Source organism: Hemitrygon akajei, chromosome 26 (genome assembly GCF_048418815.1).
Source record: "Hemitrygon akajei chromosome 26, sHemAka1.3, whole genome shotgun sequence".
NCBI lineage: Eukaryota > Metazoa > Chordata > Chondrichthyes > Myliobatiformes > Dasyatidae > Hemitrygon > Hemitrygon akajei.
The window spans coordinates 35,284,245-35,538,740 of NC_133149.1; the positions used below are offsets into that span (position 1 = coordinate 35,284,245).

Consider the following 254,496-nt stretch of genomic DNA (forward strand, 5'->3'; position numbering starts at 1 on the left):
CAGAACATCCTTTCTCTGATAAGGGGGCCAAAATGCTCACAATACTCCAAGTGAGGCCTCGCCAGTGCCTCATGAAGCCTCAATATGGCATTATTTTAAGGATAATGCAGTTTCCGTGCAAATGGCTCAACCACAAGAGAAGAAGGATGAGAAAATAAAATTATCAGTGAAATATTTCATTTCTTGTGGCAGAATAATCTATAATGCCTTCTTATTTACAAGCTTGTCCTGTATTTTTTTTTAAACCCAGATTCTTAAGCAAGCATTCCAGAAATTGAAAACCTTTTAGGGCATTATTTGCATAGATACACCACACGCTGCAGTGGAATTCTGGAATACTCCATCTTTTTTTGTGGTGGACAATACACTGGGATGGCACAAGCATGGGGAAATAAAGATCTAAAGAACTGCAAGGTGATGGAAACTGCAGATTATTTTTGTTTGAGTTTTCTCTCCCTAGTTGCCCACAGTAACCAATTGTCCAATGACTGGATTTCATCCTGTGTGAATTTCAACTTCAATTCTATTTCACTTTTTGCAATTTGGATCCATCCAGAAACAGGGATCTGTTCAAACTATGCTTCATTTTTTTAATTTAGAGAAACAGAGTTGAACAGGCCCTTCCGGACCAATGAGCTGTGTCGCCCAGCAACACACCTATTTTAACCCAAGCCTAATCATGGGACAGTTTGCAATGACCAATTAATCTACTAACCAGTATGTCTATGGAATATGAGGAGCACCCGGAGGAACCTCATGCATTCTCAGGGAGGAACATACAAAATCCTGACAGATGTCATCAGAATTGAACTCCGAACCACGGGGCTGTGAGCTGTAATAGCGTTGTGCTAACTGCTGTATTATCGTGGCGTCCTTTTCCAGAGGTCATCCGAATCAGACAGTTTCAGCCACCAGCTATTCCCATGGCAACCCCAGCTCACTCTGCCCGATCCATTCCTTCCCCACTTTCCCTGCAACTCAAACCTAAATTGTTTTCTCATTCCCAATTTGAAAAGAAGGGTCAAGCAAAAGAAAATCTGCAGATGCTGGAAATCAAAGTAAGACTTACAAAATGCTGGATAGCTCAGCAGGCCCAAAACATTGGCTGTATACTCTTTTCCATAGATGCTGCTATGGTCTTTGAGTATTTTCCTTATCGCAGCTGCTGCCTGGCCTGCTGAGTATTTCCTATAGGTAGCAGCTATCTCATGCAGTTGTCAACTTTGCCCTTCTTGCTGGTAGAAATCTAGGGATTGCAAAGTTCAAAGTTGAAAGTAAATTGCCCAAGGTTTTGTTGCAGTAGCCTGGGTAAGTAACTGTGGCACATTTTGCTGTTGGTACAGACCGCTGCTCTTGTGACTCTGAACATTAAAAATGGTGGATGGGGTGCTGGTCATTTGGCAGCTTTTTCTTGGATGGAGTTGTTGGAGCTGCACTTATCCAGACAAATAGAGAGAATTCCAGCAATCAGTTGACTTGTGACTTATAAATGAAAGGAAGCCTTTGATTAGGCCTACAATAGTACCCCGAGGAACACATGCTATGAAGTAATAACTTGGATGATTAACCTCTCATAAGTATAAGCATCTACCTTTATGTGAGGCACAGTCAACCATTGGAGTGCTTCCCCCTTGATGCCTAACAACTTTGGTTTTACCAATCCTTTTACTTCCATATAGGATTATTCTACTGCCTCGTGATACCACACAAAACCAAATGCTACCTTACTGTCAAGGGAAGGTATTCCCACCTCATCTCTCAAAATCTGCTCTTTAGTCCATGTTAGGGTCTTGGCTCTTCCTGTGTGAAGCCTGAAACCAAGTAGTTCAAGTTAAAGTCAAACTGGACGTCACTGAGAGAGTTATTAGTGAGTAAATGTTGCATTGTTGATCATTTCTGGCACTTTGACAGCAACTACTTTGAGTAACTCATGCTATGTAGAGGTTAGCCACAATGAATTTGTCCTGCTCTTAGTAAACAGGGTGCAGCTGCTTACTGTCTTACTGAGTTACCCATTTACTGCCCATTACGCTGCTGCCGTTTCCTCCATCTCTGACGGTGTTCAGGGCTTTCTTCATTGTGTCAATAGCTTCCTCTCGGTTTTCGCTACTGTCAGTCATGCAAGTCCTGCATGGAGACTCAGGAATACCGTCACACTCAGATGTAGAAGGATTCTTCATTGCCGTTTCCATAACAATTTTATTTTACCAGTCAGGGTTGTTAGCCCTGAACTGAACCCCCAAACCTGGAGGACCAGTGGCCCACTCTCCATCTGGCCTCTACCCTTTGACCTGTTTGGCATGGGTGACCCTACCAAGAGGCAAAGCATTAAGCCCTGACTCCAGCCAACATAGCTCTCTGGATCATTGAGGCACGCAAGCCTCCAAACCATGACAAGGTTGTGATCCTCTTGGAGAACATTAAGAATCAGATGCCAACATATCAGAACAGCTTGCTAGAGGCACAGCTAGTTGTGGAGCTCAGGTCTTTGGAACTACAGCTGGGATATTGTCTAGTTCCATAGCCTTTGCTGTATCCAATACTCTCATCCATTTCTCCGTATTTCATGAAGCAAATAGAATTGGCTCATGTTTGAGGTCCCAGGATGAGGCTGAGACATATCATTTGTTCTGCACTTGTAACTGTACAAGGATGACAAGGCTTTCAGTTTGTACCTTGCAATAATGTGCTAACCTCTCTAATTATTAAGGACAGGGATATTCATGATTTGATGTGGTAGGGCTGCAGAGGTTTAATATGATCTGTTGGTTTATTCTCACTGGAATATAGAAGGCTAAAGGCTGATTTATCAAATTATGAGGCAGACAGATAGGGTAGATAGTCTTTTCCCCAAGTCCAGGGACTCTAATGAAAAATGTTAAGGAGATCGAGGGGGGAGTCTTTCCACACAGAGAGTGGTGGTATCATGGAACAAGCTGACACAGAAGTAGGAGACAAAAATGCTTCTGCCCTGGTACTTGGATAAGAAAGGCACTGGCGGATAGGGGCCTGATGTAGGCAAGGGGATTAGCATAAGTAGGCATCATGGTCTGTATGACAAGTTAGGGAAACAATCTTCTTTTCAGTGTTATCCAGTTATGACTCTCTTTTGAACAAATACCCAACCAATCAAAAGATAAGAGATGCTCTGTTGCTTGAACTACCTCAAGATCCCAATGCAGAAAAGGCAGCCACATGACCAAGATACTGGAGAACAGACAGCATTCATGCATTTTCCAAAGCGAACACTCACAAGAAAGGAGCAATTTATTGAAAAAGATGTTTTAAAATATCATCAACTCCTGACAATTTTCACTTATATAGTAATATGATTTTCACTGAATAATAGTTTCATTATTCAAACCCGAGGTCAAAAAAGCAAGGATAATTCTCCAGCACAATTATTTGGCTTGGTTATAACTTTGTAGATACAATAAATTAATAGTCCATACAAGTTGGTGGAGAGGAGTTAGCGATTCACATCCTTACTGAATTATTCCCTATGTACTGGGCCAGGGATCTTATTACTGTAAATAGAGCAATAAATCAGACCTTATTGTTTGAGTAACAATCTCATTCATATAGATTATTAGAGTAATGAATATTGAATAGAAGTTAGGTACATCCTGAAACTACTGTCTTGCAAATGTAGGAAATCTACATCCATATCTATGATTATATGCAACTATATGCCCACCAATGTGGTTGACTCTTGGAATCAGAATCAGGTTTATTATCACTGGCATGTGACATGAAATTTGTTAACTTAGCAGCAGCCGTTCAATGCAATACATAATCCAGCAGAGGAAAAAAATAACAAATAAGTAAATCAATTACTATATATATATATATATAGAATCGATTAAATATCATGCAAAAAAACTGGAATACTATATATTTTAAAAGTGAGGTAAAGTCCAAGGGTTCAATGTCCATTTAGGATTTGGATGGCAGAGGAGAAAAAGCTGTTCCTGAATCGCTGAGTGTGTGCCTTCAAGCTTCTGTATCTCCTGCCTGATGGTAACAGTGAGAAAAGGGCATGTCCTGGGTGCTGGAGGTCCTTAATAATGGACACCACTCCTTGAAGATGTCCTGGGTACTTTGTAAGCTAGTACCCAAGATGGAGATGACTAAATTTACAACCCTCTGCAGCTTCTTTCGGTCCTGTGCAGTAGCCCCTCCCCCCATACCAAACAGTGATGCAGCCTGTCAGAATGCTCTCCACGGTACATCTATAGAAGTTTTGAGTGTATTTGTTGACATGCCAAATCTCAAACTCCTAATGAAGTATAGCCACTGTCTTGCCTTCTTTACAACTACATCAATATGTTGGGACCAGATTAAATCCTCAGAGATCTTGAAACCTAGGAACTTGAAACTGCTCACTCTCTTCACTTCTGATCCCTCTATGAGGATTGGTATGTGTTCCTTCCTCTTACCCTTCCTGAAGTCCACAATCAGCTTTTTTGTCTTACTGACATTGAGTGCCAGGTTGCTGCTGCAAGGGTCTACAGACCCCTTGGTTAATGATAGGGGTCTATGGCATAAGAAAAGATCGAGAACCCTTAATCTAACAGAATGTTTAACTCTTGACTTTTAACTGACCTTTGAAATGGCCTAACTGGCCACTCATCTCTGGATAAGCCTACTAGGGCCTACATCCTATACCACACCTTGCTTCCCTGTTGATTAGTGTCCATGACTTACCATTTTGGCCTATAAAGTGTCACCATCCAGCAAAGGAAAGGGTCTTCCAGTAGGCACAGACTGCAGAGTAAAGGTTATGCCACATTTGACAAGAGCATCTATACATAACATGTTGCATGTGACGAGGCACTGAGGTAAATCATAGAAGTATTGGGGGGGGGGGGGGGGAAACAGATTTTAATGTTATTTACCTCCTACAGCTGAAAGAAAATCAGTAAACTTTCTGGATTAAGTAATCTGTTTCTGAGCAGCTTGGATAGAATGGGTGTGGAGAGGATGTTTCCAGTACTGGGAGAGGCTAGAATCAGAGAACACAACCTCGGAATTAAAGGACATCTTTTAAAATGGAGATGATAAGGAACTTCTTTAGCCAGAGTTTGGTGAATCTGTGGAATTCATTGCCACAGACGGCTGTAGAAGCCAAGTCAGTGGGTATATTTAAAGCAGAGGTTGATAGTTTCTTGATCAGTAAGGGAGTCAAAGGTTATGGGGAGAAAGCAGGAGAATGGGGTTGAGAGGGAATAATAAATCAGCTGTGATCAAAAAGCAGAGTGGACTTGATGGGCCAAATAGGCTATTTCTGTTCCCATGTCTTATGGTCTTAATAGAATAGACCATGATAGGGTTTCCTGCCTCATCTATTGATTAAAGTTATGATATGAGAAAGTCAACCCTTGTTAATTTACCATTTCTGTTACTTAGAGCAGATAAGATCCAAATCTAATTTAATGATTTGATTTTATTTCTCTTTAATCATTTAGTAGATTACATGGCACTCTGCTTTTCTATTATGCTACCTTACGTCAGAATTGGAAGCTTCATTAAGATCAACTGCTTGAACCACTCATTCCCCTCATTACACGGTGGCACAGCAGTGGAAACTGTCCTGGGCCCAGCACACAAGAGCCAATACGATGAAAGCACAGCAGTGCCTCTGCTTCCTGAGGAGTTTGTGAAGATCGGGGCATGACTCTGCTAAAATTCTATAGATGTGTGGTGGAGAGTTTTTTGACTGGCTGCATCACAGCCAGGTATGGAAACACCAATGCCCTTCAAAGGAAAATCCTGCAAAAAGTAGTGGTTACAGTCCAATCCATCATGGGTAAAGTATTCCCAACCACTGAGCACATCTACATGGAGCATTGTCGAAGGAAAGCAGCATCCATCATCAGGGACCCCCACCACCCAGGGCATGCTCTCTTCTCACTGCCACCATCAGGAAGGTGGTACAGGTGGTACATCACCAGGTTCAGGAACAATTATTACCCCTCAACTATCAGGCTCTTAAACCAAAGGCGATAATTTCACTCAACTTCACTTGCCCCATCACTGAAATGTTCCCACAACCTATGGACTCACTTTCAAGGACTCTTCACTGCATGTTCTCAAGACTTATTGCTTATTTATATTTTATTTCTTTATTTTTTGAATTTACACAGCTTGTTGTCTTTTGCACACTGGTTAAACACCCCATTGGTGTGATCTTCAATTGATTCTGTTATAATTATTATTCTATTATGGATTTATCGAGTATGCCCACAAGAAAATTAAGCTCACGGACACATATGACGACATACATGTAATTTGATAATAAATTTACTTTTTACTTTGAATACTGGGAATGCACATCTCACACAACCTCTCAAGGTCCCAGATCACCCCTTCACAATCAAAAAAGCTCACCTACTTTGAGGAGGCTGAAGAGAGCTGGACTATGCCCATCAATACTCACAACACTCTATAGGTGCGCGGTAGAGAGGATCCTAACATCCTACATCACTGCATGGTATGCAAATTGTACTGCAAGAGACAGGAAGGCTCTGCAACACATAGTGGGGAGTTGAGGCTTTGGCTTATCGAGATGTTTGTGAGGGGAGTCTAGGCCATAGGTAGATTATTTTTTGTCCTTTCTTTATTTCTTATTGCACATTTGGAATCAGAACAGATAGTGGAGAGGTTGTGAAGACATGTTACCAAGATCTCAGACAAAGTCAGGAATCAAAAGATTGTGACTAATGTCCTGAGCTGTGTATATTTCAATGCAAGGATTATTGAAGGAAAAGCAGATGAGCTCAGGGCATGTAATTATGATATTGTAGACATTAGTGAAACTTGGTTTCAGGAGTGGCAGATTGACTGCTCAAAATTCTGGGGTTAAACATAGAAAACATAGAAAATAGGTGCAGGAGTAGGCCATTTGGCCCTTTGAGCCTGCACCGCCATTCAGTATGATCATGGCTGATCATCCAACTCAGAACCCTGTACCTGCTTTCTCTCCATACCCCCTGATCCCTTTAGCCACAAGGGCCATATCTAACTTCCTCTTAAATATAGCCAATGAACCGGCCTCAACTGTTTCCTGTGGCAGAGAATTCCACAGATTCACCACTCTCTGTGTGAAGAAGTTTTCCCTCATCTCGGTCCTAAAAGGCTTCCCCTTTATCCTTAAACTGTGACCTCTTGTTCTGGACTTCCCCAACATCGGAAACAATCTTCCTGCATCTAGCCTGTCCAATCCCTTTAGAATTTTATACGTTTCAATAAGATCCCCCCTCAATCTTCTAAATTCCAGTGAGTATAAGCCTAGTCGATCCAGTCTTTCTTCATATGAAAGTCGTGCCATCCCAGGAATCAATCTGGTGAACCATCTCTGTACTCCCTCTATGGCAAGAATGTCTTTCCTCAGATTAGGGGACCAAAACTGCACACAATATTCTAGGTGCGGTCTTACCAAGGCCTTGTACAACTGCAGTAGAACCTCCCTGCTCCTGTACTCAAATCCTTTTGCTATGAATGCCAACATACCATTTGCCTTTTTCACCGCCTGCTGTACCTGCATGCCCACCTTCAATGACTGGTGTACAATGACACCCAGGTCTCATTGCATCTCCCCTTTTCCTAATCGGCCACCGTTCAGATAATAATCTGTTTTCCTGTTCTTGCAACCAAAGTGGATAACCTCACATTTATCCACATTAAATTGCATCTGCCATGAATTTGCCCACTCACCTAACCTATCCAAGTCACCCTGCATCCTTTTAGCATCCTCCTCACAGCTAACACCGCCGCCCAGCTTCATGTCATCCGCAAACTTGGAGATGCTGCATTTAATTCCCTCGTCTAAATCATTAATATATATTGTAAACAACTGGGGTCCCAGCACTGAGCCTTGCAGTACCCCACTTGTCACTGCCTGCCATTCTGAAAAGGTCCCGTTTACTCCCACTCTTTGCTTCCTGTCTGCCAACCAATTCTCTATCCACATCAATACCATACCCCCAATACCATGTGCTTTAAGTTTGCACACTAATCTCCTATGTGGGACCTTGTCAAAAGCCTTTTGAAAATCTAAATATACCACATCCACTGGCTCTCCCCATCCACTCTACTAGTTACATCTTCAAAAAATTCTATAAGATTCGTCAGACATGATTTTTCTTTCACAAATCCATGCCGACTTTGTCCGATGATTTCACCTCTTTCCAAATGTGCTGTTATCACATCTTTGATAACCGACTCTAGCATTTTCCCCACCACCGATGTCAGACTAACCGGTCTATAATTCCCCGGTTTCTCTCTTCCTCCTTTTTTAAAAAGTGGGGCTACATTAGCCACCCTCCAATCCTCAGGAACTAATCCAGAATCTAAGGAGTTTTGAAAAATTATCACTAATGCATCCACTATTTCTTGGGTTACTTCCTTAAGCACTCTGGGATGCAGACCATCTGGCCCTGGGGATTTATCTGCCTTTAATCCCTTCAATTTACCTAACACCACTTCCCTACTAACATGCATTTCCCTCAGTTCCTCCATCTCACTAGACCCTCAGTCCCTTACTATTTCCGGAAGATTATTTATGTCCTCCTTAGTGAAGACAGAACCAAAGTAGTTATTCAATTGGTCTGCCATGTCTTTGTTCCCGGTGATCAATTCACCTGTTTCTGACTGTAAAGGACCTACATTTGTCTTGACCAATCTTTTTCTTTTCACGTATCTATAACAGCTTTTACAGTCAGTTTTTATGTTCCCTGCCAGCTTTCTCTCATAATCTTTTTTCCCTTTCCTAATTAAGCCCTTTGTCCTCCTCTGCTGGTCTCTGAATTTCTCCCAGTCCTCAGGTGTGCCGCTTTTTTTTGCTAATTTATATGTTTCTTCTTTGGACTTGATACTATCCCTAATTTCCCTTGTCAGCCACGGGTGCACTACCTTCCCTGGTTTATTCTTTTGCCAAACTGGGATGAACAATTGTTGTAGTTCATCCATGCGATCTTTAAATGCTTGCCGTTGCATATCCACCGTCAACCCTTTAAGTATCATTTGCCAGTCTATCTTAGTTAATTCACGTCTCATACCTTCAAAGTTACCCTTTAAGTTCAGAACCTTTGTTTCTGAATTAACTATGTCACTCTCCATCTTAATAAAGAATTCCACCATATTATGGTCACTCTTACCCAAGGGGCCTCGCACGACAAGATTGCTAACTAACCCTTCCTCATTGCTCAATACCCAATCTAGAATGGCCTGCTCTCGAATTGGTTCCTCGACATGTTGGTTCAGAAAACCATCCCACATACATTCCAAGAAATCCTCTTCCTCAGCACCCTTACCAATTTGGTTCACCCAATCTATATGTAGATTGAAGTCACCCATTATAACTACTGTTCCTTTATTGCACGCATTTCTAATTTCCTGTTTAATGCCATCCCCAATCTCACTACTACTGTTAGGTGGCCTGTACACAACTCTCACCAGCGTTTTCTGCCCCTTAGTGTTATGCTGCTCTACCCATATCGATTCCACATTCTCCAGGCTAATGTCCTTCCTTTCTATTGCGTTAATCTCCTCTCTAACCAGCAATGCTACCCCGCCTCCTTTTCTTTCCTATCTATCCCTCCTGAATATTGAATATCCCTGGATGTTAAGCTCCCATCCTTGGTCACCCTGGAGTCATGTCTCTGTGATCCCAACTATATCATATTCATTAATAACTATCTGCACATTCAATTCATCCACCTTGTTACGAATGCTCCTCGCATTGACACACAAAGTCTTCAGGCTTGTTTTTACAACACTCTTAGCCCTTATACAATTATGTTGAAAAGTGGCTCTTTTTGCTTTTTGCCCTGGATTTGCCTGCCTGCCACTTTTACTTCTCACCTTACTACTTTTTGCTTCTACCCTCATTTTACACCCCTCTGTCTCTCTGCACTTGTTCCCATCCCCCGCCACATTAGTTTAAAGCCTCCTGAACAGCAGTAGCAAACGCTCCCCCTAGGACATTGGTTCCAGTCCAGCCCAGGTGCAGACCGTCCTGTTTATACCGGTCCCACCTCCCCCAGAACTGGTTTCAATGCCCCAGAAATTTGAATCCCTCCCCCTTGCACCATTTTTCAAGCCACGTATTCATCTGAAAAATCCTCCTATTTCTACTCTGACTAGCACGTGGCACTGGTAGTAATCCAGAGATTATTACCTTTGTGGTCCTACTTTTTAGTTTATCTTCTAACTCCCTAAATTCACCTTGTAGGACCTCATCCCGTTTTTTACCTATATCGTTGGTACCTATGTGCAACACGACCACTGGCTGTTCACCCTCCCATTCCAGAATGTCCTGCAGCCGCTCAGAGACATCCTTGACCCTTGCACCAGGGAGGCAACATACCATCCCGGAGTCTCGTTTGCAGCCGCAGAAACGCCAATCTATTCCCCTTACAATCGAATCCCCTATCACTATAGCTCTCCCACTCCTTTTCCTTCCCTCCTGTGCCGCAGAGCCACCCATGATGCAATAAACTCGGCTGCTGCTGCCTTCCCCTGATGAGACATCTCCCCCAACAGTATCCAAAACAGTATATCTGTTTAGGAGGGAGATGACCTTAGGGGACTCCTGCACTACCTGGCTACCGCTACGCTGTCTAGTGGCCACCCCTTCCCTTTCTGCCTGTGAAGCCTTTACCTACGGTGTGGCCAACTCACTGAATGTGCTATTCACGACTTTCTCAGCATTATGGTTCCATTGTTTACATGTGACAGAGAAGAAGGGATTAAAGAGGGAGGAGTCCTTTTACTAGTCAAGGAAGATGTCATGGCAGTGCTCTGTCAGGACAGATGAGAGAACTCAGTGAGTGAGGCTTTAAGGTTGGAACTGAGGAATAAGAATGGTATTACCACTTTAATGGAGCTATATTACAGAACACCCAAAAGTGATAGTCCTATCCTAGATACGATAGGATCCCTGACGAAGATGGCAGAGTTTGTCTTCGACATGTCAGTTATAATCAACACCTGTACCCAGCTGGAAGCCCGAGAAGAGTTTATTCATCATATACACCGGGAAAGCACTGGATCCTTTTTAGATAGGATAGAGTTTGTCAAATGTGTTCAGGAAAGTTTTCTTAATCAGTACATAGAGGTCCCAATGAGAGAATGTGTGATACTTGATTTAGTAAGGAATGAGACAGGGCAAGTGATCGAAGTTTGTGTTGGGGAACACTTTGCATCTAGTGATATAGTACCATTAGTTTCAAAGTAAATATTGAAAAGGATTGGTCTGATCTGCTGGTTGAGATTCTAAATGAAGAAACACCAATTTTGATGGTATCAGAAATGATCTAGCAAGTGTGGATTGGGAAGGTGTACTTGGTAAGTGGGAGGCCTTCAAAAGTGAAATTTTGAGAATACAGATCTTGTATGTGCCTTTAAGAATAAAAGGTGAAGATAACAGCTTTAGGGAATCTTGGTTTTCAATATATAGATGTCCCAGCTAAGAAAGAAAAAGGTGCATAGCAGATATAGGCAGGTAGGAACAAATGAGGTACTTCTGGAGTATAATAAATGCAAGAGATCACTTCAGGAGAGCTAAAAGGCTTGAGGTTGCCATAGCAGACGTGAAGAAGAATCCTAAGGGATTCTGCAGATATGTTAAGAGCAAAAGGATTGCAAGGGACAAAATTGGTTCCCTGGAAGATCAGAATGGTAATCTATGTGTGGAGCTAAAAGAGATGGGGGAGAACGTAAATAGATTTTTTGCTTCTGTATTTACTCGGGAGATGGACATAGAGTCTATAGACATGGTGCAATGTAGCAGTGAAATCATAGACCCTATACAGATTACAGAGGAGGAGGTGTTCGCTGTCTTGATGCAAATTAGGGCGGATAAATCTCCAGGGCCTGACAAGATGTTCCCTTGGACCCTGTGGGAGGCTAGTGCAGAAATTACAGGGGGCCTTGCAGAGATATTTAAATCATCCTAAGCAGCAGGTGAGGTGCTGGAGAATTGGAGGATAGCTAATGTTATTTCGCTGTTTAAGAAATGTTCTAAAAATAAACTAGGAAATTATAGGCCTGTGAGCCTGACATCAGTAGTGGGGAAGTTATCGGAAAGTATTCTAAGGGACTGTATAGACACGTGTTTGACTGATTCGGGATAGTCAGCATGGTTTTATGTACTGTAGGTTGTGTCTAACCAATCTTAAAGCTTTTTGAGGAAGTTACCAGGAAAGTTGATGAAGGCAAAGCAGTTAGTGCTATCTACATGGACTTTTGCAAGGCTTTGGATTAGGTCCCACATGGGAGGTTGGTCAGGAATGTTCATTCAGATGGCATTCAAGATGAGGTAGTAAATTGGATTACACATTGGCTTCGTGGGAGAAGCCACAGAGTGGTAATAGATAGTTGCCTTTCTGACTAGAGGCATCTTACTAGTGGAATGCTGCAGGGATCAGTGCTGGGTCCATTGCTGTTTGTCATCTATATCAATGATTAAATGATAATTTGGTTAACTGGATCAGCAAATTTGTGGATGACACCAAGATTGGGGGTGTAGTGGACAGCGAGGAAAACTACAAACGAGAAAATCTGTAGATGCTGGAAATCCGAGCAACACACACAAAATGCTGGAGCAACTCAGGCAGCCTGCTGAAAGGTTTTGGCCCAAAATGTCAACTGTACATTTTTTCCCATAGATGCTGCCTGGCCTGCTGAGTTCCTCCAGCATTTTATGTGTGTAGCAAGGAAGACTATCAGAGCTTGCAATGGGATCTGGACCAGCTGGAAAAATGGGCTGAAGAACAGCAGATGGAAGTTAATGCAGACAAGTGCAAGGTGTTGTAGGACTAGTCAGGGTAGATCTTACACAGTAAATGGTAGGACAACAAGGAGCGCACTAGAACAAATGGATCTGGGAATACAGGTACATCATTCATTGAAAGTGGCAGCACAGGTAGATAGGGTCATAAAGAAAGCTTGTGGCACATTGGCCTTCATAAATCAAAGTATTGAGCACAGAAAATGGGATGTTATGTTGTAGTTGCATAAGATGTTGGTGAGGCCTAATTTGGAGTACCTGTATTGTGTGGAGTTTTGGTCACCTACCTACAGGAAAGATGTAAATAAGGTTGAAAGACTCACAGAAAATTTACATGGATGTTGCCAGGACTGGAGGATCTGAGTTATAAGATTGAATAGGTTTGGATTTTATTCCTTGGAAAGTAGACTAAGGGGAGATTTGATAGAGGTATACAAAAAATGCAAGCGGGCTTTTTCCACTGAGGTAGGGTGGGACTACAAACACAGGTCATAGGTTAAGGGTGAAAGATAAAATATTTTAGAGGAACACGAAGGAAAATGTCTTCACTCAGAGGGTGGTGAGAATTTGGAATGATCTGTCAGCACAAGTGGTGGATGCAAGCTCGATTTCAACATTTAAGAGAACTTGGATAGGCACATGAATAGTAGGAGTACAGATGGCTATGGTTCAGGTGCATGACGATAGGAGTAGGCAGCTTAAATGATTCAGCAGAGACTGCATAGGCCAAAGGGCTCATTTCTGAGCTGTCCTTTTCTATGACTATGATTGGCAGCTGAATGTTCCAGGGTTCTGTTGCTTTAGATGTGATAAAGTGGGAGGGATTAAAGGAAGAGGGGTGGCATTACTTGTCAGGGAAAATGTCACAGCAGTGCTCAGCCAGGACAGACTGGAGTACTCTTCCAGTGAGGCTTTAGGGGTAAAACTACGGAACATGAAAAGGTATGACCATGTTAATGGGGCTACATTACAGATCACCCAACAGTCCACAGGATTTAGAGGAACAAATTTGTAGAGAGATCGCACTGTTGCAAGAAACATAAGCTTATTATAGTAGGTGATTTTTAACTTTCCACATATTGACTGGGACTCCTATACCGTAAAAGGGCTGGATGGGAAAGAGTGTCAAGTGTGTTCAGGAAAGTTTCCTTCATCAGTACTGAGGTCCCAACTAGAGAGAGAGCGATACTACACCTCCTATTACAGAATGACTTCGGGCAGGTGACAGAAGTTTGCATAGAGTAACTCTTTGCATCTAGTGATCACAATGCAATTAGTTTCAAGGTAATTATGGAAAAGAATAGGTCTGGTTCTCAGGTTGAGATTCTAAATTGGAGAAAGGCCAGTTTTGATGGTATCAGAAAGGGCTTGTCAAGTATGGATTGGGACAGGTTGTTTTCTGGCAAAGTGTACTTGGTACGTGGAAGGCCTTCAACAGCAAAATTTTGAGAGGACAGAGTTTACACGCTTCTGTCAGAATAAAAGGCAAGAATAACATGTTTAGGGAACCTTAGTTTTCAGGAGATATTGAGGCCCTGGTTAAGAAACAGGAGTTGCACAGGCAGGAACAAATGAAGTAGTTATGGAGTATAAGAAATGCAAGAGAATACTTAAGAAGAAAATCAGGTGGGCTAAAAGAAGGCATGAGGTTGCTTTAGCAGACAAGGTGAAGAATCCTAAAGCCTTCTACAGATATTATAAGAGCAATAGAATAGCAAGGGAAAAATTGGTCCTCTGGAAGATCAGAGTGGTAACATCTGCATGGAGCTAAAAGAGATGGGGGGGGGGTGGGAAAGCAGTTTTAATGATTTTTTTTTGCATCTGTATTTACTTGGGAAACAGACACATTGTACAAATCTGTCAACGTTTTGGGTTATCTCTATAAACGTTTCTGTTTTGTGACTCCTTTTAGATATAGTTCCTTCTGTCCAACAGATTTTCTTATTTATTTGTATATTTAAAGTTAATAGTTATACATTTGTTGCTGCTTATGTGTGATTCCCTGGCTTTGTTAGCATTTGTTTAGTGTTTCTGTTTTTGTTTGTGTTCAATAAAAATAAAAGACACATAGTCTATTGATGCAAGGATATGTAGCATTGAGGGGATGGACCCCATACAGATTTCAGAGTAGGAAGTGCTTGTTGCGTAGAGGCAAATTGTGTATCTAAATCCTCAGGGCCTAGCAAGGTTGCTTTGGGAGGCGATTGCTGAAATTGCAGGGGCCCTAGCAGAGATATTTAAAACATCCTTAGCCATGGATGAGGTGCGGAGGATTCGACGATAGCCAATGTTGTTCCATTGTTTAAGAAAGGCTTTAAAAATAATCCAGGACATTACAAGATGGTGAGCCTGACATTAGTAGTGGGCAAGTTATTGGAAGGTATCCCAAGGGATCAGATATACAAGTTTTGGATTGACAAGGACTGATTAGGATAGTCAGTATGACTTTGTGCATGTCAAGTCGTATCTAGCTAATCAGAATTTTTTGACTAAGTTACCAGGAAAGATGAAGGCAAGGCAGTGGATGTTGTCTACATGGACATCAGCAAGGCCTTTGACAAGGTCCCGCATGGGAGGTTAGTCAAAAAGGTTCAGTCGCTTGGCATTCAAGATGGGGCATAAACTGGATTAGATATTGGCTTCACAGAAGAAGCCAGAGTGGTAGTAGTTGGTTGCCTCTCTGACTGGGGGCCTGTGACTAGTGGTGTGCGGTAGAGATTCATGCTGGGCCCATTGTTGTTTGTCATTCATATCAACAATCTGGTTGATAATGTGGTAAACCTGATCAGCAAATTTACAAATGACTCCAAGCTTGGGGTTGTAGTGGATAGCAAGGAAGGCTCTTAAAGCTTGCAGTGAGATCTGGGCCAGCTGGTGAAATGGGCTGAAAAATGCAATTGAAATTTAATGCGGACAAGTGTGAGGTGTTGTACTTTGGTGTGGACTAACCAGGGTAGGTCTTACACAGTGAGTGGTAGGGCAGTAGAACAGAGAAATCTGGGAATACACGTCCATAATTCGTTGAAAGTGGTGTCACAAGTAGATAGGGCCAAATAGAAACCCCTTGCCTTCATAAATCAATGTATTGAGTACAAGTGTTGTGATGTTATGTTGAAATTGTACAAGATGTTGGTGAGGCCCAATTTGGAGTATTGCGTAAAGTTTTGATCACCTACCTACAGGAAAGATGTAAATAAGTTTGAGAGTGCAGAAAAAATTTTATGAGTATGTTGCCAGGACTTGACGAATAGGGAAAGGTTGAATAGATAATGACGTTATTCCCTGGAGTGTAGGAGAATGAAGGGAAAGTTGATCGAAGTATACAAAATTCTGAGCAGTATAGATAGGGCAAGTGCAAGCTGACTTTTCTGACTGAGGTTGGGTGAAATTAGAACTAGAGGACATGGGTTAAGTGTGAAAGGTGAAATGCTTAAGGGAAACTGAGGGGGACTTCTTCACTTAGAGGGTGGTGAGAGTGTGGAATGAGCTGTCAGCGCAAGTGGTGGATGCAGGGTCGAGTTCAACGTTCAAGAGAAATTTGGTCAAGTCCATGGATGAGAGATGTATGGAGAGCTATGGCCCAGGTACATGTCAATGGGAGTAGGCAGATTAATGGTTTGGCACAGATTAGATGGGCTGAAAGCACTGTTTCTGTGCTGTCGTGTTTTAAGACTCTAATAATAAAAAATAGATTTATTTTAAACAATTACATATTCAGCTCACTGAATTAAACATAGTGCAGCCAGTGAAGCTGATCTTAACAGCAGCTGTCCATTTTACAGATCATACAAACAATACTCATTAAAGACAACACAAATTTTTTAAAAAATGACCAACAATATTTATATATAAAAAAAATTCAGCTTCCATGCACCAATTGATTTTCTACTGATTGCATTATGTGTCTTGGTAACCATCATGTCAAGTTTTAGCCAACCTATTCAGCAACTAAATTAAAGGAATATCAGAATGGTTCTTGCACCCCTGTTGCTGCTTTGAAGATCTTTGACCAAATGAACATTACTGTTAACTTATTTTGTATTTTTGAAGTAAACAGCAAGCTATCACTAACTGCAGTATATAGTGTACTCTATACCCAATGGCTCGCTTGACGAATATACCACCCAATTTAAAAAGTCACTCAGCCCACAAAGGGGGCAAGAAAACCTTCAAGTCCAGACCCATTCAATACTTTTTCACCCAATGTTCACAAATATCCAACAAATATTTGAAAGAAATATCAGAAAGAACTACTGGATGCTATCAAATATGGGAGGGGGAGGGTTACCATATGTTCCCATAATCACCATTGAAGCTAATTGCAATGCTGTACCTCATTATCAAAAGCCCCCAATTAGCATGACTTATTTCCTGCCTCAACATCTTTATTGGGAAAACCACGGGAAAAATAAAAAAGCCTTTAAGTCCTAGACACGAGTCAGAAAATATGAGTCGGTTACATGAACCTTAAAGAATTTTAGCTAATCTTTACTGCTATTAGCAACTACATTCTAAGGTCCCAGGAAAATAACATGGAAACCAAAAACCTGCAATAATTAAGATTCTGCTTGTCAAAATGGTCTAAAATCATTGTAAACATGAACAGATTACAGAGTAGGGGCTCAATTCCATGGTGCCTGTTTTAATAGGGGGGTGCGGGGGTAGGAACAGCTCAGTAAGAGAATAGCTGGGTGTGCTGCTTTGAGCATCTCCAGGTTATACTCAATTAATTAACATTGTTGGACTCCTGACCAGATTCACATCTTGGCTTGTTAATGGGGGCAGAAATAATTCAACAAGAAAGGACTAGAAGAAAATTCTCAAAGCTCTATGGCTGTAAGTGAAATCTTTACACTTCAGTGAAAGTGGGAAATATATTTCTTCACATTTGTACAAAAAATATCAATAGGACATCTGGGCTGAAGTCTACTCTTGTGGCCAAGGGAAATAAAGGGCAGCACAATAATAAAGCTGGTACTGCTGCTGCTTCACAGTTCCAACAACCCAGACCTCTGATGCCATTCATGTGGGTCTGCATGTTCTCCGTCAGTGCATGGCTATGATGTACAGCTGGTAGGTTAATTGCAGAATATGTTACCCCAAGTACACAGGTGAGTGGTAGAAACATAGGACCTGATGGGAACGTGTAGAAAATAGGTTACAGAGAAAATTATGGAAGGGAAGTACAATTGCTCAGAAGGCTGGCAAAGACTCAATGGACGAAAATGTCTTTCGTTGTAAGGAAATAGGGGAGTTAAAACTTACTGGGCTTTTTGGTGGCCATCAACCCTTTCTGCTAATTTTAAAGATTGACACAAAGCAACACACCACCATCCTTATATAATTTAATTTGTCTCACCTTCCACTATCAGATTTTAAATGTGTTCTTTCTTCCCCTTAATTCACCTTATTCATCCCCCCCCCCCCTTAGCTCCAATGAAAGATGATTAACTCAAGCATAAATTTTTTCCTCAGATTTTGCCCGATAACCCCAAAGCTGGGTCTTTTTGTGCCCAAATTTGGGGTGGGGTTTGAACTCAAAGTTCAAAAGCTCCATCTACATTATATATATATATATATATATATATATAGTTGGAGAATGAAACAGCATATCAAAGATAAAATGCCCAATACTTCTGCAATGTGTTTAAGACAATCCAAGTACTTGTTATCACCAAACAATTCACATTAAAAAGACTAATGTACTGTTGTCTTCTCTTCCTACTAATACCTGTTATCCCCAAAAAGTTTCATTCATCTCTTTAAATTCCATAATCTGCAGAAAGCAAACCCAACGCGTGGTATTTGATCGAGTAAATCCATACCAAGTGTTTCCAATCTCAACCATGTGCAAAATTTGGGTCCCTAGCACAACCAAGAACATCCCAAACATCATTTGCCATCAAAGATCTCCAAACGTAGTTGCTGGAGCATTAATCATGTCTTGTCTGGCTTCCCATTCGCCAGACGAGAAAACAATTACTTTAGCTATTCTTCCTGGAATAGACACTTGTGCTGTTAGAAACCACGACTGTTGCCACTTATACTACGGCAGATGAAGAATGTTACTTTGAAAGGTCATACTGTGCAACAGAAAGCATGCATTATTCAGCCATTTTCTGCAGTGATAAACATTTGGTACTTGAAGATTGTTATTCGTTTAACCAATGTTTTTATCATTTAATGCATGATACATTTCATCATCAAGATCTCCAATTCCATCTCAAGTTCTCATTCCAAGACAAAACTTGTTTGAACAAAAAAAAAAGGATCTGAAATGAAGCAGATCCATACCCAGTGCCTCAAATATATATCTGCAGCAACCCCATTCCGTCTTTGATGAGGAGTTTTAATTACAACAGCAAACAAATAAGTGTCCATTATCTCAAAATAATTCACAGTTTTTGAAAAAACATAAGAAAATTATACATAGATGGACCCTACAGGAAACTCAGAAATGCAGGATTATTGGGCTCTGCCCTGTGCAGTTCACCATTAATTAAAAAAAAATCAAATCTGACATAAAAACCAACCTATTGAAAAGTTGGCTATTTCTTTTTAAAAAAAATAATTAAAGGAAGCAGTGAGTTTGGCTTCCCAATGCCTCATAGAAGCAAATTACTAATGTAACATTCTTGAACAGCAGTACTTGGATTAGCCATGGATGAAAAAAAAATCTACATTTTGACACTAATGGCTAAGGATCTGCATAGAATCTTGAATCTCAGATTGCCAAACTATCATTGGACCCCCCCCCCCCCCCGCCCAACAAAATATTTTTATCTATTGTATTTTTTAAAAATAATCTGCTACACTGGCTTTTTCCTGTCCAAGCTATTTCAAACAGTTGATCAGAAATATACATCTACGGTTTGTAAAATCATTTGTCGGCAAAGAGGACAATTGTGTTGGTAGGCAGGCTGCTGCAAGAGGATACCCGTGCAGCCTTGACAGAGACACAGGTGTCTGCATGGAAGTAGCAACACAGATTTTGCTTGGTCCTGACAGATGACACATTTCTTTCGTTCTTCTTGCTCCCTCAAGAGCATCCAGAGTTCATGCTCCGTAGGGACATTGCCATTATTGTCCCAGGTGCCTTTTGGTCGCAAAGGGTGATCTCCAGTTTCTGGACCACAAGCAGAAGTCTCAGGCACAACCACTTGTTGCTCTTCAGTACTGTTCTCTCCTTGGACAGGGTTTAATTCTGTTTGTTCCAGCATATTGACTGGTTGCTGTACTACAGCTGTTTGGTCCTCTGAGTTCCTATCATGAAAAACCTGAATCCGTCTTATTTGATCAAGTGGCCAGAAATTCACATAGCCTGGGTTAAGTCTCTGCAGCTGTTGACTGTACACTCGCCGCCAAGTCTCCGAATTTACCATTAACTGCGCATTAGTCACTACTAGTGTGCAGAAGTGCAGGAGATCCCTCCTTACCCGGTTAAGATTTGGAGCAGTATTTAAATGAAGACTCACTTGATTAACAATCCTCAACATGATCTCTGGGTTTGCGTAGATCATCGTGCTGGAAATGACAATAAAAGTGATTGCCAGGCCGTAGAGATTTAAGAGAAACACGTCCGCCAGGACGCTGGAGACAGAGATGAGCACTTCAATCACAAACTGGCAAGGGGTCCAGAGCAGGATCACGTTGCCCACCACGCTGCTGGATAGGTAGGTCAGAATGGAAGCAAGAGCCTCTGTAGCCTTCACCAAAGGGTCGCCCAGCACTGCAACTACCGACAAAAGGTTCTGTGTCCCAATGAGGAACATGTTGATGATGGTGTTGACCAAGTAGGCTGCCAGGCTGGCCAGGATACCCACGGCATCCCATAGTTGCTTGAGGAAGAGGTGTCCCGAGCAGAAGGCGGTGGTGAGGCCCCGCTGCAGCTCCTCACGTCCCCGCACGCTCAGGTAGGACATCAGGTGCCCCACCATCTTCAGGCTCTCGGCCAGGCCACATACCACCCTCAGCAGACTGCACACCAGGCTGAAGGCGAGCTGTAGGCCACCGCGGCACAGCTCGGCTACCTCCAGTGCCAGTAGGCCCAGCAGGTTGGAACAGAGGCTGAGCACATAGGCGGCAGCCGCGGGGATGCAGAGGATCAGGTGCACCAGGGCCGAGACCACCGCCACCACCGTGGACACTAGCCAGAAGTTGAGGTCCAGCAGGAAGTAGAACAAGTCGAGGGCTCGGACCAAGCCACCGATGAGGCCGATGATAAAACTGGCCATGGCGTGGACCAGACAGCCACCGCTGCAGCCGCCAACGGCGGGACCACAACAACCCGCCCCCGCCACAACCGTCAAACACGATTCAAACATAAACACGCAGCCCGAAGCAGCCGATCGAAGAGCTGAGCAGCTAGGCAGTACAGACGAGCGCCGAGAGCAGTTCAGCCATCAGCCCATTTAAAGCCTTTCGCAATGCAGCAAGCGAAACATTCAGTGAAACTGGCAGCAGTGCCTGGTATTGATTTCACTATCTTCATCATCAATATTACTTAACCCCGCGGGACAAGTATTGTTTATTTACCTCGAGAGTTGCTGCCTGACCTGCGGAGTTTCTCCAGCAGTTTGTGTGTTGCAAAGTCGAAGTCGAATTTATTGTCATGTGCGCAGAAGTGCATCTATCCACGGGGGCAATGCAAAACTTACTTGCAGTACCATCACAGGTACATACCATAAGGCCCGTTGTGTGAAGTATAGCAGCTGGTGTAGGATAGAGCAAGTTTTTAATTCCACCCCTACCTCACCGAACGTATACATTTGACAATAAGCTAGAAAATCAGAATCTGGTTTAATATCACCCGCCTGTGTCGTAAAATTTGTTGTCTTTGCGGCAGCAGTACAATGCAATAGATAATAATAGAAAAAAACTGTGAATTATAGTAAATATATTACTAAATAGTTAAATTAAATAAGTAGTGCAAAAGTAGTGAGGTAGTGTTCATGGATTCACTGTCCATTCAGAAATCTGATGGCAGAGGGGAAGAAGCTGTTACTGAATTGTTGAGTGTGTGCTGTCAGGCTCCTGTGCTGCCTTCGTGATGGTAACAATGAGAACAAGACATGACCTGGGTGATGGGGGTCTTTAATGATGGATGCTCCCTTCTTGAGGCATAGCTCCTTGAAGATGTCCTGGGTACTTTGTAGGCTAGTGCCCAAGATGGAGCTGACTAAATTTACAGCCCTCTGCAGCTTCTTTCGGTCCTGTGCAGTAGCCCCCACCCCCACCTCCCCAGACCAGATGGTGATGCAGCCTCTCAGAATGCTTAACATGGTACATCTGTAGAAATTTACGACTGTTTTAGGTGACATACCAAATCTCCTCAAAGTCCTAATGAAATATAGCTGCTGCCAAGCCTTCTTTGTCACTGCGTTGATATGTTGGGCCCAAGATAGGTCCTCAGAGATGCTGACACCCAGGAACATGAAACTGCTCACCCTTTCCACTTCTGATCCCTCTATGAGGACTGGTGTGAGTTCACTCATCTTACCCTTCCTGAAGTCCACAATCAGCTCTTTGGTCTTACTGACGTTGAGTGCCAGGTTGTTGCTGCGGCACCACTCCACTAGCTGATATATCTCTAGTCATAACCAATCTCTCAATGCACTTCATCACCATAGATGTAAGTGCTACTGGACGATAGTCATGAAGGCAGCTCACCCTGCTCTTCTTGGGCACTGGTATGAATGTTGCCCTCTTGAAGCAGGTGGGAGTTTCCAATTGTTGCTATGAGAAACCAAACATGTCTTTGAACGCACCCACCAGCTGGTTGACACAGGTTTTCAGAGCCCTACCAGGTACACAATCAGGGCCTGTCGCCTTGCATGGGTTCACACTCTTGAAAGATGTTCTTGATGCTGGCCTCCGAGACAGAAGTCACAGGGTCACCAAATGCTGCACGGATCCTCATAGCTATAGGTTTATAATCCCTTTCAAAGTGAGCATAAGAGGCATTGAGCTCATCTGGGAGTGAAGCATCACTGCTGTTCATAATGTTAGGCTTCGCTTTGTAGGAAGTAATGGCCTGCAAACTCTGCCAGAGTTGATGTGCATCTGATTCCATCTGTAACCTCTTGAGTGACCCAATAACTGCCTCTTTTCTCTACTTACCCCTTCTGCCCCCACCACACCCCATGATGACCATGTGTAATTTTAAATGCAATCTGTCTGTATCTACATTCCTGTGATTCTATTACAAATAAGCTTTTTGTTGTACTGTACTTGTGGCATATAGCAATAATCCCAACTTGGCACACCTCAGCTCTACATACTAGCTTGGACATGTCTTTGACTCATGCCCGAGGTCTTTTATTCTCCCTGCCACATCTATTCATGACTCTAATAAAGAGATATCCATTGCAGGGCTGTTGGTGGCAAGTTACAGTACACTTTGGGAACTTTGGAGGGAGTTTCAGCTTTTCCTCTCCATCTTAACCCCTTGTCCGCTGTACTGCTTCTCCACCTTTACCTGGTTCCCACCTCACATCTTTCTCTCCTTCCTCTATCCCTCCCCCGTCTCTTCACCCCTCTCTCTTCCATTCTCTTGCTCTCCTCCTTCCCTGTCTTGGATGTGCAGCTTGCTACGCTGAACAGTTACTCATTTTATGACCCTTTTCAGCAGTCAGACATCCATTCTGCCATGTTTCCATTAATTAGCATGTCCTGCCCTACTAGTTAATGGCTGCAGAAAATGGTGGATACAGCCCAGTCCATCACAGACAAAGCCCTCCCCACATTTACGTGGAGCACTGTCACTAGAAAGCAACGTCTTTGATAAGACCCCCACCTTCCAGGTCATGCCCTCTTCTCACGACCTTTGAGCATGAGGTACCAAAGCCTTAGATTCCCCCACCGTTATTACCCTACAGCCATCAGGCTGCTGAACTAGCTTCGGCAATTTCATTCACCACTATTTTGAACTGATTCTATCATCTACAGACTCATTTTCAAGGGCTCTTACAACTTGTGCTTTTAGTAATATTTTTTATTCGCACAGTGTGTCTTTTGCACATTGGTCTTTATTTCTGTATAGTTTTAAACAAAATTCTACAGTATTTTGTTTTTTTTCTATAAATGGATGCAAGAAAATGAATCTCAATGTAGTATTTGGTAACATAAGCATCCTTTGATAATATATTTACTTTGAACACTGCAGAATGGATGAAAGTCTGTTGAAAGTCTGGATACATTATCTTAGGGATTATTCTGGAGTTATTAAAATGAGAACCAGGTTCAAGAAATATATCCTGTTCACAATTTAACTTCAACTGATACTTTAAGGCGATTGAAACCAATCATTGGGTGTGGGATGATCTGATTTTGTACCATTGAAACCATGCAGGGGAAGGTATTTGATGAATGCTTCTGTTAATTGGAAGTCATTTGAAAACTTCAGGATGAGAGCAGGAAAGTATTAAGTGGCCATCTCCTGTATGAACACATTGTTAAAGGCATATCTTTGTCAGATCATATGCAATTCAGAACAGGTCTGTTTTGTCAAAGACAATTCTGGCTAATTGTATATAATGGGAATATCCCTCAACACTAATAACAGAGGAATTTTTTGGGTGTCTGGGGTTTGTACTTAAGAAGTTCTTGAACTAGCTACCAGTGCTGAATGGTAAAAGGAGTACTACCATTATAAATACTGTATGTTATTCTGCAAGGTTACCTGCCTACATTCAATATGTTAAAGTTATAAACATTGTAGTTAACCATTTAATATTGTCTAGGCATTTAAAAATAAATGTAAAATGCTGTGTGAAGCAAGCAGAAAGAGATTCTCTCCAGAAGGTCTGCTATTTTGAATAAGGATTTCTAAAAAGTCTGCAACTGGAGCTGGAGCTGATGTACTCAGGAACATCTGGGAGGCTGAAAATCTCATAGATGAGACCTTTGCTGAGGTGGTTGCACCCAGAGTGCAGGCTTCAGACAGTGAATGGGTGACCACCAGGAGAAGTGAGGGGAGTAAGCAGTCAGTGCTGGGTTCCCTTGTGGCCATTCTTCCGGTTATAATGCTTTACATCCACTACATTATCTTTCTCTAATCATTCATACCTCATCAAAGAGTTCAATGAAGTTGGTCTAGCAAGATTTTCCTTCTTGAGTACAGTATTCACATTGCACATTTTTGTTTGGTTGACAATTTACTTTGTTTAGCAGTAATTCAGAAGTCTTTACAAATCTATCGTTCTATTTATTTCCCTCTCTCTTTTTTTAATAGAATGCCAGGTATCTGCTCCCATTCCAATTCTGTATCTGTTTCTGATCAATTATTAATATATGTAACAGTGCATCTGATCGATTATTTTAGAATTCATCCAACCCAGGGACCTAACTGATTTGAGTTTAACTATTTGCTGATAAAACTCTTGCAAAGACTTTATTATCTCTGGAGCTGATGCACTTCTAGTCAGCCTTGCCCTTCTACGCACTGTAAACTTGAGGTCGCCTGAATCTCAGTGACCCATAGGTTAATGTACAAAGTTCTGTTCATCCATCTGTTACCGTTGACTTAAGTAACACATTGAAAATGCTGGCGGTACTCAGCAAGTCAGGTAGCATCTATGGAAAGGAATAAACAGTCAATATATCGGGCCGAGACCCTTCATCAGGACTGGAAAGGAAGGGGGAAGAACCCAGAATAAGAAAGTGGGGGGAGGGGAGGAGTACAAGCTGGAAGGTGATTGGTGAAGCCAGATGAAGGGGTTACTATTGACCTAAAGTGGCTGTTAGTTAAATTATCATCCTTATCTTCAAATCTCCACTCGCCCCTCCTTCTCTCTGCACTTTCATCTTGCCTGATAGCCCTACAATACATATCAAAACTTCTCTAACTCTGGCCTCATCGACATTCCTGACTTTAATCATTGACAGTCATATTTCCTTCCCTCAATTTCCCCCACCTCTCAAATAGCCTCCTTAAATTCTCTCACTAATTCCCTTTCCTACTTTAAACTTTACCAGATAACACTGACTAATCTGCTCTTACTTGCCTCATGTGAAATGTACCGGTAATAAGGTTCCTATTAAGGATGTTACATCACTAAAAGGAATTAAATAATTTTACGTTGCTATTTTCTCTCAGCCAATAGCTTGTCAGGAATTAGAAGAAAATTGCCTCAAGACATTAACTTTGACAAAGGTCAAATTTCCTCTACACTTAAAAATGGCATGGTAGCATTGCAGTTGGCGTAAGGCTTTACAGCATGTCAGCTGTAAGATTGGGGTTTGATTCATTCTGTAAGGAGTTTGTATGTTCTCCCTGTAACTGCGTGGGTTTCCTCCAGATGCTCCGGTTTCCTCCCACATCCCAAGGACGTATGGATTAGTATCAGTGAGTTGTGGGCATACTATATTGGCACCGGAAGCATGTCGACACATGGCTGCCCCCAGCACAATCATTGCTGATTTGATCTGACACACATGATGCATTTCACTGCACATTTCAATGTTCCGATGTACATGTGACAAATAAAGCTAATCTTTAAAATCTTTTTTAAGACAAATAACATTCCTTGTCAAAAGTTATATATGTGTAACACTCTAGTTCCGTTGGCTGCGTAAGTCTAGTGGAGACACCCTCCGGCCCCGCCAAACGTGGGAGATTGAAGTGCAAGACCCCAAATCCGTCTGTTTGTGTGGATGTGTTACCCTGTTATAAATAAGTACCATGAAATAACGGACAGTACACCGCATACAATTAAATGATCTAGCTTTATAACTCTTAATTTGACTAAAGGGTTAGTAAAGAAAAAGCAAATAAAGAAAAGGGCCCATTTTAAATGAAACAGTTTAATGTGCACAAGTTGGAGCTCACGGTCCCCTTCGCCGATTCTCCTTCGACCTCCCCAGGTTTCATCGAATCACGGCCCCACCCCGGGTCAACTCCTCTGACCTCTCCTCTCCAGCGTCTTCTCTCTTCTCCCCTCTCAAAAACCCCAAGCCCAGCCTTAGTGTCCCTCACCAGAGAAACCACCCCTAAATCCGTTCATCCCCATTGGATGGCACACATTTCTCCTATCTCTTATCTTCAAGCAGCTCACACAGAGAACAGAAAAGCATAACAGAGAAAAATATGAACCATGTGAACCAGGGCATTACATCTGATTGACACGATGAATATTAGATTTCATTACGTTCCACGTGATAGGCTAGAGCCAATTGGATGTGGGAGTGGGATGGAGTTGTGAGTGTGGTTATGCACGGGGGACGTTTGCAGTCATTCCAGAGTTAAGTACAGAGCATATGATTATTCTACCTTTTACCACTTCATGACATGGAGCAGCTGAACTATACGGCTTATTTAAATTGATATCCCATGTTTCAAAAGGAATCAGACTGCTGTTTCGCAGCTTCCTACTAATTTCATATTTGATTGGGCTCCTGCAGCTCTGCTTTGGTGTGGTCTTCAGTCTATTCATAACTTTGCCCATATGCTCTCATTTCCCCGTGAATACAGAGCTGCTGCTCTCATCATGCTTCTAAATTTATTGCTTTGAGAACATCAGAAATCAAAGCAGGAAAAGGTCATTGCGCAAGTCCATGGATGATCTTTTACCGCACGACCACTTTCATATACTAACTCCATGTTGCTTAATTTTTTTTAACAAACAATATATCAAACAGTTGGAACTCCACGATCCCCCTGGATAGAGGATTCCAGAGATTCAATACCCTCTGAGTGAAAAATCTCACTTCAGTCCTGAATCACTGATCCTTATCCGAAGACAGTGACTCCTAGTTCCAGATACCTCAGCCAGAGGAAATATATCTGCCCTCCCAAGCCCCTCAAAAAATTTGCAGGTTTCAAGAAGATCACCCCTCATCCTTCTAAACTCCAGAGAGTTTGGCCCAATCTGCTTAAACTTAGAAGTAATATAGGGTTTCTGCGCCTCCAGGGTTTGAATATTACAGAGTGCAGCTCAGAGATTTACTGAAATTGTGGTCGTTAATTGGGTTCCAGAATGGAACAGGAGTAAAGGAATGAAAGAAACAAGGTGGCAATGTTTTCAAAATAACAAAGTGGTTCATCTGCCACTTTAAAAGAAATGGGGGGGGGGGGGCAATGTTTAAAGTTGCCAGTGTAGGAAGGTGTGATAAACAGACTTCCTTCTCCCTTGTGACACATTGCCATTAATTTGCAAGCTTGCCTGTAAATTTTATATTACCAGTTATAATAGTATTTATTAAAAAAAACTGGAAAGAAAAGGATCAATCATGTACACTGACTCAAGTCTTCCCCTACCATTTAATCTGCTAAATTTGGGAATGTGTTGGTTGAGTTAAATTCTAGCATCATACTTCCTGCCAAGTTCAGTGCCAAAATCATTTGAAGGATTTCTTTGATTAATACTTTTACTCCTTGTAATTTTATAAATTACTTTTAGTTCATCAATCTTTGAATTTCCATTTATTCAAAATCTTTATTGAATCACTTGCTGATATTGCTGATACTTGCTCTTTAAATCTGTTGCATTTCTTGTTCAGTGACTGAATGATTTTGCTGTGCCCTTGTGGGGCTTCAAAGGGTAAAAAAATCTTATGATGAGCATGTTTTTTTTACCTCATTCTTGTGAAATAATCACTTGTTTCCTCATCTGTTATTTTTGTTCTTTCCAATCATGAGAGCAGCACAATACGCTTCTGTATATGAAGAGGACTGAAGTGGAACTTGGGTCAATGTGATGACAAGCCTTCTGCTGCTGATTTTGCTACGATTTACACTAGCTGACTTTCTTCCAAAGGAGTCACAGCTGCAGACCTAATTGTTCTTGCTGAAACTAGGCCACCAATTAAGTCAACACCAGCCAGCAATAGTACCACAACTGCTGGCTTGCCACTTTTTGGGAGTTGTCTGGGTGTGGTGTTGCTTGTAACATGAAAGGCAGGTGTAGTGGTTTAACCATGGAAGTGACACGGCATAAAGTGTTGAAGAAATCACGTGTCCATAAGACCATAAGGCATAAGGCGTAGGAACAGAATTAGGCCATTCAGCCCATCAAATTTGCTCTACAATGGCTGATTTATTATCCCTCTCAACCCCATTCTTCTGCCTTCTCTCCATAACCTTTGACGAACCTATCAACCTCCAATAAATATACCCAAGGACTTGGCCTCCACAGCCGTCTATGGCAAAGAATTCCACAGTTTCACTACCCTCTGGCTAAAGAAATTCCTCCTCTTCTCTGGTCTAAATGGACATCCTTCTGTTCTGAGGCTGTGCCCTCTGGTCCTCGACTCATGCTAGCCTTCATTGGCTGTGGCTTAAAGTATAAGGATCGAGACGCTATAGTGCAATTTTACGAATTAGACCACACTTGAAGTAGGTGTGCATTTCTGGTCAGCAGACTATGGAAAGGATGAGATTACACTGGAGAGAGTGTAGAAGAGACTCAACAAGGTGTTGCTCAGATAAAAGGACTTTAGTTACAGCGAGGGATTGAGTAGGCAGTGTTTGTTCTCCTTAGAGCAGAAGAGGCTGATGGAGCTATGTAAGATGATGAGGTGGATAGAAAGGGTAGGTAGTTAAAGTCATTTTCCCATCTTGAGGGCATCTACTGCTAGGACACCAAGGCAGGAGGATTAGAGGGGAATTCTTTTCCTATGACGACCCTGTGGAAGTGGTGGAGGCAGATGCCAGTAATATTAAACCTGATTCTGATTCTGAGATAGTCTCACATTGTACTTGATTTGCCAAGCCATAAAAGGCTATGGACTTAATGTGGGTAAATGCCGAAGGGGTCAATGGATCAAAGATCCTGTTTCTGTGTTGCATAATTCTATGACAATGTGAGGTAAAAATAGGTACTATGACACATACAGTGGCATGCAAAACTTCTTCTCTCTCGTGCCCATTAAGTCCATCTTGATTCCCCCCACACAGTTACCCCAGGGGTAATTTCGAGTAACCGATTATCCGCTAACCAGCATGTCTTTGAAATGTGGGAGGAAACTGCAGGAATCCTAGAGGTCACAGTGAGCACATACAAACTCCAGAAACAACAGCTGAAGTCAGGATCAAACCGTCGGGCACCTGCACTTTCTGTGTCACACTGTTCCACACTGATATTTTGGAGATTGTGCCCAAGTTTCTTCTGAACCCAGCAACTTGATTGGTAGGTCATGTCTGTGGTTCTTCTGAATCATAACTGTCACTTTTTACCTTAAGAGATCGTAAGTGTGGCCTGACTAATGTTGGATAATTTGAACGTGGGCCCCCTCTACCTTCCTCTATACTTGATTCTTGATATGATCCATAGAACGAGGAGTATTTATCATCATAAAAGTTATGATGTTTTTCCTTCAACCATAAGTGAAGCGTTTGTGTTCTGTTAACAGTCCAGAAATCTTTCCATTTTAATTTTTGACAGTTCAAAACCAGTTGCTGCTTAAATTTGTAAATTACCATCAGACATCTACAGGATTAAGTAGAAACATTTTCACCCTTTTCATGTAAAGACAAGTCAGAGAATCTGAAAATCCAAACAAAACTGCAAATGCTGGAAATCTAGAATAAAATGGTAGAAATATTCAGCAGGTCTGGCCACATCTGATGGAAGAGAAACAAGCTAAGGTTTTGGGTCCCGATGAAGAGTCTCAGCCCGAAACATCGGCTGTGTTTTCTTCTTCGTGTATGCTGCCCGGCCTGCTGAGATCCTCCAGCCTTTTGTGTGTGTTACCAAGGTCTCAAGTTGAAGGCCATTTGTTGGAAAGACTGTCCGTTGTAAATTACTCCCCACTTTAGGTTTAACAGCTTTAGGAGATAAGTTATTTTGTTTTAATGAGCCAATACTGAGTAACATGCATTGTTACTGTATCTGAGCAATGACTGAAACAATGTAGCAGTGTCCCAAATAGCAAGTTAACAGTCATATCCGTGTTGACACACCTAAGGTCTAAGCATGCACATCCTGCTAGTTATATTCAATCAGGACTTGGTGACTTCTTTTTAATTGTGTACTTTGGAATACCTGAATTCCCCTTGGAAGTCAATCCACCCACAGTCAAATGTAGGAAATGCACTTGTGTATATCCAGCGATCCGCCGGAAATGCCACAATGTGATTGTGCATTGATGACATTTTATTAAAACATGCTGCCTGCAGGAAATTTTCACTGTAGACAAGGCACAATAGAAAATCTGAGCAACACTGTTCACAATTTATGAACCGTTAATGCAGACTTATGCAACAATCCCAGTTCAGTGCATTAAATTAGCTTTGAAGAAAATCAAGATGATTCCATTATGAATTTGCATACTCACCAGGTAGTCTCAGCAAAACTTTTGAACCAAAGTTATGAATAAAGGTCAAGATAATTGAGCTTGATCCTATTGGAAAAGAAGTGGCCTAATTAGAATTTTAATATTAGAATTGGAAAAGGTGATGCAGGTATGTAATTTATTTACTCCTGCGAACAATTTGTACAATGGGATGCTGAGAAGGAAAATCAATCAAATTGTTTTCACTCAAATGATTGTGGCAAGGAGTACTCCATCTAAATGAATTTGTATACAGTCCAATTGCCTGATAGAGAGCTCATAGGAGTCAAGTTAACATTTTTTCCTCTAAATTTTGTTGAAAACATGGGCACAAAGTTTTAGATATTTCTTCCTGTATTTCTAAAGTGCTTGTAATTGATGTATGGCTGATGAGCTTGCAGCTGGCCAGTGGTACAGTGGTATTTACACCAGACTTTGTGGTGAGTGGTCCTGGGTTCGAATCTGGCAGGCTCCCTGCACACTTTCCATCCATGCCAGGTCGAGTGCTGAGTTAAAGAAATGGCAAGGTTGCTGCCCAATGCGCCACAAGGCGTGGAGAGGAACGATGGATGATGAGCATGAGCAGTCTGTGAATAAGTCTGACACTACCTTCATGCATTTTTTTACAGTTTAACAGAATTATGATTAGGTGGAATATACTAGAGGATTGTAATTGTTTCTACAAATACATAAAAAGAATTGTAGCAAAGCCAAATGTGGGGCCAAAAGGGTGAAACAGTAGAAATTTGCGTACAGATTAAAATATGTCTACAGAGGACCCCATCTCTCTTGCACTACATTCACTGCTGGATCACCTTGAGAATAAGAATATCTACTGTATGTCAGAATGCTATTCATTGACTACCGGTACAGCATGGTAGTGTAGCGGTTATCACAGTGACAGCAATTAGGGTTAAATTCTCGCTGCACTGAGCTTGCACCGCTATTCAATCATGGCTGATTTATTATCCCTCTCAATACCATTCTTGTTTCTTCTCCCCATAACCTTTGACGCCCTTACTAATCAGAACCTATCAACCACCACTTTAAATGTACCAATGACTTGGCATCCACGACCATCTGTGCAGTGAATTCCACAGATTCACTACTCTGGCTAAAAAATTCTCCTCATCTCTGTTGGAAAGGGATGTCCTCTGGTCCTAGATTCTCCCACTAATGGAAGCAGCTTCTCCATGTCCACTCTATGTAGGCTTTTCAGTATTCGTAAGTTTCAATGAGATTCCCTGTCATTCTTCTAACTTCCAGTGAGTACAGGCCTAGAGCCATCAAACACTGCCCACACATGAACTTGTTCATTACTGGGATCTTTCTTGTAAACCTTCTCTTAGACCCTCTCCATTACCAGTGCACCCTTTCATAACTGCTCACAATACTCCAAATGTGGTATAGCCAATGCCTTATAAAGCCTTAGCATTACACCTTTGCTCTTACATTCTAGTTCTCTCGAAATGAATACCAACATTGCATTTGCCTTCCTTACCACTGACTTAACCTGTAAGTTAACTGTTAGGAAACTTCTACCAAAGTGCATGACTATGCGCTTCCCTGCACAGTATTCCACCGACCACTGCTTTATGCATTCTTCTAATCTGTCCAAGTCCTTCGCAGATTTCTTGCTTCCCCAACACTGCCTGCCCTTCCACCTGTATCACCTGTAAACTTGGACACAAATCATCAATTCTGTCATCCAGATCATTGACATTCTTTGTTGCAACTGTGCATTAATGCATTTGTGCACATGAAAATAAAAACTCAACTTTGACTTTGGTGCTCATCAGGGTTGTTTGCACAGTGCTCTGCTCCCTATATACCCATAACGCTGTGGCTAGGTGCAGTGACAACTTGATCTTTAGGTTCGCTAATGAGATCTATTATTAACAGATCGACAACAATAGTGAGATGGAACACCAGAAGGAGAACCTTGTGTAATGGTGTCAGAAATAATCATTGTACTTAACATCAGCAAGATGAAAGAGGTGGTTGTTGATCGAAGGAAGTTGGGTGGGGGCGTGGTTGGTGGCTGACATAAGCGACTGTAACGAAACCCAATTTCCCTCGGGATCAATAAAGTATGTCTGTCTGTCTGTTTTTATCAACAGAACCGCTGGAGAGATGGTCAACAGCTTCAAATTCCTTGGCATCCAAATTATCTCCAACCCCAACCTCACGCTGTTGCAATGATCAAGAAAGTAGATCTGTGTTTTCACTTTCTTAGGTACATGAGAAGATTTAACGTGATCATAAGGATTCTCTCAAACTTCTACAGACTGCAGCTAATAGTAATTTTTTAATGTATTGCACTGTACTGCTGCATAAAAATAACAAATTTCATGACATACGATAATAGTACCGGATTCTGATTCTGTAAGTATTCTGATGGGTTGCATATCAGCATTGTATGACAACAGCTTTGCTCTTGACCAACTCAACCTGCAGGGCACGGTCAGTCCACTGCTCAGTCTATCACAGGCTTGTCACTTCCTTCCGTTCAGTCCATCTTTGCAGCAGTCTCAATGTGACTTCATGAAAGAAAAGATGCCTTTGACAAATTGAAAAGAGGTTTTTAAAGAAGGGACTAGCAGAGTTGATAAAGATAAAAGAGACACAAGAAAATCTGCAGATGCTGGAAATTCAAGCAACACACCCCAAGTGCTGGAGGAACTCAGGAAGTCAGGCAGCATCTATGGAAAAGAGTAAACAATCGATGTTTCAGGCCAAGACCCTTCTTCAGGTCCTGATGAAGGGTTTTGGCCTGAAACGTCGACTGTTTACTCCTATCCAAAGATAAAGCCATTGGTGTAGTAGCATCAGTACCGGACTTCGAGGTGAGTGTCCCAGGTTTAAATCCGGCTGGCTCCTTGCACGCTTTCCATCCGTGCTGGGTTGAGTGTTGAGCTAGCAACTCGGCCTCGTAAAAAAAAAGACAAATGCTAAGGAAACAGCAAGGTTGCCACCCAATGTACCATAAGGCACAAAAAGGAACAACAAAGATAAAAGAGAGCCTTGTTCTTAAGTCACTGGGTGAACATACAAAGTCCTGGACTAATATTCTAGAAATAAGTCTTCAGGTTCCACCATAGGAGCTGGTGTACATACAACTATTTAATTAATGTGGTACTAAAAGTTTGTATCAATAATGTATTATACTGTTGATGTAGAGTGAGAATGTTAGGGTGATGAATGAGATTCCAGTTAAGTGGTCTGCCTTTTCCTTGTGTCTAACATCTTGATGGTTGTAGAAGCTGTACTTGTTTAGGGATGTGAAAAATATTCCAATGCACTTCTGATAATGGAAAGCCCTTAGGGACCCGGAGTTGAGTCACTTCCTGAAGGACCTTTTGCAGCCTTTGATTTCCCCCTCTAATCATAATATTTATGTGGCTGGACCAGTTACATTTCTGATTAAAATGTCCTCAGGGATCTTTATGAAAGGACTGAACAATAGTAACTCCCTTTGAATATCAAGAGGATATTGCTAGATTTTCTGTCATTGGTAATGATCTCTGCCTGCCACTTGAGTGGAGTGAATGTTACCTGCTATATATGCATGATAAAATACCCCTCTCTGGTGTATTTCCAGACACAGTCAAGAAGTTCGCTACCAGCCAGTAGAAAGCAGATTGTCTAATTGGCACTCTATTTATCACCCTAAACATTCACCTCCTCCACTGGTATACTATGCCGCAATATATACCATCATTATGGAATATTGCATTTATTACTTACAGTGCTTCTGTGTTGCCTCCCAAACCCATGAGCATATGAATATTAGCATCTGCAGGTTGCCTTCCAAGTAACATCTCCGGCAAGATCTCAAGATAGCTGTCCACCGCTGTTCCCCGACTAACCTAGCACAGTTTGAGCAATTTTACAAGGAGGACTGGGCAAATCTTGTTGCATCATGTTGTGCAAAGCTAATAGAGACTTATCCAAAAAAAACTACTGGCTGCTATAGCTGCGAGAAGTGGTTCAACTAAGTACTGAACAAAGTGGGGTGAATGCTTTTGAACTGCTGACATTTCCATTTTTGAAGTTTTGGTTTTTCATGCTTTGCAATTCTCCCCGTTTTTATTTTGGGTTCTACCGTGAAAAAAGGATCTTATGATTCACAAATAAAAACTCTCAGTTAAACTGATCAAAATCCCTGGTTGTAATACTCATCTATGAAAACAAAGGGTTGGGGACTGAATACTTTTGCAAGGTACTGTGGTGCTGAGGAAGCAGAGAGGCTACAGAAGGACTTAGACAGACTAGGAGAATGGGCAAAGAAGTGGCAGATGGAATACAGTGTCAGGAAATGTATGGTCATGCATTTTGGTAGAAGAAATAAAAGTGTAGACTATTTCTTAAACGGGGAGAAAATTCAAAAATCCAAGGTGCAAAGGGACTTGGGAGTGCTCTTGCAGGATTCTCTAAAGGTTAACTTGCAGGTTGAGTCTGTGGTGAAGAAGGCAAACGTAATGTTAGCATTCATTTTGAGAAGACTGGAATATAACAGCAAGGATGTAATGCTGAGGCTTTATAAGGCACTGGTCAGACTGCACTTGGAGAATTATGAGCAGTTTTGGGCCCCATATCAAAGAAAGGATTCAAGTCAAGTTGCTTTTTATTGTCATTTCGACCACAAACTGCTGGTACTGTACACAGTAAAAATGAAACAACGTTCCTCCGGGACCATGGTGCTACATGAAACAACACAAAACTACACTAGACCATGTGAGACAACTCAAGGCTACAGTAGTCTACATAAAACAACACAAAAACTACACTCTGCTACAGACCTACACAGGATTACATAAAGTGCACAAAACAGTGCAGGGCAGTACAGTGATTAATTAATTAATTAATAAATAATAAACGAGACAATAGGCACAGTAGAGGACAAATTTCAATATAATAGTAAATGATGTAGATGTCAGTCTAGACTCTGTGTATTGAGAAGTCTGATAGCTTGGGGGAAGAAACTGTTGCACAGTCTGGTCGTGAGAGCCCGAATGCTTCGGTGCCTTTTGTCAGATGGCAGATGGGGGAAGAGTTTGTATGAGGGGTGCGTGGGGTCCTTCACAATGCTGTTAGCTTTGCGGGTGCAACGTGTAGTGTAAATCTCTGTGATGGCGGGAAGAGAGACCCCGATGATCTTCTCAGCTGACCTCACTATCCGCTGCAGGGTCTTGCGATCTGAGATGGTGCAATTTCCGAACCAGGCAGTGATGCAGCTGCTCAGGATGCTCTCACTACATCCTCTGTAGAATGTGGTGAGGATGGGGGGGTGGGAGATGGACTTTTCTCAGCCTTCGCAGAAAGTAGAGACAATGTACTGATATTGGAGAGGGTTCAGAGGAGGTTCACGAGAATGATTCTAGGAATGAAAGGCTTATCGTATGAGGTGCGTTTGATGGCTCTGGGCCTGTACTCATTGGAATTTAGAAGAATGAGGGGGAAATCTCATTGAAACCTTTTGAATGTTGAAAAGCCTAGATAGGGTGCATGTGGAGAGGATGTTTCCTATAGTGGGTGAGTCTAGGACCAGAGGGCACAGCCCTCAGAATAGAGGGATGTCCATTCAGAATGGAGATGAGGAAGAATTTCTTTAGCCAGAGGGTAGTGAATCTGTGGAATTTGTTGCCACAGGCGGCTGTGGAAGCCAGGTCATTGGTGGAGGTTGATAAGTTCTTGATTAGTCAGTACGTGAAAGGTTACAAGGAGAAGGCAGGAGAATGGGGTTGAGAGGAAAATGGATCAGCCATGATGAAATAAGGTACAGACTCAATGGGCTGAATGGCCTATTTCTGCTTCTATGTCTTATGGGACATTTAAGAGACTCTCAGATAGGCATATAGCTGAAAGAAAAATGGAAGGCTACGTGGGAGAGAAGTGTTAGATTGATCTTAGAGTAAATTAAAAGATTGGCACAATATCACACACTGTAGAGCCTGTACTCTGCTGAACTGTTCTATGTACTGACCTGAGAAGATATCATTGATCCATCAACATCAGAATAGATCCCCATGCTCAAACTTCTTATACAACTGACCTCTGCCACAAGGTTTTCATCAGCACCTCACAGAAAATTTGCCACCATCACTCCCTTCCTGTGGAATGAATGAAAAAGAACTTAAAAAGACATTTGATTAACTGTTAAAGGAGAAGTTCATAGGATCAGAGAATAATATGCATTGATGGATAAAGGAGAGAAAAGAAAATAGGAATACTGGGTCATTCAGCAAATTATTATGAGGTAGGGTCTCACAGGGATCAGCACAGGTGAATGAACTATTCATCATTTATGTGAACAACCAATTGTGAAGATTATCATGGTTCTGAGAACGTCTGGATTACCCCTGGGCTGGGGTCCTTACTTTGTAGGTAGTTGAGGTCACAGCCTTTCTAATTGCCCTTGGCAAGTTGATGTCATCAGCTATGTAGATGTTACACAGTGGTATATCAGCCACTGTGAATGGACCTCTGTGAATGTTCAGGGTTACTGATAAGGGTGGGATAGCAACAGGTTATGACTGTGACTCCTGGTATATCAGAGACACCCACACATGAGATGACTGAGAGACCAAATTCAGGCTAACTGTTTTACTTAGCTAAGGAGTTTGCATCCATGGTTCTCACTGGAATTAACATAACACCAGCGGCCGTCTATAATCAAGCGCTTGAGAAACTGCATGATGCTGTCTCGAAGCAAGAAACAGTCCATCCCGATATATTTCAAATCTTAGTCAGAGACTTCAGTGAGGCTTGTTTGAAAAAATCCCTGCCCACTGACTATCAGCATATAACCTGTAGCACCAGAGATCCCAACACTATACTAAGACCACTGCTATACTAAGATAAGGGATGCCTACCGTTCCATGCCCAGTTGTATTTTGGTAAGTCGGATCATTTGGTTGTCCTTCTCCTACCCATATACGGGCAAAGGCTAAAGAGCAAAGCTTCAGAGATTAGGACAACAAAGAAGTGGTCGCAGGAGGCAGAGGAGCGGCTGCTGGATTGCTTCAGGTCTGTGTGTCAGGGCCGAGCTCAAGGACTCATCTGTAGATCTGAATGAATTCACCATGGTTGCCATGGACTTTATTAAGACAACACACAGACAATGCTGGAGGAACTTAGCAGATCAGGCAGCATCTATGGAAATGAATAAACAGCCAAAGTTTTGGGCCAAGACTCTTCTTCAGGACTGGAAAGGAAGGGGGATGACAGCAGAATAAGTGGAGGGAGGGGAAGAAGGATAGCTAGAAGGTGATAAGTGAAGTCAGTTGGGTAAGAAAGGTCATGGGCTGGAGAGGAAGGAAACTGATAGGAGAGGAGAGTGGACCATGGGAGAAAGGGAAGGAGGTGAGAAGAGGTAAGAGGTCAGAGTGGGGAATAGAAGGACACTTATTTTACTGGAAGGAGAAATCAATATTTATGTCATCAGGTTGGAGGCTACCCAGATGGAATATAAGGTGTTGTTCTTCCACTCTGGGGGTGGCCTCATCATGGTACAAGAAGAGGCTATAGAGCAACATGTTGGAACAACTTTATAAAAACAGTTGTAGATGAGTAATCATTTAGAGTCTTCCCCAATCAGAAGCCCTGGATGAACCATGAGCTCCATAATCTGCTGAGTGCCAGATCAGAGGCATTCAAGTCTGGTGACCAAGAAAGTTGCAAGAGGTTCAGGTGCGATCTCTGCAAAGCCATCTCACAGACGAAGTGGCAATCGCGAACTAAATTTGAATCAGTGAAGGATGCTCAACATTTGTGGCAGGGCTTAAATGCTATCACCTTTTATAAAGTAAAATGCAGCAACATGGGCAACAACAGGGTTTCGCTTCCAGATATGCTTGCTTTGACCGTCAGGATATGGAGGAACCATCACAAACTCTCACAGCCCGTGATGATCCTATGATTTCAGTCTCTGAGGCCAATGTGAGAGCAGCCTTCAGGAGGATGAACCCATGGAAAGCATCCAACCCAGACGGGGTACCTGGCCAAGTACTAAAGACCTGTGCTGATCAACTTGCTGGAGTGTTCACTGAGGTTGTCACATGCAGTGGAAAATTTGTCGATGATGTCCTGCATGTCAGTCTCAGAGCTTGCATTGAGAGTGCAGTCGACAGTGAATAGGAAGCCTCTTTGACCTTAGTAACAGCTTGAGGCCTGCGCAGGTTGAACAGCTTGCCATCCAGCCGGTATTTGATGTGGATTCCAGGATCGCTGCCCTGGAATGCTTCAGTCAGCATCACACTGAACATCATGCTAAAGAGGGTGGGCACCAGCACACATCCCTGCTTGACCCCATTTGTGACTGAGAAAGCAATAGAACAGTCACCATCATCGAGCACATGGGCTGACGTCCCGTCATGAATCCGCTTGACCATGGTGATGAATCTGCAACCAAACTTTGCCATGATCTACCATAATCCCTCTCAGCTCACGGTGTCAAAGGCCTCGGAAAGATCAACAAAGGGGGTGTCGAGCTGTCTGTTCTACTCCTGGCACTTTTCCTGGAGTTGTCTCACAGCAAAGATCATGTCGATAGTTTCTCTTCTTTTCTTGAAGCCGCGCTGACTTTCCGGGAGATGACCTCGTTCCAGATGAACATTTAGCCTGTCTAGCAGGACTCTGGCTAAGATTTTCCCAGCTATTGAGAGCAAAGAGATGCCTCTATGGTTGTCACATGCTTGGTGGTTTCCCTTCCTCTTGTACAGGTGTACAACGGGTGCATCTTTCATTTTTTGTGGAACCTGAACCTTCTCCCAGAAGGACTGGAAGGGCTCTGTCAGTTTGCTGGTGATGAATGGACCACTTGTTTTGTAGACCTCCGCTGATATAGCATCTGCTCCAGGAGCCTTGTCACTTAACAGCTGGCCTATTGCTTTATCAACTTCCTCTTCTTGGGGAAGAGAGTCCATCTCATGGTTGATGTCTACTTGATTGAGACGATCAGTTGGTTCCCTGTTTATGGAGGATAGCCTGTTCAGCACAGATTCAAAATGCTCTGCCCATCTGTCCAGAACCTTGGCCTGCTCTGTGATGAGTGTGGTGCCATCTGCGCTTAGGAGTGGCAAGGTCCCAGGAGACTGAGGGCCAAACAGTGTTTTGATAGCATCAAGGAATCTCTTCGAGTCATGTCTATCAGAGTAGCCCTGAATTTTGTCAGCCTTTTTGCAGAGCCAAGTCTTGCATCTTTCTGAGTTTGCCTTGAACTATTTTGTATGTATTGGCAAATGCTGACTTCTTGGAGATGCAGGAAGGATCATTCTGATAGGCTTTGTGTAGCCTGAGCATTTCCTGTAGGAGAGCTATCATCTGCTCGTTGTTCTCATCGAACCAGTCTTAGTTCTTCCTTGTTGTATGACTAAGCACCTCGAAGGAAGCAGAGTGAACACGATCTCTGAGAGCAGCCCAGTCTTTTCCAATTCGCCCTCCAAGATGAACATCGGCGAGCTGTGACTGGAGGCTTTTAACCAGGTGGTCTGTAGTAGTACCTGATTTCAGCTTGCTGACATTGAGTTTCTTGGCAAATTTCCTTGCCTATGGGTGTCGTTTGGGTTGGAAATGGATGTTAAGTTTGGAAACAATTGGACAGTGGTCTGTCCAGCAGTCTGCGCCACACAAGGCTTTGGCCACTCTGACATCGTGTCTGTCACATCTCCTGGTGATGATGTAGTCAATCAGGATGCCAGTGCTTAGAGTGAGGATGCGTCCTAGAGGTCTTGTTACAGGGGGAAGACCATGTTGGTGATTATCAGATGGTGCATGATGCAGGTTTTCAGAAGAAGTTGTTGTTGCATTTGCCTATCTCACAGTGCTCTTGGATTCCATCCCAGGTATTGCTGTCTTTTCCCACTTGAGTATTGAAATCTCCAAGGTCAAGGAGCTTGTCTACCTTGGTACAGCCGCAAACATGAAATTAAGCTCTCCACAGAGCTTGTCTTTGGATTCCTCTGGGTTGGACATTGTCAGGTCATAGGCGCTGATCAGCGTGACATTGTGTTTGTTCCTCAGGGGTAGTTGCATGGTCATTAGATAATCTGTTCTACCCTGCTGTTATAATAAAACCATAAGACATAGGAGCAGAATTAGGCCATTTGGCCCATCAAGTCTGCTCCGCCATTCAATCATGGCTGATCCTTTTCTCCTCTCCTCAGTCCCACTCCCCGGCCTTCTCCCCATAATGGTTCTCCAGTACAATAAGATAGGCCCATCACTTGACAATCTACCGCGTTATGATCTTGCACCTTATGGTCTACCTGCACTGTATTTACTCTGTAGTTGTTACACTTCATTCTGCATTCTCTTAATGTTTAAACTTGTCTCACCTCAAAGCACTGTGTAATGTTCTGATGTGTATGAACAGTATGCAAGACAAGCTTTTCACTGTATCTCAGCACATGTGTCAATATTAAACCAATTCCAGTTCCAATTAATCGACATGCCTTTGAGAATGTTGCAGGTGTGTGTCAGGTGCTTTAACGGATTCAATTTGCAGCAGCTGGGCTCGCTAGTGTGGTGCCGATAAACAGTGGTCTGTGCCATATTGTGCAATAGCAAAAGGATTCGACCCACGTGAGATATAACCTAGAGAAAGCAGAGCCTCTTTGAAACATTTATCATAGTTTCTGTACTGTAATTTCTGCAGGTCCTGAAGGAAATTATATACACAAGGTAGGACCATCTAGGTAATACTACTTGAAGCTAACATTGTGAAAATACTCATTGTTTTATATTCATTGCTGACTCCAAGGCCACGTGAGTGGATATTTATGCTACTGTGTTTTTGTGGTATACAGAAAGTTCCTGTTATCCCTTTTGCTTTCTCTAGGTTCCTCTCTGCAGGTGAATTATGGAGGATTATGGACTGTTTTCTGTCTGTCCCTTTTGTTCTGCAAAGACACAAATGCATAAATTATGAGCTTCTTGGTCCTTCAACCCTGCTCAACAGATTACGGCTAACCTGGTTATAATCTCAACTCCTCATTCCTGTATGACTATGGTAATCTTTCACCTCTTTGCTTATCAGACATCTTTCTTTCTCTGCCAAACATATTTAAAAGCTTTGCTTGTACCAACCATTGAGGAAAAGAATTCCAAAGACTCATGGGCCTCTGAGAGGAAAAAAAAGTAATCTCATCCTTGTCTTCTTTATTTTCACACGGTAACTCTTAATTCCAGGATATGCATCCTCTCCACTTCCATCCTGTCAGGACCCCTCTTTTGATACTGTACAGAGGAGCCCAGGGACAGAAGAAAGACTCGGGAATTAGATTAATGAGGGGACTAAAATGGTTCCGTGGAGAGCATTTCCTGATTGTGATCAGGGCAGTTGGCTAACCTTGTGTAAGGATGAAGCCAGTGGAACCTGCCCGGATAGCAAGGGAAGGGATTGAAGAGAAAAGGGAATGGATATAATTGTTTGAGGAGTGATGATGTGATTTGGATAAAGGTGAGTGTACTTGCCTTTCCTGATTCAATAGCTAATAACTTGAAATAGCTAATACTTTTGGAGCTACAGTATGTCCAGTCAGATCTAGAGTCATAGACTCTTAGAGCACTACAACACAGAAACAGGCCCTTTGGCCCATCAAGTCTGTGTTGAACTGATATTCTGCTTACAAACAAGAGAGAATCTGCAGATGCTGGGAATCTGAGCAACACACACAAAATGCTGGAGGAACTCAGCAGGCCAGACAGCATCTAGGAAGAGTACAGTCAACCCTTCGTCCTGAAACGTCGACTGTACTCTTTTCCTAGACGCTGCCTGGCCTGCTGGGTTCCTCCAGCATTTTGTGTGTATTGCTGCAATTCTACCTAGTCTAATTGACCCGCACCTGGACCATAGCCCTCCCATCCGTGTACTAATCCAAACCTCTCATAAATTGCACAGTTGACTCCACATCCACCACTTCCACTGGTAGCTCATTCTGCAGTCACAACACCCTCTGAGTGAAGTTCCCCTTCAGGCTCCCTTTAAAATTTTCACCTTTCATCCATAACCTGTGTAACTCTGAGTGAGCATTGGCCCCAGGTTAACTGTCTGGTCTCAGATGTGTGAACATGTGTCATGCACAGTGGTATCAGGTGCAGTTTAAGCTAACCAGCGATTCTAATTAGGTCTAGAACTACAAATGACTCTAGCCAACTTCCAGTTAGCTACAACACAGACATGATAACTCTAGTCCGTCTAATTCAAGTCAAGTCACTTTTAGTGTCATTTCGACCATAACTGCTGGTACAGTACATAGTAAAAACGAGACAATGTTTTTCAGGACCATGGTGTTACATGACACAGTACAAAAATTAGTCTGAACTACGTAAAAAAAGAGAAAGCTACACTAGACTACAGACCTACACAGGACTGCATAAAGTGCACAAAAACAGTGCAGGCATTACAATCAATAATAAACAGGACAATAGGGCAAGGTGTCAGTCCAGGCGCTGGGTATTGAGGAGTCTGATAGCTTGGGGGAAGAAACTGTTACATGGTCTGGTTGTGAGAGCCTGAATGCTTTGGAGCCTTTTCCCAGACGGCAGGAGGGAGAAGAGATTGTATGAGGGGTGCATGGGGTCCTTCATAATGCTGTTTGCTTTGCGGACACAGTGTGTAGTGTAAATGTCCGTGATGGCGGGAAGAGAGACCCCGATGATCTTCTCAGCTGACCTCACTATCCGCTGCAGGGTCTTGCGATCCGAGATGGTGCAATTTCCAAACCAGGCAGTGATGCAGCTGCTCAGGATGCTCTCAATACAACCCCTGTAGAATGTGATGAGGAATGGGAGGGGTGTAGGAGATGGACTTTCCTCAGCCTTCACAGAAAGTAGAGACGCTGCTGGGCTTTCTTTGCTATGGAGCTGGTGTTGAAGGACCAGGTGAGATTCTCCACCAGGTGACCAGAAATTTGGTGCTCTTAAATATCTCTACTGAGGAGCCATCGATGTTCAGCGGGGAGTGGTCGCTCCGTACCCTCCTGAAGTCAATAACCATCTCTTTTGTTTTGTTCACATTAAGAGACAGGTTGTTGGCTCTGCACCAGTCCATTAGCCGCTGCACCTCCTCTCTGTAAGCTGAATCGTCGTTCTTGCTGATGAGACCCATGATGGTCATGTCATCGGTGAACTTGATGATGTGGTTCGAGCTGTGTGTTGCAGCACAGTTGTGGGTCAGCTGAGTGAACGGCAGTGGACTGAGCACGCAACCCTGGGGGGCCCCTGTGCTCAGTGTGATGGTGTTGGAGATGCTGCTCCCGATCCAGACTGACTGAGGTCTCCCAGTCAGGAAGTCTAGGATCCAGCTGCAGAGGGAGATGTTCAGGCCCAGTAGGCTCAGCTTTCCAATCAGTTTCTGAGGGATGATTGCGTTGAATGCTGAACTGAAGTCTCTGAACAGCATCCGAACGTATGTGTCTTTTTTTGTGCCTCTCGAAGCACTTCATGATGATGGATGTGAGTGCAACGGGACAGTAGTCATTTAGGCAGGACACTGAAGACTTCTTCGGCACGGGGACGATGGTGGCGGCCTTGAAGCCCGTTGGAACGGTGGGGCTGCTCAGGGAGATGTTGAAGATGTCAGTGAGAACATTGGCTAGCTGGTCTGCACATCCTCTGAGCACTCTATCAGGAATGTTGTCTGGTCCAGCAGCTTTCTGTGGGTTGACCCTGCACAGACAGGATCTCCCGGTTGCCACCCACTTCAACTCTGCTTCACATTCCCATTCGGATATGTCCATACATGGCCTCCTCTACTGCTATGATGAGGCCAAACTCAGGTTGGAGGAGCAACACCTCATATACCATCTGGGTAGTCTCCAGCCCCTTGGCATGAACATCGAATTCTCCAACTCCTGGTAATTCCCTCCCTCTCCCTTCCCCCATCCCAGTTTCACTCTGCCTCCTCCTCCAGCTGCCTATCACCTCTCTCATGATTCTGCCTCTTTCTACTACACATAGTCAAGTCAAGTCACTTTTATTGTCATTTTGACCATAACTGGTGGTACAGTACACAGTAAAAACGAGACAATGTTTTTCAGGACCATGGTGATAAATGACACATTACAAAAACTAGGCTGAGCTACACAAAAAAAAACAACACAGAGAAAAAAAAACACACAACAGCTTCACTAGACCACAGACCTACCCAGGACTGCATAAAGTGCACAAAACAGTGCAGGCATTACAATAAATAATAAATAGGACAGTAGGGCAAGATGTCAGTCCAGGCTTCGGGTATTGAGGAGTCTGATAGCTCGGGGGAAGAAACTGTTACATAGTCTGGTCGTGAGAGCCCGAATGCTTCGGTGCCTTTTTTCCAGACGGCAGGAGGGAGAAGAGTTTGTATGAGGGGTGCATGAGGTCCTTCATAACGCTGTTTGCTTTGCGGATGCAGCGTGTAGTGTAAGTGTCTGTGATGGCGGGAAGAAAGACCCCAATGATCTTCTCAGCTGACCTCACTATCCGCTGCAGGGTCTTGCAATCCAAGATGGTGCAATTTCCGAACCAGGCAGTGATGCAGCTGCTCAGGATGCTCTCAATACAACCCCTGTAGAATGTGATGAGGATGGGGGAAGGGAGATGGACTTTCCTCAGCCTTTGCAGAAAGTAGAGACGCTGTTGGGCTTTCTTTGCTATGGAGCTGGTGTTGAGGGACCAGGTGAGATTCTCCGCCAGGTGAACACCAACAAACTTGGTGCTCTTAACGATCTCTACTGAGGAGCCGTCAATGTTCAGCAGGAAGTGGTTGCTCTGTGCCCTCCTGAAGTCAACAACCATCTTTTTTGTTTTGTTCACATTCAGAGACAGGTTGTTGGCTCTGCACCAGGATGTTAGCCACTGCACCTCCTCTCTGTAAGCTGACTCATCGTTCTTGCTGATGAGACCCACCACGGTCGTGTCACTGGCAAACTTGATGATGTGGTTCGAGCTGTGTGTTGCAGTACAGTCATGGGTCAGCAGAGTGAACAGCAGTGGACTGAGCACACAGCCCTGGGGGGCCCCCGTGCTCAGTGTGATGGTGTTGGAGATGCTGCTCCCGATCCGGACTGACTGAGGTCTCCCAGTCAGGAAATCTAGGATCCAGTTGCAGAGGGAGGTGTTCAGGCCCAGTAGGCTCAGCTTTCCAATCAGTTTCTGAGGGATGATTATGTTGAATGCTGAACTGAAGTCTATGAACAGCATCCGAATGTATGTGTCTTTTTTGTCCAGGTGGATTAGGGCCAGGTAGAGGGTGATGGCAATGGCGTCGTCTGTTGAGCAGTTGGGACGGTACGTAAACTGCAGGGGGTCCAGTGAGGGGGGCAGCAGGGTCTTGATGTGCCTCATGACGTGCCTCTCGAAACACTTCATGATGACGGATGTGAGTGCAATGGGACGGCAGTCATTTAGGCAGGACACTGAAGACTTCCTCGGCACCGGGACGATGGTGGTGGCCTTGAAGCACGTTGCCCAAATCATCTCAATCAACAACATTTGGGAAGATGGTATAAATAATGCTATTAAGTGGCATTTTTTCACCAATAATTTCTTCTTTGGTGCTCAACTTGAATCTTATTCGAATCACTTGGTATCAGACATAATTGCATGTTGGACCCATTATAAGGCTGCACTGTCTGCTCCTGACAAAAACTTTGTGTTTACTTCTGTATAGAGTCAAGGAGCCATGGTATAACTGAAGTCAATATAAATCAAGGGGAAATCTCTCCACTATCTGGTGCAATATGTCACAAAAGTACGACTGATGGTTAATCACCTCAGCCTAGGGTAATGATACAGAGATCCTCAAGGCAGTATCCCAAACCCAACCATGATCTCAGAAAGTTCAATTTATTTATTTTTTAATAACAGGAAGTAGGCAGACCTAGACAACGTTCAGGAATAGACTATAGCTCACCTTCTAGAAATAGGCAGGGTATGGTCTTGCCCAGTGATGCCGTCATCCTGTAATTGGATTAAGTAAAGACAGCTTCAGGCTTCTCCAGAATCGGAATCAGGTTTATTATCATTAACATGTGTCATGAAACTTGTTTTGCAGCAGCAGTACAGCATAATACATAAAAAAGCTTATAAGTGAAAATAAGGAATGTAAAAAAAAATAAGTACTGCAAAAAAAGGTGAAAGCTTGAGGTAGTGTTCATGGGTACATGGTCTATTCAGAGATCTGATGGTGGAGGGGAAGACGTTATTCATAAAATGTTGAGTGTGTTTCTCAGGCTCCTGTAACTCCTCCATAGCAATGAGAAGAAGGTGTGTCCTGGATGGTGAAGGTCCTTAATAATGGATGCTGCCTTCTTGAGTCATTGCCCACTGAAGATGTCCTCAATCGTGGGGAGGCTCATGCCTATGATGAAGTGGGCTGAGTATACCACCCTCTGCAGTCTCTTCCAATCCCATTCGTTAGTGCCTCCATGACTGACAGCCATGCAACCAGTCAGAATGCTCTCATCAAAACATCTGTAGAAATTTGCTCGAGTCCTCGGTAATGTGCTGTAACAGTCAGTAGGGTTAAATTTAGAAGTGATTTTTGAGAATAGCAAGAATACAGTTGCCTCTGATTCATCAATCTTGCTTTTTTTTTTAACCATGCCCCCCCCCCCCCCACCAACAAGGATTTTCATCCTTGCTCTACCCTACTGACAGCTGCCTCTGAGCTGAAGTTCAACCCTGAAGCTGAAGGAATCTCAACTGTAAAAATGGCTCAGGTCTTTTGCTTGATATCCACCAGCAATGAAAGCTGGCTCTTACAGCCTGGCAAAGACTACAGAATGCATTATGTGCTTCAAAATACTCAGAGAATGCTTCTGGTTCATTGCCAGGAAAGCTGTTACTGGCCATCCAAGCATCCAGCATTCTCTTGCCAAGTTTATGGTGCAGGGAGTGAAGACAGGGGAGGAACAGCATCGGGGAAGGAGTGTAGTGTTCACTGGACTCAAATGAGTGACACTGCTCAAAATGGTGCTGCCTTCAGGCGGTTTATCAGAACGGCAGCGGTTTTGGAGGAAGGAAAGGGTCTGGAATATATTGTTCATGAGTGAAGGTGAGCCCAGGGTGGTGGGAGGAATGAGAAACAGAAATTTCAGGAAAGATCAAGGCTGATCATTGGCAAAGAACTTGTGGTGGTGATGAGGTAAAAGGCAGTGAGCATAGGAAAGATGGGGGTGAGATTGGTTGGAGTTGGAGGCTTCTGTTATAGTTCTAAGGAGTGGGGCTGGTGGTGGTCAACAATAATATTGTACAGTTACCAGAAGGATAAGAAGTAAATAAAAGGATTACCCTTTGTAGGTGCTCATGTAATGATGTACTGAGACACCATGGTTGTTCCTGGGTGCCAAATGTTTTTCATGTATTGTGCAAAGGCAGTAAGTATGCCTTATACCTGAAATACGTCATATCTCTTCCTGTATATAAAAATGCCTGTTTGGTGCTTCATCTCAGACTCGTGTTGCCAAGGCTGCAACAGCAGTGGGTGCATTCTGAATTTACACGTCCAGAAATCCAGGCTCAAATGAGAAAGTAATTAACTCATCTGCAGGGTTCTCCTCTTGATGTCATTTTGAAAGGAAGTATTTGCCACTACCCTGTCATCCCTGACCACCTCAGTTCTCCTAAACCTTAACCTGACCCTATCTGCCAGAAGTCCGTTGAAAAGCTATTGATGTTCCAGCTTGCATTCCACCAGCAGGTCCAATTCCATCATAACAAGGCCTATTATCTGAGGCTTCTCAAAACACTTGGAATTCCTTGGTCAAAATTGGTGACTGAACTAAAGAATAGATTAAACAGAACTCAAGGTCCAACATCTCTGTCTCTTTTTTTCCTTTGGATTACTCCCCATAAGTAAAAGTGTTTGGCACTCAATGCACAATGAATTCAGCTTCAGGAAATGTAACTTCATTGAAACAATGTAACATTAATAAAATGGAAAATTTATCATAGAAGCTAATTTATTTTGGGGTTTCTCCCCAATGTTAGATGGTGTTTCTGACAAAAATAGTTAAAATCCCATTTGAAATGTGTTATGTGCTTAGTTTCTACTGTACTTACAATCACTGAGAGGGCTTCAATGAAGTTCCCAGCCTGTGGTTTTCAATTCACTAAGGTAAATAGAGGAATAAAGATCTAATGAAATAATGAGTAGTAAAATAGCAATGACAGGTCAATAATTTGCTGGTCTGCTGCAGATATTTCAGGGAAGGCATTTCTAGGAACTCTGCTGTTTCTAATAAACTGACATTGATTTTTAAAACAACGTCTCTTCATGTGAAGAGGTGAAAGAACCAAGCATGATTCAGGAAAAATACTGCTGGAGTGAACACACTACTAGGTGAAATTACTCCATATATTCAACTGGTTTAAAATCTTTAATCAGAATCAGCCTTAGAACCATTTTAAAATGTCGGGCTACAACATCCCATCTAATTCACCTCTTGTCATCTGAATATATCTGATAAGCCAGATCATTTACAAATGCAAGAAGGTACAGATCAAAAACTAAAACAGAAAATGCTGAAAAGACTCGAGCATCAGCCGCAAAGATGCATATAAACTAATGTTACAGTTATAGATCCATAATCGGAACTGTTTGCTCAGACATTGCCTTCTTAATCTCAAGGTCAGGTTGGTGAAGTTAAAGTAATATTTCAAATTCAGGAAACATAGGTGGTAGGCCAAGCCATACAACATGGAAGTGTAGCAAGAATAAAAATAAATTGGAATCTAGTGATTAAGTGACACCATCCCAAGAGCAAGGACAGATGAGGGAGATAAAGAGTGGCTTACGATAACTATGAAGAGGTGTTCATTGTGGAGCTGAACTCATTGCCTGCGTGAGTTCTGGTCCAGAAACTCTAAGGAAACCCAGCATCATCCAGGACAAAGAAAGGTACTTCACTGGCATCCCATCAACCACCTGAAGCATTCATTTTCTCCATCACTGGAGCATAGTGACTGAGTGGTGCCACAACACCAACCTCTTAATGACTTCAGGAGGAAACCGGAGGTCCAAGAGCCAGTCCTCATCGGGGGATCAGAGGTGGAGAGGATTAGAAACTTTAAATTCCTTGTTGTTACCATTTTCGAGGATCTGTCCTGGGCCCAGCATGCAAGTGCCATTACAAAGAAAGCACATTACTGCCTCTACTTCCCATCACTGAACTGCTCCCACAACCTATGGGCTCAATTTTAAAGACTCTTTATCTCATGTTCTCAATACTTATTGATTATTTGGGGTTTTTTGTAATTGCACAGTTTGTTGTCTTTCACACATTGGTTATTTGTCCATCCTATTGGGTTTGGTCTTTCACTGATTCTATGGTATTACTTGGATTTGCTGTATAATGCCCACAAGAAAAAAAAATTCAGGGTTGCATATGGTGACATATATGTACTTTGATTATAAATGTGCTTTATAGTGGATGCAGTGTTCCCATATCCACCAGCATGTCCCAACTCCTCATAACCTCTAGCACCAGTCATGAGAAGAGATATAAGCTAACACCACCACCTCCACTTGAAGATTCCTCTTCAAGTCATGCAACACTTTGAATTGAAAATACAATGCAAACCCTTCATTAATGCTTACTAAAAATTCTGGGATTCCCTACCCAAATACACTGAGGGATTACTTTCACCAGAAGGTGAATCACTGAACTGTTCCCACAACCTTGGGAAGCACGTTGCCTTCTCGATGTTGACGGGCAGTAAAAGTGGCCTTGTTAGTAATGCCCAGATCCTGGGAAAAAAAGAATGTACCACATAGGTTCAACAACTTCAAGGGGATGTAGTTCCTCGCATTACATGATCTTCCAATTCTAAAATGTGGCTGTCCAGATCCAGCTCTCACACAGCCTTTCTTCACATTTCTAACAGTTTTATAACCAGAAAAAGAAACTATTCAAAGAAAACAGGAAAGCCACAATTTTGCTTTACTCCAAATACATTTTTTGTATGCTATTACTTTCAGCAGAGTCATCTTCAGCTCTTGGAGACTTAGCCATAAATCTAGATGGCCGACAACAGCAGGTTGCCAAACTAACTTGTCTGATATCATAGGGTCTGAGTCTTTTGTGATGCGGATCTGTTTTGTACCCATTTAAATCCATGTCAACCAGTGTAATGTTACGCATTGCAGATTTTTGTTCCATAAAATAGCAGCTTGCAGTGCCAGTGTGAACATGCTAGCTTGTACCCCTATTAGGAAATGATTTTTGATTGAATTATTTCTGTTCTGTCTTCAGGAAAATTTCTCTTAATAAGGAAATGTTGCAATTTTAGGGATTTTATACTTTGATTTTCTAAAATTAACTCAGAAAAAATGTACTTATTTATGATCACTTAAGTACTCCTTAACAATAGAATTGTGATGGGTATATTGGGAAGGGTGGATTCTTAGGAATACAGATGATGAAAATTTAGTTCCCTGCCACATCCTAGTACTCCATTATTAGTTCTTCACCCCCAGCATTGAAATGTCAAGTTTTCCCCATGTGGTTTAGTTGGAGCAGGCAAGTATTTCCCACCAGTCAGATAGGCTTCCCTCCCTTAAACTCCTCACAGCTGTTAGGTCATGACTGCAATTATGTAAAATGAGTCTAAACAGATACACTGGTATTCTTATATCCATTTACAGTTATTTTTTAAAATATATTTTAATAACCTATAATGATGCAAGTTCTCACATAAACATTTCAACCTGTAACCCTTTTTTTTAGTTATTCCTATTTTCTTGTCGTGCTTTGATATTTTAACCCACTGATGGGATCTTTTCTCAAAAGTAGTTCTCCAGTGGTTCATTGGTACATAAAGATACCCCAAATCTCACAGGTTACCAACCCTGGGGACATTATTCCCTCAGCCCTCGGAATTTTCTACCATTTTGAGCTATTTGTATCTGCATGCCGTATCATTAGCTGTTCTCCTTCATGAAATGAGCCTGTGCTTTAATAGTGCAGGAGGAACTATTTGTTGCCCTCTTTGATGGAAGCAGTCATAAATCTGCTGCCATCTTTAACTGGCAAGGAAGTTTGTTCTTCAATATCCCGAGTCCATAAGACCAAAAGACAGAGGAGCAAGATTAAGCCATTCAGCTTATCAAGTCTGCTTCACCATTCCATCAAGTCTGATTTATTATCCCTCTCAGCCCCATTCTCCTACCTTCTCCCCATAACCTTTGGCACCCATACTAATCAAGAGCTTATTAACCTCCATTTTAAATATACCCAGTGACTTGGCACCACAACCATCTGTGGCAATGAGCTCCACAGATTCACTACCCTCTAGCTTGAGAAATTCTTCCTCAGCTCTGTTGTAAATGGACGTCCTTCTATTCCAGGGGTTCTCAATCCTTTTTGTGCCATGGACGAATACTATTGAACAAGCAAGTCTGTGGACCCCAGGTTGGGGACGCCTGTTCTGTTCTGAGGCTGTGCCCTCTGGTCCTAAACACACCACTGTAGAAAACATCTTCTCCATGTCCACTCTATCGAGGCCTTTCAATATTCAATACGTTTCAAAAAGATCCCCCCCCCCCCCATTCTTCTAAACTGCAGCAAGTACATGCCCAGAGCCATCAAATGCTCTTCATATGTTAACTCTTTCATTACCGGGATCATTCTTGAGATCCTCCTCTGGCCCCTCTCCAATGCCAGCACATCCTTTCTTAGATTAGGGGTCCAAACTTGCTCACGGTATTTAAAGGGCAGCCTGGCCAATGCCTCATAAAGCCTCAGCATTACATCTTTGCTTTCGTATTCCAGTCCTCTTGAAATGAATGCTAACATTCTATTTACCTAACAATTAAAAATTATCCCTCTCTAGCAGCCTCTCAAATAGTGCAATCACTATGGCTGAGCACTGAGTAGAATGATTCATTTGGTTTAGTCTTACCAAAGGAACAGATAACTAAATTCACTGTTATCTCACTCTTTGTTTATCCGAACATGCTGGGTCCACCTGTTTCCTTTCCAAGCTGTTAAACAGTACAACTGAGTAAAGCCACAGTCCATAAAACTGGTTGCTTTGTTGTTTCCATAAAAGGCCATCATCCTCCTCAGCCTGAATTTCAATCTCTGAGCTAATTGCAGATTTAAAACAATTCAGTGTACCAACTACATTTACTGCTGGCACAATTCAGAACGTTGACATCTGCAGAAGAAAAACTGCAAATGAATCCAGGACTTCTGCTTTACAGCATAGGGAGCTGGTTGTGGGGGGGGGGGGGGTGTGCACGTTGGGAAAACTATACATTTCCCCTCTCCTAGTAATAATCCGTTTAAAGTTCAAAGTAAATTTATTAGCAAAGTACATGTATGTTACCATATACTACTGTGAGATTCATTTTCTTGCAGGCACTTACAGGAAAAATAAAGAAATACAATAGAATCTTCATAAAACCACACATAAAGACTGACAAACTGTATAATTAAAAAATACTACTAAGAACTTGAGTTGTAAAAGAGTTCTTGAAAGTGGGATTGTAAGTTGTAGAATCAGTTTGGAGTGTGGCAAGTGCAGTTATCCACACCAGTTCAGGAGCCTGATGGTTGTAGAGTAATAACTGTTCCTGTAGTGTAATCTGATCTGTTCGGTATGTAACTTCTGCTTCACTTTGGCAAAACTGATAATGCTGTAGAATTCAAGAGGTTAAAGTACTGTTTGTCCTGACGTCTAGCATACCGGGAAAGACATCCTTGTTTAGTAGGTAGACTGATTTACTTCCATATATAGTGAAACTAATCATTCCTCTCCATGAGCCAAAGTAAATCTCTCCTAAACATCATTAGGGCTTGTCCGGTTCTCCCTGGTAACTAAATTCAAGGCTGAAAATTCTCTGTACAGGAATATACCAATATAAACTCAGTACACTAAATCTTCCCAATGTAGACTGTTTGGGTGGAGAAAGGAGATGGGCATTCTTAAAAGGGCTGCATCGTCTTGTAGTAACACTTGTCTTAGTTATAAGGGAAGTGTGCCCATTTTTACGTCTTTGAGATTAAGTGAGCTCATTGTTTTTAAGTTCCATTTTATCATCTCTTACTCCCTCTCACTACTATCTGTCAGGACGTTCCTTGTGAGATATTTCAGATTTCATGGTAAAAATGACACATACTGAATTAAATCTAATGATTTCTCACAAATGTTGACCTTTGCAACTTTCTTTAGCATGGTATTGGCCTGCCCTGGAGTGAGTTTGCCATAGAGGAAAATGCTGGATGGCATTATTTAACTGCCTTTTAGGCACAAAATCAAAGCAAAGACTACAATTTACGGTACATAAAATTGTCAAAATCTGGTGTCAGGAAATTAAGTTTAAATCAATTATGACTTGCCAGGATTTACAGTCCAAATTTAGAAGGTAGAAACCCCACTATTCTGCTTTGACTCTGGTGGAAGAACTCCAGATTTAAGAGGATTGTGGAAGATTCAGTTGACACATCAAGAACTCAAAATGTACGTGTCGGTATAGAACTTTGGCACTGCTGTAACTTCATGAGTGACTGTAGTGAACCTTACAACCTTGGATCTTTTTCTGCTCATTTAACATTAAAAATTTATATTCATTAATGTATTTATATTCATTAAAACACATTTCTAATATTTTTTACAGCTGCATGGACCATTGCTCTGAGCAGGATATTTTTACATGGAAATTTTTGTGTTGCACTTTAAATGTTTTTTTTTGTAATATGCATACTATGAATATTTACAATGAAAATTGAGGGTATAATGAAATACAGTACTACAAAAATCTTTCACATTTCGTAAACTTTTGCTAGCTGTGTCCAATTCTAGCTGTGTGGCAACAAAGGCTATGTGCATGGGAGCTTTTAAGTTATTGCATGTCCGCCCACCCGCGCAGCTTAAAAGGAACAGTGATCACAATCTGATTACCTGATTGCTAACCCCAAAGGAGTTTATTGTATCATTTTATATTTGATTGAATTTCCCAGTATTATAGATGCTATTCAACTCAGTTTATACAGTATGTGTGAAGAAAAGCATATTTCAATGCTAGTATTGTAATGCCTCATTTTCCTGCAAATTCGCTCTGATGCAGAGACCTGAATGGTTGGGGTCTTATCTCTGCTATCTTCATTGTTCTAAGCTTACTGAGCTTTCACAATAGCAAATAAGTTGTAATTGTACTGAATCACTTTCTGGGGAATCCATGTGGAAAGGGAATGGAAAGTAGAATGTCAGAACATCTCAAAGTTTGGCTCATCCACCTTAAAAAATCACAAGTGCCCTTATCAACCAAGTTCAATAATTCAAAATGTACCTTCATCTATTAACTGTCAGAATCAGAATAAGATCTAATATCATCGGCATATGTCGTGAAAATGGTTAACTTTACGGCAGCAGTACGATGAAATACATGATAAATAAATGTAGAGAAAAAATCTGAGTTACATTAAGTATATATATGTTTATTAAACAATTAAGTTAAAAGAAGTAGTGCAAAATAACACAATTCTAAAAAAAAAGTAGTGGGGTAGTGTTCATGGGTTCAATGTCCATTCAGGAATGGGATGGCAGAGGGGAAGAAGCTGTTCCTGAATCACTGAGTGTGTGCCTTCAGGCTCCTGTACCTCCTACCCGATGGTAACAGTGAGAAGAGGGCATGCCCTGGGTGATGGGGATCCTTAATAATGGATGCCACGCTCCTTGAAGATGTCTTGGATACTACGGAGGCTAGTATCTACAATGGAGCTGACTAATTTTACAAGTTTCTGCAACTGATTTTGATCCTGTGCAGTAGCCCCCCACCAACCCTCCCCATACCAGACGATGATGCAGCCAGTCAGAATGCTCTCCACGGTACATCTGTAGAAGTCTGAGTGTTTTAGTTACCAAACCAAATCTCCTCAAACTCCTAATTAAATATAGCTGCTGTCTTGCCTTCTTTATAGCTACACCAATATGCTACATCCAGGTTAAATCCTCAGAGATACTGACACCCAGGAACTTGAAATTTCTCACTCTTTCCACTTCTGATACCTGTGAGGATTGGTTTGTGTTCCCTCATCTTGCCCTTCCTGAAGCCCACAATCAGCTCTCTGGTCTTGCTGTCGTTGAGAGCAAGGCTGTTGCTGCGACACCTCTCCACTAACCGGTAGATCCCACTCAGCTTAACTGTGTTACCTGGTCAAAGAGTTTCAACAGATTTTTGATTTTAAAAACCTACCTTTCTAGGTTTGGAATACTGTATCAGGTTTGTTAGTGCTCTTCCTCTTGGAATATTGTCTTCGTTGCTCAAGGAGGTAAATAAGTGATGAAAGAGAAAAGAGGGAGTGGAAGCTCCAGATACAAAAATGAGAGATAGGGAGCTTAGTGTTTGGAACAACACTCTGAAAGTTAGTTTCTGGTTACAAACTGCAGTGGATTGTTTCCAGTTGGGAATTTCAAGGAATTTAGAGGTTGTGTGGAGATCAGAGACAGCGTGGGAATTCTCATAGCCTCCAGACAAAAACTGGAGGCCTGACAATTGTATGACTGTTTGATCGTTTAAAATAAAAATAGCAGCAATGTATATGTGCCCATGATGCCCTGGAGAAATACAAAATGAAAACTGTAGGAGTGATAAACCATACATCAACTGAAGTGAGCTGAATCTGACCAGAATGAATGTCTGTTGTATAACTAAAAGGCACCTGCGAGCAGAGATATTTCAAATGGATGAAAACACAGCTTGTGTATGTCAGTATCTCCGTCAAATATATAGGTGGGTAGCTAATAAATTAAGTTAACAAAATGCTTTATCAAATAATGAGAGGACAGCACATTTCTTACCGGCATTCCTACTCCTCAAAAGATCAAAGTAAAATGTATTATCGGAGTACATACATGTTACTGCATTCAACCCTAAGCTTCTTTTTCTGCGGGCATACTTGGCAAATCTATAGACAGTATCTAAACATCAGGAACTGTAAGCTGCAAACAAACTGTGCAAATACAGATAATAAATAAAAAGCAATAAATAGCATGAAATGACAATATAAGAGTCCTTAAATGAGTGTAGTTATCCCCTTTTGTTCAAGAGCCTGATGGTTGAGGGGTAGTAACTGCTCTTGAACCTGATGGTGTGAGTCCTGAGGCTCCTGTACCTGCTACCTGATGGCAGCAGCAATAAAATAGCACGGCCTGGGTGGCGAGGATCTTTGATAGATGCTGATTTTCTACAGTAGCATTTCATGTAGATGTGCTTAATGGTTGGGAGGATTTTACCCGTGATATACTGGGCTGAAGCCATTACCCTTTGTCAGATTTTCCAGTCAAAGGTATTGGTGTTCTTGTACCATTAACTATGCAAGTAGCCGTATTGAATCAGCAGAAGATACAGAGACAGCAGTTCCATTTTTAAAAGGCTGTATAACCAATTTTTAATCAGCCATATACATTACACCCCTTCTATAATAATAAAAATGGAAAATGAACTAAACATCCAAAATAATTGTCCAGTCTTTATGTTTCTGCTTCAAAGCCACTGGAACACACTTTGTGGCTGCTTTCTCTCCTCTAGGACTAGATGCTATTTGGCCTCTCCCTATTTTGTGAAAAGCATCTGCATTTGCATCTGTGAGTGACTTGGTTAAGGACATTACGTGAAACAATCATCTACTGCATTGCAAAGCTACCAAGTTTGGTGCAGAGGTATTGCAACAATTCTCCAAGAGTCTCTGGACCCGCACAAGTCACCTCACCCCCCCATGAACTTTCAAAGTACTCTTCATCATGCATTGAAATGATTTTCCAGTGCAGATACCACACATTTTTCCCATCTGCAGTGTGTTTCTTTCTCAGCTGCTTGTAACAAAGCCCACAACATCCATTTCATCTGTAATTTCTCTGTTCTGCATTTTGTCTCGTGCTTCACTACATATATTTTGTTCAATTTATTTTAATTAATTTATTTAAATCTTACATCGGTCCCACGATGTGAGAGAGTAAAAATCTTTGCGTTATGACTCTGTTGCAATGTACAGACATGAATTTTAAGGTCTAATGGCTTGTAGAAAGAAGCTGTCCCGTAGCCTGTTGGTCCTGGCTTTAATACTGCAGTACCATTTTCTAGATGGAAGCAGCTGAAACAGTTTATGGTTGAGACGACTGGTGTCCCCGATGATCTTCCAGGCCTTCTTTCTGCCCTTGCTGCTGTAAATGTCCTCAATGGAGGGAAGTTTACATCCACAGATGCAATGGGCAGTCTGTACCACTCTCTGCAGTGCCCAGCGATCAAGGTTGGTGCAGTTCCTGTACCAGGCGGTGATACAGCCAGTCAGGATGCTCTCAGTGGTGCCCCTGTAGAAAGTCTTGAGGATCCGGGGGCTCATGCTGAACTTCTTCAGTTGTCTGAGGTGGAAGAGACACTGTTGTGCTTTTCTTTTTGCCACGCAGCCGGTGTGTACAGTCCAGGTGAGATCTTTGGTGACGTGTACACCGAGGAACTTGAAACTGCTCGCCCTCTCAACTGCTGTCCCATTGATGTTGATCGGGCCGAGCCTGTCTCCATTCCTCCTGTAATCCACGATCAGCTCTTTTGTTTTTTGGACATTGAGGGAGAGGTTGTTATCTTGGCACCGCTGTGTCAGGGTGTTAACCCAACACAGTTTTTAGCTCGGCTTTGAATAGTTTCACAGCTTTGCATGATTTTGTGTACTTTTACAGAGTTAACTGTTTCACATAGAAATCATTTCCTCAGGCTGGAGTTCCACATTCCACAGGAAAAAAACTGATTTCTGAAAAACGAGGCCTTCAGATATGCAAAAATGCAATTATTTATTAATAGTCTTAGTTCCATTAAGGATTCATCCTTCTTTTTGCTCCAGGTGCTGAGTAAAATCGAGGCAATGTTAATTATTTCATTATTGGATGCATCCTGTATCTTCTCCATTCTTATTTCACTGCTTTGCCACAGAGTCATTGAGTTATACAACAAGGAAACGGGCCCAACTTTTCGTATTTTGGTTCAATTCATTGCACTCAACAAAGAAGAGTACAGCACAGGAACAGGCCATTGGGACCACAATGTTGTGCCAAATCAGCTAAAAGGTAAATTGGAAATGCCCAAACACTAATCCCTCCTACCTACACCATGTCCATATCCCTCCATCTTCTTCACATCCATGTGTCTATCTGAACGTCTCTTAAACACCTCTAATGTATTTGCCTCTACCACCATATCAGGCAGCGCATTCCAGGCATCCACCACTCTGAGTAAAAAAAAACTTGCCCCTCACATCCCCTTTGAACCTACCCCCTCTCACCTTCAATGCATGCCCTCTGGTATTAGACATTTCTACTTTGGGGGAAAAAGATACTCTCTGTCTACTCTAGTCTAATGAGATATAAGAGGAAGTTGACTTTAATATGTAGTGGTTTATCATGCATAGCCAGCTCAGTGTATAATGTAAAAGTTTTCTCTTCGCTGTCTCTATTTTTGGGACAGATTAACTGGCTGAAGATCCAATGGCTTGGGTATGGCTATTTGGTTGATTGTGTCATACCCTACTTAAATCACACAGCTTGTTGTCTCTCTGTAACTGTCCATATGTTAGCTAAATTTTCAGGAATGGTGTCTAAATTTAGTAGCTTCATTAACTTTCAATTCTAATGTCATGTATCAGTATCTTTCTTTAGGTTACAGGAGGATAGTTGTAAGGCAAAATTACAAAGTTCTTTATTAACCAAAAGAGCAGAAGCGAGAGAGAATATGTTCCTATTGCAAGGCAGCCCATCACTTGGACCTGCTCAATATTCACAATGTAACAATATACTCAGAGAGCAGATGACATATGATGTGGTGGTATTATTATTATAATATTAGAAAATGCCCATATGTTTTGAGAGTGATTGACTGTTGGCTTCATGGTCTTTGTTGTTCCTTCTTGCACCTTGTGGTGCATTGTGTGGCATTTTTGACTTTTTTTTTGAGTTACTAGCTTGACACTCAACCCAGCATAGATGGAAAGTGTGCAAGGAGCCGGCTGGATTTGAACTTGGGACCGTTCACCCTGAAGTCCAGCGCTGATGCCACTGCAACACTGGCCGGTTTTCATTGTCTTTAAAGGCAGCCCAGACACAAACACCTAGAGGAGCTGTGAAACATGTATGATCTTACTTTTTGTTCTCTTTGCCTGCTCGAAGCCTTTGTTTCAGATGGCACAAAGTATTCTCCAAATTTCCACATGAAGGCCATAACTACCCTGGGCACAGCTGTACAGTGAAAGTGCTGTACACCTTTTCAGGAAAATGCTACGAACTTCTGAAAGGCCGGAAGTGGTTTAACAGTCTTTTCAATATGTCCATGTTTGGATGCAACCACAATTTCAAAATTCAAAGTAAATTTATTATCAAAGTACATGTATGTCACCATATGTAACCCTGAGATTCATTTTCTTGCAGGCGTACTAAATAAATCCATAATAGAATCCACGAAAGACCGCACCAACTTGGATGTTCAAACAGGGCACAAAAGACAACAAACTGTGTAATTACAAAAAGAAAGAAATAGTGAGTGAGTGAGGCCTCCGTTGGTCAGGGTCGACCCTGGATGTTGCGTCCTAGTTGTCTAGATTCACAAGCCTGGGCAGTACAATATGGAGAGCAAGTTGTTGCCCAAGTAGCAAGCTCCCCCTCTTCCCCCCTCTCCATGCATCTGATTAACCCAAAGTGGTTTGGGTTTTGTTTTACGCATGCTTATGTTTCAGACCTTGGTGCCACTGTCTATTACATTTTTTTTCTGTAGCGGCCTCCATCAGTCAGAGTTGACCCTGGATATTGTGTCATAGCTGTACAGATACACAAGCCTGGGCAGTACGATATGGAGAGCAAGCTGTTGCCCACGTGGCACGCTCCCCCTCTCCACGCATCTGATGAACCCAAAGGAAGACACGAATGACACGATGAATGTGGATGACACGAAGCTGGGCGGCGGTGTTAGCTGTGAGGAGGATGCTAAAAGGATGTAGGGTGACTTGGATAGGTTAGGTGAGTGGGCAAATTCATGGCAGATTCAATTTAATGTGGATAAATGTGAGGTTATCCACTTTGGTTGCAAGAACAGGAAAACAGATTATTATCTGAACGGTGGCCGATTAGGAAAAGGGGAGATGCAATGAGACCTGGGTGTCATTTTACACCAGTCATTGAAGGTGGGCATGCAGGTACAGCAGGCGGTGAAGAAGGCAAATGGTATGTTGGCATTCATAGCAAAAGGATTTGAGTACAGGAGCAGGGAAGTTCTACTGCAGTTGTACAAGGCCTTGGTGAGACCGCACCTAGAATATTGTGTGCAGTTTCGGTCCCCTAATCTGAGGAAAGACATTCTTGCCATAAAGGGAGTACAGAGAAGGTTCACCAGATTGATTCCTGGGATGGCGGGACTTTCATATGAAGAAAGACTGGATCAACTAGGCTTGTATTCACTGGAATTTAGAAGATTGAGGGGGGATCTTATTGAAACGTATAAAATTCTAAAGGGATTGGACAGGCTAGATGCAGGAAGATTGTTTCCGATGTTGGGGAAGTCCAGAACAAGAGGTCACAGTTTAAGGATAAAGGGGAAGCCTTTCAGGACTGAGATGAGGAAAAACTTCTTCACACAGAGAGTGGTGAATCTGTGGAATTCTCTGCCACAGGAAACAGTTGAGGCCGGTTCATTGGCTATATTTAAGAGGAAGTTAGATATGGCCCCTGTGGCTAAAGGGATCAGGGGGTATGGAGAGAAAGCAGGTACAGGGTTCTGAGTTGGATGATCACCCATGATCATACTGAATGGCAGTGCAGGCTCGAAGGGCTGAATGGCCTACTCCTGCACCTATTTTCTATGTTTCTATGTTTCTATGAACGGCAAAGACTGATACAGTTTGGCACCAGCAGCATCACAGGAGTTGCCAGTCAGCATTGACTCAATGTAGGACTGTTTTAGGGACTCCAGCTCTGGATTTTTCCCTCAGGGTTTACTCCTGAAGCCTTCCCCATGAGTGGGTGTAATGGCAATGCATCTATATTGAGTTTGAGATCAGAGTTTTCTTTCTCCTAGATGAGCTGCCAGCTGCGTCTGATGAGCCCTGCCTGCCCAAACTGACTGGTTTGAAGGCACCAGTAACCTGCCTTTGCCCCTTCTCCTGTCAGTAGAAACGGTTCCGCTGGGCTTAGTAGCTTCGCCACATGTAAAGGTCAGGAGCTGGACTTGGTTGTCAGAGGCTATTTGAGGTGCACATCATTAGGTAGTGGGAGCTTGTCCCCATTACCATCCCCGGTTATAAACAACCTTAAGGAACCAGAAAGAAGTAATAACAATAAATAAATCAGCAATAAATATCAAGAACATTAAATGAAGAGTCATTGAAAGAGAGCCCATAAGGCTGTGGGAACAGTTCAGTGATGGGACAAGTGACGTTGAGTGAATTTATCCCTTTGGTTCAAGAGCCTGATGATTGAAGGGTAATAATTGGTCCTGAGGCTCCTGTATCACCTTCCTGATGGCAGCAATGAGAAGAGAGCATGGCCTGGGTGGTGGGGATCTCTGATGATGGATGCTGCTTTCCTACGACAGTGTTTCATGCAGATGTTCTCAATGGTGGGGAGGGCTTTACCCTGATGGATTGGGTCATATCCACTACTTTTTGTAGGATTTTCTATTCTTGGGCATTGGTGTTTCTGTATCAGGCCGTGATGCAACCAATCAACATACTCTGCACCACACATCTATAGAAGTTTGTCAAAGTTTTAGATGTCATGCCGAATCTTCGCAAACTCCTAAGGAAGTATAGGTGCTGCCATGCTTTCTTCGTAATTGCTGGGCCCAGGACACGTCCTATGAAATAATAACACCGAGGAATTTAAAGTTGCCGACCCTCTCCACCTCTGATCTTCCAATTGAGGACTGGCTCATGGACCTCTGGTTTCCTCATCTTGAAATCAATAATAAGCTCATTAATCTTACTGACATTAAGTAAGAGATTGTTGCTGTGGCACCATTCAGTCAGATTTTTAATCTCTCTCTTATATGCTGATTCATCACCACCTTTGATTCAGCCAATAACAGTGATGTTGAGAGCAAACTTGAACATGGCTTTGGAGCTGTGCTTAGCCACACAGTCATAAGTGTAAAGTGAGTAGAGGAGTGGGCTAAGCACTCGGCCTTGTGGTGCACTTGTTGTGATGGAGGTTGTGGAGGAGATGTTGTTGCCAATCCAAACTCTCTGGGGTCAGCAGGTGAGGAAATTGAGGATCCAATTGCACAAGGAGGCTAAGGTCTTGCAGCTTATTGATTAGTTTTGAGGGGATGATGGTATTGAATAGCGATCTGTAGTCGATAAAGAGCATCCTGACGTATGTATCTTTGCTGCCCAGATGTTCCAGGGTTTAAATTTCCAAGAAAACTAACAAATGGCCTTCCAACCCCTTCACATATATACTGAGTAGTATTGAAATACAGAGAGCTGAAAGTTTCAAATTCCTAGGAGTGAACATCACCAACCATGTCCAACCATATAGACGTCCCAGCCAAGAAAGCACACCAGCTTCTCTACTTCTTCAGGAGGCCAAAGAAATTTGGCATGTCCCCTTTGACCCCCTCTAATTTTTGTCAATTGAAAGCCTCTATCCAGATGCATCATGGCTTAGTATGCTATCTGCTCTGCCTGAGACGGCATGAAACTTTAGGAGAGTTGTGGACCCAGCTCAGAACATCACAGAAACCAGCCTTCCCTCCTTCTACTCTGTCTACACTTCTCACTGCTTCAGTAAAACCAAAGACCTTACCCACCCTGAACTTACTCTGTTCACCCCACTGTCATCAGGCAGTAAGTACAAAACTTGAAAGCATGTGCCACCAGGCTCAAGGACAGCTTCTTTTCCCATTCTGAGACTATTGAATGGGTCTCTAATATGGTAAGATAGAGTCAATCTCACAATCTACCTTGTTATGCACTTTGAACCTTATTGTCTGCCTGCACTGCACTTCCTCTGCAATTAAGACTTTATTCTGCATTCTGTTATTGTTTTCCCCTATATTACTTCAATGTGCTGCTATAATGAAATGATCTGTATGGACGGCAAGCAAAACAATTTTTACTGCATCTTGGTATATGTGACAATAATAAACCAATTACCAATTCTGTTGCTAATTTATCCAGTCCTCTTGGGAGCACTGAATTTCTCCAATAATCATATATGTGTCAAAGGTCTTTAACGATAATGATCTCAGAGGTGAGGTCATATTGCTGAGAATTGGTTTATTATTGTCACAAATACCAAGATACAGTGAAAAGTTTGTCTTACATATTGTAATGATCAAATCATTACACAGTGCATTGAGCAAGAACAAAAACAATGCAGAATGAAGTGTAAAAGCTACTGGAAAAGAGTAGGACAGGGAACAATGAAGTGCGAGATCATAACGAGGTAGACTGTGAGGCCAAGAGTCCATCTTATTGTACAAGACGTCCATTCAAGAGTCTGATAACAGTGGGATAGAAGCTATCCTTGAGTCTGCTGGTACGGGCTTTCAGTTTTTTGTGTCTTGAGAGGAAAGAAGAGAGACTGTCTGGGGTGGGGTCTTCTATTATACTGCTTTACTGAGGCTGTGTGAAGTATAGACTCAGTCCATAGGGTGAATGCTGTTTCTTGTGATGTGTGATTTTTTTTTTAATGTGATCCTATTAACCTTTCTGCCAATAGGGACAGTGTCACCTTACCTACTATGTCTTATGATTTAATAATTTAAGTGCCCTTATTCATTTTCATTACCTCCTCTGTTCCAAGGAGAACTGTTCCAAATTCTTCTATCCACAAATGAGATGCCTCCTCCCTGGAATCCATTCAATAAATCGCTTGCATGTGTACATCCTTCCTAAAAACGTAATTCCCTAAATGGACACAATCGTCCTGCTGTGGTAAAGCCAGTGTTTTATGATTTTCAACATGACTTTCTTTCTGTTGCACTTTCCATGGAAAAATCCGGAGACAGAGTCCCGAAGGCGGCTGACTGCTGTACCCGGCACCGGTACGGTAACTCCTGCGATGCCGCTGGCACCAAACTGTATCGACCCTCGTCGTTCCTTTGGACCGGTCGTCGCAATGGGGGGGGGGGGGGGGTCCCACTGCATGGGCAACAGACGGATCTCCATATCAACTCTGCCCTGGCTTGCGCCCTGGAGAGGCCACTCCCAGTGACTACCAGAGGTGCAGTGCCCATGATCGGCCACACACTCTCTGCCTTCATTTATAATCCTCTGAATATTCTGCCACATTCAACACAGTTTGCAAAGGTAGCCCCCTAATCTTTCTGCACCCTTCTAAATAAAGCTTTCTAGAATCATAGAATTGTACAGTACTGAAATGATCCCTTTTAGCCAACCTCGCCCATGCCAACTGTGATGCTATTTCCTGCCTTGGGCCCATATCATCCCTTGCCTTTCCTGTACAAGTACCTACTGAAACCTTTTTTACACTCTGTATTTGCTTCCACCACCTCCTCTGGCATCCTTACCAGGTGAGGATGGTTAGGACCCAAGTATTGAAGTATCAGAGACTAGAATCGAGACATGATATGAGACTGAAATGAAAACGGGGTTCTAAACTAGAGACTAGATGAGAATCCAAAGTAGAGCTGACAACAGAGCACCGGATCTCAGTTCACGTGCTCTTCTCACGGTGAAGACCTGCGCCCCATTGACAAACCTGAGTGGCAGCAGGAATGATGTTAGTGGGGCTAAAGGGCTGATGTTCACGGGTTTTAATTTGGAAATGTGGAAGGTGGGATTGATCTTGAGGGTCTTGGGGAGCTACAAGGTGTAAAAGCCACTGGGTTTACTTTCTTGAGAACCATGACCAACTTCCAGATTCCACCCAGAGAGGCAAATCCTGAGTAGACAGCCAGACCTGTTGCCCAGTCCGCATAGCTGGTCTCTGTTTTCTCTTGAAGTTGGCCTCTATTTCAGCCTTCTGTGTAGAGACCAACAAAATCTCCCTTGCCCTAGACCATTTCTCCTTGCAGTGTCAGACTAGATCTTCATCCGCAAGAACCCCAACCTCAGCCTCTTGCTCAGGGAAGAGTGGAGGAGAATACCCAAAATGGTATTCGAATGGAGACATCCCATGCACAGAATGCTGTAAAATGCTGTGGGTGACCTCTACCCACGTCAAATGGTTGCACCACTCATTTGGTTTTTCTGAGGCCAGGCAACTCAAAGTTCATTCCATATCCTGGTTCTCCCTGGTTCGTTCCAGTCTGACCATTGGACTGCAGGTGAAACCCTGAGGAAAGACTCGCTGTTGTCGCAATCAGTGTACACAATGCACTCCAAAAACGTGACACAAATTGAGGACTGTGATCTGACACAATGTCCACTGGAAATCCTGAAGACCTGGTGCAGGAAAATTTCGGTCGTCTCCACTGCAGATGGTAGTTTATCCAAGGCAATGAATTTGCAAGCCTTTGAAAAATGATCTACAATTACCATGATGACTATCTTCCCCTTGGAAGGTGGACGACATGTGACAAAGTCTTTGGAGATGTGCGCCCATAGCCTGTCTGGAACAGGCAGAGGATGAAGGAGCCCTTGAGTTTGGGTGTGGGGCTCCTTGCTCCAGGTCTGCACCTCACATGCCTGCACATATTGACGGACCTCTCTTGCCATTTCAGGCACCGGTGTTGGGTGCAATTAAGGCAGAGATAGATAGGTTCTTGATTAGCCAGGACATTAACAGGTATGGGGAGAGAGCAGTGGAGTGGGGATGACTGAAAGAATTGGATCAGCCCATGATTGAATGGCAGAGCAGACTCGATGGGCCAAATAGCCTACTTCTGCTCCTATATCTTTTGGACTTATGGTATCTTCTCTTAATGAACCTGAGGGTTCTGGTAATCCCTGGGTGACTGGTTGTTCTTGAAGTGTGTCCCCTTTGAAGTAACTGAAATCTGACAGAACTTGGCAATCTCCTCTTGCGCCTGGGCCTTGTGAACAAGTGCACTGATTTCCCCCACAAACTGGTGCTATCACCCTGACTTGTGGTAAAATAGTGGTAGGCTGCTCCTCTCTTTCAGGTTCCCTGAAATGACAAGACAAGGCATCTGGTTCCTGATTCTTTGACCCTGGTTGATAGGTCAGAACAAAATTGAAGCGGTTACAGGAAAGAGATCACCTGGCCTACCTAGAGTTCAGTCTTTTGGTCTCCTGAATCTAATAAGCCAGGTTCTTTTGGTCTGTCCAAACAATAAAAGGGTTCTTTGCCCCCTCAAGCCAGTGACACCATTCCTCCAAAGCCAACTTTACCACAAGCAGCTCTTTATCTCTGATGTTGGAGTTCACCTCTGCCAGGGACAGCTGCCTGGTGAAGAACACACACGGAAGCAGTTTAAGGTCCGAAGGTGTCCATTGAATTCAAGAGCAGGGAGGTCATACTGCAGCTCTACAGGGTACTGGTGAGGCTGCACCTGGAGTCCTGTGTGCAGGTCTGGTCTCCATCCTTGAGGAAGGATATACTGGCTTTGGAGGCAGTGCAGAGGAGGTTCACCAGGTTGATTCCAGAGATGAAGGGGTTAACCTATGAGGAGAGATTCAGTCACCTGGGACTATACTCTCTGGAATTCAGAAGAATGAGAGGGGATCTTATAGAAACATTCAAAATTTTGAAAGGGATAGATATGATAGAAGTAGGAAAGTTGTTTCCATTGGTAGGTGAGACTAGAACTAGGGGACATTGCCTCGAGATTCGGGGAGAAGATTTAGGACAGAGATGAGGAGAAACTGTTTTTCCCAGAGAGTGGTGAATCTGTGGAATTCTCTGCCCAGGGAAGCAGTTGAAGCTTCTTCACTAAATATATTTAAGATACAGTTAGATAGATTTTTGCATAGTAGGGGAATTAAGGGTTTTGGGGAAAAGGAAGGTAGATGGAGCTGAGTTTATGGACAGATCAGCCATGATCTTATTGAATGGTGGGGCAGGCTTGATGCTCCTATTTCTTGTGTGTTCTTGTGTTCTTATGAGACAACACTGCACCTGCTCTGACATCTGAGGTGTCTGCCTCCACAATGAAGAGGGGGTCTGGGTTAGGTGAAACCAAAATGGGAGCTATTATGAACTGTTGTTTGAGCTCTGCAGAAGCAGCCTCTGCTTCGGTAGTCCAAACAAAAGGGCCCGTGGATCTCTGAGAAAGTTCCTGATGAGCTTTCCGTAAAAGTTGGCAAATCCCATGAATTGTTGGACTTGTTTCATATTGGGTGGTTGTGGCCAATCTCTGTCTGCCTGTGTCTTACTAGGATTCATCTTGAGATTGTCATTAGAGATGGTAAAACCCAAAAATGGAACGGTGGTTACATGAAATTTGGATTTCTGCAGCTTGACAAAGTCCATGATCTAGAAGCCTCTTTAAAATGTCCCTGATACGAGCAACGTGCTCCTCCATGGACTTTCTGAACATTAGGATATCATCCAAGTAAACAAAGGCATACATCTGTTTATAAGAGGTTGAAAAACTGCTAGTGTATTTGCAAGGCCAAAGGTTATGACCGAGTACTTGTAGTACCCTGTTGGTCTGTTAAATGCAGTTTTCTACTCATCACCCTGCTTTATGTGGACTAGATTGTATGTACTCCGCAAGTCTAGCTTTGAGAATACTCATGCCCCTTGGAGGGGTTAAAGATTTTTGGCCATTATGCGATTCAGTCCTCTATAATCAATGCTTGGCCGCAGGCTCCTGTCTTTCTGTACGAAGAAGAAGCCAGTGCCAGCTGGTTAGGTGGAGTGCTGAATAAATCCCGTGGCAAGAGCCTCCTTTATGTACTCCCCCATTGCGCTTCCCTGCAGGCCTGAGGACATGTATAATTGACTCCGTGGACCCCATACTAAGCAGTAGATCTATTGCACATTCATAGGGTTGGTGTGGTGGAAGAGTTGAGGCCTTTCCCTTGCTGAAGTCCTCTTCCAAGTCCTTGTAGATGGAAGGGATTTCAACTGGCCTGGGTGTTGCAACTACCCACCAAACGTCCCTCTGAGGAAGACTCCTGAGGCTCCTTGGGTAGCAGGGGTGATTTGGCAGACCTCAGGGTCTCCTCCAAAGGTTCACTAGAGTCTCTTGTTGAAACAGAGTCCAAATCAGAGTCCAATTCCTCATCTGTATCCTCAGACAATGGCAAGTGATTATCAAGGCGGATGGACTGGTTGATCAGAGCCTCTAAGTCCTCTACTGGCTCTCCCAAGGCAAGGACATCCTTTAGTTTGCCTCAGAGTCCATGGCAATGCTGAGTGGCCAAGGCTTCCCCATTCCAGCCACTCTCCTTGGCCAAAGTCTGAAATTCAATGGCGTAGTCGGCTGCTGACAGACTACCCTGATGAACCTCATCAGACAGTCTGAGGCTCTGTTTTCTCCGGTGGTATGATGGAACACTCTCCTCATGGTGTCTGTGGATTCCTTCAAATCTCCAACCTCCGCTCTCACTGTGGATGGCCCAGGCCTGGGCTCTCCTGGTCAGGAAAGATCACGAAAGCCACCTATCCATGCTCTGTCGGGAACCAGGATGGCTGAAGTTCAAACGCCAATGAACACTGAGTGAGAAAGTGGCGGCAAGAGCCCGGGTCACCGCTGAATCTGTCTGGGATCAGAAAATGGACTGAATTCACAGAGCAACCGACAGCCTCACTCGAACGACTCTGGCTTCCTCCCTACAATTGTTGGCACATGGCGACCTTGAGGTCGTGTATCTCCAGGCTCTGTCTTGAAATTTTCTCGCTGTGGCTGGCCACAGCTGACGAAAGGCTCTGATAGCCTGCTGGGTCCATGTTGGCTCAATCGTACTGTGATGAGAGTCCGAGGTAACGATGGTTAGGAGACAAGTGCTGGGGTATCGGAGACTAGAATCAGGACACGATACGAGACTGAAACAAAGACAGGGGTCTAAGCTAGACACTAGATGAGAATCCAAAACTGAGCTGACGACTGAGCACCAAACCTTAGTGCTCTTTAAATATTAAAATCCTAGCGCCAAAATATGGCCGCCAATTAACGGGGCAGCCTGAATCTTTAAAGGGGCTGCGCCAACTATCCATATTCCAGAGAGTTAGAACGTCTAAACACCAGAGGCTGGCACGTTTGGGTGCATGGCAAAACACTCTGTATTTTCTCAATTTCCCTGTACAGTGGTGACTAGAACTGTACACAATACACAAGATGTGGTATAATCAGTGTATATACTGTTCCAACATGGCTTCCCTGCTCTTCAGTACCTTGGCTGGTAAAGGAAGGCATCCTTTATGCTACATTAATTCTGGTGAATCTGAGATGACTTCCCATTAAGGTCAATATATCTTTTCTGATATGGAATAACCCAGAACTGAACCAAGGACTCCAAATAGGGTCTGACCGTGGGAGCTTTTAAGTGAATATCACCTCTTATCCTTTGTTCTCCAGCAAATGAAGATAATAAGACTATACTGTTTACTCCACATACAACCAACTGATAACAAGAGGGTTTGTAAGACTGATAATGTGTCCAGCTATATTAATTACTGATAGAGGTATACACCTTGAACCATTTGCTTAAAAGCTTAAAAGGGCATTCATGATCCAGGATTTTTCTGACAATGTTTCATTGTTAATTCATTTAAAAGATATATATATTGCCATGTTATTTCCAAACCTTAAAGCTGAAAATTTAAAAACAATAAATTTGGAATTGGTTTCTTCTAAATTTTACTCTAGATACGTGAAATACACCATTGACTATTGAGATAGGAGTTGAATCAGGCCATTCAGCCCATCAAGTCTGCTCTGGCATTCTTTCATGGCTGATTTATTTTTCCTCTCAGCCTCATTCTCCTATCTTTTCCCTGTAACCTTTAACACCCTTACCAATCAAGAACCTATCAACCTCCACTTTAAATATATCCAATGACCTAGCCTCCACAGCCATTTGTGGAAAATAGCCCAGTAACACAGCTATTACATGACTGTAAACACAAGATGCTGGAAATCCAGAGTAACACACACAAAATGCTGGAGGAACTCAGTAAGTCAGGCAGCATCTATGGAAATGAATGAACAGTTGATGTTTCGGGACAAGACCCTTCATCAGGACTAAACTTTATGCCCTCCTATGTAAGTTCAGATAGTCATATTTTGAAATACTCTTGTAAAACTGAGGTAGGGACAAACTATACATGTTTATGCAAGATGCAAATCCAGCTAAGATCAGTTTAGGAACAGTATTGAAGAGTCGACCTTGACAAAGGGACTAGATCGGTGAAGGTTGCATATTCTGACTGTGTACACCTGTATTTTCATCAAGATTGCTAAATAATTTGACCAAGCTCAAGAACAACTTCAGTCCCATTGTTATTGGACACTTAAATGGATCTTCTGTATGTGGAAAGATGAACTCCCAATTTACCTTACCAAGGCCCTTGCACATTATTTGACTGCCTGCACTACACTTGCTAACAATGTTCTGCATTCTCTTTTCCCTTTTACCACCTTGATGTACTTGTGTATGACATGATCTGTCTGGATGACACACAAACAAATGTTTTCACTGTATCTCAGTAAATGAGATTTAATAAACAAATACCCATTTGAACTATCCATGCTTACACAAATAACAAACTAGAGATTTTCAAAGGGTCATTTTATTGTCAGAGTGTGCATGTACAATACAACTTTGATATTTGTCTGCTCCAGATAGCCATCAAATACAGAAAGAACAGACAAGTCTGCCCCCCACGTGAAAAAGAAAAGAAATAAAACTCGCAGACCCTAAAATACCCCCTTTCCTGCAGCAAAAATATCCACAATAACAATCCCTGACCCCCTCACTCACAGAAAAGAACAGCAACAGTAGCATCAAACCTCTCTCTCTCCCTCTCCCTCTCCCTCTCCCTCTCCCTCTCCCTCTCCCTCTCCCTCTCCCTCTCCCTCTCCCTCTCCCTCTCCCTCTCCCTCCCCCCCCCCAAATTGGCCGCAAGAAATAATATACCAAAAAACGGAAGGAGACCAACATACAGTAAAGTTCAGTCCAATAATCTCAAAGCAGCAGAGAGCCATCCAACATCTTTATACATTTACAAGTAATACATTGCCTTCAGGATAGGAAGGGCAAAGCCAACTTTAGTATCTAAAACTACAAAGCCAAAAATAAATAATCTGTACATTTACGTATCTCACTGCTCTTTGTGGGACCTCAGTGTAATAAAACTTCAGGAAGTATTTAATTGGTTGTGATGTGCTTTAGAGTGTGCATGTAAAAACAGTTCACTTTTACATTTTGTTTACTGGGTGACAAAATGTGACAATGGATGATACCAGTCCCAGTCAAGTGAAAAGATATTCTCTGCTGTGGCAATCTCATTTCTCGTGTTTTCTAAAGCTTTGAACCTTGAAGATAATTCTAAAAGGAGGAAAGCAATTAATGGAATTATCTAAATCCCATGGGTCTTCATTTTAATAACCTCTATAAGATTATCGACAATTTCTCAGAAGGGGCAGGGCATACAATAGTTGTGTGTTTGGTTGTCACTGTGGCATTGTTCCCTGACGAAAGATAGTAATCACGAGAGAAACATTACAAAAAATAGTATTAACCGTTGAGATACTGTTGCAAAATGGCTCTACCTCTGGATCCTTACAGTTGTTGTAGCCGGGTGGGGGGGTGGTAATGGGGTCAAGCTCCCACTACCTAGCGAATGCTCCCAATGACATGCGTCTCAAATAGCCTCTGACAAACAAGCCCAGCTCCTGGCCTTCACGTGTGGCGAAGCTACTAAGCCAGGCAGAACCATTCCTGCTGACAGGAGAAGGGGCAAAGGCAGGTTACTGGCGCCTTAAAACCAGTTGCATCGGACAGATGGAGCTCATCAGCCGTGTTTGGCAGCTCTTCTAGGAGAAGGAAAACTCTGATCTCAAACCTCCGCTGCTTTGCAGCTATACCCACTCATGGAGAAGGCTTTGGGAATAAACCCTGAGGAAAGATCCAGAGGAGTCTCTAAGGCAGTGCTACGTTAAGTTCAATGCTGATGGGCAACTCATGCAATGCCACTGGTGCCAAACTGTATCGGTCTCTGGCTCATGACAGGTTTTGTCCAACTGAAGTCAGCAATCAGTTCCTTGGTCTTGCTGACATTGAGTAAGAGGTTGTTGTATCATTCAACCAGATTTTCAATCTCTCTCCTGTACGCTGATTCATCACCACCTTTGGTTCGGCCAAAGACAGTTGTGTCATCAGCAAACTTAAATATGACGTTGGAGCTGTGCTTAGTCACACGGTCATAAGTGTAAAGTGAGTAGAGCAGGGGATAAGCACACGGGTCTGTGGTGCACCTGTGCTGATGAAGATTGTGGAGGGGGATGTCACTGCCAATCAGAACTGACTGGGATCTGCAATTGAGGAAATCGAGGATCCAGATGCACAAGCAGGTATTGAGGACTAGGACTTATTGATTAGTTTTGAGGGGATGATAGTATTGAGTCGGCTGGTGGTGTAGTGACATCTGTACTGGACTTTGAAACCGGCTGGACCCTTGCACATTTCCTATACGCGTTGGGGTGAGCTTTGTAAAACAGACACATGCTAAGGAAACGGCAATTGCCAGCCAATGCATCACAAGGTACAGAGAGGAACGACAATAGTATTGAATACCAAGCTGTATTGATAAATGCATCTTAGCTGTCCAGATGTTCCAGGATTGAGTAAAGAGCCAATGAAATGGCAACTACTGTTGACCTTTTGTAACAGGAGGCAAATTGGAGTGGATCCAAGTCACTTCTCAGGCAGCAGTTGATATGTTTCAATACTGACCTCTCAAAGCACTTCATCACAGTGGATGTGTTACTGGATGATAGACATTGAGGCAGGTTACCACGTTCGTTTTAGCCTGAAGCAGGTGGGTAGCTCAGATTGCCAAAGCGAGAGGTTAACTATATCAGTGAACACTCTAGACAGTTAATCAGCACAGGTCGGCATCTGGGCTGGATATTTTCCACGGGTTCACCCTCCTGAAGTATACTCCCATGTCAGTCTCAAAGACGGAAATCACAGGGTCATTGTGTTGCCCTGGTTTACTAGACTGCTAGGACACAACATCCATGGTTGACCCCCCTCCCCCAGCAACAGAGGGCCTTTAGATTTCTGAAACTGCCACAATTTTCTTTGAACTTGTCCTTTTTTTTTCTATTAGATTAGTAAATTTTATAAGATCTTAACAATTAATTATGTAGCCATCATTTTTCAATTTTGTGCAATTTGCAGCCCAGTTTCACGTCAGATTCATCAGCTATTGAATCGTGTTTTTGCAAAGCCTTGTATGTAAATAACAGTTTCAAAGTAGAAAAGCACTCCAGTACAGCCAATGAAAATAGGAAATAAGAAGTGATTTACTCGGACGCCTAATGGAATCTCCAGTTATCAGAATGCAATGTTCTTGTTGTAGCAGCAAGAACAGGGGAATTCCAGAAGGAAAATCAAAGTGGCCTCTCTCATACAATAATAAGTCATTTTCTTGAGCACAAAGAATTTGCAATGAGTAATCTTAACTGAATAAGCAAAATCTGTGGGGCAGCTGATGGTCTCTTGCCACCTGAGAGTGCCAGTAATTTATATGAGAGCAAAGGACAGAAGTAACGAACAGGAGAATCAGATAGAAACACTTATCAAAGAGCCACAGAAGCCATTCATCACAGTAATTAACCAAAGAGCAATTTTTAAGCCTGTCTCAAAACTATGGATAATTTTCCAGCCAAATAATGATAAAGGAAGGAATTATGTCTTTGAATGCAGTATGCTCGCTAATGTTTGCATAAGTATCTCCAAATGGAAAGACCAGTTAAATACATTCAGGTTTTCCTCCATTTTTCTCTTGACAGTCTGATTCCTGTTGAAAAACCATAGTATGGAAATGAGCTCAATATTTCATGACAGCAACTGTTATTAGCTAATTCCATTGTGGCACGGATCATGATGAGGCCAGTACTGCTCTCTCTGAATATACAAATTCTATTATAGGTTCTAAATAATAAGAAGGGAAACCTTTGCCGATTTTTCTCCTCTCTATCCCAAGACACGGTGCTCACCATCATCCTGGCTATTACTAAGCAAATTCAGTGCTGACCCCAATCCTTCCAGCCTGCATGATGTCCAGCAGACACTCTGTTTAAATGGTGCTTTAAACACAGTTAACGTGGAATAAAGTAGTTTTAAACAATTTGCAGACTACAAGATGTCAAGTCTGATGTACTGAAAGGAAACTGTTAACTGCCTAGTGTACAAAGAACCAGAGAACTTGAGAGTTGTTTCTGACAATGGGAATTCAATAATGCTTTTGGCATTGCTTGGTTTGTTAAATCACACACTATTTAAAAGAAAAAAGATTCACATAATGTTTTTTTTCTCAATTGGGGACTTAAGTTTTATTATAAATCTCTTAACAAAACTACATCTATTTTTAATTAAACTGTTTCTGTTGTGGATTGGAAAACGGGGTCTTTTTGGACTTAACATCAAGTGAGCTTATTGGGTTCTGGGACATAAAAAATTAGTTTTCAGTGTAGGGCTTGCCTGTTATCTTATAGAACACTCCTGTGTTAGAGAAAGATATCCAATCTCACATATTCAGTGGCTATGACCATGGTAACCAATGACCAGTTGTAAATTGGACTAAAGATCTTATCACTGCTAAGCATTTCAAGACTTAATATACCCTCTTCTTGTTTGTTGAAGTATGGTATGTGTTTGGCTACCTTAAAAGATATAATTTTCTTATTTAATATGAAAAGGGAAAATGCAGGAAACACTCAGCAGGCTATGCAGAATCTGTGGAAAGTGACCAAAATGTGTTTGATTACCTTAAAATATTGTTTTCTTATTTAATCTGAAAACAGAAATGCTAGAAATTCTCAGCATGCCAGGCAGCATCTGTGAAAGTGATGAAGGTGCTTTGACTTGAAACACTAACTCTTCCTCTTTCTACAGATACTGCCTAACTTGCTGAGTATTTACAATATTTTCTGTAGTTTTTGATCTTCAATATTGTAATTTTCTTACAAGTAGATGTGTTTTAACCTCAATGTCCACATTCATTAGCATCCAGGGTTCATTATGAATGGAAAAGTATTTTCCTGTTTTCTGTTAAAGGCAATTATCAAATGAAGCATCACTTGCATGCTACACAATTGACTCATCCCTTTTAATCTTCCTTCGGTGGATTAGTGAACACTGAGCAATCTGTTATTATAGCAGTCCAGATCTCTGATCTTTCCTATGTTAATTTTCCCTTTAACTCCTTTTTCTTCACTGCATTTTATTCCTTGAGTAGATGCACACCCACATGTCCATGTGAGTTGGCCCAGCAATCATTCTACAAAGTACGCTTCCAATCTGACCGTACCACTCCAACAATTGAGTGGTGATTGTGTCCCAGCCATAAGTTTGGACACCTGATCTTCCCTGACCATTTTTAACAGTTAGTGTCCTTGGACACTACCTCACTTTTTTAAATATATAGTATTTCTGTTTTTTGCATGTTTTAAAAAATCTATTCAATACACATATACTGTAATTGATTTACTTGTTTGTTATTATTATTATTTTACTTATTTTTTCTCTTCTATATTATGTATTGTATTGAACTGCTGTTGCTAAGTTAACACATTTCACATCACATGCTGCTGATAATAAACCTGATTCTGATTCTGATTCTATATGTCTTGTTCCTTTGTTTATTATTCTCATTTCAGCAACATTATTTTCCCTCCCATGTTATTATGCACTTCACCTCCATCTGGCCAGGCACTTCTATACTATCTTAGGAGCAGAACCTATTGGAGTTTTAACTTCAGAGCGCTTACTGCTTCCAGCATCATATCCAGCATGGATACAGTCTGCCTTCATTTTCCCTCCTCAGGATAATGTTCAGCTGGAATCAATAATATTTTTTTAAACCCTTTCTCTCAGAAAAGTAGATTAAAATAGTAAACTGCACTCATAATCAGATTGGAACAGATCCTGTGGTGATTTATAGCTCTTATTTTCCTTTGGTTATTTATGAGTCAACTGTTTGGAGATACTGGTATCAGTGTAGAAGACTAACAAAAGTCTGAAAGCTGTTGACACAAAAATTTGGTTAAGATAGGCTAGCAATTGGGCATCTCACAAGGTAACTATTCACGTTGTAATGACTGAAAAGTGGAATCAGGCATAATACTTGAAAGTGAAGAAGTTGAACAGCAGCAGAAAATAAATTGGGCTGAATTGGAAAGCTGTGTCAAAGAATCGACACAGACAATATTGCTGTTCATGATCTATTGACAGCACGTCTTATCTTCCACATGCTATGTAAAAGAAAATAAAATGAGTTAAATCTTCCCTATTTCCAAACACATTGATGTGTAGCAGACATTGAATCTCAGAGATGCCCATCTGCCTTACACATGGGCAATTAATTAGAACATGGTTATGGTGCCTGGTTGCCAAGGTTGAATTCTTAATCTGATCTTTCCCTTCAAACCAACACAGTAGAAATGTGTGGCAAGAAAATATGCACCAAGGAAAGGGAGAATATTATAAAAAACAGTCTATGCAATTCAACATTCCTCGCAAAGAATATCAATGTGTTCAGATGTAATTGGCTTGCACCACTGCTTGGTGACTTTTGATCTGCTGTTTAGATAGGATATTCTCTCATTACAAATATACCAAACTTAAAATAGCAATTTACACTGTGAAAATGTGCATCTTATTAATAATGCATTATAATATACAAGTAGACATTGTTTGTAGAATTGAAAGATAAATTTATACCAAAAATGGACATTTAACTGTTGTAAGTTCTATTTGATGCTGTTTTTGGATTTTTCGTAGTGCCTTGAAGATCGAATTCTAAAATGACCTACACTTCTGAGAAACTCTAGTATAATTATCTCACTAGAAGCTTGATCTTTATTCATCTTTATTTAAAAATTGATAGCTCCACAGTTAGGTGGCATGTGCCAATTGTACTTAAATATCTAAATTTAGTCATCCTCCAATATTGGAATTGTAAAACTATAAGAATAAGTCAGACAATTGTGAAGAATCCAAGCACATTCTCCATTGTGCTGAGTGTCTCTAGAAAGCTTCAAGATCCAACCATTCAAGACCCTCAATGAGAAAGAAATTCACCTCATTTCAGTCTTAAATGGGTGACCTTTACTCGAGTTCCAGATTCTCCCACAAGAGAAGATATCCTCTCTACTGTACCCTGCCACAACCCATCAGAATCTTATTTTGTTTCACTCTTCTAAGCTCCAGAGAATAGAGGAATAGTCTGACCAAGTTTTCCACATTAGAAAATCAGTCCATTTCACATAATTTCATGAAAAGTAACCCTTTTCTGAATTTCTTCCTACATCTTTCCTTAAACAGTGCCTGACCAGTACTGTGCAGAGTACTTCAGATGTGGTCTCACCAATGTCCTTTATTACTGAAGCATAACATCCTTATTTCAGCTACCTTGACTATCTTGGTCTGCATCCAGTCACAGAGATTCCCTTTGATCTCTTCACCGCTCCCTCTTACAGTTCTAATGTGGGCATCGATCCAAAGTGTAAGCTCTATTTATTGCTGGAGGAACTTAGCAGGTCAGGCAGTATCTATGGAAATGAATAAGCAGTCAATATTTCAGGCCGGAAGGGTCTTGGCCCGAAACATCAACTGTTTATTTATTTCCATAGAAACTGCCTGACTTGCTGAATTCCGCCAGCAGTTTATATGTGTTACTCTGGATTTCCAGCATCTACAGAATATCTTGTGTTCACTCTATTTCTCTCTCCACAGATGCTGCCTTGTCTACTGATTATCTGTGGCATTTTCTGTTTTTGCTTTTTTCAAAAACAGCAGGTGCTAGATATCTAAAACAGAAATATAAAGTACTAGAAATAGCAGATAAGACTGCATTTAGGTAGAGTGAAAGAGAGTTAGTACTTCAGGGGAATGACACAACAGCGCCTTTCACCTCAGATGGTTGAGGAGGTTTGGTATGGGCCCCCAAATCCTTAGAACTTTCTACAGGGGCACAATTGAGAGCGTCCTGACTGGCTGCATCACTGCCTGGTATGGGAACTGTACCTCCCTTAATCGCAGGATTCTGCAAGGAGTGGTGCAGACGGACCAGTGCATATATATTTGTGAACTTTCCATGATACAGGACATTTCTGAAACTTGGCTAAAGGATGGCTGCCATTGGGAGTTGAATGTCCAAGGATATACGGTGTATCAAAAAGATAGGTTAGTAGGCAGAGGGGGTGGTGTGGCACTGTGTATAAGAAATAATATTAAATCATTAGCAATGAATGACATAGGATTGGAAGGTGTGTAGTTTCTATGGGCTGAGTTAAGAAATGGCAAGGGTAAAAGGACCCTAATGGCAGTTGTATACAGGCCTCCAAACAGCAGCCGGGATGTGGATTACAAATTACAGCAGGAGATAGAAAAGGCATATCAGAAGGGCATGTCATGGTAATCATTGGGGATTTTAACATGAAAGTGGATCGGGAAAACCAGGCCAGTACTGGACCTCAAGAGAGAGAATTTGTAGAATGTCTAAGGGATAGCTTTTTAGAACAGCATGTTGTTGAGCTAAATTGGGGGATCGACTGTGCTGGATTGGGTGTTGTGCAGTGATCCAGAGGTGATAAGAGAGTTTTAGGTTAAGGAATCCTTAGGGAACAGTGATCACAATATGACTGAGTTCACTTTGAAATTTGAGAAGGAGAAACTAAATTCCAATGTGTCAGTATGTCAGTGGAATAAAGGAAATTACAATGGCTTGATAGGGGAACTGGCCAAGGTTGACTGGAAAGGGACATTTGCAGGAAGGACAGCAGAGCAGGCTGGAGTTTCTGCGAAAAATGAGGGAAGTGCAAGACAGATATGTTGCAAATAAAAAGAAATTTTTGTATGGAAGAAGGACACAACTGTGGCTGACAAGTGAAGTCAGAGCCAAAGTAAAAGCAAAAGAGAGGGTATACAAGGAAGCCAAAGCCAGTGGGAAGATGGAGGATTAGGAAGCTTTTAAAAACTTTGCAGAAGGGAACTAAGAAGGTCATTAGGAAGGAAAAGATGAATTATGAAAGGAAGCTGGTGACTAATATCAAAGAAGATACTAAAAGTTTTTTTAAGTATATAAAGGGTAAAAGAGAGTTGAGGGTAGATACAGGACCCATACAAAATGAAGCTAGAGATATTGTAATGAGAGCTGCAGAGATGGCAGAGGAACTGAATGCGTATTTTGAATCAGTCTTCACAGTGGAAGACATCTGCAGTGTACCGGACATTCAAGAGTGTCAGGGAAGTGAAGTATGTACAGTGAAAATTACAACTGAGAAGGAGCTCAGGAAGCTTAATGGTCTGAGGGTGGATAAATCTCCTGGACCTGATGGAATGCACCCTCGGGTTCTGAAGGAAGTAGCTGGAGAGATTGTGGAAGCATTAACGATGATCTTTCAAGAATCGATAGATTCTGACGTTGTACCAGATGATTGGAAAATTGCAAATGTTACTCTCCTAGTTAAGAAGGGTGTGAGGCAGCAGAAAGGAAACTATATACCTGTTAGCCTGACATCAGTGATTGGGAAGTTGTTGGAATCGATTGTTAGGGATGTGATTACAGAGTACCTGGAGGCACATGACAAGATAGGCCAAAGCCAGCATGGTTTCCTGAAAGGAAAATCCTGCCTGACTAACCTACTGCAATCTTTTGAGGAAATTACAAGCAGAGTAGACAAAGGAGATGTAGTAGATGTGTTGTGCTTGGATTTTCAGGAGGCCTTTGACAAGGTGCCGCACATGAGGCTGCTTAGCAAGGTGAGAACCCATGGAATTACAGGAGAATTACTAGCATGGGTGGAGCATTGGCTGGTCGGCAGAAAACAGAGTGGGAATAAAGGGATCCTATTTTTGGCTGCCTGCTGGTTACCAGTGGAATTCCACAGAGTTCGGTGTTGGGACTGCTGCTTGTTATGATGTATGTCAATGATTTGGACTATGGGATTAATGGATTTGTGGCTAAATTTGCTGATGATACAAAGATAGCTGGAGGAGCGGGTAGTGTTGAGGAAACAGAGAGCCTGCAGAGAGACTTAGATAATTTAGGGGAATGGGCAAAGAAGTGGCAAATGAAATACAATGTTGGAAAGTGTATGGTCATGCACTTTTGTGGAAGAAGTAAATGGGAAGACTATTATTTAGATGGGGAGAGAATTCAAAATGCAGAGATACAAAGGGACTTGGGATTTCTTGTGCAGGATACCCTAAAGGTTAACCTCCAGGTTGAGTTGGTTGTGAAGAAGGTGAATGCAATGTTGGCATTCATTTCTAGAGATATAGACTATAAGAGCAGGGATGTGATGTTGAGGCTCTATAAGGCACTCGTGAGACTACACTTGGAGTATTGTGTGCAGTTTTGGGTTCCTTAATTTAGAAAAGATATACTGACATTGGAGCGGATTCAGAGAAGATTCACAAGAGTGATTCCAGGAATGAAATGATTACTGTATGAGGAACATCTGGCAGCTCTTGGGCTGTATTCCCTGGAGTTCAGGAGAACGAGGGGGAATCTCACAGAAACATTCTGAATGTTAAAAGGCCTGAACAGATCAGATATGGCAAAGTTATTTCCCATGGTAGGGGAGTCTAGGACAAGGGGGCACGACTTCAGGATTGAAGGACGTCCATTTAGAACAGAGATGCAGAGAAATTACTTTAGTCAGAGGGTGGTAAATCTGTGGAATTTGTTGCCACGAGTAGCTGTGGAAGCCAAGTCATTGGTGCATTTAAGGCAGAAAGTGATTGGTTCTTGATTAGCCAGGGCATCAAAGGGTACAGGGAGAAGACGGGAGTGGGGATGACTGGAAGAATTGAATCAGCCCATGATTGAATGTCGGAACAGACTCGATGGGCCAAATGGCCTACTTCAGCTCCTATATCTTATGGCCTTATTTACAAAGACAGATGTGAAAATAGGGTCCAAAGGATCATTGGGGACTTGAGTCACCCCAACCACAATCTATTCCAGCTGCTACCATCCGGGAAACAGTACCACAGCATAAAAGCCAGGACTAACAGGCTCCGGGACAGCTTCTTCCACCAGGCCATCAGACTGATAAACTCACACTGATCTGAGTGTATTTCTATGTTACATTGACTGTTCTATTTATTATAAATGATCATAGATTACTGTGATTACACATTGCACAATTAGACGGAGACACAACGTTAAGATTTTTACTCCTCATGTATGTGAAGGAAGTAAGAAATTCAATTCACATCAAACCATCAGATTCTTGAACAAAAGGGGATAACTACACTCATTTGCCCATCCATTAAGGTGTTCCCACAGCCAATAATCTCACTCTAAGGACCTTGTTATCTCATGTTCTCGTTATTTATTGCTATGTATTTATATTCGTATTTGCACAATTTATTGTCTTCTGCACTCTGGTTGATCTTTCACTGATCCTGTTATAGTTACTATTCTGTAGATTTGTGGAGTATGCTCACAGGAAAATGAATCTCACAGTTGACTTTCGTGATAAAGTTTACTTTGAACTTTGATGAAATTTTCTAGTTCATCAATACAGGCATCAATGTAGTAGAGAAGTGAGAATTGTCTGCAGTATTTTGCTTTAGAACGAGACATGTAGGGCTCAGCACATTTGTCCCGGTTGCTTCTCCTCACATCAGTACTACTAATTGTGAACAAATCTATTCAGAATTTAACAAAACCCAGAAAGATTGTTGAAAGGAGCAGTTTTCTTCTCTCTTGAATGTTTAAGAGTTTGAGAATACATTGTCCCCTTGAATGAAGTGTTGTCGATGATTAATAGAAGTACTTATGCAATCTGAGTTTATCGATTGGTTGTGAGTTCAGATGCCGTTTAATTACTTGCAGTGCTTTGTATAAATGAATTCACAGTTTGATGATTGACTAGGAAAGATAAAGATGTGAGTAAAAGATTGCAGTAATGGTGGAGGATGTAGATTACTAAAGCTGTCTCGATATCACACATTGTATCTCTGAATCTTGTGACATTTGTTGAGATAAGCCTGGAAGTCTCACTGGAGCTCAACTGCCAATCCCCTTTGCCCTTAACTCCAGGCAGTAATAATTTCACAAGTGCAATAGCGGCTCTGGGACCACTTCCTGATGATGATTCCCTACCATGTATGTTGCTTCTGGTTTAGATAGCTTTTGCTCACTTCAGGTTTAAAAGTGATGCCCCTCTTTCACTGGCTGGAGCCTTTTAACAACATTTAGAAGAGTACTTGCTTTCCGATCCTCTCAGCAGCAATAACTGTAACAATTTGGGGCGGCACGGGAGTGTAGTGGTTAGCGTAACGCCCGGGTTTGATTCCTGCTACTGCCGGTAAGGAATTTGTAACTACGTGAGCTCCTTCCAGATGCACCGGTTTCTACCCACAGTCCAAAGACATACAGATTGGTAGGTTAATTGGACTTATTAAACCATGAGACATAGGAGCAGAATTAGGCCATTTGGCCCATCTAGTCAGCTCCACCATTCAATCATGGCTGATCCTTTTCTCCTCTCCTCAGTCCCACTCCCCGGCCTTCCCATAACCTTTGATGCCATGGCTAATCGAGAACATATCAATCTCTGCATTAAATACACACAGCGACCTGGCCTCCACAGCTGCCTGTAGTAACAAATTCCACAAATTCACCACCCTCTGGCTAAATAAATTCTTCGCATCTGATTTAAATGGATGCCCCTCTATCCTGAGGATGTACCCTCTAGTCCTAGACTCTCCCACTATGGGAAACATCCTTTCCACATCTACTATGTCTAGTCCTTTCAACATTTGAAAGGTTTCAATGAGATCCCCCTCTCATCCTTCTAAGTTCCAGTGAGTACAGACCCAGAGCCATCAAACGTTCCTCGTATGATAACCCTCTCATTCCTGGAATCATCCTTGTGAACCTCCTCTGAACCCTCTGCAATGCCAGCACATCTTTTCTTAGATGAGGAGGCCAAAACTGTTCACAATACTCAAGGCGAGGCCTCCCCAGTGCCTTATAAAGCCTCAGCATCACATCCTTGCTCTTGTATTCTAGACCTGTTGAAATGAATGCTAACATGGCATTTGTCTTCTTCACCACCAATTCTACTTGAAAGATAACCTTTCGGGTATTCTGCACGAGGACTCCCAAGTCCCTTTGCATCTCAGATTTTTGGATTTTCACCCTGTTTAGAAAATAGTCCGCACATTTATTTCTTCTACCAAAGTGCATGACCATGCATTTTCCAACATTGTATTTCATATGCCACTTTCTTGCCCATTCTCCTAATCTGTCTAAGTTCTTTTGCAGCCTACCTGTTTCCTCAACACTACCTTCATATTATCTGCAAACTTGGCAACAAAGCCATCTGTTTCATCATCTAAATCACTTATATACAGCAAAAAAAGTGGTCCCAACACCAACCCCTGCGGAACACCACTAGTTACAGGAACGTTACAGGACCATCAAAACTAAAACCACAAGGCTACTAAACAGCTTCCTCCCACAGGCAGTCAGACTGCTAAATAGCTGCTCTACCTGACTCTGTTTTGGACACTTTTAACTTGCACTGGACACTTATAACTCGTTTTTAACTGACATGTGGCTTTTGTGTTTTACTATTTATTGTTATGTTTATTATTTAGTGTTGCATTTGTTATGTTATGATTGCACTGCTCCTGGGAAACGCTGTCTCATTCTGCCCTGCAGAGCTGATGTACAGTTAGAATGACAATAAAGTTTTTGAATCTTGAATCTTGAATCTAGTCGCTGGCAGCCAACCAGAAAAGGATCCTTTTATTCCCACTCGCTGCCTTCTTCCAATCAACTAATGCTCTAACCATCTTAGTAACTTTCCTGTAATACCACGAACTCTTAACTTGGGAAGCAGCCTTGTGTGGCACCTTGTCAAAGGCCTTCTGAAAGTCCAAATATACAACATCCACTGCATCCCCTTTACCTATCCAACTTGTAATCTCCTCAAGGAATTCCAACAGTTCATCAGAGAAGATTTTTCCTTAAGGAAACCATGCTGACTTTGTCCTATTTTGTCCTGTGTCACCATGTATTCCATAACCTCTTACTTAACAATTGACTCCAACATTTTCCCAACCACTGAGGTCAGGCTAACTGGTCTATAATTTCCTTTCTGCTGCCTTCCTCCTTTCTAAAAGAGTGGAGTGACATTTGCAATTTTCCAGTCCTCTGGCACCATGCCAGAGTCCAATGATTCTTGAAAGATTATTACTAATGCTTCCACAATCGCTACTGCTACCTCTTTCAGAACCCTAGGGTACAGTTCATCTGGTCTGGATGACTTGTGTACCTTTAGATCTTTCAGCTTTTTGAGCACCTTCTCCTTTTTAATAGAAACTGTACCCACTTCATTTCCCTCACACCCTTCAACATCTGACACACTGCTAGTGTCTTCCACAGTAAAGACTGATGCAAAATACTCATTTAGTTCATCTGCCATCTCCTTGTCCCCCATTGTTATTTCTCCAGCCTCATTTTCTAGCAGACCTATGCCCACTCCTCATCTCACATTTATTTTTAACATACTTGAAAAAGCTTTCACTATCCACTTTGATATTGCTTGCTAGCTTGCTTTCATATTTAATCTTTTCCCACCTAATGATTCTTTTAGTTGCTCTCTGTAGGTTTTTAAAAGCTTCCCAATCTTCTGTCTTACCACTGATTTTTGTGTTGTTGTATGCCCTCTGTTTTGCTTTCACATGAGCTTTGACTTCCCTCGTCAGCCATGGTTATACTATTTTGCCATTTGAGTATTTCTTAGTTTTTGGAATACATCTATCCTGCGCCTTCTTCATTTTCCCCAGAAACTCTCACCATTGCTGGTCTTCTGTCATCCGTGCAACAAGATCATCCCTTATTTCTTATGGCTTGTTGGGCCAGAAGGGTCTGTTACCACACTGCATCTCTCAATAAAAAAATAAATAAGATAAATAACTTCTTGTGCACAGAGCTGTGAAAAAGTCTTGATAGATGCAGTAATCTCCTCCAGCAGTAACCTGCCCCTGGGAAAAGAATCCAGCCCAATTTATACCGTGGATCTGATGCATGTACATGTAAGTAAAAGTGCAATATACTAGTCATTTAACTTTCATTTAATCCCACCTCAAAAGTCTTTGACAAGAGAGTGCAGAAGAAATATTTGACATCTTTGTCTGCATTGTGTTACTAGGATTCTCACACTCAGCTGCCTAAAACCTATGGTCTTGAATTGCCTCCCTGAACCTATTAACATCTTGTCGCTCCTTTTAAGGTGATCCCTAATAACAACCTAATTAATCAGGTCTTTGACTATTGGTCCCACCTCAATATCAAATTTTGATTGATAGCATGGAACACCTGGAATGTTTTGCTATATAAAAGATGCTTTGTAAATGCAAGCTGTTGTATCTAATCCTTGTTGAATCTGATGCTTCATGCAATAGGGCATTCCATTCTTCAAAATTAATTCAATGAACAAGACTGCAAGCCATCAAAGCAATCATGTAAGTGAAAAAGAAAGTTGTCTAAATATGGCAACTCATCGCCAACTGCATGTAGTTTTGAAATAAACATGAAAAATGCCAGAAATACTCAACTGGTCATACAGCACCTGTGGAAAGAGAAGCAGAGGTAATATTTCAGGTCAATGACTCTTCATCAAAATTGGGAAAACTAAGAAAAGAAGCATGCTTTAAGCTGCACAGCAGGGGGGGGATGGGTGGAATGAACAATGAGAGTGTCTGTGATAAGGTGGGTTGACATCAGGAAACTGAATGACATGTTGGTGATACTGGCTCAGAAAGGATAATGAAGGCTTGTTAATCACAAATGATCTGCCCAGAGGAGATGTAAATAGGATGAGATAAATGAAAGTGGGAGAATAGAGAGAGAAAAAAGGAGAAAGCTGGAACCGTAAGATACACAATGCAAAAGAAAATGCTGCAAACTTAGAATGAAAACATAGAAGGCTGAAAAGATTCAGAGACAAGAGAAACAGCTAATATTTCAGGTTGATAATCTTTCAGCAGAACCAGCAGTTCTAAAACAAACTGTAAAAGCAGGTGGTCTAAAATTGTCAAATTCAGCGTTAATTCTCAAGGACTGTAACGTGCCTAGTTGGAAGATGAGGATGTGGTTTCTTTAGTTTACCATCGGACTTCTTTGGTATAATGTAAGAGGTCAAACACAGAGGTCAGAGTGCGACTGGCTTGGAGAATTAAAGTGCCAGACAACTGGTTTTTCAGGGTCATCTTTACAGACTGAACTGAGATGTACCAAGAAGTGTCAACATGCTGTTTTGGTTCCTGAAACACTTGTCTTATCTGCACCTTTCAAATCATTGTCCTTGTCTGTTGTGGTTTACTACATCTCTCTGTCTTTGTGCTTCCTAGCTTTGAGTTTCTTTCTCAGTTTCGTTCCTGAATTCCACCCCTCCCCCCTTCCCTTCCCTTTCCCCTTCTCATGCTGACTTTCTGAATGCATCCCTTTATGAGTTTAATTTTTCCCTAATCTCTGTGTCTGGATTTCGGGCAAGAACATCTGACACATTTTCTTTCCAGCTTTTTAATATTTTTCACTGAGCTCTCTCATCTGTTAGCAAGGTCTCACCCAAGAGACTTGTACATGTTGAGGAAATTCATATGACAAATCTTAGACAGCAGATGTCCTATGTAACAGCCATTGTAGTGCAAGTAATCCTGATATTCCATATGCCATGTCTTTGATCTGATAGTCTGTCACAGACAGTCGTTCATAATTGATTTATTCAAGAGATTCACAAATATGAGGCTTTGTCCCCATCACTGTTTAAAGCAGTGATTCTTTATTTTTGCTAGCTGTATTTTCAATATGTGCTCAAAATTATGCCAAGGTGCCACTATACCGACTGCTAACAGTATAACCTTTCATTGGGTGGGTGAGATACAGCTTGGTTATTGTGGTCAAATTAGAAAAATTCCCCACACTGTACATCTCTTTGTAGATTTGCAGAGATTGCACCAATGGCTTTAGCCAGCTCTCAAGACTATTGTTGTAAAGTCATTAGAGTAATACAGCTCAGAAACAGGCCCTTCAGCCCAACTTATCCATGCTGATCAGATTGCCTTCCTGAGCTAGTCCTATGTGCTTGCTTTTGAACCATATCCCTCTAAACCTTTCCTGCCTGTGAACCTATCCAAATATTCCTTAAATATTGTAATTGTACCCTCCTCTACTACTTCCTCTGGTAACTCATTCCATATACCCACCAACCTCTGTGTGGAAAAATCTTTCCTCTCTTACTTTAAACCTATGTTCTTTAGTTTTAGACTCCCCTGCCCTGGGAAAAGACTATGATTACCCATGTCTCTTGTGCCTTTATAAACCTCTATCCGCAGCCTCCTTCACTCCAGGGTAAACCTATCCAGGCTCTCCTTAGAACTCACACCCTCCAGTCCCAACAACACCCTTGTGAATATTTTCTGCACCCTCCCTTGCTTTGTCACATTCTTCCTATAGTATAGCAACCAGAAATGCACACAGTATTCCATCTGTGGTCTCACTGATGTTCAATACCTCTGTAACGTTAGAAGACCTAAAGACATAGGAACAGAATTAAGCCATTCAGCTCATCAAATCTGCTCATTTATTTTCCCTTTCAGCCCCATTCTCCTGCGTTTTCCCCGTAGCCTTTGACACCCTTACTAGTTGAGTAAGAACATTTCAATTCCCTTTTTAAATATACCCAATGACTTGACTTCCATACCCATCTGTGACAATGAATTCCACAAATCCACCACTCTCTAGCTAAAGACATTCCTTCTGTTTTAAAGGGACGACCACTTATTCTGAGCGTGTTCTCTGTCCTAACCTCTCCCACTATTAGAAATATCCTCTCCACATCTACTTTTTCTGCTGCAGATCTTTCAATATTCAGTAGGTTTCTATGAGATCTCTCCTCATTCTTCTAAACTCCAGTGAGTGGAGGCCCATAGTTATCAAACGCTCCTCAAACATTAACACTTTCATTCCCGGGATCATTCTCATAAAAACTTCTCGGAACCCTCTCCAATGCCAGCACATGTTCCCTTAGATATGGGGCCATCTCTTTGTATAATGCCCCAACTCTTGTACTCAATTCCCCATACATAGACTGCCTTTGCTTCTTATTTCTGTAATAAACAGGTTTGATCTTTTTGACTTCAAAGTTTCTTAGAATATACACATTTGATTCACTGTAATTTGAAGCTCATTTCAGTATTGGAAAAGTGAGGTAAATGTGAAGAAAGTGAGTTACTACATCATAAGGTTAAATTGAACTCCTGCACAGGAGTCATTATCACAATCTCAAAACTTTGAAATTATACAAATTGATGGATATGATTAATGCAGTAGAGGATTGCAACTCAACAAACAAAATGGGAGTATGGTTAACAAAGTGGTGGCATAATAAAATTAGCAGGAAGAATAACTTCCTAAAATCAAGTATTTGTAAATATCACAGTCACAGAGCACCAGAATACAAAAACAGGCTCTTTGGCCCATCTAGTCCATGCCAAACTATTAATCTGCCTAGTCCTATTGATCTACACCAGGACCATAGCCCTCCATACCCCTCCCATTCATGTATCAATATAAATTTATATGAGATGTTTAAATCAAACCTGCATTCACAACTTGTGCTAGCAGCCCATTCCACCATACTTTGAGTGAAGAAGTTCCCCTTCATGTTCCTCTTAAATATTTTACCTTTCACCCTTAATTCATGACCTCTGGTTGTAATCTCACCCAACCTCAGTGGAAAAAGTCTGTTGCATTTATCCTATCTATACCGCTCATAAATTTTTATACCTCTATAAAATCTCCCCTCAATCTTCTATATTCTAGGGAATAATATCATAACCTATTCAACCTTTCCTTATAATTCAGGTCCTCCAGTACCGGCAGCATCTTTGTAAAAATTCTCCACACTCTTTCAAATATATTTACATCTTTCCTGTAGGTAGGTGACCAAAACTGCACACAATACTCCAAATTAGGCCTCACCAACATCGTGTATAACTTCAACATACCATCCAAACTCCTGTACTCGGTACATTGATTATGAAGGCCAATGTGCTAAAAGCTTTTGTTACCAGCCTATCTACATGTGACAGCACTTTCAAGGAATTATGGATTTGTGTTCCCAGATCCCTCTGTTCTACTGCACTCCATGGTGTCCTGTCACTCACTGTGTAAGACTACCCTGGTTGGTCCTCCCAAAGTGCAACACCACGCACTTGGCTGCAGTAAATTCCATCTCTGCCATCTTTCAGCCCATTTTTTCCAACTACAAGCTTTGATAGTTTTCCTTGTCGTCCACTCCATCCCAATTTTGCAGTCTTCCGCAAATTTGCTGATCCAGTTAACCACATTAACATCCAGATCGTTGATACAGATGACAAACAACAAAGGACCCAGCACCAATCCCTGTGACACTCCACTAGTCACAGGCCCCCACTCAGAGACGCAACCACCCACTCCCACTCTTAAGCTTCCCCCACCAAGTCAATTTACTACCTCCTCTTGAACGCCAAGCGACTGAACCTTCTTGACCATCCTCCCATGCGGGATCTTGTCAAAGGCCTTACTTGAAGTCCATGTAAACAACATCCACTGCCTTGCCTTGATCAACTTTCCTTGTAACTTCCTCGAAAAACTCTGTAAGATTGGTTAGACATGGTCTACCATGCACAAAGCCACGTTGACTGTCCTGAATCAGTCCGTGTCTTTCCAAATACTGATATATCTGGTCCCTTAGAATACCTTTCTCACTACTGATGCCAGACTCACTGGTCTATAATTTCCTGGCTTATTCTTAGAGTTTTTCTTGACCAATGGAAAAACATTAGTTTTTCTTCTATCCTCTTAGGATTCCCTGAGGAGTCCTAGGATTCTCCTTCACCTTGCTTACTACAGCTAACTCATGCCTTCTTTTAGCCATCATGATTTCCTTCCTGAGTGTTCTCTTGCATTTCTTATACTTCATAAGTACCTCTTTTTTTTCCTAGCTGCCAATACCTGCCATGCACTTTAATTTTTCTTAACCAGGGCCTCAATATCTCTCAACAACTAAGGTTCCCTAAACTTGTTCTCCTTGCCTTTTATTCTGACAGGAACATACAAAGTCTGTACACTCAAAATTTCACTTTTGAAGGCCACCCGCTTACCAAGCATACCTTTGTCCACTGTTCATTCTAAGATGTACAGGAGTGTGGCCGCGCGGTAACTGAAATACTCCTGCACACATAGTCTTTGTTGCAGCGCAGCTGGAATTTTAGTTTATATAATATTAATATAATTTTGGAATAATGCTAATATAATTTTAAACTATGTTAATATAATAGTGAAATACCCTGTAATTAATTACGTGTTAATTAATATAATCCATACATTTTATAAATGAATAATATACCACAACTTTTACTTTGAAACATTTTAGAGCACGTACATATTTACATTGTCAGTGTTTCAAGTTGCAACACTGTTACAATTTGTAACAATAAACAGAATGGAACTCGGTAGCTTGTCGTTGATAAACCAGCGGCCCGCTGAACACCAACACCGTCTAGTTAAAGCATTCTACTGTTGCCATTGTGCCTGTCAGTTACCTGACACTGTTTAATTGTGTTGTGAGTTGTGCTTTGACTTTGTTTGATCTGCATATTACAAAACAAACGTTTAAAGTGTCATGTAGTTTTCAAGCCATGTAAAAATTTCCTGCTCTGAACAATGGTTGGTCTGCACAGCTGTTAAAAAAAAATTAGAGGGAACTTTATCTTTGCTAGAAAACAATCTGTCCCAATCCACAATTGCCAGGTTATTTCTGATACCATAAAAATTGGTCTTTCTCCAAATAAAGAATCTCAACCTATGGTCCAGACCTATCCTTCAAAGTTATGTTAAACTTGCATAGAACCTAGGTTAGATTGTATTAGGGAGTACTGTGAATGGTTGTGATCTGTACATTATAAAAAGGAACATAAAGGATACTGTGAAGATTCAAAAATGATGTACTAAATTGATACCACACTGAGAAATTGTGCCCATTATGAAAGATCGAATTCATTGGAATACTTACTTCTCAAAAAGAGAAATAATGAAGATCTGATAAAGGATCTCTCACCCAAAACATTAATTCTGTTTTCCTTTCCACAGATGCTGCCTGACCCACTGAGTATTTCCAAAATTTTTGTTTCTTATTTCAAACTTCCGGATAGTCCAGTTTCTTTTCGGTTTTCAGGCCGAGATATAACCTAAAAGATGTCTTTAAGATTATAAAAGTGTAGACTTAGAGCTATTTCTGTGCAAATGAAAAGCTAAATGAAAATCAGGGTCCTTATATTAAATGACAGGATAAATCCAAGAGTGAATTTATGAACATTGCAAGGAATATTGAATAACAGTTTAATCATAAACACGTTTGTGTATTGCCCTCTAAACAAAGTCTCTTCTCTGGCACAGCAAGGGATTTACAAAGATGGAGGCAGGGATTAGGGATTGTGCAGAGGAAATGACTGAAAATTGTTTGCAAAGCATATTTGGAAGAATTTACCATTTTAACCCATCTGTAGGAATGCCTGGCTCTTGACTGCTTAAAATGGTGAAGGGGCATCTAAAACAGCATTGAAACTATCCAGCCTCTTTGTTGGGTGCATATAAAAATCTAATGCAATTGTTGGAAAAGTGCACCACCTCTTATTCTACCCTCACACACATTACCTTGTTCTTCACCTGGAACTCATCCACTACTTCAAAACCCACTGCAGTGGAGTGGAAGCAATTCATCTTCAGTTCAGTTTCAGAGGCCATGGATAGACATACAGCTGACTCACCTGGAAGGACTGTCTGGGGTACCACACCAGCCAACTCACAGGTCCTTCTAGGTGAGGCGACACTTCACCTGTGAGTCGGCTGGTGTGGTATACTGCGTCCGGTGCTCCCGGTGTGGCCTTTTATATATTGGCGAGACCCGACGCAGACTGGGAGACCGTTTCGCTGAACACCTACGCTCGGTCCGCCAGAGAAAGCAGGATCTCCCAGTGGCCACACATTTTAATTCCGTGTCCCATTCCCATTCTGATATGTCTATCCATGGCCTCCTCTACTGTCAAAATGAATCCAAACTCAGGTTGGAGGAACAACACCTTATCTACCGGCTGGGTAGCCTCCAACCTGATGGCATGAACATTGACTTCTCTAACTTCCGTTAATGCCCCTCCTCCCCTTCTTACCCCATCCCTGACATATTTAGTTTTTTTTCCCCTCCCTCTTTTTTCTTTCTCTCTCTGCCCATCACTCTGCCTGTTCTCCATCTCCCTCTGGTGCTCCCCCCTCCCCCTTTCTTTCTCCCTAGGCCTCCCGTCCCATGATCCTTTCCCTTCTCCAGCTCTGTATCACTTTCGCCAATCACCTTTCCAGCTCTTAGCTTCATCCCACCCCCTCCGGTCTTCTCCTATCATTTTGCATTTCCCCCTCCCCCCACTACTTTCAAATCTCTTACTATCTTTCCTTTCAGTTAGTCCTGACGAAGGGTCTCGGCCTGAAACGTCGACATTGCTTCTCCCTATAGATGCTGCCTGGCCTGCTGTGTTCCACCAGCATTTTGTGTGTGTTGTTCATAACTAACCCTGTCTCCATCCCCAAGGCTTTTCATGCATAATGACAACAGATATGCATCACACCCTTCCTATTGATTTAAATTATCTAAATCTGTATGTGAATTGAAGCCAACTACAATTGAGATAAAACATGATTAAAACTAAACCATGTCACTCAATTAATCACTCATTGTAATTCTATATGAGTAACAGAAAATTATAGTATTGTGTAGAATACATGGTTCACCAATTAATAAGAGAGTCAGGAACACAAAAGAATATCAGCAAGATCTTGTCTTCACTTTTGGCAGATGATCAGAGAGTAAAGAAATGTCATAAATAAATTGAAAAAAGATGCTTAAATAGAACCAAAAAGTTGTAACAAAGGCAACAGAATAACGTGGCACTGTTCTTTGGTTTCAAACTAGGTGAAAATTTCATAATTCATATTAATGTTTTTAAAACATTCTGAAATTTATTCAGCTAGGTTTTGCAGCACTGCAAAAGCAATTAATTAATTTGTGTCAAGAAGTTTAAATATAGAGCTATTGACGATTATAAGTAATGTGAGAACCTATCCTAACTTGTGACTGGGAGTATCTTTTGCCATACTGACAAGGCCCTTTATTATAAAAGTTGGAAGCCTGCTGAATATTTGAAGTTGGACTTGGTGGTTGTTCATCATGTCCGAGGATGAAAGGAAACCTGTGCGGGAGAGTTTTTAAAGTGGAAAAGCCGTTGCACTGGGGCAGTTCCACTCTCTCGAGCTCAGAAGTCTGGGTTCAGTGATACGAACAAGCATCACAGACTAGAGTCTTCATTATTTGCAGTGAATGACCTTGACATCTGCTGTGCCTTGTTATGCCCTTCAGTCTCTACAAAGTGTTACAGTAACACCTTCCAGGTCGTTCTAGGATAGGCATGTCTCTATCTCACCTATGAAGCCGCCAGCTATCCCCACTCGGTGTAGCCCGCCAGTCGAAGCGGTGTACCGAGGTGTGACCACTGTAGCATGCAAACAGCACAGGTGAGCCTCAATGATACATTTGCATTCCTGCTCAGTTCTAAGACATGACTGTCTCTTCCTGAACATAACTGTACAGTGGAACTTTATGATTATCATGTTTAACATTTATCCAGTGTACTAGTAGAAAACCAGATAAAACAATAAATACAAGGGTTATATTGGAAGATTAGTATCTCTCTTGGAAAGTCTCAGTCCATAAGAAGGAACAGAGTTAGGCCATTGTACCACTATAAACAGGGACTAACAGGTTAAAAAAATGTTTCCATCAGCACAAGAGCACTGCAGGGATGTGGACATAGCTCCCTGCTCTACTCGCTTTACACCTATGACTGTGTGGCTAAGTACAGCTCCAACTCCATGTACAAGTTTGCTGATGACACCACTGTTCTGGGCCGTATCAAAGGTGGTGATGAATCAGCATACAGGAGGGAGATTGCAAACTTGGCTGAGTGGTGTAATAACAACAACCCCCCACTCAATGTCAATAAGACCAATGAACTGATAGTAGACTTCAGGAGAGGGAAACCAGAGGTCCATGAACCAGTCCTCAACGAAGGATCAGAGGTGGACAGGGTCAGTGACTTTAAATTCCTGGCTGTCACTCTCTCAGAGGACCTGTCCTGAACCCATCATATAAACATAATTGCAAAGAAAGTACGACAGCGCCTCCACTTCCTCAGGAGTCTGTGAAGGTTTGGCATGTCATCGAAAAGCTTGGTGAACTTCTATAGATGCGTGGTGGAAAGTGTGCTGACTGGCTGCTTTACGGCCTGGTATGGGAACACCAATGCCTTTGAGTGGAAAATCCTACAAAAGGTAGTGGATTCAGCCCAGTACATCACGGGTAAAACCCTCCCAACCATCGAGCACATCTACATGAAGCCTTGTCACAGGAAAGCAGCATCCATCATCAGAGATCCCCACCACCCAGGCCATGCCCTTTTCTCACTGCTGCTGTCAGGAAGGAAGTACAGGAGCCTCAGGACTCACACCACCAGGTTCAAGAACAGTTACTACCCCTCAACCATCAGGCTCTTAAACAAAAGGGAATAGCTACATTCATTTAAAGACTATTATATTGTTATTTCATGCTCATTATTTATTGCTATTTACTTGTGTCTGCATTTGCACAGTTTACAGCTTCTGATATTTACAGTTTATAGTTACTTTTCTACAGATTTGCTAAGTATGCCCACAGGAAAAAGAATTTCAGGGTTCTATGTGGTGACGTGTGTGTACTTGGATAATAAATTTTATTTTGAACTTTGTACTTGAACCTTGGTAATTTAATGTCTGAAGCACAAAACAATCTTGCATATTGATTGCAAATTGTCTACAATTGTGCCTAATTGTAGCTTGTTTGGGACTCAGAAATTATATACCACAACATTCTCTCAATGCTATGTGGCTTGTTTGTTAAATGGAAATGATTTCAGTTCATTAAACCTGGATATTTGTGGTACTGAGAGCAAAGCACAGATTCACATGAGGAAAAATTGCCCCTTTTGGCACCTTACAAGCCAAGGAGACTGTCATCATTGGAACAACTTCTCTAACTTGCTGTGAGTGTTTCTTTTGACTCTCCTGTCCTCCCCAACTTGTTACCTAGCTTCCTTTCTTTCGTTTCTCTCTTTAGATGATTCTTCCTCACACTGATTACTTCTCATGTTATTTCTTGTGTTTTGTAGGGATCCTGGCACACACACAAGATGAAAGATCTGGCCACCTGGTTGCACTTTTTCCTTCTCCCCCTCCCTCTTCTCCCCCTCCCTCTTCTCCCCCTCCCTCTTCTCCCTCCTCCTCTTCTCCCTCTACATTTCACATTCTTGTGATCATCAGCTATCGTTATGTACTCCTTGCATTCGGACTATTTCCAGCAGCACATTGACATAGGCAGGTCCAGATCTACGTCCATTTATATGGAAACTAGTTTGGGATAGATCTCATTGCAATTTCATGTCATCCTGTCTGTCAGTGATACTGTAAGTCAGTATTCATTTTTTCAGTTCAGCAATGAATATCTGGAGGTCTTGCTCTGAGAATATGGATACTGTAGTTCAAGAATGACTTTTTTTAAACAAAATATACTTTATTCAAAAATAAAATTATGTACAATAAACCATTCAATGACTCTCAATCCTTCACAACTGTTTCCATTACGATCTTTACATTCCCACACTTTGCCACCCAGGTGGCACTCTGTTATTCCATATTTACATACACTTGTTCAGGGGTATACACCCCGCCACCCCCACCCCTCAACTCCCGCAGGAGAAGAACCCTAGACTGTGGTCCATCCCCACCGGGCCCTTGCGGTGGCTGCACCAAGTTTGAGTGCGTCCCTCAGCACGTCCTCCTGCAGCCGAGAATGTGCCAGTCGGCAGAATTCCCCCACGGACATCTCCGTGTGCTGGGAGACCATCAAGTTTCAGGCTGACCAAAGAGCGTCTTTGACCGAGTTGATGATCTGCCAGCAGCACCGGATGTTGGTCTCGGTGTGCGTCCCCGGGAACAGCCCGTAGATCAGAGAGTCCTCTGTTACGTAGCTGCTGGGGATGAACCTCGACACTGCCCCTTCCATCCTCCTCCACGAACCCACAGTGTGCAAAGAGGTGGGTCACCGACTCCTCCTCACTGCAGTCCTCCCATGGGCAGCAGGATGTGGAGACGACGTTCCAGGCGTACAGGAGGGATTGGACTGGGAGGGCCCCTCTCACCACCAGCCAGGCCTGTTGGTGAGGTCTGGCGATGAGGCATTTTGCCAGATGAACTGGACGGTCTGCTCAGGGAACCACCCCACTGTGTCCATCTCGTCCTTCTCCTGCAGTGCCTGCAGGACCTTACGTGCTGACCACTGCCTGATGGCCTTGCATTACCTCCAATACCTACATTACCTCCTGTAAATAAGGATACCTTATCTAAAGCAAATTATATTTGCCTTGGAGGTTGTGCAACATCGATTCACCACAGTTACCCTAGTGCCTTTTCCTTTTCCGTTATTGAAATTCTTCAAACTGACCGGACAGTAGGAATTTCAATCTTGCAACTGTCAGCTCACATTGCAGAACTTAGAAGATTTAGAAATATAAGAAGTAATGTTTACACTTAATGGAAATTTGAATATGATTTGGCTATTGGACAGAATAGGGTCCAAGGAGAGTGAAGATACCACTTTTAAGAGAACAAAGTTGTACATGTATTCTGATAGAGGACAAGTGATTAATTGCAGTAGCCCGTACAATGAAGCTATTGATATACGTAGTACAAAGGTATTCATCTTGTTGTCAGAACCCATCTGACAGTCACTTGGACGCAGGTTCAAGGTTAAGAAATTTCCCTGATTTTTCTTTTCAGTTTGTGTTACATTGAAGGAGACAATTTGCTTCAGGACTCATGGACCATGAAGGAAAGGGAATGAGTTGCGTGTGCTTTACTGAATGTTATCTAAGAGCTTCTCAGTGTGCATGGTCATTTATGGAATATTTCCCTGCTCTGGGTGCAGTGAAAACTCAATGAAGAAGATGCACTGTGCCAATTGTGCAAAACATTTTTAGATTATTGTTCCATTTCACTGACCTGTTTAAAAGTTGCAGTAAGCTGCGACTGGTATGTTTTCTTAATGTTGCCAATCAGTTCTGCCAACGGTACAAATTAGAAACCTGAGCACACACCAGCTGTGATTTTGCTTCAACTGATGACGCTTTGCACAATGTGCACTTGTATTTCTACTTGAAAGACTACTCACCAGCAGTGTAGGCACAGATTAAACTTTGTACATAATTTGCTCGTCTGGCAACACCCTTTAGCACAAGTAACCTGGTCCAAGATTCTTGCTTTCAACTACCCTTTCTTGATTGCATTGAACTTAAAACAATGAAACTGCATTTCAAAGGCCCTCATTCCATTTCTCTTTTTGGGATTTAATTCAAAACTGTTGATTCCTTTAAGGAATCAATTCACCAAGTTTTTATTCGTATTGGTGTCCAATAACTCATTTGGTGCCCAGGATGCATTCCCAGGAACAAACACACAGTAGAATCAGTGCTAAAAGGGACCAGAATACATGAGATGTGGTGCTGACAGTGTTGCTGTGCTGGGACCCTGGTGGGGAACTCTGACTTTTCCACTGCTTTACTGGGAGCTTGCGAGCCAGTAACCTACTGCAAATCTGGAAGTTAATCACTCTACACGTTGGTGTGGAGAGGCTGATGTTACACCTGATCAATGTTGAGAATTGGGCTTTGGCTGACACGGTGAGCGCTGACAGCTCTATGTGCTGACAAACACTCCTTCTCCCCCGCCCCAGATCCTGTAGCCTCTCCCTTCATCTTCTGTCAGGTGTGATGGAAGTGGCTTGTCCCTCACTCCGACCCCTTAGCTCTCTTTGTTGACTCTGCTGCTCTCCCTGGTCCTAGAGAGTGTGGTAACAGGCCCAGCGGAGTTTGCTGGCCTTTCTGCCAGGTTTCCGGAGCAGCAGTGTGAAGCCCAAGTGAATGTCATTTTTAACATATTCTGAAGTATTCACACCGGAGTGAATCTGAGAGAGCACTAATGAGGTCAGCGTATCAGTGAAAGTTTAGATTGATCTGGCTATGTGCACCTCTTGACCAGTTGTGAAAATTGCACTAAACTTCAAGGACATTTATTCTACTCTTGGGCCGGCTGGTGGTGTAGTGGCATCAGCACTGGATTTCAGGGCAGATGGTCCTGAGTTCAAACCCAGCCAGGTCCCAACCTGGGCAGCAACAGTATCTGTGCAGAAGAAAGGCCTGGCAACCTACTTCTGTAGATCTGGCATCTACTGGTTGAGAGCCTTCAATATTTATTTCTTAACCAACACCACAAAAAAGTTATCTTTGCTGTTGTAGTATCATGTAGCATACAAATTAGTTGTAGTGTTTGCATACATTATAACCAAAATCGTACTTTAACAGCATGTGATTTATTTTCTCAGGACGTCCAGCAGATGTTAAAACTTTACTGGTAAAATCTTGTGTTACATTTCCAATATACAGTACTGTGCAAAAGTCTTAGGTACAGATATATAGTGAGGGTGCCTTTGACTTTTGCGCAGTACCATTGTAATTTTATGTACAGTATTGCTCTATACTGCTGCCACAAAAAAATCACAAATTTCATGACATATGTGAGTGATGATAAACCTGATTCTCTTATGGGTCTGTATTGTGGACTGAGGGTGGGAAGGGGGCAGGGAGAGGGGAATCATGGTTGGGAAAAGAGGAAGAGAGAAGGAAAGGAGTGGGAAGCACCAGAGAGACATTCTGTAATGATCAATAAACCAATTGTTTTGAATCAAATGACCTTTCCTGGTGTCTCAGGGCTGGGTGTGTCTGCATCCACACCAGCCCCTGCCCATGGCACTCCTTTTCTGCCACCTGCCCCTCCCCCCACCCCTGGTGCACCACCCTTGCCATTCCCAACATCGCTTGGTCTCGCTAGATTTACAAACCCGCTCTCTGCTCCACGTTGACAAATACAGTACTGTGCAAAAACCTTAAGCACTCTAGCTATATATCTGCGCCTAAGTCTTTTGCACAGTACTGTAGTAGTGTTGGTGGAAGAATAAAGGGGCAGAAGGAATAGCCAAAGTCTTGGCAACAAGGCGAACCAATGGAGATGTAACTGGGTCATATCACATGGTCATCTGCAACTGCCCCATCAGTGGATGAAGATGTTTTGCTGCTAAAGATCCATTCACTGTTAGGTTTAGCTGGAACAACACAAACAGCATTATTTGCCCCCATGAAATCTGAAATTTTTGTTTTTATTTTGACAACATCATAATAGAAATAAAGTGAAGTATTGTGCTCGTGTCAGATAAATTAAGTTAAAATAAATAAAACTGTGTTAGTGGTGACTAACTGCATTACTGGATGATTAGTGGCGGGTTTAGATGCCCCAGAGGCTATGAGTCTAGAGCTAGGGATGATTCCCCTGCAATGATCCCATGCCCTTTCTGAGTTATTTAGCTTAAAGGTTGGATAATTACTTTTCAGTCTGGAAACTGTCAGTCTTTGGTGTTCCCACCCAGGGCGCTGTGCTTGTTGAGAGGATGGCAGAAATGGTTGGACACCAAAGAAATCAGGATACATTGGAATAAGGTGGCAAAGTGGAGTTCACTTAGAAGCTCTCCATGTCTACGTGAATGACACAAAGGATTGTGGTTCCTGCTGAAAGAGTTTTGTGAATGCTTTTTGTTTGTAGCTGACCTGTCTGGAAGAGATATAAAGAGGAGAAGGACAGAGGGGTAAGAGAAGCAAACAATGCTGAAACTGTGAGATACAAAAGACAACAAATTCTGTACAAGGGCTGATTGATAAGTACGTGGCCTAAGGTAGAAGGATTCAATTTTACAAAACCTAGCACATTTATTTTTCAACATAGTCCCCCAGTACATTTACATACTTAGTCCAGCGCTTGTGGAGCATACGAATCTTGGACCTCCAGAAAGTGTCCACAGATGGGTGACTGATAAGTTCATGGCCTAAGGTAGAAGGAGATGAGTTATACAGCTCTCGTTACATGCACATGCAGTTCAACTCTTTGAGTGGTCATGCAGAAAGTTTTAAGTTAATAACTCATCTCCTTCTACCTTAGGCCACAAACTTATCAATCACCCCACTGAGTTATTAACTGATGAGTTATTAACTTCAAACGTTCTGCATAATCACTCAAAGAGTTGAACTGCATGTGCATGTAACAAGAGCTGTATAACTCATCTCCTTCTACCTTGGGCAACAAACTTATCAATCACCCCTGCTGTGGACACTTACTGAAGGTCCAAGATCCGTATGCTCCACGACCGCTGGACTAAGTGAGTAAATGTGGGAGGGGACTATGTTGAAAAATAACAGTGCTAGGTTTTCTAAAATTGACTCCTACCTTAGGCCACGAACTTATCAATCACCCCTCATAAATGTGAAATAAAAGAGAATGCTGGAAATATCCAATAAGTTAGGTAGCAGATGTGGAGGGAGACGAGGTTCACTGAAAGGGCCAGTTAGTTATCTGAAAGTACTGAATTCATTACTGAGTCATCACGCATGGATTGTTCAATAAATGTTCGGAAATTGTAAGCATCTCAGATGTAATTGCTGGGGTAGTGACCCATGAATTTTAGCTTCCTAAACGGACGAAGATTCTCACAATTAATCAGTGGCTACACTGAAGTGTGACATCTAAAGTGTGATGGGAAGACTGGTGGTCATTTACAAGAATTACACGAGTCGTGAACCTTTTTGGAAGATTTATATTTGAACTTCCATAAAATGTCATCGCCTAACCCATATTAGCTACCAGAGCAACAAGCCTTCAATTTTAAAATTCTTGTCCTTGTTTTCAAATCATTCCATAAAGTTTCCCTTGCCATTCCATAATCTTGCCCCTCCTTATTATCTCATCTTCATGAGCTTTCTCCTGATTTCTCCTCAATTAGTACCTGTAATACTTCTTTCTCAAACTTTGCTGTCTGTCCTAATAATGCTTTGTGGCTCAGTGTTTATGTTTATTAGTACTACATCAGGGAAGCATGATTTTTACTACAATCTGGTGGTTTCATGGTGTAATGTGCAATTCAAACTCGCGCTCCTGAATCAATGACCCAGAATTCTGCTTTTTGGTAAAGTAGCTTCATCACGCATTACCGAACACTTGCAATGTAGAAAATGGCCAAAAGTTTATGCCCCACCAGGAGCTACAAATGCTGATAACAATCAGATATATGACTTTTGAGTTGTATTCGTTGAGAGATTAATCTTAGTCAGGTTAATTTTTGGCAGAGCTCTGATTCGCTCTTTATTTTTGTGCGTCTTGTGTATTCCCAGATCAAATTTCAACAATTCCAATGCCCAAGTGCATATTTGAATAGTGACAATTTCATTGGAGAGTGATTTAAATGAAATTGGATTTTCTTCTGCTATGAGCAATCTTATATGAACACACAGTTATTGTCATTGTTTCCTGAACTTCAAGATGATCTCACTTCATATACTGTACATCTGACTGCCTGTAAAAATGTTGCAGAATCAATAGTTGGCTATCATAATTGATATATGATTTCTCAGAATAATGCAGCATATTAATCCTACTGTGAATGTATCAGATTCAATTTTGTGAGGAAGCAATGAGATCTCAATAAGACAACGTAGTGGGGTCTCTATTTCAAATAGCAATGAGTTCAGAGTGAAATTATTTCTGTTGGAAAGAGTACCTAATTAAGGACCCCCACCATCCAGGACATGCTCTCTTCTTGCTGCTGCCATTGGGAAGGAGGTACAGGAGCCTGAGATCCAACACCACCAAGATCTGTTACAGTTTTTACCCTTCAACCATCAGGCTCCTGAACATGGTAACTTCACTCTCCTCAACACTGAACTGATTGCACAACTTATGGACTCAATTTCTCATGTTCTTGGCATTATTTATTTATTATTTGTTTATTGTTTATTATTTTTTATATTTGCACAGTTTGCCTTCTTCTGCACATTGGTTGCTTGTCAGTCATTGTGCGTAGCTTTTCATTGATCCCATTGTATTTATTTGTTGTACTGAGAATACCTGCAAGAAACTGAATCACAGGGCAGTATATGGCGACATATATGTACTGTGATAATAAACTTACTTTTTGAAGACAATTAAAATAAACCTCATTATGGCGTTTTCCCCATTTGGAAAAATGTGTGCAAGCATACATGCAGTTTGAAAAGTTCCAAGATTGTCAATAATATTGACCAATTATTATCTTGCCCTGTTATTGATAGGTAAGGTTAACAGTTATTTACATGGCTATATATGGATGTGACTGCCAATTATCTCATTATTATTAGAAATAACAATCCAAGAAATTGTATGCCATGTGTGTTTGCCTTGATATTTTCAATCCGCACAGAGGCATCCATGGAAAACAAAGGGAGAGCCGGAGGTGGGATAGATGGGAGTAGTTATTCTGTGATAAAAGGATGGTACCGCAAGGCAAACATTAGTCAGACAAATGAAGAAACAAACGAACCATCCAATATTTGTAAATGGCAACAAGAAGACTTATTGTTGATAACCTGCCATCCGGAAGAATGGAAGCAGAGGTGGCCATGCTATGAAGTGGCAAACTCAGTGGTGAATCTGGATGGCATAATGTTCATCATCAAAATAAGGCTTAGAGTCCAGAAGAAAGGTCTTGACTCAAAATGCTAGTTTCCCTCCACAGAATCTGCCTGACTTCCTCCAGCATCTAGAAAGGTGTTGTGGTTTGAGCTTTCTTTTAATTTCTTTAACACAGAAGATAGAAGTCAAACTGAGAAAGAGGATCTTAAAACGTTAAGCGAGTTGCCTTTGCAGTCAGTGGAGATACTCAGAACAGGACAAAATACATGAAAGGTACAATTACTGCCCCAGGAAGGAGAGTCTGAGGGGTTTTTTTTAGAAGTAAAAGGGTAGGTGTCACACTGCTTGCTATGCAAAGGGTTAGAGCGGTGGAAAGCTTGCCAAGGGCATAGTGGAGAGAGTTGCCTATTTGGAATATTGGAAGAGGTGGGGAAAGGACATGGATAAAGGATGGAGATTGTGCGTTAATTATGAAAGCTTGTGCATGGAAGGTGAGTTTGCCTGGGAAAAAGGAACAGGCTTGGATTCCCTCCATGATTCAATCAACCATGATGCAGTGAATCCCTGATTGAGAGGAAAATGGAGAGCAGCAGGGAATAGGAATGCAGCATCTCAGGAGGTTTGATGGTAGAATCTATTCAGAATAACAATAGGAAGGAGTGAATGGCGTTATTGTATTCATTGGTTGTTGGCCTACCCACAGAAAGGTAGATAGAGTCAATAGGGAAGGGAGCCAGGTGACATTGGCCAGTTAGAGTTGGAGCAGGGTAGCTGATGACTTTTTTCACTTTGGAGTTAGAGCAGAAATCATCAACACAACGGACAAAGCATCAGGAAAGGAAAGGAAGGAGCTGAACTCAGAGATTGTTCCATGACTTCCACAAAAAGGCAGCCACAGCCAGAAACCAAAAGTGTTACCAAAGCTATTTTTAAGGGAAGAAATAAGAGGAGTGAAAGAAAAAGTTGATTATTAATTTGAGCCAGGTGTTTGTGAATAGGGGTTGTGCGTTTTCTTTCAAAAAAGACCATCCAGGTTGGTGTGGAGGTGAACAGAGATTGGCTGTCCTGGGGGAAAGGAGATTGTGAGGGCCAAGAAGACAAATCTTGTTAAACTAATGGAAACTATTGGAAGATCTGGATTGGCTTCAGTCAATGATGCCCAAGATGAATGTGGTAACCTGCCTCAATGACTATTGTCCAGCAGCACTTGCGTCCACTGTGATGAAGTGTTTTGAGAGGTTACTCATGAAACATATCAATTCCTGCCTGAGGAGTGACTTGGATCTGCTTTAGTTTGCCTGCTGTCACAACAGGACAACAGCAGATGCCATTTCATTGGCTCTTCACTCAGCTCTGGAGCAACTAGACAGTGAAGGTGCATACATCAGAATACTCTTCATTGACTTCAGCTCAGCATTCAATACCATTATCCCATCAAATCTAATCACTAAGCTCCAAGACGTAGGCCTTGATACCTCTTTATGCAATGGAATCCTTAATCTTTTCACTTGCAGACCCCAGTCAGTACGGATTGGTAACAACATCTCCTCCACAATCACCATCAGCACAAGCAACAACCTTTCACTCAATGTCAGCAAAACTAAAAAGCTGATCGTTGACTAGAGGAGGAAGAAAACAGTCCTCATTTGGGGATCAAACATGGAGAGAGTCAGTGTTATCATTTCAGAGGATCTGTCCTGTGACCAGCACATAAGTGTCATTACAAAGTAGGCACTACAAATCTGCTACTTTCTTAGAAGCTTGCACAGATTCAGCATGTCATCTAAAACTTTGACAAACTTTTATAGATATACAATGGAGAGTATCCTGACTGGTCACATCGCTACCTGATATGGAAACACCAATGACAAGAAAATGGAGAAGCCAAAAAAAAAGGTGACGGGTATAACCCAGTGCATCACAGGCAAACCCCATCCCACCATCCAGCACATCTAGAAGGAGCACTTGCACCACCCAGGCCATGCTCTCTTCTCGCTGCTGCATCAGGAAGGAGGTACAGGAGCCTCAGGACCCACCACACCACCAGCTTCAGGGACAGTTATTACCCCTCTGCCATCAGGCTCCTGAACCAGTTTGGATAGCTTCACTTGCCTGAACTCAGAAATGATTCCACAACCTATGGACTCACTTTCAAGGACTCCGTAACTCACGTTATCAGTATTATTTATTTGTTTATTTATTTGCAGAGGTTGTCTTCTCCTCGCAGATTGGTTGTTTGTCAGACTTTGGGTGTATTTTTTCATTGATTCTATTGTATTTCTTTGTTCTACTGTGAATGCCTGCAAGAAAATGAATCTCAGGGTAGTATATAGTGACATATAAGTACTTTGAAAATACATTTACTTAAAATGGATAACCGTAGAGGCTTGTTAAACTAATGGAAAACATTGAAAGGAATAGGGTAAAATTATCATATCTTTTTCCATTTTTTATTGATTATATTAATGAATACATAACCATGTACGTGAATTCTTACTGTTAATTGGGCCCATTTAGTTTATTGACTGAAGTAAACATCAAGGCCCATGGAGGTGGTTTTTCTTTAGTGGGTACAAATAGTAAGGCATTAACTAGAAAACAATAATCAGTCTTGGCCTTCTTGGACCAAAATATTAAAAAGAAATCAGTCGGAATATCGGGCGGAAACGTTGTCTGTACTCTTTTCCATAGATACTGTCTGGCCTGCTAAGTTCCTCCAGCATTTTGTGCGTGTTGCTCGGATTTCCAGCATCTACAGATTTTCTCTTATTTGTAAAAAGAAACCTAGATAGGACTGGACTTAATCGAATTTCCATTGATGGTTCTGTTGATGAGCCCCGTGCTCGGGACAGTGCCGTTCCGTTGACACCTTCATTGTTTCTCGCCGTTAAGGAAGTTAAATCATTGAAGTCTCGAACTGGCAGTATTCTGAGGCGAAAGGTGCACAAAGTTATGATTATTGAAATAGACGCCACATTCAAATTTTTCATTTTGCTTCTAATTTACAAGTTGTCGGTTAAAAACGTAAAACTTCAAAATCTTTGCCTCCTATCCCTTAGCCTCAAATCCACAATGAAGTCAAAGGGTTTCGCCTCCTCTGCCAGCTGTAACCTAGGATAGGATCTGAGTGGCGATTCCACGGCGAGACGATACAACCTGTCACTCAGCAGCTCCGGGACCTCTGAGCGGGAATGCAGCAGCGTCCCATTCTGAAGTTTAAACAACTGAACATTAGAACTGCCAACCCCAACAAACAAGATTTAACCCAATAAACCTCACTGTGACCAAATCGTTGCCACTCCACAATAAAAGTTCAACACCACTCTCTTCAATGGTTCCCACCCTTTCCTGTCTCTTGCCTAAAACCTGTTTTATCTGTAATGTTTTTCCGTACAAAGAGAAGTTATCGACCTCAAGTGTGAACTGTTTCTCTCTCGGTGAATGGGGCCCGAGGAATATTTTCAGCACTCTCTGTTTATATTTCACATTTCAAACATTCGCAGTGTTCTGGTTTTAGGTGGTACGGTGGTAAATTTTAGTCACACCCTGGGATGTTTTACTATGTTATGGGTGTTATTATAATGCAAATCACTTGTCTAGCGTCTGCATATCATTCTGCGGCAAATGTATTTCTGTTACACCAGAAACATGGCTTTTGCTGGATATATTTGCGGAGGCTCGTTAAGGTTCCAGTGGGTGGGGCTTGGCTGTTTTCCAGTGCCTCGCCTCACTCCTGAGCTGCTGCCTCTCTCAATCTCTCATTCTTCTTCCTAAGCTCTAGGTGGAAACATGTCTTCAGCGGTCAAACCGGGGCGAGCATCAGTTAGCGGCAGGTTCTGCCTGACCCTGCTGACATTCATCCTTCCAATCCCAGGTAAGAGATGCCGAGAGAGGGGCCAGCCCGCCTCAGGCTCCGCTGCGGGGGCGGAGAACCCTCCCTAGTTCCAGGTGTCTATTGATAGCAGGTCCGCACTGTTTGTACATGGCACAGAAACGGGCTCAAACCATTTAGATCAGTAGAAAAGGAATTGCAAGAATTCGTGGAATTTTATAAGGAAAATATTGGTAGTTTGCACAGAGTGAATTTTGTGCTTGATTTGTTTTGATGTTTAGATTTGCAATGGGAAATGTTGATGGGAACCTGTAGTTAGAGCTTGTACTGATATAGGAGATGGGAATAGTCCTAGGAAAGGGGCTACTGTTTCGGGAGCGTTGCCTAAATCTCGGGACACCCAGTATCAAAATTCCTGCGGGATCGGCGCAGCAGACGGGTGTTGCAACTTCTCCGCACAGTACCGCGGTTTTTTAAAAATGCGGCAATCCGCGTCTTCTGGGGAAGATCCCTGCCAGAAAAGTGGAGCCGTGATTCTGCGGGACGTGAGTAGCGAGAGCACAGTGGACTACATGGGAGGCAGGGGACTCTACTGACCGAGATAAGAAGTCACGGGGGTCCTTGAAAACGTGCTGGAGGCAAGGAAATGTGAGAAAGAGTCAAAGCATTAAGATATCTAATGAGGAAAAATAGCAAGCGGGCAGAAACCATTCTATTTCGGGAGTTTCGGAGTCCGCAAAATCTTTTATAAAATTGCCGCCAGGCAGTATAATTGGAATATTCACCTGGAAAAACTTTTATCTGTTTTACGTATAACTTCCACCAAGATTATTTAGGAATTATCCCGGTGCTAAGTGTGTGCATGCAAATTGAGAATGTTTAAAGTCTATTAATAAATTCTCAAACACAAATGCTTCACTCAACTCTGTAGAATATCCAGTTTGTGATAAAGTGCAGGAGACAGTGGGTCAGATGCTCAGATGAATTATCTGTGGATGTAAAGCAGCCAGAGGAACCGAGTTAAAAAATCTATAGCATCTTTACCAATTGTTGTTTATTACTATCTTATTTCAGGACCTAGGCGTTGATTGTTTTCGTACAGACAGATCTCTTGAGCTTTAGAGTGTAGGGAGTCTTAAATCTGGTGGTAGCCACTCCCTAGAGTGAGAATGGTTTTGTTAGACTATATGGGATTTCATACTGCTCAGTGATTAAGCAGATATTTTATGATCTATTAATCTCTCTTTCTATTAATGGTATGGGTTCAACTAATTTGGGATGATGTACAGTAAAGTTAGTCTTTACCAGAATGTCTTTCAGCCCCACTCCAGAACCTAAACTCTGTGGGCATTCATTAGCTCTTACATGTTAGAGGAATGCATGCAGATTAAGTCTGTTTTCATCTCTCTGAGACTTTATTTTTAAACTTTACTAGCAATTTGTTCTTTCCTAATTTATTCTTCTGTATTTAAGTTTGAATGCTACTTGTTCTAATATCCCTCTGTACTAATTCTTGTGTTAGTTGTACTACTTGGTTGAGATATCATTTCCATTAGTCCATGAAACGTTCTAATTTTAATTCAAGAGACATTTCTTGATTTCTAAAATTATTACCAATGTACCCATTTTCAGTGCAACAAGTCATTTTTCTCCATTTTTGAATCAAAGCATTTTTCTGAACGGCATAATAATCTCTTCAGTCGTCTTGATGTGGTCCCAAAGTGGCCGTCTTTGATTCAGGCTTCGAACAATAATTCCCCCCCCCCCCACCCCACCCCACCCCACCCCCAATTCAGTGAAGTGAGTCAGCCTGTTAGCCTCTCCCCTGATGGTAATAAGCATTGCTCGCTCTTTCCACCAGGGGTCATGTTTCAGGTTTCTGAGAACTGGACAACTACCTCACCCAGACCAATGCAGCATTGTCTCCCAGTTTGTGCCAAATCAAGCACAAGATGGTACTTCTTATATATCTCGTGCTTAACTGCTTAAACATTAGGCTATGCATGATTGTCCCTCCTTTGAACTCCTTCAGAGCAGTACAGCACAGCACAGGTCCTTTAGCCCACGATGTTGTGCCAAACTAATTAAAACAATAATTCCAAATTAATATAATCCCTCTTCCCCCCACATTGATAATACCCTCATCCCCGCCTTCTCTGTTTGTCTATCTGAAAGACCTTTAAACATTAATGCTGTCTGCCTCCACCATCACCCCAGGCAGTGCATTCCAGACACCCACCGCTCTCTGTGTAAAAACACATCTTCTTTGAACTTTTTCCCCTCTCACCTTTATTACATGCCCTCTGGTATTAGACATCTCAGCCCTGGGAAGATGACACCGGCTGTCTATATGCCTCATATTGTGAACTTCTATCACATCTCCCCTCAGCCTCTGCTGCTCTCGAAAACCACTTCAGCTTGTCAAACCTGTCCCCAAACCAGGCAAAACTCCTCTGCTCCCTCCCCCATGCCTCCACATCCCTTCCATAAAGAACACAATATTCTAATGTGTCCTAACTAACGTGGTGCTGAGTTTCGAGCTCTGTGTGAGCCAGCCGCCCCGGTTCTTGCTCCTCCGTTTGGCTGTTCGTTTAAGCACAGGTAATAAGCAAAGGCAGTTCAGAAGTGAAGTCAGGGAAGAGATTGTCCAGCCATACTGGCTTTGGGTAGAGAACAGCCAGCCCTGGCCTTACCTTTACACTCTTGACAACTAAATCAGAAAGTAAGCAAGCTCTGTTGCAGCAACTGCTTTGATGTAAACCAACATTTGGGATAGGACTGCCAAAGTAAGAAGCCCTCAGCGAACAAGCCCTGCTCAGAGCTTTCAAACTAATAAATGGTTTGAAAGCAGGTCAATGCGACACAACCACACAGACTGAGATAAATGGGCTCAATGCTTATGTTTCTAGATCTGGGCCCTGCTGACCAGACCAGCATTGATTGGCCATCCTAGCTCTCCTGAGAAGGTGGTGGGGTGGGGCACAGCTGACACCATGAAGGTCAGAACTGTGAACCACATCAAGGACTAGTTTCTGTGCAAATTGTTGTAAACTGTTCAATACCTTTGGCTGTAGATTTCTGTAGAGTACAGGAGAACAAGAAGCAAAGAAGGAGAAAATGTAAATGTAATGAATCTCTGGGTAAAAGAAAATCAAGGTTAATGGAAATTGTGTACAACAATTTGACAACAAAAGCATAACTGGTATGAATACTAAATTACCACAGAAGGAGAATGTTGGAAAGTTCTGGATTATATGGTGTAGCTGACGTGAACTACTGGGAAAATGCTACTTGTGTCACTCCTATGACAATGTTCATTTGGAGGAAGCAATTAAAAATGGAAGTTTTCAGGTTGTAAGAAGATCTATTTAGAAGCCAAAAATATATTTAAAAAGCTTGAGGATATGGCTGTATCTTCACCCAATGAAAGAATGCTTTAATTTCTTATAAAGAAGCATACATTAAAATTGTTTTCTAGAAGTATGCTCAAAGTTATCAAAAGATTAATACTTTTATCACTCAGCCAAGGGTTGCCAGCACTCAAGGGTGTGACTTTTTTTGGTTCTAAGCCAGTTTTGAACACTCACCTATCACCCTCCACCCCACCCCAATTTCCATCCTTATAACTACGCAGCAGCAGTCCGCGATTAGTCTGACTTCCCTGTGTACAGTATTCTGTCTTAGAATGGTGTTTAAAGCATATCTTCATGTCATGCTGATTCAGACCTAGTCCAGTGGTTAAATAGTTAGAATGACAATGACCTTCATCTTTATAAGGAGAGCAGTCCTGACAGACATCTGGAGCTGCAGAATGTGAGATGTGTTTGCCACTGTTAAATAAATCCGTTTTCCAACTGCATTTTTTCTTGGGGCTGGATGTAGGAGAATACGACGGGATTCCCATGCACATTCTTCATCTCCAGGCTCCCAGCCATCTCTGTCCTAAGGCTCCTTGGGTGGTGTGTTTCAGCCCTATTCTCTTGCTACTGGTTCTACAGTTGTATCATCACTAAAGTATTGCTTCTTGCATTTTATGTTTCTGACTGCACACTCTTCCTAACTCTGGACATGAGTTCCACAATTATTTGATGATCAACCTGAATGTGAATCTCTTCTAACTGACTAATGGTTCATTTTAAATAGCGCAGGTATGGGAATGTCCTTGCTGTTAAGGCTAACTTTGCCTGGTTCACACCTTGTGTTAATGACATATCCATGGTTTAGTTTCACAAGGAGTTTGCAGATAAACAGAGACTGATGTCACCTCTGACACCGCTACATCCTCTGCATGGACACCTTGCTATCCCAGGTGCCCCAAATGTGGGATGAACGCTGTTGGTTGCCATTTGCGAGTAAGTAAGCTCGATAGCAGTTAATGCAAAAAAAAACACTGCCACATGACTGAATTTATACCTTGCTGAATGCAAGTCTCACTTTTATTCATGGCCTTGTCTTGTGCTGCAATGAGGCCACCCTCAGAGTGGAAGGGCAATATCTTATATTCTGTCCAGGTTAGCCTCCAACCTGCTGGCATGAATATTAATGTCTCCTACTAGTAAAAAATTTTCCCCCTCCTCCTCTCTTCTTCTGTTCCCCACTCTGGCTGTTTACCTCTTCTCACCTGCCTATCACTTCCCCCGGGTCCTCTCCTCCCTCCCTTTCTCCTCTCTTATCAGATTCCTTCCTCTTCAGCCCTTTATCTCTCCCACCCCACTCGACTTCTCCTATTACCTTCCAGCCTCCTTCCCTTCCCCCACTTTTAATTTCTGGCATCTTTCCCCTTCCTTTCCAGTCCTGATGAAGGGCTCAGCCCAAAACTCATGAGCCCTAACTCATATCAGCATACCTCAACTCTGTTTTATCCCCCTGGTTCAGTCCCTACCTACCTACATCCGTGACACCTCACATGTTCTTGATCTTTTCAAGGATTTCAGTTTCCCTGGCCTTCATCGTCTTATTTTTAAGATGGATGTCCAATCCCTGTACACCTCCATCCTCCACCAGGAAGGCCTCAAAGCTCTCTGTTTCTTTCTGAACACCTGACCCAACCATAGAACACTACAGCACAGTACAGGCCCTTCAGCCCTCCATGTTGTGCTGACCCATATAATCCCTAAAAAAAGTACTAAACCCGCACTACCGCATAATCCTCCATTTTTCTTTCATCCATGTGCCTGTCCAAGAGGCTCTTAAATACCCCTAATGTTTTAGCCTCCGCCACCATCCCTGGCAAGTCATTCCAGGCACTCTGTGTAAAAAAACTTACCCCTGATGTCTCCCCTAAACTTCCCTCCCTTAATTTTGTACATATGCCCTCTGGTGTTTGCTATTGGTGCCCTGGGAAACCGGTACTGACTATCCACCCTATCTATGCCTCTCATAATCTTGTAGACCTCTATCAAGTCCCCTCTCATTCTTCTACGCTCCAAAGAGAAAAGTCCCAGCTCTGCTAACCTTGCTTCATATGACTTGTTCTCCAATCCAGGCAACATCCTGGTAAATCTCCTCTGCACCCTCTCCATAGCTTCCACATCCTTCCTATAATGAGGTGACCAGAATTGAACACAATACTCTAAGTGCAGTCTCACCAGAGATTTGTAGAGTTGCAACATGACCTCTCTACTCTTGAACTCAATCCCCCTGTTAATGAAGCCTAGCAACCCATAGGCCTTCTTAACTATCCTATCAACCTGTGCAGCGACCTTGAGGGATGTATGGATTTGAACCCCAAGATCCCCTTGTTCATCCACACTCTTAAGTAACTGACCATTAATCCTGTACTCAGTCTTCTGGTTTGTCCTTCCAAAATGCATCACCTCACACTTGTCCGGATTGAACTTCATCTGCCATTTTTCTGCCCAACTCTGCAGCCTGTCTATATCCTCTTGTAACCTTTGACCACCTACAGCTCCACCCACAACTCCTCCAATCTTTGTGTCATCCGCAAACTTACTTGCCCATCAAATGACATCCAGGTCATTTATAAAAATCACAAATAGCAGGGGTCCCGGGACAGATCCCTGCAGCACTCCACTAGTCACTGACCTCCAGGCAGAATACTTTCCTTCCACAACTACCCTCTGCTTTCTTCCTTTAAGCCAATTTTTTATCCAAACAGCCAAGGTTCCACTTATCCTATGCCTCATGACTTTCTGGATGAGTCTCTCATGAGGGACCTTGTCAAATGCTTTACTAAAGTCCATGTAGACCACATCCACTGCCCTACCCTCATCAATTTCTTTTGTTACCTCCTTTTGTTACCCAGTTCCCTTCCACCACCATTCTCCGCCTAGCAGAACTTGTCCTCACTCTTAATAATTTCTCCTTTGGCTCCTCCCACTTCAAACAAAAGGGGTGGTCATGGGCACTCGCATGGGTCCCAGCTATGCCTGCCTGTTTGTTGGCTACGTGGAACAGTCTATGTCCCAAGCCTACACTGGTGATTGTCCTGCACTTTTCCTACGCTACATTGACGACTGCATTGGTGTTGCTTCTTGCGTGTTGAATTTGTCGATTTCATCCACTTGGCCTCCAATTCCATCCTGCCCTCAAATTCACCTTGTCCATTTCCAACAAATCCCTTCCCTTCCATGACCTCACTGTTTCTATCTCCAGAGACAGCTTACCCACCGATATCTATTACAAACCCACGGACTCTCGCAGCTACCTAGACTACACCTCGTCCCACCCTGTTACTTGTAAAAATGCCATCCCCTTCTCTCAATTCCTCTGTCTCCGCTGCATTTGCTCTCAGGATGAGGCTTTTCATTCCAGAATGAAGGAGATGTCCTCCTCCTTCAAAGAAAGGGCCTTCCCTTCCTCGACCATCAATGTTGCTCTCACCCGCATGTCTTCATTTCACACACGTCTGCTCTTACCCCATTCTCCCGCCACCCTACTAGGGAGGGTTCCTCTTGTCCTTATCTACCACCCCACCAGCTGCCGCGTCCAGCACGTAATTCTCCGAAACCTCCGCCACCTCCAAAGGGATCCCACCACCAAGCACATCTTTCTCCCCCCCACCACTTTCTGCTTTCCTCTGCGACTCCCTTGTCCATGCATCGCTCCCCACTGATACCCCTCCGGGCACTTACCCTTGCAAGTGGAACAAGTGCTACACCTGGCCCTACACCTCTTCCCTCACCACCATCCAGGGCCCTAAACAGTCCTTCCAGGTGAGGCGACACTTCACCTGTGAGTCTGTGGGGGTCATATACTGTGTTCAGTGCTCCCGGTGTGGCCTCCTGTATATCGGTGGAGACCCAACATAGATTGGGAGACCTCTTTGCTGAGCACCTACACTCCGTCCGCCAGAACAAGTGGGATCTCCCAATGGCCAGCCATTTCAATTCCACCTCCCATTCCCATTCCGATATGTCCATCCATGGCCTTCTCCACTGTCGTGATGAGGCCACACTTAGGTTGGCGGAACAACACCTTATATTCCGTTTGGGTAGCCTCCAACCTGATGGCATGAACATCGATTTCTCAAACTTCCAGTAATGCCCCCCACCCCACACCCCCCTTCACCATTTCCCATTCCCTTTTCCCGCTCTCACCTTATCTCTTTGCCCGCCCATCGCCTCCCTCTGGTGCTCCTCCCTTCTTTTTCTTTCCATGGTCTTCTGTCTCTTTCATCAATCAACTTCCCAGCTCTTTACTTCAATCCTCCCCCTCCAAGTTTCACCTATCACCTGGCATTTCTCTCTCCCCTCCCCCCAACTTTTCAATCTACTCCTCAGCTTTTACCTCCAGTCCTGCCAAAGGGTTTCGGCCCGAAACGTCGACTGTACTTTTTTTCCATAGATGCTGCCTGACCTGCTGAGTTCCTCCAGCATTTTGTGTATGTTACAAGTCTCACTAGTTATAGAATAAATGCAAACCAAATGAATTTGCATTATAGCACCAGAAATCAAGCCCGATTACTATTATCAGTATTGTCATTCTATACAAATTGTTTACTGTTGGACTCCGGAAATTGAAATTATATGAACCTCAATACCTTTGGTGCTCAGTACAATCTCATGATTATTTTCATCTTTTTATCCCTTTGGGAAGCTGGTATGAAAATGTCCTTCTCATTAAACATATCTCTACTCACTTATCATCTTAGCAGTATGGATGGCAAAGCCACATAACTGTTTTGGCAGAATTTTGACAGCATGTGTCATTCACTGATATCTTCAACCTCTCACCCCGGCAGTGTGTAGTACCCACCTGCTTCTTGGGCTTCAATCGTACCGCTGCCCAAGAAGAACGTAGTAACTTGCCGCAACTACTATCGCCCAGTGACACTTACATCCACGGTGCTGAAGAGTTTTGAGAGGCTGGTGTTGAAACATATCAGCTCCTGCCTGAGAGGTGTCTTGGATCCGCTCCAATTTGCCTACCCGAGCAACAGGTCCACAGCAGATGCCATCTCATTGGCTCTTCTGGATAGCAAAGATGTGTATATCATGATGCTCTTTATTGATTACAACTCAACATTTAACACCATCATCCTCTCAAAACTAATCAGCAAACTCCAAGACCTGGGCCTCAATACCCTCTCGTGCAATTGGATCCTGGATTTCCTCACTTGTAGACCCCAGTCAGTTTGGATTGGCAAAAAATCTCCTCCACAATCTCCATCAGTATAGGTGACCACGAGGCTATGTGTTTTGCCCCCTGCTCAACTCCCTTTACATCTATGACTGTGAGGCTAAGCACAGCTCCAACGCCATATACAAGTTTGCTGATAACACCACTGTCATCAAAGGGGTTGATGAATCAGTGCAGGAGGGAGATTGGAAATTTGCCCGAGTGGTGTAATAACAACAAATTCTCACTCAATGTTAGCAAGACCAAGGAACTGATTGTAGACTTCAGGAGAGGGAAACCAGAGGTCCATGAACCAGTCCTCAACGAAGGATCGGGGTAGAGAGGGTCAGTAACTTTAAACTCCTGAGTGTTACTATCTCAGAGGAACTGTCCTGGACCTATTATATAAAGCACCTCTACTTCCTCAGGAGTCTCTGCAGATTCAGCATGGCATTAGAAACTTTGACAAGCTTCTCTTGATGTGTAGCGGAGAGTGTATTGATTGGCTATATCACAGCCTGGTATGGAAACACCAGTGCCTTTGAGTGGCAAATCCTACAAATGGTAGCAGATTTGGCCCAGTACTTCATGAGTAAAGCCCTGTCAACCATTGAGCACATCTACATGAAACACTGTCATAGGAAAGCTGCATCCATCATCAGAAATCCCCACCACCCCATGTCATACTCTGTTTTTGATGCTGCCGTCAGGTGAAGGGTACAAGAGCCTCAGGACCCGCACCACCTGGTTCTAGAACAGTTACTACCCCTCAACCATCAATGTTCTTGAACAAAAGGGGATAACTACACTCATTTGTTGAGATGTTCCCTCAATCAATAATCTCACTTTAAGGACTTCCTTATCATGTTCTCATTATTTATTGCTATTTATTTATATTTGCAGTTTGTTGTCTTCTGCACTCTGGTTGATCTTTCATTGACCCTGTTATAGTTACTATTCTATAGATTTGCTGAGTATGCCTGCAGGAAGAAGAATTTCAGGGTTGTATATGGTGACATGTATGTACTCTGAAAATAAAGTTTACTTTGAACTTTTAGTCATTGGACCATGACCCTAGATGAATGGTGAAGATATTTATATACTAATGCATCTTAGCAATTGAATGTGTTAGTTTAAATGTATGTAACGTGATATGTTTTCTAGCCTCAAGAACTAACATATTCTGCATTTTACCTGGCATAATTCCATGTAACACCCACCATTGTAAATTGCTACTGGATCAGTGCCTACGAAGAACCGGGTGGAGAATGTCTCAGGCTAAATCCATACAGAGCCATGAGCGACGTGTTCATTGCATCTGTCTGGGCAAGACTGAAGGCCAGGTGTTGGAGGTGAAAGAGTATTTCACTCTTTAATCTCCCTTGAAATCTATTTTCAAAGAAAAATCTAAATAAAGCACATTGCAAACTCTTGGAGCAAGTGTGGATAATCCTTTGTATACATGCAAAGTGTAACATGAGCCATTTCTGGAGCCATAGAGAGTTTTCAAGCAAACCTTTGATGTCAGTTACATAGAACAATGCAGCGCAGTACAGGCACTGGTTGTCCACTCTATCTGTGCCTCCTCTCTTATACACCTCTATCAAGTCACTTCTCATCCTCCTTTGTTCCAAAGAGAAAAGCCCTCGAGATCAGAACTGAACACAATACTCCAAGTGTGATCTAACCAGAGTTTTAAAGAGCAGCAACATTACCTCCTGGCTCTTGAACTCAGTCCCCCAACTAATTACAGCCAATACACATAAACCTTCTTAACTACACTCTCAATTTGCAACTTTGAGAAATCTGGACATGGATCTCAAGATCCCTATGTTCCTCCACACTGCTAAGAATCCTGTCACTAACTTGTACTCTGCCTTCAAATTCAACCTTCCAAAATGTATCATTTCACACTTTCCTGGATTGAACACCAACTACCACTTCTTAGCCCAGCTCTGCATCCTATCAATGTCCTGTTGTAACCTATGACAACCTTCTACACAATCCACAACACCACCAACCTTTGTGTCATCTGAAAACTTACTAACCTGCCCTTCCTCTTCCTCATTTATAAAAATCACAAACAGCAGAGGTTCCAGAACTGATCCCTGTGGAACACCACTAGTCACTGATCTACAGGCAGAATATTCTCCATTTACTATCACCTTCTGCCTTCTATGGATAAGCCAATTCTGAATCCATACAATAAGCTTTTCCTGGATCCCATGCCTCCTGACTTTTTGAATGCCTTACTAAATCCATGGACACCACATCCTGTTTCTAAGAATCTTCTTCAATAGTTTGTGCACTACCAATTTAAAACTCACAAGCCTATAATTCCCAAGATTATTCCTGTTACCTTTCTTCAGCAAAGGAATAGCGTTTGCCACTTCCAATCTTCAGGTACTCCTGTGGCCAGTAAGGATGAAAAATCAGTACAGCAATCTGTTCCTTTAGTTCCCGTAGTAACCTGGGACAAATTATGTGACCGCCCTCCAGCCGAACAATTGGATGGATACCAAATACCATGGCGGTTAGCTCAGGGTGTCAGAGTTCAAAGTTGAATCCTGGCATCCTTTGTAAGGAGTCTCTGCACAGTGGAATGCATGGGCTTTCTCCGGGTGCTCTGATTTCCTTCGACAGTCCAAAGACGTAGCAGCTAGGCTGGTTATTCATTGTAAATTGTCCTACGATTAGGTTAGGGTTTAATCAGTCGCGGGTTGCTGGGTGATGCGGTTCAAAGGGCAGGAAGGACCTTTTCCACACTGTATCTCTAGATAAATGAATAAATATTCCGTTCGGCCCTGGGGACTTATCTATCCAAATGTTTCAGTACATTCTCACTCTTAACGTCGACATATTAGTCTGTTCTATGCAGTCCTCATAATTTATCACTGGTGAATACTGAAGCAAAGTCCTCATTAATGACATTCCCTACTTCCTCCAACTCCAGGTACATGTTTCCTCCTTTATCCCTGATTGGTCCTACCCTCACTCTAGTCATCCTTCTGTTCTTCACAAACGTGCAAAATGCCTTGGAGTTTTCATTAAATCTACTTGCCAATGTCTTCTCGTGTCACCTTCTCACTCTCAGAGGCCCCTTCTTAAGCTCCTTCCTGGCTACCTTATAACTCTCAAGAGCCTTGTCTAATCCTTGCTTCCTAAATCTTAAGTATGCTTCCTTCTCCCCATTGTCAACTATGATTCCTTCACCCTACCATCCTTTCCCTGCCTCGTCAGGAAAAACCTATCCAGAACCTCATGCAAGTGTTCCCTGAACAACCTCCTTATTTCTGTTGCACATATCCCTGAGTGCATCTGTTCCCAGTATATTCTTGCAAGTTCTTGCCTAATCAAATCATAAATTGCCCTCCCCCTATGAAGTACTTTCCCATACTGTCTGCTCCTTTCCCTACCCAAGGCTACAGTAAAGGTCAGGAAGTTGTGATCACTGTCTCTAAAATGCTATCCCACTGAAAGATCTGTCAACTGACCCAGTCCATTGCTGAGCACCAGATACAATATGGCCATCTCTTATTGTCGAATCCTTCCTGGACACACCTAACAAATTCTGCCCCATCCAAACTTTGCACCAAGGAGGTGCCAATCAATATTAGGGAAGTTCCCCCATGACAACAACCCTGCTACTTTTTTTGCACCTTGCAACATCTGTCTCCCAATGTACTCCTCAGTGTCTCTGTTACTACTGTGGGACTATAGAACACTGCCAATGGAGTGGTTGCTTCTTTCTTGTTTCTGACTTCCACCCATACTGACTCAGTTGACAAGCCCTCCATGACATCCTCCCTTTCTGCAGATGTGACACTATCCCATCACGGACATTTACACTACACGCTGCATCCACAAAGGAAACAGCATTATGAAGGACCCCATGCACCCCTCATACAATCTCTTCTCCCTCCTGCCGTCTGGGAAAAGGCTCCGAAGCATTCGGGCTCTCACGACCAGACTATGTAACAGTTTCTTCCCCCAAGCTATCAGACTCCTCAATACCCGAAGCCTGGACTGACATCTTGCCCTACTGTCCTGTTTATTATTTATTGTAATGCCTGCACTGTTTTTGTGCACTTTATGCAGTCCAGTGTAGGTCTGTAGTCTAGTATAGCTTTCTCTGTGTTTTTTTATTATGTAGTTCAATCTAGTTTTTTGTACTGTGTCATGTAAACCATGGTCCTGAAAAATGTTGTCTCATTTTTACTATGTACTGTACCAGCAGTTATGGTCGAAATGACAATAAAAGTTGACTGACTTGATATTAAATGTAATTTTGATTCTGATTCTGACACTTCAAGTCATCCAACTGGCTGCATTTATGTTCTACTTGTTCTGAAAATAACAAACAAACTAAAATTATATTTCCAATTATTTTTTAATCCATTTTATTAAAAGTAATTTGCAGTTTTGAGCAAACTCTATCTGTTGTATTCCCATCATTTCCATGACATGTCCCTGGGTTGCTTTCCATTTTAAAAAAAGGAACTGTCTGGGAGCCAGTTTTGAGAAATATTCTCAGTACAGAGTAAGTTTTTTTAGAACATTGAAATCCATTTGTTCTATTCTAGCATTTTCATTTAATCCCAATATAAATAGAATTTGACCATGAGCAGAAATATTGTAACATAAGGCAAATGCCAGTGGAAAGTAAATCTGGTGGCCATTCATGCCTACTTTCTCATTCTTTGCCACTCCTTTCTCCTTTCCTTTGCATCATTCCAAGGCATGTGTTATGTTATAGTGAGCGTGTCTTCTGAGGACAGGTTGAGTGAGCTAGTGCCTTTCTCTTTGGAGCAGGAGGATGAGAGGTGTCTTCATAGAGGTGTATAAGATGATAAGAGAGATCGAGTGGATAGCCAGAGACTTCTTTGTAGGCTAATAAGAGGGGTATAATTTTAATATGTATAGAGGAAAGTGTGGGAGCGTAGCAGAAGTAAATTTTTACATAGAGTGGTGGCCTGCCAGAAGTAGAGGTAGAGGCAGATACATTAGCCATGTTTAGGCACATGAATGATAGGAAAATGGAGGACCATGTAGGTGGGAAGGGTTAGATTAATCTTAGAGTAGGTTAAAAGTTCAGCACAACATTGCCAGCTGAAGGGCCTATACTGTGCTGTAATGTTCCATGCAATATTTATTACGGGCAGTGCCAAGCTCCAATGAAAATTTTCCGTGTACTATATCAAAATCAGGTGGAAGTTTGGCATCCTGCGCCCTTGTGGGTATTGTACCTTTGGTTAGGCTGGTGTAAATATTATTGAAGTCACAACGTTGCTGAAACTCTTGTTAAAAACTCATTATGTCAAAGCACAAATGTTTCTTGACCTGCTATGGAGAAGTTGTTTGGTTTTGGATCTGACGCTATCCAACAGGATTGTAAAGATGCTTGAGGGACTGAGTAACGTGTTGGCTTTTGGCCATTCTCTTTGACAACAAAGCTGTACCAAAAATGTCTATCGCCTTGCCAGAATGGTTGCTGCTTTTGTGTTATGATCTGGCTATGATGGAAACTGACATAAATCACAATGTGTTTTGATTGTTCGGTCCCTCTCTCATCGTTTATCATTTTTTAAATGCTGCTATTATCTTTTGTTATGATATAGAAACCAAAATTGAGGAACTAACATATTTGGCATTGGCTGTTAAAGGATGAGTCTGACTTTAAGCTCAGTTCCTCGGTGAAGAATTAAATCATATGATTGACTTTTACCCGAGTTGTAGCAATAATCTGTAATTGCTTGCTCGACTTGTTTGGAGTTTAGATCTATGCTGAGTTCCAATTATTTATTTTCTCCCTCATTTTCTGCACAAAGAAACAGAAACACATTTATGATTTCAAGCTACTGTTACTTCAAACCTCTTTACAACATGCTTTTCATCCAGATATAAACCATAGTTTTGATTTACCATTTTGCAATTTGTGTATCCATAACCAAGATCCTATGCATCTCTAATACATTACTTTTACAGTCCAAGCTACGTGACCTCTTTCTTCTTCCTACCAAAGTACACATGGTGACAATCAAATCCACAAAGCTATAATTAGGCCTAACATTTATTTTTAAAAAGAGAAATGAATTACCAGTAGCAATGTTACAGATTATTTTTTAAAAATCACATCTAACTTGTCACGTTGTGATTTTGAGTGAGTCCTAGTTCAAAGAGCATGTTTCACACTTCACAACAACATTGTGTCATCTGGGTCTCTGTTTCTTAGAAGGATAAAATTTGAAAATGGGTTATAAGTTGGACTGGGTACATTGAGGAAGTGACATGGTTTGGCAAGGGAAACAGAAATAGGAATAGACCATTCAGTGAGTTTATGGCAGAACCAAATTTGTCCTCAATGTCCCGCACTCCTCCTATATTGCATAAATCCTTTGTAGTTTAATACTGTATAGGTGATCCAGTAGAATTGATGGTTGTGGCAGATGAAATATATTTCTGGGAAATAGAGTGTTGTATTCTGGTTGGAAGAGGAAGAAGCAGCACTATAGAGGACACAATTCTGAAAAGTGTAAAATAAATAAAATAGATCAGTGCGTATTTGTTGAAAGTGGCAAGTTTCAAAAGTAGTTTAAAAATTACTTCAGGGATCCTGGGGCTTATAAATGGAGCTGCCTGATGTCACCGTTTTGTGATCCTAGGATCTGCGTCACACTCTCCAGAGTTCTTTGTTCCTTCAGACCAGAACACTCAATGTCCACTCTTTTATTGTTTGTGCCTTTGTCTTGTGCTCCTCAATTCTCTGGATTAAATTCCATTTCCAATTTTTCATCTCCTTTATCTCTAACTGCTTTATCAGCATCAACCACATAGGTCCTATTAATGTTTATATCCTCTGTAAACTCTTTTATTGTGCCCCACATTATTTAAGACTAAATTGTTAGTATTTACCATAGAAAGCAAGAGATGAACTCTGAGACCCCAATTGTAGATTTCTAGTTAGTTACACTTCTAGAAGGAAAAAGGCCAGTTTTTCAAATGTAGGACAATTTCCTTTGTTAATGTTTAGGTGAAAAAGTCCTTGCCCAAATATTTTGATGTATTGAAAAATCCTTTTGTGTCCTAGTGAACAAAATCAGATCGTGTTTAAGAGTTCATGCTGACAGAGGTTTGAAATGTGTTACAGGGAGAGAGACAGCACATGGACTACATATAGATTTGGTCTCCACGTTAAAGGAAGGATAGGCAGTGAAGTTTCATTAGAGTGATTCCTGGGATTAAGCGCTTGACAATATGAAAGAAGGTTGAACAGGTTATGTCAATGCTCACTGGAATATAGAAGGATGGGATGGCGTTCTTCTGGTTGATTGGGTGGCTGCTGAAAGAGTAGCCTCTGGTTAATAATTATTCAGGGAGTAGACAGAATAAAAAGAATAAACTTAGTGGGGTTATCTGGACCCAGTGGGGCAGAGTTTCAAAATATGGAGCTGCACATTTAAAAAGGTAATGAGTAGGAATTCTCTGTTTTTTTTTATCCTAGAGAGCTGTGGCAGGTGAGTTATGAGATATATTTAAGACCATGGTTGATTGAGTATTTCAACTAGAAGGGAGTAGAAGCCAATGGCAAGATTAGGCAGGTGATATTGTGGCCATACTGGATCAGCCATGATCTAGTAGAGCAGGTTAGAAAGATCAAATGCCTATTTTTTAATGCTTTTATTTACAGCTGGTATCAGAAGGGATTTATTTACACAAAGAATAATTTAAAGCACGTTTCAAATAAAAAAATACACAAGAGATGGTGCCATGCGATGGATGTACTGTAATTTTATTTTGTATTGCAAGGTTGACTATAGTGCTTTGCTGTTTTTAATGTACAGTGCCTATAAAAAGTACTCACCCCTCCCTTGGAAGTTTTCATGTTTTATTGTTTTACAGCATTGAATCACAGCGGATTTAATTCAGCTTTTTTGACACTGATCAACAGAAGAGACTCTGACATGTCAAAGTGAAAACAAATTTCTACAAATTGTTCTAAATTTATTACAATTATTAAACACAAAACAATTGATTGCATAAGTACTCACCCACTTCAAGTCAGTATTTAGTAGATGCACCTTTGGCAGCAATTACAGCCTTGAGTCTGTGTGGGTAGGTCTCTATCAGTTTTGCACATCTGGACACTGCAATGATTCCCCACTCTTCTTTACAAAACTGCTCAAGCTCTGTCAGATTGCATGGAGATCATGAGTAAACAGCCCTTTTCAAGTCCAGCCACAAATTCTTAATTGGATTGAGGTCTGGACTCTGACTTGGCCACTCCAGGACATTAACTTTGTTGTTTCTAAAGCAGTTCCTGTGTAGCTTTGGCTTTATGCTTGGGGTCAAGGATAATCTTCTCCCAAGTCGCAGTTTGCTTGCAGACTGCGTCAGGTTTTCCTCCAGGATTTCCCTGTATTTTGCTGCATTCATTTTACCCTCCACCTTCACAAGCCTTCCAGGGCCTGCTGCAGTGAAGCATCCCCATAGCACGATACTGCCACCACCACACTTCAAGGCAAGATGCGTGGTGTCATAGCATTTAGTCTGATGGCTAAAAAGTTCAATTTTGGTTTCATCAGACCATAGAACCTTCTTCCAGATGACTTCAGAGTCTCCCACGTGCCTTCTGGCAAACTCTAGCCGAGATTTCACATGTTTTTTTCCCCAAACAGTGGCTTTCTCCTTGCCACCCTTCCATAAAGCTGCGACTGGTGAAACACCCGGGCAACAGTTGTTGTATGTGCAGTCTCTCCCATCTCGGCCACTGAAGCTTGTAACTCCTTCAGAGTTGTCATGAATCTCTTGGTGCCCTCCCTCACGAGTCCCCTTCTTGCACGGTCACTCAGTTTTTGAGGACGGCCTGCTCTAGGCAGATTTACAGCTGTGCCATATTCTTTCCATTTCTTGATAATTGACTTAACTGTACTCCAAGGGAACTGACTTGGAAATGTTCTTGTATCCATCTCCTGACTAGTGCTTTTCAATAACCTTTTCACAGAGTTGCTTGGAGTGTTCTTTTGTCTTCATGGTGTAGTTTTTGCCAGGATACTGATTCACCAGCAGTTGGACCTTCCCGACACAGTTGTGTTTTTACTACAATTAATTGAAACACCACAGTGATCTCCATTTAACTAATTGTGTGACTTTGAAAACCCATTGGCTGCACCAGTGATGATTTGGTGTGCCATATTAAAGAGGGGGAATACTTATGCAATCAATTATTTTATATTTGTAATTAATTTAGGTCACTTTGTAGAGACCTGTTTTCACTTTGACACAAAAGAGTCCTTTTCTATTGATCAGTGTCAAAAAAGCCAAATTAAATCCACTGTGATTCAATGTTATAACACAATAAAACATGACAACTTCCAACAGGGGTGTGAATTCTTTTCATAGGCACTGTATATATGGCTTCTGGTTTGTGGTGCTTCTTTCCACTTGCTTCACTCATTCTGGGAGTACAGAACCTTACAGGTGGCCAACAGTCAAACTGTCTTGTTTCCAGTGATATTTAACTTCAAGCTTCTGTTCTGGAATAGGCTCAGCTGACCACTCTGATTACTCATATTACACTGCCAGTGTCTAAACTGACTGATCGTGGTTACAAAAGCTGACATTTTGCAAATCAGATGAGATCATGCATTAAAGCAGATACTCAGTTCTGTTTAAAATTGTGGACGCAATGGCTGAATTGCTGGCCCCTTCCCACATGATACTTAGTCATTGAGTCGATTTGCCTCTGTAATCTCTGTTGAAAGCAGTAGGCAGTAATAATCAAAACTGCATAGTTTTAAACAGTGTGAACTGTGCATCTCCCCACCCACTTCATGTTTCACAGACTTTTTTAGGGTTCTAGAAATCAGGGAATTGATGAAAGATATGATTTCACGGATATGAATGGAAATGGTAGGCTTTTAGTGCTCTTGTTAGAGATCTGTTTATTGTCCCTCAAGTGGACGTATACTTAATTGAGTCCTGACGAAAGGTCTCGGCCCGAAACGTCGACAGTGCTTCTCCCTATAGATGCTGCCTGGCCTGCTGAGTGCCTCCAGCATTTTGTGTGTGTTGCTTGAATTTCCAGCATCTGCAGATTTCCTCATGTTTGCGATATCAATTTTACTCATTTCCATAGATGCTGCCTGACCTGCTGAGTTGCTCCAGTATTTTGAATGTGTTACTCCTTAACTTTCTTCACTGTTCAAGGCTCTACAGTGTCGGATATTGTAAATAAATGTGAGAGATATGCAGATTGGTGTGCAAGGAAGAGAGTGGTAGGGAGGGAGGGAGGGAGTGTGGAGAGAGGTAGGGAGGGAGGGAGTGTGGAGAGAGGTAGGGAGGGAGGGAGTGTGGAGAGTGGTAGGGAGGGAGGGAGTGTGGAGAGTGGTAGGGAGGGAGTGTGGAAAGTGGTATGGAGGGAGGGAGGGAGTGTGGAGAGTGGTAGGGAGGGAGGGAGTGTAGAGAGTGGTAGGGAGGGAGGGAGTGTGGAGAGTGGGAGGGAGGGAGTGTGGAGAGTGGTAGGGAGGGAGGGAGTGTAGAGAGTGGTATGGAGGGAGGGAGTGTGGAGAGTGGTAGGGAGGGAGGGAGGGTGGAGAGTGGGAGGGAGGGAGGGAGTGTGGAGAGTGGTAGGGAGGGAGGGAGTGTGGAGAGTGGGAGGGAGGGAGGGTGGAGAGTGGGAGGGAGGGAGGGAGTGGAGAGTGGTAGGGAGGGAGGGAATGTGGAGAGTGGTAGTGAGGGAGGGAGTGTGGAGAGTGGTAGGGAGAGAGGGAGTGTGGAGAGTGGTATGGAGGGAGGGAGGGAGTGTGGAGAGTGGTAGGGAGGGAGTGCGGAAAGTGGTATGGAGGGAGGGAGGGAGTGTGGAGAGTGGTAGGGAGGGAGGGAGTGTAGAGAGTGGTAGGGAGGGAGGGAGTGTGGAGAGTGGTAGGGAGGGAGTGTGGAGAGTGGTAGGGAGGGAGGGAGTGTGGAGAGTGGTAGGGAGGGAGGGAGTGTGGAAAGTGGTATGGCGGGAGGGAGGGAGTGTGGAGAGTGGTAGGGAGGGAGTGTGGTATGGAGGGATGGAGTGTGGAGAGTGGGAGGGAGGGAGGGAGGGAGTGTGGAGAGTGGTAGTGAGGGAGGGAGTGTGGAGAGTGGTAGGGAGAGAGGGAGTGTGGAGAGTAGGAGGGAGGGAGTGTGGAGAGTGGAGAGTGGTAGGGAGGGAGGGAGTGTGGAGAGTGGTATGGAGAGTGGTAGGGAGGGAGTGTGGAAAGTGGTATGGAGGGAGGGAGGGAGTGTGGAGAGTGGGAGGGAGGGAGTGTGGAGAGTGGGAGGGAGGGAGTGTGGAGAGTGGTAGGGAGGGAGTGTGGAGAGAGGTAGGGAGGGAGGGAGGGAGTGTGGAGAGTGGTAGGGAGGGAGGGAGTGTGGAGAGTGGTAGGGAGGGAGGGAGTGTAGAGAGTGGTATGGAGGGAGGGAGTGTGGAGAGTGGTAGGGAGGGAGGGAGTGTGGAGAGAGGTAGGGAGGGAGGGAGGGAGTGTGGAGAGTGGTAGGGAGGGAGTGTGGAAAGTGGTATGGAGGGAGGGAGTGTGGAGAGTGGTAGGGAGGGAGGGAGTGTAGAGAGTGGTAGGGAGGGAGGGAGTGTGGAGAGTGGTAGGGAGGGAGGGAGTGTGGAGAGTGGTAGGGAGGGAGGGAGGGTGGAGAGTGGTAGTGAGGGAGGGAGTGTGGAGAGTGGTAGGGAGAGAGGGAGTGTGGAGAGTGGTAGGGAGAGAGGGAGTGTGGAGAGTGGTAGGGAGGGAGTGTGGAAAGTGGTATGGAGGGAGGGAGGGAGTGTGGAGAGTGGTAGGGAGGGAGGGAGTGTAGAGAGTGGTAGGGAGGGAGGGAGTGTGGAGAGTGGTAGGGAGGGAGTGTGGAGAGTGGTAGGGAGGGAGGGAGTGTGGAGAGTGGTAGGGAGGGAGGGAGTGTGGAAAGTGGTATGGCGGGAGGGAGGGAGTGTGGAGAGTGGTAGGGAGGGAGTGTGGTATGGAGGGATGGAGTGTGGAGAGTGGGAGGGAGGGAGGGAGGGAGTGTGGAGAGTGGTAGTGAGGGAGGGAGTGTGGAGAGTGGTAGGGAGAGAGGGAGTGTGGAGAGTAGGAGGGAGGGAGTGTGGAGAGTGGAGAGTGGTAGGGAGGGAGGGAGTGTGGAGAGTGGTATGGAGAGTGGTAGGGAGGGAGTGTGGAAAGTGGTATGGAGGGAGGGAGGGAGTGTGGAGAGTGGGAGGGAGGGAGTGTGGAGAGTGGGAGGGAGGGAGTGTGGAGAGTGGTAGGGAGGGAGGGAGTGTGGAGAGAGGGAGGGAGGGAGGGAGTGTGGAGAGTGGTAGGGAGGGAGGGAGTGTGGAGAGTGGTAGGGAGGGAGGGAGTGTAGAGAGTGGTATGGAGGGAGGGAGTGTGGAGAGTGGTAGGGAGGGAGGGAGTGTGGAGAGAGGTAGGGAGGGAGGGAGGGAGTGTGGAGAGTGGTAGGGAGGGAGTGTGGAAAGTGGTATGGAGGGAGGGAGTGTGGAGAGTGGTAGGGAGGGAGGGAGTGTAGAGAGTGGTAGGGAGGGAGGGAGTGTGGAGAGTGGTAGGGAGGGAGGGAGGGAGTGTGGAGAGTGGTAGGGAGGGGGAGGGTGGAGAGTGGGAGGGAGGGAGGGAGTGTGGAGAGTGGTAGGGAGGGAGGGAATGTGGAGAGTGGTAGTGAGGGAGGGAGTGTGGAGAGTGGTAGGGAGAGAGGGAGTGTGGAGAGTGGTAGGGAGAGAGGGAGTGTGGAGAGTGGTAGGGAGGGAGTGTGGAAAGTGGTATGGAGGGAGGGAGGGAGTGTGGAGAGTGGTAGGGAGGGAGGGAGTGTAGAGAGTGGTAGGGAGGGAGGGAGTGTGGAGAGTGGGAGGGAGGGAGGGAGTGTGGAGAGTGGTAGGGAGGGAGGGAGTGTGGAAAGTGGTATGGCGGGAGGGAGGGAGTGTGGAGAGTGGTAGGGAGGGAGTGTGGTATGGAGGGACGGAGTGTGGAGAGTGGGAGGGAGGGAGGGATGGAATGTGAAGAGTGGTAGTGAGGGAGGGAGTGTGGAGAGTGGTAGGGAGAGAGGGAGTGTGGAGAGTAGGAGGGAGGGAGAGTGGAGAGTGGTAGGGAGGGAGGGAGTGTGGAGAGTGGTATGGAGGGAGGGAGTGTGGAGAGTGGTAGGGAGGGAGTGTGGAAAGTGGTATGGAGGGAGGGAGGGAGTGTGGTGAGTGGTAGGGAGGAAGGGAGTGTGGAGAGTGGGAGGGAGGGAGTGTGGAGAGTGGTAGGGAGGGAGTGTGGAGAGTGGTAGGGAGGGAGGGAGTGTGGAGAGAGGTAGGGAGGGAGGGAGTGTGGAGAGTGGTAGGGAGGGAGGGAGTGTGGAGAGTGGTAGGGAGGGAGGGAGTGTGGAGAGAGGTAGGGTGGGAGGGAGGGAGTGTGGAGAGTGGTAGGGAGGGAGTGTGGAAAGTGTTATGGCAGGAGGGAGTGTGGAGAGTGGTAGGGAAGGAGGGAGTGTGGAGAGTGGGAGGGAGGGAGTGTGGAGAGTGGTAGGGAGGGAGTGTGGAGAGTGGTAGGGAGGGAGTGTGGAAAGTGGTATGGCGGGAGGGAGGGAGTGTGGAGAGTGGTAGGGAAGGAGGGAGTGTGGAGAGTGGGAGGGAGGGAGGTGGAGAGTGGTAGGGAGGGAGGGAGTGTGGAGAGTGGTAGGGAGGGAGTGTGGAAAGTGGTATGGGCGGGAGGGAGGGAGTGTGGAGAGTGGTAGGGAGGGAAACAGTTGGAATTGTTTTTAAGTTTCAGCTAGGAATGAAGCTGCAAAGTTTGAGAGTTGATGATGGGGTGGGTCTGTGAAGATGAATGAAAGCCAACATTTGGATATCCGCAGACTATTAAAAGCTGTCTTGTTTTTATTTTAAGTGAAAAGCTACTTGATGTCCTGTTGGACATTGCTAATAAAAGGCAGGAAGGCAATACGGTTTTAAAACCAGGAAACTGCAAACTAGCTCGCTACTCCCCTTCTTTGTCCTGGGTTTAGCAGCAGTTTGTTGATTTTAGAAGCAGTTAATTAAGATTCCAGTTTAATTTGATGAAATGCTTTTTGACAGGATGTTTTAAATGTGTTTTTAGACCACACAGAGAGCCACTGATTGTTCCAGCTTTTCAGCGTCACAGAGGATTCAGTGCTTTGTACTTTCTTTTATTCAGTGAAGCAAATTTAACAAAATCTTACCACTGAATTTAAAGCATGCTCGACTTTACAAAGTGTGGAATGAAATGGTATTAAAGAATGTCATGAACGTCAATTTGTCCAGCTCCAGCATGGGGATCCACCTTCGCACACTGTTGATGTTGCTGTCTGGTGCCTACCCTCCACTCTCACACCAACATCCGGCCTCAGATCTTTGTGTTTGGTTGAACATGGACAAAAACCTGAGACTGGAAGTTGACATTAGCTATCAGCACAAGGCGGGAGTGTGATGCGGAGTGGGAGGTGCACTTCGCATCTGGCCCCTCGGCTTTACGCCAGGGCTGGCAGGTGGAAGAGCACCAATTTATTCATCTGAGTGAGTCACTGATTCTGTGAGGAAATTGAAGTGGTTTTCTTCAATTATTTTGTTTTATTATTTGCTGGCAATTTACAGTATTTTAATTGAATGTTTTTCTCCTTGCTTACATTCTTTTTCAAATTATTGAAATCTCTTTGCACAGATTAAATCTTCTTGAATAAATCATAACCTTTTCCAAAGCAATCAGACAATGGTTAGATCAGGGGTTCCAAACTTTTTTATATGCTGTGGACTGTTAACGTTAATTAACTGAGGAGTCTGTGGACCCCAGGTTGGGACCCCCTGGGTAAGGTAATAAAGTCTATCAGAGATATAGAAGCAAATACTCATTATCTGACACCTTTGGCATTTTGGGGTTCAAATCAATGCCTCCCTGAAAGAGGCAACACAAGTGCAGAGGGTGGTTGAAGCAGAATGTGAGGCACATGAATATGCAGGGAATACAGTGATATAAACTATGTGGAGGTATTGTGAGCAGAAGGGCCTGTTTCTGTGCTGTACTGATATATGTTGTAATTCTGGCTTACGCTCTGCCTCACCTGTGAGGGTCAGCTCGGACAGGCGTTTGTTCCAGGAAAGGTTAGTGTGGGCGAATCGGCAGCACAAACCAGAGAGTTTGGGCAGATCCAGGACAAAGCACCTCACACAGATTAATTTGTGTTGATCAATTGTGCTAATATTCCTATTAGCAATAGAAAGAATATGACTCTAGAACATTGATTTATATAAAACTAGGAAATGCTGGAGTTACTCAGAAGGAAAGGTAGCGTCTACGGAGATAAACTGATTTAATTGGAAAATCCTGAATGCCAGCCTGTTTAAAAAGTTGCAGAGAAGGGGCAGAGTGGAATGTCCAGGACAGAGTGAAACCTAAGATTGTCCCAGTGCCATAACTGTTCAAGTTAAAGTTTATTGTCATCTTGACTGTACATATATACAACCAAATGAAACAACTTTCCTCTGGACCACAGAGCACCCACAAAACATATATCAATCACAGCATATAAACCAAAATATTACCATTAATAAATTTATCAAATATACTTCAAAATGCATGTAGTGCGCAGGGCAGGTAAACAGTGACCAGCTCACTTCCTAGTAATGAGACCTCAGTGTTGGCAGGGTATTCATTAGTCTCACAGCTTGAGGGAAGAAGCTGTTACCCAGTTTGCCAGTCCTAGTCCTGTTTCTTAACTACCTCTTTCCTGACAGTAGTGGGTCAAAACGATTGTGGGACAGCTGGTAGGGAGCCTCAACTTTTGATCATGCCTAAGCTTGCTAATTAACTATAGCCTATCTGTAAATAGGTAATGAATGAGAGCATTTAGAGAGATCTAATTCACAGTGTGCAGAAAACAGTTGTTAAAGATTTGAAATTAGAAACATATTTCAGATCTCCCGCATCTGCAACGTTACCAAGAAAGGGACAGGTGTGTTGTTTCAAAATAAACTGCTTGCGCAGCCTTTAGGATGCTTGACAAAGAAGGGGTCTGCTTTGTTTTCTAAGACGGTACGAGAGTATTGCTGTGCTTTTGGAAGACTTGCCGTCATCGTTACATTGGTATGCATTCTAGCCATGGATTCTACTAGAGTGCCCGTAAACCGAAATACTGATGCAACAGCCTGGTTTCATTATCAAAGGCTGATTCAGCAATGAAACAAAGTGGAATAAATGAAGCTTTAAATTACCATTAAAATGTTGGGTTGACAATTGTGATCTGTTTTTGATGCAATAGCTTAATATGTTTAACGCATGTCAGAGTGTTTCTTCATAAACCATTGAGTGTTTTCCAGATATTTTTCTGATTTCGAAACAGAGGGGAGAGCAAAGCAGCAACTTTCAAACGGCAGCTTCTGCTTTGAGCTTGTTATTGAGAAAAGGGATTCATTGTGCTCGTTATGGAATGCAACTGAACTCAGTCCCATTTACCACTTGCCCTCTCTTGTACTCACATAATTCACTGTATTGTGTATTAGCCATATCCTTGAGGCAGGCTGACTTAGCATGCCTCACACTGACCCTGTTTGGCCAAGGCTGAGCCAATCAGTCCTTCACGTCTGAGCTGGGTACTGTTCCACTTTAAATTTAATACTATAGAGTGAGATAAAAACAATTCCATTGTAGTATAATTTTATCTGACAGTGCATACCCAGTTGCTCTGTTATGAAATTAGAACATCCATAATTTTGGTATTGGCAACTGTTTTAATCTACAGAGATCCTATTTGCTGGGTCAGCTGTACTTGAGGATTTGGCCTTGGGATATAGCCGGTGAGTGTACTGAGTGGGAAGTCATTGCATCAGAATTACTCTTCAATGACTTAAATGTGCCTGTAATTGATTGCTTCATGTTATCAGTTTAAGTCACCGGCTTCACTGGAGAGGATACCATTCATATCAGATAAGAGGAAACTGAGACCAAAATAGTTTTTAAAACCTTCTCAGTTGATCCTATGGAGCTTGAGAAGGGTGAATGGGCATGCAGTTCCAAAGTTCATTAAAAGTATAATACCCCTGCGGCAATATTGTAAAGGCAATGTTAAATATAGAGCTTCCAAATTGGATGCTATATGCATATCACATATGCACCCTCACGTTATCTCATGTAATAATACGTATCAGTACCTTATCTTCTAATAAAAGGCTACTTTCCTTCTGAAATCTTACATTTTCTTTCCACTGACATTCATACACGTCCTCTCCAGGTTATGAACACCTGACTTATGTACGGGCTGTACATATGAATGAGAATTTGGGAGACTGATGGGATGGATTTGCCAGCTGCAGGTGTCTTCTATTGCCTGTCAACCCAGTTTGTGGATGCATTTCCAACTTGCGATCTGTCCGGGTTATGAAGAGTTCACAGAAGGGAAACCTTATGCTATGTTATGCTGTAAGCTGAATAGGGCTTGTAGCTGCAACCAAAAAGATTTTTGTATAATACCCAGTTCAAGAGTTTAGTATGACTTCATTCATTTGGTTTGAAATGATTTTCAAATTCTCAACTAATTTTAAAAAGGAATCACAAATTTCCCTTTTATAGTGTTTCATTACAGAGCTGAGTTTGAAATATGACTGTTACCGTTTATAGTTTCTCATTGGGGATGTTGTTGCTTTGCCAACTAGTATCTTGCTAAGTGTGCACATATGTCCATCTGTAACCCAGCACATTCCAGACGTGATTCTGTTTACTTTCTTTGCCTTCTGTTGCCTTTCATTTGTTGCCAGTTTCACAGCAGAGTTCGGGAGTTTCGGAGCGGATTCTTATCTCTGGAGCTGCAAGATATCACAAGCGCACAAGGTTTTATGGTCTTTTTCTGCCAATCCCTCTACTATCCATGCAGTATTGGTAGGAAAGGCTATAAAACCTTGTACGTTGGTGAAGTCTTCACGAAAATGTAACACCTAGTTTCACCTCAGATACTCAATGGACAGAAGTGCAGGGACTAGTGACTGGAGCTTATGGCAGGGATTGAAAACAATAGTTTTTGTCATCACAGAAGTTGAGTGAATCTTTGTTCATCCAGTGCCTGATACCAGATAAATACTCTAATACCTTCTTACCTAGAAGAATGCCATTTGGGTCATCGATTCTCGGGGCAATCTAATCTTTGTATTTCATGTCTTGTAACTCATTCTCTCTCGTGCCCATTAAGTCCATCTTGATTCTCCCCACACAGTTACCCCAGGGGTAATTTCAAGTAGCCGATTATCCTCTAACCACTAATCAGGCCACACTTACGATCTCTTAGAGTAAAAAGTGACAGTTATGAACTGTCAAAAATTAAAATGGAAAGATTTCTGGACTGTTAACAGAACACAAACGCTTCACTTATGGTTGAAGGAAAAACATCATAACAGTTATCTTTTCATTTTGCAGTAATAGTTACAGAAGCCCTTTGCCTTCCTTCCTCCTTTTAACTTATTCCATTATTCATTATTGCTTGTACCTTTAGTTTTCCATCTCTGGCACCATCTTGGTGTACATACATCGTATGATCTTTATTGTTAAAATGTCCTTACTTTGTTGGTCTACTGGAAGTACACACAGTACTCTTATCCCTGTAAGCAGTTATGTGTTTTCTCTGGCTAGTTTATTGCCCTTGCAATTTTATAGAATGGTGCAGGTTATCCTGTGCATCGACACCCTTCATTGTCTCCCCATTCCTTGACATACAAGTTCATACTACAACACATAGGAATACACTGGCAGAGTAGCGCATCGCTTTACAATGCCAGCGATCACTGGCGGGTGTTCAGTTCCAGCTGCTGTCTGTAAGGAGTTCATAATTCTCTCCGTTCCTCTCACATTCCAAAAAGAGTCAGGGAGTTGTGAGCATGCTCTGTTGGCTCTGTTGTGCCTTGCTGATTTGATTTGATACAAACGATGCATTTCACTGTATGTTTCAATGTTTTGATGCACATATGGCAAAGATAATCATTGTCTCTCTTTACTGGACCAAATTCCATGATGCATCTATCCTTCTCCATTTAACTTTTGCATGATGAAATGTTTTATTGGAATTCATTTCTTTTGTAAATGAATAAATGTACTAATCATTACCAACTAGTTGAATTACCTTGCACTTTTACACAAAAAATTACTAATGCTGCTCTTTGGCTCAGACTTGTCTTTCTGAAATCTTTTACTGTCTCTGCCTTTTTTACTAAGAAACTACAGTACATGGTTGTATCTGATCTTTCAGCAAACTAGTGCTTGGACTAAGACGAGAATGCCAGAGCACTCAACAATGTAGCATTGTCTTGGCCACTCTTCTTGGATAAGTATTGTCCCCGGGATATCCTATATCCAACCTGTCTCACATCTGAGCAATATTGTTTTACCCCTCCTCTTTGTTTTCTCTGTATTCATGGTGCTTGATTTCCTTGTATTTATAGCATTACGTAGTCATCTGCAGGAAGACATCTCAAAGTATTGTACAGTAGGGAGGAAGGGGAAATAGGCAATGGCAGCCTTAAGAAAAGGTGGAAGGTTACTAGGTTTCCTGAACTTGATGGACAGGAAATGCTCAGATGTGGTCCTCAGACAAACTAACTTGTAAAATCACCGACAACATTCAACGTTCAGAATTTTACATGAAGAATTGTGCCTTGGTTGATATTCCTGAAGCTATCATGCCCAGACAAGTTAATAATTTTGTCTTTATTAGAAGCAGGTAAAGAGTGAAAGTCAAAAAAGGGAATGGGATTGGAAGGAATATTATTTTACAACATATTAAGGATGGTTTGATTTAGAAAGGAATAGGGATGAAAATCAACCTGGACTCTTCTAAGTTAGTAATACATGATCAAAATACTGGAGGAACTCAGCAGGTCAGGCAACACCTATGGGGAGGAATAGACAATTGATATTTCAGGCTGAGACCCTGCTCAGCCCAAAACGTCAACTGTTTATTTCCTTCCATGGATGCTGCCTGACCTGCTGGGTTCCACCAGCGTTTTGTGTGTGTTGCTCTGAATTTCCAGCATCTACAGAGTCTCTTGTGTAAGTAATACTTATTTTTTCAGTTCTGCTCCAACTGACCGCCCAGCTTAGCACTAGATATATAACTCTGTAAAGAAAGTAGCTGCTCCTTTGAGGAATACTTGCAGATTTTGATAATCTTGTTCATGTGCTTATTAACTTACCAGAACTATTACTTGAATTATTAATGCTTTCCCCAAGATTTACAGTGGCAGTTCATCAGCCTCGCTGCTGGAAGAGGTGTGATCAATATCATTTCTAGTGAGATTTCACTGGGCATCAGGTGGATGCAAGCTCTGCAGGGTGTGAGGTTGGAGAAGGATGAGCATCTTTTGGTTTTGATGAGAGCTGGTGGAGATGTGCTACACAACACAACTTAAAGCATAACAGCAAGATTACTAAGCCTTCATACAATATGTAAATGATAATGAAGGACTGCTGTTGGGAAAATTCTTTGCTTAAAAGAATGATCAGCGTAGAGAGTAGATCTTTAAGCAAAAAGGTGAAGATAAAATTCTTGAAAAAACTTATGGGGCAACTGGAGACTTGTTACATTTTTAATGGCTATTGAAGCTGGACAGTATTTTTCATCTGAATCCATCTTGTGATTGAACTGATTTGGAAAGTAACCATTTAAGGAATCCTGGCGTTTCCTAGGAGTTGTATAAATTCATATCCATAATTGCTAAATGTAATTAGTGCTTTCTCATTATTATTTCCATCAAGCAAGTATTGCCTAGTTTCTTCAAAATCAGATGATCCTCAAATATCAGTTTATCATGTATTGATGTATGCTTTTTAAAGAGATTTGCATTCATTTAGTAGCTTTCATGATCAGAGTTTAGGTCAGTAAATTATCTTTAAAATGTTGTTTGACTTGCAGTATAGAAAATGTAGTAGTTAATTTGTAACAGGACATTCCCATAAATATCGATGTAAAAATGACCAGATCTGTTTTTCACTGATGTTGATTGAGGAATAAATGTTGGCTAGGGACACCAGGAAACTCGCCTGCGTTCATTTGAAACAATATCCTGTTTCATTAAAGTTGGAACTTCCAGCAATGAATACCTCTATATGGATTGTCAGCTTAAGTTTTAAGTTCAAGTGTCTGGAGCATGAGTGTGCACTTACAACCTTTGGTCTCAGGGATAAGACTGAGACACAGATTGATTCCTCCTCACTCACGCAATCAAACATTTTGTCCAAGTCAGCTGAGTTTGGTTCTTGCTGAACCTTGTATTTTTTCACACATTTTGATTGGTTGGGCATTGAAATGCAAATGGAAAATTGCCAAAAGTTGTTTTATTTTAGTTTATAAATTGTAACTTTTTAAATTGTTCATTGAGCCAGCATTTAATTGCCCTTGAGAAGGAGGTGGTGGTGAGCTGCCTTCTTGAACTGCTGCAGTCCTTGAGATGTAAGTACACCCACAATGCTATTGGGGAGGGTACCAAGATTTTGACCCAGGGGTGGTGAAAGAACTATATATTTCCTAGTCAGGATAGTGTGTGGTTGGAAGACAACATCCAGATGGTGGTGTTCCCCATGCTTGTTCTGCCCTTGTCCTTCTAGCTGGTAGAGTCATAGGTTTGGAAGGTGTTGTCCAAGGAGACTTGGTGAGTTGCTGCAGTGCATCATGTAAATGGTGCAAGCTGTGCATCAGTGGGGGATTGAGGGAATGTTGTGGGCGGGATACCCATCAAGCAGGTTGCTATGTCCTAAGTGGTGTTCAGCTTCTTGAGTGTTGGAGAAACTGCACTCACCCAAGCAAGTGAACATTTAAAAGGTACTGACAGTAAGCAGCAAGATCAGTTTTTCACTCTGGTCTTTTTATTCAATCATTTTTCTGGCCTCTATAGTGTGACCACTTTGAATCCAATGAATACAATTTCTCATTTTAAATTTCTTCTGATTTTCTCTCATTTCCATGTTAGACACAAACAAGTCATTGCTTCTAATGTTGTTTGAAGGTTTTTTTAGAAACCAATTGCCATGGCTGACCTGGTGACTTTTTGCATATGATTAGATGTGATTAGTAAGTGGGAGGCCTTCAAAGGAGAAATTTTGAGAGTGCAGAGTTTGTATGCTCCTGTCAAGGTTAAAGGCAAAGTGAATAAGAATAAGGAACCTTGGTTCTCTAGGGATATTGGAACTCTGATAAAGAAGAAGAGAGAAATGTATGACATGTATAGGAAACAGGGAGCAAATAAGGTGCTTGAGGGCTAAAAGAAGACATGAGGTAGCTTTGGCAGTCAAGGTGAAGGATAATCCAAAGAGCTTCTACAGTTATATTAAGAGCAAAAGGGATAAAAGGGATTAAGAGTAAAGGATAAAATTGGTCCTCTTGAAGATCAGAGTGGTCGGCTATGTATGGAACCAAAAGAAATGGATGAGATATTAAATGGGTTTTTTGCATCTGTATTTACTAAGGAAACTGGCATGGAGTCAATGGAAATAAGGCAAACAAGTAGTGAGGTCATGGAACTATACAGATTGAAGAGGAGGAGGTGCTTGCTATCTTGAGGCAAATCAGAGTAGATAAATCCCCAGGACCTGACAGGGTATTCCCTCGGACCTTGAAGGAGACTAGTGTTGAAATTGCAGGGGCCCTGGCAAATATATTTAAAATGTCGATATCTATGGGTGAGGTGCCGGAGGATTGGACAATAGCTCATGTTGTTCTGTTGTTTAAAAAAGGCTCTAAAAGTAATCCGGGAAATTATAGGCCGGTAAGTTTGACGTCGGTAGTAGATAAATTATTGGAAGGAGTACTAAGAGATAGGATCTACAAGTACTTGGATAGACAGGGGCTTATTAGGAAGAGTCAACACGGCTTTGTGCGGGGTAGGTCATGTTTAACAAATCTATTAGAGTTTTTCAAGAAGGTTACCAGGAAAGTAGATGAAGGGAAGGCAGTGGATGTTGTCTACATGGACTTCAGTAAGGCCTTTGACAAGGTCCTGCATGGGAGGTTAGTTAGGAAGATTCAGTCGCTAGGTATACATGGTGAGGTAGTAAATTGGATTAGACATTGGCTCAATGGGAGAAGTCAGAGAGTAGTAGTGGAGGATTGCTTCTCTGAGTGTACTAGCCACAGGGATCACTGCTGGGTCCATTGTTATTTGTCATCTATATCAATGATCTGGATGATAATGTGGTAATTTGGATCAGCAAAATTGCTAATGATACAAAGATTGGAGGTGTAGTGGACAGTGAGGAAGGTTTTCAAAGCTTGCGGAGGGATTTGGACCAGCTGGAAAAATGGAGTTTAATGCAGACAAGTGTGAGGTATTGCACTTTGGAAGGACAAACCAAGGTAGAACATACAAGGTAAATAGTAGGGCACTGAGGAGTGCAGTAGAACAGAGGGATCTGGGAATACAGATACAAAATTCCCTAAAAGTGGTGTCACAGGTAGATAGGGTTGTAAAGAGAGCTTTTGGTACATTGACCTTTATAAATCAGAGTATTGAGTATAAGAGTTGGAATGTTATGGTGAGGTTGTATAAGGCATTGGTGAGGCCAAATTTGGAGTATTGTGTGCAGTTTTGGTCACCGAATTACAGGAAGGATATTAATAAGGTTGAAAGAGTGCAGAGAAGGTTTACAAGGATGTTGCCGGGACTTGAGAAACTGAGTTACAGAGAAAGGTTGAATAGGTTAGGACTTTATTCCCTGGAGCGCAGAAGAATGAGGGGAGACTTGATAGAGGTATATAAAATTATGATGGGTATAGATAGAGTGAATGCAAGCAGGCTTTTTCCACTGAGGCTAGGGGAGAAAAAAAAACAGAGGACATGGGTTAAGGGTGAAGGGGGAAAAGTTTAAAGGGAACATGGGGGGGGGGCTTCTTCACACAGAGAGTGGTGAGAGTGTGGAATGAGCTGCCAGACGAAGTGGTAAATGCGGGCTCACTTTTAACATTTAAGAAAAACTCGGACAGGTACATGGATGAGAGGTGTATGGAGGGATATGGGCCAGGTGTAGGTCAGTGGAACTAGGCAGAAAAATGGTTCAGCACAGCCAAGAAGGGCCAAAAGGCCTGTTTCTGTGCTGTAATGTTTTATTGTTCTATGGTTCTACATGAAGTTCCGTTGTCCTAGTGCTCTTGCTACAGCAAGAACAGAGGCACAGCTGAGGATTTATCATAAGAATGGAAGTGCCCATGGACGTCATGACATATCATCTATCTCTCTATCTCTATAACTATCTCTCTCTCTCTCTCTCTCTCTCACAACCTCTCTCTCTCTCACAACCTCTCTCTTTCTTTCTCACACATACAATCTCTCTCTCCTTGCTGCTACATCAATGTCCTACAAGTCAGATTATAATTGAACTAAGATTTGTTTGGAAGTCTCCATGCAGGCTGAACCACTCAAGCCTGCAAAGAAGATTGATTGGTAATTAGACCATAAAAAAAATAAGAGCAGAATTAGGCCATTTGGCCCATTGAGTCTGCTCTGGTATTCCATCATGGCTGATTTATTTTCCCTCTCAGTCCTGTTTTCCTGCCTTCTCTCAGTAACCTTTGACACTCTTACTAATCAAGGACCTATCAATCTCCACTTTAAATATACCAAATGACTTTGTGATGGTATTGGGTTTGCTAACTGCAAAGTTCTAAACTCAAGCAAAGATGTTAAGCCCCATTAGATATAGATAACTATGAGTACCCTCACTAAGGGGAGTTTATACTGTTGCCACCTACTCTTCAAAGATGAGTTTACTTCCCCGTTTATTCTCTATGGCGAGTTTCAGCTGCCAAAGCCCACTATTTGAGCAGTGGATCCCCCACCTCCCTACCAAGGAGGAGATACTTCCAGCTAACAAAAACGCAGGTACAATTCCTTTTTCTTTTTTTCTTTTTATATCTTTTTATTAATTTTTAAACAAACATAAATGAAACATGAATACAGAGAGTTTGAGAGTACATAGTTAATAGTTTAAATAAACATTCAAATAGATGACAATCAATATATAATAACCTCCCAAACTCATGGTAATTGCGAACAAAAGAAATTTTTAAAAAAAACAAAAAAAGAGGGGGGAAAACTGAACAACATGGGCCATTGCATTATGTCAAATATATATATACAGTAGTGCCAATAACTCCGAACCTCCATCCAAATAATTAAGGATAATAAAAGTGAGGTTTAGGAAAAGACAAATTAACTCATATGAAAATGTTGAATAAATGGTCTCCAAGTTTCTTCAAATTTAACTGAAGGATCAAAGACAACACTTCTAATTTTTTCTAAGCTCAAACAAGAGATAGTTTGAGAAAACCACTGAAATATAGTTGGAGGATTAATTTCTTTCCAATTCAATAAAATAGATCTTCTAGCCATTAATGTAACAAATGCAATCATCCTTCGAGATGAGGGGGATAAACGACTATTATCCGCCATTGGTAAACCAAAAATTGCAGTAATAGGATGCGGTTGGAAATTGATATTCAGATCTGTTGAAATAATACCGAAAATATCTTTCCAGTAATTTTGCAAACAAGGGCAAGACCAAAACATGTGGGTCAATGAAGCGACATCGGAATGACATCTGTCACAGGTGGTACAATTCCTCTTAGCGAAAAAGACATACCAATGAATTGCAGATGAACAAGTTGTCCATTGCAGAAATCGAAGGCAGAAGAATTCTAGTTCACCCTGTCTTTCTGTCATTCACACGTGATAAGATTTCAGGTACCTTTTCACACATGTCATTTAAAAGCTTCTGGGTACCGAGATTCCAAAACACCCACAATTAATGCTGTGAAGCTGACTCTTTGATTATACACATCTTCCAACATCAGCTATTTGATGTACTAAGTGATAGTATCAGTCTGGTCTATAAGTTTCCTTGAACTGAATAATTTAGCCAGTGTTGTCTGGTTTGATTCAAGCCAATTAACGGAAAGGCATGTCTTCCACCGCACCTCTTGAGCTGTTAGCCTCATGCTTGCTGTATAGACAGTTGTGTTTGTTTGCAAAGCTGCCCTGATCTTAGACAGTGAAAATTGATGCACCATCAATAACTCACTCTGAGACGTAAAGGCGAGATATCGGCTTTTATTGACTGGAAGAAGGAACAAGAAGTGGTTGACCACCATACTACATCCTGGAGACTGAGAGGCCGGGCTCAGACCTCAATCGCCTTTATACAGGGGTCTGTGGGAGGAGCCACAGGAGCAGTCAGCAGGGGGCGTGTCCAGACAGGTATATGTCGTTCACCACATTCACCCCCCCTTTGTTTTAAAAAGAGTCCCCATGTGGCGAAGTTTCTTACAAGTATATTTACAGGTTAAGTCTATCAGGTGGTCGAATCTGTCGCTGCGATCTACGTAGCACTGGCTGTGATTGCACAGGTGCCGGTGGTGAATATCATTCACATTTTGTTCAAAGATGAAATTGAAAATGAACAGCAACCTGAGAGGCGAATTTTAATTCCTAAAACTGGGTGCATTTTGCTCACGGGCTGTGGAAATTTTAAAGATTTTATCTTTGAACGCAATCCAGAACTGTTTTTCAAAAAGGCTAGCCTTGTTTTGCTAAATATCCGTTCCCAGTAGTCTTTAATGGGACATGATGCTTCAGATTTGTCTCCTCACTGCTCGGGTTGGTCCCTAAATGGAACTGAGGATGTTTTCATTACCAAAAGACTACTTGGCTTCTTGTCTACCTTCAACGGGATTGCTGGCCACCAATGCACCCCCCCCCCCCCACAAACATGGCAATTGATGAGCTGCTCTAGATTGCACCTTCCTGCCCCACATGGTTTTTGCGGGCTGCCACCATGAATCACCGGGCGGAGGTCACATTTACTCAAGATTGTCTAACTGTATGCTGAACAACCTTCCACAAGCCATGACATGGATGAAATTAATGTACAGGGCTTCGGAATGCTGGCTTTCAGAATTCCCACCTGCGCAGTGAGGGCCTGCTGAGGAAATTTCAGCAGTGCTTGAAGGCTGATGTTCCAACAATGAAGATTTGTCCCTTAGTTCCAGAGGTAGAAACAGCACCATCTCAAGTTATCATAGTAGCTCTGAGGGAAACTGAAAGGAATAGAAAGCCTGTGTGTACTTGGACAACCTACCTGCAATCTGTCACCACACTGACAGAAAGGAGTTATTTCCATTTCATGATAATTCACCCAGCAGCTATACATACCAGAAAATCACAGACTGTGATCCCAAGGTAAGCATAACTTGTGGAAAAACAGTGGCGTGCAAATATTGCTGGCAACAAAGACAATGAGCGAAAATAAATCAACTTCTTAAAGGTTAAGTCTTGAGTGGTTGAAGACATGCCTTTCTTCGGGCTATGAACATTGTTCTTGCAAAACCGTCTTTTAATAATTCATTGAGCTGCCTGTCAGCAGGATGGGTTTCAACACTGGAGATGATGTGTCATGAGAACGTTAATGGAGTTGGGAATTATTCCTGTTTTCTGGCATGAGGGTTTTGCAGGGACAAAAGTAAGTAAATAGGTGGGGTACATTGCAGGAAAACCGTAACTGTGGTTTAGGATGGGAGAAGACCAGTAAAATAAAACTTTACCCAAGCTGTCCTACATCAGGAATATACATTGTATTCTGAATCTTTAAAAGTACTTCACAAATCTTACAAATGTAAAAAGTTTAAAAAAAAGTGTCCCATATTTGTTCCACCTTTTAAAAACTCAGATAATCTTGCTGTGAAAATTAGTGCATAAGAAATAGCATCTTGCTTCAGCTCCTGATCCACACATGAGCATTTCCTGGACGTGGACAAATGGAGTGGTTGCTGAATCTGTTTGAGGATGAATTTTCTGACTTGACGTTCTCAACTACCTTCTTCCAGCCTTGCTCCAGAATCTCCCTGCGCATAGTAAAGCATACCTGTCCTCTGGCTCATTATTGCCATGTCTATCAAGATACATTAAACGACTTTGTTTGTCTACTTTTTCTAGAAGGATCGTCCCCTATATCCCTAACCATTGGAGTGACTATTTATCACTAACTTCTCAATAGCTGTCTAATTTTTAAAAAATGTAATAGTCACCTCACTCTAAGGAAGTGAAGCTTGCTTTTGACCAGTCTTTGAACTTCCTACCATCCAAAACAATAACCCATCAAGATGCACGTGAGTTCCACCCATTTGAAGGATCTGACCTTTAACAACTGGTTTCACTGTGGTTGCCAACATACCAATTAAAAGCAGGAAAAGGCGAGTCAGTCCCTCAACCCTGTTCTAGCATTCAATGAGTTCTCAAATCTGCATTCTAATCTGTTCCTTATAATCGTTCACCCTTGCTTATCAAGAATTTATCTACCATAAATTTATGTCATGGCTTTGATGGTTTATACTCAAAAGGAAAGTGTGATGAACTACATTTGAGCTCATCAACAATTTAGTGAAGCCACATCACTTAGATGTTTTTCAGTATTGAAGGACTCCTGGACCTTGTGATTCCACAGTTGATGTATTCTTGGCCTTTTTCCAAAAAGGGAAATTTAGCGAGTGGATTCAATCATTTTAACAGCAAAAACATAAGTAGAATCAGAAGCTGAAGAACAAAGTGTTCAGCTACCTTGTCAGAAGCAAACAATGCACAAGGACCTCCAAATATTTGGCTGATCTTGAAAGAATCTTTGAATAGGCGCAGTCATGAAAGAACCATCATAATTTGGCATTGCTCAGCTTGTGAGCATCTGCTGCAGTGTGATGTCTGAAATATGGCAGTCATGGTAGATGAAATGTGAAGTAAACATGTGTGAGATGCTGCTCATTAGAAGGATAAATGGTTCACGTACAACTTACTTGAATGATGTTGGAAGTAACCAAAATGCTGGAAGAACTCAGCAAGTCAGGCAGCATCTATGGATGGGAGTAAACAGTCAATGTTTCGGGCTGTGACTCTTCAGTTTGTGAAACAGTAAAATACAAGTCAGCAATATTGACTTCTATTTATATAATTCTGTTAACCTAATAAAAGGCCTCAAAGTGCTAAGACAAGGAATAAAGGCTGGTTGGTATGAGGGAAAAATCTAGGGAGCTTGGTTAAGTGAGGGCACAGTTGTCAATGATCATAACTGAGAATGCCCAAGAGGCCAATGAAGCCATGAGGGAATTTGAACAAAGGATGAGAGTTTTCAAATCTACATTCCCAGCATCAAAGACTAAAAATTCTCATTCCTGTTTTCAGATTCCTTCAAGATTAAATCCTATCTGACTATAATTTCCTTCAGCTATACGACCTTATGAGATATCCGTGCTACACACACAAAATGCTCTTCCAGCATATTGTGTGCGCTGCTTGGTTTTCCAGCATCTGCAGATTTTCTCTTGTTTGTGAGAAGCTATCAGTGTTCTTCAGTTAATTAATAATCTTTTGGCTTCTCAAAACCTCAAGATTAGAACGTTTTGATAAAAGCAGTTCCAATTATCTATTCTCCTTTTAAACTCTGCACGTTTATAGATGTCTTGGTTATCTACACAAGTATTTCCTTACATTGTTCAGGAGCATTTTTCAACCCTATTGTAATGTGTTGAAATAGCTATCTCAGTACAAGTTGTTGATTTTGCTCCTTGGTGGGTGAAGCATGACGGTGTGGGATTTCTGATCACAGCATGTGCATTGACCTCAGTTTCTGTGAGAAGGATTGAAGGGAGAAGGCAGGACCATACATCTCATCTGCTATTCACTTAAATTAGCGGTAGTGAGATTGTGTTTTTGATTTCTACAAAATACTTTACCAATATATGACCTGCCGTTACATTCATTCCTTCCCTCAATGTTGTTTGCCCATCTATGCCTGCAGCCTCTCAACTATCTTTCCAGGGCAATTCTGGAGACTTCAAGAATTATTGACCAATTTCCAAGATACAATATTACTAAAAGAATCTGGGGAAAAAACTGTGTTTAGAATTTATTTGATTGCTCTTGTTTTCTCTTTTTTAAAAAAAATGAACTTCAGAATAAAAGCTATTCGAGTTTAGTCACTTGGATTAGTAATGAAGTCTTTGGGAAATCACCCAATCAGACCTTTGGTTTGCTTTATCAGGAAAGCATTATTTTGAACGAATTTGTTCACTCCCACTGCCTTCCCAGATCAAACTATTCTTTAAGTGCTCTCTGTACTACTGCTTTCAATTACTCCTTTCAGTCTTTATTAGCTGTAATTCTTTTTTGTGAGACACCAAAAACCCAAAGGTATCTTTAGCACAATGATTGTATATGGTGACATTTATGTACTTTGATAATAAAATTTACTTTGAACTTTGTACTTTAGAGTCATGTAGCAGCGAAATGGGCCTTGTGGCCCACCATGTCCCCACAGATCATTGATCACCACCTATACTAATCCCATTTATTAGCATTTCATCTGTAGCCTGGTATACATGGCAATTTGGATGCTTGTCTAAATGCTGCTTTCATGTTGTGAGATTCTGAGCCTCAATCACACCCTCAGCCAGGGCATTGCAGATTACCACCACCTCTGAGTGGGAAAAAAATCATCTCCAAGACCTTTCCCCTTTGCAGGAAGTCTTGATAAATGTAATATTTAAGTGCTTTCTTGTTAATTAAAGGTCAAAATATTAGTTACAGTCAGGCAGTCAAGGCGAAAACAAGGAAAATGAGGAGGAATTTCTTTAGCCAGAGAGTGGTGAATCTGTGGAATTTGTTACCACAGGCAGCTGTGGAGGCCAAGTCATTGGGTATATTTAAAATGGAAGCTGGTAGGTCATAAATGATTATTCGGGTCATCAAAGGTTACGGGGTGAAGGCAGGAGTTTGGGGCTTGAGAAGGAAAATAAATCAGCCATGATGAACTGTGAGAGCAGACTCGATGGGCCGAATGGCCTAATTCTGCTCCTATGTCTCATGTGAAAATGAGCAGGGTTCCTGTTTCAGTTGCAACTCAGAAGGTGATTTTTGTTAGGGGTGGTTATATTGTGAGATACCATCCATAGATATCAGTCACTAATTGTTTGCTTGACACCCCTTAAAAGCCTGCCTAGGTGACGGTCCCCACTTTCAGTTTGAGTCTTTTTTTAGCTTAAAGAAGAGAGCAGAAGGGGAAAAACAGAAAATGGCAAAATAAATACTTAGAGAAATACCACTTCACTTCAGAGACATGTCAGGGTTAAAAACAAAATATCATATTTCAGATCCCACTGTTCGTCCAGTGGGCTTCTTGCTGCCTGGGGTTGAGGTGTAACATCATCCACTGAGATGGTAAAAACGCAGGCTGTTGTACGTCTGCTGGACAGAGAAGGGGCTTTGTCCCAGGAAAGCTCAACAGACTCAATGTCTGGGGTAGCACTCCGCAGGGCTTTGCCTCAGGAGTTACTCTGACTTAGCTGGCTCACTTATCTGTTCAATGATATAAGGATTTAATTCAGTATTGCTGGAACGTTGTTTGTAACCAAACCCAGAGTGAGGAAGGGAGCACAGCTTCACACATGAGGCATCTTATCTGGCACATAAATGAATGAAATCTTGCAATGATTAGCAGAGAGGGTAACAATCAAAGTGTGTAGGGTGGCTGTTTCATTACCCTGGGAGGTAGTCAGTTCTTTCAATTAATTAAGTCCTACGGGGTATGGCTAATCACAGAATTAGATCAGTTGTAAGCCCAGCAACACATCACCAGGGTGCAATCCTGCCATTTTTGGCTTCCATTTCATCTTCCTGCTGGCAGAGATTAAAGAGATAAAGAGGGGGAGCTTTATTTGTCACACGTACATTGAAACGTGCAGTGAAATGCGTTGTTTTTGTCAGCAACCAACACTTTCCGAGGATTTGCTGGGGGCAGCCCGCAAGTGTTGCCACAATTGGAGCACTAGCGTAGTGCACCCACAACTCACTAGCCCTAATCCTGAATGTGGGAGGAAACCAGAGCACCTGGAAGATACCGACACAGTCACAGGGTGAATGTACAAACCCCTTACCCTTCACTTACACCAGCGGGAATAGAACCCCAGTCAGTGATCACTGGCGCTATAAAGTGCTGCCCTTAGATCACCAGGATGGAACATTTTCCCAGGTATCCCTGTCCTTGTTTAAATGCCACTGTACATTTTTTCTGTGATGGTAACATCCTGATTAAGTGATATTTGTACAGGGCTCACTGGAATTCAGAAGAATGAGGGGGAGATCTCATTGAAACCCATTGAATGTTGATGGCCTTGATAAAATGGATGTGGAGAGGATGTTTCCCATGGTAGGGGAGACTTAAGACCAGAGGACACAGCCTCAGAATTGAGGGATGTCCTTTTAGAACGGAGTTCAGGAGGAATTTCTTTAGCCACAAAGTGGTAAGTCTGTGGAATTCGTTGCCACAGCTGGCTGTGGAGGCCAGGTCATTGGGTATATTTAAGGCAGATGTTGATAAATTCTTGATTGGTCAGGGCATTAAGGGTTACAGGGAGAAGGCAGGAGATTGGGGCTGAGAGGGAAATGGATCAGCCAAGATGAAATGGCAGAGCAGACTCAAATGGCCTAATATCTTATGGCTTTATGGCTGGCAGGGTGCCTGTATTGGTGACTCCAGACTTCTTATGCCAGCTGTCCTCAGTCACAAATTTTACTTGTTAATGTAACTCCTGAAGAAAAGCAGAAATAATGTATCTCCTCTATAATCCAAGTTTTACAGTTTTCACAGAAACAAGCAGCATTTTACAGTTTAGGAATAAAGTTAGTGGTGTAAACCAAATGATCTATTCCCCAACTCACAGCAAAAGCTTGGATTTACCCTGCGCTTTTCACAATTTCAGGTAGTGGAGAATGTTTTGAAAGAGTCACTGTTGTAATTTAGTAAGTGAAACAACTCACTTGCTCTCTGCAAAGTTGTGCTGTTTAGGAAGAATGATTACAGCCCGTGACTGGGGTGAGCAACACAAGGTTGTGATTAAAGAACACTGTTACTTTTCATAGAGAAATCACCAAGCTGCATCACCATACATAGGAGACAAGGAAACAAGGGGGAAGGTGGGACATGTACAGTTTGTCAGTGTTTTAATAAGATCCTGAGCATGGCTTTCTTTTGGTATTTTATCCAGTGACTTTTTGGAGTCCAGATCATGGATTGGCAGGATGCGCTTCTTCTTTCCTGATCCGAGTTCTGTGTTTTAACGGAGCAAAGATCTCCGATTTGGAAGGGTGAAAATCAAATGGAGTGAAACTTACAGAATTGCCCGGAGAACGGCTCGAGCTTGCAATAATAGTGTGAATGTGCATCTCTCAAGTGTGTCGAGAGTGCTGTCACAGAGACAGTGTAAGGAAAAGCAATTCTTTCAGTCAGTTGCAAGGTTATATTTACTGCAGAAACTCAAGGTTATTTTCACAGAATCTGCCAAGGGAGCTGTTCTTCCTGTTAAAAGTTAGACCATTGTTCTGTTTGCTTGCTGTTATTCTCTTGACTTTCCACATGTTTCTGGAAGAGGGATACATATCTAGGTTAATTCTGTAGTCACATAGGAAGTTGATTCTGACAACCGGTGTGATCGTTATATTGCAATATCGTTATATTGCAAAATATCGTTATATATCCGTGGTTGGGTAAGGTTCAACGGAACTCCCTCACTTATAGCCACCACACACCAACCCCCTCCCCCCCCCCCACACACCTCGCACTTCCCTTGAGTAAACACTGCTTTATGTAACAGCTTTCTGGCAGGGCTGCTGGCTCAGTTGTCTGTTCTGCAGCTGACAGTATTTTGGCTTCAGAGCAGATGGTTCGAAGACAGATTGTAAAGCTCCATCGCATCCCAGTCACAGTGGGGTTAAACTCCGTCAGTGAATGGGATCTCTGCAAGGCAGCAAGGTACTGCCTGACAATTATCTACTGTATCATGATGACATTATTATGTAAATAACAACAGAGCTACTGGAGCTGCAACATCTGATCACTGCCTTGTGATCAGCCTAGTTCACTGCTTTTTTGAAAGGCTTTTGTTTTAATTCCTTTTTGTGGGATTTTGTTGCTGATGAGAAATATGTCACTAAGAGCCTTGTGTGTATGGACTCATTGTCTAGTAATACATCTTTAATTTTCTCCATAATCTCCACACTCCTTTAAAGGCAAGAGCTGTTAGTTGATAGCGCAGCGTGTAGTAAACCCTCAGATAACCATAATTATGTGTCAGGCCAGATTGCAGTGATATTTTGTCATAGTGTGACTCAGAACCAAAACCAAACTATGTTCCTTACTGAGGAGTGCAGGAACAGGCCTTGTTTGTTCAGGCTCTCTGTCATTTAATCTAATCTGCATCTGAATAATAACCTCGCAACTGAACCAAAATCAATTGAAGTTTTCAAACTGAGATCAGTTGACATTGAACCTTTCAGTTTTATGGGAAGAAAATGCAGATTTGCAAATTCCTTTGCCGGAGGAAATAATTTTTGGCATTGGCTAAGACTAATACCTCCTTACCCTGCTCTCTTTTCCCGTACCAAATCCATTAGTCACCTTAATTCCTCACTTAGTTCACTCCTTAAACTGAAGTCAACATGAACATTGGGCTCAAAAGTTTCCTGCATGGTACAAGGCTTTTGTGAATTTTTGCACAGAATGTGATCACTTTGCGTAATGGGTCCTTAAAGGATATGCACAAGAGAGCATTTCCAGGGATTTGACCTCAGTCCCACATCCCTCAGACATACAACAGGTCTCCAGTGATGCCAAGTATTTGCACATCTTGAAGACACTCCAGTGGCTATACATCATTAAGAGTTTGAGGAGGTTTGATATGCCACCAAAGACTAATAAATTTCTACAATTGCAGTATGCAGAGCATTCTGACTGGCTGCATCATAGCCTGGTATGGAGGCTTCAATGCTCAGGATGACAAGAGGCTGCTGAGTCAGGCTGTAGACTCAGCCAGCTCCACCACGGGCACAACCTCTATCAAGGAGATTTTCAAACAGCGGTGCCTCATGAAGGTAGCATCCATCATTAAGGACCCTCACCATCTGGGACATGCCCTCTTCTCAATACTACCATCAGGGAGGAGGTACAGGAGCCTGAAGACCCACACTCAATGTTTTAGGATCAACTTATTCCCTTGCACCATCAGATTTGGGAATGGTCCACAAATTTATGAACATAACCTCACTATTCCTCTTCAGTATTATTTATTTTATATGTTATTGTAACGAAGTGATTTTTCTGTGTCTGCACAGTACTGCTGCCACAAAACAACACATTTCACGGGTTTGTTCAAGGGAAGAGCACCTTAGGAAATTCAAGCCAGTTTCTCCATTCTTATGCTGAGCAAATTCACAAGGGCTGTTGGACATGTAGAGGTGCATTAAACACAGATTGCAGGTGAATTCACTCTCTGAACTCTTCTGGCATCATACCTGTGAATCTGCACATACTCACAAAGTCGCACAGCACGGAAAGAGGCCCTTCAGCCCAATTTGTTCCTGCTGACCAAGATGCCCATCTCGGCTAGTCCCATTTGCCCATGCTTGGGCCATATCCCATGAGACCTTAGGCCATGAGTCTGCTCCACCATTTCGTCATAGCTGATCCATTTTCCCTCTCAGCCCCATTCTCCTGCCTTCTCCCCGTTTTCCTTCATGCCCTGATTAATCAAGAACCTATCCCTTTAGTCTAAATCTTTTGTATCCATCTGTCTAAAGCCAGTGACGCATCTTCCTAATGTGCATTGCCCAGAAGTGAATGCTGTCATTTAACTACGTCTCTGAAAAGCTGGAATGAATCTTCCACATTTTCAGTATTCCAATCACCAACGTTCCATTAGCTTCTTAATTGCATTTTTAACACACCCGTTAGATTTTAGTCATTTCTGTACAGACAATCTAGTTTAGAATCTGTTTTTCAGAATATCAGAAGCAAACATTTTGACTGCAGTACACTGTTGTATTATGATTGCGAGCTGCTAGCAGCATGCGGTGTTGCCCAGGCCATTGGAGCGCTTGGTTACTAGTTCACTTTTTCATTGCTTGGCTTTTGAGGAAATCTCCCAAATAACACAAATGAAAAGACAGTGCTCCTTCCTGAACAAATCCATATTATTTTCAAGGAGCTGAAGCTGCCAGGGCTTGTGCCTGTTAACAATTCTAAGCCTCCAGCAGATGTGGACAGAATTTGCCCTGTGCCTCTTACAGGAATGTGCTCAGCCTGCAGACTCGCATACATGGTTCTAACAGTGTGAACAGCCCTGGCACAGACTGCTCGGTACCTGCAAGGTTAATCATGATCACAAGGGTTGAAACAACCCTTATGTGAGCTTGAGTTCTGGCCAAAAGGACACCTTGGTCACACTGTTAAATGAGTGAACTGTTAACTTTGAGCCTCACAGACTAAGAAGGTGGCAACTTCAGCCCTTGGCTTATCCTGAATTGATTTCAGTCAGAGCATTAAGGCTTAGTCTGGGATCACAACTGTGGTGATCGATAACTCTGATTGGAAACCAGTGAGTCTTGCTGCAAGATGTCAAGCCTGATAGTGAACATTGAATTATAAATCTGGTTTTCAATGAAATTGAAGCTTAAACAAAGGAGCAGGAGTAGGCCATTCACCTCCTCAGTCCCTGCTGCATCACCCAAGACGATAATGCATGCAAATTCAGTATGTACCCCTGTTCATACTCTCTACCCATGTTGCTTGATTTCGTTAGTTACTTGTTTAATATCTAACTCTGTTTTGGATGAATTTAATGATTTTGTGAGATGGGGAATTCCACAGGTTCGTGGCTCTGTGGGCGAAGAGCCAGTGAGGACCATACCTTAAGCTGTGACCCCTGATTCTGGACTTCTTCACCATCAGGAATGTCTTTCCCACATCTAATCTGCCCCATTTTGTCCTGGTTGTATAGCTTTCACCGAGGCCCACTCTAAATAAGCCATAGTAAATGTGCTCATCGGAATACTCCACAGGTTAAATGTCCAGAATTACAGTGTCTTATTCATCTCCACATTCACCCACCTCAACATATTCCAGTCAAGCAATTCCATAATTCATAACTTCTCATCCTTGTTTTCAAATTCCTTTAGGGCCTCTCCCCTTCCTATTTGAGTAATTTCCTTCATCTGAACAGCCCTCTGAGATATCTGCACTATTCCATTCCGGCATTTGTGTTTATTCACTCCACCACTGCTGGCCATGTCCTCAATGACCAAGATCTCGAGCTCCAGTCCAAAACTCCTCTATACATGGGATCATGTGTCACCTAGTAATAAAGAATAGTGTGTTACTGAGAGAAGCTGAGATTGGACCAAGTTGAGTCAAAGAATGAATGATCAGATATGATTGTTTAACCTATCTGATCTTGGTTTGCTTTAGACTAATGAGTAAATATAACCAAATAATTTCGGCATGTTCTAAGTAATTTGTGCTTGATACTTCGGTTGTTTACTTTTAATAATGCATCAGCTGAAATCTATGAATTTGAAGGACCAAATGTCATAGAGTACCACAGCACAGAACCAGGCCCAGTGGCACATCCACTCCGTGCCAACTTGTTTTCCTGTTTAATCCCATCTACCCATACCCGGACCTTAGCTGCCCATACTGCTCTCATCCATGTACCTATCCAAACTTAACTTTTACAATTGAACCCACATTCAGCACTTCTGCTAGCAGCTTGTTCCACACTCGCACTACGCTTTGAGCGAAGAAGACTCCCCCTCAGGTTTCCCTTAAATATTTCACCTTTCACCCTTAATCTATGACCTCTGGTTGTAGTCTTACCCAACCTCAGGGGTAAAAAGCCAACTTGGTATTATTTTCCCTATCCATACCCCTCATAATTTTATGTACCTCTGAAAGATCTCCCATCTTTCTCCTACACTGTAGGGAATAAAGTCCTAACCTATTCAACCTTTCCCATAACTCCAGTCTTCAAGACCCAGCAACGTCCTTGTAAATTTTCTCTGTACCCTTTCAAACGTATTGATGTCTTTCTTGTAGGTAGACCAGAACTGCAAACAGTGTTCCAAATTTGGCCTCATCAGCTTCTTGTCTATTATTCCTACCATTGTGTGGAAAACTGTGATTGTAATGGATGGATGCAAAATTGTAGTAAAAGCAACATAAAATCATAACCCTTGCACTTCAGCTATGAGCATCATACTAATTATTTCCCTTCTTTGGGGTACTTTTTGAAAACCAACCCATTTGACCAAGCTTTTGGATATTTGTCCAAATATCTACCGTAGTTCAGTGCCCAGTGTGTTTGATAATGTCCTGGAAAGTGCTCTCGGGACTCTGCAAAGTTTAATCTGCAATATAAATTATGTTTATTATTGTAAATTCAGACTCTTCCCCCACATATGACAATAACTTTTAGTAAATTCCCTTCCTGGTTATTTGTGGAGGGGTTGAAAAAGATTTTTTGAAGCTGTTACTTATGAACTCTATTTTTATTGCTCTAAGACAGATGTGGGAGGATGATTTGTAACAGCAAGTCAGCTGTGTTGCCAGCTCTTTGATCACTCGGCAATAAATTATGGCTCTGGAGTGAATCCAGTTTTGTGTTGCCATTGTTATTTAAAACTTTTAGACACTTTTTTAAAGTTCATTTGGATTGTAACTTTATATGAAAGCCTGTTATTCAGGCTTTTCGCATAACATTTTAGAACACAGTTAAATTGTCGTACAAGGCTATTTCAATCTTTGTGAAACTGACCTTTTCAAGGATATTTGGTGGAGGCATCATTGAGTTTGTTCCAGTTGTCACCTGATGCCCAGACTTAGAAGAAATTAGCTATGGGAACAATAGCTGTTGTTTCCCCTTAATGCACTTATGGGTGTTAAAATCATTTGTGGGGGCCCGGTTGGTAACTCAGCTCAAGTCAGCTGTTTCAACAATGCAGGAACTGGGGACCATCTGGTTCTGTTATAAAAATTTTAAATTGATAATGATGGTGCATGAAGTGAGATCAGTTGAAAATTGCATGCACTGTGTTACCAAAATAACCCAAGACCTGCTATCACTCCCATTAAGGAAAGAGTTGCAGAACAAGCAGACATCCTGTGTATTGTATCGAGGATGTCACAGCTGCTCAAGGTATCCCGGTGTGAAGTCTATTGTGCATTCTTTCATGAAATGAATCACTGGTGCCTTTGGGCCATCTGCTTTAATATTTATTGCCCAGGATCAGCAATTCAGACATAAATTTTCCAATGACACTAGGAAGAAACATTCTTGAATCTTTCAAATAGTTGGAATGTTTTATCGCTGTTTCATTAAGCCATATAGCTCCCACCTTGATTATCAAATTGGACTATCGAGTGTTTTTAGTTTTTACACATTTGAGTTACTTAGGCCTGCGATAATTACTGTAAACACATTCATTCTCAGGACAGTGGAACAGTTAGGGACCTTGTTTCATTTTAGCTCCTGAGTTCTGGATGGATGAAGACTTTAGTCTCTTGAAGAGATTTGTTTCTCCGAGTTTTCATATATGAAATGAGGGATTTGAAAAAGTTTGAAGTAAATTTATTATCAAAGTATGTATATATCATCATGCAATTCATTTTCGTGTGGGCGTTCACAGTAGGTACAAAGAAGTACAAAAGCACCAGTGAAAAACTACACACAAAGACTGACAAATAACCAAGGCAACTTTGCAAATACAAAAAAGAACCAATAATTAATAAATAAATAAATACATATTAGTGAGATCATGCGTCGTAGGGTCCTCATGGAATGACCTTTGGAATTCAGATCTTTGGGAACAAAACGATGAATTTTGATCCACTCAATTTCTATTCCATGGGACTGAAGAGAAAGGAAATGTTTTTATTGTGCAACAAAGAAAGTGGAGCAACTCAGCTGGTCAGGCAGCATCTATGGAGGGAAATGGACAGATGACATTCTGGGTTGAGACCCTTCATCAGTCCTGATGAAGGGCCTTGACCTGAAACGTTGGGTGATGTTCTTCTACTTGGCCTCTTGGATCTGAGATCATCAGGAAAAATTACTTACCTGATAATATTTAATTACCTCAATGTTATCTATTTCAGTTAACATCATGTGCTCAAATCCTACATTGAGAATCAATGTTTAGTTTTTAACTTGTACCATAGAACCAAGTTACTACCTGAATGGAAAATTTGTCTGGATTTAATCTCTGACCATCTGTGAAGTTTACAGAGTTTTGGCAAGGATCAAGAGAAGTAAGCATTATTTTCATGTCTAATTGGAACCATATGTTGATATTTTGATTCAGGTTTAGCTATCTGTGCACCTAGGTTTGGCACTTTTATTGTAAATTTTGTTTTCTTTCGAATGAGCTCTCTCATTGACTGTGTATAGATATGGACGTCAAGATTGAGGTAGATAATGAGGTCAATGGCTTTGAGGTGTCTGGAAAGAGATGAGGGAAAGATGTTGACATGATTTTAATATATCGAGATGTATGTTGAAGAAACATTCAGCATAAGCCCATAAAACATAGAAGCAGAATTAGGCCTTTTGACCCATTGTGGCTGCACCGCTATTCCATCATGGCTGATTTATTATCTCTCTCAACCCCGTTCTCTTGTCTTCTCCCCATTACCTTTGATGCCCTTACTAATCAAGAACCTGTCAATCTCTGCTGTAAATATACCAATAAATTGGCCTCCACAGCCATCCATGGCAATGAACTCCACAGATTCTCCACCCTCTGACTGAAGAAATTCCTCCTCATCTCTATTCCAAAGGGACGTCCTTCTATGCTGAGGCTGTCCATTCTTGTCGAAACATCCTCTCCACGTTCTGTCTATCTAGGTCTTTCAATGTTCAATAGGTTTCAGTGAGATACCACCCCCCCCCCATTCTTCTAAACTTCAGCAAGTACAGGCCCAGCACCATTAAACACTCCTCATCCACTAATCTTTTTATTCCCAAGATCATTATTTTCGAGATCATCCAGAACTTTGCTTTTCAATTGCACTCAGTAGGAGGGAGGGGAATGTGGATGCAGTTGTCCAGATTGTTTCTTCTCAGTGAGATTATGATCAAAAACAACTATGTTCATTGCCTTCAGTCTAATTAGTCTGTTGAGACCACCTGTGGAGATAGATACAGAATTCATGGTTCAGTCAACGACCTGAATCGTTAACCCTGTTGCTGTTAATATATCAGCCCCAGCAACCCAGATTCAATTCCGCCACTGTCTGTAAGGAGTTTGCATCAAGATGTACAAAAAAGCTGGATGAACTCAGCAGGTCGGGCAGCATCCGTTGAAAGAAGCAGTCAACATTTCTGGTCGAAACTCTTCGTCAGGACTAAAGAAGGAGGGGGCAGGGGCCCTATAAAGAAGATGGGGAGAGGGTGGAAAACTAATCAGAGGAAAGATCAAGGGGTGGGGGAGGGGAAGCAGGGAGGGGATAGGCAGGAGAGGTGAAGAAGGAATCTCAGGGGAAAGCACTATGGGTAGTAGAAGAAAGCAGAGTCATGAGAGGTGATAGGCAGCTAGAAGAGGAGACAGAGTGAAGGTGGGATGGGGGAAGGGAGAGGGAGAGAATTACTGGAGTTGGAGAATTGGATGTTCATCCCAAGGGGCTGGAGACTACCCAGATGGTATATGAGATGTTGTTCCTCCAACCGAAGTTTGGCCTCATCATGGCAGTGGAGGAGGCCATGTATGGACATATCCGAATGGGAATGTGCATGTTCTCCCCATGCCTGCATGTGTTTCCTCTGGTTTCCTCCCATATCTCAAAGATGTGCAGGTTAGGGTTAGTGAGTTGGTGCCTGAAGCACGGCAATACTTGTAGGCTGTGTTGGTCGTTCACGCAAATGATGTAGTTGACTGTCTTGAAGTTTTGATCTACGTGTGATGACAAAGGTCAATCTTTAATCTTTAAATAAACAAAAGAAATAGATGCTATCTGACCTTTTCAGCACTGTCTGTTTTCATCTAGGACTAGAAAGCTTGCACACTTTCTGTTTGACGGCAAAGACTTGCATTAAAGTAGCACCTTTTACAATTATTTGGGAAATCCCAGAACATCTTTCAGCTTTTAAAATACTTTTGAAGTGAAGTGATTGTTTTAATGTAGGAGACAGGACAACAAGTTTATGTATCATGGTCCCTCCTGAGCATTGTGAGAATGACCAGATAATCTGTTTCAGGGATACCATTGAGGGATAAATGTTGACAATTAGTATGTTCTTCCTTGAAATAGTACCATAGGATTCTTCAGGGCTTATTTTTAAAAGCCTAAATTTAACTGAGTTTAACATTTCATTTGACAGATAAGATCTCCAAACTGTGTTCATTTGCACCACTCCTACCAGCACTCAACCCAGATTTCTGCCCTAATGTTTCTAGAATGGAAATTAAGATACATTACCCTCTGAATTGGAAGCATCAACGCTGTCAACGGTTACACTCAGTCTCTTTTAATGTCCTTTCTGATGTGTCTTTCTCCGTCTTTCATTTCTGTTCAGGTCTGTCTAGTCTTACAGGTTTTGCTATTGTTTTTCATGCAGCACCACAAAGATGATGCAACAAGGACAGTGCTGCATCATTCATTGCCATCCAAGCTCCTTTGAAGAGCTTGCATTGCAAGAGTGGAAGATGACTTTTGTTACTTGTGGCTTTGCATGAACTCCTGGGAATGAGCCTGTTGATGCCCATTCACTCCCCGTGAGATGCTACTAATAAGAATGAAGAAATTGGTGGGAGGTGGGAAAGGAATTGAGTTGTAAAGCGCCAGGAGACGGGTTTCACACAGTAAGAGCTCCAGAATAGTTCCTTGGCATCCAAGTTGTTTTGTAATTTATCTGCATTCTCAGATTGTTTATATTCAGTGACCACAGTTCTTAATTGAAAATATGCTGAGCAACTTTGAAGATAAATTCCTACAATTTATCTCTTGTTTATTAATCTGGTTTTGCGCTGTGGACTAGAGGATATGGATATAAATGTTTGTTTTTCAACCATTTTCGTATTTTATAATATTTTGCAATAGGACTTCTGAAAATGCTCCTCAACACACAGTCATTGACTTTCCTTCAATTTTTCGGTTTTGGAACCAGCCTGCGTTACACTAATCGCTACCTCAGCCTAGCTTGAACAACTTTAACCACTTTGCACTGCAAAATATGTTTTGCTTTTCATTCTACTTGTATTCTTTCTTGCAAAAAATCTGAATAGTTTTTTGTTTTTATGTGTACTTGTGCATATGACAATAACCTTGATTTTGACTGTCTTCTGCCCAGGATGTCATTTCCTAACTAATCTCTTCAATATTTATGTCATCCAGTTTTATCTTAAGTTCACATCATTGTACAGGCAGCTACTTGGGGGACCGCTTTGTCGAGCACCTCTGCTCCATCAGCCAAAAGCAGAGCTTCCCAGTGGCCCAATATTTTAATTCCTTTCCCCTTTCCCATTCCAACATATCGGTCCATGGCCTCCTCTTTCGCCATGATGAGGCCACTCACAGGTTAGAGGAACAACACCTCATATTCCGTCTCAGTAGCCTCCAACCTGATGGCATGAACATCAATTTCTCCTTCTGGTGTTTTTTTCTCACCTCGCCGGCCTATTACCTCCCCCTGGTGCTCCTCCACCTTCCCTTTCTCCCATGGTCCACTCTCCCCTCCTATCAGATTCCTTCTTCTTCAGCCCTTTGTTCTTCCCACCCACCTGGCTTCACCTATCACCTTCCAGCTAGCCTCTTTCCCCTCCCTACCCACCTTTTTATTCTAGTGTCTTTCCCCCTTCCTATCCAGTCCTGAAGAAGGTTCTTGGCCCAAAACCTCAACCATTTATTCATTTCCACAGATGCTACTGAACCTGCTGAGTTCCTCCAGCATTTTGTGTGTGTTGTTCTGAATTTCCAACAACTGCAGAATCTCTTGTGTTTATGATCAGTGACTTCCTGTACTTAAATTCATGCCAAAAAGAGGGTGGATTAAATAAGTTTCTCACTGATCACCATTCAGGCAACCCTCTGACAGGCTGCTGAGCAGGTATCTTGCCACAAGTCCTGAAGCTTCCAGCCTTCGAGATTTACAGAGATTCACCAGTATGCTGCTGGCACTGGAGGGCTTGTGTTAAAAGACTGGATAGACTGGGACTCTTCTCCCTGGAGTGAAGGAAGCTGAGGGATACAGGCTTATAAAATTATGAGAGATATTGATAGGTTAGAGAGTGACAGCCTTTTCCTTAGAGTAGAGGAGGCTAAAACTGGAGGCATAGATTTAATGTGAGGGGGTAAAATTTAAAGAGATCTGAGGGACAAGTTCTTCACAGAAGATGCTGGGTATCTGGTACAAGCTGCTAAAGGAAGTGTTAGAGGCAGGTCCCATTAAAATGTTTTGGACAGGTACATAGATAAGATATGTTTAGAGGGATATGGGCCTAACGCAGAGAAATGGGACAGCTTGTGCTGAAGGACCTGTTTCTGTGCTGTGTAACTCTATGAATTCTAGAAATGATGAATCTTTTCTGTTTGTGAACACGCTGCATTGAGAAGTTTTGGTTCCCCTGGACAACTTGTGTTATTTGTGATCTCAGACTGTGTGAGATTCCAGGAAGAAACAAGCTCTCAGGCACATTCTGGGTTTTGGTAGTGTGGTGGGAATGGCAGAATGGAGACATTCAAAGTATTATCAGAGTACATGCATGTCACCACATACAACCCTGAGATTCTTTTTCTGCAAGCATACTTAGCGAATCTATAGAACAGTAACTGTAAACAGGATCAATGGACAACAAACTGAAAATACAGATATAAATAAATAGCAATAAATAACGAGCATGAAATAACAAGAGAAGAAAGAGCCCTGATATGAGTGTAGTTATCCCCTTTGTTCAAGAGCCTGATGGTTGAGGGGTAGTAACTTCTTGAACCTGGTGGTGTGAATCCAGAGGGTCCTTTAGAGAGTGAAAATGAATAATTTCCCGAAAGTTTCTTCAGTGTGCGGATGTTTCATGAAGATAATTGTGATGAAAGGGCACTTCTCTTCATAGATGCTGCCTACATTTACAATTTTTACTTTGAACCTGACACGTTAATATTTTCTCAGAAACTAATACAAGTGGCTGTGCCATCAGCCTTCGCCTAGTACAAGGGTTCCCAAACTTTTTTTATTGCCATGGTCCTGTACCATTAACCAAGGGGTCAGTGGACCCCAGGTTGGGAACCCGTGGCTTAGTGCTTGTACTGATTTTGCAACAGTGTGATCGACCTCTAATATAAGCACATTAACTCTCTATAATGTCTGCACTGAGAGAAGTGGTGCCATGTAGGAAGTCCTGTATTTTACCAGATCTTGGCTATTTTGGCAGCTCAATTCAAAAAGATTCCTTTCCCACAACCTTGCCAACCCTTAAATGTCTTCACTATATTAAGTTATATTAAGATGTAAAAGAAGTGTACATTTCAGAAATCTAGCTTGACTCCCCCTTGTAGAGCCTGATCACCAGGATAATTTTTACAAGGTATAGAATTGTACGTCTTTAAAGTTAAAGGAACACATTCTGAAAATGGCAGTTAATGTTGAAATATAAATTGATTCTGATATTGCGTTTAGACTTTCTAAGATGGACTAATATGTTCCAATTTTTCTGTATATGTCTGCAAATTGGTTGCTTATTATTAGATATTTATTTTTGTCTGAATAAATTAATTACTAAAGTTGGAGTTAAAATCTCCATGACTAGTTTTATATCATAAGGTTTACATTGCTCATAAGCACTATCGAGATCATCATAAAACTTGTTGATATCCTCTTCATCCACATCATTTGTTGGCACATAGGCTTGGATTATGCTAATATTAAAAGGATTACCCCTTAATTTAACTAAAAGCAGCTCAGGAAAGGGTTGACAACATCATAGGACCCTTTGGATTAGGGGAGAAAAATGAAAATGGAGAAAGGTTTATTGATTGGTGTGTCAGAAACAACCAAGTGATCACCAATACTTGGTATAAAAACCATCCACATAGATTGTGTACTTGGACTAGCCCTGGAGATAGAACAAGGAATCAAATAGATTTCATTACCATCAATGAACGCTTTAGAAATAATATCACAAATTCTAAAGCCTACCCAGGAGCAGACTGTGGTTCAGATCACCATCTAGTAATAGCTACCATCAAAACAAAATTAAAGAAGCTGAAACATGGAAAAAAGAGAAAGAAGTATATGTTGGGAGAACTTAAAAAGGATAGCATACTTAAGCAACAATTCAAAACAGCTTTAGAAGAACACATCAATGAAAACAAAACAACACCTGTTTGGGACAGGTTTAAATATGCTGTACAGCAATCAGCAGGGGAGGTGATCTCAGTACAAGAAATGCAACACACCAACAAGGGGTGGATAACCCAAGAAGTTCTAGATCTGATGGAACAAAGAAGGTTGGTGAAGAATAATGAAGTGCAATACAGAGAGCTAGACAGACAGACCAGACAATTGTGCAATATTGCAAAGGAAGAATGGCTGAATCAAAAATGCAATGAAGTAGAAGACCATATTAACAACAGCAACGAAATGCACAAGAAGGTTAAGGAAATTACTGGAATTAAGAAAACCTCCTTTGCAGGATACATAGATCAGCAGACGGATCCGTATTAACAGTTCCAGATAAAGTACGTGACAGGTGGATTCAGTATATAGAGCAGCTTTTTGAAGATAATAGAGGGGAACCCCCAGCTATTAAACACCCTAATTCTGGCCCACCTGTTACCAAAGAAGAAATAGCTAAAGCAATGAAAAGCATGAAACATGGTAAAGCCACTGGACCTGATGAAATTTCAGTGGAAATGATAGAAGCCCTAGAAGATCTGGGCATAGATATTCTTTTTGAACTGTTTAATGGCATATATGAGTCTGGTGTATTGCCTGACGATCTCTTGAAATCAGTATTTATAACTCTGCCAAAAATTCCTGGAACTATTGACTGCGAAAATTATCGAACAATCAGTCTTATGAGTCCCATAATAAAGATTTTGTTAAGAATTGTTCTGAGTCGAATTAAAAGCAAGTTAAGGCTAGAAACTTCTAAACTCCAATATGGGTTTATTGAGGATAGAGGAACTAGGAATGCAATTTTCATACTACGAATGCTTTCAGAAAGGGCAATTGAATATCAAAATGATGTCTTTTTATGTTTTATTGATTTCACTAAAGCATTCGACAAGGTGCAACATGATTCTCGCTAAACTAAACATTAATGGAAGGGACGAACAACTGCTTCAAAATTTATATTGGAATCAAACGGCGGCGGTAAAAATTGATGATAATATAAGCAGTTGGACTAAAATTCAAAGAGGAGTTAGACAGGGATGCGTTGCCTCACTGGAATTATTTAATATCTATAGTGAAATGATTCTCAGAGAAATAGAAGACCTAGATGGGGTAAAAATTGGAGGTGTTAACATCAACAATATAAGATATGCAGACGATACCACCCTTAATAGCAAGTGATGCAGAAGACCTACAGATCCTCCTAGACAAAGTACCGTAGATTCCGGACTACAGAGCGCACCTGATTAAAAGCCGCTGGCTCTAATTTTAGAAAGAAAATCAATTTTGTACTTGTACAGGCCGCACCGGATTTTCGGCCGCAGGTGTCCCACGTTGTAATATGAGATATTTACACAGAAAGATATTACACGTGAGGATTTTTTAACTTTTAATTAAATCCATATGGTAACATAAACAAATACATATTGCAAATGCTTTTTTTCGAACCGTGCCTGTAACGCGGCTACTTTTAAATATACGTTGCGTATACTTTTTTACTGAACAACATTCCAATATCTCCTAACGACTGGTAAAAAATATATATACTGCAGCCTACCAGGAAAAGTTATTGATCGCCTTTAACTTAAAAGCAGCGTTTTCGCTCCGCCGCTCGCCCCCCGCCGTCCCGTTTATCGCAAACTGGCATTTTTCCCACAAGACGCGGCGAAACCGGGTGTGACGTCATAGCATCCCGGGATGTAGTACAGAAAACAAATATAGTTAAAACAGTTCTAACTTTAACTAACAAATGAATTACTAAGCGAAAATATTATAAACTAAATAACTGCCATAAAGGCAGCACAATGCTTTTCTTCGAGTGTTTTCCATGTTGATGAGGGTGAGTACAAATGACTGATTTACAATAATTTAATTGTGAAAGTGCGCTTGATTTATCGTACAATTTCATTGGACCTCTGTGAACTACTCATCAATTTTATTGGTCTACTGTTACGAGGCAAAATGTTTTTGGCGGCATGAAAAAAAACCATGCATTAGCCGCTCCGTATTAAAGGCCGCAGTGTTCAAAGCTGTTCAAAATGTGGGAAAAAAGTAGCGGCTTATAATCCGACATCTACGGTAGTACAAACAAGTGCGGATTTTGGTCTAACCATCAAATTGTAAAAAAAACCAAATGAATGGTAATATCAAAACAACAGGATACTCCCAAATGCCAATTGTACATCGGTAACCAAGAGATTGAACAAAAGACCAGCTTTAATTACCTTGGTAGCTTTATATCACAAGATGCTAGAAGTAAAGTAGAAATAAAAAGAATTGCCATTGCCAAAAACAACTTCCACAAAGTGAAACCCATTTTTACCAACAGACGCATTTCTATGACAACAAGGCTTAGGCTACTAAAACGTTACATCTGGTCAATCTTGCCGTGTGCTTCCGAAACATGGACTATAACATCGGAACTCCAAAGAAACTTAGAAGCAACAGAAATGTGGTTTCTTAGAAGAATGCTGAAAATATCATATAGAGGTAGGGTAACTAATGAGACAGTACTCCAATGTGCCCATATAAAAAGATCTTTAATGAGAACATTAAAAGAGAGGAAACTTAAATTCCTGGGTCATGTCATCAGAAAGGGAGAAATGGAATGCCTTACATTACAAGGCCATATGCCTGGGAAATGTGGGAGAGGAAGGCAAAGAAGAAAATATATGGACACTGTGAAAGAACTAATAAATCTAAATGTGTGAGGTATCATTGATGCTGTGAGGGATCGTTTGATGTGAAGAGCCATGATCGCCCAAGCGTGTAACACGCAAGGCACATGAAGAAGCAGCAGCTAAAATTGGGCTATATTCTTGATGACAAAATTGACATTGGTGTGGGGAAAAAAAAGGAACTTTCTGAAATTAAAGAACAAATTCTCTACGCTGCCTGTCGATGTGATGAAATGGGGATACTCTAGAAAACACAAGAGCTGCAGCTGTTGTAGGAGGCAGATCGTGCAGCATTGTTTAGTCTGCTCACCTGAAGAACAGCCTCTTCATGGCACAAGATCTTGTTAAAAAGTCAACTTGTGGACATTGAGGTGTGCTCATTTACTTGAAAGAACACGAGAAAGATGCTAGAAATCCAAAGCAACACGCACAAAACGCTGGAGGAGCTCAGCAGGCCAGGCAGCATCTATAGAAAAGAGTAAACAGTCGACGTTTTGGGCCGAGACCCTTCACCAGGACTGAAGTGTGCAGTATTGAGTTGAGAAGAGAACCAACCTGATAGTAGATAGGTGTCTTCTTAAACTTTAACTCTTTTATGCATCTTTCTTTCTTTATTTGGAGACATTTATAGAGGAGAGCCTGGTAACAGGCCCTTCCAGCCCAACGAGCCTGTGCTGCCCAATTACACCCATATAACCAATTATCCCACTACCCTGTACATCTTTGGAATGTGGGAGGAAACTGGAGCAGCTGCAGGAAACCCACAAACTCCTTACAGACGGCAGCGGAATTGTGCTAACCGTGCTGCCCTCATATTATCATCCAGCGAAGAAACTGACTCGTGTTCTGTCCCAGTACCAACTGCAGGCTGCTTCTCTGCCTATGCGTGAGAACCATTTCATGAAAACTGTTAAATGTAGCATTAACGTGAAAAGCAGGGCCAGCTGTGGGTATAATGTGCTTGTCAGTCACGGTTCAGAGTTCGGGGAAAGGATATTTATTTCAGGGGGAAAAAACTGATGAGGTCGATCCATGATGCATGACATCTGGCTCACAGGGTGGTATGTCTGGCTAGCACTTGCCACTCATGCAGTCTCATTGACCCAGCTGCAGACTGGCCAGCAGCCTCAGATCCTGCCCAATCCTTCTCAATAAGACAACCCACTCATTCCAGGGATCAACCCAGTGAACTCAAACTGAACTCCTTCGGAGGGTTCCTTCGATATGGAGCCCAAAACCTCTCGCTTTGCTTTAGGTGTGGTCTGACTGTAAATCCTGTTCTATTTCTTTACTTTCCTGTAAATGTCTGCAAGAAAATGAATCTCAAGGTAGCTTATGATAACATATATGTACATTAGATCTTACTTTGACTAGAACCTCATACCAGGGCATCTCTGGTCATATAAGCCTGCAATAAAGGCACAAGTAACTGCCTTTACTGATTGTATCTGTATGTTAACTTTGTGCTTTATGAACCTTCAGACACAGATCCTCCTCTGAACCAACATTTACCATTTTCTTACCAGCCTGTCTTTGTTTTCTTTTTGAAATGAATAGGCTTACATTATTTTTCATGTTGAATTCCAGTTACCGCATCCTTGCCTGCTCACTTAACATATTATGTCCCTTGGTCAACTCAATATCCCACCTAGTTTTATGCATCAGTAAACTTGCATGTTGACACACTTTGTCCTTTTATCTAGATTATTCATAGAACAGTACAGGCCCTTCAGCCCACAATGTTGTGCCGACCTTTTAACTTACTCCACGATTAACACTTTCCTCCCACATAGTCCTCCATTTTCTTTCATCTATGTGCAATCTATTTAAGAGTCTCTTAAATCTCCCTGTGATGTATCTGCCTCTACCACCACCCCGGCCGGCAGAGCATCCCTTGCATCCATCACTCACTGGGTAAAAAAAAAAAACGTACCTCTTACATCTCCCCCATTCTTTCCTTCAGTCACCTTCAGGTTATGCCCTCTCATATTAGCTATTTCTGCCCTGGGAAAAAGTTACTGGCTCTCTACTCTATTGATGCCTTTTATCATCTTAACAAATCCCCTCTAATTCTCCTTCATTTCAGAGAGAAAAGCCCTAGCTTGCTCAGCCTTTCCTCATAAATCATGCTCTCTAACCCAGGGCAACATTCTACACCCTCTCCGAAGCTTCCACATCCTTCCGATAATGAGGTGACCAAAACTGAACACAATACTCCAAATGTGGACGAACCAGAGTTTTATGGAGCTGCAACGTTACTTCATATAGATTGCTATAGATAGCTATGTGCCCAATGCTGATTCACCGGCATTGGTATGGACCCTGTGAGATAAGCAGCAGTAGATATGTTTATTTTAAGTCAATTTATTTATTTACTTGGTGTACAGTGCAGAGTTGGCCCCTGCAACCCCCAACATACCCCATTAACCCTGACCTAATCACGGGACAATTTACAAAGACCAACTAACCTACCCAGTACGTCTTTGGACTGTGGGAGGAAACCGGAGGACCCACAAAAAACCCACGCATACCACAGGGAGGACATTTTGAGACTCCTTACAGAATGGCGACACAATTGAACTCTGAACTCCGGAATGCCCCGAGCTGTAATAGCGTCGCGCTAACTGCTACACCACCATCGTGTCCTGAAAAGTTGCTTTTGATGTTTTTCAGAGGTTTCTTTTTTTGGGCTGCTGCATGCCCTAAAGTGACTGTGCAGATCCCTTAAAACTCTCTGCAGCCCTACTTTTGCGTGACACAGTTGGACTCGACATTTGGTGAAGGAGTTCTCTGAATTCCCTCTGCTCTCAGGATATCCAAATCTGCTCCAGTCAATCAGCTTCTCTGCTGTTCATTTGGAAGTTTGGAATCCTGAAGGGAATGGGCTCCTTGGCACCTGGCCAGGAATGTGCTGGAGAAGCCATTTTGGGCCAAGCCGCTATTTTTATTGGCAGTACCACACTTCTGGAATTTAACCGATCCTCTTGGCTAAGCGAGCCCCCAGGCTCTTACTCCTTGCCGCATCAAGCAGAAATGGTACCATCTCCTTGCAGGAGCAAAGAAAGATCTGGGAGTGAAAGGAGAGATAGAAGCTTTAAGGTTCAGCTGCCTATGGGACATGGTTGGTAACATGTTGATGTTTCAAGCTGAGACTCGACATCAGGACTCGGGAGGCAGCCTGGGCCCAGAATGCCGACTCTACCCGCTGGAAATCTCAAGGATTCCAGACCTGCAACTAAAAAGAGGAGCAGGAAAATCAAACTGTCCAACTAGATTCCAAATGACAAGTTACAAATGCGGAACAGAAGCTGGATCAATTGACATTTAAATTTGTAGCTGGCACACTTGTTTCTGTTCTCCCTCTCCTCCAGATCACACCTGCCACCTGTGTCTCTGGATTGCTCAGCAATAGAGTAAGAGCTTTGATTTTTGCACAGATTTTAGATAGTGGTTGCTATGGAAGCAGACAGTATGTCTGTCAAGTGGAGTATTTATTGGAGGCAGGTGTGTGCAGAGGCAGGCCTTAAACCCCCTGGTGTTTGGGATTTGAAAGAGGTCTGGCGTTGAACGGCCCCAGGAATTTGTGTGTAAGTTATACCGGACAGCACCAGCTGACAAGGAAATCTATCATGTTTGCTGCTTGAGGCAGTGGGTAAATTGAACAATTAATATGTATGGAAAGTATCTTGCAGTGGTCAATGGCTCTAATATTCTACTGGTAATTATGTACTGAAAAATATATTTGACATACAGCCCAATTTGTTAACTTAGTTGATAAGGCCAAGTTCACTTAAACACCTCTCACAATGTATCAGAACAGATTCAAATATATTCCAATGCCTCCGTCCTGTTATCATTATCCATGTTTAGATGAACTCGTACAAATCTCTGTTGTCTGGATCCCAATTCACACCTAATTTACCAGTGCTTCCTTATTTACCATCTGCTCTCAGCCCAGGAAAGCATCAACTTTAAAAATGTAATCTTTATTTTCAAAGACTCCATGACATTGGCCTTCCCTAGTTTCTCCTGCTCCTGCGCTCAGAGGTCCCAGAACTACTACAATTCTGTCCTGCAGCGTATGCTCAATGTTAACAGACTGGGTCGTAAGCACGTGCAGTCGGACGTTCAGCCCCCTTCTTCCAGTCCTCCACCCAAATGTTAACTGTTTATTCCTCTCCATAGATGCAGACTTGCCGAGTTCCTCCAGAATTTTGTGTACATTACCCCCTGATTGACTGCTGGGCTGACTACTACCAAATCCTCTCCATATTAACACCAGAGGATCTCGCAAAGGAAAAGCACTGAGGAACTTTGAACTAAATCTGAATCTTGATCCCTAACTCCTCCTCCTTGGGATTCTCTCTCCAGAAAGCTCCAGATTACTGAATTCCCCTCTCAGGGAAGATGATATTTCATCAAGTTTGCAACCATCTCTTGGTCCCCACATTCTCAGCTAAGTCCTATCTCAGACTGTTCACATGCCCTCAAATGTTCACTTCACGGGAAACTTCATTTTTATTCACAGAGTGTAAATGGTGGCATCGACAAGACCTGCATCTATTGTAAACTCAAAACCAAGACCACCCTCACTGCTGATAAATTAGTGTCCTTCATGATATGACCTGGTAAAAGACACTTATTGTTGTAAAGTCCCTGATAAAACGAAACAATGTTCATTTAATGAATGTTGGTGGGGGAGGTTCAGAAGGTGAAAGCACGAAGTGCAGTTTTAAATTTCCAAGGCATGGTTTAACATTCTTTGGGTATCACAGCTGCTAAGTAGCAGATGTTGGAATGTCTCTTGGATCCCAGAACAGCAGAACTAAGCCCTTTTGTTAAAGGATTTGTCTCTGGAGCATTGTTTAATGTTCAGAGTATTATCAGACAGAAAGCTTTTTAAAATTAAATTTAAGATTCCTGCTCTAGACTCAAGAATGGTTTTGAAACTAAAGTCAGTCCACATCCAATTGTAGTGATGAAAATTGAACTGTGACTTTCGCTATAACTTGCCGTGAATCTCTGCCCCAGTTTTTTACTGACAGCATAGAAGAGTAGAGCACAGAAACAGGCCATACAGCCCACAATTTTGTGCTGAACCAGCTAAAAAGCAAAACACCCAAACACTGATCCCTCTTACCTACACAATGTCCATATCCCTCCATCTTCCTTACATTCATGTGCCTATCCAAACGTCTCTTAAAAGCCTCTGATGTATTTGCCTCTACCACCATACCAGGCAGCGCATTCCAGGCATCCAGCACTCTCTGAGTAAAAAAACTTGCCCTCACATCCTCCTCGAACCTACCCCCCTCACTTTCAATGCATGCCCTCTGGTATTAGACATTTCAACCCTGGGAAACAGATACTCCCTGTCCACTCTATCTGTGCCTCTCATAATCCTGTAAGCTCTATCAGATCTTTCCTCAGCCTCCGACGATCCAGAGAAAACAAACCAAGTTTATCCGGCCTCTCGTGATAGCACATGCGTCTAAACCAGGCAGCATCCTGGTAAACCTCTTCTGCACCCTCTCCAATCCCTCAACATCCTTCCTATAGTGGGGGCCAAGATAGTGGTTCCTGTAGTGGTACTAGTGCTGCCTGTGTGTGTGTGTGTGTCCTGTGCTCTCCTCATGGTGCTAACACAGGAACTTCTCATGTACTTAGCTTAATCTTGGTGCTGGTCACAGCATTATTTACATGAAGCCATTGTACGGTCATCTGAGTTTCTCTATATCAATATGGCACGTGTCCCTGATGCAATCCAACACTTGCTTTATTTGAACACTTCTCAGCAACATGAGACCAGGCTTGTCTGACACAGAAGGTTTTCTCTGAATCAATCAAGCAACCACATAAACCCACACACAATGCTGTAGGAACTCAGCAGGTCAGGCAGTTAACATTCCAGAGCAAGACTCTTCGATGTTTCCCTCCTTAGATGATGTCCGGCTTGCCGAGTTCCACTCGCATTTTGTGTCTGTTGCTCGAGATTTCCAGCATCTGCAAAATCTCTTACGTCACTGAGCAAGTCCAAGCACACTCAAGAATAAAGTGTTCTCCAGACCCGTTGGTATGGGCTGGCAGTGAGACTGGACTGGATGGTGTGATGTGGGGTGGAATCAGGGACATTCTTAGCATTGATTGTCTGAGGAAAAGAATGTTTGGAATGTTTGGAGCTCATGGTCTCCTGGGCAAATGTAGTCTCTACTGTTTAGTATCCTATGGATTCAGGGACAGACACATGAACATAGAAAAAAGGAAGAGAAGTAGATCTCTTGGCATCCACAAACGCACCCCTGCCCCAGGCCTCATTCCCAACAGACAGAGGAGACTTCAAGATTCTCCGGGAAGCCTGTTTGTAACATCCCAACAGACTACTGGGAATCCCACGCTCATGTCTACACAAAATAGAGGAAGTCCATTTGGAATGGCATCTCAAATCCATGCTTCTGCAGCTCAGCATCAACAGTGGAAGGGGCTCGATATCTTCTAAACCTGTGCAGAGTCTGGGTTCTGGAGTTGAAGTAAGTCATCCTTGAGCCTGAGGGCTTGCCCTAGGAGGGGAGTCTCTGTACTAATTAATTACTACCGGTTGAGTACCCCTTATCTGAAATTTCAAAATCTGAAAACCTCTGAAATACAAATTTCTCAGCGCTGACATGATGTCAACTGGAAAATTCCACGAGGTGCTGCCAAGGCTCCCAGGCAGTTCTGAAATGTGACTTCTCATATGTAATGAACAGAAGTTAATGAAGAATAGAAAAACACTGCATAACATGAAAAATGAAGATCTCAATTGTGTATTGAAAGAGTGGATTTGTCAGCATCAGAGTGAAAGTATGCCGCTTAACGGTATGCTGATCACAAAACAAGCAAAGGGTCTATCACGATGAACGGAAGATTGAAGGTAATTGTAAATACTCATCAGGCTGGGTACAGAAATTTAAGACCAGGCACGGCATTAAATTTTTAAAGATTTAAAAAAGTGTAAAGATGAAGCGTCTGCTGATCACGAAGCTACAGAGAAATTCATTGATGAGTTTGCCAAGATCATCACTGATGAAAATCTTAACACCAGAATAAATCTACAATGCTGATTGTTTTATTCCTTACATAAAACTAAAAAAGTAACATACAAATCGTAACCTTTCAATTGAAAACATGGCATCATAGGTGGAGACTGAAAGCCTGCTGTTGCTTGTTGCTGTTGAACAGCTGATTCAGGTATTCTTCCGATGCTGCTGTTGTTACCCTGCACACATTATATTTTCATTATATTAATGGTCTGTAATAATTTTTACTGCTAAGTACATATGTGTGATGAACAAGTGTAAGACAAAGATCACTTCCTGGTAGCACATAAATTCAGAGTGTGAAATGATGGCGTTCTCAAGCTATCTCATTATATATTCCAAAATCCAAACACAGTGGCGACCCACTTTCTGCGCAGGTGACCCGGCTCACAAATAGCCAGCGCACGGGGGGAGACTTTGGTAACGCACCTCTGATGTCATTTCCGCCCAGAGAGGGCGGGCGCTAGGGATTAAATGCCAGCGCCGCGAAGTTTGAATAAACTAGTCTCGAAACGACTTACCGACTGCGTGTCGCTATTTCAGCGCTGTGTGTAGCAGCACATCGCTACAACACTTCCAGCTCCAAACGTTTCGGATAAGGGTCACTCAACCTGTATCTGTATAGGAGATCCCCATGGCTACCTTTTGCTACATCATACTCTTCTGCATTTTACCATTCTCTTGTCTCCATGGCTTTCGAAGTAGGAGAACCAGAAATGTCCAAGTGTAACAGCTCCAGTGATCTTTACGAGGGCTTCCAACTTGAACCTTTGTTTGGTCTTTTATTATCCTCTGTTGCAGTCTCGTCACAGTGTGTGCTGCTGGGGTAATTAGAACAGCTCCTTTCCTTCAGATTTCTGAACCCATGGGAGCTACCTCACAATTTTGCACTATTTATTTATGCTCATATTTTCATACTGTAGTTCATAGAAATTACGTATTGCCCTGTACTGCTGCCGCAGAACAAGTTTCACGACATATATCAATGATGATAAACCTGATTCTGATTCTGAATTGTTGCTGATTTGCGTCTGTGCTCTAGGCAAGAGCAGAGTTTGACCTGCAACACTACTTTGTTAAGTGATGATTGTCAGAGGAGGATGGAATTACAGTCACCCTTCACTTTTCCTTCTGACCACGGTATGGCTGATTATTATAGATTAGCCCTGGCCCAAACCCAAGGGGTGATTAATGAACTGGAAATAAATATATTGTGAGAAAAATAGCTTGATAAACTAACACTTTCCTAGAACACTGTTGAATCCTAGAACACTGTTGAAATTAGTCAGTGTGATTAAAACTCATTTAAAGCAACATACTAAAAGCTGGGGGTGCTCAGTGGGTCAGCCAGCACGAATAGAGGGAAACGAACAGTCATTTAAAACAAGTTTAAACGTTTTTTTTGTGGATGGTAACTGGGTGCTGTCTTCACCTCTCAGTCACTGCAATAACGTGTAGTTAGAATATTAAAAGGATTTCCATTTCGAAAGTGCCTCTTGTAGATCTTTCAAAACCATTGAAATGAAAATACTGAAAATATTAAGCAAGTCGTGTTGGAAGTCGTGTTCAAAGTAAGCTTTATCATCAAAGTACATATATGTCACCAAATGCTACCCTGAGATTCATTTTCTTGCGGGCGTACTCAGTAAATTCATAAGAGAATAATAACCATAATAGAATTAGTGAAAGACTGCTCCAACTTGGGGGCTCAACCAGTGTTGAATTTTGAAGAACAAGGGAAAAGGTTTTAACGTTTCATGAGCCTGGAAAATGCAAGAGACATGGTCAGTTTTAAACAAGAACAAAGGCAGGGTGGGTGGGGGGTGGTGGAGGTGGAAAGAACAAAAGAGGGGCTGAAGAAGTTAAATGACAAAAGGAGTTGGAGGATAGAAATGGGATCAAAGAACAACAGATGGGCCTAGAGAAGATGCAAATGACATAACTGACAGCTGCTGTGAGAGGAAAAAAGAGTTGCTGTAGTGGTGATCTCGAATTGTTGAACTTAGTAAGTATAAATGGTTAGGCGATGCATTGTCATCACTGCTGCGATATAATGTATTTAACGCCGAATCATTGATAACATTACATTAAAATACTAATTAGACTTTAAAAACACATGTAAATGCCTACACACACAAAATGCTGGTGGAACACAGCAGGCCAGGCAGCATCTATAGGGAGAAGCGCTGTCGACGTTTCGGGCCGAGACCCTTCGTCAGGACTAACCGAAAGGAAAGATAGTAAGAGATTTGAAAGTAGTGGGGGGAGGGGAAATGCAAAATGATAGGAGAAGACTGGAGGGGGTGGGATGAAGCTAAGAGCTGGAAAGGTGATTGGCGAAAGTGATACAGAGCTGGAGAAGGGAAAGGATCATGGGACGGGAGGCCTCAGGAGAAAGAAAGGGGGGGAGAAGCACCAGAGGGAGATGGAGAACAGGCAAACTACTAAATATGTCAGGGATGGGGTAAGAAGGGGAGGAGGGGCATTAACGGAAGTTAAAGAAGTCAATGTTCATGCCATCAGGTTGGAGGCCACCCAGCCGGTATATAAGGTGTTGTTCCTCCAACCTGAGTTTGGATTCATTTTGACAATAGAGGAGGCCATGAATAGCCTCCCCTTCTTACCCAATCCCTTACTTACTATCTTTTTTTTGGGTTAGTCCTGACGAAGGGCCTCGGCCCGAAACGTCAACATCGCTTCTCCCTATAGATGCTGCCTGGCCTGTTGTGTTCCACCGGCATTTTGTGTGTGTTGCTGTTTGAATTTCCAGCATCTGCAGATTTCCTCGTGTTTGCAATGTAAATACCTCACAGTTCACAGTTCCAATCTCTCCAAGGTCATTCTCTGTAAGCAAGGTGCAATTTCTAAAACTGCACATAAATTGATTCCTGTCTTTGTAAAGGGCACTAGAAATAAACATAATGATAAACATTCCCAGCTTCTGAATAAGTTCAAACTCTGTTGGTTGATGTGTCATTTGGACTGCAGTAATCTCTGGCTCTGTTAAACACACCTGGATTAGTTTTTGTCTAAATTCTTATTGTTTAACTTCAGACGGGGTAGAAAAAGGGCTCGTAGGAGTTTACAGACCCGAGTGACTTGTAAATGATCATTCTTTTTCACATTAAATGTGAGGTTTTTAACATCTTTATGTCTCTGCCAATTTGCTGAGATACTTATAACAGATTGAGAGTAAATAATGAGCCTTTCATTAGTGCTCTCGTTACTTTACAAGCAGAGGGCAAGAGTCAGAGGCCCCGTTTCCTGCTGATATTTTAAACTGGTGAGGTCAGGCCAGTTTAGTGTTTCATTGATTCCTTCCTGAGCTGTTTTTAGTCAAGAGATTAGTAGACCGGGCTTTTCCCTATTTATATTCCTTCCTCTGCTCTTGAGGCTCCTCTCCGTTCAGGAATAAATGGGTCATGTGATGCCACAAGCAGGTATCCAGAACCATGTTTGTATACTGGTCATAACACAGTCCTGCAGAATACACCCAGATTTCAAAACACACCGCAGTGGAATTGTATTCTTATCCATTTACATTGTATTCTGCTAAAATGTCAGAAGCAGTATAGCTTTTTTTCACTGTTTAGAGGAAATCCCAAAATACTTTACAGACTGAGGTACTTCTGAAGTGTTGGTCCTGTTGAACTGTGCGGCCAAACTTGTGCTCTGCAAATTTCTGCAAACAGTAATGCTATAATGGCCAGATAATCTGCTTCTCAGTAAAGCTTCTCTCAGATATAAATTGTGTCAGACACTTCTCCATATTTCGCGTTCTGTCATCTCTTCCATTCATGAAGATTGGACTCTTGAATGGATCTCTTGTATGATAAGATAAACTCTTTGGCCTCACAATCTGCCTTGCTATGATCTTGTATTTTATTGTTCAGAATCAGATTCAGGTTTAATATCACCAGCATATGTCATGAAATTTGTTGTTTTTGCAGTAACAGTGCAATGTGATACATAATAAGTAGTGAGGTCATGATCATGGGTTCAATGTCCATTTAGGGATCTGATGGCAGAGGGGAAGAAGCTGTCCTGAATCGCTGAGTGTGAGCCTTCAGGCTTCTGTACCTTCTCTCTGATGGTAGCAATGAGAACAGGGCACGTCCTGGGTGATGGGGGTCCTTATGATGGATGTTGCCTTTTTGAGGCATTGCTCCTTGAAGGTGTCCTGGATAAGCTACAGAGGCTAGTTCCCATGATGGAGCTGGCAGAGTTTACAACTCTCAACAGCTTGCTTCGATCCTGTGCAGTAGCCACCCCCCCCCCCCCCAATACCAGATGGTGATGCAACCAGTTAGAATGCCTTCCACAGTATATCTATAGAAACTTGCGAGTGTCTTTGGTGATACATCTGCACTGCACTGTTTCAGGAGCTTTTACACATTATTCTGCATTGTTAGTTCAATGCACTGTGAAATGATCTGATCTGTATAAACAGTATACAAGACAAGCTTTTTACTGTATTGGTACATGTGGCAATAATATACCGATACCAACACCAATGTAGGTCGCTTCAACATTCCATTCCATCATTCTGACAAAATCTTTGATCAAATAGTAACACTTATATTAGAGCATTGCATCTCTAATGTTTACACCACTACCAGGTCCTGGTCCACCCACCTCTGACCAGGCATTGTGGTTCAAAATCAACTCCTGAGCAGAGCAGACTCAAGTTCAATTGTCGTTCAACCATACACTTGAATACAGCCAAATGAAACACTGTTACTCCATGGCCAAGTTGCAAAACACAGTACCAACACTCACACACAGCACACAGCATGTATAGCACATATAATTATGATAGCTTTGAACATACAGTCACAAAATAATGTAGCTGCAAGTCCCTGAGTGTCATGTTCTGAAGGTGCATGGGATATTATCCAACTTGTCTTCTAATGAGCAAACACCAGGGGGCAGTACTGAGGAGAGTGGCCAGCCCCCAACCCAGTACGGACACTGCTGTGCCACACTGCCTATGGCATCTCCTTGATAAGCCAAATGACCTAATTCTGCTCCTTTGTCTTATGGTTTAGCGTGGGACTTGAACCCACAAGTCGTGATTCAAAGGTGACTCCCAGCTAATTAGTAGCTGTCTTGTAGTAATTAAGAGTGTTTAAGTGTCACTTTATTATAAGACAGCCAATCACACTCAAAAACATGACCTTTCTCCACGTCAATGACTGATCGGTATGGCTGAATATGCATGGAACCATGGGAGATGGTCAAGATCTTAAATGGATATCTCCTGTCTCGATTTACTGTGGAGAAGGTCACAGAAGCAAATGGGTTCAGGGAACAGAACGATGTTGTCCTGAAACATGTCAACATAGAAGAAGTGGTGGTGGTCTTGAAGTGTATAAAGTTGCAGAAATTCCTGGGGCCTGACCAAGTGTTTATTATAAAGTTGTGAGAAACAATGGAGTCTTACTTCAGTAGTTGGTAAGTTGATGGAGATTTCTGAGCCTATGGAGATTTCTGAGCCTCTGGCGATGATCTTTGCATCACCAATGGGGACGGGAGAGGTTATGGAGGACTGGAGGGTTATGGATGTTATTCCCTTATTCAAGAAAGGGAGTACAGATAGACCAGGAAATCATAGACCAGTGAGTCTTACCTCAGGGGTTGGTAAGTTGATGGAGAAGATCCTGAGAGGCAGGATTTATGAACATTTGGAGAGACATAATATGATTAGGAATAGTCAGCATGGCTTTGTGAAAGGCAGTTCATGCCTTACGAGCCTGATTGAAATTTTTGAGGACGTGACTAAACACATTGATGAAGGTAGAGCAGTAGATGTAGTGTACAGTTGGGCCCTCCTTATCTGCGGGGGTTTGGTTCCAGGACCCCTCGCGGATACCAAAATTCGCGGATGCTCAAGTCCCTTATTTAACTTGCTTCGATACGGTGGACTTTAGGACCCAGCGGAACCCCAGACCTTATTTAACCTGTCTCAGTGCAGTGGACATTAGGACTGGACAGCAGAGAGGCAGAGATCTGAATCTGCAGTGTTTCTGTTCGTGAAAATAATCACGAACACGATTGAAAATAAAGTGGAAATAATAAAGCAATCAGAAAGAGGTGAAACGCCATCGGTCATTGGAAAAGGCTACGTCGGTCAACAATCGGAACAATTTTAAAGGATAAAGTGAGAAAGGCTCTGCCCTGATGAAAGCTACAATTATCACTCAGCAACGCAGTGGTTTAATTATTGGGTTTTGGGGTTTTTGATCCTCCACATCAACCCGGCACGGTGGAGAGCGCGCTTGGGAGCGATCTGTCCCAAGTCCTGAGAACTTCCGTTCCCGAGCCCGGCGCTGAAACATACGTTCTTAAGTGTTTTATATGCATAGAAAGGTAAAATATATACTATATACTAAGACAAACGTTTGACTAACTGACGCTAAATAATACCGGATGTACCTGTCCCAACTTACTTAGTAAGAGAACTTACGATATTTTTTGATCCCGATCCACGCTAACACACGCACATCCTCCCATATACTTTCAATCATCTCTAGATTACTTATAATACCTAATACAATGTAAATGCTATCTGAAATAGTTGTTATACTGCATTGTTTAGGGAATAATGACAAGAAAGAAAAAGTCTGCACATGCTCGAACAAGTGCTGGAAGAGCACTTCCGGGTTTTCGCGATTCGCGGTTGGTTGAATTCGTAGATAAGGAGGGCCGCCTGTATATGGATTTCAGCAAGGCATTTGACAAGGTACCCCATGCAAGGCTTATTGAGAAAGTAAAGAGGCATGGGATCCAAGGGGACCTTGCTTTGTGCATCCAGAATTGGCTTGCCCACAGAAGACGAATAGTGGTTGTAGATGGGTCATATTCTGCATGGAGGTCAGTGACCAGTGGTGTGCCTTGGGGATCTGTTCTGGGACCCTTTCTCTTCGTGATTTTTTAATAAATGACCTGGATGAGGAAATGGAGAGATAGGTTAGTACGTTTGCTGATGACACTAAGGTTGGAGGTGTTGTGTATAGTGTGGAGGGCTGTCAGAGGTTACAGCAGGACATTGATAGGATGCAAAAATGGGCTGAGAAGTGGCAGATGGCGTTCAACCCAGATAAGTGTGAGGTGGTTCATTTTGGTAGGTCAGATATGGTGGCAGAATATAGTTTTAATGGTAAGACTCCTGGCTGTGTGGAGAATCAGAGGGATCTTGGGGTCTGTATCCATAGGACACTCAAAGCTGCTGCACAGGTTGAATGTGTGGTTAAGAAGGTGTATAGTGCATTGGCCTTCATGCCTTCATCAACCGTGGGATTGAGTTCAAGAGCCAAGAGGTAATGTTGCAGCTACGTAGGACCTTGGTCAGACCCCACTTGGAGTACTGTGCTCAGTTCTGGTCGCCTCACTACAGGAAGGATGTGGAAGCCATAGAAAGGGTGCAGAGGAGATTTACCAGGATGTTGCCTGGATTGGGGAGCATGCCTTATGAGAATAGGTTGAGTGAACTCGGCCTTTTTTGCTTGGAGTGACGGAGGATGAGAGGTGACATGATAGAGGTGTATAAGATGATGAGAGGCATTGATCGTGTGGATAGTCAGAGGCTTTTTCCCAGGGCTGAAATGGCTAGCATGAGAGGGCACAGTTTTAAGGTGCTTGGAAGTAGGTACAGAGGAGATGTCAGGGGTAAGTTTTTTACTCAGAGAGTGGTGAGTGCGTGGAAGGGGCTGCCGGTGATGATGGTGGAGATGGATACGATAGGTACACGGAGCTTAGAAAAATAGAGGGCTATGGGTAACCCTAGTAATTTCTAAGGTAGGGACATGTTCAGCACAGCTTTGTGGGTTGAAGGGCCTGTATTGTGCTGTAGGTTTTCCATGTTTCTATGTTTCCTAGGTTTGATCTCTGTGTTGTTCTCATTGTTCTGATTCCAGTGAGGGCAGCAGTTCAAAGTTTAACTGTGTTACGTACCCGTGGGTATCTTGTACTTGTCACGTGACAGTGGTGTTGAAGCTATACTGGACTTAAGGTAGTGGTCTTGTGATGGTGGAGTGACATCATTTTCTTGCCAGTAGAGGTCATGTGACAGGTTTTTTTTACACAGGGTATAAAATGAGGACCCACCCTGTGAGGAGGGGCAGTTTGTGGCTGGATTTGCCATTTTGACTCCATGCCACTGCGTGGTCCAATATTATGACGCAGTTTGGTTGAAAGATGGAGTTTTATTTAATGTCTAAAGTTTAAAAAGGTCATTGCCGGCAGTTTCTTTATAATACTGCCAGTTAAAAGTCAGTGGAGAGTGAAGATTGGAGTTCGGGAGTTAAAAAATTGAGGAAAGTTGATTTCGACGGTGAAACAGGTTCGACCCTGTTTGATCCTCATTTGGAAAGAATTCATTGGCTGTGCCCGTGGTAACCCCTGCGAATAATAGCAGAAAGGGTTGGGTACAGTTTTGTCAAAGAAAGGTCAGTGCCTTTAAGCCGTTTCATTTTCATCTTCGTAAATTCTCCAGGAAAAGTATAGTTCGATTGGGAACCGCAGCAACACGACATGAAAGAGAACTTAAATCGTCTAAAAAGTCTCTCCTTTAATGGACTGTAAGCATTTTGAACTTTTGCAGTACTACTTTGAAGAACTGTTTTTGCAACATCGCTTTGAGAACTGTTTAAGCTGCCGCACAGCAGCTGATTTCCGGTTGCGTTAGTCGTTTGTTTACTTTTGGGGGTTTGTTTTTCAGTGTTTAATAAATGTTCTATTTGTTTAAAAAAAACACCCTGCCTCACTTATATATTGTTGCTGAATCCGTAACATAAATATATAAGTGAGGCAGGGTTTTTTATAACAAATAGAATTAGTGAAGAATTGCATTTCTCTTGAATCTTTCCCTCTGTCTGGTAACCTGTTGTCATAACTGAGCTCAGAACTGAGTGTCTGGCCAGTATAAGGGCCTCAGTAGAGTGGAGTTAGACCCTTCAGCCCAGCTTGTCTATGCCAGCACTGAGAAGTTCACTTGCCCTAACAGTGAATGTAGAACACTTTGCATTGACCATTTCCCATGCCTTAAGATTTCTGCTGCAGGATACCGAGCCAGGTGTTTTGTGCCAGGTCCAAAACCTTGACGTTCAAATACCCTTTTTCGCAAACAATTAAAGGCTGCATTGATGCATTGAAGGCAATTTTGAATTTTATCACTAATGTCCACCTTCACTTAGAAACAGGTCCTGAAACATGGGAAATTTTTCATGTTTTCCAGGATCTCACCATGAATCATTTTTGTCAGATGGCAATGTGGTGTTACAGGTGTGGGTTTGTAAAGGACCTTTGTCCTGTGGGCATTAAGTGTAAGGCTAACCCTCTCTCCAATGCATCAAAGAAACCATCGATGATGGCTTGAAGGTTGGTCTGTGAACATGTGCTGTCTTCTCTACTGTGATTTGCGTAACCTTGGTTTTACAATGTGGTCACTGTAGGTGAACTCCTAACATTCTACCTGGAATCAGTAGCACATCTCTCTCTCACTTAGCTGGGTTGCAATAAAGGGTTGCAATTAACATTGCCCTCTTGGTTAAGCTGAATGAAACTTTGCCTTAGCGAAGGAGCATCTTGTACGATTAGGGCCTCTGGAAAAACACGTGGATATTAAGCTCCTCGATAACACAATTGCAATGGAGCAAATGCTGCCTTAGTGAAGATCAACAACTCAAGAGGAAATCATATTTCCCCTCACTTTGCCTCTATTCTTTGCACCTTACTTATTTTCATTTTCAAATCTGCTGTTTTATAATGGTAAATTGAAAGGAAAATGTAATGAAACACCTGTGGGTCATTTCAAGAGGTAGAAGCCAGATAGATGATAGAAGATAGAAGAGTGCAGCACAGGAATAGCCCACAATGTTGTCACAAGTTCATTAAAATAGGAATCAAGTGCCCAACTAGTCCTTTCCATTTTCTGCAGATTTGTCTAAAAACCTCTTTAAATCCACCACCACCCCGGGGCACCCACCACTCTTCACGTAAAAAATCTTGCCCTGCACATTTCCTTTGAACTTGGCCCCTCTCACCTCAAGTGCATGCCCTCTAGTACAAGACATGCCAGCCCTGGCTAAAAGATACTGTCTGTCTACTCTATCTATGCCTCTCATAATCCTATAAACCTCCAACAGGTCTCCCCACCACCTGTGCCGTTCCAGTAAAAACAACCCAGGTTTGTGCAAACTCTCATTATAGCACATGCTCACTAATGTCAGAAAGTTATTATCCTTCCTGATTAGTATGACGGCCTCACTCCCAAAGTGAGATATCAAGGCTGCTGGATACAAGTGTTGTGCAACTTGCAAAAATATTATGTGATACTTGTCCACATGGGTTGCTTTTCTGTGTACTTATCCTCAGGGTGCCACTCACACCCTGGACACTGCAGTGCAAGCAATACTATGTTGAAATGAGCACGGCTGCATCCTGTTAAAACATTGTGAAAGGGGACTCTGAATAGATTTCAAGGAGGATCAAACAGATGCAGCTGCATTTACAAAGCAGAGATTGATTGGACACCAGGCCCTTGTGATTAGTGCTAATATTCCACTTCCTGCTCAAGACAAAGAAGAGTTTGAGCCTGTTGAGTGATGTCACTGCACAGAAATGAGCTGGTCTCACAGTCTGAGTGTGGACACTGGAGAGGAGAGATGAGGGAGGGGGCAGAAGAAGTGCCTACAGATGAGGACTGGGGAAGACAGGCTGGCTACGGGAGATGGAGAGGGCATTGTGGGGGTAGAGGGGCAGATGCAGGTGACTTACAGGGTTAGGAAAAGGAATTCAAAGTTCAAAGTAAATTTATTATCAAAGTACATATACTATATGTTACCATATACTACCTTGAGATAATTTTCTTGCAGGCTTTTACAGGAAAATAAAGAAATACAATAGAATTTATGGAAAACTACACATAACAAAGACTGACAAACATTCAATGCGCCAAAGAGGACAAATCATGCCAATAATAAATTTTTAAATGTAAATAAATAATACTGGAAATATGAGTTGGAGAGTCCTTGAAAATGAGTTGTGGAATCAGTTCAGTGTTGAGGTGTATGAAGTTATCCACACTGGTTCAGGAGCCTGATGATTGTAGGGAATAACTGTTCTTCAGCCTGGTGGTGTGGTGTTTCACGGTGATGAGTGTGCACTGATGCTCTGGGGTGAATTTTAACTAAGAATGTGATGAGGGCAAATTGCTTCAGAGGGCAGAGGGAAACAAATCCCAACTGGGGGCAAAGAGTAAATCACAGATGTACTTTCCAATATCTAGTGCTTTCTTGAATAACAAGCTCTAAACAGGAAAAGAACTGTTTGCTTTCCACCATTTCAATGCAGCAGTTAGGATAACAAACCCTGAGGTGATACGGGGACACATCATGGAGAATTTTAGGAATCAAGGGCCCTTTTCAGGTTAACAACAGTCCTGTATTGTACAGGACATTCCATATTTGATAGGAATGTTGTTTGTTCCATACAAATGATACAGAATGCCTATTTTTCCATAGAGACAACCAAGTTTGTTGTGCCCATGCCCAGAATCCCCAGGCTAGCCATAATTTTTGATGTCATCGCTCTGTACCCTGGGAAATGGACAACATGGCAACTGGAGGCTGCAGCCAAAATAGAAGCACAAAATTCCCTGGTGTTAGGTCCTGGTGTTTGGATCTCTCCCAAATCAGGTCCAAGACCGCGGAGTGAGGACCACTGACCATCCTGGACAGGTGTCTCCCTGACACTAACTGCAGTTTCAAAGAGTTAGTTTAAAGAGTTTTTATCCTGTCCACCCCTGCCTTCTAAAATTTTCTTTTGTCTGAGATGGGCACCAACTCTTGAACCAGATGGATAAAGCTGAATCTTCAAAGGGGAGGAGATGTGTTTCCAGAAATTTCCTGTCCCTGTTGGGGCAGGGTGGGGGAAGAATCACTTTTTCTTTCTACTTTAGGCTCATAGGATTCCACAAATAAGTGACATTCCCAAAGTTACCCTGGGCTCACCTGACTTGCCGTGATTTCCACGATGGCCCTGCTGTCAGTATGCAAGTAGTGCGTCAGCGGATTGAGCAGTGTCAGTGGAAGGAAAGGGACTGTCAGTGTTTCAGGTCAAAACATTTCTGATCATTTTGACACAAAACGCCAATAATTCCTTTCCTCCCACAGATGCTGCTCGACCCGCTGAGTTCCTCAAGCAGATTTTTGTTGCTTCAGATTCCAGCATCTGCACAGCCTCTTCTTCTGTCTACTGGCAGTGTGGGCCTCTGATTTTGCCAGGAACAGCTTAGGAGTTGTGCTTTCATAAACCTCGCTCTCTTTTGGCCCCCTGTGGTTCAAACACCTAATGAAAGCATCAACAGCCGATCTGAGAGGCAGCTTTACAGTGTAATTAATGTACATCTTATTTTTACTAACTTTCTATGTTTGTAAAACAAGTCACAGTTCTAATCTTACTGTATAATAGCCAGCAATATCACTCCCAAGGCCCCCCAATTTCCTGTTTTATTCTGGTTTGGGATCATTAAACTAAGTTCTCAATGACCCCTTCTGTTGATCTGCAGTTTCAGGGTCACTGTGAGGAACAAAGGATCTGCTTCTGGTTTTCTGATTGTGCTGGGCATTTTCGCCTTTCTGTTTTGGAATATTTTTCTGTAGAATTATTTTACACAGAAATAGGCGCTTTGTCCACTGTGTCCTTACTGACCATCAAACACCCATTTAAACGCACTTATTCTTCCCACAACTCCGCATCCCCTCCAGATTTTACCACTCACCAACACACTAGGGGCAATTTACTGGTTGCGTCACCGTCTGCTGTGGAGGGGCCACTGCACAGGATCGGAAATAGCTGCAGGAAGTTGTGAACTCAGCCAGCTCCGTCATGGGCACTAGCCTCCCCAGTATCCAGGACACCTTCAAGGAGCGATGCCTCAAAAAGGCAGCATCCCTCACAAAGGAACCTCATCACCCAGGACATGTCCTCTTCTCATTACTACCATCAAGGAGGAGTTACAGGATCATGAAGACACACTCAATGTTTTAGGAACAGCTTCTTCCCCTCCGCCATCAGATTTCTGAATGGACAATGAATCCATGAACACTACCTCACTTTCCCCCCCTCTCTTTTTGCACTACATATTTAATTTAATTTTTAATACATATTTACTTATTATAATGTTTTAATTATTATCTATTGCAATATACTGCTGCTGCAAAACAACAAATTTCACAACATTTACCTGTGATATTAAACCTGATTCTGATTCTAATTCTGATTAATTAACTAACCAGGATGCCTTTGGGATGTGGGAGGAGACCAGAGCACCTGGAGGAATCTTGCACGGTCACAGGGAGATCCTGCAAACTCCACATGGACATCCGTAGAGGTCAGGATGGAAGCTAGGTAGCTGAAGCTGTGAGACAAGAGACTATTGAAACACTAGTGCTTAAGGCTGATCACTGCTGAGTTACAGAGCAATAACATGGGCATCTGATCACTAAATCCAGTCTGCTAGTGGCCACTTGAGTCTTGCTTACTCTGCTCTGTCCTGCTTTGCTGGGTTTGTGTGTAGTATGGTGAGAGGAGACTGTCAGGCTCAACTTTACTGGAATTGAGTCTGGATGTTGTCAGCTGATGGTATGAAATATTAAATTTATTTGAATTATTTCTCACAAGTTGGAGGACAGTTCTCAGGATTCGTGTCAGTAAGAGCATGAACAAGGACTGTATTTGAGAACCCTCGGCAAGCCTCAGTTAGCCCAATGCTGGAAACACACAGCTTCCTTCAAGATTGTACAACATGTCAAGTATATATTTCTGTGTACACTTCTGCTGGATCTGCAGATTTAAGTCCCAACAGGGTGCAATTAATCAAACAAGCGATCACAATGCCAACTCAGTGGTGACACTAAGCAGGGAGTATATACACAACCCTGCATCCCATAAAAACCACGCTGGGTATTTTCAGCCTTGCCGTTAGTGGTGAAGTGGACATTTTATGCACTGTGCCTCTACTTTGGATGAAAGTTGAGTCAAGAGTCATAGAGCACTACAGTGCAGAAACAGGCCCTTCAGCCCATGTAGTCCATGCTGACCTGATTTTCTGCTAAATCGCCTACACCTCTCTTTGCCCATGTCCAATTAATTCCCTGGAAACTGCCCCTCCCTAGTGATGTCTATATGCCTTTATTATCCTCTACAGTAAATGAAACATTTTCCTACATTACATGCAGACTGACACACAGCATCTTTTTAAAATATTTCTGTGCTTCTCATACTGGATCTCCTCAGTGAACATATTTAAGTGTCAACCTGAAATTATTAACCTGCTCAGTTGAGGAAAAACACCAGAGACACGAAATTACCTCTGAAGCAGTTTTTATTCAGAGAGGAGTTTGCAGCCCCACGCACTTCGGGCGTAAGGTAGCCAACTCCCAATTTGTCGGTTTACAAAGGTCATACTTATACCCAAAAGCAGGGTACTACATTCGCAAATATGGTTACCGATTCAAATTCATCAATTGATTGGCTATAGACAATAGACAATAGGTGCAGAAGTAGACCATTTGGCCCTTCGAGCCTGCACCGCCATTTTGAGATCATGGCTGATCAACTACTATCAATACCCGGTTCCTGCCTTGTCCCCATATCCCTTGATTCCCCTATCCATAAGATACCTATCTAGCTCCTTCTTGAAAGCATCCAGAGAACTGGCCTCCACTACCTTCCGAGGCAGTGCATTTCACACCCCCACAACTCTCTGAGAGAAGTAGTTTTTCCTTAACTCTGTCCTAAATGACCTACCCCTTATTCTCAAACCATGCCCTCTGGTACTGGACTCTCCCAGCATCTGGAACATATTTCCTGCCTCTATCTTGTCCAATCCCTTAATAATCTTATATGTTTCAATCAGATCCCCTCTCAATCTCCTTAATTCCATCGTGTACAAGCCCAGTCTCTCTAACCTCTCTGCGTAAGACAGTCCAGACATCCCAGGAATTAACCTCGTGAATCTACGCTGCACTTCCTCTACAGCCAGGATGTCCTTCCTTAACCCTGGAGACCAAAACTGTACACAATACTCCAGGTGTGGTCTCACCAGGGCCCTGTACAAATGCAAGAGGATTTCCTTGCTCTTGTACTCAATTCCCTTTGTAATAAAGGCCAACATTCCATTAGCCTTCTTCACTGCCTGCTGCACTTGCTCATTCACCTTCAGTGACTGATGAACAAGGACTCCGAGATCTCTTTTGTATTACTCCCTTACCCAACTCTACACCGTTCAGATAATAATCTGCCTTCCTGTTCTTACTCCCAAAGTGGATAACCTTACACTTATTCACATTAAACGCTATCTGCCAAGTATCTGCCCACTCACCCAGCCTATCCAAGTCACCCTGGATTCTCCTAACATCCTCATCACATGTCACCCTGCCACCCAGCTTAGTATCATCAGCAAATTTGCTGATATTATTTTCAATGCCTTCATCCAAATCATTGACGTAAATTGTAAACAGCTGTGGTCCCAATACCGAGCCCTGTGGCACCCCACTAGTCACCACCTGCCATTCCGAGAAACACCCATTCACCACTACCCTTTGCTTTCTATCTGCCAACCAGTTTTCTATCCAAGTCAATGTCTTCCCCCCGATGCCCTGAGCTTTGATTTTACCCACCAATCTCCTATGTGTGACCTTATCAAATGCCTTTTGAAAATCGAGGTACACTACATCCACTGGATCTCCCCCGTCTAACTTCCTGGTTACATCCTCGCAAAACTCCAACAGATTAGTCAAGCATGATTTACCCTTGGTAAATCCATGCTGGCTCGGCCCAATCCTATCACTGCTATCTAGATATGCCACTATTTCATCCTTAATAATGGACTCTAGCATCTTCCCCACCACCGATGTCAGGCTGACAGGTCGATAGTTCTCTGTTTTCTCCCTCCCTCCTTTCTTAAAAAGTGGGATAACATTAGCCATTCTCCAATCCTCAGGAACTGATCCTGAATCTAAGGAACATTGGAAAATGATTACCAATGCATAGCTAAGCACGCAAAATACTCGGAATAAGCATAGACGCAAGCGTAATACTCGGAATGGGTATGGGCGCAAGCAAAACACTCAAAATAGGTATATAGCTCAAAATACTTTGCCAAACACATTGTCTTGTGGTTGCAGGTTCCCTTTTCTTTGTGGTTGCCACCTGCTATCTGGAATCTTATCTTAGCTACTTCCCCAATAACGTATCCTCCCACTGGTCCTGTCTACATATTTTGCTAAACTTACCCCTCGCCCACCCTTGTACACGTACCCCTTGCCCTCTTCACATTCTCATAAGCATCCTATCCAGTTTATCTCCACTAAAACGGACAGAAATTTGGACTAACTATCTTAATGCCAGAAGATCCTTGCTGACTCATTTCCCTCTCATGAGTTTGTTGAAGGTCACCCGCTGGCTGAAAGGGCTGGGTATTCCTCAGCCTGTGGCCCAGTGAGAGAACGGGCAGGCAGAAGGTAGCAATTGGTGAGCGACTTGGCAGGTCCAGCTACCTTTCAGCTTGAGGAGAGAGTAGGTGGTGGCAATGGGAGAGTAGACCTGCTCTTATACCAAATATGCCCAGATGGATTGTTTCTTCTGAAAGCCCAGGAACCTGAGTCAGATATTCAGGCCCACTGCAGACTACAGCTGGATGAAGCTTGCTTCCATAAGACCAGAAGACCATAAAACATGGGAGCAGAATTAGGCCACCTGGCCCATTGAGTCTGTTCTGCCATTCAATCATGGCTCATCCCTTTTGCCTCCTCCTCAACCCCATTTCCCAGCCTTCTCCCTGTAACCTTTGATACCATGTCCAATCAGGAACCTATCAAGCTCTGCCTTAAACACAACCAACGATCTGGCCTCCACAGCTGCCCGTGGCAACAAATTCCACAAATTCACCACCCTTTGGCTAAAGTAATTTCTCTGCATCTCTGTTTTGAAAGGGTGCCCCTCTATCCTGACGCTGTGCCCTCTTGTCCTTTCCACATCTACTCTGTCTAGTCCTTTCAACATTCAAAAGGTTTCAATGAGATCCCCCCTCATCCATCTAAATTCCAGTGAGTACAGACCCAGAGCCATCAAACGTTCCTTGTGTGATAACCCTCTCATTCCTGGAATCATCCTTGTGAACCTCCTCTGCACCCTCTCCAATGCCAGCACATCTTTTCTAAGATGAGGAGCCCAAAACTGTGCACAATACTCGTGGTGAGCCCTCACCAGTGCCTTATAAAGCCTCAGCAATGCTGTTTTATTCTAGACCTGCCTTCCTCACCACTGACTCAACCTGCAAGGTAACCTTTAGGGTGTTTTGCACAAGGACTCTCAAGTCCCTTTGCATCTCAGATTTTTGGATTTTCTCCCTATTTAGAAAATAGTCTGCACATTTATTTCTACTACCAAAGTGCATGACCATGCATTTTCCAATATTGTATTTCGTTTGCCGCTTTCTTGCCCATTCTTCTAATCTGTCTAAGTCCTTCTGCATCCTACCAGTTTCCTCAACACTACCTGCTCCTCCACCAATCTTCGTATCATCTGCAAACTTTTATTCCCACTTGCTGTCTTCTTCCAATCAGCCAATGCTCTAACCATGTTAGTAACTTTCCTGTAATACCACAGGCTCTTAACTTGGGAAGCAGCCTCATGTGTGGCACCTTGTCAAAGGCCTTCTGAAAGTCTAAATATACAACATCCACTGCATCCCCTTTATCCTACTTGTAGTCTCCTCAAAGAATTCCAACAGGTTCGTCAGGCAGGATTTTCCCTGAAGGAAACCATGCCGACTTTCTACTATCTTGTCCTGTGTCACCAAATACTCCATCAGCTCATCCTTAACAATTGACTCCAACATATTCCCAACCACTGAGGTCAGCTAACTGGTCTATAAATTCCTTTCTGCTGCCTTCCTCCCTTCTTAAAGAGTGGAGTGACATTTGCAATTTTCCAGTCATCTGGCACCATGCCAGAGTCCAATGATTTTTGAAAGATCATTACTAATGCCTCCACAATCATTACTGCTACCTCTTTGAGAACCCTAGGGTGCAGTTCATCTGGTCCGGGTGGCTTGTGTACCTTTAGGTCTTTCAGCTTTTTGAGCATCTTCTCCCTTGTAATTATAACTGCACCCACTTCTCTTCCCTCACACCCTTCAACATCTGGCACACTGCTAGTGTTTTCCACAGTGAAGACTGATGCAAAATACTCATTTAGTTCATCTACCGTCTCCTTGTCCCCCGTTATTATTTCTCCTGCCTCATTTTCTATTGGTCCTATATCCACTCTCATCTCTCTTATGTTTTACATGCTTGAAAAAACTTTTATGCTCCACTTTGATATTATTTGCTAGTTTGCTTTCATATTTCATGATTCTTTTAGTTGCTCTGTAGGTTTTTAAAAACTTCCCAATCCTCTATCTTCCCACTAATTTTTGCTTTGTTGTATGCCCTCTCTTTTGCTTTTACAATAGCTTTGACTTCCCTTGTCAGCCATGGTTGTACTATTTTACCATTTGAGTATTTCTTCATTTTTGGAATACACGTCCTGCACCTTCTTCATTTTTCCCAGAAACACACACCATTGCTGCTCTGCTGACATCCCTGCCAGCAGCTCCTTCCAGTTTACTTTGGCCAACTCCTCTTTCAGACTACTGAAATACTGCTACAGTATGTCAGACTTTACTTTCTCCCTATGAAATTTCAAGTTGAACTCAGTCATATTGTGATCACTGGTTCCTAAGGGTTCCTTTACTTAAGCTCCCTAATCACCTCCGATTCATTACATAACCCCTAATCCAGTACGGCTGATCCCCTAGTCGGCTCAATGGCAAACTGCTCTAAAAAGCCATCTCGTAGGCATTCAACAAACTCACTCTCTTGAGATCCTTTACCAACCTGATTTTCCCAATCAACCTGCATGTTAAAATCTCCCCTGACTATCATAACATCACCCTCTTGCTCACCTTTTCTATTTCCCATTGTAATCTGAAGTCCACATCCCAGCTACTGTTGGGAGGCCTGCATATAAGTACCATCAAGGTCCTTTTACCCTTGCAGTTTCTTAACTCAACCCACAAGGATTCAACATCCTCTGATCCTATGTCACATCTTTCAACTGACTTGATGCCATTCTTTACAGCAGATCCACACCTCCCCCTCTGTCTGCTTTCCTATCCCTCCAATATAACATGTAACCTCGGACATTCAACTCACAGCTACAACCACCCTTCAGCCACGATTCAGTGATGGCCACAACACCATACTGGCAATCTGAAATAGTGCAACAGATCATCCACCTTATTTGTTATACTTCCACGTCTAATGCTTCTTGAACCAATTGTTCAGTGGCTGAGTATGCCTTCCAACTCTTTCATTACACAGTGCACTCTGATGTGAATGGAGTGTGAAGCCTGGGTGTTCATCTTCCAGTCTGACATTGAAACAGCGCAGAACCATCAGAAGGATCAGTGAAGGAATGGTCTGTGAGTTAGCTGCATTCAACTTGTGCAGCTGTTGACCCACTCCCAGCATCTCTGACCAGCCTGGGTTCTGCTCCAGATTTTTATCAATTGGATGTCATAGAGTCATAGAATACTACAGCACAGAAACAGGCCCTTTGGCCCATCTAGTCCATGTTGAACTATTATTCTGCCTTGTCCCATCAACTTGCACCTGGACCATAACCCTCCATACCTTCACCCCCCCCCCCCCCCCACCATCCATGAACCTATCTCAACTTCTCTTAAATGTTGAAATCGAACACACTCTTCTGCTGGAAGCTCTTCCATATTCTCACCACACTATGAGGGAAGAAGTTCCCTCTCATATTCCCCTTAACATTTCCCCTTTCACCCTGAACCCATAACCTCTAGTTCTGGTCTCACCCAGCCTCAGTGGGAAAAAAACCTCAGTGGATGCATCTGTTATGAACAATGATGCAGATCGGAAAAGGCTGCAGGAAGTTGTAAACTCTGGCAGCTCCACCATGGGCACTAGCCTCCCCAGTATTGAGGACATCTTCAAAAGGTGATGCCTCGAAAAAGTGGCATTCATCATTAAGGACCCCCATCACCCATGTCATGCTGTTTTCTCATTGCTACCGCCAGGGAGGAGGTACAGGAGCCTGAAGGCACACACTCAATGTTTCAGGAACAGCTTCTTCCCTCCCCTCTGCTATCAAATTTCTGAACAAACAATGAACCAAACCATGAACACTACATCACTAATTTTGTTCTTACTTTCAGCACTTAGTTTAATTTTCTTCTTTTTAGATAATGCATCTTATTATAATTTACAGTTTTTGATATATATTGCAAGAAAGAAATAATAGTAATAACTAAATAAACAATAAATATCAGGAACATAAAGAGTCCTTGAAAGTGAATCGATAGATTGTGGGAACATTTCAACTTCACTTGTCCCATCACTGAAATGTTCTTACAATCTACTTATAATAATGCCACTATCAGGTTGGAGGAGCAACATCTTACATTCCATCTGGGTAGCCTCCAACCTGATGGCATGGGCAGCGATTTCTCGGACTACAAGTAGTTGCCCCCGCTCCCCCTTCACCATTCCCCATTCCTGTTTCCTCTCTGTCCTTATCTCCTTACCTACTCATCACCTCCCTCTGGTGCTCCTTCTTTATTCCATGGCCGCCTCTTCTCTCCTATCAGATTCCCCCTTCTTTGGCCTTTTATCTTTTTCACCAATCAACTTCCCAGCTCTTTACTTCACTCCTCCCCCTCCCCATTTCATCTAACCCTAACCCTACCACCTTGTACTTCTTCCTTCTTTCTCGCCACCTTCTTTCTCTGACTTCTTCCCCTCCTTTCCACTCCTGATTACAGGTCTCGGTCCAAAATGTTGACTGTTTACTCTTTTCTACAGATGCTGCCTGGCCTACTGAGTTCCTCCAGCATTTTGTGAGTGTTGCTTTGGACTCCCAGCATCAGCAGATTTTCTCGTGTTTGTGTCTCAGTATTATAAAGACTTCTCATTGTATGGGGAACGTTTCATTACTGGTTACACATTAACTTTATCCTGTAGGTTTTGTTTGGTTTTGGATAGTGAAGCGGTTAACAGATCCCTTTGCCAAAGCCTAATTTTAACCTTAACACCAACTTACACGTGTTTGATGCTGCAAGTGGGTCAGCTGATTGCCAGCCAGTGAGGATAAACAGCATGAATGCAGCTATTGAGAGCTTATTGCCAAATATGTGAAGGCTAATTTTTTTTCTAGACAGACTGCGAAGCTCACTTAGAAACTCCTGTCAAGCCCCAAATGGAGAACAGCTTTGGGAGGGGGGAGTCAGGCATGCGTTCCTACAACTGGTACCAAATGTCCTTAATTGGTAACATCTGGATTCAGCAGTACAGATTGGTTGTGTGCGTGTGTGTCTGTGTCTGTGTCTGTATTCATGTCCTTGTGTGTGTGTGTGTGTATCCATCTATGTATGTGTGTCTGTGATTAGTTTAGCAACCCAACTCCAACTCCATCTAGATAATTGATTTAATCTTCTTTAAATTTTCATTTCTGTCCAACCCTTCCTTTCTTTAAATCTGTTTAGCAATTTTAAATAATTTACAAACTAAAAGATTGGAGAGCACTGAGTGACTAACGTGCTTCTTTATCTGCTTGAGAAATAAATCAAGTTGATTTCACTCTGTGGTGTTCAGCACTGAGCGTCACTTGCACTATCAGAAGTGTTACACCAATGCCTGGCTGCTCCCAGCCAGACTAAAGCCTGCCATTTCCTTATTCTGAAAAAGAACAGTGGAGATCTTTACCATCACTGAAACAGGTTATTGGACCAGTATCCCTGTGGCTGGGAGCTTGCTGAAAACAAAATAATTCAGATTCAGGTTTATTTATCAAGTACAGTGAAACGAGTTGTTTCCTCACAAATGACTCACAAAAAAGCAATGATCAATTTCCTTGTAGACACAAGAGACTGTAGACGCTGGAGTCTGGTCCAGATGAAGTGTCTCAATCTGAAACACTGACTGTCCATTTCCCTGCTACCTGATTTGCCGACTTCCTCTAGCAGCCCGATTTTTTTTTTGCTTCAAAGTTCCTTAAGGAGCTGGAGCTGCTTTGGGATTTCCAAGGCTTTAAATGGAGATATAAATGCACATAATTTCGTCCTTTTATTTCAAAATTAAGTGCTACTTTCTCCTGCTCCAGCCTATGTCATCTGCCCCCGTGTGAGAGCCTGTCAGTACTAATGCCAGTTTTCTGCTAATGTTGTTGTAAGTCTAACCTTGTGGTGTACATCAGCATGGAGTGATCAGTCTGCTTCTGTTTGGAAGTCCTAAACTGCAGGTGTTGTTATCTGGAATTTGAATTGGTTTATTATTGCCATATGTGGTATATAAAATTATGATGGGTATAGATAGAGTGAATGCAAGCAGGCTTTTTCCACTGAGGCTAGGGGAGAAAAAAACCAGAGGACATGGGTTAAGGGTGAAGGGGGAAAAGTTTAAAGGGAACATTAGGGGGGGCTTCTTCACACAGAGAGTGGTGGGAGTGTGGAATGAGCTGCCAGATGAAGTGGTGAATGCGGGCTCACTTTTAGCATTTAAGCAAAACTTGGACAGGTACATGGATGAGAGGTGTATGGAGGGAAATGGTCCAGGTGCAGGTCAGTGGGACTAGGCAGAAAAATGGTTCAGCACAGCCAAGAAGGGCCAAAAGGCCTGTTTCTGTGCTGTAATGTTCTATGTACCAAGATATAGTGCAAAGCTTGTCTGTTCATATAGATCAAATCATTACACAGTACATTGAGGTAGTACAAGGTAAAACAATAACAGAATGCAGAATAAAGTGTGACAGCTACAGAGAAGGTGAGGTGCTGGAAGACAATAAGGTATGAGAAGTAGACTGTGAGGTCAAGAGTCTATCCTATCATATAAGAGGTCTGTTTAAGAGTCTGATGACAGCGGGGTAGAGGCTGTCCTTGAGCCTGGTACTTTCAGGATTTTGTATCTTCTGCCCAATGGGAGAGGGGAGAAGAGAGAATGTCTGGAGTGGGTGGGGTCTTTGATTATGCTGGTTGCTTTACTGATACAGCAAGAAGTTTACATTGAGTCCATGGAAGGGAGGCTGGTTTCCCTGATGTGCTGAGCTAGGTCCATAACTTTCTGTAATTTCTTTCAGTAATATACAGAACATTTGCCATACTAGGTTGTTATCTATCCCTGATAGGATGTTTTCTTGGTGCATCGATAAAAATTGGTGAAGGTCAAAGGGGACATGCCAAATTCTGTATTACACACCAAATGCTGGAGGAACTCAGCAGGCCAGGCCGTCAGGATGAAAGGTCTCGGCCTGAAATGTCGACTGTACTCTTTTCCATAGATGCTGCCTGGCCTGCGGAGTTCCTCCAGCATTTTCTGTGTGTTGCTTGGATTTCAGGCTTCGCAGATTTTCTCCTGCTTGTGACGTCAAATTTCTTTAGCCTCCTGAGGAAGTAGAGGCATTAGTGAGCTTTACTGGCGAGGTGTCTGTGTGGTTGGACTAGGGCAGCTGTTGGTGATGTACACTCCCAGGAACCTGAAGCTCTCACCCTTTTTGACCTCAACACCATTGACGTAAACAGGAGCACGTGGACCACCCCCTTCCTGAAGTCAACGGTCAGCTCTTTTGTTTTGCTGACATTGAGGGAAAAGTTGTTGTCATGTCATTTTCCTCTCCACATTGTCTGAGATTTTAAAATTTATTTGTCTTTCTCTATCTTTTACTGAAGGCAATTGGAGTTTAAAATTCTGCACCCAAATGATTATTCTTAGTGGACTGAAATCAGCACTGAGTATTGGGAATGCTGCTCCATTTTTTGCCCGACATGCACTTTATAGCAATTGAGCATACTTATTAAAAACAAGATATTTGGCCCATTAGAGCTATGAAATCTCAACAATGAGAAACACAAATAATCTACAGAGATAGATTTATGCTCCTAGCTGTCACCAGCTACAGTCAACAGCCTTTGTTGGAGATTGAGATACAGGAACTACACACGTCATTCCTTAAAGCTGTGTTTTCTTCCACAGCTCTGAGTAGGATACCAGGTTAGATGAGGTGTCAATTAGTGGCTGAATTCAGCAGTAAACAAATGGATAAATTGTTAATTAAAAACAGAAAATGCCATTTATTTCTGATATATGTCAGATTTCCAGCATCTGGCTTTTTGTGATTTTTCAAATTATGCCTAAGGACATCAGAGCGGGCATAAGGAGCCGTTCGTTAATGTCATCATTGCGACATCATGATATTTGGCGCAGCGCTATTACAGCTTGGGGGCTTTTGGAGTTCAGAGTTTAATTCCGGTGCCATCTGTAAGGAGTCTGTACGTCCTCCTCGTGAGGGATCATTAATTTATAAAACAAATCATGAAATGTTCATTTCATGATTACAGCCCCAAGCTGTAATAGTGTTGCACTAACAACCCTGTTGGGGTTCAGGCAGACTGTGAAGCTCACTCAGAGTTTAATTCCAATGTCATCGGAAAGGAGTCTCGGCGTCCTCCCCGTGGATGGAATGTGTGGGTTACCTATGAGTGCACCAGTTTCCTCACTCAGTCCAAAGGTAAATTGACCTGTGATTAGGCAAGGGTTAAATCAATGGGTTGCTGGGTGTTGTGGCTCATTGGGCTGAAGGGCCTGTTCTGCGTACAGCGGTATCTCTAAATAAAATAAAGTGTAATCGTAAATATTGTAATGAAGTACATGGGTTTTAGTGTGATTAACATCGTTACGATGTTTGTTTCCAGACAGAGGAAGCTTTGTTAGGCTTATCTATTAAGGTATGGTGCAGCTACCAAATATAACACAGTTGTAACTGTGTGGAGATTGACGAGAGGAGTGAAGGAGCTACAAAGTAACACGAAGTGACACAAGGAACGGAGAAGAGCTTTCGAGTGAGTTCTAGTTTTTAGTGAGAGGAGGAAGAGGCTGAGATTAGAGGTGGTTTATAATTAGTGTGAGTTGTGACACACGATTATCAAATGGTAGCCGGTGGTGTGTTTGGCACTAATTCCTTATTAAACCAACATGAGCTGGCTGCTCTGTTAAATCACTTCATTCTAACAGCAGTTGGTTTCTGTTCCTGCTATTTAATAAGAAAATTGTTACCATACAAAACCCAGTATATTTACTCAATGACTTACAGTGCACAAGTGTGCTACATTTTGTATTAAAGAACTGAACAGAACTGAATAATTCACTCCTGAATCAACAGGTGTCTGTGATTTTTTTTTTGGTTATCCCGTACCAGGTGGCCAGTTTCTATCCGACACATTCCCATTATTCTGATGAAGGATCTCTGATATGAATCATTGTCAGCTCCACTTCTCTTTCCACAGACGCCCGACTGGATGAGTGTTTCCAGTACTTTCTGGTTTTATTTCAGATTACAGCATCTACAGTCTTTTTGATATTCCTTCTCTGTGAATCAACTCTTCCTGTCTGCGAGCTATTCAAAAACAAGAATTGGTTATTACCCTTCAACCATTTGAACCAGAGGGGATAACTTCACTCACCCCATCACTGAACTGATTCCACAACCTATGGACTCAATTTTAAGGACTCTACAACTGATGTTCTCATTTTTATTGCTTGCTTGTTTGTTTGTTTATCTATTTATTTATTGTTGCATTTATTATCTTATTTTCTTTTTGTATTTGCACAGTTTGTTGTCTTTTCACATTGGTCATTTGCCAGTTTCTGTCATGTGTGGCTTTTCATTGATTCTGTTGTTTTCTTTTTATTTTATATGAATGCCCACAAGAAAATGAACCTCAGGGTAGCATATGGTGACATATATGTACTTTGATAATAATTATACTTTGAACTCCAAATTTAAAACTTTCTGAAGTACATGCCGTGTGTTGAAACTGTTCCCCAGCACACAGACACACTTCACTTACAGAGCAGGAGACGTTGAGAGTTGTAGCTAATGTCTTTGCTTTTTGTTCACAGGGATAATTGCCACTGTTCACGTTCGTACACCATCTGTACAGGAGGCAGAGATCAAGAAACCCATCAGCATTTCATGTGTTCCAGAGATTTCCACCCCAGACACAATACGATATGTTCAGTGGTTTGTTGTGAGTAGAAACATCTTGCTCGATGACAGCTGATCCTATCAGAAAGCATTCTGCATTGTGTGCCCGACTATCCCACAATATTACCCACACTGATAGTAATGGGACCTATGGTTACATGCCTTGATCATGGAGGCATTACTGACTGATGCATACATCTTTGTGTCACTGACTACCACGTGAATTACTAATCCCCTATCACTGTCAGTGACTGACCCCACAACAATGGACACCGTGCCTCAAGGACCTGTGACTGAGTGACTATCTGATAGTGCAGCTTTGTTCCTGTGTGACTGACTGACCCTAGGTAATGCATTCAGCTGCTATGTAGCAGATTGGCCTCCTTGTTCCTGTGGTAATGGCAGAGTGGGGCCCACCACTCTGTTACAAACTGGATTCTTGTTTCTGATTGTGCTGGAGAGCTCCTTAACATTCAGAGACATTGCAAAATTTACTTCAATCCGTCAATTGTTAAAGGTATATTTTACAGGGATGTTTTAAAAATCATTTATTTATTATGCTGAAACTGAAGGCTTTGAAAGCTTCTTATAGATATCCACTACAGCCCCAATCATTGTGACATCCACAGATTTGCTGATGCAGTTAACCACATTATTATCCAGATGGCGCAATGGCATCAGCGCCGGACTGCGGAGCGAAGGCTCCCGAGTTCGAATCCAAGTCGGGCCACCCCGCGAGCACGCTTTCTATCCGTGCTGGGTTGAGCGTCGAGCTAGCCACTCGGCCTCAGGAAAAATACAAGGGTCGAATCAGGAACGTTCATACCGTGACCCGGTTAATCCGAAAAGAGACCAATCCTGACACCACGCGCCAGACAAGAATGGCCGACTGTCTGGTGCGACACGATAAAAAAAAATTATCTGGATCATTGAATAGATATAGTCACAGGCCTCCAGCCAGAGAGGCAGCCATTTACTACCACTCTCTGGTTTCTCCCACAAAGCCAATGTCTAATCCAATTTACTCCCTCATCTTGAATGCCAAGTGACTGAAAATACCCAATAATACAATCCTGGAGTATGTCATTGGAGTGGAACATTGACCAGTACAGGCACTTCAGCCCATGATCTTGTGCTGACCTTTTAACCTACACCAAAATCAATCTAACCCTTCCCTCAACATAGCTCTCCATTTTCCCCAATCATCCACATGCCTATCTAGATGTCCCTAATGTATTTGCCTCTAGCACCACCCCTGACAGTATATTCCATGCACCCACCACTGTGTGAAAATGCCTGCCACAGACATCCCCCCTTAAACGTTCCTCCAATCACCTTAAAATTATGCCCCCTCGTATTAGCCATTTCCACTTTGCGAAAAAGTCGCTAGCTGTCTTATACACCTCTGCCCTGTGGCACTAGAGTTAAGCATGGGGTGGAGTGTTCATTGGATACTGCAGGTGGCCATAGATATGCTGACAATACCCATGGTTTTGGAATAGGAAGTCAAGATTCAAAACCAGAATTCAAGTTTGTCTTTCTTCAGTATACGGGTGTAAAGGAGATAAAATGATTGTTACTCCAAATCTGATTCAGATGAAAAAAAAAAGCCTAAAACACAATAAATATAAAAGCAATCATATAAAACCCAATGTATGAGTAATTGTTGAATGTGACTGTATATCCATAGGATTAGCTTATATGTACTTAAATTGACACTAGGTACAGGAGTGTCTGTACACAAGGTGACTCTGACAGGAAAAATACAGAGTCATAGAAAATTACAGTACAGAAACATGCCTTTCGGCCCATCTAACCAGCACTGAACCATTTAGACTGCCTACTCCCTGCACCTGGACCACAGCCCTCCATACCCCTACTATCCATGTACCCATCCAAACTTCTCTTAAAAATTGAAATGGAGCTAGCGTGCACCACTTCCTCTGGCAGCTCATTCCACACTCTCACAACTCTCTGAGTGAAGATGTTTCCTCTCACGTACCCCTTAAATTTTTCACCTTTCACCCTTAACCCATGATCTCTAGTTGTAGTTCCACCCAACCTCAGTGGAAAAAGTCTGCTTGTGTTTACCCAGTCTATACCCCACATAAATTTGTATACCTCTATCAAATCTCCCCCTAATCTTCTATGTTTTAGAGAATAAAATCCTAACCTATTCAATCTTTCCCTATAACTCAGGTCCTCCAGTCCTGGCAACATCCTTGTAAATTTTCTCTGTATTCTTTCAAACCTATTTACATCTTTCCTGCAGGTAGGTGACCAAAACTGCACACAATACTCCAAATTAGGCCTCACCTCTGTTATATACACCTTCAACATAACATACCATTTCCTGTGCTCAGTACTTTGATTTATGAAGGCCAATGTGCCAAAAGCTTTCTTTATGACCCTATCTACCAGTGCTGCCACTTTCATTGAAGTATGGACCTGTACTCCCAGATCCCTTTGTTCTACCACACTCCTCAGTGCCCTATCATTCACCGTGTAAGACCTACCCTGGTTGGTCCTACCAAAGTACAACACCATAGGGTCCAAGAGAACACTTTTTCAGGTCCTGGGGATTTATCCACCCTAATTTGCCTCAAGACAGCAAACACCTGTTCCACTATAATCTGTAATCTGTATAGGGTCCATGACCTCGTTGCTGCTTTGCCTCACTTCTATAGATTCTGTGTCTGTCTCCCAAGTAAATACATATGCAAAAATTCCATTGAAGGTCTTCCCATCTCTTTTGTCTCCACACACAGATGACCATTCTGATCTTCTAGGGAACCAATTTTGTCCCTTGCAATACTTTTGCTCTTAAAATATCTGTAGAATCCCTTAGAATTCTCCATCACTTTGTCTGCTGGAGCAACTTCATGTCTTTTAGTCCTCCTGGTCTATTTTTTAAGTGTTCTCTACATTTCTTATACTCAAGTACCTCATTTGTCCCTGACTGCTATGCAACAACATTTTTTTTTCTGAACCAGGATCTCAATATCTCTTGAAAACCAAGGTTCCTTAAACCTGTTACCTTTACCTTTTATTCTGACAGGTACATACAAGCTTTGTACTCTCAAAATTTCACTTTTGAAGGCCTCCCACTTACCAAGTTCACCTTCGCCAGAAAACAGTCTGTCCCAATCAACACTTGCCAGATCCTTTCTGATACCATCAAACTTGTACTTTCTCCAATTTAGAATCTTAACCCATGGACCAGACCTATCTTTTTCCATATTTACTTTGAAACTAATGGCATTATGGTCACTCGATGCAAAGTGTTCCCCTACACAAACTTCTCTCACCTGCCCTGTCTCATTCCCTATTAGGAAATCTAGTATCACACATCCTGTTTGGGAATTCTATGTGCTGATTAAGGAAACTTTTTTGAACACCTTAGACAAACTCTATCCCATCTAGTCCCTTTACAGTATGGGAGTCTCAGTCAACATGTGGAAAGTTAAAATCACCTACTATAACAATCGTATGTTTTTTTTAAACAGTCTGTGATCTCTCTACAAGTTTGTTCCACTAAACCCCACTGATTATTGGTTGGTCTATAATATAGCCCCATTAACATGGTCATACCTTTCTTATTCCTCAGTTCTACCCATAAAGCCTCACTAGACAAGTTCTCACCTCTGTCTTAACTGAGCACTGCTGCGACATTTTCACTGACCAGTAGCACCATCCCTCCCCCTTTAATCCTTCCCGCTCTGTCATGTCTGAAATAGCAGAACCCTGGAATATTGAGCTGCCAGTCCTGTCCCTCCTGCAAACGAGTCTCAGTGATACCATAATTCCACGTGTCGATCCATGCCCTGAGCTCATCTGCCTTTCCTACAATACTACTTGCATTGAAATATATGCAGCTCAGAACATTAGTCACACCATGCTCAACCTTTAGATTTTGACTGCGGTCTTAACAACAACTGTCTCCACAACCTCTCCACTATCTGGCCTTCTGGTTCCCATGCCCCAGCAACTCTAGTTTTAACCCCCCCCCCCCCCCCCCCCCCGTGCAGCATTAGCAAACCTTCCCGCTAGGATATTAGTCCCCTTCTAGTTCAGGGCAAACTGTCTCTTCAGTACAGGTTCCATCTTTCGTGGAAGAAAGCCCTATGATCCAAAAATTTGATTCCCTCCCTCCTGTACCATCTCCATAGTCACATGTTAAACTGTATGATCTATCTACTTCTGGCCTCACTAGCATGTGGCATGGGTAGCAACCCTGAGGTCACAACCCTGGAGGTCCTGCCCTTAACTTAGCATCTAACTACATGAACTCACTTTGCAGAACTTTGTCACACTTCCTACCTACGTCATTGGACCATGACGTGCTCACCCTCCCATTTAAGAATGCTGAGGACTCAATCCAAGATATCCTGGACCCTGACATCCGGGAGACAACATATCATCCAGGAATCTCGTTCTTGTCCACAGAGCCTCCTGTTCCCCTAATCTCCTATTACCAGAGCTCACCTCTTCTCTCCCCCCCACCCCCCACCCCTTCCCTTTATAAGGAAGATTGAAATCAACGAGGACGAGAGCAGAAGCCGGTGATGATGGGAGGGGCGAGTGTTTAGTGCCGTTTACCTGCGTATGAACGGACTCTCACTCCCCCTTGCTCACTGCTCCTGGAGAAATTTGCCTACATACTGTATGAATGGTTTCTCTCTCCCTCTCGCTGGATGCTGCCGGAGGACGGTGCCAGAGTACATGAGTCTTGGGCAAGGTGTAATCGTCGCTGTTTGTGGATTGTAGTTCACATTATGGATGTGTCTCTGGTTGGCTCCTTTTTTTGTTGTTGTTACTGTTTTGTGTGTTTTGATGGGGACGGACTAGCCTGTAGGATAGTGAGAGACGCGGCGTTGGATTGAAGTGAGCTGAGCTGAATATGCCTGGATTCTTTCATGTCTTTGTGATTTGGTGTTTTGTATTCTGTTTTTTCACTCGTTCTGTTTTTCTGTGTTTTTTCACTTGTTTTTCTTGCCATTTGCACGATTTGTTCTTTTATTTTGTGCGTTGGGGGTTTGATGTTTTGGGAAGACAAACCTCAGGGATGTAATGTACTTTGAATTCTTCCCTTCTGAGCCACAGAGCTAGTCTCACTACCAGAGACCCGACTGCTGTGACTTTCCTCTGCTAGATCATTCCCCCCAACCGTATCTAAAGCGATTATACCTGTTGAAGGGGATGATACAGGGGTACTCTGCACTGGCTGTTAACTTCTTTCGCCCTCCTGACTGTCACCCAGTCTCCTGTGTCCTGCACCTGAAGTGTAACTGCCTCTCTCTCTGTCCAGTCTATCGCCTCCTCAGCCTCCCGAGTGATCCGGAGTTCATCCAGTTCCAGCTCCAGCTCCAGCTCCTTAACGTGGAGTGTTAGAAGCTGCAGCTGGATGCACTTCTTGCAGGTGTGGTCGTCACGGACACGTGGAGGTCTCCCTGCCTTCCTGCATCCTGCAAGAGGACCATTCAGCTATCCTGTCTGGTATCCCTACTGTTCTAACTGTGTAAATATAAAGAAGGGAAACAATAAATAACCGGGAAAGAAATCTACCTACAGCTTTTTTGCCTTCTCTCACTCAAGCCTCGAAGAGCTAAAGCCTTTAAAAACCCCCATTCTCACACTCTCCTTTTCAACAATGGGTGCTCTGAAAATGGCCGCACGCTTGCCCCTGCCGTACATTAATTTGCTCTTGCCAATCAGTCTGGATCGCTGATTTTCCGTTGCTCAAAACAATGCAAATCAATGCCTTGCGTACTCAATCGGCGCACGTGAGTGAGCTGTGACTTCTCATGCTTCCAATCTCTGATTGGCCGCTGCTCAAAATACCAAAGTGCCACAAATCGATGCCTTATGTACTCAGCTGGTGACCCTGAGTGAGCTACGCCTTCTCACGCTTCAGATTGGCTGCTGCTCAAGACACCAAACTGATGCGAATCAATGCCTTGCGTACTCAGTTGGAAAACCCAAGTGAGCTACATTTTGCCATACTTCAGATCGCTAATTGGCCACTGGTCAAAAGGTGAAACTGCCGCAAATCAATGCTTTATGTACTTAATCAGCAAACCTGAGTGAGGTGTGTCATCTCACGCTTCAGATTTCCGTTTTGCCACTGCTCAAAACACTGAAATGTCGCAAAACCATGCCTTGTGTACTCAGTTCAGCGCACATGTGTAAGCTGCGTCTTCTCACGCTTTGATCACTGGTTGTCCGTTGCTCAAAACACCAAACTGCCATGAGTTGATACCTTCTGTAATCATTCGGCAAACCTCAGTGAGTTATGTCACGTCATCTCATGCTTTGGGTCGCTAATTTGCCTCTGCTCAAAATGCCGAACTGCCACAAATTGATGCCTTATGTACTCATTCGGTGGCCCTGAGTGAGCTATAGCTTCTCAGGCATTGCATCTCTGACCGGCCGCTGCTTGAAACACCAAACTGCTGCAAATCAATGCCTTACATACTCAGTCGGCAAACCCGAGAGAGCTACGTCTTCTCACACTTTGGAGCTCTGATTGGCTGCTGCTCAAAACGGATAAAGTGACCCTTGGCAAGAGGCATATGAAAACAGTGTGTCAGTACTGGTATGGAGTGTGGAGTGTAAGCATAACGTGGCAGTGCAGTGTGGGATGAAGGGTGCTGAGGGGCTGTGCAGAGAGTGGCTGATGTGGGGTAAGTTAATGGGTGGAGTTGTTGATAGCTTGGGGAAAATAATTGCAACCAACTTCTTTCAAAATCCCAATCTTCTGTCTACTTTCAGGTGAAGAAGAATGAGCGCAAACGAATCTATTATCAAGACATGGATAGTAAGGTTATTGACAATTTGACCGACTACACTGATCGAATCAGAGTAGACGAGAACTACACCCTGACCATCGATCCCGTCAGGCTTCAGGATGAACGGGAATTCCTCTGCCAAGTTAGTGCAGGTCCTGCAGGCAGTGGAGAAGCTGTAACAAAGCTCAACGTCTATGGTGAGTTTGTTAGCATCATAACATCATACGACATAGGAGCAGTATCAGCCATTCGGCCCCTCAAGTCTTATTTGATATTCAATCATGGCTGATTTATTACCCCATTCTTCTGTCTTCTCCGCATAACCTTTGATGCCCTTACTAATCAAAAACCTATCAACCTCTCTTTTCAGTATACCCAATAACTTGACCTCCACAGCTGTCTGTGGTAAATAATTCCACAGATTCACCACACTTTGACTAAAGAAATTCCTTCTCACCTCTGTACTAAATGCACGTCTCTCTCTTCTGAGTCTTAGACTCTCCCACTATTGGAAACATTCTCTCCCCACCCACTCTATCTAGGCCTTTCAATATTTGGTAGGTGTCATGAAGATCCTGCCTCATTCTTTTAAACTCCAGTGAGTACAGGCCCAGAGCCATCAAATGCTCCTCATTTGTTAATCCTTTCATCCCCAGGATAATTCTCGTAAATCCCCTCTGGACTTCTCCAGTGCCAGCACATTGTTGCTTAAACATGGGGTACAAAATTGTTCACAATACTCCAAGTGCAGTCTGACCAGCACCTTATAAAGCATCCACATAGATTAATACATCACATAAGAGATCATTTGGCCCATCATACTTGTACAGGGTTTGAACCACTCATGTTCTTAATATTGTATGATTGACCTGAATTTTTGTCCTTTCAGATATTCATCTAACTTCTCTTGTGTTGACACTGCTTCCACTATTCTTGCTTACAAAATCCTTACCAGGCTTTGTCTATGAAGACATGCACCTTTTAAATACAAAGCAGTGTTGTACTGAACACAATGTGAAGATACCATTCTTCTGGACATTAATAATTGCATGCTTAACATTTTTATCCTTGGTGTTTTTTCCCCCAGTTTTTTTTAAATACAAATCCTCCCAATGTCATGAACACTTATGTACAGGTGTATAAGATGATGAGAGGCATTGATCATGTGGATAGTCAGAGGCTTTTTCCCAGGGCTGAAATGGCAAGCATGAGAGGGCACAGTTTTAAGGTGCACAGAAGTAGGTACAGAGGAGATGTCAGGAGCAAGTTTATTTTTACTCAGAGAGTGGTGAGTGCGTGGAAGGGGCTGCTGGCGACTGTGGTGGAGGCGGATACAATAGGGTCTTTTAAAAGACTCCTGGACAGGTACATGGAGCTCAGAAAAATAGAGGGCTATGGGTAATCCTAGGTAATTTCTCAGGTAAGGACAAGTTTGACATAGTTTTGTGGGCTGAAGGGCCTGTATTGTGCTGTAGGTTTTCTATGTTTCTATGTACAACCCTTACATACAAACCAGCATTTGGAAGATCAGTGGGATGGAAATGAGAAGCAAATTCAGAAATTGGAAGTGCAAAGGGACTTATGCTCATGCAGGATTCCCTAAAGGTTAACTTGGTAGTTGAGTCAATGGTACCACAGTCAAATGCAATGTCAGCATTCATTTTGTGAGAGGACTAGAATATGACAGCAAGGATGTAATGCTGAGGCTTAATAAGGCACTGGTCAGACTGTGGTTAGAGTATTGTGAGCAGTTTTCAGCCTTTTATCAAAGAAAGAATGCACTGGCATTGGAGAGGGTCCAGAGGACGTTCACAAGAATAATCCTGGGAATGAAAGTGTTAACATACAAGGAAGGTTTGATGGCTTTGGGCCAGTATTCACTGGAGCTTAGAAGAATGAGTGGGAATCTCATTGAAACATCAAATATTGAAGGCCCAGATAGAGTGGATATGGAGAGGATGTTTCCTATAGCGAGTGAGTATCAGTGGGTGCACAGCCTCGGAAAGCATGAAGTCCCTTTAGAATGGAGATGAGGGGGTGAATCAATTTAGCCAGAGAGTGAATCAATCTATGAAATTAATTGCCATAGTTGGCTGTGGAGAGACCAAGTCAATGGGTATATTCAAAATAGAGGTTGATTGGTCCTTAACTAGTAAGTATGTCAAAGTTTATGGGGAAAAGGCAGAAGAATGGGTTTGAGAGGAATAATAAATCAGCCATGATGGAATGGTGGAGCTGACAGTGGGCTGAATGGCCTAATTCTGCTTTAATTTCTTCAGGTCTTATGGATTTGCCACCTTCTGTGGGGCTGCAGGCAACTGTTCTTGAAACTAAGTGGAATTTTGTCCCATTAAACCTAACAAGATTATATTCTATTTGACACACTGATATCCATTTTACAGATCCTCACTTGAGACACACCCTGCAGGACGGCAGCAGAGTCCTTTTACAAACACCTTGTCTACAGTAAAATCTTTTAAATAAATATCATTATTAACCCAAGATTGGCTCAGGCTAATTTTGTTGTTATAAATTTTATAAAACAACTGCAAAACGAGATTTAAAATGTTTTCCCCAGATTATCTATTCCTATGGGACAATCAATCTGTGCAGATACCACCTGCTATGTGGGAATTTGGCTATATTGTTATGAATGGCTTTAGATCATAAGACCATAAGATTATAGGAGCAGAATTAGGTCATTTGGCCTATCAAGTCTGCTCTGCCATTTCAACATGGCTGATCCAATTTTCCTCTCATCCCCAATCTCCTGCCTTCTCCCAGTGTCCCTCCATGCCCTGACTAAACGAGAACCCACCAACTTCTGCCTTAAATATACATAAAGTCTTGGCCTTCATAGCTGTATCTGAAGAAACTTTTGGTATCCTCTCTAATGTTATTGGCTAGCCTACTTTCATATTCCATGTTTACCTTCTTAATGACCTTTTTAGTTGCCTTCTGTTGGTTTTTAAAAGCTTTCCAATCCTCTGTTCCCAGTAATTTTTGCTATATTGTATGCCCTCTCTTTGGCTTTGACTTCTCTTGTTAGCCGGAGTTGTGTCATTTTTGCCTTTAGAATACTTCTTCCTTATTGGGATATATCTATCTTGTATCTTCTGAATTGCTTCCAGAAATTCCAGCCATTGCTGCTCTGCCATCATCCCTGCTAGTGTTCCTTTCCAATCAATTCTGGCCAACTCCTCTCTCGTGCCTCTGTAATTCCCTTTACTCCACTATAATACTGATACATCTGACTTTAGCTTCTCCTTCTCAAATTTTAGGATGAATTCAATCGTATTATGGTCACTTTCCCCTAAGGCAATTCTGGTTCATTGCACATCACCCAGTCCAGAAGAGCAGATCCCCTAGTGGTCTCAACCATGAGCTGCTCAAAAAGCCATCTTGTAGATATTCTAGAAAATCCCCCTCTTGGGATCCCGCACCAACCTGATTTTCCCAATCTACCTGTATATTGAAATTCCCCATAACTATTGTAATGTTGCCTTTTGAGCATGCTTACTACTGTTTGGGGGTCTGTATACAACTCCTATCAGGGTCATTTTACCCTTACAGCTCTATCCACAATTACTCAACACCTTCCGACCCTATGTCACCTCTTTCTAATGATTTAATCTAATTTCTTACCAACAGAGCTGCACCACCCCCCTCTGTCTTTCTGCCTATCCTTTTGGTATGTGTATCTTTAGACTTTAACCTTTAATCTTCTTCCAGCCACGATTCAGTGACGCCTTCAACATCATACTTGCCAATCTGTTACAAATTCATCTACCTTATTCCATATACTGCACACATTCAAATATAACACCTTCAATCCTGTATTCACCCTTTGATTTTGTCTGGAGTTTACATTGCAACTCATCCTGTTGCTGCAATTTTGCCCTATCATCAGCATCTTCTTGCTAGCAGTCTCACTACCTTTGTTTGTAAACCAACTACCTGCCCACACACATATTGGACCCCCTTGGGTTCAAGTGTAACTCGTCCTGATTGTAGAGGTCATACCTTCTCCAGAAGAGATCCCAATGATCCATAAATGAGAGGGAACTTGATGACGGTGAGGACAATATGAGTGAGGTTGATGTTCTGGAGCACGTTGATATTAAGGGAGAGGAGGTGTTGGAGTTGTTAAAATACATTAGGACGGAGAAGTCCCCGGGGCCTGACGGAATATTCCCCAGGCTGCTCCACGAGGCATGGGAAGAGATTGCTGAGCCTCTGGCTAGGATCTTTATGTCCTCGTTGTCCACGGGAATGGTACCGGAGGATTGGAGGGAGGCGAATGTTGTCCCCTTGTTCAAAAAAGGTAGTAGGGATTGTCTGGGTAATTATAGACCAGTCAGCCTTACGTCTGTGGTGGGAAAGCTGTTGGAAAAGATTCTTAGAGATAGAATCTATGGGCATTTAGAGACTGATCAGGGTCAGTCAGCATGGCTTTGTGAAGGGCAGATCGTGTCTAACAAGCCTGATAGAGTTCTTTGAGGAGGTGACCAGGCATATAGATGAGGTCGATGTGGATGCAGTGGATGTGATCTACATGGATTTTAGTAAGGCATTTGACAAGGTACGGTAGGCTTATTCAGAAAGTCAGAAGGCATGGGATCCAGGGAAGTTTGGCCAGGTGGATTCAGAATTGGCTTGCCTGCATAAAGCAGAGGGTTGTGGTGGAGGGAATACATTCGGATTGGAGGGTTGTGACTAGTGGTGTCCCACAAGGATCGGTTCTGGGACCTCTACTTTTCATGATTTTTATTAACAACCTGGATGTGGGGGTAGAAGGGCGAGTTGGCAAGTTTGCAGATGACACAAAGGTTGGTGGTGTTGTGGATAGTGTTGAGGATTGTTGAAGATTGCAGAGAGATATTGATAGGATGCAGAAGTGGGCTGAGAAGTGGCAGATGGAGTTCAACCCAGACAAGTGTGAGGTGATACTCTTTGGAAGGACAAACTCCAAGGCAGAGTACAAAGTAAATGGCAGGATACTTGGTAGTGTGGAGGAGCAGAGGGATCTGGGGGTACATGTCCACAGATCCCTGAAAGTTGCCTCACAGGTAGATAGGGTAGTTAAGAAAGCTTATGGAGTGTTAGCTTTCATAAGTCAAGGGATAGAGTTTAAGAGTCGCAGGGTAATGATGCAGCTCAATAAACCTCTGGTTAGGCCACACTTGGAGTACTGTGTCCAGTTCTGGTTGCCTCACTATAGGAAGGATGTGGAAGCATTGGAAAGGGTACAGTGGAGATTTACCAGGGTGCTGCCTGGTTTAGAGAGTACACAATATGATCAGAGATTAAGGGAGCTAGGGCTTTACTCTCTGGAGAGGAGGATGAGAGGAGACATGACAGAGGTATACAAGATATTAAGAGGAACAGATAGAGTGGACAGCCAGCGCCTCTTCCCCAAGGCACCACTGCTCAATACAAGAGGACATGGCTTTAAGGTAAGGGGAGGGAAGTTCAAGGGGGATATTAGAGGAAGGTTTTTCACTCAGAGAGTGGTTGGTGCGTGGAATGCACTGCCTGAGTCAGTAGTGGAGGCAGATACACTAGTGAAATTTAACAGACTACTAGACAGGTATATGGAAGAATTTAAGGTTTGGGGGGGGTTTATATGGGAGGCAGGGTTTAAGGGTCAGCACAACATTGTGGGCCAAAGGGCCTGTACTATGCTGTACTATTCTATGTTCTATAAATCTGAACCCCTACCCCCTGCACCCGTTCCTCAGCCATGCTCAGTGGTACGTAGCACAGGCAGCAATCCAGAGATTGCTACCCTGGAGGACTTGCTTCTTAGCTTTCTACCTAGCTCCCTGAAATCTCTCATCAGGACCTCCTCACCTTGTCTACCTATGTCATTGGTACCAATATGCACCAGGACTTCTGGCTGCTCCTTGAGAATGCCATGGACCTGATCTGAGACATCCCTGATCCTGGCACCAGGGAGGCAACATCCCATCCGGGTGTCTATCATGCTCACAGAACCTTGTCTCTGTTCCTCTGAGTAAAGAATCTCCTATCAACACTGCATTCCTCTTCATGTCTCTGTTCTTCTGAGCCACAGCAGCAGACTCTGTGTCAGAGACCCAGTCACTTTGGCACTCCCGGTAGGTCGTTCCCCTCAATAGTATCTAAAGTTATATACTTGAGGGGAACTGCCACAGGTATACTCTGCACTGGCTGTGCATTTCCCCTCCTCCTGACAGTCACCCAGTTACCTGTCTCCTGCAATCTAGGGGTGACCACCTCTCTGTAGCTCCTATCAATCACCACCTCATTCTCTCATATGAATCAAAGGTCACCAAGCTGCAACTCCAGCTCCTTAATATACATGTTCTATCAGAAGCTGCAGCTTGGTGCACCTGCTGCAGATGTGTTTCTCTGGGAGAGTGGAGGTCTCCCAAAATTCCCACATGTCGCACAGAGTGGAAAACACTGGCTCAGGAGCCCATTTTCACTAAACTACGATGGCCTAACAGATAAGGATGAAGAAATTAGAACAGGAAGAGAGAAACTTACCAGATATTTTTACCTCACCCAAGCCTGATGGGTCAAGCCACTCAAAACACTCACAACAATGGCTGCTCTGCTTGCACTTGTGTAATTTTTATTTGCCTTTCTAATGCCTCTTCCTGATTGGTTGCTCCTTAATTCAGAGCAACTGCTGCAAAACTCTGCCTTTAAATCTTGATCGCGGGCCCTGTTTGAAAGGTAGCTCTTTTTATGCACAGCCTCTTGCTGATTGGTCGCTCCTCAACTCGGACAAAACTGCCGCAAAGCTCTGCCTTTTAAATCTTGATCGCAGCCCTAACTGAAAGGTAACTCTTTTTACGCACTGCCTCTTGCTGATTGGTCGCTCCTCAACTCATAGAAACTGCCGCAAAGCTCTGCCTTTTAAATCTTGATCGCAGCCCTAACTGAAAGGTAACTCTTTTTACGCACTGCCTCTTGCTGATTGGTCGCTCCTCAACTCATAGAAACTGCCGCAAAGCTCTGCCTTTTAAATCTTGATCGCAGCCCTAACTGAAAGGTAACTCTTTTTATGCACTGCCTCTTGCTGATTGGTCGCTCCTCAACTCATAGAAACTGCCGCAAAGCTCTGCCTTTTAAAACTTGACCATGGCCCTGACTGAAAGGTAGCTCTTTTTGCGCACCCCCTGACCTTGATTGTCCAACTCAGGATCAGAAGCCTGTTGCAACCTGGGGAAACCCCCTACAGACTTTACAACTGCTTTCTTGTGGCTGGTTGGTTGTAAACAGTTCATATATAAGCTTTCATGAAAACAAAAATTGTTGGAAATACTTAGCAGGTCAGGCAGCATCTGTGAAAAGGAAAGCAAAGTTAACATTTCAGGACCGATGCCCTGAAACGTTAACTGTTTTCCTCTTTGTGTAGATGCTGCCCGACCTGCTTACTGCTTGCAGCATTTTCTGTTTTTACTTCAGATTTTTAGCTGCTGCAATTTTTGCTTTGGTTTTCAAGAGCAAAGCTTCATTTTTTATAGCTGCATTAAGGTTGATACAGCTGTATTTAGCTGTAATGTTTGCTTCTGTGTAACCAACATTTACTGATTCTTTTGGCAGGTGCACCAGACATGCCTGAGATAACAAAAATTGAAAAAACCATATCAGTAATGGCCTCAAGACCAGAGGAGGTATGGAAGGCTAATGGCTGGCACTTAGTTGTGTTTATATTTAGACATTTTTATTGTGCAAAGTAATTTCAGAGGTATTCACATCCCTTTGAGTTTAAAAGCAAACTTCAGTACAGGTTCTCTTTCAGTACCATTATAAAAAGAGACCTTTCTTTCCACAGAGTCTTGAGTTTTGTCATTAACTGACACAGATTTATCACAAATCAGCAATGGTATCATTGAATGTTAGTACTGTAAGGAGCTAAGTAGATGAATACCTGTTCCTATAATCCTAACCCCACAAATTTTGAGCATCTGTTTTAAGGAATATAGTTTAGTCAAGTTATGTGTCGCAAGTAGATAGCGGGCCATCATATTTTTGAAAACAAAATGGGTGAAATACTTAAATGAAGTTTATTGTCATTTAACTATATACAGTACATGTATACTGTCAAATGAGACAGCATTTCTCCGGACCTGGATGTAAAGCACAGTAGTGCACATGACACACAATAACTTAGGAAAGTAAGGATAAAATTTACAGATGAATTACACATAAATAAACAAACTAAAGTGCATAAATTAAATTTTGTAAGGTACAGAACAGATTAACCGGTGACACTTTGAATGCGATGCAGCAGGAACTTCAGAAGTCTAATGGCCTGAGGGGGGAAACTGTTTCCCATCCTGACAGTTCTTGTTTTTATGCATCGGAGTCTCCTGCCTGATGGTAGAAAGTCAAAGAGGATGCTGGATGGATAGGTGGGATCCCAAATAATACTAAGGGCCCTGTGTGCACAGCGCTCCTGATAAATGTCCCTGATGGATGGTAGGGAGACCCCTATGATCCTCTCAGCCGTTCTCACAGTCCTTTGTAGGGACATCTGGTCCAATGCAGAAGTCTGCAATTTGCATTAAAGTGTAATAAAATTGGGGCTGCTGTCTATTAACTCGGTTTACTTGTTGTTTCAGCTACTCGCTGACTGAAGTTCAATCCTTTGTGCCTATGTGCAAACCCAGAAGATTGTTCTTGTATCCACATAAAGTTTGTGGTAGAAAGCTAGAGAGAGCATGCAATTATGCTCATTTCAAAGCATCTGGAAATTTAAGGGCATTTTGTGCATATTGGTAAATTTCTAAACAGTCTAATTTTTTTTCTATTGATCATGGAATATCTGTGTCTCTATTAGGTTGCCAGTTGTGTCACAAGGAATGGTTACCCTGCTCCTAATATCACCTGGTACAAAGACCGCACGCCTCTGCATCTCACAGATGAAACAAAGGAAAGTACGTAACATTTTATGCCTCTTCTCATCCCCTTTCCTACCACAACCATCTCTGGGACATGCGACCTGCAAATAGTGAAGAAATAAGCTGCATTGAATTGCTAAATCTACAATCACCATTGGGGGTTTGAAATCGAATCAGGTGTGTGCAGTTGTACACGTGGGATTTCCATGCTACTGTAAAGGTTTGAACAAGGTGCATGCATATCTGGAGATAACTAGTTCACAGGTGAGAAGCAACTGAAGAAGCAGATCATTTATTTAAATGAAGTATCAGCTGGTTGGTCTTCTTATTTTGGATACTGTCAAATATGTGGCCAGGATTGATGAATGAATCTCAAGCAAACCCTATTCTGTCTTGGTAGCAGCAGAGTTTCCACTTAATTAAGATAAATGAGTACAGGTAGTCCCCGACTTACAAACATCCGGCTTATGGACAACTCGTACTTACAAACCAAGGAAGGAGAACGCCGTCCGCCATTTTAAGTCAGATCGCGACGCCATCCGCCATTTTAAGTCATTGCCATTGACACTATGTTGAGTGTTTAACTTTGTATTTGGCTTAAAATTTTCTTAGTAAGATTCACCCTGACCCCGGCTGCACCCTCCCCCACCCCCATTCCGGTCGGCTGGCGGTGACAGACCGCTCCCGTGCTGGGTTGATGTTGAGCTCGCAACTCAACTTTGTTAAAAAAAAAACACTGCCACCTCCAGTTTAAATAACCACGCGGAATATTGTGGAGGATCAAATACCCAAATCCAGCACAGCCCCCACTTGTCCCATTTAGCCTGTCTCAGTGCGGTGGTCCTTAGGACCCAGCAGACCTCGAGAACTGGCGCAGCTCGGGACCCGCCGCCTGCAGTGTTTCTGTTCCATTGACAGGAAGCGATCGCGATAGGAAATTAAGTGGAAATAATAAAGCGTTTGGAAAGAGGTGAAACGCCATCGGTCATTGGAAAAGGCTACAGTCGGTCAACGATCGGAACAATTTTAAAGGATAAAGTGAGAATAATGGAGCATGTGAAAGGCCCTGCCCCGATGAAAGCTACAATTATTAATAAGCAATGTAGTGGTTTAATTATTGGAATACATAGTTTCTTAAGTGTTTTTTATGCATAGAAAGGTAAAATATATACTATATACTAAGACAAACGTTTGACGAACTGACGCTAAATAATACCAGATGTACTTATTCCGACTTACATACAAATCCGACTTAAAGACGGACTCAGGACGGAACTTGTACGTAACCCGGGGACTGCCTGTACTTGAAAAGTAGCTAATTGACTCACGTTAATGAGGTTTCTTTCTCAAGCACATTACAAATTTCAGTGCTCACCATTAGAAAACTGGAATTTTCTGGTGTCTTTCAGCACTTCCTGTCTAAAGTACTTGCTGACACTTGGTCACTGTTGCAATTTAGGAAAATCAAAAGCCAATATGTTCACAGCAAAACAATAAAACATGAAAACTTCTGGGGGGGGTTGAATTTTTTTTATGGGCACTGTATATATACTTACTATAATTCAGTTTTTTCTCTATGTTTATCATGTATTTCATTAACCAATTTCACGACATATGCCGGTGATATTAAACCTGATTCTGATGAGTTTAACCATGACAGACACCTAATCTCTCTCCCAATGTATATTTTTCTTTAGAGACGTTCGCAACAGTTCAGTCAATAGAAGAAGCCAACGGCCTTAAAACGATCAGTAGTAAACTTCATTACCTGCCTAAAAAAGAGGACAAAGATTCTATGTTTTACTGTGAGGTGAGCTACAGGATGCCACACAGAGTGGACAAGATGATGGAGTCTGACAAGATCAAATTCTCAATCTTATGTGAGTATTGATGAGCATCACAGAGAAGATCTAAACCTGGAGTTAGTGTAATATTGCCTTTACCTGTCTCACAAAGCCATAGCTATAAGCACACAGTCATAATAAATACTAACAGTACGATGACAAGTACAAAACAGCACAATGTTGCAGAGACCAACACTCAATGTCAGCAAGACCAAGGAACATCACAATGGGGAGGTCAGGAAAGTACACACTGGACCTCATCGCAGAGTCAACAGTGGAAAGGGTGAGCAGCTTCAAGTTCCCGGATGTCAACGTCACAGGGATCTAACCTGGGTCCAACATACTGATGCATTTATGAAGAAGGCAGATGAGCCCCTGTGTTAGGAGGTTGAAGAGATTTGGTATGTCACCGAATGCTCTCTCAAATTTTGTAAAGACACTAGCGCACTTTCCTTGTGATGTCATAGATTCTTTCAACAAAGAGTTGAAAATTACTAGTGATATATAGGAATCAATCAGATAAGCTATCTACCTTTCCCTTAAAAATTGGAAGACTGCCTTTGAGGAAGAGGGTTCCAGAGACTCATAACCCTTTAAGAGAAAAAGTATCAAGCCAGATCTGGAGGTGACCTCAATTTTAAAATTGTGATTCCAACTTTTAGATTCTACCTCGGGAGAAAACATCTTCTCCATATCAGCTCCTCAGGATCTTGTTTTTCAATCAAGTCTCCTCTCACCCTTCCAAGCAGATACAAATACAACTCGTTTATCCTTTCTTCATTAGACATTTCACTTTTTCCCCTCTATTAGTCTGGTAAACTGCTTGCATCATATTTTCACCCTTTATTAAATAAAGAGACCATATACCAGATTTTATTTCATTGGTGCCTTATAGAACTGAAGCATAACCTCACTACTTGCATATTCATTTTTCCAAGCAATAAACAATAATATTCTGTTAGCTTTCTGAAATTATTTGCTGTATCCACATACCCCCATATGGGTGGAGGGATGGAGATATGTCTACCAAAGGAGGTGTAAGGCGCTCATTCCCTCCACTGGCCTGAAGGTCACCCTTGGACAAGGTGTAGCACCTGCTTAGCCCCCGATCAGGGTCACTTGAAGCCATGGTAGCAGGCGGTGGATGGTCGTATGAGCAGCTGGTGCATATCACAAGCCCTGGTTATGTAACCACTGACGCCTGGCAAGTACATTGATAATGACTGGGGTCACTCGTCTTGTAAAGACACTGCCCAGAAGAAGACAATAACAAATCACTTCTGTAGAAAAACTTGCAAAGAACGATTGCGGTGATGGAAAGACCGTGATCACCCACGTCATACGACACAGTACACGATGACGAACCCATGCACTAGTAGATTCAGATCCCTCCAGATAGCTGAACTCTGCAATTTCTCACCATTTAGATTAAATACTTCTTAATCTTTCCTGTCAAAATGGACAATTCCATAAATTTCAACAATATATTCTATTTGCTGGATCTTAGTGCATTCACTTGACCTATTTCTATACCTTTTGAACCCTCTTTCTGTCCTTTTCACAATTTGTTTTCCTAACTATCTTTGTGTTCTTTCAGTACTTTCATCCAAATCATATACATAAATTGATACTGGCTTACTGTTGCCACATACAGTGAAAAGGTTTTGTTCTGCATGCCATCCAGACTGATAACGTCCTATGTATTTACATTGAGGTGGTAAAAAGAAAACGGCATGTAGAATGTAGTGCGGTATATTGTGACGTATACGTATGGACTTTGATAATGAATTTACTTTCAACTTTGAACTGAGCTTTACAGTTTCAGAGAAACTGAAAAGTGTTGAGGCCTCAACACTGATCTCTGTGGCAAACCACTCATACTCTCAAGTTCAAGCTTGTTGTCATTGGTATACAAACACAGGGTAGACATGCCATGAAAAGTAGCAGCTCAGCACATTACACTTCATAACAACTTGCCAGTTACAGCAAGATACATTTACACCTCTCTCCATTTCCTGTTGGCCAACTAGGTTTCTGTTCACACCTTCGAGAGGTCCTCATGGCCTGGCTGAATGGTATGCTCGTCACTAAGCAATATGACACTGGACCCCTATCACTCGATGGTCTGTGCTGCTTGGTTCCAAGGCTATGCTTTGGCCCTAAATGGGCAAGTCTGGCTCAGAGCTTCAGAAGTTTATCTTTATATTCCAGTTCAGAGGTTTATCTGCCTCACAGTAGATAGAGCCTGCGGCCAAGGTCTCTAATTGCCATCACGTCTGGCAAGTTTCTTTTCTGTTTCCAAGGCAGAGGACATGAATTATTTTGCAATTATAAATTATGTTATAGCTTAAAAGGTTTGATCAAGGTATCTCTTTAGTGACTGATTGCACTACCTATGGCTTCATCTGCCACAGCTTATGAGATCCCTCTGCTGTCCAGATATTCAGCCCCAGTGAGTATCATTTAAATACACAGTAGGGCTGAAGCACAATGTGCTGACATGGCACAGGTTAAGCCTTAGGTCATTGATGAATTTTCTTAAGTGGCCTCCATCTTGTGGCAGAAAGCAGTATTGTGCTATTTCTGTTTGGTCTACATTCTAGGTACTTAATTCAGACCACTTCACATCTAAATTTCTTTCTGTGTGACTGTACACTAAATTCAATGTCACATAAAGAAGTTAATGTGCAAAAATAGGCTGAATTTTATGGCCATTGGAGGAGTTACTGAATCATCAGACAATAATTATGTGCCTCAATAAATGCTGATTTTAAGTTTCCCAATGTTAAATCAGAACATTCCACAGATAATACTTGAAACTATGTTCTAAAATCTCTTAAATACAGTGCAGAGGAGGAAGTACGAATGTACTAAGAAATGCATTGTTTTTCAAATTCAAGTTTATTGCCATTCAACCATACACATGTAGACAGCTAAGTGAAACATCGTTCCTCTGGGGCCAAGGTGCAAAACACAGAACATATAGTAAATGTAGGAAGGACAACAAAATTCTAAGGGCGTATAGCCCGATGGGAGTTCGGGGAGCTGGGTTAAGCACAATAGGCAGCGATTCAAACAGAGAGAGGAGAAATGGGTTAAAAATTCTATATCTGAATGCGCAAAGTGTCAGGAATAAGGCGGATGAGCTTGAAGCCCAGGTGCGAATGGGTAACTATGATGTTGTTGGGATAACGGAGACATGGCTGCAGGGAGATCAGACCTTGGAAATGAATGTACAAGGGTATACGTGCTATCGTAGGGACAGAAATGTGGGCAGAGGGGGTGGGGTGGTCCTGTTGGTGAGGAATGAGATTCAGTCCTTTGCAAGGGGGGACATAGGGTCAGGAGAAGTAGAGTCTGTGTGGATAGAACTGAGGAACAGTAAAGGCAAAAGGACCCAAATGGGTGTTGTCTACAGGCCACCAAACAGTAGCATGGATATTGGGTGCAAGTTGAATAGGGAGTTAACATTGGCATGTGGCAAAGGTAATGTCGCAGTAGTTATGGGGGATTTCAACATGCAGGTGAACTGGGAGAATCAGGTTGGTGCTGGACCACAGGATAGGGAGTTTGTAGAGTGCCTACGGGATGCATTCTTGGAACAACTTGTACGAGAGCCGACCAGGGACAAGACTATTCTGGATTTAGTGTTATGTAATGAACAGGATTTGATAAGCGATCTCGCAGTAAAGGAGCCATTAGGAAGTAGTGATCACAATATGATAAGCTTTTATCTGCAATTTGAGAAGGATAAGGGCAGCTCGGAGGTGTCAGTGTTGCAGATGAACAGGGGAAACTATGGAGCCATGAGGGAGGAGCTGGCCAAAGTTGACTGGGCGGATAGCCTAGCAGAAAAGACAGTGGAACAGCAATGGCAGGTATTCTTAGGAATAATGCACAAGGTGCAAAATCAGTTCATCCCCCAGAGAAGGAAGGATTCAAAGGGGGGAAAGGGGCCTCAGTGGTTGACAAAGGAAGTCAGAGACTGCATAGCATTAAAAAAAAAGGAAATATGACAGAGCTAAGGTGATTGGGAGGACAGATGATTGGGAAGTTTTTAAGGAACAACAGAACTTAACTAAAAAGACAATACGGGGAGAAAAAAATTAGGTACGAACGCAAGCTAGCCAGGAATATAAAGGAAGATAGCAAAAGCTTTTTTAGGTATGTGAAGAGAAAGCAGATAGTTAAGAACAATGTTGGGCCCTTGAAGAATGAATTGGGTGAAATTGTTATGGGAAACAGAGAAATGGCAGAAGAATTTAATGAGTACTTTAGATCTGTTTTCACTAAGGAAGACACAAGCAATCTCCCAGATGTATGGATGGGCCAAGGACATAGGGTAACAGAGGAAATGAAACAGATTGACATTCGGAAGGAAACGGTGATGAGAAGACTGATGGGACTGAAGGCTGACAAATCCCCAGGTTCAGATGGTCTGCACCCTAGGGTACTAAAGGAGGTGGCCCTGGAAATTGCAGATGCATTGGTAATCATTTTCCAATGTTCCTTAGATTCAGGATCAGTTCCTGAGGATTGGAGAATGGCTAATGTTATCCCACTTTTTAAGAAAGGAGGGAGGGAGAAAACAGAGAACTATCGACCTGTCAGCCTGACATCGGTGGTGGGAAAGATGCTAGAGTCCATTATTAAGGATGAAATAGTGGCATATCTAGATAGCAGTGATAGGATTGGGCCGAGCCAGCATGGATTTACCAAGGGTAAATCATGCTTGACTAATCTGTTGGAGTTTTTCGAGGATGTAACCAGGAAGTTAGACGGAGGAGATCCAGTGGATGTAGTGTACCTCGATTTCCAGAAGGCATTTGATAAGGTCCCACATAGAAGATTGGTGGGTAAAATCAAAGCTCAGGGCATCGGGGGAAGGCATTGACATGGATAGAAAACTGGTTGGCAGATAGAAAGCAAAGGGTAGTGGTGAATGGGTGTTTCTCGGAATGGCAGGTGGTGACTAGTGGGGTGCCACAGGGCTCGGTATTGGGACCACAGCTGTTTACCATTTACGTTAACGATTTGGATGAAGGCATAGAAAATAACATCAGCAAATTTGCTGATGATACTAAGCTGGGTGGCAGTGTGACGTGATGAGGATGTTAGGAGAATTCAGGGTGACTTGGATAGGCTGGGTGAGTGGGCAGATACTTGGCAGATGGCGTTTAATGTGAATAAGTGTGAGGTTATCCACTTTGGGAGTAAGAACAGGAAGGCAGATTATTATCTGAACGGTGTAGTGTTGGGTAAGGGAGTAATACAAAGAGATCTCGGAGTCCTTGTTCATCAGTCACTGAAGGTGAATGAGCAAGTGCAGCAGGCAGTGAAGAAGGCTAATGGAATGTTGGCCTTTATTACAAAGGGAATTGAGTACAAGAGCAAGGAAATCCTCTTGCATTTGTACAGAGCCCTGGTGAGACCACACCTGGAGTATTGTGTACAGTTTTGGTCTCCAGGGTTAAGGAAGGACATCCTGGCTGTAGAGGAAGTGCAGCGTAGATTCACGAGGTTAATTCCTGGGATGTCTGGACTGTCTTATACAGAGAGGTTAGAGAGACTGGGCTTGTACACGATGGAATTAAGGAGATTGAGAGGGGATCTGATTGAAACATATAAGATTATTAAGGGATTGGACAAGATAGAGGCAGGAAATATGTTCCAGATGCTGGGAGAGTCCAGTACCAGAGGGCATGGTTTGAGAATAAGGGGTAGGTCATTTAGGACAGAGTTAAGGAAAAACTTCTTCTCCCAGAGAATTGTGGGGGTCTGGAATGCACTGCCTCGGAAGGTAGTGGAGGCCAATTCTCTGGATGCTTTCAAGGAGGAGCTGGATAGGTATCTTATGGATAGGGGAATCAAGGGATATGGGGACAAGGCAGGAACCGGGTATTGATAGGAATTGATCAGCCATGATCTCAAAATGGCGGTGCAGGCTCGAAGGGCCGAATGGTCTACTTCTGCACCTATTGTCAATTGTCTATTGTCTATAGTCACACACAACACATAGAGTCACAAAATAATATTAACACAAGTCCCTGAGTGGCATGGCTTGAAGATTGATAGGTTGATATAAAGTGCGAGGTACTTTATGTCAGCTGGTCCCTAATGAATTGTTAGTAATAATTTCTGATCCAACTGGAACAAGTGAATAACTGAAACAGCAACACCCACAAAATGCTGGAGGAACCCAGCAGGTCAGGCAGCATCTGTGGAAATGAATAAACAGTCGATATTTTGGACCAAAACCCTTCTTCATGACTGAGAAGGAAGAAGGATGATATCAGAATAAAAAGGTGGGGGGAGGGAGAGGAGGCTGGCTGGAAGGTGATAGGTGAAGCCAAGTGGGTGGGAAAGGTCAAGGGCCGGAGAAGACGAAAACTGATAGGAGAGGAGAGTGGACCGTAGGAAAAAGGGAAATGGAGTGAGTGATAGGCAGGTGAGAAGAGGTGAGAGGTCGGGGGGAGAGAATTTTTTTACTGGAAGGAGAAATCGATATTTATGCCATCAGGTTGGAGGGTACCCAGGTGAAATATAAGGTGTTGCTCCTCCACCTTGAGGGTGGCCTCATCTTTGTACAAGAGGAGGCCATGGACCAATATGTCAGAATGGGAATGGGAATTAAAATGTTTGGGCAGCAGAAAGTTCTGCTTTTGGCAGATGGAGTGAAGGTGCTCGACAAAGCGATCCCACAATTTATGACGGGACTCACCTGTGTAGAGGAGGCCACGGCAGGAGCACTGGACACAATAGACAACCGCAGCAGATTCACAGGTGAAGTGTTGCCTCACCTGAAAGGACTGTCTGGGGCCCTGAATGGAGGTGAGGGAGGAGGTGTAAGGGCAGGTGTAGCACTTAGGCCACCTGCAGGGATAAGCACCTAGAGGGAGGTTAGTGGGGAGGGACGAGTAAACAAGGAAATTGCGGAGGGAGCAATTCCTGCGGAAAGCTGGGGGAGGGGAGGTAAATATATGTTTAATGACAGGATCTCTTTGGAGATGGCAGAAGTTCCAGAGGATAAATGAAACATATTCCAGTGAAATGAATGCCTTCCTTACGAGTCAAATTTATTTGTTACGTCATAATGCTCAGTATCAGTATTTTATTACAGTGAGTACTGTATTCTAGTCCCTATTTCCTTTTGTTCCTCACTAGATCCAACAGAGAATGTGGAAATACTGATTCACCCCAGTGTGGTGAGAGAGATGGACAACGTGACCATGGAGTGCCAAGCCGATGGCTCATCTAGTGTTGACTATACCTTTTTCAGAGAGCAGGTGAGGAGCATTATGAGGACGGAATTGTGTTTGTTACTCTTAATCTGTAAGTAGAACAGCTCAGAAGTTCAACAGAATGGTTTGTTTTTAGAGAAAAAAAAAACCCTGGAGCTGGGTGGGTGCAGCACTGTACCACAGGTTCCACTTACACGGCCTTTAGAGCATTTCTTTGATGTAAAAAATTGAATTAAGCATTAATTTGAAATGAGTCATTGTGATCACTCAGGGCTCAAAAGGTATTCAGACAGTGGCCAATTAAAATGGAGGTGATATGACTATTGATATCGTTCCCTCTCAAGACTGCAACAGTTAATAAATACCGCACATTTAGAGATACAGCAGGGTAACAGAGATTTATGCTGGCCCAATGAGTCCGCACCACCCAGTTATACCCATGTGACCAATTAACCTGCTAACTGATGCGTTTTTGGAATATGAGAGGAAACTGGAGCATCTGGAGGAAACCCACACTGTCACAGGGAGAACATACAAGCTCCTTACAGAAAATGTTGAGTTCCTCAGCATTTTGTGTGTGTCGCTTTGGATTTCCAACATCTACAGATTTTCTGATGTTTATGAAACTCCTTAAGACAGCGGTGGGATTTGAACCCGGGTTGATGGCACTGTAATAGCGTTACACTACCGTGCTGCCCACATACTGTATATCACTAATCCTTTAGGACCGAGAAATAACAAACAATACAAATAAACATAATCAGCAAAGGCTGGCAGACTGTTAAAAGACTGAAATTAGTATAGCTTGTGTAGCAAGGTAAATCACTGGTGTAGATAACTAGGGTATATTCATTATTTTGTACAAGTGATGCTGATTGGCCTAAATGATTGCAATCATACTCACACTAAAAATAAATTATTCTAATGATTTGTATCTAGTCTAGTTTAACCTGGCACTTTCTCAGCCTCTCTTCAAAGAGACTGAAGAATCACAAGCGCGAAAGTTATGGATGAATCAAGTTTAGAACACAAGGGGACAGCTATTATCCTCACACTCTGGGTTACATGACTGGGTAATTAGCTGCCACCCTAATGATGAACTGTCCGGACTGTTCGAAGCCTTGCATCAATACCACCTAAACCACTGTGTGAATTTGTAATAACCACGTAGAACTACAAGGTTGAGTAATTCAGTATAGATTAATATACAAATCTAATTGTGCATTATTGTATGATATTGTACCTGGATTCTTGTACCTGGATTCCAAAAGTGTTGCTTCATGTTTATTGGGTGAAAGAACATTACTCTGTTGGAGAAGTGGAAATGTGCCTTTTTTGAGATCACTGTGTTCAATATTAAGCAAGCAGAAGCTGAGGTTAAATAACATTTAATAATTGTCATGCATTACTGTTCATTTCCCTTAAATATCACACTTCCTTGTATGTTCTACCCAATTTCAGCAGCCCACAGTTTGACACACAAGTTCCTCACAGGGTAAGAGGCAGACCCTATAGAAATGGTTTCAATGGACTACATCCCAAATGAATGGTCAAGCCTGTGTTCCTGACACTGCAATGCCTTTAAACATTTAAGCATTCTAAGCATTCTCAGGCTAATTAGATAGAATGAAAATTAATTAAAAAAACTTGACTTCCCTTCTAATAAACAGGAAGGAAAGATTGAGGACATTCAAAATGAACCTCCTTGGATAACCATCTTGCAAAACACAGTAACGTTTACAGGACTGACCCGAAATGACAGTGGTGTTTATGGCTGCAGAGTTCTGGACCTTGAGACAACAGAAGAAATCATTAACAACAGGACACTAATAGTCAATTGTAGGTATATACTTTCACTCCTCTTTTCCACCGCATTCTCACCCAAAAACACTGAACTGTAATCCAGTTCCATTGGTGTGTCTGTTTTATAAGTAACATGTCTTCCCAAGTGGATTCAAAGTGAGGGGGAAGAGGGTTTGGGGTTTGATGTTCTTGCAGTTTACACAATTTGTTTTTCTGCGTGGAGGAAGGACTTGATGCTGTTGTTGCCATTGTGCAATTTTTTTTGCCTAGGGGGTTTTGATGATCATGTTGCCATTTGTGTAGGAAGGGGTTGGGGTTTGATGTTTTCCTTTAAATGGCTACTATGGTTTTCTTTATTTGGTGGCTATCTGGAGAAGAAGAATCTCAGAGTTGTATACTGCATACATACTTAAATAATAAATTAACCTTTGAATCTTTTTGAGCCTTTGGAGTGGATGGGAGCAGTGGAGGGTGTAGTGTGTGCTGGGACAGTGAAAATCTACCTTGCTGATGCATTGGAATCATTGAATCAGAGAGCAATACAGATCAAATATAGGCTCTATGATCCAAGCCCATGGTGATCACGGTGCTTCAATTCCCCGTATTTGGCCCATAAACTGTCCAAGTGCTTCTTATATGATACTATTGTACCTGCCTCAACATTTTCTCAAGCAGTTCATTCCATATACTCACCACCCTCTGCATGAAAAATATTGCCTCTTAAGTCCCTTATAACTCTTTCCCCTCTCACACTAAATCTGTTTCCCCAGCTTTGGATTCCCCTAAACCGTTACCATCCATCTTCTCCATGCTCTCATAATTTTTTGACATTTCTATAAGGTCGCCCTTCATTTTCTTGTGTGTCAAGAAATAAAATGTAGCCTGTCCAAACTGTCCCTATAACTCAGGCCCTCTTGTCCTGGCGACATCCTTGTAAATCTTTCCTGCACTCTTTTGCAGTTTAGCCACATCCTTCCTTTAACAGGGTGACCAAAACTGTACACAGTACTCCAAGTGTGGTTTCACCAATGACTTGTACAACTGCAACATACAGTAATGTCCCATCTCCTACACACAAAAACCTGATTGATGAATACCAGCATACTAAATGCATTTTTCACCATCCTGTCTATCTGTGATGCTGCTTTCAATAAACTAAGCAATTGAACTCGTATGTTCCTCTGTTCCATTTCACTCCCAGTACCCTACCATTCATAGCATAAGTCAATTACTCCTTTGACTTTCCAAAATGCATCAGCTCACACTTACCTGTATTGAAATCCATTTGCCGCTCCTCAGCTACTTCCCTAACTGATTAAGATCCCCCTGAAATCTATCATAGCCTTCTTTACAATCAATAACAGCTCCTAATTTTGATCATCCACAAACTTGCTGATCGAGGCTTGTACATTTACATCCAAATCATTTAAATAAATAATGAATAACAAGGGTTCCAGCACCGACCTGTGTCACCGGCCTCCATTCTGAGAAACAACCTTCAATCACCATCCTCTACTTCCTATGTTTTTGGAATTTGGGAGGAAACCAGAGCACCTGAAAACCTACGCGGTCACAGTGAGAATATACAAACTCCTTACAAACAGCGGTGGGAATCGAACCCTTTTCAGTGACTGCTGCTGCTGTAAAGCATTTCACTAATCACTACACTAACATGCCACCCCATCCACAAAACTATGCTGACTCCTTATAATAAGACTATCTATCCAAATGCTGGTAGATCCTGCCCCATAGAATTCTCTCCAGTAACTTCTCTACTATAGATGTCGGGTTGACTGGTCTACAGTTCCCTGGTTTGTCCTTGCTACACTTCATAAACAGGGACCAGCATTAGCACTTTCCATTCCTTGGTAAGTTCACCAGTGGCTAATGATGAAGCAAATGTCTCCACAAGGCTTTCCCCTCCCACAAAGTCCAAGTATACATTTGGTCAAGCCCTGAGAATTAATTCACCTGATTGTGTTGTAATGCTGCAAATACCTCCTCTCTGGTAATATGAATATTCTCCTATCTCCTGCAGCTTGAGATACAAGCAGCCCTGCTGATAATAAGGAGAACTACCATCTCCCTAACCATCCTTCTACTCCTTATTTAGCTATAGAACCTCTTGGGATTTTCCTTAACCTTACCTTCTAGGTCTATCTCATAGCATCTCTTTGCCCTCCCTGTTCCCCCTCTCCCCAAGAGTTATTCCTAATCAAGTGATACACTCATACCCAACCTCCTAAAGCCAATGTCTTCTCCCTTTCTCTCAAACACCATCTATAAATTTGCTGACGACACAACTGTTGTTGGCAGAATTTCAGGTGGTGATGAAGTGGTGTACAGGAATGAGTTAGATCAGCTGGTTGAGTGGCATCAAAACAACAACCTTGCACTCTACGCCAGTAAGAGCAAAGAATTGATTGTGGACTTCAGGGAGGGGGAAGTCGAGGGAACACACACCAGTCCTCATCAAGTGATTAGCAATGGAAAGGGTGAGCAGTTTCAAGTGTCAACATATCTGAAGATGTATCCTGGGCCCAACATATTGATGCGTTTACAGCTTGAGGAGATTTGGTATATCACCAAAGACACTAGCAAATGTCTACAGGTGTACTATGGAGAGCAATCTAACTTGTTTGTGTTACTGTCTGTGGGGGGGGACGGGGACTGCACAGGACTGGATAAAGCTGCAGAGGGTTACAAACTCAGCTTTTTCCATCATGGGCACTAGCCTCCCCAGCATCGAGAATGTACCAAGGATATTGGGACCACAGCTGTTTACAATTTACGTCAACGATTTGGATGAATAGACAATAGACACAGAAGTAGACCATTCGGCCCTTCGAGCCTGCACCACCATTCTGAGATCATGGCTGATCATCTACTATCAATACCCGGTTCCTGCCTTGTCCCCATATCCCTTGATTCCCCTATCCATAAGATACCTATCTAGCTCCTTCTTGAAAGCATCCAGAGAATTGGCCTCCACTACCTTCTGAGGCAGTGCATTCCAGACCCCCATAACTCTCTGGGAGAAAAAGTTTTTCCTTAACTCTGTCCTAAATGACCTACCCCTTATTCTCAAACCATGCCCTCTGGTACTGGACTCTCCCAGCATCTGGAACATATTTCCTGCCTCTATCTTGTCCAATCCCTTAATAATCTTATATGTTTCAATCAGATCCCCTCAATGAAGGCATTGAAAATAACATCAGCAAATTTGCTGATGACACTAAGCTGGGTGGCAGTGTGACATGTGATGAGGATGTTAGGAGAATTCAGGGTGACTTGGATAGGCTGGGTGAGTGGGCAGATACTTGGCAGATGACGTTTAATGTGAATAAGTGTGAGGTTATCCACTTTGGGAGTAAGAACAGGAAGGCAGATTATTATCTGAACAGTGTAGAGTTAGGTAAGGGAGAAATACAAAGAGATATAGGAGTCCTTGTTCATCAGTCACTGAAGGTGAATGAGCAAGTGCAGCAGGCAGTGAAGAAGGCTAATGGAATGTTGGCCTTTATTACAAAGGGAATTGAGTACAAGAGCAAGGAAACCCTCTTGCATTTGTACAGAGCCCTGGTGAGACCACACCTGGAGTATTGTGTACAGTTTTGGTCTCCAGGGTTAAGGAAGGACATCCTGGCTGTAGAGGAAGTGCAGCATAGATTCACGAGGTTAATTCTTGGGATGTCTGGACTGTCTTTCGCAGAGAGGTTAGAGAGACTGGGCTTGTACACGCTGGAATTAAGGAGATTGAGAGGGGATCTGATTGAAACATATAAGATTATTAAGGGATTGGACAAGATAGAGGCAGGAAATATGTTCCAGATGCTGGGAGAGTCCAGTACCAGAGGGCATGGTTTGAGAATAAGGGGTAGGTCATTTAGGACAGAGTTAAGGAAAAACTTCTTCTCCCAGAGAGTTGTGGGGGTCTGGAATGCACTGCCTCGGAAGGTAGTGGAGGCCAATTTTCTGGATGCTTTCAAGAAGGAGCTAGATAGGTATCTTATGGATAGGGGAATCAAGGGATATGAGGACAAGGCAGGAACCGGGTATTGATAGTAGTTGATCAGCCATGATCTCAAAATGGCGGTGCAGGCTCGAAGGGCCGAATGGTCTACTTCTGCACCTATTGTCTATTGATATCTGTTCTATTAGCTGAATTAGAGTCAAACACGTTGGTTTTATAATGAAATACGAGATTCTTGATTCACCTGTCAATTAAGAGATGACAACAGTTTAATCACAAAAAAATAGACAGAGACCTTCTCTCCTTCTTATGCTCCTTTCAAACAGATCTGGATCCCATTGTATTGAAACCAGAAGCTCCATACATTTTCACTGACGGTGACAGAAATATAAATATATCTTGTGAAATGGAGGCATCCCAACAGGCATCTGTGATCTGGACAAAACATAAGGTATGAATGAAGCCTCTAAGATGATGCTCATTGTTTGTTCCAATGTTGCCAAGAATTTAGAGCCATTTATACCATTTATATGTCGAAACTACTTCTTGTCTCTTTTAGCGTTTGATGTAACAGTTTAAGGAGTAGTTAAATACACTCATAAGCTATTGATTCTGGAAATGTGTTTTAGGATGGTGTAGATCAGTGTGGCAAAGCTGGAGAATGGACAGAGTTAGGAGATAGAGATGTGAACAGAGGTGGGCAAGGCTAAAGCGAGTCTGTGGGAAGAGGTAGGAGGAGGAGGTCAGAAAATGTGAATGATGGAAGAGGGAGAGAATCAAAGATGCAGAGGGGTAGTGTCACTTTTTGTGGGAATTTCATACCCTCCCTCTTCTCTCTCCCTTGCAAACACACACACACAGTTAATTCACATTGATTAGGCTTTGCCATCCTGAAAATGGCCTATTTATTTATACCCTGCTATACCCTGATTACTTTCTAATATTCACCCCTCAGTACATGCTAAAATAGCAGGCTATTCCAGGAGTCCACATTCTGAACAGGAATCTATTTTATCTACTGTTATCCAGCCAGCATATTGAAGCTGCAAGCTTGACAGATTTGTCAAATGTAATTTGCTTTAATTAAATCCATTCTGATTCCTCAGAATCACAACTTGATTTTCTATCTGTCCACAATAAGAGTTCAGCAATTTCTCTTGCTCTGATATCATGCATGATTCCTTTTCCCTTGCTCTCTATGACCCCAAGTGTCGGCATACATTTCTCACTTTATAACCAGGGCATCTATTCTATAATCCAGTGTACTACAGCAACTGAAGAAGGTTCTATATATCCCAGAATATAGGCTTTTAAATCCCAGTAAATGTATCAAATTTTAATCCCATTTGTTATTGCCATGATATATTACAATCCTTTAATATTTAAAGTTCTTAACTTTGCAGAATTTCTGAATCATTCTGTTACATTATCATTCTGTTTCAGAAGACAACAGTTAGCTCTGGAAATCTGCTCAACCTGCCGGTAGTTACATTTGATGATGCTGGAAACTACAGCTGCAAAGCCACAATTCCGGGCGTTCCGAGCCTAAACCGGCAAAAAACCATCAGCATTGTGGTGAAAGGTATGAACATCCTGCCTGCAAGATCACCACAGCATATTCTACAGAGTTAATTTGAGAGGTGGGAAGTTTGGAGGGAATCTGAGGGGGAATTTTTTTCACGCAGAGAGTGGCTGCAGTCTGGAATGTGTTACATGAGGAGGTGGTGGAGGCATGTGCTCTCACCACCTGTGAGAAGTAACTGGGCCCAGACTTAAATTGCCAAGGCTTAGAATGCTACAAAGCAAATACTGATAAATGGGGTACAGTGGACAGCATGGAGATGGAGGTGTGAAGGGCCTGTTTCTAATATATTCTGCTTGACTCTGATAGGGTCCATACCCCTTCCTGGAAAATTCTGATATTATTCACTCTCAATTTAATACCCAACACATCCTAAACTCTTCTGATTATGGTCCATTTTCTGCTGGTAAAGGAATGAGATCGAATACAGATAGGGACAATGCAAACTTGGCTGGATAACTCTGGTTCAAATCCTACTATACTCCCTCTATTTACCCTTGCATGTATAGAATGGCTTAGGTGCTGCAAGATGCTGGTGCTAAGAAAATGTCTTTCAACATGAAGGACTTGGGGAGTATAACATTTGGCGTGTTGATTCAGCAGCCCAAGGCGTGAACCCCTGAGTATTTCTTTTTGCAGGGCCACCTCAAGTGAACTGCACCAAGAAGATGTTCCAGAGAAATGGACCCCATGTGAACCTGACATGTGTGTTCAAAGGTTATCCATTGCCAAAGGTTACATGTAATGCAGAAAAGAAGCCGGTATGTAAATAGTGAACAAGTCCACTTGATACAATTACCTGGAAAAGACAGTGAATTAATATAAATCAAAGCCTGTCGAAGAATGAACAAGCCTCTGGTGTAGTGGGGAAGGGATTTATGTCTGACTACTAAGGTTTATCTAGGGGTGGCAAACCTATGGAACGTTAAAAAAAATTTGCTGGCACACTGCATGCCGTGCTGCCTCTCAATCGATCCTTTAAACCCCACCATAATAAAAAAAAGTATGTGATTATCTTTACTACCAAATGAAGGAGCAAATGATTTTTTTTACAACCTGAGAGCAGTGAGATGTTGTTACAGGAAACAAAACGTCTCACATTGGCTTGGCACCAGCTAGACAGTTGTGAGAACAGATGCCACTGGATGCTATATTTTGAAATCCTCATTAGACTTGGTGTACACATCAGTATTTAGATTGTAAACTGTTAAAATAACAGTACTATGTAGAAATGATGTTACTTTTCATTTGTCATTGTCAAACATATTTCAAACAGTGGATTCTGACAATATAGATTCATTAAGAACTTTGAAAAGGAAACTTAAAAGGACACCAAGTTGTTTTCTTTGCTATCACTGTTACTCATTTTGGTTTGTACTATAAGTTTGTGTTTTTGTTTCTCTTTGCATAGACATTAAGGAATCATCGTCAAAAGAACTACGTTGTTAGTGAACTGATTCTTCCACTCACAGTGGAGCAGCTGACACTGACGTGCAGTGGTGTCAATATACATGGCAGCAAGGCTCACAACTTCACTGTGCAAGGAGGTGAGGATATGATAACTCGCTGTCCAAAAGTAGATTGAAGAGCTAGCACTAAGTGAAGCCCTCCTCCCAAAAGTACCCTGTGCAGTTTTTCGCCTTCCTCTCCTAATGTTCTAGCCGTGATAGGATACAGTTCCAGGAATTGCCACTCACCACAGCCTTCCTTATATGGCTGTACTTCGTGTATAAGCCTAGGCAACTATTGTAGGGACACTGTGCAATCATAGAAGCTTTGCAACACATCCTATTCTGTTCCTACCAAAAGCCACACTCACATTTTAAAGTAGGTAGTACACGAATGACAATGTAGAGCGGGAACTGTTTCTATTCATGATGCTTTCTCCTGATGACTCTCTCTTACTTTGCAGCCTCAGTGGCAGTTTCCACGACTGGACCTTCAACTGTTGGTAAGAATTAATTACGTGAGATCAGTTCATACAGTCTTGACTCTGATAAGTGTAGGTTCTTTATGAAACAAAGCAGGCTAACAGAGATTCAAATACGTGAATAATTTTGACCATGGAAGTAAGAGAAACTGCAGTGGCCAAAGGACTGACAAATGGTGAATAATGCAGAATTAAGCAATTGTCAAAAGAACCAGAGATGACACAAGGAAGTAAAAGCAGAAAAAGTTGGAAAATCTCAGCAGGTCAAACAACATCTGTAGAAATCTCTTTCCACAGATTTATAATGTCTTACTGCAATTTACAGTATTTATGTATGCACTGCTACTGCAAAATAACAAATTTCATGACATATATCAATGATAATAACCCTGATTCTAATAACGATTACCTGACCTGCTGAGGTTTTTTCTAATATTTATTTGAGATAACCAGTGCTGCAGTTATTTTTATTTTCATATTGAATCAATTGAATGTTTCTCCTACCTAACCAGAAGTTACTAGTTGGAACACATTGCCTGAAAACCATATGGGTGTCATGGTAGTGTAGTGGTTAGTGTAACTCAGGATCTTGGAGTTTGAAGTTCAATTCCACCGTCCCGTGAGCACATTCGAAGGACGTCCCAGTTAGATTAATTAGTCATTGTAAGTTGTCCTGGGCTAGGGTTAAACACGTGGGTCGTCGGGCAGTGCAGTTTGCTGGGCCGGAAGGGCCTGTTTCACGCTTTATCTTTAAATAAAATAAATAAATATGAAATTATGAGAGCTGTCGAAAACTTGTTCCCTGAGGAAAGATGTTGAACACCACAAAGGAGGGTAAGAGGGGGGAGTTCAAAGGAAACCTAGAGGGCAAGATTTTTATACAGAGCGTGGTGGACGCCGGGAAGGCAGTGCCAGAAGAGGTGGTGGAAGCAGATATGATAGTAATGTTTAAGAGGCACATGCACAGACAGGGAATGGAAGACCATGGGCAAGCAGGGATAGGCTTAATTTGGAATAATGGGCCAAAAGGGCCTGTTTCTATGCTGCATTGTTTTATTTTCTATGAAAGGATGGTGGTGACAGCAGATATATTAATAAAATTCAAAAGATTTGGATAGATACCAAAGGAGTGGATTTAATTGTCCATCAGTTCCAAAGATGCAGTGTGGCACAACGAGCCAAGTTGCTTTATTCCATGATGTATTATTCTGTGATTCCACATTTCCTGCAAATGTGATTTTCTTGAAATAGAAACAAGGCATTGGAAATAATCACATCAGGAAGCATCTGCAGAGAAAGAAAAAGAAAGTACACAACCTGAGTATTTCCAATGTTTTCTGGTTTATTTCCAGAACCTCCTTTTGTGTGATTGTCTTAAAATTTAGTAATTCAGAAATGGGTCGCATGAGCAACATCTACATTTCCAATGATCCAGTTATTTACATACAGCTGGAAATCTTTGGGTCATGTCCATATTTGGTGGCAGTCTCTTTGCCAAAAAAAACTTGTTTCAAGTTTAGACAATCTCCCTAGAAAAGACTCTCAGCTATGCAGCAGGGTACTGATGAGGAGCACGATGCCCAGGAAGGTTGGAGGTGGAGGGCAGGGGACCGAAGATCTGTGATTTGCTAAGTACAATTAATATTATATGCACAGACCAGGAGAGTTAGGGAGAATGCCGGATCATTGGATTGGTTTCATATCTCGCAGAATGTCTCTGTAGCTGAATGACATGATTTGGAGAGTAAATATACTTCACTTTGCTTTGTATTATGGTGGATGCCTACCTTTTAAACTAGTTTACAAACTTTTTTAAGGATCCATTGTGATGACAATGAAAAGCTAATGAATATTAATTATGGTGCAAGGGGGAATATAGAACATACAGCATGGTGCAGACCCTTCGGCCCATTATGTTGTACTGACCTTTTCAGCCTACTCCAAGATCAATCTTACCCTTCCCTCCTACGCAGCCCATAACACTTCATTTTTTTTCTCTTTCATCCATTTGTCTATCTAAGAGTCTCTTAATTCTGAGTTCAGTGCTATGTCCATTGACATGTTTGAATAGTATCCACACATACTGCGAGTAAAATGCACTTTGCATCAGTAAAAATGCAGTGTCATTTAGCTTCAGGCCAAAATCCTATTGACCTGCAGGTCCAGCAGGTATATCAGATCAGCGGCCGCACTAATAATAAAAAGGTTGCTTGCTTGCCATCCCGTTTCTGTATCTGGTACTTGTTACTGAGCACATTCACTCTACACTCGTGTTTTCTACAGCTCACGTTGTGATTCCTGGTTCATTTGAAAAACGTATTGATCGACACCTTTGTTGTTCCCTCTTCATGATATTGTCATTCACTGCTGTTGCAGATTGCACTCTGTTGGAAGACACGGCCTCATTCAGCCAGAAATAATGCAGCAATTGATTACCTCAGTGTAGCAGTACTGTAAAGGCGGAAGAGCTGACATTCTCAGCTGGAGGAATCTGATTATGCATGGAACGTTGGCATTTTGCTCTGTGCTTATTTTTAATTAGGAAACTCATGACCCAGACTACCAAGGAATTCAAAAAGCATTCTCTTGCTATTCTTCTAAATTCTTCAGATTTTTTTCCTGAAATCATTCCTTTATAGACCATAAGGCATAGGAGCAGAATTAGGCCATTCAGCCCATTAAGTCTGCTCTACCATTCCATCATGGCTGATCCCAGATCCCACTCAACCCCATACACCTGTCTTCTCACCATATCCCTTGATGCCTTGACCAATCAGGAAACTATCAGCTTCTGCTTTATACCCATGGACTTGACCTCTACTGCAGTCTATGGCACAGCATTCCACAGAATCACTACTCACTAGCTAAAAAAAAATCCTCCTTACCTCTGTTCTAAAAGGTCGCCCCTCGATTTTGAGGCTGTGCCCTCTAGTCCTGGATACCCCCACCATGGGTACATCCTCTCCACATCCACCTTATCTAGTCCTTTCAACATTCAGTAGGTTTCAATGAGATCCCCCCACATTCTTCTAAATTCCAGTGAGTACAGACCCAAAGCTGACAAACACTCCTCAATCCTGGAGTCATCCTCATGAACCTCCTCTGGACTCTCTCCAATGAGAACACACCCTTTCTGAGATATGGGGCTCAAATCTGTTGACAATACTCCAAGTGCGGCCTGACTAGTGTCTTATAAAGCCTCTACATTATCTCCTTGTTTTTATATTCTATTTCCTTTGAAATAAATGCCAACATTGCGTTTGCCTTCTTTAACCTGTAAATTAACTTTCTAGGAGTCTTGCACGAGGAATCCTAAGTCCCTCTGCACCTCTGATGTTTGAATTTTCTCCCTTTTTAGATAATAGTTTGCACAATTGTTCTTTTTACCAAAATGCATTATCATACATTTCCCAATACTGTGTTCCATCTGCCACTTTTTTGCCCATTCTTCCAATTTGTCTAAGTCCTGCTGAAATCACATTGCTTCCTCAGCACACCTACCCCTCCACCTATCTTTGTATCATCCACAAACTTTGCCACAAAGCCGTCAACACTGCTGTCTAAATCATTGACAAACAATGTGAGAAGTAGCGGTCCCAATACTGACCCCTGAGGAACACTACTAGTCACTGGCAGCCAATCAGAAAAGGCCCCCTTTATTCCCACTCACTGCCTCCTGCCTGTCAGCCATTCCTCTATCCATGCCACTCTCTTTCCTGTAATGCCATAGGACTTTATCTTGTTAACCAGCCTCATGTGTGGCATCTTAGCAAATGCCTTCTATAAGTAAATGACATTGAATGTCTCTCCTTTGTCCATCCTGCTTGTTACTTCCTCGAAGAACTCTGACAAATCTGTTAGACAAGATTTCCCTTTACAGAAACTATGCTGACTTTGACTTATTTTATCATTAGTCTCCAAGTACCCCAAAACCTCAACCTTAATAATGGACTTCAACACTTTACCAGCCACTGAGTTCAGGCTAATTGGCCTAAAATTTCCTTTCTTTTGCCTTCCTCCATGTCTACTGCATGTCAAGCACCTCCAGAGAAGACCGAACAGCAAAATCCTAAACTTCATAAATGGTGTAGTTTGGGTTCCTAGTTCAACCTTTACCGCACAGTTCATAGAAACATTATGGTGTATGATAGACTTTTAAGTCTCTGAATATAATTCACAGCCTTAAAAATTCAGTGGGATGAATTCCTACCCAAAAGCTTCATGTTCATCTTTGGGTGCCTTCAGACTTTAGTTTTTCAGGTGGGTACATTTTAATTTGCAACAGAGCAACCTGCAGTGGCACAGAGTTACCTATGCAAGGATGAACTGACGAGTTCCAGTATGAGTTCCAGTATGAGTTCCATCTCCAACACTGGGCAGTACATATAAAAAGACCAGGGATCCCACTGTGCCAGTCCTTGGGCAGTACATGTGATTCACAGATAGAAATTTGTGAAAAATAGGCCATTCAAGCTGTTTCTATTGCCTTAACCATTCTTTCTATTGATCTAGATATATCTCACGCAAAGAGCAGTGGTGGAGTGGTGATCGTCGTCATCATTGTGTGCATTCTACTTATTGCCATCCTGGGTGCTGTCCTCTATTTTCTCTATAAAAAAGGAAAGATACCCTGTGGCCGCTCAGGCAAACAAAGCATGTGAGCCTTCCTGTTATCATTAGTGTGCATGCATAAGTGTATCTGCATACCAGGAGAAAATAAGAGTGAGTGTGTGTGTGAGAGAGAGAATGAAAGAAAATACATGTATGTTTGGATATGTCCAAATCTCACTATGTATAATTCTGCATTTAGTCAATTCCCAATTATCCAGGGAGCACCAGCTACTGAAAAATCCATAAATCACAGCACAGAATATGTTTATGGCTTATGTCATGTGACTCAAGGCAATTTCTTAGAAGGACCAAGCGACTAAATGTGTTCCAGCCAGGAAACTCACCATCTGTCCTTGGGACACTAGCCGCCTGCTCCAGGTTTCAATCTGAGAAAGGGCCATCTGTCCCTGACCTCTGGTCTCGAGGCGGGCTGACTACCCCAGTAGGATATCTGTGGGGATGAATGGAAACTCAAACCCAGGGCAGTACATATGGGGTTTGGTGTAGCAGGATTGATAGGTATCCTGAATAAACTATTGCTGACTAATCTAGGGTGATGTGTTTTCCATGCACACAGCCAAATTTGGTCAGATAGTTGAGCTCCTTCCCCTCTGCCATCAGATTTCTGAATGGTCCATGAAGACAACCTCACTATTTTGTTCTCTTTCCACACTATTTATTCATTTATTTTTATATTTCTTATTGTAATTTATATTTTTTTTACATATTGCTCTGTACTGCTGCCACAAAACAAGATTTCACGACATATGTCAGTAATAATAAACCTGGTTCTGATTCCAGTTGTCTATGTCCTTAAACATGCAGAATATTTTATGTCTGACTCTGGCCAATGCTGTTATCTTAGTTTGGCTTTGGTGATGTTGGCCAGCCACTGTGAAGTAACTAAGTACTGTTTGGCTTGCTTAGCACACAACCTGAAGCTCATGAGAACATTGTGGTGGAAGCGAAGAATGACCAGAAGGTTCCAGAGGAAACGGTGCTTCTGCAGGGAGTCAATGGAGAGAAGAAGCCACCCAACTATCAGGTTGGTCAACTTCCTGCGAAGCATTGTTTTGAACTGCGCTGGTAAAAGTGTGTGGGAGTTTACGATCTAGAAGATAGCCATGATCACTCTGCATCAATACACACACGTGTATTTTCACTCTTCAATGGCACATTAGCTCAATGTTGGGCAGATGCATGTACTTGCTTATGTGCTCAAGCTCAGTAACAGGGAGGAGACATATGAACCCAGTCTAGAACTAGAGCTGCGGGCAGGTGTGTGTACTCTTCTCAGATCCATACCCTTACAGATGCAAGTACCCAGTCTGCCAGTGCATTTAATTATTCCTCCTTTGGTGTACTGGTGCATGCACTATCAGTACCTATGCTTGTGCTGTAAGTATCAGAAGACTAATCAATAAAGATGGAAGTAGCTAGACAATAAGAGGCTTACTTAGACATCTTGTTGTTTATATAGTGTCTGGAAAGTAGGAATAGCAACCTTGTGGCTTGGTCTGAAGAACTGATTACCCCTAGAAGGTTTTTTCCTTCGATGAATCCTCAGAATTTGTGCCAGTTTTGATTCCACGGTGCAAGTTAGTGGAAGGGGATGCACATTGCCCTTGGTATCCAAGTGCCAATGTAGGGGCGTGATGAAGAGGTTTCTAGGTACAAAAATTGACTGTTGAAAGGCCTTACACTGCAGGGAGATTGAAATGGTCTGCTCATTTCAGCAGAGAAGTGATGAAAGGAACTTATTCCAGAGAATTGTGAAGCAGGCAAGCACACATCCAACAAAGGGCAATGTAATTGGCACAGCTGCAGCCTCACAGGGTTTAAGCCTGAGCTCTTATAAACTGGGGAAACAAAATAACAAGTTTAGTGTAAATGCATATCTGTGGGTCAGCACAGACTTGATAGGCTGAAGGATCTGCTTCCAAACTGTATGGTTCTGAAGAAATGGAAGCTATTGAGTAGTATGGAGCAACAAAGGGATCTTGGAGTTTGTGTCCAAAGGTCCTTCAAAAGTAGGGAGACAGTTTAATAAAGTGGCTGTATAAAGACATGGAATATGTAACATTGGAAGTGATGTATATGTACATCACTGGTTAGACCATAGCTTGCCTACAGTTTTGGTCACCACATTGCAGGAAATATAGGATTATACTGGAGAGGGTGCAGAGGAGATTTTCGAGGATGTTGGAAGTGGAAAACTTCATTCTGGGGAAAACTTGAATAAACTGGGTTGGTTTTCTTTGGAACAGTGAAAGCTGAGGGGTGACTTGATTATGAGAGGATCTTTCTCCTGTTTAGGCTACTTCCCACAGCAGAAGAGTCAGAACCCACAAGGAATGGAGTGAAAGTCATTGGTAAAAATTGGAGTAAAAGGAACACAAGGGGTATTTTTTTCAGTCAAGAGTGGCAGAGACAGAAACACTCACTATATATCAGGGGTTTCCAACCTCTTTTTAATGCCATGGACCCCTACCATTAACTGAGGGGACCACAGACAGCAGTAGGGTAACCCTGCTAGATATAAAATATACTTGGCTGTATATATAAAGAACTCAGACCAGCAGAGCTGGTAGGTGGGGAGGTTAGGTCAGAGACTGGCGTGGATATGATAGAGAGAAAATAAACCCAATGCCACAGCTCTCTAGGGAATTATGAGTACTCACCACAAGTTTCTTTTTTGTTGGCTAAGAAAGCATAGATTAAAAATATTAAAATAGAATGAAGGTACAGATCAGTCGCAGTGATCTAATTAAATTTAAGGAGCTATGTCCATATTTCACCAGTCAATTGTATGCTTATAGTAATCTAGGAGCCATACTCAATTCATACATTGATATTGTTTTCCCTTATTTTACTGGAGTGAAGGGAGAAGAAGGAAGATGCAGACTTTCGGAGTGAAGAGAAGTAATCAGTGCTTCCAGCTTGTGCCTGACCGCACGGATATCTTGAAATCTTCTTGCCTTTACGAATGCTGCATACGCTCCTACACTGAAGCAATTCCAACCAATACTGGAGACTTTCCTTCACTGGAAACAGCAGAACACCTTACTGAAAGAAACACATGGCCTATCAATCTCCACTATCAACCAGGATCCTGACATTTTGTTTAATTTCCATCAATAGAATCTACCTTTGGATGTAAACGTCTCTGCATTATTGCTTTGTCACACCAGCAGTTACAATGTGCAAAAACACCTGATCTCAACAGTTCTCCAAGATGTTTACAAAGAAAATGTGCTTACCTCTTTACATAATTCATTCAAATCCCTTCAAATTAAATCAATTGGAAATTAAGGATGAAGAATTGGAATTATAAAGAAATATCTAGATTCTAATATCTGCCATTGAAAGGTTATTTTTAGAACTCGGCTCGTCCTCTTCCTGGAATTCCAATCTGTAACAGACAAATATTTTTATTTTCCACATAATTCATGAGTTGGGCTGAATTACCATATAACTTAGTCACTCATTAAGGGATTAATGTTCAGAGATGATGTCAGTGCATTTTATTCTATTTCTTCTTTTCAAATCAATATGCCCAACCTCCACCAACAAATCATGATTAAGAACTTGATTCAGGATTTTAAACTAGTCCCAAGCATATTACTGCCAAACTAAGTTCCAGTAGTTCCAGTTGGTGATACAGAGCAATAGGGACAGATTTATTGATGGAAAAGGATTTCTAGTTGATTAATTAGTCCCACATTGCTTTGTAGAAATAAACTTTGACATTAGATCAGGAATCCTTTTGCATATCTATCAGCTGTGATTGTGTTTCACAGGGAAGCGCTCTCTATTGAAACATCAATCACTCATTGAGTCTGAAGTCTACTGCCCAAAGACTTCAAATTAAATCCACTTTGGTGGGCAATTTTTGGCATTATCTCCAAATTAAAATTCTGCATATCATGATTTGAGACTTGATTGAAGTGCAAAATTGAAATAAGAATGATCTCATCACCAACTTCATTCAGTCACGAACACAAATCATTACTAATGTCATCACCAGCACAGGGTCCATATTTCTGTTGAGTGGCAGGTCTTGTGTGAATTAAGAGGTTCTGAGTTTCTACACATCCAGGGTCTGTATTCCTTTGCCACTTCACATACTTCCTTCAAACATAACCTGTTTATTAATTGTAACATTTAATTAACAAGTGATCTCTTACTCTTGGTTAGGACTCTGAATGTTATTTTTGTATATGTTACAGTAAGTCCAATGGGCAGAATACAGCTGTCTGATGCAGCAGTACAAGAATTGCTGGAAAGTGTTTGTCTTCACTATAAACGAGCAGAAGACAGAGTAGAATGTAGGGCTCTCTTTTATTAATTACTTGTAGGACACATTCCTGCAGATCATTAGTTCAGATGAGGACAAGTAGCAATTTCTGTCCATTTGCTTGGAGGCCCTACACTTCATGTGCATCGTGTTCCTGTCTTAGCTTGTGAAGAGTTTGTCATATATAGATTAACAAGAATAAACTTTAGTGAATCCTCTTGTTGCCTTTTGCAGGCCAAGCCTTTGCTAGTCAGCAACACTGAAAGTAGTCATTTGAACTTAACCGCTTAAATAATAGTTGGGAGTGCATCACATTCTCCAAATACATGACTCTACCTTGTGGCTCCCTTTGACGAGAGAGGCAATATAATAAATCTATAAGTGATCACAGCCTCACTCTGAGTGGCCCGAAGAGGAAATCAAGTATTATCAGCTGGTGCACAGGGGATTTCTGCCCAAATAGTTAAGTGCCAGAACTACTTTAGTTGAAGATAGATGATCAGGAGCATATGTTAGAGGAAGGAAGAGCCTAAGAGTTTCATTGAAAGGTCTTTTTCTCTTGAAAGCTGTATATGTCTTGACTTTTCCCAATGTTGGTTTTGATTAGCTGACAGTCTTGGAGAAGAGTTGTTTGTTGTGTAAATTTTGACACTGACCACAGCTCCTGCTGACCTGATCTGCAATCACCCCCACTGGACTGCACTTCACTTCCTGCCCAGTACCTGCAAAATGTCATGCAACAATAACACTGAACAATGATATTGCTGCACAGGTTCTTCATGGCCACAATCAATGGAGAAACTTCTGCAAAGCGCTCAAATGAAGATTACATCTATATAGTCTGTCCCTCTGTGCCTCCAGTCTGACTGTTAGGAATTCCATCCTGGATTTGAAAAGTTGAGGATAAATATAGGAACAATATAGAGAAATACTCTTTATGAGCACTGTCTCATTGGTACACAGCCATATTGCAGCTTCTCTCCATCTGACTAATCCACAAAGGAATCTGTAAAAAATGTTAACACATTCTATGCCTCGCTTTTTTAAAAAAAACTTACTCTGGTTTGTTAGTTGTGTTGAAACTTACATAATACTGCTAAAACATTGAAGAAGCTTTTATGTATAAGTAGCTAGAATTATATTGTATTGGTTTAAACTGCTGCAAAGAAATAATAGATTAACAGAGGTTCATTAGAAGTAAAAGGGTTACTCCTGATTGTTAGAAACTATATGAATTATTAATTTTTGTGTCTGTTCTGGGCATGTGTTCAATCTTGGAGTCAATGAAGCAACTCGGTTTCTGTTCTTGGGCAGCTGGCTGTCACAATGAATGAGGCATCCTCGGCATGTTTAAGATGCTGCAAACCACCTTCCATCCCCCCCCCCCCCCCAACAGCCAACCGTTGTACCTGAAGTGGCTTTTATCATCACTTCCTGAGAGCTTTCAGTGGAGGATGGTAGAACCGAAACTCAGGTAACTATAGGAATTAAATCACCCAACCATACAACACACTCTGTACAAACTACACAGTTGTTATAGACCCAAATGTTTATACAGCTGTGTGTAGAGAAAATCTCATTCCATGACTGAGGCAGAAGAGCAAGGTTAAATCACTGGACACCATGGTGGTGCAGCAAGCAGAGCTGCTGCCTCCAGGGAGCAGGGTTTAATCATCCTGTCCATGGCTGTATATGTGGAGTTTGCATGTTCTCCCCGTTTCCTCTCACATCCCAAAACTCTGCAGATTGGTAGTTTATTGGCCGCTGTATATTGTCTCTGATGTATAGATGAGTGGTAGAACCTGGGGAGAATAAAATGAGTTAGGGTAAGATTAGTGTAAAAATGGGGGCTTCATGGTTGGCATAGCTTGGGTGGGCCAAAGGCCTTGTTTCTGTGCTGTAACTCTCCATGACTCTACATAGAATTGTTTATAGATTGGTTAGTATTGAACACAACCAAGGCAAGTCTATTATTGGGTTTGGAGTTGGCTCTGCTCTCCACGGGCGACGTCACCTTTAATCAATGAGTGGACATGTGCAAGTTCCTCTGTCCTGTATAGTTTAATGTTTCTCTGCAAGTATGGAACTTGCATTTGGGATCAAACACACAACTGAGATTTAAATCCACTGTAACTGTAAAAAAATGTTTGTTTTGTGATGAAAAATAATGCCAAATAAATATTGTTGCAAATTCCCAATGGTTTGTAGCATTCTGCAGTCTATTAGAGCATTCCTTTGAATAAAACCACCCAAGAGATCCTTTGCTTGAACACATGCAGTTCCCTTGTCATACATGCATATAACAAATTGTAAATCAACCCGGGGGGGGGGGGGGGTGGGAGGAGAATTGAATGAGCGCATTTCTACTTTTCTATCACATTGGTTTTAACTACTTGCTTACTTTTCCAAACTACTGAGAGAGGAAAGTTTCTCAACTCCAGTGCATTATCAGCAGAACTGGATGTGACATCAATGTCACTAAGACTGAAACCGAGCTTTTGCAGAAGTGTCCCAAATTGAAGGCACAAAGCAGACTTGGGAGATGTATGGGAAGGGAGGCATGGGGTAGGTTAAAAAAAGTTGTCAGAACAAAAGAAAGTATTTTGTGTCATTTAAAGGGATTAATATCAAACCCAAGTACCGGTAGCTCTGCTATAATGGCACATGGATGAAAAGGAAATGGAGGACTACGTGGGATTGAAGCATTAGATTGGGCTAGGGAGGTGGTTAACAGATCAGCACAATATCATGAGCTGAAGGGCCTGTACTGTTTGATATTCCATAACATTTCCCTAATACAAATTGGTTATAAGATGATGGATTGGGTAACATTATATGCATTACATGGGGTATTTTGGTTATAGTGCATTCACTATCAGCAAAATCTTATTAAATCTGTACTTTGAAGGAAACTACAGCCTCTTCTGTCAAAATACAAGTTTCCTTTGTGTGCAACTAACGTGTTATTGCAATAGTGATCTCAATCAAATGACCTTTACCGCAAAACACGTGGTGCCAGATGAAACTAGAAAATGGGCTTGGATTTAAATACAACCTGACCACCACACTCACAGCCTCGCCTCCTGTAATCCCCCAATCAGAGAAAGGACTTTTTACACAGGAGATGGTAAAACCTGCAAAATGACAACTGGCAAGAAGCAATGGTTGTGAAGAAAGCCAAAAATATACTTTTTTGTAATTGAAGTTCAATATAATCAGGTTATCTCTTTTTAAAATGTTGTGTGTTCTAATTAACTGCATCTTTGCTTATGAGGGAGAGAAATCTTGCCTTAATTTTCTTACAAAGCACTCGTTCATCTGTGGAGTCATCTGAGTTGGTTCCAAAGGAATTTCGCCTGAACTTACAGTCCCAGAGCTGAATGGGATTCTTTCTTCCTAAAATGTTCAGCAGCCGCTCAAGTCGTAGAAACCCCTGCCTTTTGGCAGCAGAATAATTTTTCCAAAGATAGAGTCTCTTGGTTTCAAGGGATGGAGAAGCAAGAATTAAATAGGCAAAAATTCAAATATGTTTTAATCCCAAACCAGGTCTAACCAAAGGTCATTAGCATTAATTTCTTAAAACTGAATTATAAAACTTTTGCATCAAGTTGAAGGAGAGCTAAATTTTTATACTTCTTGCCATATCTTATTGATTACCCTATCTACTGTCTCAGTGGCAGTTTCACTTGTGATATACAATTTAGGATACAATCTACCAATTTCAGAATGTCAAACAAAAATGGCAAAAGTTGGCCACCATTCAATACGGTCACAGTTAATTTGTCCCAGGCCTCAACTACTCTTCACCGAGTACACTTGCTCATTAATGCAGATATCTAATCATCAATCATGTGGCAGCAACTCAATGCAAAAAAAGCACGCAGACATGGTTAAGAGGTTCAGTTGTTGTTCAGACCGAACATCAGAATGGGGAAGAAGTGTGATCTAAGTGACTTTGACCATGGAATGATTGTTGGTACCTGATGGGGTGGTTTGAGTATCTCAGAAACTGCTGATCTCCTGGGATTTTCCACACACAACAGTTTCTAGAGTTTACAAGGAATGGTGTAAGAAACAAAAAACATCCTGTGTCTAGTGAAGGCAGGAAGTTCTGTAGAAGAAAATGTCTTGTTAATAAGAGATCAGAGGAGAATGGCCAGATGAACAAGCTGATAGGAGGGTGGCTGCAACTCAGATAATCACACGTTACAACAGTGGCGTGCAGAAGAGCATCTGTGAACACACAACACGTTGAATTTTGAAGTGGATGGGCTCCAGAAGTAGAAGAGAGAGAGAGAGAGACACACACACACGAGTTTATGTTCAAACATATAACTCCTCTTTCTTCTAAACTCCAAAGAATAAGGATCCAGTCACTGTAGCTGCCTTTGGTAGGACAAACCCCTCAAGATTTAGACTGGTGAACAAACAATGAAATTCAACAAAACATCCCCATCTATTCCCAGGACCTCACAGCTTTTTCCTTCCATGTTCAATCTTGATTTATTTTCATTCTAAACAATTTGATTATTACCAACCAAATTTGGCTAACATCAAGTCTGTTTGAATAACCTTTCATAGGGGCTGTTGTTACTAACCACAATTTGTTTAGCACTTTTATTTAAGCTATCCTATTGTTTATGTGAAAGTGTATTACACAGGAAAAGACAAAAGGAATTCCATCATAGACAAAACTTTGTTTTCAATTCAGTGTTACACAGAGAAGACAAATTCTCCACTTCATTTGACTGTCTTCTCCAGCAGCCCCACTTTTTTTTAAAATTCAGCCTTGGGACAAGGGCATCACAGGAAAGGCTCCACATTATTAAAAAGAAATAAAATATTGTAGATGCTGAAAATATGAAATACACACAGAAAACATTGGAAATATGCAGTAGCTCTGGCAGCATCTGTGGGGAGAAACAGTTAACACTTTGGAGTGAGAAAAAGTTAATCAATCACAGAAATTATTAGCTTTATTTGTCACGTGTACATTGAAACATCAAAAAATAGCGAAATGCATCATTTGCATCAACAACCATTACAATTCAAGGATGTGCTGGGGGAAGCACACAAGGGTCACCAGCCTTCAAGCGTCAGCATAGCATGCTCCACATACACTAACGCTAACCCATACATCTTTGGAATGCGAGAGGAATCTAGAGAACCCAGAGGAAACCCATGTGTTTGCAGGGAGAACATACAAATTTCTTTGAAACAGTGGCAGGAATTGAACCCCAATTGTTGATGGTGCAAAACATTGCACTAACCAAACCCTTCTCTCCAAATACTACCTCATCTGTTGAGCATTTCCAGCATTTTCTGCTTATATTCCACTATTTATCATCCTGCCCTAATGGCTCTGAAATTGGCCAAATCAGAAAGTAGATGTGTTAACCAATTGTGATGGGTGTGAAGTTCCACATTGACAAGACAGATAACAGGCTTACTTTCACAAACATTAGTGAACTAGACAGGTTTTTAGGACAAGCTGGTAATTGCACAGACACTATTACTCTTAATTAAACACAACATGGTGACAAGTTTTAAAATAACTTTAAATTCCCCAGTGGCTCACGCTGGGATTCCATCTTGTGTTTCTTGACCTTTAGTTGTAAGAATATTGGTTGAGTAACACATCTGTGGTCCCTGTGAAACTACCACAGCTCAGAAAATGTCCAATCATCAGGAGGGAAGACAGTGGCTTGGAATCCAATCTACCTTTAATCTCCTCAGGAGTAAGTCAATCCCTATATTTTAAAAAGTCCTGTTTTACTGAAAGCATTGGTGGAAGGAACCCAATAAGTCAGGGAATTGCATAATGATGTAAGTTGGTGCAGCTGTAAATGCAGAAGATATTTCAGTTTTGCTGTGGCATCAGATGCTGCCAATGCATGAGAAATATTCTTGAACATTCCTTGCAAACTTCATCCCTGCAGTACCAGAGATTCAGAATCAGTCTTGGAGCTGCACTGCAGAGTGTCGCTCAAATCAGTTGTGGGGCGAATGTCAGGGATTTTATCCAGCACAGAAGATTTCATTCCAAAAGCATAGGCCAAAGGAATATTTCTGCCAGAGATGTAATCTAGAGGATGAATATCAAGGAACTAATCCTTCAATGTGTTTATTTTACTTAGAGATAACTTAATTTATTATTATATTATCTAGTGTTTACCGAGTGATAAATAGGTTGATGCTGGGCTTCTTTCACAGCCAGAAGTGACAAAACACACAAAATGCTGCAGGAGCTCAGCAGGTCAGGCAGCATCTACGTAGGGGAACAAACAGTCAACAATTCAGGATGAGACTTCATCAGGACAAGAAAGAAAGGAGTGGAAGCCAGAATAAGCTGGTGGGGGGAGGGTATGGAGTGCAAATTGGCAACTGATTGATGAGGCCAGGTGAGGGGGATGGTGGGTGGGTGTTAATTTCTCTCTCCCACCTTTTTTGTTTTCATTTCCCATTCTAGCTCACCCCTCTCTCTTCTCACCTGCCAATCACCTTCCTTTAGATTCCCTCCTCCTTCCCTTTCTTCCATGGTCCACTGTCCTCTTATTGGATTCCTACTTCAGCCCTTTAGCTCCTCCAACTATTCCCTCTCAGCTTCTTACTTAATTCCTGCTCCCCCCACCTCCCCACTCACCTGGTTCCATCTATCAGCTACCAATTTGTACTCCTTTCCCATCCCTGCACCTTCTTATTCTGGCTTCTGCTCCCTTCCTTTCCAGTCTCGATGAAGGGTCTCAGCCAGAAATACCAACTATTTCTTCCCCTCCATAGATGCTGTCTGGCTTGCTGAGTTCCTCAAACATTGAGTATATTGCTGAAAATTTCCAGCATCTGTGGAAACTGTTGTGCTTATGAAAGTTCCAAATCACTGAAGTGATATTTATCAAGTTTGATTTGCTATTTGTGTATAACTTTCTAATTTTCAATTTTAAGTTGCTGGATGTTACAGTTCATTGTTCTTGGGCCTAAACAATGGCCTGGTCAGTGAGGATTATAACCTTTTCCATCAGCTCCTTCATACTCAATAACTTCTTTCCCAGCACTGTTGGTATTCAGTCACTGATGTTAATCCAGCATCACCCCATACAAAATGGATCTAGATTCAGAAGACGTGGCACAGCTGCTGCTTCTTAGCTCCATTGACCTGGGTTCAATCTCCGTATCTGTATGGAGACTGCATGTTCTCACTGTGTTTTCCCCGGGTACTCTGGTTACTCCCACATACCAAATATATGCAGGTTGGTAGGATAATTGGCCACTTTAAAAAGGCCCTCCCGCCGGTCGACAGGAATATGGGGAGGATAAAATAGGAATTAGTATCAGATTTATACACTTAATGTTTGATGGTCAACATGGACTCAAATGGGCTAAAGGACCTATTTCTGTGCTGTATGATTGGCATTGAATTCACTAACAAAAGACAAGTTATTTAATCACTGCTCAAAAGCAGTAACCTACTCTAAAATTTCAACAATAATAAATTCCCTCCTAGAGCTCAGGAAACTTGATCTTGGCCACATTTGTATCTAGCACTCTCCCTCATTTCACAGTGCTGTTGTTATAGTTGAGAGACACACATTAAGGCACGGAGCAAATTCTTGTTTTATTTTGGATGAAAACTTTAAAGGGGAGATTTTAATTAGTGCCTTGTTTATTTCTTCTCACTTGTACTTCAGGGCTTCTGATTAAACATTAAAAGTGTATTAACACAGTTGCCGGAAAATCACAAGGGTTTCAGAAACAAGGCTCCAAGGAATGGAGGCAACAAGCTTTTTGGGCAACATCACTGAACTGTGGAACATTTAAACAAAGAACTGGCAAACTGACAAGGTGAGTGAACTCTGCAGTGTACACAGAAAGCAGAACAGCAAGATCAAGAGAATATCAGAAAAAGCAGACAACACAGGGACACAGCTAATAGAGCTGTTGACTCACAGCTCCAGCAACCTGGGATCATCCATGCCTTCTGCACCATGTGGAGTTTGCAGGCTCTCCCTATGATCTGTGGGTTTCCTCCAACATTCTAAAACAATGTGAGGGTTGGTAAGTCAGTTACCTACCTACCTACCATTTGGTAAATAGCTTACTAGTGTATAGGTGAGTGGTAAAGCCTTGTGGCAGCGGTGGGGAGGTTGGAGTTAGAGAGGGAAACAAGTTGAGGTGAACTGGGGAGAATACAATGGGATGGGTGTAAGCGGGCAATTGATTGTCATTGTGGACTAAGTGGACCAAAGGACTGTTTCTATATAGTCTGGTCCATGACTTCTGAGAATGAGGGAAGAGCAAAATGGATGTACCCAGAGACAAAAAGACACAAGGAGAACACGCGGCTGTAATAAGTTCAGTAGCTGCAGCTCAGTTTAGAGTTGGACAAGGATTGGACCAATAGCCAAACCAACAGTCCAGGACTTGCAGCTGAAGGAGAAACTCTGGTAGGAAACAATTTTTTAAATTGTTGAATTGGACAACTTCCTTTGGATTGTGGTAAGGTATTATGGCAAAAGGAAGTTCTTGAATATTTGGAAAATAACTTACTAGAACAAGTGACCTTCACATTAGCTGGAACCTTCATGAAAAATGCTAGTTTACACCAAGGAATGTGAGAATGTCAAATGTGTCAAGGTTAGTGATAACCAGAGCCACATGAGGATTTCAGAACAGGTGATGGAAGGAAAGATGGATAAAGTATTTTAGGACAGGGCAGGAACATAGAATTAAGATACAAATCAGGGGGAGATTGTAAACAGTACAGAATTATTAGAACAGTTCTATTCCTGTATTTTCTATAGAGTTCAAATTCTTCATGTTAAATTGGATCCTGGGATCTCAGACCTGATGGTGAAATGTTAGGTTTTATACACTGCACCTCATTCCAGCCCTGCAATTTACCACTTATGGTTACTCAGACTGCAGCAGAACACTTGTCACCATACCAGTTAAAGCTGTTCTCAAAACAAGTCACAGGCATGTGGTTTCACTCAACATTCTGTCAGATTCCACACAACCTTCTGAGACAGTGGAAGGCATCAACTTCATTGTATTCAAACATTTCAGTGAAGTTTTCCTTACCAGCTGCTAACATAATTGTGAACTCAGCTAAAGCCATTCAAACACCATTAAAACACAATCCACACAGCTAACCGGGTCCAAAGATCATCATCCAGCTGTTGCTCTGATTCAGGTAGTTAGTGAAAGAACAATACTGCTCTGTTATACCGAGGGACTGCCTTTTCATAAAGAAAACTCAATACACTCAGGTAAGATTTCAAATTTCTATAGTTTATTGTAAAGTTATTCAAGCATTTCATCCTACAACAACTGCTGTTTGACATTCAAGGCCAAGGATTCCCAACATATGACCCATTGCAACACTTGCTTGTCCTATTAAACAGCAGCTCTGAGTTCCTGTTGCACACAAGGCTCAAGGCCTTTCCTCTGCCATCTAACGTTGCAGAGATTGGAAATTACAGAGGAAGTGACTTAGAGGGAGTAGTTAAGAACAGTGTTGGTGGTCTGTATTAGTAACGATGGAAATTTAAAGGTAACAATTGCCTGGAGCAAAATAGACACTTTAGACTGTTTTAGAAGCAGCCCACGCAAGTTGGACTTCAGGAATGTGAGATGTAATAGAAACATACACATTAGACCCTCATGGACATAACAGGATGGATATCCAGAACATTCCACATTTAGGAGAACATGGAACAGGTCGATTAGGGAGCAATCATTTAAACTGAGATAGATATGAAGCTCTCTTGCGAAGAGTGGCAAATTTATGGAGTTCTCCATCCTAGAGGATTGCAGAGGCTGGATCATTGGGTGGTATTTAAAAGGAAGTACTGTAGATAATTTTTTGCAAGTCAAGACATTGAAGTGGCTTGTGGCTGATCTGCAGTGATCATATTGAATGGCCAAATAGGCTAGTTGGAATGAATGGCCTACTCCTGAATTTATTTTTGTTATTATGTTGAAGCCCTTTAACGAATGCTGAATTAAACTTCAGCAGTTTAGCAAAACAGGCTTCAGTATTCTCACCAGCCTCATACGCATAGGAGAATGTTGCATGAAATACATCAAATAAGGATGTTATTCAAGCAAGAACTCACTTACAAAAAACAATAACACAACACACTGAGCAGCTTGTTATAACAGCACTTTGTCAATCTCTTCTCTAGGGGTTCAATGTTTTCCTTTGCTGTTTCTTCTCCTCTCCATGATGTTTCCTTATTTACAACCTGTTTCTTCCACACCTTTGCCCAAATGATTGTTCATGATTTCATGAATTAAACACCAAGTGCTTCCCGGCTATTTGATTTGGGGGGGGGGGGGGGGGGAGAGAGAGGAAGACCATTAACAGCAGAATTTCTCCATTCTGAATCAGCGATTGGGTGAAATGGTCTGGACCAATTCTATTTGTCACTGCTGCCTGGGATCCAACCACAAGGTATTGAGCTGCCAACAAATTTGCTGATGTTGAGCTCAGTATTACTGAACCAGAAAGGGAGGGGGTGGGGGAGAACAGTCTAGCTCCTCTCATCACAATTATTCTGACCTTACAAGCAGAAGAGCAGCCATGATCTTGATGACGACCAGAGCAGACTCAAAGGGACAGATGGCCAATTCTTGTGTTGTTTCTAATACTGGAAAGTGCAAATGATAATAATAGTACCTAGTAATATACAGCATATCAACAATTTCCTTAAAATCCTGAAAATATGCCTGGATTTTTGACAGAATGTAGAACATCTCTTACCCAAAAGGAGAAATCACAAATGACCAATCAAAATATTATCCTAGTGCTTGTTAATAGATTATATATAAAATTATAACATGTATCTTGCAACTAATCACCACTCAGATAACCACAATATACTTACAGAAGAGCAGAAAATATGCCACAAGAGTATGAAAGGATGTAAAGAACTGTTGACAGATTCAGTAATTCTAAATCAAGTCTGGCGACAAGGCAGAAATCTTTCATGTTGTTATACCATCAACAGATCACTTGCAATACTAGAGGAAACAACACACTGGACCATTGCTACACTACCGTCAAGAATGCCTACCGTGCTATTCCATGCCCTCACTTCAGGAAGTCTGATCAGCTGGCTGTACTTCTACTCCCTGAGTATAAGCAGAGACTGAAGGCGGCAGTACCAGTAGTGAGGACCAAAGTATAGACAAGGGAAGCACAGAAGCATCTACAGGACTGCTTGAATCAGTGGACTGGACTGTATTTCAAGGATTCATCTTCGAACCTGGATGAGAATGCTGCAGTTGTTACCAACTTCATTAAAGCCTGTGTGGATGTGTGTGCCTACAAAGACTTGCTGTACATTCCCAAACCAAAAGCGGTGGATAAAACAGGAGGTACGTCATCTGCTGAAGGCTAGGTCTGTGGTACTCAAGTCTGGTGACCCAGGCCTGTACCAGAAAACCAGATTTGTGGAGGGCTATTTCAAGGGCGAAGAGACAATTTTAAATGAGGTTGGAGGCAACATCAGATGCACAATGCTGGCAGTGTTTGCAAGACATTACTTCCTACAAAGCAAAAACCACGCTTTGCTGACAATACAACCATTGTTGATAGAATCTCAGGTGGTGACGAGAGGACGTACAGGAGTGAGATATGCCAACTAGTGGAGTGGTGTTGCAGCAACAACCTGGCACTCAACATCAGTAAGACTAAAGATCTGATTGTAGACATCCGGAAGGGTAAGACAAAGGACCACATACCAATCCTCAGAAGGATCAGAAGTGGAGAGAGTGAGCAGTTTCAAGTTCCTGGGTGTCAAGATCTCTAAGGACCTAACCTAGTCCCAATATATCACTGCAGTTATAAAGGCAAGACAGTGGCTATATTTCATTAGGAGTTTGAAGAGATTTTGTATGTCCACAAATACACTCAAAAACTTCTATAGATGTACCATAGAGAGCATTCTGACAAGCTGCATCACTGTCTGGTATTTGGGTGGGGGGGGGGGGGGGGGGAAGGTGGGGTTGCTGCACAGGACTGAAAGAAGCTGCAGAGGCTTGTAAATTTAGTCAGCTCCATCTTGGGTACTAGCCTACAAAGTACCCAGGACATCTTCAAGGAGTGGTGTCCCAGAAAGGCAGCATCCATTATTAATTACCTCTAGCACCCAGGGCATGCCCTTTTCTCACTGTTACCATCAGGCAGGAGGTACAGAAGCCTGAAGGCACACATTCAGCAATTCAGAAACAGCTTCTTCCCCTCTGCCATCCGATTCCTAAATGGACATTAAACCCTTGGACACTACCTCACTTTATTAAATATATAGTATTTCTGTTTTTTTGCACGATTTAAGCTATTCAATATACGTATCCTGTAAATGAGTTACTTAATTGTTATTATATTTTGTGTTTTTTTTTTCTATATTATGTATTGACTTGAACTGCTGCTGCTAAGTTAACAAATTTCACGTCACATGCCGGTGATAATAAACCTGATTCTGATTACTGAGCAGGAGTACAAGATGAAAGCGATTCTATGATGGACTCTGATCCCAGACCATTGAACTTTAAGAACAGGCAAGAGAACTTTAAAATCAATTCTGAAAGATACAGGAAGCCAATGCAGAGTAGCTAGGATGGGAGTGATATGTTCCCTTGTTCTGGTTTTAGTTAAAGCTCTAGCAGCAATGTTCTTGAATAAGTTGAAGTCTGTCAATAGATTGCTTTCGAAAGCCAGTAAAAAGATGTGGACATTGAATGAAAAGAAATTCAGGCTGGGATACAAGTCCTTTCTCCAAGAATAAGTAACATTCACCCCAGACTTTCATAGAAGTATTCTTTTTATGAATAGCATAAATACTGAAACATCAGAATATAAAGAAAATGTAAAAGTTGGATCATTACACTGCAGCTTTACAAAATATAAATATTGTGTGCAGTGCTGATCGCGACACAATAGGAAGGACATGGTTATGCTGGAGAGAATACAGAAGAGATTCACTAGGATGATGCCTGGACTGGAGAATTGTAGGTATCAGAAAGTAGCAAAACCATGGTGTTCTGAGACTTGAAAGTAGTGAGTTGCGTCATTTTTATAAAAATAAAATTTTCTGGATTATATCAACTGATTTGGAAACTGCAGTTATC

At 42.2% G+C, this 254,496-nt stretch overlaps 2 protein-coding genes across 4 annotated transcripts; one reads left to right on the forward strand and one right to left on the reverse strand.

Moving 5' to 3' along the window:
- Positions 1 to 19,580: 19,580 nt before the first annotated feature.
- rnf26 (ring finger protein 26) lies at positions 19,581 to 21,308 on the reverse strand. Its single transcript, XM_073029860.1, has one exon. The coding sequence runs from the start codon at positions 21,115 to 21,117 to the stop codon at positions 19,645 to 19,647; it is 1,473 nt and encodes a 490-aa protein (XP_072885961.1). The 5' UTR covers positions 21,118 to 21,308; the 3' UTR covers positions 19,581 to 19,644.
- An 86,309-nt stretch (positions 21,309 to 107,617) lies between these two features.
- On the forward strand, positions 107,618 to 243,563 carry LOC140716866 (cell surface glycoprotein MUC18-like). Of its 3 annotated transcripts, none has more exons than XM_073029862.1 (16): positions 107,618 to 107,762; positions 198,315 to 198,442; positions 205,171 to 205,384; positions 212,784 to 212,854; positions 214,024 to 214,120; positions 215,782 to 215,964; positions 223,093 to 223,214; positions 224,840 to 225,008; positions 229,272 to 229,396; positions 230,389 to 230,527; positions 231,167 to 231,288; positions 231,939 to 232,074; positions 232,440 to 232,478; positions 236,970 to 237,114; positions 237,996 to 238,113; positions 239,947 to 243,563. In XM_073029862.1, the coding sequence occupies exons 1-16, from the start codon at positions 107,678 to 107,680 to the stop codon at positions 239,947 to 239,949; spliced, it is 1,896 nt and encodes a 631-aa protein (XP_072885963.1). In that variant the 5' UTR covers positions 107,618 to 107,677; the 3' UTR covers positions 239,950 to 243,563. The 3 variants fall into 3 exon arrangements, with proteins under 3 accessions (XP_072885963.1, XP_072885962.1, XP_072885964.1); XM_073029861.1 differs by having other exon boundaries at positions 239,952 to 243,563; XM_073029863.1 differs by lacking the exon at positions 198,315 to 198,442 and having other exon boundaries at positions 107,658 to 107,762; positions 239,952 to 243,563.
- The last annotated feature ends 10,933 nt before the right edge of the window (positions 243,564 to 254,496 follow it).

Coding starts and splice junctions, on each gene's coding strand:
- rnf26 (XM_073029860.1), bottom strand. CDS start 21,117: ATGTTTGAATCGTGTTTGACGGTTGTGGCGGGGGCGGGTTGTTGTGGT.
- LOC140716866 (XM_073029861.1), top strand. CDS start 107,678: ATGTCTTCAGCGGTCAAACCGGGGCGAGCATCAGTTAGCGGCAGGTTC. Junction 214,121..215,781: donor CACAGATGAAACAAAGGAAA/GTACGTAACATT, acceptor ATTTTTCTTTAG/AGACGTTCGCAACAGTTCAG. Junction 229,397..230,388: donor TGATCTGGACAAAACATAAG/GTATGAATGAAG, acceptor ATTCTGTTTCAG/AAGACAACAGTTAGCTCTGG.